Genomic DNA, 288358 nt, shown 5'->3' with positions numbered 1-288358 from the left:
CACTTCTGATCAATATTATTAAATAAAAGAGGTTGTGGCTAGGTATTATATCATTTTGTAAAAATAATATACATGCCCTTTGGCTATATAAAATGCAATATGCAGATATTCTATACATATGTGACTAAGGCAGTGCTTGTAAACACTTCTATAAAAGCAGTGTATGATGAGAGCTCCTTCATATAAGACAATCAGTTTGCAGCGCCTTTCCCAAAGGTGTTGTGGGAAGGTGTTACTACTCTGAGACCAAGGGAGATCCAAGTGACCTATCTTTCTAGTCCGACTATGAGCTTTTTGCAGGTAAGGAATCTGTCTAAAAGACTAATTTTATCTTTATCTTCACTATTTTTGTATCTCAATATTTAGCAATGCTCTTCTTGCAGTGTGAATGGTTAATAAATGTTTGTTTTTTATCTGATAATCAGAGAGGAAAATCAAAAACATTTTCAACAGAAGTCAGTACTTCACCAAGGTCGGAGAGCCAAAGGTGAGGGGAGATGGTTTGTACAAAGCCCACACGAAGAGAGAGGATCTTTCCTCAGACAGGGAAACAATTTATTATGTCAGGGAATTTTAATTTTTTGAGTAGCCTTAAATTCATATGGGAAGTATGTAAGAAATAAATACTAAATATTCTGTTAGAGATGCCTTTCCTTAAGATTCAACCACATCTCCTTCTTATAAGAGCATTCCTCTATTTTTGTTAATACTATAATTTCTAGGTTCCCACCTATAAAGTGTTACTGAATCAAACATCTGAAAGGACATATGAAAAAAACTGAGGCAGTCATTAGTAGTATTCAAAACTATTCCAGTGGAACTACCATTTGACCCAGTTACCCCACTCCTAGGCATATACCCAAAAGAATTAAAATCAGCATACTATAGTGACAAGGCCACATCAATGTTTATAGCAGCTCAATCCACAATAGCTAAACTATGGAACCAACCTAGGCACTCTTCAACAGATGAGTGGATAAAGGAAATGTCACACACACACACACACACACACACACACACACACACACACACAAAATGGAATATTACTCAGCCATAAAGAAGAATGAAATTATGGCCTTTGCCAGTAAATGGATGAAACTGGAGACTATCATGGTAATTGAAATAAGTTAACCCTCCCCCCAAAAAAACAAAGGCCAAATGTTCTTTCTGATATGCAGACACTAACACACAATGGAGTGGGGGTGACCGAAGTTCACTGAATTAGTCAAAGAGGAATGAAGGCAAGGGAGGGGAATAGGAATAGGAAAGACAGAATGGATCGGATATAACTTTCCTATGTTCATATATGAATACACAACCAGTATAACTCTACATCATGTACAGCCATAAGAATGGGAAGTTATATTCTATGTATGTATAATATGTCAAGATACATTCCTCTGTCATGTATAACTAAAAACAACAACAACAACAAAAAAAAACCCCACACACAACCTAACTATTCCAGGTTTTCCTCCCTCCTGGGGACAAGGTAGGTCTGTACTTCCCTAGCTCCTTGGGCATAGTCATCTGTCTTAAACTGACTACTGAAATGGGTGATGGGCTATATCACTGTGAGAGCCAACACACAAGTACCCAGGTAGAAACATAAGGTGAGAAGGCTGGGGTTGAGGCTCAGTGGTAGAGGGCTTGCCTAGCACGTCCTAGGCCCTAGATTCAATCCTCAGCACCACATAAAAATAAATAAATGAAATAAAGGTATATATATATAAAAAGAAACACAAGGTGAGGAGGACTTTCATCAGCCTGGACTCCCAGGTGACTATACTAAATAGACACAACACAGTGGACACTAAACATGAGTGATACATATAAATCCTCCCTCCTAGGGACAAGGTAGGACTGTACTTCCCTAGCTATTGGGATTTTGAAGTTATGTATTATTGAGTCTAGGCTGACTGATAGAAAAATCATGCCTGGCATAGGGTTTTTCACTAGGGCTCAAGAAGTTCTGCTCCTTGTCTCAGAGTCGGCTCACCCTCTTCTGTAATGTAAGGAATAAGAGCAACAATAGAATCGAATCTCAATTCCATCCTTAAAGGACATTTACAAAGCAGCAGCCAACGTGATATATAGTTTATTTCATGTGCAACTCATGAAGCAATACCGCTGGTAATTAGCTTTGCTCTTGACTGGTTTGACAACCACCAGATTTTATTGAAAAGGCCACCTGACTTATAGCTTTAAGTCAAATTTTGCTGTTTTGTGTACACTAGGTTTCCTACTGCTCTTAACCAGTAATAAAGAATAACCAAACAAACCAAAGAGGCTCCCTGTTATTTCAAGTAGCAGGCAACCAATGAGAGTTTGCATGGAGGCTGAGCAAAGTTGAAATAACAACAGTGTGTACTGGGGAGATATTAGGTATAGTTTGAAGCAATCTTTTCTTTTTAAATAAATTATAGAAATCTTGGAAATTATTTCTAATTTCTAGGTGTCCTGAGGGAATAAGATACTGGCCTCTGAAACATAAACATCTGTAGCCATCATGAAGGAGTGAAGATAACAGATGGTGGCATGGTATCTGGGTCTTTGAAGACAGTATCAAACTGTTGTCTCAATCATCCTTTAACTCCCCCCTCTAGCTGGCCTTTGGGCATGAGATAGTAAATTTCCTCATGCTTAAGCAAAAAAACCCAATCCTGATACAACATTCTTATCTATCAAGTATCAGCAGAGAAGGACTGGAGATGTCACAAAACACAAGGTTGGCTTCGGCTCCCCTCTTCTCTCTTGGATTAGAGAAACAGAGGTGGTCAGGGATGGTCAGACACGCCAACCAGCACCTTTTACAAGAACTGAAACTCAAACAGAATGTCTTGTTCTTCTTCTAGGCCAAAACAACTCCTCCACCTTCATCAAAAACAAAATATGTGTCCTTCACTCTTCCATTTCTGGAGACTAGGGATCAAGTCACTTGTTTTAAAATCACTAGGGTGTGGAGAGCATTAATGAGCCTTGTTATCACTAGATCTGTCCTGAGAAGGGACATCTGATGAATACAATCCATTATTACTGCTTGTGATCCTTCATCTCAGCACTCACAAGTACAGTTTGGAATGCTTGGTATTTTCCCATTTCAGCAAAATACTTTGCAGAGATTTTAATCCTATACTACAAGGTTATCTTGGATAAGTCTACCCAGAAGTATAGGTCCTACTCTCCAGAGACAGCCCACTACAGACTGATATCTATACTGCCTAACCCCTCCACATAGCCATTGAATTGTGACTTTTGATGACTAAATCTTGAAAGCCCAATTGAGTTCCAAGCCCCCACTTAACTGTTGAGACAATGGTAGATTAGAATATTAGGTCATCCACATAGTTTTCTTTCTTTCTTTTTTTTTTTTAAAGAGAGAGTGAGAGGAGAGAGAGAGAGAGAGAATTTTTTTTTTAATATTTATTTTTTAGTTCTTGGCGGACACAACATCTTTGTTGGTATGTGGTGCTGAGGATCGAACCCGGGCCGCACGCATGCCGGGCGAGCGCGCTACCGCTTGAGCCACATCCCCAGCCCATCCACATAGTTTTCTTCAAACAAAATTCAATTTACCACAATTAACACCAACACCCAACTCAATCAATTGCCCTGGGCAAGATAAATTCCAAACAGCAAAGTCAAGAGTTGATGGCTATCCCAAGACCATAAAATCAAGACCTTAACTTCTGACAGTTTAAATTGCAAATAAATTTATAGGGCTAGAATCCTGGGAACTCTTCAGGAACACTCCCCTGAAGAGTAGCCCCACTTAATAAAAGACACTATGTTAGAGTTGGTGAGGGATACAAGGATAAAAACAACATCAACAAAAAAATAACAGTGTAATCAAGCAGGATAAAAATCCAAACATATAAATTAGGGTCTCATAGGGATATAAATTTTACTATACAAGTGTCCAAAAAGATCACAATGGGTTAGGTGATGAGGACAAGCTCTAGAGTGGTAGGATTTGAGCTGAGCTGGAATGATAGGCAGGATTCAGCATATGAAAAGATGTGAAGTTGGGCTGGGAATGTGGCTCAGCCGTAGTGCGTTTGCCTGGCATGCGCGGGGCGCTGGGTTCGATCCCCAGTGCCACTTAAACAGGGATGAGAAAAGGGGAGGGGAGGGGAGGGGAGGGGAGGGGAGGGGAGGGGAGGGGAGGGGAGGGGAGGGGAGGGGAGGGGAGGGGAGGGGAGGGGAGGGGAGGGGAGGGGGGATAGTAGAGAATAGGACAGACAGCAGAATACATCAGACACTAGAAAGGCAATATGTCAATCAATGGAAGGGTAACTGATGTGAAACAGCAATCTGTATACGGGGTAAAGTTGGGAGTTCATAACCCGCTTGAATCAAACTGTGAAAGATGATGTATTAAGAACTGTGTAATGTTTTGAACGACCAACAATAAAAAAAATAATAATAATAATAAAATAAAGATGTTGTGTCCACTGAAAACTATAAAATAAATAATAAAAATTCTCTCTCTCTTAAAAAAAAAAAAAGTGAAGTCAAATTTGGGAAGAGTTCTGAGGTAGGAATTAGAAAAGTGATTAAGACCTGGCAGAAGCAGAGAGTATCTGGCAAGAAGCAATGCTAGATAAAGCCAAGACAGGATAGGAACAAACTGTGGAGAGCCTTGAATATCTGACCAAGGGGTCAAAGGTAGTATAAGGAAAATGAATCTAATTCTAGTATGTAGAGTCCAAAAAAAAAAGGAATGGAGAATAAGGTTATAAAATCTGTTAGACACAATTGAAATCAAGAGACGTGAAAACTAAAGGCAATACTTGAATCATAATTAAAACTGGGATTTAAAAAATATGGAATATAAAGAATATTACCAGGAAAATTGGGGAAGTTTTAATATAAACTAATATTGGAAAACACGTTTTATTAATGTTAAATATCCCAAGTGCATAATTAGACACAACATATTATGAAGATCAGGAAACAGCTATAGGATTTGATGACTAGGAAATTATTCAAGAATTTTGGGCAGGAGTGAAAACCAGGTTATAGAGTTCTAGAAAGAGAATAGATGAAAGAGAACCAAAAGACTGAATGGTAAACCACTCACTCAGTCAAGAAATTTATCTTGAATGAAATATGGAAATGAAACTACAGTTAGGAGAGTGCAACAGATGCATAGGGAGAGCTGTAGTCTATGAGAGGTCAGAGTGATCTGGGGATTTGTAAAAAGAGAAAAACAAAAACACCTCAAAAACCAGTTGAAAAAGTAAGATTATGATACATGTTAAGAAGAGACAAGAAAAAAAGAAGATAAAAGCTGTGAAAAAAAATTAACAAAAACAATTTAGGAAACTGACAAAGCACAAGATGAGAAATAAGCAACCTGCCAGAGTAGCAAGAATTTGGTCCTATTTGATTTTTACATAGGCCTGCTACTCTAGCCACATCCACATAAGGTGATAGGCAGTTACCCAGTACTAGTTAATGCAGATATCCTATGGCTAAGGATTGATTCCCACCTTTCAACCCTAAGGTGGGGAGAGTATTCAATTAAGAAAGATAGAGCTCACAGTGATACTCCTATTGTCTTATGACAGGTCTTCTGCATATATAAGTAAAAATTTAAAAACCACACATGTGTGTGCACATGCAACACACAGGTTCTATTATCAGTAGAAGGCATACCTGAATTAGCAACTGCTTTTATATGAGGGCAAAGATAAGCTGGAAATCTCATAAAAGGAAATCACCTGCTGAAAAACACCTTCGGACATTTTAAAGCTGACTAAGAGAAGATTCTGACTCCTTGCACCATCATTTTTCAAAACCCAAGAAGATATGAACAGTCATTTCCCAGTGCCACATAAACTAAAAATAAACAGTTTTATAAACAGTAAGCTAAATTTGCAGCAGCAGCAAAATACTTTATGGAACTTATTTGAAGATAAGACATATGAGAACAAGCAACATTTTATGGCCTTTTATTTCCTTTTAAAAGCCATGTCCAATAAAAATAGAACTGGAATTACTTTATGTCTTAGCAGATATCCTCATAGATGTTTAAAAAGCAGCATTAGAATAATGAGGCAAAAAAATCATGATTACCTCAGGAGATGGAAAAAAAGCTTTTAATAAAATTTAACATCCTTTCAAGATTAAAAACCCACCAGGAAGAGAAGGGAATTTTTTTCTTAACCTGATAAAAAATATTTACAAAAACTCTACAGCAAATACTATGCTTCACAGTGACAAGATGAAAGCTCTTTTTGAAAAGGTATAAGACATGATGCCCACTATTCCCACTTCTATTCAATACAACACTGGAGATCCTAGTCAGCAGAATAAGGAAGAAAAGAAAAAAAAAAGATGAATAGGTACAAGGACTGGAAAGAAATAAGCAAAATGTCAGGAGCGTAAGCATGAAATATGAACTCTGTTTTTGATATCAACAAATAAAAACAAAGTTATTTTCTATATAACACCAATAAATAAAAATGATTCCAAGTATCATATTAAAAAAAAACACAAAAAAACAGGTATCTAGGATTGGGAGTATGGTTCAGTGGTAGAGCACTTACCTAGTATATGTGAGGCTTTGGGTTTGATCACAAGCACCACACTCACAAAAAAAAAGAAAAATATAACATAAATCCCACATATATCTAGGGTAAAATTTATGAAAACATATGTAAAACTTCTATGGGGAGAGAATTATAAATGTTCACTGAAAAACTTCAAAGACCTAAAGAAATGGAGAGAGATACCATACTATGGCTAAAATCTGATACTGTAAAAATGTAAATTCTCCTTAAACATTCCACGGATTTGATGCAATTCCAATCAAACTCCCAACAGGGTTGTGTGTAGATCATTTATAAGCAGACTCTAAAAAGGAAAGAACAAGAACAGCCAAGCTACTCTTAAAGAAGAAGAAAGAAGAAAGTGGATATGTTTTCCTCTCTCAAGATTTTTTTTTTTTTAACATTTGAATCAGATGGGGTATAATTTCTCTCTCAACAGTTTTAAAAACATCCTAAAAAACTATAGCAATTAAGACAGTGTGGTATGGGATAGAACTAGAAAAACAGGATAGAATATAGAAACAGAGCCACATGGATATGGATTCTTACTTCATTATAGAGGTGGCACTAGAGAGAAAGGAGAATCTTTATTTTTTAATATTTTTTTAGTTGTAGATGAACACAATACCTTTATTTTATTTATTTATTTTTATATGGTGCTGAGGATTGAAACCAGTGCCTCACACATGCTAGGCAAGTGCTCTAACACTGAGCCACAACCTCAGCCCTGAGAAAGGAGGATCTTTTCAAAAGGTGGTGCTAGAATCCTCAGATGTTTATATTAGGGAAGAAAGTGACATTGGACCTTACCATCTACTCAAGGTGAATTGCAATTTTAAAGATTTTACAGAAGTTTTTTGTTGTTGTTGTTTTATTTTTTGCATTACTGGAGCTCAAACCCAAGGTCTCACGCATGTTAGGTAAGTGCTCTACCACTGAGTTACATCCCCAGCGCCAAAGACATTTTTATAACCATAGGGAAAGAAAAAGATTTCCCAAACAAGACATGAAAGCCCTTAAAAAAAACTGATAAATTCTTCCCCAATTCAAATTAGGAACTTCTGTTCATCAGAAGGGGAATGATATTATAAACATAAGAGAAGAGCTAAGCATAGTGGTACATGCCCGCAATCACAATTAGTAGAGAGGCTGAGGCAGGAGGATCTCAAGATCAAAGCCTTAGCAACTTAGCAAAGACCTACGCAACTTGGCAAGACCCAGTCTCAAAATTGAAGAAAAAAAAAAAGTAATGTGGATCAGTGGTTAGATGCCCTTGGGTTCAATCCCTGGTACAAAAATAAAAAGAATTTCTATGACTGGACAGGGTGGCACATATTATCTCATCAACCTGAGATGCTAAGACAGGAAGATCGCAAATTCAAAGTCAGCCTCAGCAATTTAGTAAGGCTCTAAACAATTTAGTGTGACCCTGTCTCAAAATAAAAAAATAAAAAGGGGAATGTAGCTCAATAGTTAAGCACCCCTGGGTCCAACCCCTGGTAATTACAATTAAAAATAAATAAACGAATAAATAAAAAAAGAACTTCTACAAATAGAATTTTAAAACAGACAATCTAATAGAAAAATGAACAAAGACCAAGGTAATAAATACTTCACCAACAAGGATCTCCCAATAGCCAATAAACATAAGAAACAATGCTCATCTTTGTGAATTATCAGAGAAATTCCAGGCATGTCACAATGCAATACACTACACATCTACTACACTGATCAAAATTGTCCACTTGGGGGCACTCACTCTCCTTCACCCTCACTCAGGACCAAGACAGAGGAAGCTTCTGTGGCCATGCTTACCAATGATTACCAATGCAGAAAAACAAGGTAAACTTGTGTACAGCTCTTAAAAGTTTTTCTTAGAAGTGACATGCATCATTTTCACTCACATATCCTTAGCTAAATTCACATTTTTGGTGGCTAAAACAAATCACATAGCTATAGTTAATTTAAGAGGGCACAGAATTCTAATTCTACCATATGTCCTGAAGGAGAAAGACCTAGAAATATCTGATTAATGGTTCTGATGATGACCACACTGAGAATAAATTTCGGGTAAGGATATGGAGGCATGGGAACACTCAGCCCATTGGTGGGAATATAAATTAATAAAAGCACTCTGGAAAAGTCTGGAAATACCTAATAAAGGGGCAGGTACTATGGCTTACATTGAGGCTTATCAGGTCTTAGGCCTCTTGTGCTTCCCCTTCTTCTCCTTAGGGACCTCACCTATGACCCACCAATTCCATTATCAAGAGTTATAACTGTTACAAGTAAAATGTATGATATCATAAACTTTTAATAATATTCATGCCAGAATATTTCATACACAATCTAAAGCACACAATGAATAAATAAATTATAGTATATTCATATAATGGAATCCTATGCAGAATGAAATAGAACCTTCTAAGGCTACTCATGACAAATTGGATTCTTATAACCAACATCAAGCAAAGGAGTTAAGACATAAAACAGTATTTTGTAATTCTGAAAGTTACCTTGAATGCATTCTCATGAACGAGGTTGGAATGGGGGGCTCTCTCTCTTCCAAATGAGAGGGGCTACACTCAAGTTCAACTTTCCATAATACCTACCACTGTCTCCTCAAGGTGTATCAACCCATAAGTCCCCAAGTTTTTAGGTATCTAGCATCTCAAACTTCTATAAACAACTGATATACAAATGCAGACTGTCTGGAGTCTTTAGAACTTTGTGTATCTCTGTACTCCCTACAGTTGCCTGACAAAGAAAGAACACTGGGGTAGAGGGCAAGGAGGAGCCACTCCAGCAGAAACTAGCCCCAACAAACATCCAGGGGGACAATGGGAGGATGAGGGATCTATACCTTCTCTTCTCTTGATTGGAAAAATTTCCCTTCACCCAGTAAAATCTATCCCTTAATCTTTGCTCGAGATATTGAAGAAATGCATCTCTGGCTTAATAAACATCAGGTAGTATCCACAAAGAAACTCACTTTGCACACCGGGTGCTAACCATCAAGGTAATACATCATATTTTACAAAAAAAAAATTTTTTTTAGTTGTCAATGGACCTTTATTTTATTTATTTATTTATTCGTGGTTCTGAGAATCAAACCCAGTACTTCACCATGCTAGGCAAGTGCTCTACTGCAGAGCCTAAAAATCCTAGCCCCATTTTACATTTTAATGGTGTTTTAAAATAATAATGACAAGGCATATGGAGACACTGCTCCATTCCCCTCATATTCTCAAGTTTCTTAATATTAATCTTTTTTTTTTTCTGTCACTAGTATAGAAGAGAACTAGATTTGGACTATTTGCTCTCCTTAAGAGAGTGTACAACATTGTAGCACATGTAATAACTGACAAGCACAAAATAATTCTAGTATTTGCAAAGAGAAAGGGCCAAGAGATTTCTGAAATTTCCAAGATCCTTTCAAATGCTCAAAAGTATCAGTGAGCTCTGGATACCTTGCAAACTCTCAGAGTTCCAAGTAAGGTCTATCTAAGGAATAGGATTCCATGATTCTCCTGCACCAAGTTGCTGATAAAGCTGAAGCTGAAGCCAGAGTCAAGCTGAATGTTCAAAGAAAACTTTACTCCTTTCCAACATCCAAACAAGAACCCACTGACTGCAACAGCCCCAAAAGTGGCATCTGCAAAGCCTGGTCGACTCAACTGAGACTTAAGAAGATCCTATTGGAAAACAAGAGATTTCCCCCAGATGGCAGCTGCTACCAAAGATGGACCTCAAAACTGCTCTGTCATGATGAAAACAGATTAATAAAGGATCATGGCCAATGAGCAGTAGTTTCCCCAAAGTTCTAACTTGCTCCAAGGGCCATGAACCACAGTGACAACAATTAGCTAATTTATCAACAAACAGCACTAGGGACAGCACATGCCCAGCTGGATGAAATAATGTTTCTATCCCCTTGCTGGCTATCATCTATGTTTAACTTGGCATGCTAGGACACAGGCCATGTCCCAGTTATGCTAGAAAAAAAATCTAAGAACACTACTTGTTCTGAATTCTGACTCTGAGTGTGCTTTCCTACAGAGTATCACCTGACCTCAAATTATGTACAGGTATATTAGTTACTACACTACCCCTTAGGAAAGATATAAATTTTACTAAGTCAAAGCGCTGGTATTATAATTATTCCAAAGATTCATTATCACTGGTTAATGCCTATGAAACTTATTTTATAAGCAATATAAAACTATGTATCTTTTTTTTTTAAAGAGAGAGTGAGAGAGGAGAGAGAGAGAGAGGGAGAGAGAATTTTTAATATTTATTTTTTAGTTCTCGGCGGACACAACATCTTTGTTGGTATGTGGTGCTGAGGATCGAACCTGGGCCGCACACATGCCAGGGGAGCGCGCTACCGCTTGAGCCACATCCCCAGCCCCAAAACTATGTATCTTAAGTGGCCACTTACTCTAGAGTTATCACTGCCCTACACCAAGAAGCTTATAACAGATGAACCACAATATAGGCCCAGTGATAATCTTATAGATGTTAAAACAATTGATAGATCTTAGAAAAAAAAAAGCCCTAAACCAAAGTTATTAAACATAAATAGATCATAGGACTATATCAGAGTAAAACCAAGAGAAAGAACATGAAGATGTAAAGGTGGCTAAAAATGCTATAGGCTCACAGTTTTTCAGTAACCCTGGTTTGAGAGAGAATATACCTTATCCATATGGAAGATCAAATCCAATTCACAAACATTTTCAAAACACTTATCCAAAGTCTCCACAAAAACCTAGAAAACAAGGAGAAATAAAGAACAGAAATGAGAACATATTCACAAATTAATATAAATATTACATTTCAAAATAAAAGGAGCATAACGATAAATCTCAAAAACAAAGAAATCCTCTCTTTTGTTTCCACAATTAGCTGTACGTATTTATCCCAATTCAGGGGGACAACCTAAGACAGGAAAACCTTATTTTTGGTATAATAGTACAACCAAGCAAACACATGTGGCATTCTTTCCTTTTTATTATAAGATGCTAATTGCATAAAATAATAACAAGTTAAAATATCAACTATTTATAATTCCATGTCCTTCTTTTTTTTTTTTTAAAGAGAGAGGGAGAGAGAGAGGGGAGAGAGAGAATTTTAATATTTATTTTTCAGTTATCGGCGGACATAACATCTTTGTTTGTATGTGGTGCTGAGGATCGAACCCGGGCCGCACGCACGCCAGGCGAGCGCGCTACCGCTTGAGAGCCACATCCCCAGCCCCCCATGTCCTTTTCCTAAGCCTCAGTGTACACCTCTTCAAAAATATTTTCATTATTGCCACGTTAACAATAGTTGTCTGTTCCTTTTAATTAATATTAACTTTAAAATATCTTTTGATGAATCAACAATATTCACATTTAACTTTTACACTACTTTTCACTTTGTTGTGGTTATTACCAGGGATTGAACCCAGGGGTGCTCAACTATTGAGCCACATCCCCAGCCCTTTCTATTTTTTGAGATGGCCTCATTAAGTTGTGGAGGCTGGCTTTGAACTTGCAATGCTCCTGCTTTCAGCCTCCCAAGTTGCTGGGATGACAGGCATGCACCACCATACCTGGCTATTTTTTAATTTAACTTTTTAGTATAACATAAAAGTGTTCAAATGATAAAGGCACGTCTTAATTAATTTTCAGAATGAAAATAATCATGTGATTACTATCCAGATACCTTAACTTTTTTTTTTTTGATGGTAGTGCTAGGGAACAAACATAGCTCTTACACATTGTAGGCTACCACTAAGCTACATCCTCAGTCCTTCCTTACTTTCTGATTTCTCTCTCAGAGAATAACCTAATTTCAATAGCCTTGTAGTCAGCAATGTCATTAGTTGTTCAGTGCTGCATGAAAACAGGTCTTACTTGAGGCCTCCAACTGACCCAAATCAGGAATGTCCTTCTGCTGTGGCCCAAGGTAGGTGACATAGGCAAACTGTCCTGTGGTGGCTATTAGGGAGATCCACTAGGGCCTAATGCACACTGCTGGGGTTGATCTTGCTCTGTCTCTTCTCCATGAAAGGTATGGTTACATCCAATGCTCAACAGTTGTATTTTCCTTGGTGACTCTTGATATCAAGATGCAGGGAACAGAGAAGCTTTTTAAGTCCTGCCCTGGGATTGCTAACCAGTGCTCAGTCTTCTGGATTTTTGTTTTTGTTTTGTTTATTTTTCCACCTCTATTTTCTATCTCTGTCCATTCAAGTTATTTAACTTGATTTTCTAACACTTAACTGAGGTAGGTTCTTATTTCTTTTCCATTTCCTCTCAGAGAACATTTTGTTCTGTTTTCATTTATTTAGCATTCATTTTTGTCTGTCATATTTCTCTGTAGGTTTTGTTCATTTTACCATTTTACTTTCCTTTCTGTGAATGGTGTCCACTTTTTCTAAGTTGCTTTCTTACTATTTGTTCATTTCATCTCTTTCTTCCATTTCACATATCTTCCTCTAATCAACTTTTTTTTTCCATTCATAAAAACAAAAAGCAGATTGGAAATGCTGTACAATCATGCTACTTGCTGACCACTCCCCAAACTTGCTGATCACTCCCCAAACATTTAAAATTTTTGCTTAGATTGGTCAAATTCTTCAGTGAATTCTTTCTATTTTCTGCCTGGAGAGCAAAGCTCTGGCTGCTAGAAATTTGGGAGCCAATGGAGGAAAAGAGCTGGAAAGTTAGTATCAGAGGCATATATTCATTTAATCCCTCTGATTTGCATTACTGATTATACCTAGTATCCCCTAAACCAGAGAACTTCCTTTTTTTAGTATTTATAGATGGACAGAATGCCTTTATTTGTTTATTTTTATGTGGTGTTAAGGATCAAAACCAGTGCCTCACTAGGCAAGCACTCTGCCACTCAGCTACAAGCCCCAGTCCCCAGAGACACTTTCTTTAACCCTCTGTAAGAATTAAACCTCTAGTCTCATACTTGGGGCAAGGTAATTGCCCAGACAACTGGAAATGTCTATAGGGCTTAGGGATCTAACTGGTTCCCAAACAGCTTTCTCTGTTCACTCCACACCCACACCCCTGTTGAGATTATGCTGCAAGCTCTATCTCCTTTTGGTACTCTGTAACACGTTATCAGGTAGGCTGTCAGTTTTCCTTGTCAGCTGCTTCCTTGGGCTAAGAAGCCCTCTGTTGCTTCCTTGGGGTAATCTACTTTGCAAATATATAAAAGCTACAAGTAAAATAAACTCTCACATAGTCAGCCTTCTGTATTTACAGGTTCCCTATCAGCAAATTCAACTAACTGTGGATGGAAAAACAAAAAAACAAAAAACCTGTGTACTGAATGTGTTCAGGCTTTTTCTTATTGTTATTCCCTCAACAATACATTATAACAACTACTTACACAGCATTACCCTCCACTAGATATTGTATGTAATCTATGAGTGATTTAAAGTATATGGAAGGGTGTGGGTAGGGGTTAAATGCAAATGGTATGCCACTTTATAAGCAGAACCAATCCTCTGAAGATATGATAGGACAACTACTGTATGTACAATTTTTTATATCTGCAGGTTTGTTTAGTTATTTCCACCTCCTAAACAAGAAAGGTTATGTAGATACTCTTTGGAAGATCTTACCTTCGGCACATAATCCAGCACAAATAAGCTGGGCAGTAATGATAATAAAAATATTTTTTTTAAAACAACAAGCAATGGCAAAACTACTGGAGAACATTTTTATAATGTAGGAGCTGTAAGTCAAAAGATCAAGAGATTTAACTCCATAAAGTTAAAAAACCAATAGATTGAAGAAAATATCTGTAATAAATGTAACAAAAAAATGATTTAGATCCATGAAGTTAGAGGAAAAAACCCAATACACACAAATGAATAAAACTAATGAGCCATAGATAAGTGGATAAATGGTGCAGTCAGACATTTTCAAATTCCAATGGCCAGTAAATACAAAAAGATACACAGTCTCACTAGTATTCAGCAAAGTTTTAGAAAAAACAAGGAATTGACACTGTTTTCACCCATCAGGCAAAAAATTGAAATTATTCTTAAAATTCAAAAAAGTCTGTGAGTTTATGGGGAAACAAGCACATTATAATCCATTAGTAAGCATATCAAAGGCAAATCCCTTTTTAGGAGGTAATGTGGCAATATTTGACAACTTGGAAAGCCCATCTGGGCTGTGGCTCAACAGTAGAATACTGATCAATATGCATCAAGGCCCTAGGTTTGAGTCTCAGCATTGCAAAATAAAATTAAAAGTTACAAAAACTAAAACTAAAAATCACTCCCTTATTAAAGCAATGATTACAATTTTAGGAATCTATTCTAAGGAAATTAATACATGTGCACAGAGATATATGTGCAGGATGTCACTGCAGTATCACTTGCAATAGAAACTGGGAAAATCCTAGATGCCCACAAGTAGGGTTCTAAATAAAATATGATGATACATCCATATTATGGGAAATCATGCACATTAAAAAGAATGCATAAATGTAGAAAAGCTCTGAGACTTATTAATGTGATAAAAAACAAACTGTAGAACTATGCATACAGTATGATTACTTTTTATTTAAAAATATGTAATATATAGAGAGTACATGTGTATTTGTGCATTAAAAAACTTAGTAGTAATTACCTTCACAAGGAGAATGGTGTATAAAAAAAGGATGAATACTAAGGGTGAGAACTTTTCCATTCTACCTAATAAGATGAGCTGTTTGAATCTTTACAGCAAGAACTATTCATATACCATCCGTGTAACTTTAAAAACTCAAAATAAAAACAAAATAATATACTTGAGGGCTGGAGTTGTAGCTCACTGGCAGGTGCTTGCCTACCATGTGTGATGCACTGGGTGCGATCCTCAACATCACATATAATAAATAAGTAAAATAAAGGTATTTTAAAAATGCTTGAAATTCTAGAAACAGGCTTAAATTTATATAGAAATTAACTTTAATTAGGAGTAGCAAAACAATGGGAGATTGAATAACTTACAATCATTACTGAAGAAACTGGATAAAGGCATGGACAGAATATAAATTAAATTAGATCCATATCTCAGAATATATGAAAAGAAATCTGATTTGTGTTTAACAGATTAATAATACATATTTTTAAAATTGGAAAAAAATGGTTTACAATTTTGTCCCAATTGTGACAGGAAGCTGGGCCTGGTACACACCTCTAATCCCAGTGGCTCAGGAGGCTGAAGCAGGAGGATTCCAAGTTCAAAGCCAGCCTCAGCAATTTAGTGAGGCCCTAAACACCTTAGTGAGACCCTATCTCAAAATAAAATAAAATATAAAAATGAAGGTGTGGCTCAGTGATTAAACATTCCTGAGTTCAATCCCTGATACAAAAAAAAAAAGAACCAATTATGACAGGAAGATAATAATTAACTATTGAAGAAGTAGAAGAGGTAAGTGCAAAGTAGATAATTTCAACTATACTGAGATGTAAGTAATGAATAGTAACTAATTATGAATTAAAAGAAAAGTTACATGGTGGTGAAGAAATGTCTGTGAAAATAATAATAAAAGCTCACCATCCTAAAATTTGAGAATAATCATGTGATATTAGGACCTGTTCTGAATAAAAACAATGAAGCTTCAATGCAAGATTCAAAAGAAAAAGTGAATAAATTGAGAGTAATGCTGCATTTAATTCACTTCTAATTACAAATCCAACAGGGACTTTTGATACCTTTACAAATTATATAATAATGTGTACAGATGAACAAACGGTTATAAATACCAGGGAATATAGTAATAAAAAACTGTATCCAAGAGGAATAAATTATTTTGCTAGGTATGTGAACCTATATTTACAATAATAAATAAAACAAGGTGAAATTAGTGTAGAAAGAAAAACATAACTCAGTAGAACAAAGCTAAGAGTAAAAACTTAATCAGACTATATATTCAAAGTCTATCAAGCACTGTTTGGGGAATGATTACACATTCTGGGCACATCCCATTCTACTCTGGGGAAACCACAATGAATAAGTCATGTTTTCATCTGGCTTATATTCTGGGTATGGAAAAACAGGAGGCAAAGAAATCAGATCTTTTCTATTTGTCAAAAGTACTTTGAGGGGTGCTGTGATTGTAGTTCAGTGGTAGAATGCTTGCCTAGCATGTGTGAGGCCCTGGGTTCAATCCCCAGCAACACATAAAACTAAATAAACAAAATAAAGGTACTGTGTCCATCTACAACTAATTAAAAAAAAAAAAAAAGGAACTTTGATTAAGAGTCTCTGGGTTCAATCCCTGTTATCAAAAAAAAAAAAAAAAAAAAGTCTTTAAAGAAAGTAAATAGAATGTGTGGAATGGGAGTTACACTTTGAGACAGAGTGCCAAAAATTCACTATAAGGATTAACATTAGGGCTGGGGATGTGGCTCAAGCGGTAGCACGCTTGCCTGGCATGCGTGCGGCCCGGGTTCGATCCTCAGCACCACATACCAACAAAGATGTTGTGTCCGCCGAGAACTAAAAAAAAATAAATATTAAAAATTCTCTCTCTCTCTCTCTCTCTCTCTCTCTCTCTCTCTCTCTCTCTCTCTCTCTCTCTCTCCTCTCTCACTCTCTCTTTAAAAAAAAAAAAAAGGATTAACATTAGTACTGGGCCATGATAAATAAAAAGCAGTCATTCAAAGAGATTGCTCAATAATTAAAGAACCTAGACAAAAGCATGCTAGTGGACAGAAAGAATAAGAAAGCCCTGAGGCAAAAAAATTCTTGAGTTTGAAGAAGAGCATGAGGCTAGAGTACGGGAATGGACAAAATGTATATGGTGAAGTCAGAAAGACAAAGGAGCCAGACCACATCAGGCTTTACAGGCTGTGATAGAGAATCTGGATTTCACTATAAACTTAATAAATTATATATTAAAGTTTCTTCAACAAAGGGAGATAAAAATGGATTATTTACATTTACCATAACAGTTCAAAAAAATTAATTTGAAAAAAAAATTTTAAATAAGTTTGCATATTTCGTGGGTGGCTAGAGATTAAACTGAGAGCCTCATGCACACTCTATCACTAAGCTAAGTTAGTGTTAAACCGAAATGCAAAAAGAATTACTTTTTCATTGATTATAAGGCAAACCACTGTTTTATGTGTTAACAGAAAAAATGCTGCCAATTATAGTCATTAGATGTCATCTACAGTAATACACAGCCTGATTTTAGAGTTATTGAAGTGTGATAAATGTTCATTCCTAGAATAAATGAAAAACAATATTACAAACCAGGATCTAGACTTCAGTGGACGAGTGGTTCAATTATATCATAGAAGGCTGACATGAAAAGAACAATGTAAGAGTACACATTGAAAAATTAAGCATGGGGCTACGTTTGTGGCTCAGTGGTAGAGCACTTGTCTAGCACAGGTGGGACCCGGGTTTAATCCTCAACACCACATAAAAATAAAGGCATTGTGTTATATCCATCTACACCTAAAAAATAAATATTAAAAAAACCAACCAAACAAACAAACAAAAAAACTAAGCATGACTAATAAAAACTCAACTATTTGTGAGGTATGCCTATCTCTGAGTAGACATTTAAAATGACATACTTCAGTGTTGGAGCTAGGACAGAACACAAACTTATATAGTGCTGGAGGTATTATAAATTAATAGCCTTTCTGAACAGCTATCTAGTAATATATTATAACTAGAAATATTAATTCTCTTTGATTCTGATATTCTGTTCTGGTGTGAATAGGAAAATAATATGCATAAAGAATTAGAGAAATATTAATTTAAAGAAATAGTAAAATGAAATCAATCAAGCCAAGTATGGTAGTCCATGCTTGTAATCGCAGCTATTTGGGAGGCTGAAGCAGAAAGATTGCATGACACAGGCCAGTCTGAGTAACTCAGCAAGATCCTGTCTTAATAGAACATTTTTTAAAAATGTTATTTTTAAAAAACATGCTAAAAAGCATTCAGTGGTAAGAGTGCTTGCTTAATATGTATGAGACCCTGGGTTCCATTCCTAATTCTGAAAAAAAATTAAAAAAAAAAAAAAAAGAAACTGCAAAGTATGTAGTGCTTGTTTCCCTAAGCATTCTGCTGACTGGTTCAGTTGAGAACATTCATTTTATCCCTACCACAATGTTCTGCTTTGACCTACTCTTAAAATACAGAGGTAAGTCATGACAAACTCAGAAGCAGAAAATGTGAAGTCCATGTTTCTGATGAACACCAGAATCTGTAGTAGGCAGTAGGTTTTCCTGGGCTCACTTACATGACCTTGCCCTCTGACTTTTCCCAAAGAAGCTCTATAAACTGTCAAAGGACACTGAAGCCAAACTGGAACACAGACATGATCTTGTGAAAGCAATTGCTCTTTTCTTACACAGCTAAGTCTGTGCTTGACATCTGGTTTTGCCAGACCAAGCAAAATATCACTTAGGGATATTCTTCACATCATAAAACCATAAAAAGAAGCAAAAGAATAATCATCAACTCAGGAATATGAGGAGGCAAGCACAGTGGTACACTCCTGTAATCTCAGCTACTCAGAAAACTGAGTCAGGAAGATGGCAAGTTTGAAGCCAGCATGGGCAACCAAGCAAGACCCTGTGTAAAAATAAAAAATTAAAAGGGCTGGAGGTGTAGCTCAACAGTAGAGCACCCCTGGATTCAATCCCAAGACTGCGAAACAAGCAAGCAAACAAACAACAAATAAAATAGAATTTGAGGAGGAATCTAAACAGGGAAGGGAATTAGACTGAGTAGGGATATACAGGAGATTTCAAGGTACTAGTAATATTCTATACAGACAGGAACATAGATGTATATTTTATTAGCATATTTTATTAGCATTCTTTAAACTATACAACTGTATAGGTATATCTTTACTTTTCTACATATATATCTCACAATAAAATTAATTTAAGAATAACAATCTTACTAGGATTCTGATTGGGTTTTCACAAATTTATAATCCGGAAACACCAACATTTTAAAGCTTTCTCAACAGGAAAGGAATGTAATTATTTTCATTTACTTTGTTCTTTTTTCATATTTTTAGCTGAGTTTTAAGTCTTCTTCATTTATATCTTACACGTTTTCTACATTTCAAACTTATCCAACTTTTTGCAACAGTGAATAAGCTGCTTTAATATTACATTTTCAAATTTACTACTAAGGGAAAACTACTAATTTCTGTAAGTTAAACTTGCATCCTGCAATCTTACTGAACTCTATTAGTGGTTCTAATTGTTTCCAGTTGATTTGGATTGTCTAGGTAATTAATTAATTCACCTCCAACTCTTACATATTCTAAAGCCTAATAATAAAGCCTATCCCCCATTACCATCCTTTTTTTCTCAAAATATTCTTTTGCATTTCTTGGTCACTCATTTTCCTTAATAAGGTTTCCCTTTACTGGGTTAAGACCTTCTGATGGAACAATTCTTGATTTCCCATCTGATATACTGATTAGTACCTCTGAGACTACTGTCATCAGTAGTAGTCTAATGCTTAAATACTATTGTAATAAAAGTATTACAAATTTTTTCCATTTTCATAGAAATAGGAAATTCAATCTTAATGGATTTATCTCATATTCTGCCATTTTGCTCATATCATTCATTATGTTCTTCTGTTTTTTCAAAATGATTTCTTTTTTATCAGGGGTGTGTGTGTGTGTGTTTGTGAGAGAGAGAGAGAGAGAGAGAGAGAGAGAGAGAGAGAGAGAGAGAGAGAGAGAGAGAGAGAGAGAGTCTCTCTGTGTTGCCCAGGCCAGTCTCAAACCATCCCCCTCCATTTAGCCTTCCAAGTAGCTGGGGCTATTGGTGCACACAACCATGCCCAGCTTTCTATTTCTTTTATCATTTGCTTTTGTAAAATTGGAGTAAATGTATGAGATACTCTTGTTTTCATAAATACCTATAGATGTTTCCTGATATAACACAGGCTCTGGCTCTTAGTTTTAAACTAAAATTGGTTGCATTTATAAAGTAAACCAGGTTACTGGGAGAGAGGGGAAGGAGGATATTTTTCACTGTATACTTATATGTACCTTTGGAATTCTGAAACATATAAACGTATTATTTCTTAAAAAAATAAAGTTTATACCAATTAAATACATATATACTTTTTAATCAAATAAAAATGCTTCTTATTCCAATTTTAGAATATGTCTTAGGAATATAATCTGTATAATCACTTCTCAGCATCTCCTGACACATGTATATTAGCTTCTCTAATAGTCTCTTTAAGAATTTTTCTTTATTAAATTGCTTTGTATTCTTAGGATAAATATAATTTTGTTGTTACCAGAGATTGAACCCAGGAATGCTCGACCACTAAGTCACATACCCTTTTAATTTTGAGACAGGGTCTCACAAAGTTGCTTAGGGCCTCAATAAGTGGCTGAGGCTGGTTTGGAACTTTTCCTGCCTCAGCCTTCTGAGCCTCTGGGATTACAGGCATGTGGCACCACACCTAGCTAGGATAAATATAATTTTGACCATCAATACAGGTTGGGTAATCATTATATAAAATGCCCAGATCCAGAAGTGCTTCAAATTTTAGAATTTTTTCAGATTTAAGGATGTTTGCGGGGCTGGGATTGTGGCTCAGCAGTAGAACGCTCGCCTAGCAAGGCCGGAACCCGGGTTCGATCCTCAGCACCACATAAAAATAATGGCATTGTGTTGTATCCATCTACACCTAAAAAAATAAATATTAAAAAAAAAAGTCCTACAGAAGTAGGACTTTAAAAAAAAAGAATGTTTGCATAAACATACTGAGATATCTTGGGAATGGGACCCAAGTCTAGACAAAATTCATTTGCATTTCATATATACCTCATACATGTACCACTGAAGTAACTATATAATACTTTTAGCAGACCTGCATTTAGACTGTGATGCATCATATGAGATCAAGTATAAATTTTCTACTTGTGCTCAAAAATTGTGGATTGTGGAGCATTTCAGATTTTAGGTTTTGGATCGGGCTGCTCAATCTATAATTCTTCTAATATTCCTGATAGAGAAAGAATTTTAGGGTTAGAAAAGAGTATCTGGTATTTTTGTAAATCAGAAAAACCTACACACACAGAACAGTCAAAATGCAAACAAAAACACTCAAAGCCAATAAAGCTTAAATGATTTGTTGAAGGATGAGAAACCAAGACTTACAACCCCTTGGCTCAATATTTGGCTTAAGTTTGTTTTTTTTTTTTTTTTTAACTAATTTTGTACCAATACCAATATGCAATATTTGAAAACATTTTCCTTTTATAATAAGGTTTCTGAATGATAAACAATTTACTCCATAAAAGTAGTATGGGTTTGTTGCTGTTCTAGGTTTAAAAACCTCTAGAGTCAGTTCTTTCTTCTTCTTTTTTTTTTTTTTTTAAACATTTCTTATTTCATCCTAATATAGAATTATTCCAGGTACCTTTGTATTGACCTCATTTGGGCATTTATTTTTGTGTGTCAGCTATTTCAAATATATTAATGACATAATTATGTGTCAGCCTCTAAAAATAATGTTTTATCATTCTGATTTTCAGATTCCTTATTATAAATTATCAATTAAGTCAATTATTTATTGATTTTTACTGTTTTTTCAAAGGCTAAACCTCTTAGTTTCTATTTACACCTGACTGATTTGATCATCCTAAATCCAACACACACTAACTACTTAACAAATGTCCATTAAATTATAAAACTACACTTCTCTCTTTTTTCCTTTCTTTGGTGCTAGGGATGGAATCCAGGATATTGCACATATTACCTATCATAGGCTACACCCCCCACCCCATGTTTCAGTTTCTAAGAAGGCAATGAAACCAATCTTCAAGTAATTTCTAATTTTCAAAAAGCGCAACAAAAATGATTTTTACTTAGTCAAGACTCCATAGACTAAAGTGTCAAGTTTCTTGCGTTAGGCTACCACTGTAGGTGAAAATAAAAAGCATAAATGTTAGCTGGGCATGGGGGTGCACACCTATAACCCCAGCAACTCAGGAGGTTGTGGTAGGAAGATCCCAAGTTCAAGGCCAGCCTCAGCAACTTGGCAAGACTCTATGTCACAAAATTAAAAAGGCTAAGGATGTAAGCATCCCTGGATTCAAACGCCAGTATCAAGAGAAAAAAAAAGGGGGAGGCATGTTAGTTTGATAGATGAAAGAAAATTTAAAACATGAAGACCAAGTGCAGTATAAAGGCTGGGTAGAAACAAATAAAACCCAAAGCTTTCTTTTAGGGTTGCTACTGAGCTTTCCCATAGCACCATCTAGTGGACATCCAGCAACTTTTACCACTATCAATAAGGAGAATGACAAAAGGAACTACAGATTGGATTTTTCAAAAAATACCTGCAATCTCTGAAAAACTGCTGCATCATTAGCTGACTACACATACCTGAATGAGGTCCAAGATCCCAAGTTCACTCTCTGATGAATCCACACAAAATACAAAGTAGAGGGTAGCATAGTGCCGGTAAATCAATTTGTAGTCAGCGCCACCAATCAAACTGTGGAAGATGGGAAACATTTAAACGTCTTTATTTTATTTATTTATTTTTTTTTTTAAAGAGAGAGTGAGGGGGGGGAGAATTTTTTAATATTTATTTTTTTAGTTTTCAGCGGACACAACATCTTTGTTTATATATGGTGCTGAGGATTGAACCCAGGCCGCATGCATGCCAGGTGAGCGCGCTACCACTTGAGCCACATCCCCAGCCAGTAAACGTCTTTATTTTAAACTCTGCCAAGGAATGAGAAAGGGCCCAATCAAAAAGGGAAAGCTAAATGCTAAAAGCAGACCCTTTCTACCATGTAAATGGCAACCAAGTTTGGTAGAGATACCTAAAGCCACCTTAACTCACCTTTTTTCCTGCCAGTCCTCCTAGGCACCAAATATCTACCTGTGTAATACATGAAGCACAATAATGCAACTGCTTCACAAACAGAACTGGGCTCTTGAGTAAATCATGTTCAAGTTGCATCAAGTACACACATACTAGAGTATGACAGAAGAACAATAATGATGAAGGCCACCCAAAAGTGGTGATATGGAGAGAAAAGTGAAGCTGACAGTTTACCTTCCACCCTCCAAGAAGTTACAGATGTTGTCATCCCGCTTGAGGACTAGATGGAAAGTCTCTCGAACAATCTGCTGTTGAATTTCTTCTGGCTATGGACAAAATAATAACAATAACAAGGTAAATCAGAGGACAAATTTTAAAAACTACATCCCATCATTGAGGATGGCCAGGGAAAACAAGTGCTTCAAAATTGGGAACAACATTTAGTACTAGTTTCCCAAAAAGATAAAAACAACAGGTAGTGAAAAAACAGTGACTATAGAAAAACAGAATTTGCTATAGGAATTAAGACCAGGTATATATACTAGGTATCTTGGTCACTAACTATTTTATAAGTAAGCTGCAGGGCTGCAGACATAGCTCAGTGGTAAAATGCTTGCTTAGCAATATAAAGAGCCTTAAGTCTGATCCCAGCACAGCTTTATAAATAAAAATAAAAACTCATACAAAGAATAACCAAAGTCCTGATCCTAAAGTTTGTCTTCAACTGGAAAACATCTATGACAAGTAAATAACAAACCTCGATGCTTCTAGCACTCCATGAAGATCAAGATATAATCATTTACATGTTTTAAAAAACTAAATTTGCCCTCGTTTGTAGTGGTTACACAGGTACTACATATAAAATCGATGTTACCAGTGGGGTAAAGCAGTGAATGCCTGTAATCCCAGGCACTTGGGAGGCTGGCAGGAGAATTACAAGTCTAAGGCCAGCCTAGGCAACTCAGCAAAATCCTGTCTCAAAATAAAAGTTTTAAATGGGCTTGAGGTGTAGCTCAGTGGTAAGAGTGCTACTGGGTTCAATTCCCAGTACTGCTAAGGAAAAAAAAAAAAAGAAAGAAAGAAAGAAAAAATGTTGTTATCAACAAAGTTATTGAAAAAGACAGAAAAAGTTCTTTGCACAGTTGAGAATTTAGAACAGTTGAACAGAGCTAAAAATAATTTTTTTGCACTTACCATTCAATTACTACACACTTGATAACTCACATTTTACTTCCACTTCTACATATGTGTTTCACAATATTACTAGTATGGTAACATAAAAAAGGATAATAGGAGGGAGAAGCCGGTCAATAAGACAGAAAGTAATGAAAAGCTCTAGTCCCAAGTTCTCAAATCTACTAATGTGCAAGCAATCAGCTAGGACTACTGTATAGATGTAGATTCTGATTTACAAGGTTTAGGTTAGGTGCTGAGACTGCAATTCTAACAAGCTCCCAGGTGATGTCAATGCTGCTGAATTGGGACTATGAGTAAGTAGCAAAGCTTTTTTTTTTTTTTTTTAATTTTTAAATAAAAAGAAAAAAAATCTTCAGATTGAACCTGCCCAAGAGTCAGATAATATGATCAAGTAAATTTTAAAAAGTTATTCAGTAGAAAAAGAAAACAGGGAAAATGTCATTATGAGGAAATTACTTTGACTCAGTGTGGGTATAGAGTGGCTCAGTATTTATTGAATAGACTAATACAAACTTGCTAGTCACTGGTCACTGCTAATTAGAGTAAATCAATCACTATTATCCTGGTTTCTACCTAAAGAACACACAAAGCTCACAGATGCTAGGATGTTGTAAAAGATTAACTCTGTGTGCTCAGAAATACAAAACATGCCAAACATCAGCATTTTTTGAAACTGACAAAAACATCTTTTAAACTAAAGCCTTTCATCTGACTCTAGGGGAAAGTGGCAGCAGTGAGAAGGTGGTATGAAAGAATGAGACCAACTAATTTCTAGTTCATCAAAAAGGCAAACTACCAATTGCCTCCATGCTTCAGTTATTTTTAACAACCCCTCATATCTTTTTAGGACTCTGCAGTTTTCAAGGGACTTTCACTCATTAACTCATGAGTTCTTATAAAAATCCTATGATATCCAGAGATATAGAAATGGCCAATAAGCACTAGAAAAGATGCTCAACATCATTAGTCATTATGGAAATAGAAATGAAAATCTCTTTATACCCACTAAAATGACTTTACTTAAAAAGGCAAACAACAGGTTTTTGTGAGGATGTGGAGAAAAAAGGAATCCTAATACACTGTTTATGGAAATGTAAAATGGTTCTGCCACTTGTAAAACTGTTTGGCAGTTTCTGAAAAAATACACTACAGAGTTACCACATGATCCAGCAATTCTACTTGTAGCTGTGTAGCCAAGAGGAATGAAAATATATGTCCATGCAAAAACTTATTCGTGAATGTTGAAGCAGCATCATTCACAAGAGCAAAGAGTAGAAACATCAACTGATGGACAAAATATGATATTATCCATACAATTATCCATACAAAATGGAACATTATGATAATAAAAAGGAATGAAACACTGATACATGCCTGCTACAACATAGAACACTGAGAACATTTTACTAAATGAAAGACTATACATTGTTATGGATCCATTTATATGCAATGTCCAGAATGGGCAAATTAAGAGAGACAAAAAGTAGGTAAAAGGTTGCCTAGGGCTGGGAGTGTTGAAAGAGAAATAGGGAATCACTGTTAATGGATAGGAATTGCTTTGGTGGGAGAGATGATAAAAATGTTCTAAACTTGACTGTGAAGGATGTTATTGTACACTTTAAATAGGTGAACTGTATGTTATGGTGACTTACCTCTCTAACACACACATACACACACACACACACGCTTCTCTCAAATATAAATTGAAAAGTTATACTGGATGCTCATAATTTTTTTTTTACCTCAATGTAATCTACTCAATAAAATGTAACCTAGCTTTTAAAATTTTGTTTAAAAAAAATTATTTTTCATTTCTATTTGACAAAAGAGAAAATAAAAGTCTGAAATAGGTTTACTAACTTGCCAATAGACACAAGAATAGAAAAGGTGGAGCTAAGGCCTGAATGTAAGTTTTGGGTTTCAGTCTCCCCGTTATATAACAATTTTGAAACCTGGCCGCGAAGAAATAAAATGTTGAGGGTCAGGACCGCAAATAACGATATTTCTGTTTTTCCAGAGGAATATTTTTTTGGAAAATTCAAAGGAAATGCTTATTGAGCCTTCACGTGGCAGCATGTATAATTCCTCATCATTTTTCCATTTTCAAAGTGATTTTCTTCAATCCTACTGAGTAAAAGGTAGTAGTCCCTAGGCAGCCCCAGCTACCACCGGGGGGGGAAAAAAATTCCAAGAAAGAATTTTTTCAGATCCCCTGAAAAACAAAAACTGTAAGAAGCCGAATGTCTATTTCCTCGAGAATCTTTGGTCAACAACCAAAAAGATTAAAGAAAGTGACTTAAACCATTTAAGTTCTCAATGAGACACACTCCCCACCGTCTCTTATACCTGGTGCCGAGACGCAAATGTCAGAAAATAACACAGAAAATATGGAGTCTAGAAAGCGTTCAGAAAAGAGCGGGGGCAGCGGGACTGGAAACCAAAGGCCTGACACCCCCCAGTTCAGGGAAAGAGGCTAAGTAGCATGAGGGTCGTGCACAGTGCAGTAGCCCGATGGGGTCAGCAGGCAGTGCGGGGTGAAGGCTAGGAGCCTAGGGGGCGTTCAGAAGGGGCGTGGCGAACCGGGCGGCACTCACGAAACGCTGGTAGAAGCGAACCAGCCGAGGCTTCCCGTGGTTGTTGAAAACCAGAATCGCCTGAATCATCTTTGCCAGGGACGCTTCCCTCGGAATCTGCTGCTACCCGAAAGCGCCTCCTTCCGTCACAACACAGGCACTTCCGGCTGGTGCCTTGCTAAGAGCCGCTCCCGGAAACTCAGCTCCAGCGCCCAGGAGCCCGGCTATCCAAGGGTCCCGCCTCTCTGGGGAGGGCAAGTGTGGGCGTCTAGGACCGGCGTCTTCCTGGCCCGCATCAGTTGGCCAGTCAGAACCTGACCGGAACCGGATTCTGGATCTGTGCACCCCCAGCAGACTCCAGAATCCCGGCGCACAGCAGAGCACTTCGGAAAGCTGATCCTGAAGCTGCCGCTCCTGCGGTGGAGAAGAGACAGTGGAACCTTGCCTTTCTCACCATCTGCACCAAACACGCATTCCTGCCCTCTCCATAACGCTCACAGAGCGCTCTCGGATTGGAGAGCCGCTGAGTTTAGCCATTCTTCGGTTCATTTTTATTTTTCAGTATTACAGACAATGCTGCAGTGATTTATATAAATGTCGCATGGTGCAAATAGGCTGCTTCTCCACCGGTAGATGGTGTATGTTGGAATTACGGGCTCTTTAATGCAATTCTGTGTAAAAGGTACCGGAGTTCACAAATTGATAATGTTCTTGTTTTCTCTTTTAATGACCTAATATGGATGAGATGGAGCATGTCCTTACACTACGGGTGACTGTATATCTATTCTGCTACAAACAGGGGAACCATTTCATTTGATGTGAGTCAAAAGACTTTATGCATTATATTCCAGTTCCAGAATTTATAATAAAATGTGGATGTGTGAAAAGATTTAGACTTGAGAAGGTTACGTGTCAGCAGTGTTATTACAGGGGAAAATGGGAGACAAGCTATTCCAAAATGAGAAGTTGGTTAAATGCATTGTTCTACATGCATGAGAAATTCTAAATGGTTTTTATGAATGATTTATGATACAGGAAAATGTTCATGATTTATTAAGTGAAAAGATTACACAGAATATGTACAGGACAATTCACTTTGCACAAGACAAAGTAAATACACTAAAATATGAATAATAATTGTATCTGGTGGAATGGCAGCGTCAGCAGGGTTTTTTGTTCAGCGCAGGCCCTGGAACCATACTGTCCTGATTCAAATTATGGCTCTGGCACCTTGGGTAAGTGTTCTCATTTGTAGAACAGGCATAATATCAAGTTTCCTTACCTGGAATACTGGGAAATGATTCTACTCACTCCAGACACAAAAGGAATTAATATTTGTTAGTATTTGTAAGAGAGTATTTGGAACATAATTGAGTACTAGATAAGTGATTTTAAAACATCTTTGGGTGTCGGATTATGGATTTTTTTCTAATAAATATATATTACTTTTGTAGTCAAGAGTTTTTTTTTTAATAAATAAAAATCCTGAAGGTAATTCCATTGAAACTTAACAAAATGTTTTAAGTGTTGAGAAAGAATATCCAAGAAAACTCTAAAACAAAATTAAGAGGAACAAGTTCTACCAACTACTAAATCCTACTAGAATGGTTTAACTTGTAATTAAAGGGAGACTTATTGAAATATAATAGATAATTTAAGCATAATATAATTTTAATCAATGATAAAAACAAATTGTAAACAAAAAATTGTAATTTGACATTGTTAAGAAATTTTGTAAATACTGTTAAGGTAACCGATTAGCAATTTGAAAATAAGCAGTTTCCTCACTTTCAGTTTGGGTATATACTAGTGTTGAACCCAGGTACACTTTACCACTGAGCTTTTTTTTATTATTATTATTGCTTTATTTTAAGACATCCCCAATGTTTTTTTTTATTATTATTATTGTTTTATTTTAAGACAGGCTGGCCTGGAACTTGGAATACCTCCTGAATAGCTAGGATTACAGGCTTGCACCATAATGCCTGGCCACTGAATATCTAATATCTGAAAAGAGACTGTATTAGCTTAGAAACAATTTTTTAAAAAATGACAAAATATCAACAACTGTATGTATATAAAGATTATAATTTTGCACGAAGAGGGAAATTTTGAAAGTGGAAAAATAGTTGTTAAAATATGGCAAATGATCATATTTAAAATACAGTAGATAAATGAGTAAAGAAACTGAGTAACAAAAGAGGAAATAGATACAGGAGATAAAAAAAATACTTAAGCTCACTTAAATGGGGAAAAGGACAAATTAAAATATATTAAAGTGTATTTTCACCTTATCAAATATCATTTAAAAAAATTTTTTTTTTATCCAATTCTGGCAAAAAAAAAAAAAGCATGAAAATGGTTCTCTCCTACATTGCTAGTGAAATTACAGTTTAGAACAACCCTTTGGGGAAGCAATTTGGCAAAATAACAAGAATTTTACAAAAGATTCTGAGATTCCCAGTAATGTGACTCTTGGGAATCTGTTCTAAAAAACAAACAAAAAAACAAACCAAGAGTGTGGCGGGGGAGAAGAGGGTTGAGGGCATAGCCTTTTCAACATTTTTTGTTGAATAAACATTTTTTGTTGGCTAAATAGACTTAAATACCCCAAAATTAGACCATGATAGAACTATTCAACAGTCGTCAATGTTATAAGTGATGGTTATAAAGACTATGTAGCAGTATGAAAAGTGATTATGTAACATTAATGGGAAAAGTAATATCAGATTTTATGTGTAGACATATTAAAAAACAAAATACTAAAAAAAATTTATAAACATGAATGAATGAAATTCTGGGTTTTGTTTTTTTTTTTACCCCCAGGGTGCTAGGATGAACCCAGGGTCCCCACACAGTTGCTGAGGCATAGCAGCTTTCATTCTCCTGCCCTAGTTTTGGGGAAGAGGATTTTGCCTCAGTTTCCCTACCCTCTGAGCCTGGAACCCTCAACCCTTTTGGTTTTTCCTCCTCCCCTACACCCCCTAGACACAGGCTGGGCTTCTGCAGAACCTTCGTATCACAATACAATTTACCCGGACACTGGATATCATTCTTGGGCCCATCCTCTTCCCATGTCCTACTGATTCTGCCCCTGAGTGCCCCTGGAACCATTTTCTTCTGCCCACCCAATTAGTGCTATAGACCCCAAATTGTCAGCCTCACACCTAGACAATTGTGAGGGTCTCCTATGAACTTATTACTGCCAGTCTCTCTGCAGCCAAATGAGCTTTGAAACACCTGAAGATGAGACCATACCTGATCTCCATCTCAAGAGTCTTAGTTCAAATATACCTCCCACCCTCTGAGCTCTGGCAAAAATGGTCTTTCCCTTCCTCAGTCCCCTCCAAGACCCTGAATCCTGATTGTTACTTCAGGACTTCCAGTAGTTAATACGGTCTTTGAAACCTGACACAAAAGGCCTCCTTGTTTGCAGTGGTGGCCTGCTTGTGAGTTTACCATCAACCACAGTGCTTTGGATAGCAGGGTACCTGCACTGGGTGTTTCTACCCTCAGTCAATGTCCCAGTTCACCTCCTGCTCAATCACCTTCCTGACCACCTCCAAGGCTGAGGGCCCAACTTGAGTTGCCTATAAACCAGCTCCATTCAGATATAGGCCACCAGTGAGGTGGCTACTACATCCTCTGGCCCCTATATCCAAAACTCTTCTATAGGTCAGGAAACAGAGCACAGTGGAAGGCATGTAAGCTTCACCTTTGACAGCTCTGGATTTGAATCCCACTCTGCCATTTTTTTTCGCTCGCAAGTTCTTAACCTCTCTGAGCCCCATTTTCTCCTGTGTAATGTGCATGTGGAAACAAAATAGTCCAGTAGTTAATATGGTCTTTGAAACCTGACTGCCTGGGTTTAAATTCCTCTCTCAGATAGTATCCATGGAGCCTTAGACCTTCAGTCTCAAATGAAATAATGGGGACAATAATCATGTGTACCTCATGGGATTGTGACAGTTAGGCAAACTATTGGAAGTACTTAGCACAAGTACTAGCACCAGGAAGAACACAATAGTGAGTGGCTGTAATGATGATGGGAAGCACCCAACACTGTTTGAAACATCGGAGAGACTCAATAAATGCTAATTTCCCACCACCCTCTTTTCCCCAGGTCAAGAAGGATTCATATGCCATGGACATGCAGATTCCACTTCGGATCTCATCACATCTGGGTGTCACAAACTGTCACAGAACACTTCCAGGGCAAGGTTCATGACCCAAGACCAATGGCTTTCTTCTAGGAACATTGCTCAGCTTCAAGACCATTAACACCAAGCAGGAATCCAGTCAGTGTAGAAGAAAATTTATTCATTTGTGAAAACATTCTCAAAGTACAAAAAAGGGTATCAAAAATGTAGTTCAGGGCTGGGGATGTAGCTCAGTGGCAGAGAGTGCTTGCCTCATATGCTTGAGGCCCTGACTTTGATCCCCAGCACCACAAAAACAAAAAAATATGTGGCCTGGCAGAGCAAGTCTGAAAGCAAAGGACCAATCAGCCACACTTGTGAAGGCTGTTGGCCTCCCTGAGAACAGCTACCCCTATGGCAGCAGCCAGGGAAGTCAGGAAACCCCAAGGGAACATGGAGTTAGAGGAGCAATGAAGGACTGGCACCTTAGGTGTGAGATTGGAGGAAATGGGGGAGAAGGAGGCTGGAAGCAGGGGAGAAGGGGCTACAGCAGAGTGCTGGGAAGGAGGCCAGGTGGAAAGAAGCAGGAAACAGATTGGAGAAAAGAGCCCACTAATTTCTCCTCAGAAGTCCTCTGCCTTTAGACAGGAGAAGAATCCCCCATGAAGTACCAAGACCAAGTCCAGTTCCTCCCAAACTGCCCTGGGGTACTTGCCCACTACCTGCCTCCAAAACAAGGTGGTCACTAGGGCAGGAAGTGTCATGAAATTATCTAGAAGGTTGGACTTGCATTTAAGCCACAGTTTAGGGTCCCTCCATCCACATCGTGGTTTTGGATTTGATTTCAGCATGCTCTAAAAGCAGCTGCAGGAAGAACTGGGTAAGGCTTGGAAGACTGGTCTCCAGCTTCAACATGGAGGTCGCTGAAGGAAATTGTCCACGGTGCCATAGAAGATGCAGGTGGCCCCAGAGGCATCCGTGCTTCATGAATCTCAGTCATCCTGGAGCAATCCAAAGGGGGTAAAGTAAATAGAGGTGAACAGAGCATATTTCATAAAAGTTTTCTGTAAGTCATCAAACAAGGGTTCAATTGCACAATGCCCATAGGACCCTTGGCCACATGCCTTGTCCTCACATCATTAGAGCTGACCCCAGAGCCAGCCTGGCCACTCCACTATTTGTCTACTGGCTTTATTAAGACAGAAGCGGGTCCAGACCTTCCACACTACCTGCTCTGGCTTTCTTTGGCTAAATTCATCTTCATCATGAGAGGAGGATACCAGTTTTCTTTAACTTCTTTGCTAACTGTTCTATCTGGGGTCTTTTTACATCAATTCAAATCTTCAGGTGAAATGTACTTAGAAAATTGGCTTTCAATCAGCTGAGGATCAACTAGAAGGCTGACCTTCAGTATAAAAAACACTAGAAAGGACCAAGTCAGCCATTTTCTGGCCACATCAGGCAGGGAGCCCAGACCAAGGAGAAAAAAACATGCATTCAGCGGCTCAGAGGCTTCCTTTCCAACAAGAAAGTTCTCCTTAAAGGAATCTCCCTGATGTTTATACACTCTGGGGAATTTTGCAGAACTCCATAAAAATTAGGGGGTACAATTTATCCTGCTATCTCCTCATCTGAGCCCCAACCACAATCAGTATGTACAAAATTCCAGCCAAGAGATAACAAGCACACCAAAGCCGCCTCCTTGTCTTACCCACTCCTCGTCCTCTGCCCCATCTCCCTGCTCTCGGATCTCCACTGCAGCCCCATCTGAAGACTTCTGGGCCATGATGTTGTCTGTCCAGGATGCCCCTGTCTTTCGGTCACCAGCAAAATTACACTTGGTCACTGTTCCAGCCTCCAATTTGGCTAATGAATCTGAAAGAAGAGAAGAAGTTGAATGTCCTATCTCTCTGTGGTAGAACAGTGAGGGCTGGGCCATTCTGGTGGGGTCCCCTAGACCTCGGTTAAGTCACTGTTCTCTCCAAGGTCTAGATGTGGTCAGTGAAGCCATGGATGGACCCCACAAATCACTAGATAGCAGGGGTCAGTCACAGGAACCTGAGGATTGGGTGGCACCATAGGGTATCCAGGTTAATGACCCAGGGCACTTGTCTAGGAACTGAGGAATAAATCTCAAGAGGTTGGTTAGGTCCCCAGGGAAGGCTAGACCTGGTATGCAACCATAATTCTAAGCAGGAAGGGTGGAGAGCCTCAGAAGAGACAATAAAGGCCCCCAGAGCCCACAAGAGGCTATCAGGTTAGAGTGAGGGCATACTGCTCACCTATAAAGGGGCCATCACCCCGAGTTTTCAGCCGTACCCCGGCCCCCAGCTCAAGTTCCATCGCCTCCATCTCTGATTCGGGCATCCAGAACGCCACTGTCTGGTCGGGGGTGAGGCTCTCTGTCAGTGCCAGCAGCTCCATCTTATTGACCAGCCCCTTTAGCTCCTCCGTTGTGAGCCTGTCGCTGTCTCCTTTGGCTTCCACTTCTGCAGGCACACAGAACAGCAGGTTATTAGGGTGAATAGCAAGGACTAACAGAGGGCCTTTTAGGTGATGGCTGAGTGTTTTTGTAGAACTAAGAATTGAGCCCAAGGATGTTCTACCACTGAGCTACATCCCTAGTCCTTTTCATTTTTTTATTTTGAAGCAGAATTTTGCTGAGTTTCCCAGGCTGGTCTTGAACTTGAGATACTCCTTAGAATCTTTGTTAGCAGCTAGGATTACAGGCATGTGCCACCAGGCCCAGCTGGCTGAGTGTTTTACATGCTCACAACCACCTGCGGGGTAGGGCTCTTAGTACCGTTCTGGTAGTATTCATCAGAGGAGCTACAAGCTGGACTTTGGAGCTGGGCTGCCTGGAGCAAATCTGGACAAATAACTCAACTTCTGACACTGAAAAATAGGGATAAAAATGATGCCTACCCAACAGGACCCATTCATGGCACCATAGCCTTGGCCAGCAGTCAAGATCACCCCTGGGACTCCCCCAGAAATCCTTCCTTACGCGGAGGACACTCAAAATGTTCCATTCTCCTCTATCCTTTCCCCTGACCAACAACTCCCAAATAAACCATCTCACCTACTTTTCAAGATTAACAGAAATCATCAGATGGTATCTCTTGCTTACCTGACACCAAATACCTTGTCAATTTGCCTCTGACTACAAGACCACTCTCCTCTTTTCCTTCTATCTCAAAGGATAAGACATTCTCCTTCCTGCCCAGATCCTGTCCCTCCATCTGGGTCCCAGAAATCCTCATTCCTCCAGGGCTGGTCTCTCATTCTATGCTCCCTGATCTTTCCTCAACTTCTTCTTGCATTCTAGTTTTGACAGCCACTGCCCCAGACCCTGCCCACCCCCATCAGAGTCCTGGGGTAGCTCTTCACTGTTAACCCTCTGACACTCTTCCCATCTTCTCATTCCCTGGACATTACCTGCCTACCCTGCTATCTCCCCACTCCTGCTTTCCTTCAGAGACATAACACCTTCCCCATTTCCTTCAGACTTCTCCAGTGGTTCTGTTTCCTGATCCTTATGGGATTCTCCAAGTCTCCATTTCTCCAAGTCTCCAATAGAAGTGCTACTGACAACTCTAACCTAGTGTGAGCCAAACAGTGCTCTTCCCCCAAAACCTGTTCCCCTCACTCCTACATTCCCCCAAGCCTGGCACCCAAGTCCAACTTCTGGAAACATCCCTGACTCCTTCCACTTTCTCCCTTCATTATCCAGTCTAACCCTGAGGCCACTGTCCAGCTCCATATGGAATTGGTCCAGTCTCTCACTCCCCAATGACATATCCTTCAATCTGGTCCTCTTATCTCCATCCCAGCTTACCCTAACAGCCTCTGAATAGGCTTCTCTGGTTTCCAGTTGATTCGCTATCCCAGAGCATTTAAAACCAAATCTAGCAGGCATAGTGGCACACAACTGTAATCCCAGCAACTTGGGAGGCAGAGGCCGGAGGATCACAAGTTTGAGGCCAGTCTCAACAACTTAGCAAGACCTTGTCTCAAAATAAAAAATAAAAGCACTAGGGAGATAACTCAGGGGTAGAGTGCCTTCTGGGTCCAATCCCTAGTGCTGCAAATAAATAAATAAATAAATAAAATAAAAACAAATTTAATCACATCACTTAGCTACGTAATATCACTCACTAAAGGGCTCCCCAGCAGCTTCCATTTAAGTTCAGCCCCTTCGTGCCCATGCCCCTTTTGTTACCTAGCCTGCACAACTTCTTGTCACCAGATCAATCCCTATCTTTTGATGCACTGTCTTCTCTCTGAAACATCTTTCCAAGCTCTAGCACCCAGCTAATTCCTGTTAGCTATCAGGAATCAGTGCTGCTGGTCCCTCGTCCAATGCGTGCCTGACTATGACTATCTGGGGCTCAAAACCCTCCCAGCTTCCAATCATCCACCCGTCCATCTCCTCTACCAACTGAGATTATCTTGAGTACAAAATGGAATCCTGTTCATCCCTGGAGTCTCAGCACGTGGGATGCTCACAAAATATTCAGAGAATTAATGAGCAACTGAAAACATGAATGAACAGAATGAGAGATTCCCACTCAATCTCAAAACCTTCTTACCCAGCAGCAGAGAGCAATGAGATACCTTTTGCAGTCAAAATTGGGAAATGGAAGAAAATCATGAAGTACCTACTAAGGTCTTAATGTGCCTCTTTGAAATTCATATGTTGATCACTGTTATGGTTTGGATGTGAGGTGTCCCCAAAAGCTCATGTGTGAGACAATGCAAGAAGGTTCAGAGGAGAAATGACTGGGTTATGAGAGCCTCAATCCAATCAGTGAGTTAATCCCCTGATGGGAATTAACTGACTGACAACTGAAGGTGGGTAAGATGCGGCTAGAGGAGGTGAGCACTGGGGTGAAGGTGGGTAAGATGCAGCTAGAGGAGGTGAGCACTGGGGGCCTGTTTTGAGGGGTTTATATTTCTTATCTCTCTCTGCTTCCTGATCATCATATGAACTGCTTTCCTCCACTACACTATTCTGCCATGATGTTCTACCTCACTTTGAGCCCTGTGGAATGGAGCCGGCTTCCTATGGACTGAGACCATGAAACTGTGAGTCCCCAAATAAACTTTTCCTCCTTAAAATTATTCTTGTCAGTTCTTTTAGCCACAGTAGTGAAAAAGCTGACTAAGTCACCAATGTGAGAGTATTAAGAAGTTGGGCCTTTTGGAGGTGATTAAGCACTTATGAATGAGATTGACATCCTTATAAACGAGATGGAGGGAGCCTAGCATGGTGGCACATGCCTGTAATCTCAGCAATTTGGGAGGCTGAAGAAGGAGGATCATAAATTCAAGGTCAGCCTCAGCAACTTAGTGAGACTCTGTCTTAAAATAAAAATTAAAAAGGGTTGGAGAGATAGCTTAATGATTAAGCATCCCTGGGTTCAATCCTCAGTACCCAAATAAGTAAGTAAATAAACAAGGTGGCGGGAGCTACTTTGCCTTTCTGCCTTGTGAGGACTTAGCAGGAAGGCACCATCCTTGAGGCAGAGAGAAGCCCTCGCCAGACGCTGAATCTGCTAGAATCTTGATCTTGGATTTCCCAATCTCCAGTATTGTGCATAATAAATCTCTGTCATTTATAAATTGCCCAGTCTAAAACATGGTTGTATCAGCACAAATGGTCAGAGAGACAGGGCCCAAGAACCAAATGGGGATTCTAGCAGAAAAACAAGCTCCCGGGGGCTTGGCTGGGTCTCTGGATCTCTGTGCAAAGATAGTAACAGTCCACAGCCAAGTTTGTGGACAGTTTTGCCATGCTGCAGAAATGGCAAGAGTTGGGAAGGCCAGCCTGGCCCCTGGGACAGAGATGGGGCAATGGGAATCTTCTGAGCAAGTATGGCGAAGGAATGAGTCCATCAGGGAACCTCGGATCAGACATCTTAAGTCAAGGCCAAGCATGCTAAGATGCCACTTTAGAGGGGCCCAGAGGCTCAGAAGACAGACCAGCCACACTGTTAGAGGGCCCTGAGGGAGGAAGAGCTGAGGATACCTACTGTAGGATGACATGAGGAAGCCTGTGTTCACCTTCCTGGTCGCGCTGAAGTTGGGCTCGATTTCATTTCCCTTGGAGTCAAATTTACGGCAGTGGATACAACTGGGCCGAATGTATAGCACGTAGTAGCGTTCCTGGGGCCAGGGAGAGACAAAGTGAGGAGGGCTGCTCCACTTCCCACCAACACACACACTCTGGGCTCTGGGAGCAGCTCGGGCTGTCCTCACCCTCTACGCTGGCGTCGCACTCAAATATTTATTCATTCCTGTGTTCACTAGAGCACCTGCCACAAGCTGCACCCTACCAGACATCCATGACAGGGAAGGCTAGGGTCTGACCCCAGGGCTTCCAAACAGCCAAAGGCTGAAAATATATGCAGGAAACTGTAACTTAAGCAAGAGGGATACCAAATATCAAAAAGCAAGAGTACTGTGAAAAGGGCACTGAAGGGGAGTCCTAAGGAAGGACAGTCACTCGGCCCCTGTCAACAGATGTAGTGCCTGCAGCAAAGGATTCTCAGCCTCCTGAGCCTCTGTTTCTCCTATCACTTGGTAACAGAGTGATATCCCCTTTCAGGAGTGTTGTATGAGCTCAGTGACATCCTGGAGAAGGAAGCACAGTGCAAAGCAGGAAGTACCCTATCAATGCTATTTGCCAACTATTCTAAACAAAACAGGTGGAAGAATTGTCCCCCTAAGCTGTAGAAACAGAGACCACCTCCTGGGAGAAAGAAGGAAAGGCAAGTCTCGAAAGGTGAAGAAATCTGCGATGGTAGGAACAAGGGTGTAGTAAGAATATTAAAAGTCTGGGACAGGTACACAAAGTAAAGGTCAAGAGGCCCAAGTGCATGTTTGAGCAACACAGGACACTGGGAGGCTCCTGGGAGCTCAGGCTGGGGAAGATAAGTGGGGTTGATTTGAGACAGGCCTTGAGCTGGCATTTGGAGCTTGAACTTTATTTAGTAGACAAGAAGGAATCCTGAAAGATTCAGGGGCAGCAGTAAGACCCTCAGAGATGTCTTTCTGGAAACAATTTGGCAGCAGGCCAGGGATGAGCTTTGGGGGCAACCAGAAGGCAGGAAGGCAGGTGTAAGGTTTTGTCAGAACCAGCTGAGGACCCATCAGAGGAGGGAAGACATAGAAAGGAGAAAAAAGGGGAGGGGAAAAAATGGTTACATAAGAGCCCAGCAGGAGGTGGCACTGCTTACCTGGGGAGCAGGGAGGAGGCAACAGTAGGGGTTTTCAGGCCTGTGACTGGAAAGGCTATTACACTATCATCAGGAATGAGGAACTTGGAAGAGGCAAATTTGGAGAGGGGCTGGGCAAATACCCTGCCTGTGTGAGCACAGCCAAGGCAGACAAGTCCCACACCAGTGTGGGGGTACGTCAGGCTCTCCTGGGCAGGCTGGCTTGGGGATCTGGCCTGCTCAATGCACAGTAAAGAGGTGAGAGTGCTGGCAAAGCCTCTCTGGGCATGAAAATAGTAGTGAGCTGAGGCTTTTCTGTGGGATGTATGAGAGAAACAGGCTCCATGTAGGTACCAGGCCTCTGATCACACAGGGGGCATTTTGAGGAGCTGAGTTTTACAGACCAAGATAAGGTGATTAGCACATCTGTGTGGGGCTGTTTCAAAGAGGGGAGGAGCAAGGCTCTGTGGCACTTGCCTGTAATCCAAGCAACTCGGGAGGTTGAGGCAGAAAGATCGAAAGTTCAAGGCCAGCCTCAGCAACTTATAGAGACCTTGTCTCAAAATAAAATATATAAAGAGTTAGGGATGTAACTCAGTGGTATAGTATCCCTGGGTTCAATCCCCAGTAACAAAAAAAAAAAAAAAGAAAGAGAAAAAGAAATGCAGAACTAGTGCTCAGAAGAGACACAGGCTAGTATAGGATGGTGAATGCCAGGTGTGTCCATGGACACCTGAGATGGAGTGGTAATAAGGAGCATGATGCCAGGAAGCTGAGAAGACTAAGGTCAAAGGAGCATTTGTATGGGAACTGAAGGTCCAGGCAGCAACACAGACTTTACATTCTCGTTAGATTGGGTGGAAGGTCTGGTCTGTTTTCTCAGCTGTGACCCAGGCTTTTCTAGCAAGAACCAGGTACACCCCCTGTCTGCTACTCAGCACAGCCCTACCTGCCCTCTTTCTACTCACTGGTCCCACCTGATCTCTCCACCTGTTCTGTGAGTCCATCATTAAAGGGACTAGATCCCAAGTCAGAGCCCAGCAATAAGAAGATACCTCATGGGAAAGGACTGAGATGTTTCAGAGGGTAAGGGTGACCCTGTGAGGGCCACCAAGGACACATCCTTACCTTTTTGCCATGGGCATCTAAGATGCTATGCCGAGATACATCCACCAGTTCTCCCTCCAGCAGGACGCCATTCCCCCTGGGGATGAGAATGAAAGAAGGGGTGATTGGTTTTTTCAGTCCTCAGGAAATAGTGATGACTCAAGTTCAGTGGCCCATGCCAGAGTCTGCATTGTGACAGAACCAAATCCCACCAGATCTCCTATTTGCCTGGCAGAGAGCAGCCCCTCTGCACTTCCCATATGGGAACCTCCATCCCTATAAAGCTTCCAAAAGGTGGGACATGGTCCAAAGTATAGAAGGAACCATGTCAGCCTGCCCTAAGACCAAGCTACTAATAAGATAATACCTCCCTGCATTAGGGAGGTATTATCTTATTAGTCTTCTTATGTACAAAACAGGGAAAAAAATGGTTACCTCACACTGCTCCTTTGATGATGGCATGAGATTGTGTACACGAAAGTATTTTGTTGTTCAGGATTGTTTTGGTATAAACAAACATTTAAAAAGTTTTGGTTTCTTAAGTTTTAATTCAATGTGGTCTGTGTCTAACATGTTTACATACATATCAATGTCTTAGAATTGTATCACAATAGGGAAGAAATTAAATTTGCCACATATACCAAAAACTATTGTAAATTTCTATATAAAGAATAAAAGAGAGGTCTGGGGTTGGGGCTCAGTGGTAGAGTGGTCACCTAGCATGTGTGAGGCACTAGGTTCCATCCACAGCAACACATGAAAATAAATAAAGTTATTGTATCCATCTACAACTAAAGAAAAAAAAGAATAAAAGAGAGGAGATCTAAGATGGTGGACTAGAGGGAAGCTGCATTCCTCATCTCACCGTGATTTGGGATACAAGCAGAGGAAATACTGTTTCTATGAGAGTTGCTGCCCACCAATCCACCACCCTTTGCCACCCCCATGCCTTTGCCACACACTGGGATTGCCTGCATTTCCCCGCAGACCACCAGCCATTAGCCTGTGGATTGCCACTGCCCAATGCTGCCTGGAAGTCCACTGTCAGAGTACCCGCAGGTTTGGTTACAAGCAGCCCCCACCATCTGCAGACACAGGCCAGGGCCTGGAAGTCCAGGGCCTAGGGACGTGCAGGTTTATGCTGCCATCTCAGGGAACACTGGCCAGTCTGGGGATATGGGCCAGGACCTGGAGATTTATTCTCAGTGTACCTTCAGGTCTATTGCACCTGAGGGCTCCCTGCTGCATGTGCTAGTGGCCACCATTTGGATGCCTTTTTACAGGGTTGCTCCTTTGTATGAGTGCATCCCTGGTGGTCCCCTCTGCAAGTTAAAACAGCATTGAAATCTTGGGACTGCAGCAAGGCAGAGCCTGGGGAATGTGAAGCCCAGATGCCTTAGATTGTGGCTGGGTCTGTGTGGCCCAGACTGGGCTTGGCAAGCCTGTGGAAAGCTGGATACTGGGGGCAGGATCTGGGGGAAGCACAGGTTGGAGAAACTAGAGAGAACCAGGCACTCTCGACCTCAGTGAGTCCTGAAGTGCAAGGGGACAGAAGGGGACAGCTACAATGGGTGCGAAGACTGGAAGAGGGTGCTATCGGCTCACCCAGCCAACCAGTCCAGCATCCACCAGAATGGAGCTACCATCAACTTTGACAACCATAACTATGGCAGAGAAGGGAAGCTAAGAAACGTTGGAACATGAATGGAAATGATTGTTCAATATTCCATTGAGACTTTCCTGTTCTCTTTTTTTTTTTTTTTTTTCTTTTTTGGCCCTCTCTGTCTCACATCTCTACCATCTTTAAAACCAAACATTTTTCATGCATCAATTTATTGAGGAATGGGACGTCTGAATAGTACATTACATGTGTATTCTATATTTTTACATTTAAAAAAATCTACATATATTTCCTCTCAGTTATTTGCCTCCCCTGATTCTCTTTCTCACTTCTCTCATGCTAACAGCCAACTTCTATTAATTCCTCCTTCGCTCTTACTATAAATTTTTACCTCTATCTTCTCTCCATCTCCCTCATAAATATCACATCCTACACTACTTCTGTTCCTCTTTGTCCATCAATTGAAACAGTAAACCCTTTAAGCAAACTTACTGTTTATACTGTAGATAATAATTAAACGCCTCATTTTTGTTTATTGCAACAAAACTATAGATGCCTTAATAGGAGCTATTTGGTGTAAAGCTGTATATTGCTTGTATGGGTGCTGTTAATATTGGTGTCCTCCTTAAAGGTAAGGTACTGGAAACCTTCATAGACACTCTACGATTGCAGGGTAGAAACTGTACTGCTTCAGATCCATACAATTAGATGGTAAGACAACATGAAACATGAAAAACAACATGAAAAAACAAGGGGAAAAACCATCTCAAACAAACCAAGATGTTCCAACAATAGAATCCATAGATAACACAGTATAAGAAATGTCAGAGTAGGAGTTTAGAAGGTGCATAGTTAGGATGATCTTCAAAATAAGGTATAGATGGTATTAGAGAGAAAGTACAGAAAGTGAAAGATCACTTCAATAAAGAGGCAGAGATAATAAAAAGGAATCAAGCAGAAATCCTCAAAATGAAGGAAACAATAAACCAAATTAAAAATTCAGTGGAAAGGGCTGGGGATGTGGCTCAAGCGGTAGAGCGCTCGCCTGGCATGCATGTGGCCCAGGTTCGATCCTCAGCACCACATACAAACAAAGATGTTGTGTCCGCCGAAAACTAAAAAATAAATATTAAAAAAATTCTCTCTCTCTCTCTCTCTCTCTCCTCTCTCACACTCTCTTTAAAAAAAAATATTCAATGGAAAGTATCCCAATAGACTAGACCTCTTGAAAACAGAACCTTAGTTAATGAATACAAAATATTTCTTTTGAAAATAAAGTTGACTATACAGAGGAGATAATAAGAAACCATGAACAGAACATCCAAGAATTATGGGATAACATAAAAAGACCAAATTTAAGATTTATTGGGATAGACAAAGTTGTGAAGATACAAACCAAAGGAATGCACAATCTTTTCAATGATGTGATATAAGAATGAAATAGAAAATCATCTATAAGAGGCTTTTGGGACCCCATAGGTACAAAATTACAGCAGACCCACACCGAGGCACACTATAATGAGAATGAATAACAGACAGAAAGAGGATAGACTTTTAAAGGCTGTAAGAAAAAAATGTCAAATTACATATAAGGGGAAACAAATTTGGATCTCATCTAATTTCTCAGCCCATACTCTAAACACCTGGAGGTCCTGGAATAATATTTATCAAGCTCTGAAAGAAAATGGATGTCAACCAAGAATTGTAGAGCCAGCAAAGCTAAGCTTCAGATTTGAAGATGAAAGAAAAACCTTTCATGATGAACAAAAGTTAAAAGAATTCACAACTAGAAAGACTGCACTATAGAATATTCTCAGCAAAATATTGCATCAGGATGAAATGAGGAAAAAAAATGAAAACCAGCAAAGGGAGGAACTACACTAAAAGAAAAGTCAGTCAGAGGAAAAACTAAGACAAGTTAAAAACCAAAAATAAACCAAAATGACCAGGAATACAAATCATATCTCAATAATATCCCTGAGTGTTAATGGCTTAAGTTCATCAATCAAAAGACATGGACTAGAAGATTAGAATTTTACAAAAGAACCAACAATATTCTATCTTCAAGAGACTCATCCTCTAGGAAAAGACATCCACAGACCGTTGATGGTAAAAAGTTGGGAAAAAACATATCATTCATATGGACTGCATAACCAAACAGGGGGTTCCATCCTCATATCAGATAAAGTGAAATTCAAGCCAAAGTTAGTCAGAAGGCATAAAGAAGGACATTTCAGACTGTCTAAGGGAATCATACATCAACAAGACATAACAATCGTAAATATTTATGCCCAAACCATGGAGCATCTACATACATCAAACAAACCCTTCTCAATTTCAAGAATCAAATAGACCACAACACAATAATACTGAGTGACTTTAATACACCTCTCTCACTACTGGATAGATCTTCCAAACAAAAACTAAACAAAAAAAACTATAAACTAGATAATACAATCTATAATTTAGACTTAACAAATATATATAGAGTATTTCATCCTTCAAGCAGCGAAAATACTTTCTTCTCAGCAGACATGGATCCTTCTCTAAGAGAGACCACATGTTATGCCACAAAGCAACTCGTAGCAAATACAAAAACGTAGAAATACTACCCTGCATTCTATCAGATCACACCAGAATGAAACTAGAAATCAACAATAAAATTAAAAATAGGAGCTACTCCAACAACTGGAGACTAAATAACAATCTATTGAATGACAAATGGATAGCAGAAGAAATCAGGGAGGAAATAAAAAATGCTTTGAGGTAAATGAGAACACCAATACAACATATCAAAATCTCTGGGACACTAAGAAGGTAGTGCTAAGAGGAAAATTCATTGCATTGAGCTCATTCATTAAAAGAATAAAAAGTCAACATATAAATGATATAACATTACATCTCAAAGCCCTAGAAAAAGAAGAACAAATCAACAGCAAAAGCAGTACAAGACAGGAAAGTATTAAAATCAGCTGAAATCAATAAAAATGAAACAAACAAACAAAAAAAAACAATTCAAAACACTGACAAAACAAAAAGTTGGGTCTTTGAAAAAATAAATAAGATTGATAAACCCTTAGCTATGCTAATAAAGGAGAAAACTCAAATTACTAATACTCATGATGAAAAAGGAAATACCACAATGGACACTACTGAAATACTGAAGATAATTAGAAACTACTTTGAAAATTTATACTTCAATACAACAGAAAAATTCAAAGATATTGAAAAATTTCTAGAGACATATACTACTCAAACTGGATCAGGAGTTTAACAATTTAAACAGATCAATTTCAAGCAATTAAATAAAAGTCGCCATCCAAAGCCTACCAACCAAGAAAAGCCTAGGATCAGACAGATTCTCAACCAAGTTCTATAAGACCTTCATAGAAAAATTAACACCAATACTCCTCAAATTATTCCCTGAAATAGAAAAGGAGGAAACCCTTCTAAACTCATTCTATGAAGCTGGTATCACCCTGATACCAAAACCAAACAAAGACACATCAAGGAAAGAAAACTTCAACAGACTAATATCCCTGAGGAACATAGATATAAAAATTCTCAATAAAATTCTGGCAAATCACATTCTAAAACATAAAAAAGATAGTGTGCCATGATCAAGTGGGGTTCATCCCAGGGATGCAAGGTTGGTTCAATATACAGAAAATTAATAAATATAATTCATCACATCAATAGATGTGATGATAAGAATAATATGATAGATGCAGAAAAAGCATTTGACAAAATACAGCACCCATTCATGTTCAAAACACTAGAAAAACTATGCACAATACAAACATCTCAATGTTTTGCAAACATACATTATAAAAGTTATCTATGCTAAGCCCAAAGCCAACATCATTCTAAATGGAGAAAAACTGAAAGCATTCCCTCTAAAAACTAGAACAAGAAAAGGAGGATGCATGCTCCCACCACTTCTATTCAACATAGTCCTTGAAATTCTTGCCAAAGCAATTAGAAGAAAGAAGTTAAAGTAATATGAATAGGAAAAAAAGAACTCAAACTATCACTGTTTGCCACTGACATGATTCTATATTGAGAAGATCCAAAAAATTCCACCAGAACACTTCTAGAATAAATGAATTCAGCAAATAGCAGGATATAAAACTAATACCCATAAATCAAATGTATTTCTATATATCAGTGATGAATTCACTGAAAGAGAATTAGGGAAACTATTCACAGTAGCCTCAAAAAAATAAAATCCTTGGGAATCAATCTAACAAAAGAGGTGAAAGACCTCTACAATGAAAACTACAGAACACTAATGAAAGAAATTGAAGAAGACCTTAGAAGATGGAAAGATCTCCCATGTTCTTGGATAGGCAGAATTAGTATTGTCAAAATGGCCAAACTACCAAAAGCATTATACAGATTTAATGCAATTCCTATGAGAATCCCAATGACATTCTTCATAGAAATAGAAAAAGCAATCATGAAATTCACTTGGAAAAATAAGAGACCCAGAATAGCCAAAGCAATCCTTACCAAGAAAAGTGAAGTAGGAGGCACCACAATACCAGAGCTCAAACTCTACTACAGAGCTATTGTAACAAAAGCATGGTATTGGCACCAAAGTAGAACAATGATAAAGAATAGAAGATACAGAGACAAACCCACACAAATATGGTTATCTCATACATTGGAAAACATACATTGGAAAAAAGATAGCCTCTTCAACAAATGGTTCTGGGAAAACCAAAACTCAACTCAAGGTGGATCAAAGGCAAGCACTAGAACAGAGACCCTGTGCCTAACAAAAGAAAAAGTAGGCCCAAATCTGCATCATGTCTGCTTAGGACCCGACTTCCTTAACTAGACACTTAACAAGCACAACAAGTAAAATCAAGAATCAATAAGTGGCATGAATTCAAACTAAAAAGCTTACAATAACTTGAAGAGAAATCCTACAGAATGGGAGAAAATCTTTATCATATATACTTCAGGTAGAGCACTAATCTCCAAGATATACAAAAAATTCTAAAAACTTAACAGCAAAAAAAAAGTCAATAAATGGGCTAAGGAACTGAACAGACACTTCACAGAAAAAGAAATACAACTGATCAACAAATATTCATATATTCATAAAATGTTCAACATCTCTAGTGATTAGAGAAATGCAGATCAAAGGTACTCTAATTTTTCGTCTCACACCAGTCAGAATGGCAATCATCAAGAATACAAGCAGGTCCTGGGGATGTGGCTCAAGTGGTAGCGTGCTTGTCTGGCGTGCGTGCGGCCCGGGTTCAATCCTCAGCACCACTTATAAACAACGATGTTGTGTCCACCAATAACTAAAAAATAAATATTAAAAAAATTCTCTCTCTCTCTCCCTCTATCACTCTCTTTTAAAAAAAAGAATACAAGCAATGATAAATTTTATGAGGATGTAGGGGAAAAGGCACACTCATACATTGCTGGTGGGACTGCAAATTGGTACAGCCAATGTGGAAAGCAGTATGGACATTCCTCAGAAAACTGGGAATAGAACCACCATTTGACTCAGCTATCCCACTCCCCTGTTTATACCCAAAGGACTTAAAATCAGCATACTACAGTGATGCACTTATATCAATATTTATAGCAGCTTAATTCACACTAGCTCAACTATAAAACCAACCTAGATGTCCTTCAACAGATGAATGGATGAGAAAATATGGTGCACATACATAATAGCATATTACTCAGCCTTAAAGAATGAAATTATGGCATTTTCAGGTAAATGGATGGAGGTGAAGAATATCATGCTAAGCGAAATAAGCTAAGGCCAAATGTTTTCTCTGATAAGCAGATGCTGATCTATAATTCACACAGGGGATGGGAGGTAGGGAAGAATGGATAAACTTTGGATTGTGAAGTGGGGTGTGAATGAAGGGGAGGTGGTTTGGGGGTGGGAAGGATGGTGGAATGAGAAGACATTATGACCCTATATTCATGTATTATTACAGGACGAGTGTGACTATGCATCATGTAAGGCCAGAGGGAGAAGTTGTGCTCCACTTGTGTATAACATCAAATGCATTCTGCTGTCATGTATAACTAATTAGAACAAAATTTTTAAAAAAGAATAAAAGAATAGTTTCTAAAACAGAGAGAAAAAGAAAAAAGGAAGTACTTTATAAACTTTAAGTACTTATTAAATATAAAGAATTTACTTTTTACTTTAAGCAAATTTGGGGCCTGTGTCTAAGCTTCTATAAATTATCTTCCATTTTCACCTATTTTGAAACAGTTCCATATTTTTGTTCTCATTCATACCTATGTGATCATCAACTCAAAGAAAAGGGTTTTGTCACTATAGAGGTGGGGAACTTGAGACTAAGTTTGGAGACCAGCTAAAGATCAGAGGGTACCGCCCTCTGAGGAACTGGATCCTCCTCCCCACTCCTGATTCTAGTTTTCATAAAAGCAGATCCTAGGAGCTTCCTTTTTTAGGATCATGTAAAAAGGAAAGGAGTGGGCATCACTGAAGATGATAGTGGAAAGGGATGGGACAAGAAGCAAAAACTCACACTACCTCACTTGCCTCTATCTACTCCCTCCCCCCAAATTATATTTTAAAATATTTAACTGATAAAGAATTGTATATATTCAAGGTGTACAATGTAGTAACTTTATATACACACATACACATTGTGTAATGATAATCACAATCAAATTAACAAACACATCCATCACCACCCATGCAGTACATTAGATCCCCAGAACTTGTTCCTCATATACATCAAACCTTTTGATTATATCCTGGCTTCCTCCTTCTCCTTCTCCAATCCCCCATTCCTGAAAACCTCTGATCCTCTCTCTGCTTCTGAGTTACACTTTTTTAGATTCCACATAGAAGATCCTAAGGTATTTGCCTTTCTGAGTCCAGTTAATTACGCTTAGCATAATTCTTTGGTGTCTGTAATTGTAAATGGAATGCGTAATGCTTCTCATAACGCCAGGGCCGGGCCGGGCCTTCCTTCTCCAGCCCGCCGGGGTTCCTCCACACCCGGCTCCAGGGCTGTTTCTGCGCTAGCCAAGCCCCATAATACCGACTCCCACCGCTGTTCCGGTGACTAATGGCCCCCGTCCCTTCGGGGGCAGGGCACAAGCCTGTGCAAAGGCCTGGAAGCACAGCAGCATGACAAATGGCTGAAATTTATAGCCAACTGAAGCACCGCCTTTGGAGCCTCGGTTGGAGGTCGGGATTCTCTCCTCGAAGGACACGCATCTTCTGGGGTTCGGGGTGCGCAGTGGGCAGGGGCACTGGGAGGCGTGGGCTGGAGGCCCGAAAGGAGGCTCGGGCAACCGGGCTTTTCCTCCCCCTCGCGTCCCACCCCCGCCTCGGAGCGGGGTTCAGACCCCAGGAGTGGAGGCAGCCGAGGCCGCGCGCCCAGGCCCCGGGCGCAGTCTACCCGCGGGGGCGGCGGGGACCGGCGCGGGCTTGGCGCTCACTGCCTACCCCTGGTAGGTGGCGGGGTCCCAGGCCCCGGGCAGTCGCGCGCTCTGCACCGCCTTGTTCCGGAGGGCGCTGTCGTGATAGATGCGGCTCATTATTCCGACCGCCGAGGCCACCGGGTGCGGTGCGGGGAGCCGCTGGCGCACCCGGGGTGCACAACGCGGGGAGGCGCCTGGAGGCCGCGCCGGGATCGGCACCGCCAGGCCCTCAGGTCCCGACTGCGCGGCTCGGCCCTGGGCGTTCCCGGCCGGAATTTAAAGGGGCCGAACTCCACTCCTGCCCGCCACAAGCTGCGCGGTGCGGGAGCGAGGAGGGGGGTTACGGAAGCACTCAAGGCTAGGTGCTTATCACCAGTCACGTCCTTCTCTTCCTTCTCTTTGCTCTCGTTTTGCCTTCCTCGTTACTAAAAAGGAAATTCCTGCCCCAGCGCACACACAAAGGGGGAAATTGAGGCCCAGAGATCCTACAGGATCTTTCTTAGGATTAGCTCTGGAAGGATGTTTTTCCAGGGATCAGGAATGGAGAAGAGGGAAAATCCCTTAGGGAGGAAAGAGTGGTCAGCATAGAAGCAACCTTTTATGCCGGGTCCGCAGTCCCACAATAGCTGGGGGAGGAGTTCCAGGGATCAGTGACGAAGGAGTCTGGGATTGGGTGTCAGATGTAAGACACACGGAAGTTTGAATCCCTGCCGTAGGTGTGAGCTTGGTTAAGTTCCTCAGCCTTTCTGAGCCCTCGCTTCTTTGTAGAATGGAATCAGTATCAGAGCGGTTCTAAAAATGCATTACCTTTCCACAGCATGCTTTACCCGCCCAACCGCCCTCTTTCCACACAGTTCCTGGTCTTCTCCGACCCTGGGATTGTTGGGAAGCCTTAATTCTCTGGTTTGGCCGGTTCGTGGCAGTACCTGGGGCAAACGGGCTCATTGGAGGGATTCAAGTATGCCCTTTGGGAGAACACTGAAAGGGGACGCAATCAAGCAGACACCTGGGAGGATGAGCTGTCAATGTTGGAAGAAACAACCTCTCCCACACACAGGACATTCGTGTGTCCCAGGCACTTTAGCTTTCAAGAGCCCCTTTCCTCCATTAAGAGTTTTTTTTTAATTCTATTTTAGCACTGGGTTAGTATAAGAATGAATATATTAATATTATATATTAAAACTTTTATTCGGCCTAAAAATTTTTTAAAGAAATTAATATGGGCACCGGTGGCCCCTGCCGTACTCCAGCTACTCAAGAGACTGAAGCAAGAGGATAGTAAATTTGAGGCCAGGCTGAGCAACTTAGAAAGACCCTGTCTCAAAAAAATAAAAATAGAAAAGGCTGGGAATGTAGCTCCTGGTAGAGTGTGCCTGGGATCAATATCCAGTACTAGAAAAAGAAGAAAGAAAAAGAAAAAAGGCCCCTAAAAGTACAATGGGACCTAGGCATTGTATCCAATGGATTAGTCAGCCCCACCCTCTATCTGGCCTACCTGGCTGTTGGGTTCATGTTCCAGAAAGAAGGATAAAGAAAAGACCTACTGGCAAGTCCCCCTGGGAAGAGTGGTCCTTTGACCTTGTCTCCTCAACGGTCTCTAATTAGCCTCCCAGCTAATGGGCAGGCTGAGGCAGGAGGATGAAGTTCTGAGGCCAGTCTGGGAAACTTAGCAAGACCCTCTCTAAAAATAAAATAAAAATACCTGGGAATGGAGCTCAGTGTTAGAGTGCATGCCTAGCATGTGTGAGGCCCTGTGTTCAGTCTGTGGCCCTCCAAAAATTTTTAATTCAATTCTTTAGTTCCACTGGCTGCATTTAAGTGCTTCACAGCAACATGTGGTTAGTGGCTACCATTTTAGACAGCACAAATGCAGAACTTTGTAATCCTCGCAGAAAATTCTATGGACAGGGCTGCTCTAAGTCCTTTCTTATAAAACAAATTCACCCCATTAAGACAATCTACAGACCAGGCATCAGCAAGGCAGAGGAACCTAATAGAACAAGAAAAAAACTTTTTTAAAGTTTTCAATATTTTTCTTAAAAAAATTGATTGTTTTGAGGGGAACAATCCAGAACTTTGATGGATTTTCTTTAGATAATTTACATTTATAAATGTCTTTCTGTTAAATTATAAACCACTGCACCAGGCATGGAGGTACCCACCTGTAATCCCAGTGATTCAGGAGGCTAAGGCAGGAGGATCAAAAATTCAAGGTCAGCCTCAACAATTTAGTGAGACCCTCAACAATTTAGCAAGACCCTGTCTCAAAATGAAAAATAAAAAGGGCTGGGATGAAGTTCAGTGGTTAAATGCCCCTAGGTCCCCAATACCAAAAATAAATGAATAAATAAATAAGGTCAAGGATGTGACTCAATGGTAGAGCACTCCTGAGTTCAATTCCCAGATGATGATGATAATAATAATAATAGACCAAGAAGTACAACATGGAGAAAATTATCAAGTTATCTAGAGTTAATACTATATAATATTTGAATCTTGCTGCTGATTGACACCACTTGCTGTGATTTTTGCCATCATCACACTTTCTTTTACAATTTTGTCTTTTTATATTATTAGCAGAAGCAGATTTATAGGTGGAAAGATTTAAACCTCCAATCCCTCAGTCCATGTTTTTTTTTTTTTTTTTTTTTTTTTGGTGGTGGTACTGGGGATTAAACTCACATCTCATATGCACCTTACCACTGAATTACATCTTGTTTTATTTTTCAATTTTGAAACAGGGTCTCACTAAACTGCCCAGACTGGCCTTGAACTTGCAATTCTCCTGCTGCAGCCTCCCAAGTTGCTGAAATTACATGCATGTAATAATGCATGGACCCACCATGGACCTCTTTTGAGAACAGCAATGTATGAACCTTACAATAGGGTCACATCAGCGTGTGCTTTTGTAAAATTTTCATATATAAGTTAGTTTCACATCAATCAGTTAAGATCACCATCTCTTTTTGCCCAGAATTCTCCTTTGCCTCATGTAGGTTGATGGGGGAATGAGATCTCAGTGAGGGGACATTGATGTGGATATGTTTAGTGTGGGTTCAGTGGAATCAATTCATGTGGTCTATAGTCTTTCCACCTTAGTGGAAGATTGCCAGCCATCTTAGTGTAGGGATTCACTACCCCACTCTGAGATGACTTACCTGGTACAGGGCACAAAAGAGGTGATTGATCACAGTAGAAACGTGCCCTACAGTGCCTAGCACTGAGACTTTGTGGGTAATAAAGAAGAAACAAGATGTGAAATATAAAGAGCCAGAAGCTGGTATGTAGAAATTTATTCCAGTCACTAGACAGGTGAAACTGTAAGTGAAGGATATGTTTCTCATTAACCCTAGTCCAAATCAAAATTCTCTCAGGAATGCTCTCATTAAAGAAGTTTTATGTAATTACAAACACACCAGCCTTTCTGTTTCCCTTTCTCTGGTCATTGGGCAAAATAAAATTCGTCAGGATTCCTGTGTAGGGAACACACAAAACAATAAAGCAAACAAGAAGTGCATTTGTGTGTGGATTTGTAGGTTTCATGCATCAGATCACATCTTAACATATCTGACACATCTTGTCTTGACAAAGTCTGGTGGTTCCAGAAGAAATTGCCATCAATGCAGTGAAACAGCCTGCAGAATATACACATCCACACCACAGAGTAAAAGATACAAAACAAAAGGAGGCACTTGAGAGAGAAAGCATGACATAAAATAAGATGCCAGAAGGAGGACCAAACCTATTCATCATGCTAACATCAATAAAGGCAAATGGAATAAACCTTGTTTGGAAAGAAAATCTATGATATGCCTTTCAATTGGACATCTTCTGTGCCTTTAAATGTCACATTTCTGCAATTCTGGCCTCTCTGTAGTGACCAACGTGGCTTTACCATCCACTGACTTCACATAGAAACAACACTTCACGCCTCACTTCTTGGTCACTTTACCCCTGAGACAGATGGTCCCATGTGTGTTGCTAGAAAAAAGACTCCCAGGACAGGATTGTGAAACTGAATTGCTTTCTGTTTTGATGGAATAGGGGCACTCTAACCTATGGTGAGTGAGTGCTGATAACTCTTGGCATAAAGTAGCATCAGGATTACTAAGGTTGTCACCTCTGGCTAGTTGGGGTGAGGTGTAGGTGGAAGGTGAAATTGGGCTGGAAAATGGAGTGCCTGTGGCACTTGTCTGATATGGGGGCAATGATCATTAGAAGAAATATAGAGTAGGCCAACTTTTTTTAAAAAAATATTTTTAAATTATCAATGGACCTTTATTTTTATTTATATATGGTGCTGAGAATGGAACACCCCACACACACACATGCTAGACAAGGGCTCTACCACTGAGTCACAACCCCAGCCCCAAGGCCAGCTTTTATTTTTTTGGGGGGGGGGAGCGGAGCCACATCTCCAGCCTTATTTTGTATTTTATTGGAGAGACAGGGTCTCACTGAGTTGCTTAATGCCTTGCTTTTGCTGAGGTTGGCTTTGAACTCAAGATACTCCTGCCTCAGTCTTCTGAGCTGCTAAGATTATAGGTATGCACTACCGCACCTTGCTGTTTGCAGTTTTTTTTAAAAATAAAAAAATCGTATTTACTTAGAAGCATTTAGAATATCAACAATTGAAACAATTGAAACTTTTTTTTTGCAATTACAGAGTGATATTCAGTTAACAGAACAACAATTATCTCATATAAGCTGCATCAGAGACAACTGAAGATGAAAAACTACTGTCCCCATATATAACTAATTTGTGCTGGGCACCAACAAGAACCTGCTTTAAATTTCCAAGCCAATTTACAACCCCATCCTGTACCAGGCAAGGTTAGTGGTGAGTGAAAATACCACCAGGAAAGGGCTATCTAAAGACACATTCAGTAGTGTGTTATCTATAAAAAAAAAAAATGACATTGTACAGTTTAAAAACAAATCTTACACAGCCTTGCATTTCAATTTTTTTTCTTGAAAAAGAGTGAGTTGTGTACAGGAGGGTTAAATGTTTTATAGACAAGAAAAAAAAAACTTCGCTAGAACCAACTTATTCATCCTCATCATCTTCTTCATCTTCCTCCTCTTCCTCCTCTTCCTTCTTTTTCTTGCTTTCTTCAGCCTTGACAGCTCCCTTTTTTGCTGCATCAGGTTTTCCTTTAGCTCACTAGGTAGCAATACCCTTTCTGTATTTTTCCTTCAGCGGGGCAGCTTTCTTTTCGTAAGGCTGCTTGTCACCTGCAGCGGTGTGATTCCACTTCTCGCCGGTTTCTTTGCAGCATCATCAATGGATAGGCCAGGGTGTTCTCCCTTGATTTGGGGGCAATACTCAGAACAGAACAAGAAGAAGGCCAACGGAGGCCTCTTGGGTGCATTGGGATCCTTGAACTTCCTGTTTGTTTCCCCTTTAGGAGGGATATAGGTTTTCATTTCTCTTTCATAATGGGCCTTGTCCACCTTTCCCAAGTCTTCAAATTTTCCTTTCTCTTTAACAGACATGGTCTTCCACCTCTCTGAGCACTTCTTAGAAAACTGAGAAGTTGACTGAATCATCTGTGTGCTTCTTTTGTGCTCCTCCCAGCAAGTTTGCACAAAGAATGCATATGATGACATTTTGCCTCTCAGCTTCTTAGGATCACCATGTTTAGTTATTTTTTCTCAGCGAGTCACAGAGTCACCCAATGCCCTTCCGGCTCTCACTTGCTCCAGTGCTGTCTCTGAGAACTCAGTGTACTGCAATGGCTGTTGCTTTTTGCAGTTTTTAAAAACATTCTTATATCTTAAAGTTTCAAAGTCAACTGCTAAAAGTTAGGCTCAGCAACTGTTTGTAAAATGACGGAGCTACCAATGATAGCTGGAAGTGCAGTCCTGGTAGCTCTCATGTCCCATTTAAGGCCCCACCAGGAAAAGGGTGGAGCTTGGATCAGGGGCATGGGGTAGGTGAGCCTCAAAACCTTGTACCTTGAGAAACTTGAACATGAAATCTTGAGTGTGAAACTTGCACATGACAATGGGATGGAGATGTCAGAGCTTCCCTGACACAGTTCTAAGAAAGAGGTCACAAGATTCAAGGAGAGTGGAACATTAGAGTGCATCTATTAGGTAAGACCTAAGATCCCACCATATGACCTTTCCAGGCAGGCCCAGAAAAAATAAGGTAAGTATTTTTGAAGTGCCCTGTAGGGCTGATAGGAGTACACACTGTCAATGAACCAGACGCCCAAGTAAAAGTGGATTAGGTACTTGGGATGGCAAAGGCCATTTATGGAGCCCTTCCCTGCCAGGTCAGGTAGATGTAATTACTGGAAGGGGCTGCAAGGACAGTGCAGGCAGTTGGGATGCCTTGGAAAGCTTTGTGGTTTGATTAGTGTCAATGTGGATTGACAGCCCATAAAGGTGTTGTTTCATTTGTGTTTTAAAAAAAAAAAAATCTAGCATTAAGAGTCAAAAGACTGATTCTCACTGAAAAGGAAAATTCTAGTACCTACTTCATTTACCACCCTGAATCAATTTTTGGATTGATCAGAGTCTATTAGCTGGAGGAGAGGCTGGGCTTCCTTGAGGAACACCATCTTATGTAGTATGCTGGTCGTCTTTCTCCCAGGGGATCAGTGGCCACTTGACTGAATAACTGTGCACTAGGGCAAAGAGACTACTCAGAATTTTACAGGATTGTTAAATATGGTTCTTAAGTTGGGGGAGTGGGCAATGAGGAGACCTGTAATGCTATCGTGGTATTCCTATTTGTGGAGCCAGGCACAGTGGTGCACACCTGTAATCCTAGTTACTCAGAAGGCTGAGGCAGGAGGATCGAAAGTTTGAGGTCAGCCTTGGAAATTTAGGGAGACTCTGTCTCAAAATAAAACATAAAAAGGGCTGGGGATATGGCTCAGTGGTAGAGCAACCCTGGGTTCAATTCCTAGTGCCAGAAAGAAGAAGCAGAGGAAGAGGAAGAAGCAGCAGCAGCTTATAGAACTCAAGCACTTAATGGAGTTTTGACCCAGTTCTTTTTCAGTTGGCCCAGTAAGTGTCAGGACAGTGAACTCCCTTAAAGATAAAAATGTAAAAGTACTGTGAATGTACTAGGAAAAAACATGGAGAAAACTAGTTAACTAGTCTAAGTGTAGGATAGCCTTTCTAAACAAACAAACAAAAAAATTTCAAAACTCAGCTATTAAAAAAACTGACAAATTTTATTCCATGAATTTTAATGTTTCTGTGCTCACGTGTCAATAGCATGAGAAAGGGTGGTGGCGGCAGGGAGGAAGCACTATTCTTGATTTAAATGGCTTGTCAACGTACTAAAATGTGCTAAACCTCACCCCATGATTTTAATTTGTATACCTTTAATTATGAATGAGGCTGAGCATCTTTTAACATGATTTACAAACCAGTTATTCAGTTTTTCGGTGAAAGCAGATTTTGACTTTCAGCCATTCTCCACCCCTGTTGGTAAAGATCAAAACATTTGCTAATACATATTTGACTACACCTTAAATAAATAAACACTTATATGCATTTTGGGGGAAAACTCATGTGTGAATTGATGTGGATTTTTTAAAGGGACACTTGACAATATGTTAAAATCATTAACACACATGTCTTTTGACTCAGCAATTCTATGTTGTTGTTTATTGTTTTGTTTTGTTTTTGTACTGGAGATTGAACCCAGGGATGCTCTACCTCTGAACTACAACCTAACCCTTTTAAAATTTTATTTTGAAACAGGGTCTTGGTAAGTTGCTGAGATTTATTTAGCCTTGAACTTGCAATCCTCCTGCCTCAAATTTTGGAATACCTGGGATTAGAGAGGTATGCTCCACTAAGACTGACTTTATCAATCCTATTTCTAGGATAAGAAATATATGTGTGTGAAGCCATATGTATGTGAGCATTGTTTGAAATAGCAAACTCTAAAAACAATCTAAATATCCATTCATGGGGAGCTGGCTAAATACATTATGAAATAACAGTTCAAATAAATACTATGGAGCTGTAAAAAAATGAATGAAGCAGATATACACATAACATATGTTTCTGTGTGTATGCACAATATTAAAATATTTCTATTATTTTTAAGTGAAAAAAAAGGCAAGCACAGTATAGCATACCTAGCAGTCAGTCTTTGAAATATTGAGAACTTCCCCTCTGCCAGGAACTGTCCTAGGTGCTGGAGATACAGAGATAACCCAAACAGGTCAGATTCAAGCTGACATTCTGGTAGAGCAGAAAAATGATGAACAAGTAAAATAACCCATAAATGAGATAATTTCAGATGGGGGTGGGGAGATCAATGCTATGAAGGAAATTCAACTAAAGCTCAGGACTGTGAAAGATTAGGTGCTGGGGGTGGCGCTGTTTTAGAACAGGTGGTCAAGGGGGACTTCTATAAGGTGCCATCTGAGTTGAGGCAGCAGGCACAAGGTCCCAGAGGCAGGAAAAAGAGTACTTTAAAGTACTGAAGGGTCCAATAATGGCATAAGCTGAAGACAGTGACTGACAGGTGGGGCAGAGCAGTACAGATCAGGTCTGAAAGACAGGCAGGCTTGGAATTTGCATTTGGTTCTAGAAACATGTTCTCAGTGTGCAAAAAAGGGGCGTAACAGACACACATAAATTCACTTCTTCTTGCATTTGTGCTTGTTTATATACATAATATATTTGGAAAGAAATATAAGGCTGATAATGGTGGCTGCCCCAGGGAGACTGGGTAGGAAAGAGATTTATGTTTTGTAACATAGTTTTTTAAATGCTGTTTGATATTTTTACCATGTGCCTGAATTACTTTTTCAATTAAAAACTAGTTAATTTTTTAAACTGTGAAAACATCTTAATATTCAATCTCAGTTGTAATCAGAGAAATGCAAATTAAAACATCAAGGAAAGAAGTTTTTAAGAAGGATTTAAAAACTCATAAAGCTCATGGTTGATGAGGATATAAAAAGACTCTTTTTTTTTTTACTATTTGTATATCTTATTTATGGAAATGAGCAATAGTAAACCTTGCTTGAGGATCACTTGACTATTTTGATATCAAAGGCCTTTAAGTGTTTTGGTAGATCCTTGCTTCAATCATTCCATGTCTGTGAATGACCTCACAGGAAAGAATCACAGATAGATACAAATATTAAGCTCTGAGGATATTTATTCTAGTATATCTATATCAGGGAAATGACAGCAACAGTTTAAATTCTAGAGTCAATTATTTAAATAAAAGAGGGTAAATCTGTACAATAGAATATTATGCCAGTATTTTAAAGACTGTTAAAAGAATATTTAATGACAATTCATTTTAAGTCCTTCGGGTATAAACAGAGGAGTGGGATAGCTGGGTCAAATGAAGTTTCCATTCCAAGTTTTCTGAGGAATCTCCATACTGCTTTCCATGGTGGTTGCAACAATTTGCAATCCCACCAGCAATGTATGAGTACACTTACTTACCTACATCACAAACACTTATAATTGCTTGTATTCTTTTTTTTAAGAGAGAGAGAGAGAGAGAGAGAGAGAGAGAGAGAGAGAGGGAATTTTAATATTTATTTTTTAGTTTTTGGCGGACACAACATCTTTGTTTGTATGTGGTGCTGAGGATCGAACCCAGGCCGCACACATGGCAGGCGGGCGCGCTACCGCTTGAGCCACTTCCCCAGCCCAATTCTTGATAATTTCCACTCTTACTAGAGTAAGATAAAACCTTAGAGTAGTTTTGATTTGCATTTCTCTAATTACTAGAGATGATGAACATATTTTCATACATTGGTGGATAGATTGTGTTTTTTCTTCTAAGAAGTATCTGTTCAGTTCCTTAGCCCATTTATTGAATGAGTTATTTGTTTTTTGGGTGTTAAGTTTTTTGAGTTCTTTATATATCTTGGAGATTAGTGCTGTATCTGAGGTGCATGTAGTAGAGATTTTCTCCTGTTCTGTAGGCTCTCTCTTCATATTATTGATTGTTTCCTTTGCTAAGAAGAAGCTTTTTAGTTTGAATTCATACCATTTTTTGTTTTTTTAATTGATTTTATTTTTTTAATACATGACAGTGGAATGCATTACAATTCTTATTACACACATAGAGCACTATTTTTCATATCTCTGTTTGTATATAAAGTATGTTCATACCAATTCATGTCTTCATACATGTACTTTGGATAATGATGTCCATCATATTCCACCATCATTGCTAACTCCCTGCCCCCTCCCTTCCTCTCCCACCCCTCTGCCCTATATAGAGTTCCTCTATTCCTCCCATGCTCCCCCTCCCTACCCCACTATGAGTCAGTCATCTTATATCAGAGAAAACATTCAGCATTTGATTTTTTGGAATTGGCTAACTTCACTTAACATTATCTTCTCCAACTGCATCCATTTACCGGCAAATGCCATGATTTTATTTTCTTTTATTGCTGAATAATATTCCATTGTATATATATTCCACATTTATTAATCCATTCATCTATTGAAAGGCATCTAGGTTGGTTCCACAGTTTAGCTATTGTGAATTGTGCTGCTATAAACATTGATGTGGCTGTGTCCTTGTAGTATGCTGTTTTTAAGTCCTTTGGATATAGACTGAGGAGAGAGATAGCTGGGTCAAATGGTGGTTCCATTCCCAGTTTTCCAAGGAATCTCCATACTGCTTTCCATACTTTTTCTTCTGTGAAATGCACAGTCTCTGTATTAATGCCTAAGTCTTTGATCCACTTTGAGTTGAGTTTTTTGCATGATGAGAGATAGAGGTTTTGGGTTTTTTTTGGTTGTTGTTTTTGTTTTTGTTTTTAAGAGAGAGTGAGAGAGGAGAGAGAGAGAGAATTTTTAATATTTATTTTTTAATTCTCGGCGGACACAACATCTTTGTTGGTATGTGGTGCTGAGGATCGAATCTGGGCCTCACGCATGTCAGGCGAGCGTGCCATATCCCCAGCCCAGAGATATAGGTTTAATTTCATTTTTCTACATATATATTTCCAGTTTTCCCAGTACCATTTGTTAAAGAGACTACCTTTTCTCCAGTGGATGTTTTTGGTGGTTTTGTCTAGAATAAGATAACTGTATTTATGTGCATTTGTATCTGTGTCTTCTATTCTGTGCCATTTGTCTACATGTATATTTTGGTGCTAATACCATGCCATTTTTGTTCAATAGCTCTATAGTAGAGTTTAAGGTCTAGTATTGTGATGCCTCCTACTTCACTCTTCTTGGTAAGGATTGCTTTGGCTATTCTGGGTCTCTTATATTTCCAAGTGAATTTCATGATTGCTTTTTCTATTTCTATGAAGAATGTCATTGAGATTCGCATAGGAATTGCATTAAATCTGTATAACGCTTTTGGTTGTATGGCCATTTTGACAATACTAATTCTGCCTATACAAGAACATGGGAGATATTTCCATCTTCTAGGGTCTTTTTAAATTTATTTCATTAGTGTTCTGTAGTTTTAATGGTAGAGGTTTTTTACCTCTTTTGTTAGATTGATTCCCAAGGATTTTACTATTTTAAAGGCTATTTTGAATGGTGCAGTTTTCCTAATTTCTCTTTCAATTCATTTCATTGCTTTCAATTCAATTCATTGCTGATGAATAGAAATGTATTTGATTTATGGATATTGATTTTATATCTGCTATTTGCTGAGTTCATTTATTAGTTCTAGAAGTGTTCTGGTGGAATTTTTGGAACTACTCAATATAGAGAAGTTCAATATAGAATTATGTCCTTGAAAATAATAATAGTTTGACTTCTTCTTTTTCTATTTGTATCCCTTTAATTTTCTTCATCTGTCTAATTTTTCTGGCGAGAGTTTCAAGGTCTATGTTGAATAGAAGTGGTGAAAGAGTGCATCCTTGTCTTGTTCCAGTTTTTAGAAGGAATGCTTTCCATTTTTCTCCATTTAAAATGATACTAGCCTTGGGCTTAGCATAGATAGCTTTTACATTGTTGAGGTATGTTTCTACTGTCCCTAGCTTTCCTAAAGTTTTGAACATGAAGAGGTGCTGTATTTTCTCAAATGGTTTTTCTGAATCTACTGAGATGACCATGTGATTCCTGTCTTTAAGTCTATTAATGTGAGGAATTCCGTTTATTGATTTCCATATGTTGAACCAACATTGAATCCCTGGGATGAACCCCACTTGATCATAGCACACTTGCTTTTAAAAATCTTTTTGTATGTGATTGGCCAGAATTTTATTGAGAATTTTTGCATTTATGTTAATCATGGATATTGGTCTGAAGTTTCCTTTCCTTGTTGTGTCTTTGTCTGATTTGGGTATCAAAGTGATACTAGTTTCATAGAATGAGTTTAGAAGGGTTCTCTCCTTTTCTGTTTCAGGGAATAATTGGAGGGGTATTGGTGTTAATTCTTGTAGAACTTGGTTGATAATCTGTCTGGTCCTTGGATAGTAGGCTTTGAATGGCATCTTCTATTTTATTGCTTGAAATTGATCTGTTTAAATTGTATATATCCTCCTGATCCAGTAGGGGTAGATCATATGTCTCTAGAAATTTGTGTCTTCGAGATTTTCTATTGTATTGGACTATAAATTTTCAAAGTAGTTTCTAATAATCTTCTGTATTTCAGTAGTGTCCATTGTGATATTTCCTTTTTCATCACAAATTATAGTAATTAGAGTTTTCTCTCTCTTTTTCTTCATTAGCATAACTAAAGGTTTATCAATTTTATTTATATTTTTAAGAAGCAACTTTTCATTTTAGTCAATGTTTTGAATTTTTGTCTGTTTGTTTGTTTCATTTTCATTGATTTCAATATGTTCCTGTCTTCTACTGATTTTGGTGTTGATTTGTTCTTCTTTTTCTAGGGCTTTGAGATGTAATGTTATGTCATTTATATGTTGACTTTTTATTCTTTTAATTAATGAGCTCAATGCAATGAATTTTCCTCTTAGCACTGCCTTCTTAGTGTCCCAGAGATGTTGATATGTTGTGTTGGTGTTCTCATTTACCTCTAAGCATTTTTTATTTCCTCCTGATTTCTTCTGCTATCCATTTGTCATTCAATAGATTGTTATTTAGTCTCCAGTTGTTGGAGTAGCTCCTATTTTTAATTTTATTGTTGATTTCTAATTTCATTCTTGTATGATCTGATAGAATGCAGGGTAGTATTTCTATGTTTTTGTATTTGCTAAGAGTTGCTTTATAGCATTACATATGGTCTTTCTTAGAGAAGGATCCATGTCTGCTGAGAAGAAAGTATATTCGCTGCTTGAAGGATGAAATACTCTATATATGTTTGTTAAGTCTAAATTATAGATTGTATTATCTAGTTTGTAGTTTCTTTGTTTAGTTTTTGTTTGGAAGATCTATCCAGTAGTGAGAGAGGTGTGTTCAAGTCACTCAGTATTATTGTGTTGTGGTCTATTTGATTCTTGAAATTGAGAAGGGTTTGTTTGATGTATGTAGATGTTCCATGGTTTGGGGCATAAATGTTTACATTTGTTATGTCTTGTTGATGTATGATTCCCTTAGACAGTCTGAAATGTCCTTCTTTATGCCTTCTGACTAACTTTGGCTTGAATTTCACTTTATCTGATATGAGGATGGAACCCCCTGTTTGGTTATTCAGTCCATAAGAGTGATATGTTTTTTCCCAACTTTTCACCTTCAACGGTCTGTGGATGTATTTTCCTAGAGTGTGAGTCTCTTGAAGACAGAATATCATTGGTTCTTTTGTAAAAATCCAATCTTCTAGTCCATGTCTTTTGATTGATGAGCTTAATCCATTAATACTCAGGGATATTATTGAGATATGATTTGTATTCCTGGTCTTATTTTTGGTTTTTAACTTGTCTTAGTTTCTCCTCTGATTGACTTTTTCTTTAGTGTAGTTCCTCCCTTTGCTGATTTTCATTTTTTTCTCATTTCCTCCTGATGCAATATTTTGCTGAGAATGTTCTGTAGTGCAGTCTTTCTAGTTGTGAATTCTTTTAATTTTTGTTCATCATGGAAGGTTTTTCCTTCATCCTCAAATCTGAAGCTTAGCTTTGCTGGGTCTACAATTCTTGGTTGGCATCCATTTTCTTTCAGAGCTTGATAAATATTATCCCAGGACCTATAGGTGTTTAGGGTCTGGGTGAGAAATCAGCTGAGATCCAAATTGGTTTCCCCCTATATGTAAGTTGACATTTTTTTTCTTGCAGCCTTTAAAAGTCTATTCTCTTTCTGTCTGTTATGCATTCTCAATATAGTGTGCCTTAGTGTGGATCTGCTGTAATTTTGTATCTTTGGGGTCCTGAAAGCCTCTTATAGATGATTTTCTATTTTATTCTTTAGATTTGGGAAATTTTCTGATATCACGTCATTGAAAAGATTGTGCATTCCTTTGGTTTGTATCCCCACATCTTTGTCTATCCTGATAAATCTTAAATTTAGTCTTTTTATGTTATCCCATAATTCCCAAATGTTCTCTTCATGGTTTCTTACCATCTTCTCTGTATGGTTAATTTTATTTTCAAGAGTAAATATTTTGTCTTCATTGCCTGAGGCGCTGTCTTCCAAGTGGTCTCATATATTGGTGATACTTTCTGTTCAATTTTTTGATTTGATTTTGTATTTCCTTTATTTTGAGATTTCTGTTTGATTTATTTTTATAATCTCTGCCTCTTTATTGAAGTGAGTTTTCAGTTCTTGTTTTTTTCTCTCTGATATCATCCTTTATTTAGAAAATAAATTTAACTATGTATCTTCTAAATGCCATCTCTGACATTTCTTCCACAATATTTTTTTATGAATTCTAGACAACATTCTTGATGTTGGAACATCTTGGTTTTATTTGAGATGCTTTGTTCCCTTGTTTTTTCATGTTTCATGTTGTCTTTCCATCTAGTCGTATGGATTTGAGGCAGTAGTTTCTACTCTGTAGTCGTAGAGTGTCCATGAAGGTTTCCAGTACCTCACCTTTAAAAGGGATACCAATATTAACAGCACCCAATGCAAACTACATACAGTCTTACACCAAATAGCTCCTATTATGGCATCTATAGTTTTGTTGCAATAAGTAGAAATGATGCATTCGATTATCATCAATTATCATTCAATTATCATCTACAATATAAAGTTTGCTAAAAGGGTTTACAATTTCAAATGATGAAGAAAGAAAGAATAGAAGTAGTATAGGATTTGAGATTTATGAGGGAGAAGGAGAAAAGATAGAAGTAAAAAAAATTATAGTAAGAGCAAAGGAGGAATTAATAGACATTGGCTGTTAGCATGAGAGAAGTGAGAAAGAGAATTCAAAGAGACAGATCAGTGAGAGAAAAATATATGCAGATTAAAAACAAAGTAAAATTTTAAAAATACATATCAAAACTGTAATATACTATTCATAAATCCATTCCTCAATAAATTGATGCATGAAAAATATTTGGTTTCAAAGATGGTAGATATGTGAGAAGGATAAAAAAAGGGAGGGGAGAATCTCAATGAAAAATTCAACACTTTTTTTCATTGTTGTTCAAAAGTTTCTCAGCTTCCCTTCTCTGCTGATATGTGTGGTTGTCAAAGTTTTATGGTAGCTCCAATCTGGTGGGTGCTGGACCAGTTGGCTGGGTGAGCCGATAGCAAGATGCTCTCACACCCTCTTCCAGTCTTCCCACCTGTAGTAGCTGGCTCCTTCTGTATACCCACACATTTCAGGACTCATTGAGATGAAGACAGTCTGGTTCTCTCCAATTTCTCCAACCTGTGTTCTCCCCAGGGTAATGTCCCCATCTCTGGGTTTCCAAAGTCTTGCCAGGCCCAGACTGACCCATGCAGAACCAACTGCAATCTGAGGGATGTGGGCTTCAGATTCCCCAGGCTCTGCCTCATTGTATTCCCAAAATCTCAATGCTGTTTTATCTTGCAGATAGACCACCAGGGATGTGCTCTCACAAAGGAGCAACCCTGCAAAGCAGCAGCCAGATGACAGCCACTGGCATACCAGCAGGAAGTCCTCATTTGCAGGTACCCTGACAACTGATTGCCATGCCCTGGTCAGTGTCCCCAGGCTGAGGCAGCTACTCCCCAAGATGTCTGCAGTGTTAGCTGCAAACCTGCAGGCCCCTTGGCCCTGAACTCCCAGCCCTGCCTGGTATCCCAAGATGGTAGCAGCTTCCTGTAACCAATCTTGTGGGTACCCTGACAACGGACTTCCAGGCAGCAGTGGGCAGTGGGCGATTAGTGGATGATTCTTGGGAAGTGACCAGCAAAAGGCAGGCAATCATCAGGCAAAAGGTGGGCAAATAGGCAAATAGCCAGTGATCAGCAGCCTTTGGTGAGCAACCTGCTAATTATTTTTTAATTGTAGCAAAAATATCCATAATATAAAATGTACCATCTTAAGCATGTTTATGTTTTCAGTTCAGTGGTATTAAATATTATTGGGCAGCCTTCACCACCATCCATCCACAGATCTCATTTCATCTTGCAAAACTGAAACTCTGATCCTAGGTGAAGTGGCCTGTAATTCCAGCAATTTGGGAAGCTGAGGCAGTAGGATTGCAAGTTCAAGATCAGCCTGGGCACCACAGGGAGACCCCGTGTCAAAATAAAAAAGTACTGGGGTATAGATCAGTGGTAGAGCACCCCTAGGTTCAATCTCCAGTACCAACCACATAAAACACACACACACACACACAGCAGAACACAAACTGAAACTCTGCCTATTGAACAGCAACATACCACTTCCTTCTTCTCCTCCCCCTACCCCTTTTCTCTGGCAGGTACCAGTCCACTTTCTGTTTCTATGAATGTGACTGTTCTAGGTGCCTCATGTAAGTGGTATCATACAATGTTTGTACTTTTATAGCTGAATTATTTCAATTAACGTAATGTTTTCAAGGGTCATCTTTTCTATAGCTTGTGACAGAATTTCCTTTCTTTTTAGGGCTGAATAATTTTGTTTAACATTCACCCAGTAATGGATATTTGGGTTGCTTCCATCTTGCTTTTCAGCCTTTTGGCTAAGATCATATGTAATATCTGTTTTATCAATTTAATATCTGATACATCCTCTATCCAAAGTCAATATGTTAAGTGGATGTTTGGAGCAGGAAGATAGAACAGGAGCTTGCTCTATCCTTTCCATGTATTGCCCTAGTATAGCAATACTTCAAGGATTGTTGCACCCCACCCCACAAAACAAACAAAAATCTCCTCAAGCCTCTGCTTTCAATTCCTTCTCCTCCTTCTCCATCTCCTTTTTCTTCTCCTTCTCCTTATTCTGGTAATTGAACCCAAGGGCACTTTACCACTGAGCCATGTGCCCAGAACTTTTTATTTTTTATTTTGAGACAGAATCTCACTGTATTGCTGAGGTTGGGCCTTGAACTTGTGATTGTCCTGCCTCAACCTCCTGAGTTGCTGAGATTATAGGTGTGAACCACCATACCTGGCCCTGCCTTCAATTCTTTTGAATGCATACCCCAACTTATAATTTCTGGATCATAGGGTGATTCTGGTGTCCATCAACAGTATACAAGTGTTCTTATTTTTCATGCCTGTGAACTTGAAGACACACACACACACACACACACACACACACACACACAAGTCGGCCAAAGGAGGTTGTACTAGCAGGAGAGAGAAGAAAGCTTTGAAAAGAAAATCATGTCTGAGGAAGGTTGGTGGAGGGCATAGGGCCAGGGGGCAAGGATTTCAGGGATCCTAGCAGCCTGTGCCTGTCCACCCTGACCCAGGCCCCATGAAGTACTTGTGGATAACTGCAAAGCCATTTTTGTATTGCAGGGTTGATTTTTTTATTAATCTATAACAACTTTGTATATATCCTCCCAGTTTGCCATTCTGAACTAAATACATCCCTGGAATGTTACTTTAAAATGACATCTTTGTCATATCTTTTTAAAAATATGAGTACCGACAAATATTTCTTAGCCTTTTATTTCTGACCCACTGATTTGTCCATGCAGTTCTATGAGATATTCCAATAACCAGTGTGTTTAGTCCCCCTTTACACCCCTGTCTGCCCATTTGACCTTGAATCTTCCTCCTTGTTTTTCTAGGCATATTTATTCTGGACCAGTTAGAGCCCCTAGAGTGACAACCAATCTTTAGGACATCATTATCCTGTGCCTCCCATGTGGGTCTCTCTCTGCCCAGCAGGAACTCCCATGCAAAAGCCCAGAGTGATAGTAACTCACACTCAGCCATAAGTAAGGAATCTCTAAGTGTGTTCCCACTTAAGCTAGACCCACTATCCCCACAATATTATTGTGTTCTCTTTCACTTGATCATCCTTGCTCTTCATCCCTGCTGATTTGCTCAGAGCCCCTGGAAAACTTTTCTGTCTCCAAAAAAGGGTTAAACTTTTTTTCTTGGGCCAGAAGCCTCCTTGGTGGGCACCATTCTGTTAAGGGGCCACTATGGTTACGGAATGCCTGGGACTCTTGACTCCTGGTGTTGTTTTGTTCATTCTCCCTGAAGCTATCTGCAAGACACTGAGTTTTAGAAAATGATTGTCCCCATATTGTAAATGCCTTAATGCTGACTTTAAGGGAGACCTTTTGACAGAGCAGAGGAGGCCAGACAAATGTGGTGGAGTGATCTCTGTGGGAGTCCATTCCGGGGGCCGCCCACTGGCTCCTCTGGTCTGACAGCTGAAGATCATCTGCTTGAACAGATAGCCTGGCTGCTCAGGCATCTGGACACATTTTGATCATATTTAAATCTTTATTTGTCTTGTGTACCCCATGGAGAAATAAATGATCTCTGAGAATTAGAATGACAGAATTGTGAGTTTCTTCTAGAGCTTGCCAGCACGGTCGATCAGAATGGAAAACTCCTGATGGATTTATGAAGAAATGGGTACTGTCAAATGATAACATTTGGAACAAATCTTGGAGAAACTCTACTGCTATATTTCTGCTTTGAGGTTTGCTGTTAGACAACTGTCATTTTTGGACTGGATCTGGGAGAAAAGGGAAAAGTGATCGTTTCCTACACTGTCCCTCAGCCAAGCCATCCATATCCCATTGCAGTTGGGTTGTGCTGATTTGGCAAGAGCAAAGGATTTTGGAACTTCACTTATGACATTTTCTTTTTAATTTTTTTTAGTTGTAGTTGGACATTTATTTATTTATTTTTACGTGGTGCTGAGGATTGAACCCAGTGCCTCACGCATGCTAGGCAAGTGCTCTATCACTGAGCTACAGCCCCAGCTCTCTTTTATTTTTTCTATTCTTCCCAAGTTCTATTCCCTGGCCAGTGGACAGGAGGTGACTTGAAAACTAATAACCCTTATGCTCAAGACTCAGCCTCTTGGAAAAACAGGCAGTCTTCCTCTGCTATCCAAATCCAGACAGGGAAGTGTTAGGGAAAGGCATGTGGCCCCTGAGATCTAAGGGCAGGGATGGCCCATGAGACCTCAGGGTCTGTGACCCAGAGGCCCCTCTGAATTAATTCAGGATAACCCTTTTGGCAATTTCATAACCCACTCTAGCAGCATCAGGATCTGGTTGACCCCAGTGGCACAGGGTAGAGGTTCCAGAAGGCCAAAGTGCAAGGCCTCCCCCAACCTGCCCAAGCTGTGCCTTAATTTGTTGTGACTGTTCCAGAAAGTTCCAGGGCTTTCTTTGAGGCAGCCTCCTCTGGGGGAGTCCAAGTGAGAAGAATCACAAAGCCTCCTCCTCACAGTGTCATTGTGTTCCTGCCTCACCTAACTTTGGTCGCATTTCAACCTGACTTGTTCTCCTCCCTTGAAGAGGTAGTTTCCACCTGGCTCTGCCACATGATCCTCCTAGAGCTGGAAGGGCTGTCATCTCCACTTAGGGGACGACTCTACAGAGGAGATGAGACCTCTGGGCTTGCTTGTTGAAATGATAAAGAAGGCGGGTGTGTATGCACTGAGGATCAAAAGAAAATAATTCAGAAGATCTCCTCTTAAGACAAACTGCCCTTTGGCAAAGCTGATGTCTTGCTGCATAATTTCTTTTTTTTTTTTTTTGTACTAGGAATTGAACCCAGGGGTGTTTACCCCCACCCAATTTGCTGCTGTTTACCACTGCTCCGGCTCTGTTTCAAATGTCAGAAGCTGGGTATTAATCCCTTCTTCTCTCTTCATTTCTTCCTTGATTTCTCATGTCACCGAAACCAGTATGTCAGCTGTGAGCTGCACTGTTATTTTAGGTACTCCTGAGGAAGAAAAACAAGCTGCCAATTAAATTATGAACAATGCTTTCTTATTTAGAATTTTTTGGTGAAACAGTGGGGGGGGAAGCTCTTTTTAGACATATTTAAACATATATTTTATTGTGGTTAGCTCTTGTACATTAATAAAAAGGAAAATCTAAGGGTCATAAATTGGAAGTTTTTAACAAAACTTCTTTATAGCCAAGCATGGTTGTGCACACCTGTAATCCCAGCAATTTGGGAGATTGAGGCAGGAGGATCACAAGTTCAAGGACAATCAAGACCAGGGCAACTTAATGAGACCTGTGTATCCAAACAAAGTAAAAATGCTAGGGATGTAGCTGAGAAGTAGAGTATTTGCCTAGCATGTGCAAGGCCATGGATTCAATCCACAGCACCACTAAATAAATAAATAAATATTTCTTTATGGGAGAGACTGCCATAGAGATTGATTCTCCTGAATCCATTTCCACCCCCTCCTTCCTAGTTCTTTATTCTTCTTGGTACTGGGGATTGAACCCAGGGGCGCTTTACCCCTGAGCTACATTCCCAGCCCTTTTTATTTTTTATTTTGAGACAGGGTCTCCCTAAATTGCTGCGGCTGTCCTGGAATTTGTGATCCTCCTTCCTCAGTCTGAGTAGCTGAGGATTATAGGTGTGCACCACCACATCCAGCTTCTGAATCTCTTTCAACTCAGAGCTGGTAATGACCGTCTTTCTACACATTGTTGCTGCCTGTGCATTCCGAGTGTTGTTGACACAGGATTTCTTAACCAAGGCTCCACTACCACTTCTAGAATTTTCTCCCAGCTGTTGATGGCCATTCTGCAAATTATCATGCTGTACCTCCTGGCCTTTTAAAAATTATTTTTAAAAAATCTAATAGAAAGCGTTCAGACAAAATTTGCAAATGTGCAGACAGTAATAACTAATCATAACGGCTGCCTGGCCAATAGCTATAGTCAGCAATATTGATTGTAGGACACATTCAGTTTCAAAGAAATGAGTGCCTTAGAAATGATAAATTCTAGTAAACCTTAATATTTCCTCTCCTTCCCACACCTCTGCTATGCCTCTGGGCAGGGGGATGCTTCAAGTCACATAGAAAGAAGGTCGTGTTCTTGAAAAGACTGGTACTTCCTGAGATATCAATCCTATTACATGGATATCACTGGAAAAGAAATTTTTGAATATAAAACTTGGAGCACAATTCTGCTGTTTCTTTAGATAGAATCTTAAAAGAGAACTTAGATACTTAAGAAATATCTTATAAGAAATAATATATAAGATAATAAGAAATATAGCATTCTGACTATTCTTTTCATGAACATAAACCATAGTTACTATATCAGATGTGAGATAAGAAGGCATGTGGGGGCACAGACCATGATGGGACAGCACCAGAAAAGAAGGCTCTCAGCAGACCAGAAATGATCAGGTGCTCCTGAAAGACAGGAGAATGGGGCTAGACAGAAGGAGGAAACCACAGCATAACCACATGCAAGAGATGCCTGCTATAGAAGTCAAGTGCACCTCAGAAGCTCTAACTCAAAGATGGGAGATGTGGTGAATAGAAGGAAGCTCTAGGGAACCTTTATTATTGTTGTTGTTGTACCTGGGAATGTACCCATCAGGACTTAACCACTGAGCCACATCCCCAGCCCCTTTTTATTACTTATTATGAGACAGGGTCTCACTAAGTTGCTAAGGGGTTCAGTAAGTTGTTGAGGCTGGCTTTGAACTTGCGATCCTCCTGCCTCAGCCTCCTTGAGCAGCTAGGATTCCAGGTGTGTGCACTGCACCCAGAAGCTCTAAGAAACTTTGAAGATGATTAGTTGAGGCACTGCAGTGGGAACACAGGACTTGCTCCCTGATTTCAAATAGAGGACACAGGACTTGCTCCCTGCTTGTGACAAATAGAGGACAGCAGAGGCATCTGCCTGTAGACAGGAGAGACAAAGTGGACACTTGAGTTCAAAAAGTAAGGCACTACCCTGAAAGGCCACCAACACTGAGAAGCAAGAAAATGATTAAAAACATGAGCTATTGGTTTCACCCACCCAGCAGATTGTCCCATTCCTTCACAAAATGATTAGATTCAGGACAAAGCAAACAATGACAATTTTCACACAGTTGCCTCATGAATTAGGAATGTTAAATAAGTAATAACAAATTTGACTAACAGTGGCTTAAGCAAAAAGAAAGGCATTCAATTAAATCACATCGTAAGATGTCTAGAAAGCCAGGTGCACCATGGCACATGCCTGTGATCCCAGCTACTCAGGAGGCTGAGGCAGAAGGATGGCATGTTTGAAGCCAGCCTTAGTAACTTTGGGAAATCCTGCCCCAAAATAAAAAAATAAAAAGGATTGGGGTAGGTCAGTGCCAGAATACCCCTGGGTTCAATCCCAGTACCACAAACACTCACACATATACATGAATGTCTAGAGATAATTAATTTCAGGTTTGTGCCCCTGACCCAATAAAGTTATGCAGAAAACACTTTTTCTACCTTTCCACTTCACCATCCTTAGTATAAAGTTGCCTCATGATCTCATTACAGTTCCTGCCCTCCAGACATCACACCAAGTCAAAAGAAGAAAAAATGAAAAGGGCCAGTTTCATTGAGTTTCCCTCATAAAAATGTCCCTTTATTTTATTTTTTATATTTTGCAGTGCTGGGGATTGAACCCAAGGATGCTCTACCACTGAGCTATATCCCCAATCCTGTTTATTTCTTATTTTAAGATAGGGTCTTACTAAATTGCCCATGCTGGCCTCAAACTTAGGATCCTCCTGCCTCAGCCTCCTGAGTAGCTGGGGGCTTACAGGTGTGCACACCATACCCAGGTTTCTTCAGCCTTAAAAAAGAATGAAATCTTGCCATCTGCAACAACATGGATAAACCTGGAGGACATTATGTAAAGTGAAAATAAGTCATGTATAGAAGGATAAATACTGCATGATCTCACTTATACATGGAGTTTAAGAATATCAAATTCATAGAAGCAGAGTAGAATGGTGGTTTCCAGGGGCTGGAGTGGTGGGGATGGGAATGGATTGGGAGGTGTTGGTGAAAGAATTCAAAAGTTCAGTAAGACAGGAGGGACAGAATAAAAGCACTGTAGTGAGGCATAGTGACCATAGTCGATAACAATGTGCTTCATACTTGCAAATTGCTAAGAAAGTCGATTTTAAGTGTTTCACTACAAATGAGAAGTATGTGAACTACTGCATATTTTCCTCGATTTAACCATTCCAAAACATATACATATTTCAAAACATCATATTGTTCACCATAAATATATAAAATCTTTAGTTTTCAATTATAAAAGAAGACAAACAAGTGATCTATTTCTAAAGACAGGGTGATGACATTTCATAATAAAAATAAAAGGGCAATCCTTAACGAGAAAAAACACCAACTAAAAATGAAGAAAAACTAGATTGACTTCAGCCTTTCTTTTGGCAATGTTGGATACAAAAAGATAATGGCAAAGTTCTGAGGAAGAAGAACATTTTCAGCATAGAATTCTACCCCAATCTACTACCAGTGAAGTGGGAGGATAAAACAAGATCATTTCACACCTATGGGCTCTAAGCCATCTTATCATCCAAGAACTACATTATGAAAGAGTTATTTAAGGATGCATTCCAACAAGAAAAAAGAGGAATCTGTGGTGGATGGACACTGAGATGGGCACACTATGATCGCCACCTCCTGGCGCTATCTCCCTGTACAATCTCCCCAGGCATATGGACAGGACCTGCCACTTTGTTCTAACATTAGAATACAGCAAAGATTTTGAATTCCCTTTTGCCAGAGGAAGGCTGAGACATGTTGTGAGCTGCCCTATAGTGAGGACCCTCTGGCAATATGAAAGTTGCCAGCCAACCCTCAGCTAGAAACTGAGACTCTCAGTCCTACAGTCCAAACAGAGCTAAATTCTAGGTCCTTCTTCAGTCAAAACTTCAGATGAGACTCCAGCCCTTGATTGCAACCTTATAAGAAACCCTAAAGCAGAGAACTCAGTTAAACCATGACTAGATCCTGACCCACAGAAACTGTGAGAAAATATATGTATTTTGTTTTAGACCACTAAATATGAGGTAACTTTTAAAAATGCAGCAACAGATAACTTTTACCAAATTTAAAATTCTGAGATTTAAGAAGGTATAATGGGCAACAAAATCAGTAAAAATTTTTGATATTTCCAAGGTGTTGATTAAAAAATAAAAATATCTGGAAGAAAAATATTTTTATTTCAATATGGGAGATGGGAAGAGAAGAAATAAGAGAGGGAAGTAAAAGAGTAAAATATTTCTCATTTCATTTAAGGGATAATATAGAATCTTATTAAAATCTAGAGATTGATGTATAAATATAGATTCAAATATCTATATTACAAATTTCAGGGTAAAAAATTTATTGAAAAAATTAAGTTATGTCAAAGTATTGCTTAGGAGGCATATGCACACAGAAAAGTAGAGAACAGTAAGAACAAGAGCAAGAGAGTAAGTAGATTGTCAAGCAGTAAATGATGCAGCAGAACCAAGAAAGCCAAATCCTACTGCAGAAGTCAGAGACAAATATACTACAAAGAAAGGATACCACAGAAAAGGAACATTCAGGGATCAGCCCAAAAATGAACCTTTGGAAATTAAGAAACTTTTTTTTTAAAAAAGAGAGAGAGAGAGAGAGAGAGAGAGAGAGAATATTTTAATATTTATTTTTTAGTTTTTGGCGAATCCAACATCTTTGTTTGTATGTGGTGCTGAGGATCGAACCCGGGCCACACGCATGCCAGGAGAGCGCGCTACCGCTTGAGCCACATCCCCAGCCCCTGGAAATTAAGAAACTTAACAGTGGAAATGAAGAGTTAAAAATTAAGGAGGCTGAGGCAGGAGAATCACAAGTTCAAAGCCAGCCTCAGCAAAAACAAGGAGCTAAGCAATTCAGTGAGACCCTGTCTCTAAAAAAATACAAAATAGGGCTGGGGATGTGGCTCAGTGGTTGAGTGCCCCTAAGTTCAATCCCTGGTACCTGAAAAAATAATTAAAGTGGAGGAAATCTCACCAGAAAAAAAGCAAAGAGACTAAGAGATGGAAAACTGAAGAGAAAATATTATTGGTCCAGCAGGGCCAGGTGCAAGGACACAAACACACAATCCCAGCAACTCAGGAGGTTGAGGCAGGAGGATCACAAGTTTTAGACCAGTCTCAGCAACTTAGTAGGATCCTGTGTGAAAAAAAAATAAAAAGATAAAAAGGGCTGTGTGTGCAGAGCACCCCTGGGTTCAATCCCAGTACAGAAAAACAAAACAAAAAATCATTATTTAGTCTATGCATGACCCCTCCCATTTTATTTGCTACAATTTGATTATGCATTCAGTTATATAATGAACCCATAAACCTACCACCTAAGTTACCAATAACATCTTTGAGCACCTTGCCTTTCCCGTTTCCTGTACTCCACCAACTAAAGGTAACCACTGGCCTCTATTTTCCATTTATCACTTCTTTGCATTTTAAAATTAGTTTTATAAAAAATAGTTTTATCATATATATGGGTGCCTGAACAATATATTATTTTTATTTTATTTGGTTTAGAATCTTATTAAAAAGGCACTACTTTGCATGGTTGTTGGAAATGTGCTTTTATTCACTCGTGGCAATTCTTACTAGATTCATACCTGTTGTTGAATGGTCCTATAATTCATTCATTTTCAAAGCTATAAGATATTCCACTGTAAAAACAAACCAAAGTTTATTTATTCATTCTCTTACCAGCTTGGGAGAATTGGGAAGGGGTGTGTTTCTGTGTGCACTGATACTGAAAAAGTTCAGACTTAATTCCCTACAGTGGAAAATCAACAACATCCAAAACTGAAAAATCAAGAAATAACAAAATATCCATATTACTTAGGAGTAAAGTAATATGTGTTAGAAGAATCAGTCAATAAGTGAACATGGTTTCCAAGGGACAGAAGGAAATGGTTGGGGATATAGATAAGGGGATTGCTGCTCTCATGACAGGACTTATATAAAAATTTTGCTGGGAAAGATGATGCACACCTGAAACTCCAGTGACTTGGGAGGCTGGGCAGAAAAACTGCAAGTTCAAGTTCAACCTCAGCAACTTAGTAAGACCCTGTCTCAAAAATAAAAAATAAAAAGGGCTAGGAATGTAGCTCAGTGGTAGAGTGCCCCTCGATTAATTTCCTAGTACCAAAATAAATAATTAAAAGATTTATACAAAGATTCTTACTCTTAAACCAAATGTATGGTATAACATTGATAAAAGGTGAAAATATTAAGGACAACTACCAGAATAACAGAAATAGTACACATAGCTTGTAATTATGAGAGGAGGAAAAATGGAACAAAGGAAATGTGATCAATTCAACAAATGACAAAAAATAAAAAAGAAGAACAATTGTTTCAAAAAAATGATTAGTTGGCTGAGGATGCGATTCAGTGGTACAGTGCTCGCTTGCCGAGCATGAATGAGGCCCTGGGTTCCATCCGTAGCTTTGCAAAAAAATTAAAACTATTAGTTTTAGAAATGATGTTCATTTCTTATTACTGTTATCACAAATCACCACAAACTTTGTGGCTTAAAACAACATAAATTTGGGTTGGGGTTGTGGCTCAGAGGTAGAGAGCTCACCTAGCATGCATGAGGCACTGGGTTCGATCCTTAGCACCACATAAAAATAAAATAAAGATATTTTAGGGGCTGGAGTTGTGGCTCAGCCGTAGAGTGCTCGTCTAGCACATGCAAGGCCCTGGGTTCAATCCTCAGCACCACATAAAAATAAGATAAAGGTATTGTGTCCAACTACAACGAAGATTTTAAAAATATTTTTTAAAAAATGATATTGTGTCCACATACAACTAAAAAATAAATATTTTTTAAAACCATAAATTTATTATCTTATAGTTCCAAAAGTTAAAAAAGTTGGAAGTAGGTATTGCAGGGCCACAATCATGGCGTGGGCAAGGCTGCCTCCTTCCACCAGGAAGATTCCATTTTCTAGACTCTCCCAGCTTCTGGAGGCTGCCCACTTTTGTGGACTCTTTCTTGCTCCTTCCTCCATCTTCAAAGCAGTGTGGTCAAGTCCTCTTCACATCCCCTCACTCTGAGATGACACCTCTATTCCCCTCTTCCACATTTAGGAGCCCTCAATATTATGTTGTTCCCATCAGGAAAATTCAGGATCATCTCCTTATTTTGAGGTCAGCTAATTAGCAACCTTCATTCTACCTTAATCCCCTTTGCCAGGTCCAATAACAGTGTTCACAGGTTCCAGGAATTAGGATGTGGACACCCTTGGAAGGACATCATTCTGTCTACCACAAAAAAGTATTGCTGATAGAAAACAGCTAAACAAACAAACAAAAAACAATGAAAGTCCAAAAAGAAGGAAAAAATTATTGAAAAAACAATAAATTCACCAGAACTAAACTAAGACAAAAGATTTCAGATGAAAGTAGGCCACAAGGGCCAAAGAGAAGAGAGAAGGAAAACCTAGATAAATAGTAGTAGGAAAAAAGTGCCTTTTTTTTTTGTTTGTTTTGTTTTAAGGGACAAGGTCTGGCTATGTTGCCCAAGTCAGCCTTGAATCTTGGACACAAGTGATCCTCCTGCCTTAGCCACCTGAGTAGCTGAAATTACAGGCAGGTGCTACGGTGCCCAGCTAATAATAATGAATTCCTTTGGTAATAGAGATTGAACCCAGAGACACTTACCACTATCATATCCCCATCTCTTAATTTGAGACAGGGTCTTGCTAAATTGCTTAGAGCCTCCCTAAGTTGTTGAAGCTGGCCTTGAACTTGTCTTCCTCCAGCCTCAACTGCTCCAGTCACAGGGATTACAGGATGTGCTACTACACCTGGCAATAATAGTGAAATTTAAGAACATCAACAACAAAGAGAAATTTTAAAGTTAACAAGAGAAAGACCAGTTTGTTTCCAAAGAACAAAGATCAGATTTACATCAATTTTTCAACAGCACTACTGGATGCCAAAAGACAAAGGAGCCTTATTTTCAAACTGTTGAAGGAAAGGAAATTTAAAACCCAAAATGTTACAACCAAACTTTAATTCAAATATAAGACCATAATTTACAAAACCTCATGAAGCATAATAGGCCTGAGAAGGTTCACTACAAAAAGATCCACATTAGAAATACTTTCCAATAAAGTATTTAAATAGTAGGAGAGACAAATCTAGTTGATGCTATAAGATGCACAAAAATTAAAAGCAATCACGCTTGTTTCTGAAAAAAATTGAAAGTGAAATTAAAGGCAAACATACTCCTCTTCCTATAGTAGAGCTATGACATTCTTAAAAGGGAGCTATAGATATAAAGTTTTCGAAAAAGTAAAAGATAAAGAAAAATTAGAATAATAAATTAAGTTGGTAGGAACTTTTCCAATTACATGGACAAAGTAATTGGATATTTTGTTTGTTTTGCTTTTTGATTTTTTGCAGTGTTGGGGATTGAACCTAGGTCCTCATACATGCTGAAGGAGAGCACTCTACCCCAGTCCTTGTTATTTATTTATTTAGTGTGTATATGTGTGTGTGTGTGTGTGTGTGTGTGTGTGTGTGAGATAGGGTGTCACTAAATTGCCAGACTGCTCTCAAACTTGCAATCCTTCTGCCCCAGCCTCCAGAGTCAGTGGAATTCTAGGCATAGGCCACTGTACTTGGCCCTAAAGTAATTTTAAAAGGTCTTCATTCCTCTATTAAAAAGATAATGAGGGAGATCCAAGATGACAGACTGGAGGGAGGCTGCATTCCTTGTTGCTCCTTGACTAAGGATTCAAGCAGAGAAAATACTGTTTCTCTACCAGGCAGCCAATGCTGCCTGAAAATGCCCCACTGTTCGCCCCGATCACCCACACAATCGTCCTCCATTTGCCCACAGATCGTTTGCTGATTGATGCCAGTCACCTACCGTTTGCCTGCCTTTTGCCAACCCATCACACCTTTCACCTGCCCCATGCCCGCCACCCACTGTTCACCTACTGGGGGCCCACCATTTACGTACAGACTGCCCACCATTTGCTGGGGAGATTGCCTGCTGCCCGCTGCTGCCAGGAGGTCCATTGTCAAGTTACCTTCGGGTTTGGTTACATGTGGCTGCTGGTATCTTAGAACACAGACCAGGGCCTATGAGTCCAGAGCCAAGGACCTGCAGGTTTGCCACCACCACGGCAACCATCTTGGGGTGAGGTTGCCTCTGTCTGGGGACACCAGCCAGGGCCTTGATTCTATTGCCAGGATACCTACAGATCTGGTTGCACCTGAGGTCTTCCTGTGCTAGCGGCTGCCATCTGGCTGTCTCTTTGCAGCGTCACTCTCTGTGTGAAAGCATCCCTGGTGGTCTCTCTGAGAGTTGGAATGATATTGAGATCTTGAGATTGGAGCAAGGCAGAGCCTGGGGAATCCAAAACCCAGATCCCTCAGATTGCGGCTGGGTCTATGTGGGCCAGTTTAGGTCTGGCAAGCCTAAGGAAAGACAGAGACTGGCAGCATTCCCATGGAGGGGCACAGGTTGGAGAAACTGGAGAGAACTGGGCTCCCTCCAGCTCAATGAGTCCTGAAGTGCGTCAGGACAGAAGAGGCCAGCTACAGCAGGTGGAAACACTGGAAGAGGGTGTAAGGGTATCTGGCTATGGGCTTGCCCAGCCAACCAGTACAGCACCCAACAGACTGGAGCTACCATCAAACATTAGACAACCGTATCTTTCAGTGGAGAAGGGAAGCTGAGAAACTTTTGAAAGTCATTGGAAATAATTGTTCAATTTTCCATTCAGATTTTTATTCTCCCCACTCACATTTCTACCATCTTTGAATTCAAATACTTTTCATGCAATAATTTATTGAGGAATGGGATGTCTGAATAGTATATCACAGTTTTATTGTGTATTCTTATATTTTTTACTTTTAAAAAAATCTGTTTATAATTTTTCTCTTGCTGGTCTATCTCCCTGGATTCTCTTTCTCACTTCTCTCATGCTAACAGCCAACCTCTATTAATTCCTCCTTCGCTGTAACTGTAATTTTTTTGCCTCTATCTTCTCTCCTTCTCCTTCATAAATATCACATCCTGAACTACTTCTGCTCCCTCTTTGACCATCTTTTGAAATGGTAACCCCTTTTAGCAAACTTACTGTTTATATTGTAGACAGTAATTGAATGCATCATTTCTGCTTATTGTGACAAAACTGTAGACATCTCAACAGGAGCTTTTTGGTATAAGGCCATATGTTGTTGTATTTAGTGCTGTTAATATTGGTGTTTCCCTTAAAGGTGAGGTACTGGAAGCCTCCATGGACACTCTAAGAGTACAGGGTAGGAACTGTACTGCCTCAGATCCATACGACTAGATGGGAAGACAACATGAAACATGAAAAAACAAGGGAACAAAGTACCTCAAACAAACCAAGATGTTCCAACAACAGAATTCATAGACAACACAATAGAGGAAATGTCAGAGCAGCAGTTTAGAAGGTACATAGATAGACTGATATAAGGCTGGATAGATCTTCCAAACAAAAACTAAACAAAGAAACTATGGAACTAGATAATACAATTGATCATTTAGACTTCATGGACATCAAGTGCAAGCAATGAAATAGAAGATGCCATCCAAAACCTACCAACCAAGAAAAGCCCAGGACCAGACAGAGTCTAGCAGAGTTCTATGAGACCTTCAAATAGAATTAACACCAATACTCCTCAAATTATTCCATTAAATAGAATAGGAGGGAACCTTTCCAAACTCATTCTATGAGGCTAATATCACCCTGATACCAAAGCCAGACAAACACATATCAAGGAAAGGAAACTTCAGATCAATATTCCTGATGAGCATAGCTGTAAAAATTCTCAAAAAATTCTGGAAAAATCCCATACTAAATTATATTAAAAAGACAGTGCATGATGATCAAGTGGGGTTCTTCTCAGGGATGCAAGTTTAGTTCAACATATGGAAATCAATAAACATAATTCATCACATCAATAGAAGAAAAAGTAGGCCCAAATTTTTATCATGTCAACTTAGGACCTGACTTCCTTAACAAGACTCAAGAATTAAAATCAAGAATCAATCAATGGGCCAGGCATGTTGGCACATGCCTGTTGCCGCAGTTTGGCTGGACACAAAATAACCGAGCCACCACAAAAGCCTAGTAGATTCCAACAGCAACTCTTTATTCCCGAACTCTCACTGACACTCTACATGCACATTCTGGGAAAATCACTTCCTCCACCGGGCTCTGTGTACCAAATACTCTCAGAACCCCCCGAGAACTCCATGGGAACTCAAGGAGCGGGTGCCTGAGACAGCAGGATACGCCCTATTCCCAGCAGGATCCACCCTAAACCTGGAGCCACCCTAATCCAGCAGGATCCACCCTAAACCTGGAGCCACCCTAATCCCTGAGCAGGGTCACCTTTCAACCAAAAATGCTATGTGTCATTCTACTTGGCTATGGCTCTCAGCACCTGTAATCCCAGTGGTTTGAGAGACTGAGACAGGAAGATCACAAATTCAATGCTAGCCTCAGCAACGGCGAGGTGCTAAGCAACTCAATGAGATCTTGTCACTAGGTTAAATATAAAAATGGAGATGGGGATGTGGTTCAGTGGTTGAGCTCAATCCCCAGTACGCACCCCCCCCAAAAAAAGAATCTGTCAATGGGATGGATTCAAACTAAAAAACTTATTTTCAGCAAAGGAATCAGTAATGTGAAGAGGAAGCCTACAGAACGGGAGAAAATCTTTACCATACATGCCTCAGAGAGAGCACTAATCTCTAGGATACATAAAGAATTCAAAAAACTTAACATCAAAAGAATAAAAACACAATCATTAAATGAACTAAGGAACTGAACAGACACTTCACAGAAGAAGAAATACAATCAACCAACAAATATAAGAAAAAAAATTGTTCAACATCTCTAGAAATTAGAGAAATGCAAATCAAAATTACTCTAAGATTTCATCTCACTCCAGTCAGAATGGCAATTATCAAGAATACAAGCGGGGACTGGGTATTTAGCTCATTTGGTAGAATGTGTGACTTGCATGCACAAGGCCATGGGTTCAATCCCAAGCAATAATAAGTGTTGATGAGGATGTGAGGGGAAAAGTCACACTCATACATTGCTGGTGGGACTGCAAACTGGTGCAACCTCCATGGAAAGCAGTATGGAGATTCCTCAGAAAACTTGGAATGGAACCTCCATTTGACCCAGCTATCCCACTCCTCATTTATACCCAAAGGACTTAAAATCAGCATACTAAAATGATGCAGCCACATCAATGTTTATGGCAGTTCAATTCACAATAGCTAGACTATGGAACCAACCTAGGTGCCCTACAACAGATGAATGGATAAAGAAAATGTGGTACACATACACAGTGGTTTATTACTCAGCCTCTAGACGAATGAAATTATGGCATTTTCAGGTAAATGGATAAGCTGGAGGATATCATGTTAAGCAAAATAAGCCAAACCCACTGATGGGTTCATAGTTGAGGGCATTGCTGGGAGGGGGTGGAAACTTGAGGAGGTGAGGCCTAATTGAGGAAGTCGGTCTGGAAGGGCTTACCTTGTCCCCCCTCCCTCCTTCTCTTTCTCTCTCTGCTTTCTGGCCACCATGAGGTGAGCAACTCTGCTCATGCCACATCATGATGTTCTGCCTCACCACAAGCCTCTTGGCAACGGGGCCAAGTGACTATGGGCTGAAACCTCTGAAATTGTGAGCCAAAATAAATCTTTCTTCTTCTTAGTTGATTTTCTCAGGTTATTTTGTCACAGTGATGAAAAACTAACACAATAATATTAATACTAGATAAAGTGATCTTTATAAAGCATGATCAGAGATAAAAAGGACCACCATATTATAAATGACTTAATTCTCAAAAAAGGTATAGCAAAGTTGAGCTTGTATGCACCTAATAAAATATATAAAACAAAAATATGAGAAAGGTATAGGGAACAATTCTCCCCCACCCCTGTGCAGTGCTGTGGATAGAACCCAGGGTATTGCACATACTGGCAAGGGCTCAACCACCAAGGTACATCCTCAGTCCACCCAATTCTATTTGGTGGTGGTGCTTTCCTAATGATACCTGAAGTTCTCAATGGAAGGTTGTTCAACTCCTAAAAATAAAAATGTAATACTGCTTCATCTACTCTGGGTAGTTTTTTGTTGTTGTTGTTGTTTTGCTTTGTTTGTTTGATTTTGAGTACTGGGGATGAAACACAGGGCCTTGCACATGCTAAGCAAGTACTCTACCACTGAGTTACATCCCTAGCCCTATAGGGAGCAACTTACTATATCCTCAAAGTGAGAGGATTTCATCACATCTGCCTTAAACAGGACAGGCAGAAGAAAAATGCAGCAAAGGACACAGGAGATCTAAACAACACACTTGATGAGTTTGGTCTAATGAATAAAGAGCTTTCTGCACCCAATAGTGAGAGAATGCAACTTCCTAATTATACATGAAACATTAGTAAAAATTGATCAGGAAAACTTTGACCCATTTTTTTCAGTACATAAGTATTACATAGGTCCTAATTTCTGAGCAAAACAATTAAGTTAGAAGTTGATTACAAAAAAAAAAAAAATTTAAAAAATCCCCCCAGAATAGTGATTACTAAAGGTTGTGTGTGTGAAGGGTCGGGGGGGCGTGGATAAAGGGAGCCTGGATTTCATCAGTGCATGCTATATGCTTGTGTTGAAATATCACACTGAACCCCATTAGTATGTGCAACTAAAATATGTCAATCAAAAACAAAATGGGGGCCGAGGTTGTGGCTCAGAGGTAGAGCGCTCACCTAGCATGTGTGAGGCACTGGGTTCAGTCCACAGCACCACATAAAAATAAAATAAAGATATTGTGTCCGCCTATAACTAAAAAATAAATATTTAAAAAATTGGGTCAGGCATGGTGGTGCATACCTGTAATCCCAGCAGCTCTGATGGCTGAGGCAGGAGGGTCATAAGTTCAAAGTCAGCTTCAGCATCTTACTAAGGGCCTAAGCAACTCAGAAAGACTGTCTCTAAATAAAATATAGAAAGGACTGGGGTTCAATCCCCAGATACCAAAAAATAAAAATAAAAAAGGAATAATTTCTTAAATCCCCGTGTAGTTGCAAACTTTAAAGCAGACTACTAAATAACTTGTGAGTGAAAGAAGTCACAGACGCACTGTTTTCATGTTATTCTGTGAGTTGTCTTAGATTTCCATGATGACTAGTCTCTGTTTCATTTATTTCTGCTCTGATCCTTATTCTTTTAACTTTGGACTTAGGTTTTTTGTTTTTTTTTTTTTTTCTATTTCCCTGAGGCATAACGTTAAGTTGTTTATTTGAAATCTTTCTCCTCTTTTGAGGTGGGTATTCATTACCATAAACTTCCCTTTTAGAACTGCTTTTAAAGTATCCCATAAGTTTTATGCTGCGTATCCATTTTCATTGTCTCAATATGTGTGGGAAGCCATTCTCGCACGTGATTGGGCACCTCCCTGATTGGGTGTGAGGCGTTCTGGCTAAACTGTGTCGAACTAATCCCCACCCTTTCTAGGTGCGAGAGCCCTTCTGTGTGGGGGTGTGACTGACCATTGACCCTGAGACCAGTCACTGACCCTGACCTTGGAATGCTGTCCCCCTCGACCTTCACTGGATGGAATTTTCCCCTGAATTTCTTGTTCCCCAATGAAAGGCCACTCCCTGGCGTGCTCTCTCTCTCTCTCCTGCTAGTCCTGAGTGAGCCTTGCTGCCCCACCGGGTGGGTGGTTCGAGGCAGGAGCCAGAGGGAGGGCTGTCTCAGACCTGGTCAAAGAAAAAGGTAATTGAGTTTTGTGTGTTTATTTTCATCTCACTAGTTAACTTCTATGCTATGAACCTCTTGTATGAAGCCAGCGTGCTGGTTGCGTGGCGGAAATATGCTTTTAAACTTCATTTAGAATTTCTTCATTGACCCAGGAGCATGTTGTTTAATTTTCATGATTTGCTTTAAGTTGCTTAAATACTTGCATTAGAATAAAGGAAGTCCTTAAAACTACTAAGGTAAGAGTTTATATTATATTAAGTTAGGGGCTGGGGATGTAGAAATGTGACAGGTACTTGCCTAGTATCTGTGAGGACTTGGATCCCATCCCCAGCACTGAGGAGAAGGAGAGGGGAAGGAGGAAGAAGAGGAAGAGAAGGAAGAACATCAGAATAAACCCAAAGAGAAATATTATAAAAGCAGATACCAATAAAATCAAAAACAAAAATTTAACAGAGTTGATCACAAGTAGACTTTGGTTCTTTGAAAATAAAATTGACAAATTTCTAGCAACCTTGGTCAAGAGAAAAGATAAAATACAAACAATATAAATGAAAACAGACACAAAACTACAGATAAAGAACAGATTAAAAAGATAAAATGATATCATTAATAACTATAATTCCAACAATTTTGAGAACTTGGATAAAATATTCCCAGAAGAATATAACTAATCATAGCTAACCCTTAAAAATATAAGAGTTTAAAAAGTAATCACGTACGGTGGTACACACCTGTAATCCCAGCAGCTCAGGAGGCTGAGGCAGGAGGATCATGAGTTCAAAGCCAGCCTCAGCAACTTAGTGAGGCCCTAAGCAACTTAGAAAAACCCTGTCTCAAAAGAAAAAATAAAAAGAGCTGCCGATGTGGCTCAGTGATAAAGTGCCCCTGGGATCAATCTGTGGTACCAAATAATAATAGTAATCATTACCATCATCAGTGGTTGGAAATCTTTCCACAAAAGAAATAACCAGGCCCAAGGATTTTAAAAAGAGGGTGAAGGTGGGAATGGAAAACAGGGCTTCCTATACACTAGGCAAGTGCTCTACCACCAAGTTACACTACATCTCCAACCCCACTTTTACCAAATTTTTGAGGAACATATTAATCCATTTAATATAGACTTTCACACTTTATAGAGCTAGCCAACATAATCCTAATGCTAAAATCAGACAAGTGTATAATGAGAATGGACAAATACATAGCTATAGATATAAAAACTCTAAATGAAATATTATCAAATCAAATCCAAAGAAATCCAGAGTGAATAGAGAAGATGATACCATAAACAGTGATATAGGAAGATTTGTCACAGGTAGGAAAGGGTGATTAGAAAAGCTACAAATGTAATTTAGCCACGTTAAAAGACTATGAGAAAGAAACACATATAATCACTCAATAAATGCAGAAAAATGTTTTGATAAAATTCAACACCTATACATGGTTTTAAAAATATTCTTAAGGTTTCAGGTATAACTCCATGGTAGAACATGTGCTTATCATGTGCCAGGCTGTGAGTTCACTCCCCAGATCATTTATTATTTCCTTGTGGTGAAATCATTCAGTCTTTTCTTCTGGAGTTTTGAAATCTACAGTACACACACACTTTAGTAAAATAGAAACTTCCTAGTGTTAGATTTGGCCTGCGATTCTATTCCCAACACCAAATACCAAACAAACAGAAATATGCCAGGTGGCAGCAGGGCATGGTGGTACCTGTAATTCCAGTGACTTGGGAGCCTGAAGCAGGATTGTGAATTTGAGGTCAGCCTTGGCAACTTAGAAAGATCCTATTTCAAATATAAAAGGGCCTGGGGATGTAAATCAGCAGAGCCATGTTAGGTTCAATCCCCATTGCTGGGGGGTGGAAGAATCCAGAAAATTAAGAAAGAGTAGACAAAACTGTCATCATAGTGTGAGACTCTTAGAAATCATAAGACCAAGGAGACAAAAAAAAATTAGCATTTTAATCTAAGCTTTTTCTCAAGTTCGAGGCAAATGTGTTCCCTGAGATATCTGGCTTCTGAAAACTTCCCACTGCTGGGGTTTCTGTATACGGTGATTCCCCCACAGACTGTGGCCACAGGTTGCCACACAGCATCCAGCCAACCTTGCAGTGGCACATAAGCACTGGATTCAGCACCCACGTCCAAACTTTGAGATATTACAGTAGAAGGAGAATAGATTGTCCGGTTGGGACCCTCCAAACTAGACTGATAAGAGGCAAATTAACAAGAGAAAACAAACAAAAGTTAATTAACTTGTGCAGTGCACATCATGCAAGAGAAACCTCAGAGACCAGTAACTCAAAAGGGTGGTAGAATCTGGCCTCTACCACATCTTAGCAAAGGACAATTCGTGTGTCGAGAAATGGCAGACACAGGAAAAGGGCTTTAGGCTCCCATGAAGAGCAGAGATGAACACACAGCGTAAATGAATGGAGGAAGTCTGTTTTTGCAGGCCCACCTCGGAGGCAACTTTCCCTCATTTTCAGGGCCATAAAATTTCCCTGGGAGGGAGAATTTGTGGTGGATCTCATTTCTCAGAAGATTCTACTTTTTATCACGTAAGGAAAGCCCAGGAAGGCTGTTTTCTGCATCTGTGGATTGTCATTTACCTCCAGTTCAAAATAATCTTTATGCCTAAATAGAATATACTGAGCTACATCCCTAGTCCTTTTCATTTCTTATTCTGAGATAGTGTCTTGATAAGTTTTTGAGGCTGACCTCGAACTTACTGTCCTCCTGCCTCAGCCTCTTGAGTCACTGGGATAACAGTTAGGCACCACCATATCTGGAGCTCTAAACATGGAGTTTGAGGTAGTGCATTTTGATCCCCTACTCAATGAAAGTGTCTCCTGTTTGTACACAGCACTTTCTGCTGTCTATCCAAACCCAGCCTCTTCTCCGAAGTTCCAGAGCATGAAGAAGTCTTCACATAATGTTGGTATAATAAAAGCCTTTATTTATCTTGCTTTTCCAAGATAAATAGGGCATGCAGCTTGGTGACAGAGGCACAAGGACAGAATGGATGTGGAGGACAAGGTGTCTCCAGAATTGGGGATTTATGCCTTCAGATATATAAACTTGCAATGTGAAAGCAGCTGATAGGGAATTCTTATTTGGAAGAAGCCCCAAACCAATATAAATGAGGAATTGAATAGCACGATAAAAGGAAGCTAAAATCCAATTTTGATTGATTCAATAAATATTCATTGAGCATCTATCGGATGTCATGTACTGTTCTGGGTGTTGGGGATGCAGCAGTGATTTTAAAAAAAACAACCATTATAAGAAGGTTATAGCTAATTCACTAAAATAAGGATTTTTTAATTATAAATATTACAAAGGAAGGGATAAAACTGTCATTATTTGCATCACTCCAAGAGAAGCAGCTTCAAACCTCTAAAATATGTAAATTTAGAAAAGTACCCAGATATAAGACCATATATTTTAAAAATGAATATTTTTAAATACCACCAGCAACCACTGATAAAATGTGAGAGAAGAAAATGGTACTAGAACTAATAACACGAGTTGGTGATATCACTGGATATAAGATCAAGGTATAAAAATTAAGCTGGACAGGGTGGCACAGGTCTGCCTGAGAGGCTAAGACAGAAAGATTGCAAGTTTGATGCCAGTCTGGGCAATTTAATGAGACCCTGTCTCAAAATGAAAAATAAAAAGGGCTGGGGATGTAGCTCAGTGGTTAAGTGGCCCTGGGTTCAATCCCAGGTACCACTAAAAATGCACATATTACTACTAGTTGAAAATAACAAATTGAAGAAATGTAATAGAGTAAATACCTTATATAGAATAAATGAAATATTATAGAACAGTCTTTCTCTTTCAGAAAAATAGAGTGCTAAAACTTGGATGAACTGAGCAAGTGTGCATGGAGAAGCAGCTGGAGTGACAACGAGAAGCATGTCTGCGTCCATGGGAGGCAGGCAGCCTGGCACAGAACACCAGAGCACAGCAGGGCGAGGAGGTATTCTCACCAAGGGGCAGCCTGGTGTGGGGCATCAGAGAGTCTAAACAGGGTTAGAAGACTGATGAGGGAGGCACTACCTGACATGATGCAAGGGAGAACCCTTCATCTTCAGGGGAAACAGCCCAAGGAGAAAGAGGAAAACCTACATGTAGCAGAGGGGTGACAGCAATAAAAGATCGGTTACATATGGGGAGAATCATCAAATCATCAAATCATTTATAGAAAACAATGGGCACTGAATTTCTCACTATCAGAGAAGGGAGTTGCAAATATAGAAAAGGAAAATTTCACATGTCCCTTGTGGGATTGGATTACAGTTTGAGATATCCTGTAGACTCATGGTTTTCAATAGAGACAGGTATAGAAACAAATATAGACACACATATATGTATGGATATACATTTATACTCCCTAGCATTGCTCCCTGAGAGGGTCTGGGAGAAACAACCCTCTTAAAAATAAATATACAATTAGTGTTCCAGATGTGCAGAGCAAGAAAAACACTAACACTAACCCTAACCCTATCCCTAACACGAAACTATCAGAGAGTGGAAGGCTGAGAAATTCCCATAGCTCCTGCAGAGCTCAGAGATGTCAGTCCAAGTAGTGGGACCTCAGTGAACACTGTTATGGTTTGGATTTGAGGGGGTCTCCCCAGAGCTCATGCAAGAATGTTCAGAGGTGAAATGATTAAATTATGAGAGTTGTGACCTAATCAGTGGATGAATCCACTGATTTGAATTAACTGGGTGTAGCTAGAGGAGATGGATCACTGGGGGTATGCCTTTGGAGTAAATGTTTTGTCCTGGTAGCAGAGCGCTCTCTCTCTCTCTCTCTCTCTCTCTCTCTCTCTCTCTCTCGCTCTCTCTCCTTCCTTGTTGCCACCTTTGGAGCTGCTTTCCTCTGCCATGCCCTTCTGCCATGATGCTCTTCCTCATCTCAGGTCCAAAGCCTGGAGCAGGCCCCCTGTGGGCTAAACCAGTGAAATTTTTCCTCTACATTTTTCTTTTTGCAGTTCTTTTGGTCACAGCAACAAAAAGCTGACTAAAAAAATACCCAGGGCATTCTTTTAAAAGTCATTGAAAAACACACATTCCTAAAACTGGAATAAGAAGAACTAAGCAATCTGCATATCCCTGTTCCTATTTAAAAAAAAAAAAAAGAGTGAATTTGTAATTTAAAAACAAAACCAAAAACCTCACACAAGCACATGCATACATGAACACGGGCACATAGGCATTATCCTTGCAGATGGGCCAATGCATAGACAGATGTGCAAATACTTATGTTAGGAAAGAAGAAATTTCTCAAGTCAAATTTCCACCTTAAATAACTGAAAAAGAAGAAAAGCAAATTAAACTCAAAGTGAGTAGAGAGAAGGAAATTAGAGAAGAAATCAATAAAATAGGAAACAGGCATTAGAGAAAAAAATCAATGAGACCAAAAGCTAGGTCTCTGAAAAGATCAATAAAATTGATAAACCTTTGGATAGACTGATCAAGAAAAAATAAAGGAAGATGAAAATTGGCAATACATGTTGATTTAAGTTTGTTTTACTCTTGTATTAAACATTTATGTAATTCTAGAATTATATCTACAACACAAGGTTTATCAAGTAAACTAGAGCTTCTAACCCAAGTCTTTTCACCCTGTCGGCTTTATTCCTATAACTTACCACTTTATTTATTATTTGTGCTTTATTCTTCATTTTTTTAGGGAAAATATTTGCAGAGTTATTTTAAGAAATGTTTTGAATCTTCAATGGGGCTCTCATGGGTGGCTTATGAATCTTGTGATATAGTCACATTCAAATATAATCAATGTATTCCAACAAAAATCCTCTTAGTATGTTCAAAAATATATGCAAATGTGTTCTCAATAGATCAACACGTTTACATTCAATAAATATCCCCAGGGAATAACCAAGGGATTTATCCTGACTCCACAGAAGAAAAGTTTCATTTTTTAGTTGTCAGTAGATCCACAAAGTATTTGTCCATCTGAATTAGATTCTCTACAAAAATTCTCCAGTCTATTTTTTTCAAAATCCTACTTTGTATTCCAAAGGTCTTGCTGATGTTGATTCCCTTTATCACATGGCCAGTGTAGTTGGCAGTCCTGAGACCATCAAAGGGCAAGTGCAGGGCTGGGTACATAGCTCAGTGGTACAGCACTTTCCTCCTCGCCTGCACAGGCCTACCACTGAGTTCCATCCCTAGCAGCGCGCGCGCACACACACATACACACACACACACAAATGAACAAGAGCATCCTGATGGGTGATGGGACCTTCAAAAGTCTTCGATTGACTAATTTTGTGACCCTTTTGATTTTATAAAAAGATGAACATTCACTAAAAAATCATGATTAAAACTATAGTTATGGGGCTGGGGATGTGGCTCAAGCGGTAGCGCGCTCGCCTAGCATGCATGCGGCCTGGGTTCGATCCTCAGTAGCACCACATACCAACAAAGATGTTGTGTCTGCCAAGAACTAAGAAAAAATAAATAAATGTTAAAATTCTCTCTGTCCCCCTCTGTCCCCCTCTGTCTCTCACTCTCTTTTAAAAAAAAAAAAAAACTATAGTTATAAGGCTGGGATGTAGCTCAGTGGTAGAGCATGTGCTTAGCATGCACAAAGCCCTGGGTTTGATCCCCAGCATTCCAAAAATAAATAAATAAATAAATAAAGATATATATATATATATATATATATATATATATATATATATATATATATACACACACACACATATAAACTGTAGTTATTTGTTTGTTTTATCCTGACAAAGTGTAGTCCAACACTGATAATAAAATGAGTAAATGTATTTAATTTAATATTATAATTGTCCTTGGTAGCCATACGGTGACCATCTCTACTCGATGACAGGTATTTGTGGTAATTTCTGATTCTGTTGTGATTATATAAACACTTGCATAGCTTGATCCAATTGTTTAAGTTTATTTTCAATTTGAAAGTGATGGTGTTCTAATAACAATTTATATTTGGTAGAGGCTTTTGGCTTCTATTCCTTATTTGACAGAGGTGCGAACATAAAAAGAAATCTTCTTTACCCATTTCCTTTATGAAACAGATGGAAAACATGGACCATCCTGTACAAAAGTAATGATAGAGTTTGAATCAGGTTTCTCCCTGATTCTGCTCAGACACATAAATTTTCAGCAAACTGAGTTATTCCTAGATAAGGAGTAAGAAGCTCTGTGGGGCATGGTGGCACATGCCTATAATCTCAGCCACTCAGGAGGCTAAGACAGGAGAATCACAAGTTCAAATCCAGCCTCAGCAACTTCTCAAGGTCCTAAACAACTTAGTGAAGCCCTGCCTCAAAATAAAAAATAAAAAGCATTGAGGATGTCGCTCAGTGGTAAAACGCCCCTGAATTCAATCCCCAGTGTCAAAAAAAAAAAAAAAAGTAGTAGTTCTGCTGTGCTACTGCATAGTAGGGTGACTATAACAATAACAACAATGTACTGTGTGTGTGTGTGTGTGTGTGTGTGTTTTATCTATCAGTACTAGAGATTGAATCCAGGGGTGCTTTATCACTGAGCCACATACCCAGCCCTTATTTATTTATTTATTTTTATTTTCGAGACAGGGTCTCACTAAGTTGCCAAGGTTGGCCTCAAACTTGGATCCTCCGGCTTCAGACTTCTCAGTAGCTGGGATTACACATGTGTGTTACCATGCCCACTTGTGTATTTCAAAAGGCTAGAAGAAAGGACTTTGAATGGTTTCACCATAAATAAATGATAAATGTGCTAAGCACAGTGGTGCATGCCTATAATATCAGCTACTTGAGAGGCTGAGCCAAGAGGATCACAAGTTCAAGACCAAAATGGGCAACTTAGTGAGACTCTGTCTCAAAAATTAAAAAAAAAAAAAGATTGAGGATGATGTAGTTCAGTGATAGAGCACCCCTGGATTCAATCCCCAGTACCACAAAAAAAAAAAAAATGTAGGGAGAGAGAAAGATGATAAGGATTTAAAGAGATGGATATGCTTACCCTGTGTTGAGACCCCATAAATATGTAGAACTTTTATGCATCAATAAATAAATTGGCTGGGTGTGGTGGCACACATCTGCAGTCCTAGTGGCTTGGGAGACTGAGGCAGGAGGATTGGAAGTTCAAAGCCAGCCTCAGCAAAAGCGAGGCACTAAGCAACTCAGTGAGACCCTGTCTCTAAATAAAATACAAAATAGAACTGGGGATGTAGCTCAGTGGTTCAGTGCCCCTTAGTTCAATCCCCGGTACCAATAAATAAATAAATAAATAGGTAAAAAATTAATTAAAATAATTTTGTTAGACAATCTTATTGTCTTTTACTGTTTATAAAACTAAATTCCACATTTATCTTGTTTCTCTTTCTGAACTATTGGAGTGCTTTTTGTTTGTTTTGTTTTAGTACTGACCCAGATATATTTGTTTACAATCACATGTATGAAATATGGATATTAAAACATGGTATATTTATGAAAGAAAGTGATTTCTGATATGAATTTTAAAATGAATCTTTCAGAAAATGGGAAAAGATAAATGTAAATTTATTCTCTTTATATAGGACACACACACATATGTATGTGTATGTATAAAGGAGTGTTATCTGGCTGGGGATATGGCTCAAGCGGTAGCATGCTCGCCTGGCATGCGTGCGGCCTGGGTTCGATTCTCAACACCACATACAAACAAAGATGTTGTGTCCACCAATAACTAAAAAATAAATATTAAAAAATATCTCTCTCTCCTCTCTCTTTAAAAAAAATTTAAAAAGGAGTGTTATCATTAAATATATTAATTATTATTATTTAGAGCTTTAAAACATAATTAAATATTACATGGGAAAATTATAAGACCAAACCTATAACACATTTATTAACTTGTTAGTAATTAAAGACATTTGGGCTTAAGAAAGAACCAGTATATATTTTTTTTATTTGTTCTTTTTAGTTACACATGACAGTAGAATGTATTTTGACATATCATACATACATGGAGTATAACTTCTTATTCTTATAATTGTACATGATGTGAAGTTACACTGGTTGTGTATTCATATATGAACATAGGAAAGTTATGTATGATTCATTCTACTGTCTTTCCCAGTTCAATTTTCCCTCCCTCCTCCCCACCCCCTGAATCTGGTGAACCTCCACTTCTCCTTCCCCTGGCCCCCAGCCTTTTGTGAGTCAGCATCCGCATATCAGAGAGAACATTTGGCCTTTGGTTTTTTGGGATTGGTTTATTTCACTTAACATGATAGTCTCCAGTTCCATCTAGTTACCTGCAAATGCCATAATTTCATTCTTCTTATGGCTTAGTAATATTTCATTGTGTATATGTACCACATTTTCATTATCTATTCATCTGTTAAAGGGCACCTAGGTTGGTTCCATAGATTAGCTATTATGAATTGAGTTGCTATAAACATTGATGTGGCCACATCACTATAGTATGCTAATTTTAAGTCCTCTGGGTATATGCCAAGGAGTGGGATAACTGGGTCAAATAATGGTGATGGTCCCATTCCAAGTTTTCAAGAAATTTCCATACTGCTTTTCCATAGTGAGAACAAGTATACTTTACAAGTTCATATAGGGATTATTCTGTGGCAATGAGTCCTTTTTTCTTTTCTTTTAGGCTCAAATACCTTGGAACTGATATATGATGCTTAGGTCTACGTAATCTATATCGTTAGCATCAAGTAACACAATAATGGTTGTTTTTAAAAAGGAACCTTAATATACTCCAATGGTTATTAAGATATATTCTTAGAGAACCACAAGGAGAATACCTATTCGTAGATAATTTTAGATAAGAAATAAAAGTTGAAATATAGAAAAATACACACTTCTGAAGTATTGGCAAAATTCTCTTTTTGTTGTTTAGGTTTATAGCTAGTTGACAGTGTAACTTTTAAAAAATTTGAAGTATACTGTTAATTATCTGCGAAATTATTTATCTTTTATCAAAGGCACTTTTATATTGAACTCCAATTATTCATAAGTCTTTGGATAAGTAGAGATATTTTCAAATTCAGTCTTGTTTTTATCCAAAATCCCCAAAAAAATCTTTGGGAGTGGTGGTGCATGCCTGTAATCCCAGCAGCTCAGGAGGCTGAGGCAAGAGGATCATGAGTTCGAAGCTGGCCTCAGCAACTTAGCAAGGCCCTTAGCAATTTAATGAGACCCTATCTCTAAGTAAAATAATTTAAAAAGGGCTGAGGATGTAGCTCAATGGTAAATCACCCCTACGCTCAATCTCTGTTACAAAAAAAAAATCCCCAAAAAATAAAAGTGTAAAAACCTAAAATTGAGTAAATATTAAAATACATTAATATTACTGTAAATAATAAAGAAATACTACACTTTAAAAATCTTACCCAGAGCTAGGCACAGTGACACACACTTGTATTACCAGCCACTCAGGAGGATGAGGCAGGAGGATCAAAGTTCAAGGCCAGCCTGGGCAACTTAGCAAGATCCTGTCCCAAAATAAAATAAAAAGGCTTGGAGATATAGTTCAGAGATAGAGTGCTCCTGGGTTCAAGCTCCAGTACTGCAAATAAAATAAAATAAAGATTTTGCCCAGAAAGCCCAGTAGAACATTTCTATATGTCTATAAATGTTTTACATAAATTTATAATAGTATTTGAGTTTTATAGGGACCATTCATTAAAATACAATTTTATTACAACACAATTTTATAGTTGTTTTCTCTTGTTTTTGCAGTACTGGGCTCTGTACCACTGAGCTGCATCCTCCGCCCTCCCCACCCTTCTTCTTCCTTTTAAAGACTCCCTTTAGAGGAACTGTGCAAGCTATTTTGGTGGGGTTTTTTTCTGGTTGTTTTTTTAATGGTAAAATACCCATATGTAATTAACTACCTTGCCCATTTTTAAGTTTATAGTTCACTAGTACTCTTGGCAACCAACATTCTACTTTTAGTTTTTAAGATTTTTTTTTTCTTTTCTTTTAAGTACTGGGGTCTGAACCCAGGGATACTTTACCACTGAGCTTCATCCCCAGCCCTTTTTACTTTTTATTTTGAGATAGAGTCTTGATAAGTTGTTTGGGGCCTCCCTAACTGATGGGGCTTTGCTTATCCATTCATACAACAGAGACACTTGAGTTGCTTCAAAATGTTAATTGTTGGGTACTGTGCTGTCATGAACCCATGTGTACAAATATCTCTTCAAGGCCTTACTCTCAGGCCGAGAATGAAGTTCAGTAGTAGAGCAGTAGCCTAGCACATGTGAGACCCTGGGTTCTATCATTAGCTCTAGAAAAAAATAAAAATAAAAGAAGACCTTGCTTTCAGTTCATCTGAGTATATATCCAGAAGTGGAATTGCTAAACATATGTTAATTCTATCTTCAATAGAAGATAACTATTTTTTTTTTTGGGGGGGAACCTTCAGACTGTTTTTCACAGAGTGGAATACAGCAACAAATTGCAGTCCCAGCAAGAATGTCCAATGGTTCCGGTTTCTCTACATCCTTGCAAGTTGCTATTTTCTGATTTTTTGATTATAACCATCCTAAAGGGCTTGAGGTAGTATATTCCCTAGTTTTGATTTGCATATCCTAATGATTTGTGATGTTGAACATCTTTGCATGTGCTTATTCATCCTTTATTACAGTAACACAACTAAACAGTTTTTTAAAATTAGTTCTAACCAGTTACACATGACAGCAGAAAGCTCTTCGATTCATTGTACGCAAATGGAGCAGAATTTTTCACTTCTCTGGTTGTGCATAAAGTAGAATCACACCATGTACCTAGGGTAATGATGCCCGTCTCATTCCATCTTCTTTCTTACCCGCATGTCCCCTTCCCCAAATAGTTATTTTTGAAAGCAAATAATATTCAGAGGTTAATAATGGAGAGCAGCATTTCCCTGTCCCGCCATTCCCAGCCTCATTCAGTCTTACTCCTGAACAACAACCATTTCTAACTGTTAAGTTTTTCTATTTGCCTCTGTTTCTAAAAGTATGCATGCATGACTGTTTCTTGATTTTTCAGTTTAGGACATTATCATATGACTGCCCACTGCAGAAGACTAATGTTGGTAACCAGGTCCACACATAACTCCACCCACCTGCCCCACCATCACCACATACAAAATCCCTTCTCTCCCACCATTGAGCAAATATAATTAGGTCACTATTTTTGGTTAAATCCTTATTCAATGCTTTTGTTTCTACAACTAAATGAAAATTCATAGCAGATTCATATAGACAGTCCACAATTTCATTTCCTTTTTAGAAATAACTTTTTGTTTTCCTATAATTAAAAATTGCTTTATTTTAAAATTTGTTTGATTTTCTATGTACCTTTCACTAATGCATACCCAAATTCTCTACCAGAACTCCAAAACTCTTTTTTTTATTTTTTTATTTTTTGAGAGAGAGAGAGAGAGAGGGAGGAGAGAGAGAGAATTTCAATATTTATTTTTCAGTTTTTGGCGTACACAACATCTGTTTGTATATGGTGCTGAGGATCGAACCTGGGCCACATGAATGCCAGGCAAGCGTGCTGCCACTTGAGCCACATCCCCAGCCCTCCAAAACTCTTTTAAATACTCTCAAACATGTCAGGTAATATGTCATTTTCAAAAAATACTTGACAGGGTTGGGGGTGTAGCTCGGTGATAGAATATGTGCTTAGCATGCTCAAGGCCCTGGGGTCAATCCTCAGCACACACACATGAAAATAAATTGATGACCTCCAGCCTGGAACCCATCATCATTCATTCATTTATTTCAAAAATATTTTCTGCATATCTCTTATGTGACAAGACGACTTTGGGACCTAGGACATAGCATGGAACAGAATAGGCAAATAGATTCCACTGAGCTTCCATTCAAGTGGGAGAAGGAGAAGACAGTGAACAAAGAAATACATGCTTCATTAGAAGATGAAATGTTCTAGGAAAAAAAAAACCAAGAAAGATAAAGGGATAGTTGATGCTAGAGGAGAGGAATTTTATCCCATGACCAGGAAGAGCCTTTCTAAAGAGGTGATTTGAAGCAAGGACCTAAATTAAAGAATGGAGTCATTTGATATCCTGTGGGAAAATATTCCTTGCTGAAGGGACTGTCAGTAAGGACTTGGCAGTGATTGATCATGCATTAAAGGTGAGACAAGTCAGTATGATCGAGAATTCTCAGCACATAGTTCATGTGTGGTGACAGAGTGGAAAACCGGAGTGAAAGTGCGTTAGGGTTTGCCCCACAAGTTGAGGAGTTATGTGCGCCATGGTTGAAGCCCAACTCTCTAAAAGGGCAGCTAAGTGGGAGGAGCCGGAAGGAATGGTGTACAGACACTGAGAAAGTGGTGATCAATATATAGGAGGGTCCCCAGGGTTGAGCTGTTGATGGGACTGGAATAATGGCAAGGGTTTCATAGATAACTCACTGAAAGGGAGGAACCTGACTAGGAAGCATAGGAAAGGATGTTTACTTTCACACTAGTTTTGACAAAATGCAAATCCAAGCAACAGAAATCACTTCACTAACTCAGGAAGTCAGATGTTATTGAGTTCAGGCACATGGGGGTGGGGTGAGAGCCCCAGGTCCTGCTGATGTGGCTATGACACAAAGCAGCTGTCAAGACAGGAGTCTGACAGTACTGAGCCAGGTGAAGAACTCCTGGATGTGGCAGTCCCCTTCTGGAGGATATATCCTCCCTCCCCAGCCCTCCAAAAACTGCTTTACAAAGGCTTATAGGGTTCCTGACAATCACATGTGTCGTAACAAAGAGCTGGAAGCCAGCTAGGGCCATCGACAGTGGAGTGGATGAGGGAAATGTAGAGAATATTTTTAATGGAATGCACTCGGGGAAAAACTATCAAGAATCCACAACCAACACTGTGAAATCTCAGAGATGTACAAGTTGAACGGAAAAAAAGTGAAAAGAAAAAAAAAAAAAAACAGAATGTGGCTTGGTCCAGTTGTGCTGCTGTACCAAATATCACAATTTGGATAATCAATAATGAACAGAGAAAATTACTGATTTATGGTTCTGGAGGTTGGGAAGTCTGATATCATGGTCCTGACATATGGCGAGGTCCTTCTTGCTGTGTCATCACATGGTGGAAAGGGAGAGGGTTAGACAGAAAACCTACTCCCAAAAACCTACTCCCAAAAACCAAAAAAAAAAAAAAAATAATAAGGTTTTTTTTTTTTAATTTTAATTACAGATTACCACTGGGCATCTGTAATCCCAGCAACTGGGGAGGCTGAGGCAGGAGGATCATAAATTCAAGGTCAGCCACAGCAATTTAATGAGGTCCTTAAGCAACTTAGCAAACCTCGTTTCAAAATAAAAAGGGCTGGGATGTGAGCCCCTGGGTTCAATTCCCAGTACCCCCAAAATTTAAAAAAAAAGAATAAAATAAAATTTGATTTGATTTGATTTGATTATATTTGTGTTACTGGGTATTGAACTATGGTTACTTTATTACTGAGCTACATCCCTAGCCCTTTTTATTTTTATTTTGAGACAGAATTTTACTAAGTTGCCCAGGCTGGTCTCAGACTTGCAATCCTCCTGCTTGTCTCCCAACTGCTGGGATTTCAGATATGTGCCACCATGCTCAGACTCGAAAGTCCTCTTTGGAAGCATTAAACCTACCCACATGGGTGAAGCCTCATGCCCTAATCTTCCACCTCCCAATACATCATATTTGCAATTAAATTTCAATGAGTTGTGGAGGGAATAGTCAAACTAGAGCAATGATTTAGAGTACAATACCAGTTCTGTAATTTTAAAAGCATGTACCAGCCAGGCACACTGGCACATGTTTGTAATCCCAGACACTACAAGGGGAAAGGGAGGGCTAATGCAGGAGGATCACAAGTTCAAGGCCAACCTCAGCAACTTAGTGAGGCCCTGTCTCAAAATAAAAAAAGGACTTTGAATGTGGCTCAATAGTAGAGTGCCTCAGGAGGCTGAGATAGGAGGATTGCAAGTTTCAGGCTAGTCTAGGCAATTTAGTGAGACCATCTCCAAATTAAAAATGAGCAGGAGGAGTGTGGCTGGGGATGTAGCTCAGTGGTAAAGTCCCCCTGGATTCCATTCCCAGTACAAAAAAAAATAAAATAAAACAGTTACAATTTAGTAATAAAAAGACGAACAATTCAATATAAAACAAGGTCAAGGGCTGAGGTTATGGCTCAATGGTAAAGTGTTTGCCTTGCATGCGTGAGACACTGGGTTCAGTCTTCAGCACCAAATAAATAAAATAAAGATATTATGTCCATGTACAACTAAAATGTTAAAAAAGTTTTTTTTTAAAGTCAAGGGATCTGAATACATATTTCTTCAAAGAAAATAAACAAATAGCCAATACTCTCATGAAAAGATGTTTGATATCATTAGCTATCACAGAAATGCAAAGAAAAACCAAAATGAGATGCCACTTCACACCCACTCGGATGGCTATACTCAAAAAGACAGATAATGAAAAGTGTTGGCGAGAATCTGGAGAAATTGGAAGGAACCCTCATACACTGCTAGTGGGACCGTAAAATGGTAATGCCGCTTCGGAAAACAATCTGGCAGTTCCTCAAAAGTTTAAACATTTAGTTACCATATCACTCAGAAATCCCACTGCTATGGATATGCCCAAGAGAAATGAAACATATATCAATACAAACACTTGACTTGTACACAAATGTTTACAGCAACATTATTCTTAGTAGTCAAAAAGAAGAACAACTCTCTAGACATGGTGGCACATGCCTGTAATCCCAGGGAATTAGGAGACTGAGGCAGGAGGATCACCAGTTTAAGACCAGCCTCAGCCAAATTAGTGAGACTATCTCAATAAAAACTAAAAAGGTCCAGGGACAAGGATCCATGGTAAAGAGCCCCTGGGTTCAATTCCTAGTACCAAAAAAAAAAAAAAAAAAATAGAACAACTCAAATGTCAGTCAATTGATGAATAGATAAATAAAATATGGTCTATACATAAAAATGGAATAGTATTTGGCAACAAAAATAAATGAAATACTGATACATGTTACCACATGGATGCACTTTGAAAACATGCAACATGAAGGAAGCCAGACACAAAGGACCACATTTTATATGATTCTCTTTATATGAAATGTCCAGAATAGGAAATTGTAGAGACAAAGTAGATTAGTGGTTACCTATGACCTAGGGGTAACAGGTAAGTTGGAAAGTGACAGCTAGGGGTTGTGAGATTTGATTTGGGGGTGGTAAAATATTCTAAACTGATTATAGTGATGGTTGTGTATCCGTGACTATAATAAAAGCCATAGAATTACATGTTTTAAATGGGTGAATTGTATGGCATGTGAATTATATCTTAATAAAGCTTTTTTTTTTAAAAAAAAAACAGTATGAAAGCAAACCACACAATAGAAGATATTTACAACTATAATCGAAATACAGCTCATACTCAGAAAATATAAAGAATTTTAAAAGTCAATAAGAAATAAAGATACACAATAGGGAAAAAATAAAAGACTTGAATAAGTGTTTCACAAAAAAATAATATCTAAATGGTCAATAAGCACATGAAAAGTGCTCAATATGGATAGTCATTATGAATATGTACACTATAGCTACAGCAAGATACCACTTAGCCCATTTTCTGTTGCTATAACTGAATGCTGTAGACTGGGTAATTTATAAAGAATAAAAGTGGTTTTCAGCTCAGTTCTGCAGGCTCGGGCAAACCAAGGTTGAGAGGCAACATCTGGTGAGGGGCTTCTTGCTGGTTGGGACTCCACTCCCACGGTGGCACAAGGCATCACATAGATAGACATGTCCTAGAGATAGAGCCAAACTGGCTTTTATAACAAACCCACTCACAGTGAACACATTAATCCACTAATTCATGCATAGAATAAAAACCTCCTAAAGTCCCTCCTCTTTTTTTTTTTAATACTTTTAGTTTACTTTTAGATTGACATAATACCTCTATTTTATTTATTTGTTTGTTTGTTTGTTTGTTTTGGCACTGGAGATCGAAATCAAAGGCACTTGACCCCAGCCCTATTTTGCATTTTATTTAGAGACAGGGTCTCACTGAGTTGCTTAGCGCCTCACCCTTGCTGAGGCTGCCTTTGAACTTGTGATTCTCCTGTCTCTCCTCCGAGCCGCTGGGATAACCGTCGTGCACCACCGTGCCCAGCTATTTATTTATTTTTATGTGGTGCTAAGGATCGAACCCAGTGCCTCACCCATGCGAGGCAAGCGCCCTGCCACTGAGCCACAATCCCAGGCCCAGTCCCTCCTCTTAATATATCACAATAGAGATTAAATTTTTACATGAGTTTTGGTGAAGACATTTTTTAAATTATTTCATATCAAAATTTAACAAGGTGGTGAAGCACCTAGAATTCTCCAGATGCAGCTAATGGGATGGTATAAACATTGGAAACCTATTTTGGTATCCATGAAAGTCGAGCACAGCTGGACCTGGTGGCACACCACGTAATTACTGCATAATCCCAGCAACTCAGAAGGTTGAGGCAAGAGGATCCCTAGTTCAGCTAGCCTTACAATTTATTGAGACCTTGTCTCAAAATAAATAAATAAATAAATAAATAAATAAAAAGGCTAGGATACTCTTACTTACTGGTAAAGCACTTGCTTAACATGCATGAGGCCCTAGATTCTATCTCCAGCAACACACACACACACACACACACACACACACACTGAAAAAAGAAGGTTGCTTATTGGCAAGGAAAGTTATTCCTGAAGTATTGTGAAGTGGGAAAAAAAAGTGTATAGAACTGTTCATGTGGCATGGTCCTCATTTTACTTTATAAATATGTATACCTTTATATAAATCAAATGGTCCTAATTGATATACACCCAGGTAAAAGGATAGTTATCTCTAGATGCAATCACAAGTGTTTTTTTGTCTGGTTTTGTGTGTATGACTGTGTATTTTCTGATCTTTCTGTAATAAGCCTTTATTGCTTTTCTAATAAGAAATAAAGTCATTTTGTAGTATTGACCGGGGAATAAACCAACAGATCAATAGAACAGAATAGAAAACTGAGAAAGAGATTCAATACATATAAGAATCTGATGTGTGGTAAAGATGGGATTTCAAATCAATGGGGAAAAGATGGGTAGTTCAATGCATTTCATTGGTTCAACTGGCTAACAATTTGGAAGACAAAGTTGAGCTTTGCCTCATACCAAATGCTACATAAACCTCCTCCACATTAATTGAAAGCAAACGAAAAACTCGTAACTTTTATTTTTAAGCAAAAGTACAAAAATTTGAAAGAAAATATAAGCAATCAGTTCCATAATATTCAAGTAAAGCCTTTTTTCTAAACCTAGTAACAAAACCAGCCAAAACAAAGGAAAAGGTTGGCAGATTTGACAATAGAAAAACAAAACTACTGTAACTAAATTGTAATGTGTGTGTACTTGCATACACATACACAATAAGTTCACAATAATAACTGCTGTAAAATACCTACGAATGAGTTCAATAAGAACTGTGGAATGCTGATTGATAAAGAAAATTATGAAACTTCCCCAGAGGACATAAAAAACGACCTGGAAAAATGGGGAGTTTGGTGCCGGGTGGTAGGATTAATTCACTGAAGCTTTACTTATATTTAAAAGATGACAGAGAGAGAAAACCAAAATTTCCACAAGTAGATTCAGCCTCCTGACTGCAGTGGTTAAAAAGAATGAGTTGTGGGTATGGCGGCCCACACCTATAATCTCAGGAGCTTGGGAGGCTGAGGCAGGAGGATCACAGGTTTAAAGCCAGCCTCAGCAATTTATTGAGGCCCCAAGCAACTTAGTGAGACCCTGTCTCTAAATAAAATATTTTTTAAAAGGGTTGGAGATGTGGTTCAATAGTGAAGTACCCCTGGGTTCAATCTCTAGGAAAAAAAGAGTTTGCTATATATGCATTTGTGTATTCAGGAAGAGCCTCTGCCCTTCTCCCATACTCAAATCCTGGAGGAAAAGGCAATGCTTAAGCTTCATCTGGGCTCTTTTTAGCAGGGGCTACCCAGATGGACACACCTCTCCTCTGCTGTCCCAGTGCAATCCCTCCCTTTGCATCCTGCTTCTGGTACCTCCCAAGCTAGCTCTGGGCAGGCGTGGCCATGCCTCACCTCTGTGATCACACTGGGATCTACTGACCAGCTTCAAGTTCCTTACCTTGGGGTTGACCAGATTCCCAGCCCAGCTTCCAGCCTCTACCTTGGAGTCCTGAGGGAGCCTGGGGCAGACAGGGCCAGACCTTCGAGTTCATACTATCCAAGACCTCCTGCCTCGGAAGACAAATGAGGTCCAACACTCATATGGTTGCAGTGTGACTACCACAGAAGCTGCCTGCTCATCACTGTAACAATAGGACACTACGGCAATGTGGCATGGGGAAGAAGAAATAGTCCCAAGAATAGCCAAATGCCATTACTACCTCTCTAGGGAGGAAGAACAGAAGAGTGGCTAAGAACAGAAAACTTAAGAGTCAGGCATTGTGGCGTATACCAACAATCCCAGCAACTTGGGAGACTAAGGCAGGAGGATCTCAAGTTTGAGGTCAGCCAGGGCAACTTATTGAGACTCTCTCTCACAATTTTAGAAAATTTTTATGAAAGAACTGGGTATGTAGCTCAGGGATAGAGCACCCTTGGGTTCAATTCCCAGTAGTGAAAAGAAAACAACAACAAATATTTTAGGCTACCTGAGTTCAAATTCAGATTTCACATTTGCTAGCTAGCTATGTGACCTTTGACAAGGTACTTAACCATTCTGTGCCTCTGTTTTTCTGTTTTCTCCTTTGTAAGATTGCATTGTTCTAAAATACTATTATGATAATATCTATTTTCCAGGGCTCTTATAAGAATTAAACAAGGTAATGCACAGAAAGCATACTTAGAACCATGACTGGTACAGAGGAACTGTGTGTTACTTGTTACTACCATTACAATGGAATCAACAAGACTCAGTAAATGCCTGCCCAAGCGAGTTCCACCCTGGACAGCTGGCTACTTTAGCACTTCTTTTGAGAGAGAACCGGGAAATTAGAGATGCTACCTTCTGACACCCTAGCCTGTCATCACCCAGCAGCGTCAAATGAAACCCCTCTCCTGTCACTCATTGCAGAGAAAGGGAACTGGAACAAGATGGAAGGATCAGGGTGCACATTTGTGCTGGTTCTCACACCTGAGCCTCTCTGGTGTCAGTCATTTGCTCAGCTAATAACGCAGCGAGTGATGCTTTGATCCTCGCTGCTGTGGATCCGTGTACTTGAGCTCCTCTGGGAAACTGTCTGGAGATTGGCAAGCTCAGCCTCCCAGGGTTGCCTGGCTCAGGGCCAAAGCCTCACCCTGGCTGTAGTCTCTTCCAAATCCACCCCATCTAACTCAGGGCTGACATTGAAAGATACCCATCATATGTTGTCAAGTGAAAAAAACAAAGGCAGAAAAGTGTGTATAATACAATTATTTGCTAGGCGCGGTTGTGCACGACTGTAATCCCAGAGGTTTCGGAGGCTGAGGTAGGAGGATCAAAAGTTTAAAGCCAGCCTTAGCAAAAGTGAGGCACTAAGCAACTCAGTTAGACCCTGTCTCTAAATAAAATACGATAATAATAATAATAGGGGTGGGGATGTGGCTCAGTGGTCAAATGCCCCTGAATTCAATCCCTGGTACCAAAAAAAAAAAAAAAAAAAATTAAAAAAAACTTTTTTTAGTTGTAGATGGACACAATACCTTTGTTTTGTTTATTTATTTTTATGTGATGCTGAGGATCAAACCTTGTACATGCTAGGCAAGTGCTCTGCCATTGAGCCCCAACCCCAGCCCCTACAATTATTTTTTAAAATATACATGAAAAAAAATAAAAAATAAAAAATAAAAATAAATAAATAAATAAAACATACATGAGCTGGACATGGTGCCAGGCACCTATAGTTGCAGCTATTCAAGAGGCTGAGTCAGGAGGATTGCTTGAGCCCAGGAGTTTAAGGTCAGCCTGGGCAACATAAAGAGACTGTCTCTTAATAAGTAAATGAACAAAACATGCATTAAATACATTTTCAAAGTCTAGAAAGATGTATGCCAAATAGTGCACAGTGGTTAACTCTGGATGGGATTTTCCAGGGCTGGGTGAGGGTAAGGGGGATACTTTCACTTTTGCTGTAGACCATCAGCATTCTTTGAAGTTGTCAGAGAAAGCATGGGCAAATGGCCAGATATGGTGGCACACACCTGTAATCCCTATGACTAGAGCAGCTGAGGCAGTAAGATTGCAAGTTCAAGGTCAGCCTTATCAATTTAACAAGGATCTAAGCAACTTAGTAAGATCCTGTCTCAAAATAAAAAATAAAAAAGAACTGGGGATGTAGCTCAGTGGTGAAGCATCCCTGGGTTCAATCCCCAGGAGCAGAAAGAAAAAGAAATCATGTACAACTTTTCCTATTAAAAATATATATTTTTTCAGAAAACATCAAATCCCAGGAAAATATTTACATTTATGGCAGACAAAGTGTTAGATCAATACATGTGTGTTTATGAGTAGAAAAAAAATAGTTGCAGAAAATAGAATAAAATAGCGGCAGTGGTTACCCCTAGAGGAGAGCTTAATGGGGTATTTTAATTTTCATCTTTACCTTTTCCTATATTTTCCAAACACTTAGCAATTTTTAGAAATGCATTATCCTTTTCTATTCAGAAAAACATGGGGGCTGGGGGTGGAGATCCGTGGTAGAGCCCCTCTCAACGTGAGCAAGAATGCATTCCATCCCTGGCACCTTGAAAATTAAAAAATTAAAAATAAATAAATATATATATATATATAAAAACACACATCTGATTTTAAGTTAAATGAAAATATATCAATAAAAATAGATAATTAAAGAGGCCATATTCTCTAAGGAACATCCTGTGAGGCTTTCTGTAGCCCAGGCCTTCAGCTGGCTCTGTTGAGGCCCTGAGCTGCCCATCATAGGGGAGGTGCATTTGTGATTATCAGTTATAATTATAAATAAACCTTTAAACTTATAGCACTGTTCAGCTCAGGGATGGCATTGTTGGTGAGATCAATGGAGTTGGGGAATGAGAGTCGTGTTTCTCAAATTTTAATGTGCACACAGTTGTGGAGGATCAGTGAAACGCAGATTCAGATTCAGTAGGTCCACGTGGGATCTGAGATTCGCATTTCTGACAAGCTTCCACCAGCTGCTGCTGCCAGTCCAGCAATCACATTCTGAGTGGCAGGCTGATAGATGATGCCCTCGTGCCTGTGAAATCATTAGGTTGGTAGGCACTCCTGAGAACATTCCTGCCTGCTTCCTGGCCCTGGCTGCCATGATATTCAGCCTCATTCAGCCCCCGAGTCCACCGACCATGGACTGAACCTCTGAAACCGTGAGCCAAAATAAACTTTTCATTCCTTTAAAAAAAAAAAAGAAAGAAAGATCATGTCTCCTTGCTTTCCCTTGAGGACAATAATTCTTGCAGCACTTCTGATGGCAGGACTGTGCCTGGCACACACCAGGTGCTAAATAGATGGTAGCTGGCTTGAAATACAATTACTTCCAGAAACAGGGAGCTCTTCTGGTGGAGGTAGCTCCTCACAGTTAGAAAACTCCTTCTCTAGAGCCAGCATGGACTCCCTGGAATGGCCACCCACTGATCCTGGCACACCCGAGCCACCTCACCCACCAGGGACTGTGGCACGGTACCGAAGCCTAGCAAAATGTTTGCAACCTAAAAAGCAGACAGCAAGAAGACTGCCTCCAAAAAATTTAAATGACACAATCACAATTGACATACATCTCACTGCAAATGTAACATATCAACCAGGCAACTCAACAGACTCTAGGGCAGTTGGATATAATTTATATTTTTATTACCTATTATATTTTATTATCTAATTTATTTTTCTTATCTGTCACTGAGTTTTTTTATTGTTTATTTGGAGACAGGGTCTCTAAGTTGCCCATGCAGGCTGTGAACTTGCAATCCTCCTGCCTCAGCTCCCTGAATGGCTGGGATTACAGGCATGAGCCCCCAGGCCCAACAAGGGCTTCAGTGATCCTAAATGGCCCTGTACCATCTTCCTTAGCTCTTCCCATTAGAAGTCAGCAAGGCAACAACAACAGAAACAATACACACAAAAAAAACAACCAGGGCTGGAATGAAGCTCAGTGGTGAAGTGCTTGTCTCACATCTTCAAAGTCCCAGGTTGGTTCAATCCCCAGTTTTAAAAAAGAAAAAGAAGTCAGCAAGAGTGGCCTCCCCAAGTCATGGCTCCTCTAAGCTAAACTAGTTTCATGGGTTTCCAGTCTCAACCTAAGGGTATATACCCCTCAAAAATAATTCAGAATGCTTCTAATATTTTTCTGTCAAAAATAATGGCAGAGGGCTGGGGATGTGGCTCAAGTGGTAGTGCGCTCGCCTGGCATGCGTGCGGCCCGGGTTCGATCCTCAGCACCACATACAAACTAAGATGTTGTGTCTGCCGAAAAACTAAGAAATAAATACATAAATAAATATTTAAAAAAATTCTCTCTCTGTCTCTCTCTCTCTCTCTCTCTCTCTCTCTCTCTCTCTCTCTTAAAAAAAAAAAAAGGAGCTTCCTTTAAAAAAAAATAATAATAATAATGGCAGAGAAGTCCAGCCTGGTAGTCTAGACCTGTAATCCCAGTTACTTAGGAGAACAAGATAGGAGTTTTAAGACCAGTCTGGGCGATTCAGTCATGCCCTGTCTCAAAATAAAATAAAAATGGTCCAGGAATGTAGCTCAGTAGATGAGCACTTGCTTAGCATGTGTGAGGCCTTAGGTTCAAACCCCAGCACAGCAAAAAAAAAAAAAAAAAGCAAGAAAGAAAAGAAAGCCAGCGAAACCAACTTTTTTTTCTTTGTGTAAACTTAAATTTTTAAAAAATATTTCTTAGTTGAAGATGGACACAATACCTTTATTTGTTTATTTATGTTTATGTGATGCTGAGGATCGAACCTGATGTCTCACATAAGCAAGGCAAAGTGATCTACCACTGAGCTACAGCCCTGGCCCCCAGACTTAAATTTTTAACAGTATTATTTCACTAACATTCAGCCTCAAAGAGGGAGAACATTATTGAGATACTTCTCTTTCACCTTATCTAATTGATTTCCAAGATCCTTCAACCTTTTCTTTTTAATGTCTCTTGAATCTGTTCTTCCTACATTGACCATTTGAATTTAGGCTGCCAGGTTTTCTTGCCCAGATTTCTGCCATACACTCCTACCTGGCCTCCTTTCCTCTGGTTGACCTTCATATTGCTACCAGAATAATCTTTCTAAAATGAAACTTGAGGGAATCACTCTCCTGTGTAAAACTTCTGTGGCTCCCTATTGCCTCTGGAACAAAACCTTAACTCCTTAACCAGGCCCACCAAGCCCCTGATGCCCTGGGCGCTCCTCCGTCTCCAGCTGGTTCACAGGGCTCATTGCTCTTTGCGTGGGACTGACTCATGCTAAACCAGTTGCAACTCTTCCCCCCTGAAAGAGGAGTCATGCTGTTCCTTGACTCTGTTTTTACACACTAATGATTCCTCTACCTAGGAAACCTTTCCCAGATGTACCATGTACAAGCCATAATACTGGGCTGGGGTTGTGGCTCAGTTGGTAGAGCACTTGCCTGGCACATATGAGGCACTGGGTTCGATCCTTGACAACACATAAAAACAAAATAAAGGCATTGTATCCATCTACTAGGAAAAAAAAAAAAAGATATAGCCCTTTCTCCCAGCTCAGTACAGGTCTGAGTGAGTGAAAACGGATGCTCATGGGTGCAAACTTTCCGAGCACACTTGGCACGTGCTTGGATGAGCATGGGAAAATGGAGGCTTGGAAGACCCAAATGTCAGAGCTGGAGGAAAAGGGGATCCTTGAGCTTATCCACTCCAATCACTTCCCTTCGTGAATGAGGAACCTAGGCCAGAGAAGAGCAGTGACCCGAGTCCAACAGTCCACTCCAGGCCTTGTGCATGTGTTATTTTTTAACAGAAAAACACAGGAAACATTCTGAATTCATTTTGAGCTATGTATACCCCTGGGAACTGGTTTAGATTAGAGGAGCAATGACATAGGGAGGCCACTAATCACTGACTTCTAATGGGAAAAAATCTAAGGACTTTTTAAAGATTTTTTTTTAATTTATTTTTTAGTTTTCTGTGGACACAAATCTTTATTTTATTTGTATGTGGTGCTGAGGAGGACCTCGAGCATGCCAGGCAAGCACACTACCACTTGAGCCATATCCCCAGCCCTTTTAAAGATCTTTGAGGGCCAGAGACCTGTGTACTTTCAGAAGCTCTACCCCAGCTCACATGAAGAAAATGGAAATATATCTGCATCCACAGTTAGATACAATTTATATCCAGCCAGGTGTAGTGGCATGCACCTGTGATCCCAGCATTCAGGAGTCTGAGCCAAATTTCAGTAGCATATCTTTCCTATGTTTTCCTAGGAATAACTTTCCTATGTTTGTATATGAATGCACCACCAGTGAAACTCCACATCATGTACAACCACAAGAATGGGATTCTAATTAGAATGTTATACTCCATGTATGTATATTGTCAAAATACACTCTACTGTCCTGTATATCTAAAAAAAAAATTTAAAAGGAATCTGAGGCAGGAGGACCACAAGTTCAAGGCCAGCGTCAGTGATTTAGTAAGATCCGTAGCAACTGAGCAAGACCCCGTCTCAAAATAAAAAAGGGCTGAGGATGCAGCTCAGTGGTAAAGCACCCCTGGCTTCAATCCCAGTACCTAAATGTAGACAAATAGGTAAAGATACAATTTATTGACTATATAAGCTTCCTGTTGCTGTTGCCTGGTGTTGCATGTGCCATTTTGCAGGCACTTAAACATTAACCAATTGTCATTGTACCATTTTAACTTTTTTGGATAAATTATATTAAGAATAGAAATACAATAGAAAAATCAACAAAACTAAGAATTTGTTGAAAAGATCAATAAAATTGTCAAAGCCAGATTAAGAAAAAACAAGATTCAGACTACCAAATGAAAGATGATAACAAATGGTACTAGGAACATCAGATGTCCATATGCAAAAAGAAAAAAAATGAAACTGGATTCTTATCTTATGTCATATACAAAACTAACTTGAAATAGATTAAAAAGCCAGGTGCAGTGGCCCACACTATGATCCCACCACCTCAGGAGGCTGAGGCAGGAAGATCACAAGTTTAAGCTCAGCTTCTGCAAGTTAGTGAGATCTTTTTTCAGAATTAAATAATAAAAGGACTGAGGGGATTGGGGTTGTGGCTCAGTGGTAGATCACTCGCCAAGCACTTGCCTAGCACATGCGAGGCCCTGGGTTGGATCCTCAGCACCACATAAAAATAAATAAATAAGGGCTGGGGATGTGGCTGAAGCGGTAGCGTGCTCACCTGGCACGCGTGCGGCCTGGGTTCGATCCTCAGCACCACATACCAACAAAGATGTTGTGTCTGCCAATAACTAAAAAATAAATAATAAAAAAAAAATATCTCTCTCTCTTTAAAATAAATAAATAAATAAATAAATAAAGGTATTGTGTCCAACTACAACTAAAAAATTTTAAAAAAAAAAAGGACTGGGGATGTACCTCAATAGTAGAGCATTTGCTTAGCATACTCAAGTCCCTGGGTTTAGTCTCCAGTGCTGAAAAAAAAAATTGATCATATATAAAGAACTCCTACAACTAGACAACAACAACAAAAATAAAACATTTGAAAAATAGGCAGTCACCTGATACATGCTTATAATCCTGGCAATTTTGGGAGACTGAGGCAGGAGGATTGCAAGTTCAAGGCCAGACTCAGCAGTGTAGTGAGATCTGTTGCAAAATGAAAAAATAAATAAATACGACTGGGTATATAGCTCAGTGATAAAGCACCCCTGGGTTCAATCCTCCAGTACCCTCCTCCGAAATGATTAAAGATGGTAAATTCCATATTATATGTTTTTTGCCACACGCCTACAAAAAAAAAATTAACCATGTGGGATTAGGGGGAGAAATTAAAAAAAAAAAAATCTTCTGAGATGATTCTGAAGTGCCCCAATTGATCCCGGATGGTTTCTAGGAGGAAGGGTAGCTAAGCAGGGCTGCAAAGGGCAGAGACTTTTGGGTTGGGGGAAGGGGATGGGGAAGGACAGAGGAAGAAATCAGTTGTACAGCAGCAACAGCACAAACTTTTATTAGAAGTTCTTGTTACATGCTAGGTGTGTATTTCTCCCCGGGGCAGCCCTGTAAGGTTTCTGCAGAAGAGAAAGAGGAAGGCAGTTTGGGGCGGCCAGAGCAGGGACATGCTGCGATGTGGGCGCAGAAGCAGCTGTAACTGGAATGAAGGGGTCAAAAGATCGCAGGCCCTGATGCCAGGCGGAGACATCCCTGTGATGCCCTGAACATGGGAGCCTTTGCAGGTTCTTCAGCAGAAGCCATATGACTCTGGCTGTGTTATCAGCAGGTGACTCCAGAGCAGTGTTGGGGAAAGGCCTGGCTGAACCCATGTTCTTTGCACCAGGGCGGGGGGCAGGGGGTGGGCGGGGGGTGGGCATGTAGCCCCATCAGTGCAAAATGGGGGACAAAATGAGAAGTTCAAGTCGGGGGTCAAAGGGAGTGAACTCCTGAAGTAGGTGCCCCATCCTCCATCCTCCCCCAATTACAACATTCCCAGGCCTCTTCTGAATGACTCAGGCCCTACGGCAGCAGACTTCCTACTACCTGGCCTGCTGCTCCGGCTGAGCAAGACCAGATGAAGCAAGTGCAGTCTACTCCTGCAATTTGGTGTCTGGCACCATGTTTCTTGCTTGGCAGGGGTGGACACAGCCTGGCTCTGCGAGCTCCCTCTGCTGGAGATTCCTGGCCTGGCACGTGTCTGCAGGCTCTGGGCGCTGGGCCCAGCCGGATTTCATTTTCTATTAGAACTATGGGGATGTCTTTCAGAGCCTCAGTAATATTAATTACAGCCTGTTGTATAACAGCCTATGCTTCACAGAGGACAGAGCACACTTTCCCAAGGGCCTCTGGCTCTTGAGACCCTGCAAAAGGATTGACTTTTCAAGGATTCTGAGCTCCCTTCTCCTCACCAGCTCTCAGCATGAGCCTTCCACCCCCTAACCCTTTCCTCAGAAAGACCCATCAGGCAGACTCTGGTGAGTTACACTAGAAACTGCTCCTTAAAAATAGAAAATTCTAGGTCTGGGGTTGTAGCTCAGTGGTAGAGCGCTTGCCTAGCACATGTGAGACTGCGTTTGATCCTCAGTGCCACATAAAAATAAGTAAATAAAATAAAGGAACTGTGTCCATCTGCAACTAAAAATGATGATGATGATGATGAAGAAGAAGATGATGATGATAAACTCTAGAGCCAGGTTAAGATAGGAGGATTCCAAGTTCAAAGCCAGACTCAGCAATTCAGTGAGAACATAGCAACTTATTGAGACCTTGTTCCCCCCCACACACACACACACACAAAATAGGAGGGTGCCGAGAATGTGGCTGTGATAAAAGAGAGAGAGAGAGAGAGAATTTTAGCAGAATGTGGTGGCACATACCTGGAACCTATAAGCCCAGCTGCTCTTTTGAGGACAGCCTGAGCAAATATGAAAACCCTTTCTCAAAATAAAATAATAAAAGGGCTGAGCCCCTGGGTTCAATCCTCAACACCACATTAAAAAAAAAAAATAGAGACTTTGGAAGTCAAATCTAGAAGCTGCACACAGGTGACCATGACAAGGGACTAGATTATTATTCCAAAAAAGAAAGATATCGAAGGCTGCTACAGGAGTGATCAAGAAGGGCCTAAGCCCCATGCCAGGATCATCATAATGGATCCATGCATTGAGCTGTGGGTTTTCAAACTTCTTTTAGCAGCAGATCCCTGGAGCCTTGCCAGCTGTACCTTGCTGGCTCTGAGGCAGCTCTCCTGAACCCAGGATTCCTGGAGCCCTAGTTGCAAGCCCTAGCATATGTTTCTTTCCTCGAGAAGAGTCCATAGTCTGCCATTCTAAATCAATAAAATATTATTTGGGCTCAGGATATAGCTCAGTGATAGAGTACTTGCCTAGCATGAGCAAGACCCTGGGTTCTATCCCCAGCACCACAAAAAGGGGGGAGGGGGGAATGTACTAAAGGAAAGAAGATAAGTACATTTGAAAAGCAAGTACTTCCTTCAAGGGTCAAACGTTCATTTCTACAGTCAAATGCTCTACCATTGAACTATTTCCCTCCAAAGGTTCATTTCTGGATTAACCCAGACTGGATTCAGGGATTCTTGAGTTTCTGATTCATTTTTCCTCTTTAAAAAAATTTTTTTAGTTGTCAATGGATCTTTTATGTTATTTATTTATTGTTTGTTTATATACAGTGCTGAGGATCAAACCCAGTTCCTCACACATGCTGGGCAAATGCTCTACCACCGAACCACAACTCCAGCCCCATTATTTTTTCTCTTTTGGTAATGAAATAAAACTCATGGAAACTGCACATGTGCCAGGGATCACTGGGCATGGTGGTACACAAGCCAGATACAGAGGTATATACCTGTATTCTCAGCTAGTTGGGAGGCTGAGACAGGAAGATCCCAAGTCCAGAGCCAGCCTGGGTAACTTAGGCCCTGTCTCAAAATAAAATAATTTTAGAAAGACTGAAGTGTAGCTCAGAGGTAGAGTGTTTGCCTACCATTTGCACGATTCTGGGATCAATCCCAATCACCCATAAATTAAAAAAAAAAAAGTGGAATCTTCATGGTTATTGGAGGCTCCATGCTCATGAATGGATTGATTAATGCTGATCTCCAGGAGTGTGTCGGTCTCTCAGGAATGAGTTAATTCTCTCAAGAGGTTGTTAAAAAAAAAAGAGTCACACTGGCCCCTTCCTTCACTCTGGCTTCCTTTGGCTCCATATGATCTCTCCTTTCATGGAGCCAATCATCATGTTGTAGTCAGAAGGTCCTCACAAGCTGATACTGGATATATGCTCTTGGATCTCCAAAACTGAGCCAAATAAACTACTTTTCTTTATTAAGTATCAAACTTCAGGTAAATTTTGTTATGGTAACATAAAATAGACTAATGGGGGCTGGGGATGTGGCTCAAGCAGTAGCCCGCTCGCCTGGCATGCGTGCGGCCAGGGTTCGATCCTCAGCACCACATACCAATAAAGATGTTGTGTCCGCCGAGAACTAAAAAATAAATATTCAAAAATTCTCTCTCTCTCTCTCTCCTCTCTTACTCTCTCTTTAAAATAAAATAAAATAAAAATAAATAAAACAGACTAATGTTTCAGCAAGAATTAAAGGGAGGTGAGTTTCTGGAAGGTTCAGAGGTGCTGGTTAGAACCCAGCTCCTCTGAGACCACCAACTCTAGTGCTCTGCCATCGTATCTTATGGCTCCCAAAGAGCAGCAGTCTGTGCCTATTAAGATCTCAAGACAATGTTTTCCCTGTAGCTCTTCTTCCTCCATAGCACCTGCAATTTTCTTGTTATTCTTCCTCTTTTATTCTTCCTCTTTCTCTTCTCTCACCATAAATCACATCCCTGTCTAAGGGATTACTAATTTTGCTCACATAAATATAATGGCAGGAAGCAGGAGGATTGCAAGTTCAAGGTCAGCCTCAGCAATTTAGTGAAACCCTGTCTCAAAATAAAAGATTAAAAGGGCTGGGGGCATAGCTCCATGGTAGAGCACCTTTGGGTTCAATCCCCAGTTACCACACACACACACACACACACACACACACACACACACACACACACACAAATAGCCTCACTTCTGTTCTTTCCTAATTATGGACTGTGACTTGCATAGCCAGCCCAGGGACATCCCAGAGGGGTACTCGCCACTAACTGAGCTTTTGATTCAGTGCCCAGCAGATGCATGCATCAGCTCATTGCACCCTCCACCTAAATCTCAATGGTAGGTTTCCATCTGCCCATTTTACAGATGAGGTAATAAAGTCTCAGGGGGTTGCTCATGGCTTGATTAAGCAACACAACTTATAAGTGACAGAGCCAGACCTGAGCCTGGGTTGACCTGAAACTAATGCTCGTGTTCTTCACCCTGTGGTTCCTAACAAGGGGTAGCAAAACCATAGCTAGCTTTGGCCCTCCCTGTTTTTAGAACCCTTTCAGTTAACAGGATGTGTCAGTATGCTTTTAAGTGAAGTTAGACTTTGACTTACCTAATAACAATAATATTAACATTATTATTATTATTATTATTATTATTTTAAAGAGAGAGTGAGAGAGAGAGGGGGACAGAGAGAGAGAGAGAGAGAGAATTTTAACATTTATTTATTTTTTCTTAGTTCTCGGCTGACACAACATCTTCGTTTGTATGTGGAGCCAGGCGAGCGGGCTACCGCTTGAGCCACATCCCCAGCCCCAACATTATTATTATTATTATTTCTCACATACTCAGTTTACACTAGGCATTTGCTTTTCCCTATTATGCCATTCAGTCCCCATTTTACAGATGAGAAAATTGAGACTAGGGAAGCTCAGTAACTTGCCACTAGTACACAGGTAGTGAATGTAAGAAGAGGATTTCGACCCAGATCTGGCTGATACCTGAGCCCAAACTTTAACCGCCTCCCTACCTTGCCTGCCAAGTTTATTGTTTTTCCAAAGATGACATAAATTCTCTCTGCCTCTGGAGATGGGCCAGGAAAGGTGGGTCTGGTCAGTTTGGCTGGCAAGAGACTCAGGACACCTGAGTTCCTGTCTCCTTGTCTCTGCCTGAGGCTGGCTCCCTTTCCTGCAGGAGAATGACTCTGGGTCTCATCTCAGGATGGAAGCCAGATGACAGCTAGAGTGTCTGCTGGAACCCTGGGAACATATGTGACACGTCTATTTGGAGGTACAGAGGAGACTGGAGCTCAGACTGTTTAAAAACAGTTCCTTTTCTTTCAACGAGACATGTGTGCAGTGCTGCTCCTCCCAAGAGAAGGAGAAGAATGGAGTATTAAATCAGCTGTGGGGCGGGCTGTGGTGGCGTATGCCTGTAATCCCAGTGACTCGGAAAGCTGAGGCAGGAGGATCACAAGTTCGAGGCCAACCTGGGCAACTCAACAAGGCCCTGTCTCAAAATTAAAAATATAAAGGGCCCGGTGATGTCACTCAAGGGTAGAGTACCCTGAGTTCAATCCTCAGGACCACAAAAATAAAATATATAAATAAATCAGTGGCGAGCCAGGAGTGGATCATGGGACTCACTGATACAGAAGATGGAAAAGAGAAAAAAAAAAAAAACAGAGAGGATTCTTTGGGTCTCAAGTGACAGTAAAACCCAGCCTGAGCTGCTTAAAACAAAAAGTAGATTATTGATTCGTAGAGCAGAAAAACCCAAAGTAGATCATCTCCAGGTGGAGCTTAATGAAGGGAGCAAAGGATGACCCCAGGACCAGTTTCTCAGCTTTGCTCTCCTCTGTACTGACTTCACTTTTCAGTCACCACAAGATGGTGGCCACGGCTCCAAACCATGTAGTCTCTCAGGTGAAGAAAAGACTAGGAGTCAAACAACTGGGTCTCACTGGCTCTAATTAGCCTGACTTTACCCAACACCAATCCAGGGTAATGAGACGCTTTGATTGGCTCAGCCTGGGCACACACACGTGAGTAGGTCAACAACATCCAACTTGATGGACTTAGAGTGAGGGAAGTGTGGTGCCCCCCCAAGTTGGGATGCATTGTAGGAAGCAGGGTGGGTAAATGGGAGGATATTGGATGTGAAAGGAAGGAAGGAGGGAGGAAGGGATGAAAAGAGGAAGGAAGGAAGGAGGGAGGAAGGGATGAAAAGAGGTAGGAAGGAAGGAAGGAAGGAGGAAGGAAGGAAGGAAGGAAGGAAGGAAGGAAGGAAGGAAGGAAGGAAGGAGCGAGCCAGAGCCAGGCACAGTGGTCTATGCCTGTAATCACAGCTACTTGGAGGCTGACAGGAGGATCACAAATTTGAGGGACTTAGCAAGGCCCTGAGCAATTTAGTGAGACCCTGTCTTAAATTTTAAAAAATAAAATAAAAGGGACTGGGTGTGGAGCTCAGTGGTAAAGAGCCCCTGGGTTCAATCCCCAGTCTCAATAATAAAAGTCCTGTGGGCCCAGTGGTAGAGCGCCTCTGGGTTCCATCCTTGGTTCTGACAAATAAAAAATAAAGAAGGGGTAAACAGGGGCTGGGGTTGTAGCTCAGTGGTAGCATGCTCACCTAGAATGCATGAGGCACTGGGTTTGATCCTCAGCACCACATAAAAACAAAATAATGTGTTTGCCTAAAACTAAAGATTCATAAATTAATAAATGTTTAAAAAAAGAAGAAGGAATAAACAGAGACAAGACAAATGACTTACAGACAGGTTATGCTCCAAAAATTCATTTGTCAATCAGTTTAGAACTCAGAGCACATTTTTACCCATGTAGGAAAAGAGGCAGGGGGATTTTTTAATTGCAAAGATCCCAGGTTAGTCTTAAAAAATATTATTTAGTTTGCAATAGAGTAGTGATGCTGGGTATTTGCAATGAAAAAAAGAAAGCAAAACTTAAAACCATGGATGATAAATAAGAAAGATTTTGGATGTGAAACCTTGTCTTTTTTGTTATGAGTGCCGCCGCGCAAGAAGAAGCAAGTTTAATTAATGAGAGTGAACTGGCAGATGGAGACTCCAGTGGGGATCCAAAGGGGGCTTCCGAGCATTTCCAAGGACTCCGGAGGTCGACAGCAGAGCTCTGTTACTGCAGAATTTTCCTTCCGGTGTTGAGAATACTATCTCTCTATGACTCTCTCTCAATCAACAACAACGAAAAAATATAAAAAAAATAAGAAAAAAATAAGGAATAAAAAAAAAGAGGGAGGAAGAGGAAAGGAGGAGAGAAAAGGAGGAATCCAAGGGAGCACGAGAGATTGTCCCACAGCATCTGGGCCAAAGGAGGGACAGGAGAAGAGCCGAGATCAGGGAGGACTGCAGAAAGTAGATGTGAGGAGCTAGGTCTAAGGAGAATGACAGTAGACCAGGTGGGAGGCTGTGTTGCCTTATTTTTATTTATTTGTTGCTTTGTCAATTTCGCAGTGCTGGGAATTCAGCCCAACTCAGGTGTACTTTATCACTGAGCTGCATCTTCAGGCCTTTTTCTTTTGGGGGGGCAGGACAGAAGGGTAACCAGGGATTGAACTCAGGGGTGCTTAACCACTAAGCCATATTCCTAGCCCTTTTTTATATTTTACTTTGAGACAAGGTCTTGCTAAGTTGCTTAGGGCCTCATTAAGTTACTGAGGCTGGCTTTGAACTTACCATCCCTCCTGCCTCAGCCTCCTGAGCTGCTGGGATTACAGGTGAGCACCACTACACCCTGCCAGACCATTTCTATTTTTTATTTTGAGACAGGGTCTCTCTAATTTTCCCAGGCAGTCCTCAAACTTGTGACCCTCTGCCTCAGCCTCCAAGTCACTGGGATAATGGGTGTGCGCCCCAGCACTCAGCTCCCTGACCTTAGATATTACTGCCATGAAATGCATCCAAACTCATGTTTCTCTGACACTCGGCATCTCCTAAGTCCATCTAGAAATATGGGAACTGCTATAGTTTGGATCTTGAAAGAACCCCATATAGTTTGGATCTTGAAAGAGTCACATAGGTTAAAGGTTTGGTGGCTACCCTGAAGAGCAATTGGGAGTTGGTGGATCTTTGGGAGTGGGACCTAATAGAAGGCTAGGCCATTGGAGGTGTGTCCTTGAAGGGGATATTGGGACCTCAGCCCTTCCTGTCTCTTTTGGCTTTTCTGTTACCTTGAGTTGAACAGGCCTCTTCCACCATGTGTTCCTGCCATTGCTGAGAGCCATTGCCAAGTAGGAATGACGCATCGAAATTTTTGGAACCTGGCATGAAACTCAAAGGTTCTTTACTACTAGGCAACATCCCTAGCCCTTTTATTTATTTATTTATTTATTTTGAGACAGGGTCTTACTAAGTTGGTCAGGCTATCCTTGAACTTGGAATCCTCCTGCCTCAATCTCCTGAGTTGCTGAGATTGTAGGCATGTGTCATCATGCCCATCTAAACCTTTCCTCTATAAGTTTATTTATCTCAAGTATTTGTCACAGTGACAGAAGGCTGACTAATACAGGGATGGCAACCAAGCTATGCCTAGACCATTACCACCCCTGGCCCCTGGCCCATGAAGACAGTTCTCCCACACACACAGGCAGCTTTTACTTTCCTGAAGTAAGTGGGTTGTCTGTCTGACTCCCTCACCTTTCCCCGTGCTTCTCCTTATACATCTAGATCTTTGCCTAAAATCCAAATCTGTTTCCATCACCTGTGGCCCCTCGATAATTCCCTGGGTTGCTCAATGAGTACGGCAGCACCTCTCCAATTATATTTCTTAGTAAAGGGCTGTTTTCCCTATTTTAGTCTCTGTTTGTTCTTGCCCCTCGACATATTGGAGATTGAATCAAGGAGCACTCTACCACTGAGCTACATCCCCAGCCCTTTTTACTTTTATTTTGGCTCAGGGTCTTACTAAATTGTTGAAACTGGCCTCAGACTTGTAATCTTCCTGCCCCAGCATCCCAAATTGCTGGGATTACAGGAATTCACCACCATACCCAGCTTTATTAATTCTTAACCTCATTTGCCTTGTTTATGCATTGTCATTTAACAAGCACACTTGGGGAACCACTGGCCTGCAAGATCAATGCAGACAGTTTAATATGGCATCCAGAACCCTTTACTCTGGCCTGAGTTGCTGAGATTGTAGGCAACCTTGCCACCCAGTATTCCTCTGCAGATGCCCGCTGGGTTCCCACCATACTGACCACACATGAGTGCTTTGTACTTTCATCTCTCTGCATTTTTGTTTATGTTATTTCTCCCTTCTTCCCTTTTCCAGCAGATAAAACTGCCTTTTCTAGGAACTCCATTCAGATGATTATTTTATTAATTTCAAAACCTGGCATTTATTGAGCACTTACTATGTGGCAAGCACTCACCTTAGTTTGATCAAGATACTAATAATGAATTAGTTGCTTGCTAGGCTTTGCTATCTATCCCCTTCTGCCTGTCCACTCCGGTTCCTTGAGTCAATGAGCCCATCTCCTCATGTGGTCATCCCAGACCTCTTTATCTGCCACCTCTCTATGCATAGATAGATAGATAGATATTTAGTTGTCAATGAATACTATACCTTTATTTTTATTTATTTATTTTTATGTGGTGCTAAGGATAGAACCCAGTGCCTCACACATGCAAGGCAAACACTCTGCCACTGAGTCACAATCCCAACTCAGCTCCCTCTTTTACCTCTCTTGAGTCTCCAATCACATTTCCCCCTCACTAACTCCTTTATTCTTAGAAAAAAAACTTTGTAATCTCTATTTGACAGATTAATTGAAGCCCCTAGGTATGCTCATTCATTGCACAAATATTGATTGAACTTTCAGATACAAAATTTTTTTTTATTTTTTTTTATTTTATTTTTATTTTTATTTTTTTTAAAGAGAGAATGAGAGAGAGAGAGAATTTTTAATATTCATTTTTCAGTTCTTGGCGGACACAACATCTTTGTTGGTATGTGGTGCTGAGGATTGAACTCGGGTCACACTCATATCAGGCGAGCGCGCTACCGCTTGAGCCACATCCCCAGCCCTCAGATATAAAATTTTAAGGAAGACACTGTCCCCACCCTCTTAGGGACACAGGCCAGGAATTAGAAAGACAAGAAAGGTATAAAAGATATAAAAACAATTAAATATAGTTGAGCATCCCTTACTTGAAAATCCAAAGTTTGAAATGCTCCAAAATACAAAACTTTTTGAGCACTGACACAATGCCACAAGTGTAAAATTCCACACCATGAGACTTTATTTCACCCACAAAATTACCAAAAGTATTGTCTAAATTTACCATCAGGCTATGCATATAAGGTATATATGAAACAAGAATTTTTGTGTTAAAACTTGGGTCCTGCCCCCAAGAAATCTCACTGGACTTATGCAAATATTTTAAAACCTGAAAAAAGTCTGAAACACTTCTGGTCCCAACCATTTTGGAGTAGGGAGACTCGACTTGAGATTACTCGGTGCACAAAGTGCTGCCCTGCCGGGAAGTATGGGGCAAAGGTGCTGCATGAGGGCCTTATGGGAACGTCGCCTGCTCAGGGGCTCCAGGGAGGGCTTCCTGGAAGAGGCAAATGCCCACAGGAGATGGGACAACCTTGTGAAGCACTGAGGTGGGAGAATTGAGGTGCATTTGGGAGCTACAAAGCTGATGGGTAGAGATCAGGCAGAGGAGGGCGGCTTTGGAAAGGGGAGCGAAAGGAGCAGGCAATTCAACTCTGCAACTGGAGTCAACAGGCTTGGGTGTGACTCCTACTTGAGCCATTTACCTGCATGAATTTCTTTTTCCTTTTCTTTTCTTCCTTTTCTTCCCCTCCCCTCCCTCTTTTCCTCCCTCCCTCCCTCCCTCCCTCCCTCCCTCCCTTCCTTCCTTCCTTCCTTCCTTCCTTCCTTCCTTCCTTCCTTCCTTCCTTCCTTCCTTCCTTCCTTTCGTGGATTGAACCCAGGGTGCTTTACCACTAACCTCCATCCCCAGCCCTTTTTATTTTTTATTTTGAGGCACAATCTCACAAAGTTACTTAGGGCCTCACTAAATTGCTGAGGCTGGCCTCAAATTTGCCATCTTCCTGCCTCATCCTTCCAAGTTGCTGGGATTACTGGTGTGTGCCCCTAGGCCCAGGGGAGCTCTACTACTAACTACATCCCTAGCCTTTTTACTACTACACCCCAGAACCTGTCTCCCGGGCTGGTCTCAGAATTGCCGTCCTCCTGATTCAAGCCACCTGCGCAGCTGGGATTGCAGGCGTAGACCACCAAGCCCAGTGATACCTTCTCTTTGCTAAATTTCCAGTGTTTGTTTACACAAAGCAAACACACCATAGATGGCTGGGCTCTCAGTACTGGAGTTAGACAACCATGGTTTAAAGGGATGTAGCTCAGCAGTAGAGCCCTTGTCTGGCATGCATGAGGCCCCAGGTCAATCCCTAGCACCATGAAAATATTAAACAAATAAAGCCATCCCAGCTCTACCTACTACCTGATACCAGAAAAGTCATTAAACTCAGTTTTCACTTTTCTAAATGGAGGACAAGAGCAGCACACCCTTTTATAAGAGACTTGAGCACACAGCACGGGTTCAGGCACAGTATAGGGCTTGTTTGCAAATGGGAGCTACCTTTCCCCTGTGCTCCTGTCACAGTCTTGGATACCTGTAGGGGGTCCCAGACACAATACCCCCAGTTTTGTCTGTAGGCCCCAGGTCACAGCACATCTGGCTATTCTATATATACCCCTGTGGCAGGAAGGGCAGGTAAGCCAAGAGGGAAGAGAGGGCCAACAGCCCAGGTGGGAGGGGTTGGGCAGATAGCACTGGCGAAATCTGCCCCCATCCCGTCCCCTCTCCTATGCTGTGCGTTCTCCCCAGCCCCCAAAGGGAAGTTGGAAGGGGAGAAGACAGCAAAGAGATGGCTGCTTTTCCTATTTTTTTTTTTAAGAGAGAGAGAGAGGGAGAGAGAGAGAGAGAATTTTAATATTTATTTTTTAGTTTTCGGTGGACACAACATCTTTGTTTATATGTGGTGCTGAGGATCGAACCTGGGCCGCACGCATGCCAGGCGAGCGCGCTGCCGCTTGAGCCGCATCCCCAGCCTGCTTTTCCTAATTTTGATGCTCACATTGGATTGATGCAGTTTTATTTTCTGGTATTTTTTGTTGAGTAACCTGATTAGAGGTATCATTTGATCCTTTATGTACTGGGAGTTTACATTTAAAAATCATTTATAACTGGACATGGTGGTGCATGCCTGTAATCCCAGTGACTTGGGAGGCTGAGGCAGAAGGAACTCAAGTTTGAGGCCAGCCTCAGCAATTTAGAGAGACTCTGTCTCAAAAAGAATTTTTTTTTTTTTTTTTTTTTTTAGTTATAGGTGGACACAATATCTTTATTTTATTTTAGGTAGTGTTGATGATCGAACCCAGTGCCTCACGCATGCAAGGTGAGCACTCCCCGTCTGAGCTACAATCCCAGCCCCTCAAAAAGAAAATTTAAAAGGGCTCCGGTGCAGCTCAGTGGAAGAGCACCCCTTGGCCCAATCTCTGGTATCATACACACACACACACACAAACACACACACACACACACACCATTTATATTATTGTGTTTCTATAATGAAAAATAGACTCTGAAACATTTAAGGCAGTTGGCATTTTTGGTATTTGTTGTCACTTTTTCTTTTAAAATTAACCACATGAGCATATCTTTTTTTTTTTTTTTTTTTTTTTTTTTTGGTACCAGGAATTGAACCCAGGGGTGCCTAGCCACTGAACCACATCCCCCAGCCCTTTTTAATATTTTATTTAGAAACAGGTTCTTGCTGAGTCACTTAGGGCCTCACTAAGTTGCTGAGGCTGGTTTTGAACCCGCCATCCTCCTGCTTCAACCTCACAAGTCACTGGGATTACAGGCATGTGCCACTACACCCGGCCTCATGAGTATATTCTTGTTTTAAACACTAGAATTTCATACACTTCAAATAAAGCAAATGCCCCCTTCCCAGCCTCTTCTCCAAGCTATTCTTCACCCCAAATGCTGACAGCTAGTATATATTCTTCCTGATCTCTTTCTAGGTATTTATACTCAATGTATTCAATCAAAAATATGTACTTGTATGTACATTTTTCTTCTTTATGTGAACAGTGTGCTAACTGCAACTTGCTTTCTTCATTTGACAATATGTCTTAGAGACTGATTATTGGTTTTTTTTTTTTTTCATGGTACAATTTGACTTTACACAACCAACGAAAACCTCTTTTTCCCTGATTTTCTCCATTGGTTCTAAGCCTTGAAAGCCATTTCTCTTCCTGGTGTTTCAAAGTATCTAATTTCTTTTTCTTATAAATTTTTATTATGATTTTTTGAGAGGTACTGGGGATTAAACTCAGGGACACTTGACCACTGAGTCATATCCCCAGCCCTATTTTTTATTTTATTTAGAGACAGGGTCTCACTGAGTTGCTTTGCACCTTGCTTTTGCTGAGGCTGGCTTTGAACTTGTGATCCTCCTCAGCCTCCCGAGCCACTGGAATTATAGGCATGGGCCATTGCACTTGGCTATTATAATTATTTAGTCTAGATAAAATTTATTTATTGTATTTTGTGAGGTGAGAATGTTTTCTTTCCTAAATTGGCAACTGGTTGGACTAATGTAAATTTTTTTTAAGTTAATGAGTTACCTGTCTTTATTTTATCAAATGTTTTGAAATGGGGTCTTGCTGAGTCGCTTAGACTAGTCTCAAACTCCTAGACTCAAGGGATCCTCCTGCATCAGCCTCCCGAGCAGTGTACAGGCATGTGCCACTGTTCCTGGCATACCAAGGTAATTTTTTAAAGTAACACTTATTTTTTTTAAAAAAGAGAGAGTGAGAGAGAGGGGGACAGAGAGAGAGAGAGAGAGAATTTTTTTTAACATTTATTTATTTTTTCTTAGTTCCGGGCCGCACGCATGCTAGGCGAGCGCGTTACCGCTTGAGCCACATCCCCAGCCCAAGTAACACTTATTATTCATTTAATTGTCTCATTTGAAGCTATCTTATTTATTTATTTATTTATTTGGCACTGGAGGTTGTAGCTCTACCACTGAGCTACATCCCTAGATCTTTTGATTTTTTTTATTTTGAGACAGAGTCTTGCTAAGTTTCTGAGGCTGACTTCAAACTGAGGCAATCTTCCTGCCTCAGCTTCCTGAGTCACTGGGATTACAGACATGCTCCACCACTCCTGGTTACTTTTATACTTTTTTATATTTTGGGTTCAGGGGTTGAACCCAGAGCTTTGTGCATGCTAAACATGAGTTCTACCACTGAGCTATCCCCCACCCATGAACTATCTATTTTGATCTATTAAAACAATGCATTTTTTTGCCTGAAAAAAAATATAATTTTAAATATTATAACTTTCAAATGTGTTTATTATCTAGAAACTCTATTCCCTTTCTCTTTACTCTTATTTTACCAAAAAAAAAAAATTGTCTAAATTTCTGCCTATTTATTCTCCCAAACAAATTTTAAATCTTTCTGTAAAGTTTTGGGGGAAATCACATCTGGTTTTGTACTAAGCCTGTAATTTAACTTGATCTTTCCATCTTGACATTATTTAGCCTTTGCATCAGGTATAGATTATGACTCTCCATATTCAGTTCTTTTATATCCTCCCTGGGGTGGGGGGGAACCCTATAGTTTTCTTCATATGGAAATGCTACACTCTGTATTGATTTATATAATATGGGGTTACTCTTGCCTCAAATGTTTATTTTATTTTATTTAAATATTTATTTTTGGTACTGGGGATTGAACCCAGTGGTACTATACCACTGAGCTACATCCCCAGCTCTTTTTATTTTTTTATTTTGAGACAGGATCTCACTAAGTTTCTTAGGGCCTCGATAAGTTGCTGCAGCTAGTTGTGAACTTGTGATCCTTCTGCCTCAGCCTCCAAAGTCACTGGATTTTAGGACAATGTCATTGCACCCAGCTGCCTCAAAATTTTTAAAATGTCCTCCTTCCCCAGTAAAACCATCTGGATTCAGAACTTTGGGGAAACAATATTCCTGGATAATCTTTCTTAAATTCTTCCTCAATTACTTTTTTCATTAAATCTACATTTATGTGTTTTATTTTTTTTGCAGTACTAGGGATTGAACCCAGGGCCCTTGCATATGCTAGGCAAGTACTCTTTCATTGAGCTTCACCCCCAGCCACAAACTTGTATTTATTTTAAGTGACTACTGTGTGCCAGGCCCACTTCTGTGCAGTAGAGATATGCAGCCATGAGCAAAACAGTTTTCTTACAATTACCTCAAAATAAAACTTAATTTGAAAAACACAATAATCTCAAAATAAAAAGTGTTATATAAGAAAAATTAAAAACAATTTGCTTCTCAAGAAGTTCATATTCTAGTAGTGAGAGAAGAAGGCAAGCAAGTAAACAATTAGGCACATGTCATATCAGATGGGAAGAAGTGCTGGAGAGAAAAACAAACAAAGACAGTCAGGGAGGTCTCTGTCCAGGGTGTGTTTGGGCAGAATCTGAAGAAGATAGTTTGAATTTTCTGATTCTGTCTAAAACGTCATTTTTTTAAATATTTATTTATTTTTTTTAGTTCTCGGTGGACACAACATCTTTGTATGTGGTACTGAGGATCAAACCCGGGCCGCACGCATGCCAGGCAAGAGTGCTACCGCTTGAGCCACATCCCCAGCCCCAAAATTATCATTTTATTAAGGTTCTTAAATTTGCCAGCAATTTCATATATCCCTTTACATTTTTTAAATTTTTAAAAAATATTTTTTAATTCTAGATGGACAATACCTTTATTTTATTTATTCATTTTTATGTGGTACTGAGGATGGAACCCATTTCCTGACGCATCCCAGGCGAGCACTCTAACACTGAGGCACAACCCCAGGCCCTAAGCCTTTATATTTTTAATATTAATCTGTTATCAAATTTCTGTTATCATAACTATCATTTCACCATAAATGGTGTTTGTTTCTGTTTTTTTCATTATGTTCATGCATTGTATTTTTAGTCCTTGTTTTTACAAAAAGAACCTGTGTGTTAATTCTATTGCTTTTCTATTTTATAATTTATTGTGATTTATTCTTTTTTCCTTCTCCATCTTTTTTTTTTTTTTTTTGTACCTGGAATTGAACTCAGGGTCATTCAACCACTGAGCCACATCCCCAGCTCTATTTGTATTTTTATTTAGAGACAGGATCTCACTGAGTTGCTTAGTGACTTGCCATTGCTGAGGCTGGCTTTGAACTCATGGAGCTGCAGGCGTGCACCATCATGCCTGGCACTTCCTTCCCTATCTTTATTTGCATTTTGCTTTGTTTTGTTTTTGCACTGGGAATGGAACCCAGGGGTATTCCACCACTAGCTATATCCCCCATCCTTTTTATTTTTTATTTTGAGACAGGGTCTCACTAAATTGCTGAGACCTGCCTCCAATTTGTAGTCCTCTTGCAAATGTGCTGTCCTCTTGTTGATTCCCGAGTCTCTGGAGTCTCTGGGATTGGAGGCATGTGCCACCACATGCCTAGCAACACTTTCTTCTTATTCCTCCTTCTCCTTTTTTTTTTTTTTTTTTTTAACACTCTCTTCTTGATTTCCTCCTTAATCCAAAAGCTGCTTTGGAGAATTTTCATAGCTGATTCGTAATATTAATTTCTACCTTTAGCATTTTTGCAAACAGGAAATGTGGTCTAGATGACACTTGTATTTTCAAATTTATTAAAATCGTCTTTGTGGTGGGAAATATGACCTGTGATTAGAGTTAGTTTTCAGATTTTGAAGAAGACTGGGTAACTTAAGGTCCCAGGCCAAAGGGCAAGATATATAGAGGAAAGTGAGAAAAAAGTAAAATGTGAACGGGAAGTAAACTTTAGAGAGGAACTGATTTTGATAGTACTGGAACAAGAACCAGCTTTCCAGTACCTACTACAGGCCAGCACTATGCTGGGCATTTTGTGTATATTTTTTAAAAAAATGTTTTTATTAGTATATTATTGTTATACATAAGAGTGGGGTTCATTTTGACATAATCATACATGCATGGAATATAATTTGCACCATTTCAGTCTCTAAAACTTCCTCTTTCCTTCCCCTCCCCTCTCTCCTCCTCCTTCCTCTGTTTCCCTTACTCAATGCCACTGGTCTTCCTTCAGTTTATTTGTTGTTTTTTAACTGGTGCTTTATAGATATACATAAAGGTGGAATTTACTGTGGTCTCCTCATCACTTTGTATGTCTTTCCTCATTTGATGATTAGGCAGGGTCTTCAGAGCAGGAAACTGGGCTCAGTGAAGCTAAATAAAACATTTCTGAAGTCTTTCCCTGCTATATACCAGGTTCCCCTTGCTTTACTGAACAAGTTCTCACTTGAGTTTCAAGACTCTGGGCTGGAGATGTGGCTCAGTCGTAGAGCACTTTTCTAGCGTAAGTGAGGTCATGGGTTCCATTTCTAGCACCTTCTTCTTACAGGAAGGCTTCCCACAGAGAAAAGCTGGGAACTCCCCCTTCTGCTCTTATGTAGTAAGTCAGCACCAGCCTTACATCTATCATCTTCCGTAGCCCAGAAGACCCTTGAGGGTGGCCAGCATGTTGGTGGTGCTCATAGTGTTTGTTGATTGAATAAAGAATAAAGACAAAGGAAGGGGCCAAAAAGAGAATTCCCATCTGAAGAGTCAACATAGCACAGCCTAATGGGATCTGTGCACCCTTTTCCACCCCCCTCCCCTCCAATCAGGATGGTATTAACACAGACATTAGTAGTTCCTTCTATTTGCAGATTCTCTTTCTTGTCCATGTGCATTGTCCTATAGTTTTATCTCTTTGGAGCCTCTCAATGAACATAGGTCACCCTAATAGTCTTTAGTGGAGCATTCAGAACCTGCATCTGACCAAGGTCACCCAGCTGGCGAGTCAGTACAGCCAAGGGCTCCTTAGATTTCAGTCACTGTCACATTTGAACTTTAACCCAGGTCCCTGTGGTAGATACAACCCACATCCCACCTGCTGCCTTGGTGGGAAGGCTATAAATTCCCCTGGAGTTTGCCCATCATTACAGCTTCACAAAAGAGGCTTTGTTTTTCAGCCACTTCCATTAATGCTTCAAAGGAAATTTAGGAGAGGCTGAGGGTATAGCCCAGTGGTAGAGCACTTGCCTAGCATGTGGGAGGCCACCCTCACCCCCCACCCCCCCACCCCCGCCTCAAACCCAAGTACCACAAAAAAAGGAAACTCAGGATTGATCCCTAATGTTACATATTCATTTTTTCATCTAGTTTCATAGACAATAACCATTTACTGAGTCCATATGAACACAGCACCAGGTACAGGGCTGGCCCTGCACACTAAGACCCAGAGGCAGGCTAGGGAGCATACAGAGATCAGAAGGCAGGCTTGGGGGGACAACTTGTAGGGACCTTTGGGTCATCTCCGTCTGAAATCCACCCACAGGACAAGTGCTTCTAGGCCTTTCTCAGGGATCTGCCCAGCCCTGCCTCCTCCCCCATCCTCCCTGTTCCCACCCTACACCCTCTTTATCTCCCTTCACAAAAAGCTCTATTCTCTTTTTGCACAATACACTTTCACAATAGATAGTCTATTCAACCCAGAGCCCAAATCATCAGCAACCAAAACCTAGTTCCTCTTTCCTTCTAGTTCTTCAAACATTTCCAAGGAAAGAGAAATAATTGCCTTCTGCAGCTTAATGTCTTTGCATGGCTGTTTCTCTTTCAACTGGAAGTTGCTTGAAGTCTTGGCTGGGGTCTTTGCACCACTGACTGTGAAATAAATAAGAAGGCTAGCTGGGAATAGTAGCACATGCCAGTAAACCCAGCAACTCAGGAGGCTGAGGCAGGAGGACTGCAAAAGCTCAAAGCCAGCCTAGGCAACTTACTGAGGCTCTAAGCAATTTATTGAGACCCTGTTTCAAAATAAAAAAAAAAAAAAAAAAAAAAAAAGAAAGAAAGAAAAAAAGCCAAGTGCAGTGGTACACACCTGTAATCCCAGCAATTTGGGAGGCTAAGATAGAAGGATCACAAGTTCAAGGCCAGCCTCAGCAATTTAACAAGACCCTGTGTTAAAAAATAAAGACTGGGGATGTAGCTCAGTGGTAAAGCAACCCTGGTACGAAATAAATAAATAAATAATATAAATATGTAACAAATACAAAATCAAGATGTAGTTCACTGGTAAAGTACTGCTGAGTTCAATTTCCAGTACTATTACTACTAATAATAATGATAATAATATAATTACTCTTACTACACAAACAAAATAAAACAACACAGAGACATAAGGAAACTTTTGCAAGCAATGTTTACACTGGTCACCTTAATTGTGGTGATTGCAACATATGTTATTTACATATGTAAAAACTCACAAAATTTTATGCATTAATTAGGTGTGCCTTTTGTATGCCAATTATACCTTAATAAAGCTGAAGGGGGAAAAAAGCAAAGAAACAGAGTTTGATCAAGGAAGAAGAAAAACACACATAATTATTAAAGAAATTTGACAAATACACTAAAAATAAAGAAGAAAACAAAGATCACTCATAATTCCAACAAATAAACAATTTTTATTTCCTTTCAGGCATTTTATATGTATTTTCCTGGATAAATATACATGTATATAAAAATCTGAAAAAATATAATTCTGATGCATATACAATTTTGTATCAAATTAGTATGTTACAAACATTTCCTGTCAATAAACATTCTTCAAAAAACTTGATTTTGGCTGGGTGTGGTGGCACATGCCTATAATCCCAGCAATTCTTAGGAGGCTGAGGCTGGAGGATCATGAGTTCAAAGTCAGCCTCAGAAATTTAGCAAGGCCCTAAGCAACTTAGTGAGACTTTGTCTCTAAATAAAGTATAAAAAAGGGTTAGGGATATGGCTCAGTGATTGAGTGCCCCTGGGTTCAATGAACTGTTACCGCTGTTTACTGGTGACGACGAGTCCTTGCTTCCCTGAATGCTGAATTATAACACCAAAGAAGCACGCGAGGCAAGTTTAGAGTGGAAAGTAGCTTTATTAAAGGACAGCAGAAAGGACTTCTCTCCAGAGGAAGAAGGGGACCCAAATGGCGGAATCCGTGGAAGGGGGAGGTCTTCTTTTTTTTATAGCTAAGGTCTTCTTTCAGCTTCCCACACTCATGTCTTTTGTTTCCCTTTATCTTTCAGTGATGGAATGCAGGTGGGAAGGCCCAAAAGGTGGGAGATAGGTGCACTGAAGGAATAGTCTGGGCAGGAATGGCCTGGGCAGCTTTTTTTTTTTTTTTTTAATATTTATTTTTTAGTATTTGGCGGACACAACATCTTTGTTTGTATGTGGTGCTGAGGATCGAACCCAGGCCGCACGCATGCCAGGCCAGCACGCTACCGCCTGAGCCACATCCCCAGCCCCAGCCTGGGCAGCTTTTGATTAGCTTTTTCCAGTTTGCTGGGAGCTGCTTCATTAACATTACCTTAGGGTGGGCTCTCGGCCTTGGGGACATTAACATTTCAATTTCCCCAAGGGCAGTTCTGGTTTCCTGGACTCCATTGTCTATAATGGCCTCCATTTTATCTATCTTACTCGATATTAGACCAGATTTACCTAACTACTATAACTACCTATCTGTAAATCTGGCTTCAGAATTGTACAAACAAACAAACCAAAAAAAAAATCATGCACCCTTAATCACAAGTGGGTGGTTAGAGGAAGTGGATTATTTGATGTCCCTTGTCAATACAGCTTGGAAAAACCATTTGCAAATACCATATGCTTATTCCCTCTATCCATACAGACTTTTGCTTTCTTTGGGTTTCCCCCTAAAACCATGAGGATTCCTAAACTATTACTGTAATTCTGAGGATTTTTAATTTCTGTGTCATTAACTTAGCTCTTGGTGACTTTAAGAACTAAGTGAAGGGCTGGGGATGTAGCTCAGTTGGTAGAGTGCTTGCCTCCCATGCACAAGGCCTTGGGTTCAAAGGGATTCCCAGATTCTGACCAACCCATTTTATAGCCCAAGCCAACCTGTGCTTGCTGCAGGGTGTCTATAGTTTAACTGGAGTCTCTTCTCTCACTGTCTGCATTTCAGTTAAGGGCTTGATATTAAAAATTAAATATCGGGGCTGGGGATGTGGCTCAAGCAGTAGCGCGCTCACCTGGTATGCATGCGGCCCGGGTTCTATCCTCAGCACCACATACCAACAAAGATGTTGTGTCCGCCGAGAACTAAAAAATAAATATTAAAAAAATTCTCTCTCTCTCTCTTTCTCTCTCTTAAAAAAATTAAATATCAAATGATACAAAGCCATTGATATCTTCTAAAATGTTTGTTTGATTCTGCCAGTGGGAAAAAAAAATACCCAGATTTTAATAATCACCTGCTAATCTCCCAGCAGAGTTATTCTGGTGAACATGTTGATGGAAATGTTGAAGAGCTGTTTCATTCCTTTCTCAGCTTACAAGATTTCTTAGATTTTCAAAGATGGATGTGAACATTCTGGAAGGTCTGTATCATAAATACATCCTCCCTCAGGGAGATAATGAAGATTAATAAATCTTATAACAAACCTACCTTCAAATTTCAGCTCTGGGGGGCAACTGTGGGGTTTCTGAAATTCCCAAGAGAGGCCTCCATTACTGCTGTGTTTCAAAACAGATTTCTTTCTCTCTAAAGTGAATGAGAAAGATTCCCTCCTGGGTTTGGGTAAATCAGGGGATTTGGCTAAATGTGATGTCTATGAGCTTAGGCCTTTATTCTTAACATTCACATAGGCTTTATAACTTGCAAAATACAGGATCATGTATTTTACGTCATATATTACCTGCTTTCATTCCTTACAACCCCAGGAAGTGGGCAACACTGAAGTTAATAAGGTGTCAGAGAAAGAAGTTGGTCTCCTGTCCAACAGGTTCTCATAGGAAGGAAGTATTCAAGAGAGAAAGATAGTGGGGAGGATCCTGGATAGGAGGGTGTCTTCAAAGAAAAAGGGGAAGCAGAAATGCTGAAAGGAAACTCCCAACTGGAAACCCTGGCTGCAAATTCTGCCTCAGTCATGCCATGGTTGTTGACCTCTGGAAGTTTTTAAGATTTTGGGACCTCAGTTTCCTTATCTGTAAAATGATGACACCTACCTCACATAAAGTATTATCCTAGCCTGGTACAAAGGAGACTGTACAAAAATGTTTACCTGCTGGGCGCAGTAGTATACCCCTGTAATCCCAGCAGCTCAGAAAGTGGAGGCAGAAAGATTGCAAATCCAAAGACAGCCTCAACAATATAATGAGACCCTGTCTCAAAATAAAAAATAAAAGGGGCTGGATATGTGGCTCAGTGGTTAAGTGTCCCTAGGTTCTATCCTTGGTACCAAAAAAAAAAAAAAGAAAGAAAGAAAAGAATGTTCATCATAAGTGTCAGAAAAGTGAAAATCTGAGCTGAGTATAGTGGCACATGCCTGTAATCACATTGATCTGGAAAACTGAGACAGTAGGATCTCAAGTTCAAGGATAGCTTGGGCAATTTAGCAAGACCCTGTTTCAAAATAAAAAATAATAAGGACTAGGAATGTATCTCTGTGGTAAAGCACCCCTTAGTTCAATACCCAGTACCACCAAATAATAATAATTAAAATAAAAAATTAAGATATATGCATACCACAGATTAATATTTACTAGGAAGGAAAATGTGGATGTTTATAGATAGAAAATATATGTGACATATTAGTTGGTGAAAATGATTGCATTTTAATAGGTATGATGTTGTGCCAAATTTTTTATTCTGTAAAAATAACATTTACATATATATTCATTTGTTTAGCAACATTTATTATGTATAGTTTTATTACAGGCATTTACATGTAGATATGGGGATATAAAATGTCCAAGGTTATATGCCAAAACATAATGTCTCTGCATGTGGTTCTTTTTCAGTTTTGCTTAGTTGATTTTCAAATTCTTTCACAATGAGTTTGTGCTATAAAGAAATAATAGAAGTGTAAAATGTTTACAACACAAGAACTGGAACACTGGTGTCTGCCTGGATCCAGGGGGTAATTTGCTAGTGTGAAGTTCATCTGCAGGTTATTTGGAAAACCAGGACCCCAAGTACCGATTTTAAGAGATTTAACATGGGCTCTGGTGGAGTCAGTATCCTTCCCCCTCTGACACACAAACCCAGCACAACTTCTGTGTCTACTCTCACCTGAGCAAACAAGGCCAGGTACCTGCTCCTTCTGGATTTTACAAGGCCCACCTTCTTCCTAAAGAAGAAGGTTTGACCTTCTTAACTACATCCATTCTGGTCATTTTTTTTTTTTTTCTGGTCATGTTTTTGAGGTCTCAAACAGAGGCAGGTGTTCCCCAGCCCAGCTACCTGCTGGGACACAGAGCATTTTTGAAGAAAGCTTCCTCCACAGCCAGCTCATCGGGTTTCTGGCCTGGTGAGTCACTCTGACTTAAACCAATAATCTCAAATCCAGGTTGTAAGGGCATCTCCCTGTCACTCCCTCATTTATAGTAATTGTGAACAGAAGCTACCCTGTATTTTAGGCATGGGTTTGTTTAAGCCTCACAAACTCTGTGAACCATGTATCTTCATCCCCATTTTACAGACAAGAAAACTTAGACATAGAGTGGTCAATGTGCCCAGGGATATTCAGCAAGCAAGCCTGGGCACTTAAACATAAAGCCTCCCTGCAACCCACAGGTCTTCTTACCCCTATTTTATAGGTAAGGAAACTGAGTCACTGTTATAGTCACTCAAGTTCATGGAGTTAGCAAGTGGGAAGGCTAAAATTTGAACATTTCCTCTTCCCCTCCCCCACCTGTGCCCTGACACCAATCCTCACCCCCACCCCCCACACTCCCCCTCTGTACTCTGGGCTGCAGCAAGTACTTGAACTCATTAACAATTCCAAGAACCTGTAAAAGTGTTCTTTCTCTCTTGCCCTGGGGACAGGCTGTTTCCTCCCATGCACTGTCTGACACAGGTCCATTTATCTAGATGTAACCTCCTCCAGGAAGCCTTCTGGGAACACCCTAAGTCAGGTACCCCTTTAGATGTTTTTGGTTTGTCCTTGTGTACTTTGTGTTTTTTTTTTTTGCTCCTTCCCCTGATGTCTGCGAAGCCATAGCAAGGATCCTATCTTGCTGATGGTTAGGTGCTTACTACCAGCACACTAGTTGGTGCAGAGTAGGTACTTGACAAGCATTTGTTGAATGAATGTGTGACTACCAGTGCTGTGTTTTGCTTTGTTTAAAGGATACAGCTTGAGTGTACTAAGGAGCAGGTAATGACAGAAATGTGACTTCCTACAGGCCCTATTAAAAGAGTGTACTGGGCACTCTCTTAACAGGGCATGCAGGAAGGCTCTGGGGTCACTGGGGGCTCGATGTGCCGATGTCAAAACCATGGTGTCTTTCCTGCTGAAGCAAACTCTCTGGCTTCTGTTTTCTCACTCCTAGTGAGAAATAAATCATGTTCTGAGTGACTGGAGTCATTGCTCACAGCACCAAGAGCTGGTGTAGGGTGGGGCGAGGGGCAGTGGCCTTGGGTCTCCAGTCTCTAAAGGCCCAGGCCTCCCGGCTTGGGGGAGGGGTGAAGAGTGGCAGGTCCTGTCCCTGGGAGACTGCAGTCATTGGGGGAGAGACAATGGGGCTCAGCATCTGCTCCTCGCTGGGAGAAGGGACCCTCCAGTGAAAAGCCAGGGAGAGCAGGGAAGTGTGGGAGGAATTGATGAGGAGAAGGGGTGGAGCCAAGAAGATGCAGCCGGGAGGAAGGGAAGGGGAAGGAAGAGAGGAGGGTGTGGGGGGGAGAGGATCCAGGCTTTCCTTCTTCCCAGTGACCTGGTCCTGAGCGGCAGCCTCCTTCGCATTGTTTCCAGCGGAAACTCTTGGGGCCCATCAGGACCTCACGTTTCTCCCTCCCGCCCCCGTTGCAGCCCCAGTCCAAGGGCCAGGCATCCAGCAGGTGCTCAATACTTACTTGGGAAAATAAGAAATGTGCCCAACTTTGCTCTGGGAACTTTTCCCCCGTCTTCTCCCCACTTCTCCGGAGAAGCCGAGGACAGGGCAGGTCTTGGGAGCACGCCCAGGCGCCCCATGAATAATTGACCCTTCGTGGCGGCTCTCTCCGCCGGCTCAGGACCGGCGCTGCGTCGGAGTCGAGAAGCGGCTCTGAGTGGCGCGGGTTCTGTAGGTTGGAGGCCGGGTGGCCGGCCTGCCCCAGAGCTGGGAGAAGGCCAAGCTGCGCCGGACCCCGCGGCCCTGCGGGGAGCAGCCAGGGACCCGACCGGCGTGCGGCGAACGGCCACGCCTCGGCGCCCCCCAGCAAGTGCGTCCCGGGCCGAGGCCCAGGCCCCGGGCTTGGGGAGCCCGCGAGGGGCCATCCCTGCGACTCCTCAGAGCCCCTTCCCGCCCCGGCCTGGCGCTCACAGCCCGCGCCGCTCCCTCGGTCCTGGCCGTCCAGGGCTCTGCTAACAGCTGTTTCAAGGCTCTCTCACTGTTCCGAGCTCTGCGGGGATGTTGCTCCAAGCCCATCTGCCTACTTTATAAATATATGAGTAAAGAACACACCCAGCCTCCCACCTCTGGCTGAGGACCACCGACCCGGGGCCCCCGGTCCGTACTTCTGAAGGATCGGGAACCCAGGAGCTAACCCCCACCCCACTGACTCCCTTCGGGGGGGACCCCCAGGCTTCCCGGGGGGTCAGGGCCCCTGGGCCCCTTTGTGCCGGGCAGGGCCCCCCCCATTTCCATGCGAGGTTCTGACGCTCCCTTCTCCCCCGCTCGTTAATCTTTGTTCCCCTTTTCTGCTGAGGAGAGAAAAGAGAGAGAGAGAAAAGAAGGAAAAAAAAAGGCGTGACTTGATTTTCAAACGAAACTCCCACAGCAAACAAAACCCTTTTAGAGAAATAAGAAAGGAGGAAGAAGGAAGAAAAGAGGGAAGAAAAGAGAGAGGGGAAAAAACCCTCCAGGCTTTTGAATTCGAGTAGAAGAGTTGAACCGAGAGAAAGAGAAAGAAAGGAAGAAAAATCCTCTCTGCGGTAGAAAGAGAAAAAGAAAACTTGGGCTGACAGGAGGGGGTGTTGGGGGGTGGAAGGAAGTGAGAAAACAAAAGAGAGATAAAAGGGCTGCTTTTCTGTCTCTCTTCCTCTGCGAGCTGGGTTAGGAGGAGCTGTTTTGCATCCCTTCACGTCAGCCCTGCCTCATTCCCTTCTTCCAGGGAGGGAGAGAGCGCGAGCGAGAGAGCGAGCGAGAGAGGAGAGGGAGAGAGAGGGGGAGAGAGAGAAAGAGAGGAGCCGGAGGGAGGGCGGCAGGCGCAGGCGGCGGGCGCGCGTGGAGGCGGGCGCGCAGCAGCAGCCCGGGCGGTGGGCAGCAGGAGCCCCCGGCCCGGCCCGGCCCGGCCCGCCGAGGGCCCCGCGCAGGAGCCGCGCCCGGACCCAGGGTGAGTGTCCCGAGTGGCCCACAGCCCCCGGCCCGGCAGCCCAAGCAGCCCGCCGGCTGGGGCGCGGGGGGCGCGGGGGTGGGTCGCTGCGGCCGCGGCCGACCCGCCCCCCGCCTCTCCCCGGGGACGGCCGCGCGCAGGCCCGCGCCGCGCTGCAAACATGTCGTCTTTTCCTTTCACTTCCACATTCCCTCATGCCGGAGAGCTGGAGGGAGAGAGGGAGAGCCGGGGAAAGAGGGAGAGATGGCGTCCGGTGGGGGGGGGAGGGAAAGGAGGGAGAGGGGGAAGGGAAGGAGGGAGGGAGAGAGCGAAAGAGGGCGAGAGCGAGGAGAGCGCGCGAATGAGAGAGAGAGGGAGAGAGGGAGAGAGAAGCAAAAATGAAAGGAAAGCGCCGCGGCGCCGGCGGAGAGGGAGGCCGGGGCGGCGGCGGCGGCGGCGCTCCGGACCGCACGTGGGTGTCCCGGCGCTCGGTGCGCTCCCCCCGCACCCGGCCCGGGACTCAAAGTTTCACCCCCTCGCCGCCCCGCCCCTGCGGCTGCCCACAAACTTTACTCTCCGAGCGGGTGGGGTTGCTGCGCGTCCCCGCCGGCCGTGGTGGGGGAGGGCTGGGCGCGCAGCTGGGGGTGCTGGGGCGCCCCCGAGGGCAGCCCCCCGCCTCGAGCTGGGCGCCGCGGGACCCACACCCGACCCGAATCACTGCGTCCGTGGCCGGAACCTGTTGAAGGCAATCGCCGACTGTGGGGGGGGATGGCGGGTGGGGTCCCCACGGTCGGTCCTTAGCCTCCCGTGGCTCAACCCCCCTCCTCGTCGCCCTCTTTCCGTCTCCTCGCGGTCATTTTCCTAATTGGACGGAGCTGTGGGGCGTGATCGCCGGCGTCAGATCGTGGGGGGCCCAGGCTGCCAGGTGGGCGAAGAGGCTCCGGGACCGCCAGGGCAGCCCCAGTATCCCCACCCTAGGCGCGCAGATCCCACAGATCGGCCCCTGTGCTACCGCCACCCTAACCGCGGACTTGTTAACTAGTGCGTATCGGTTTTTTTTTTTTTTTCAACTTGCCTTTTAAGATGACTTTTATGGTCCCTGCAACTGCTTCCCTCCAGTCTGAACTGTAGTTTGGGAAGATTTAAGAGGTCTGGGAGGTGCTTGTGTGGGTTTTAACTAACCCGAAACGGTCATTAATACATCTACACGCTATGAGATGGTTCCGGCAAGGCACAGTAGCAGCCTGGGTGCGCTTGCACCGGGACACTGTGGAATCCTTCCCGGTCTGAGCCGGGTCTACCAGTGAGGGGATATCCTTCCTCTTGGCCCCCTCTTGAGCTGTGGGTCTAGTGCTCTAACTGCTAAATCCATCTTGAGCGCCTTTATTTCTGTTCATCATGGAAACTCTCCACCAGTGTCCACCTAGAGAAGACATGATTAGTCCCTGTGGATACCTGAGACACTTACTAAACTCCCCCACAGGTGTGCCAAGGACTTTGCGCTCTTGGGGGTCACCTAGCCAGCTTTGAAACTGCCTTCTTGGCCCTGGCTTTGTACAAGTGTAAGTAAAAACAGTCAAAGTTCACTTATGGCAAGTAGAGGGCCCCTGTATTTGTATGTGGTGTGTGTGTGTGTGTGTGTGTGTGTGTGTGTGTTCACTATGGGCCTTCAGAGAACTAGTGGGGCCTGGTGGGAGAAAGGAAGAAAATGGTTTTTAACTGTCATTAGATATTAGAATATATTCATGTCAAAGGGGATGGACCTGCCTTGTTGATTTTTGAGACCTTTTACGATCATCCCTTTCTTATTTGTTTTAAAGTTAATATCGTCTTCTATGGCTTTCCTGGTGGTTTTGTCAGCTGCCCCTCCAGCCACAGGCCACATGTAACCCTGTGCCAGGCACCTGCTGGTCTTACAGCAGAACCTCTAATCTGTCACCTATAGCTCGGGCCACCTTGGTGTTTCAGTAATCTTGGAGAGCTGGCTTTACTGCATGAGGACACTGGGGGTAGAGTTGCTTCCTTTTGGGTAGTGGGAATGGGCATTTGGGTCATATTCTTTTCCTCCAGTCTGGCCTGGTTGCCTGTGTGTGGGCGGAGAAGCTGCAGTGAGTTCAAGTGGGAACAGAGGCTCATTCCTAAGCCTTTTGCTTGTCTTCTCAGAGCTGTTCCTGGGTGAGTCTTCATTCCACAGTGGGTGGGCCATTTGTTCTGTGCTTAGGTCACTTCCATCCCAACCAGGCATTTCCTACCTGGGAGACTTATTTTAGGCTCTGTCTAGAGACAAGGAGAGAGATAGGGTCTGGAATGTAAACCTCTTTCTAGAATCGAGTAAACAGATAAATAAGAGTTGGGCTGGGGATATAGCTCAGTTAGTAGAGTGTTTGCATGACATGCACAAAGGCCCTGGGTTCAATCCCCAGCACCATTTAAAAAAAAAAAAAGTTTGTTGCATTTCAGAGGAAACAGGTGAAGGCTCAGTATCCCCCCAATACTGATGCTTTGTGCAGGCTCCTCACTTGGTTTGGTCACCCCAAGATCTCACAAGCCTGGCCAGGGTCTGCAACAAGCAATACTCAATTTATAGAATTATGGACTCTGAATCTGCAGAGTCTCAGTGAATGATGGCTGACCCAGCCCTTAGACTTCAAAGCTGGAAGAGGACCTTATAGACTGTTTAAAAGAAACTGAGGCAGGAAAGTGCTCCAGGACCACAAAGTACATAGCAGGCCCAGCAGTCAAACCTGAGCTTGCAGAATCTATTTCCAGTTCTCCTTCCACAAGGCCACAGCCCCTGATATTGCTGGAGTTCCCCAATAAAGCACCCTGCTGGTAAACAGTGTTTGTATTTTCAAGATGTGTTATATACACTGTTCTGGAGAATTTGATTGGCCAGTGTGACTATTTGGGCAACTGGGTGCTTCTGGCTTTGTTATCACTGATTTCCTCAAAGTCAAGCAGTATAGTGGGGTGAAAGTTTAGTCATCAGATGTTCCCAAATTACCTTTTTTTGTTTTTTTAATCTGTAATACTTTCTTCATACTTCAATTTCTTATCGGATTTATTTAGAATTGGTCAGAGGGGAAGAATGGGGGTATAGGGAAGGGCCAGAAATCTGAAATGATCTCCATTTGTGGATTAGAACTGGTAGACCTACACAGAGGTCTTGGATATATGTGGATTTGGATATATAGATTTCTTTCTCTCGTCTTATTTTGTGCTCGGTTTGCTTTGACAATTGCTGAGTCCCTGTAAGACTGGTACACAGTAGGCCCTTCATAACACTTGTTGAATGATTGCCCTGGACATTAGGAAAAGGATTTCCCTTCCAGAAGGACCCTAGAATGATATACAGAGGCAGAGGCAGGGAGGGAGGTGATTGATGGGAGCTGCAGAATTGTGCTGTGATTCATTGTTTCAAACAAGCTTTAGACAGGTAAGGCAGGAGGGGGCTGGGAAGAGTGAATCCTGAATGGGTGGAGCCACTGGGTGGAGACTTGTGCAAAACAATAGAGAGGTTTTGAATTGGACTCAGAGATGGAGAGAATAATGATAATGATGTGTCCTGGGCCTGGATTATGCTAAATGCGTTATATGTATCATCTCCTTTAGTCCTTGCAAGTGCTAGCTACCCACATTGTTATTTTCATTTGGTAGCCTGGGAAACAGCACAGAGGAGTTAAGTAACTTGTCCAAGGGCACAAAGCTGGTGTCAGACTTGCCTCCCTAGGATGATGGGGTGGTCAGACATCTCTACCCATGCTAAGGAGCTAGGCCTTCAGAGCTTTGGGTTCTACTGAAAGAAGAAAGAAGAAGAAAAACTAGAAATTGTAAGTCTGCAGCAGAGTGAGTGAGGCTGGTCATGGAGCTTGCCCACTGCTTCCTCTGCCAGGAGGATTCACCCAATGAGGGCTATAAGGGGATACTTATTTTTCTGGTCCTAATTATTCCCTGGCAGAGTGGTAGTACCAGATCAGGACAATTTTGTACTCTGTAAAGATTAAGGACACCTCTTTTTTCTACTGAAAAAGGTCGCTTTCAACTTAAAAGTTTGGTTGATATAACCTACGGGTAGTGATGGTGGGGAGTTCCTTGGGATCAAATCTAGGGCCTCCTGCATGCTAAACATGTACCCTACCACTGAACTACAGCCCCAGGTCAGTTGGCATATATTTGAAACTGGTGGGAATCATACAGCTATGTCACTGTTGGCCTTGAGGTTTCCAGAAGGTGTTTTGCATGTGTGTCAATCTTACCTTCCTTTTCTAGAATGCTGGCCCAGCCTGTTGCAGACCACAGCAACTACTCATTCACTGACAGTCAGTGATTTACTAGACCCTGTGCTGGTCCCGTCCTCGTGGAGCTTGCAGTCTCGCTGGGAGGCAGACATTAAACTAATAATTACACAAATACTCTTTAATTACAGTTGTTATAAATGCTTCAAAGGAGAAAGTTCAGAGGCAGAGGAACAAATAATCAAGGAGGAGGGGGGGGGAAGGGACTCTTTCCTAAAGAAATGCCATTTATACAGCCACCTGAAGGGCAGGGATGGGGGTGAGGAGGGGGCTTTAAGCAGGTGGTATTGTTCTTGTTAACCGTAATGTAAACCCAGCTGCTTCCTGTGTGGTCCATGGACCAGCAGCATCAGCATTACCTGGGACTTTTAAAAAATGCAGAATCTCAGGCCCCTGAGCAGATTTGCTGAATCTGTATTTTAACAAGATTCCTGTGCAAGATCATCTCTGGGAAACACTGGTAGACTCGAAGTACTGAACTGAGAGTTTCTCAGTTTTGGAGTGAACTAGTCAAATGACCTCAGGCAAGTCACTTCTCAGGCAAGTAATGAGGGAATTAGGTAATCTCACAAGTTTCCTGGCTTTTCTGATCAGTAGCTTTTATTGCTGTTTGCTGTCTCTATGCCCCTTGAGGGCAAGGACCTGGGCTTCCTAGCACCCACACCTGTGTTGCCTTAGTGATCCCTGTTCCGGTCTGACTTTCCTAAGGAGTAAAGGTGAGATGGACCATCAGAGCTTTTGAAAAGGATCCAAATAATTTTCAAAAAGGTATGTGGAGCAGTGTTGCACACAGAGATTATCTTAAGGGGACTCAGGGAGGATTTAGACTGAAGCAAGAGAAAAACTGGCAAGGGTCAAAAGGGCTTTGGGGAAGAGAGGTATAACGTTTCTGCCAAAAGCGGAACCCAAGCAAGGGGAGAGGAACCTGCTCAGTAGTTCCGTGTGAGGGAACGTGATACTTGTAGAATCGCCTCAGAGTTCTGTCCCATGCACTTCTCAAGCCGCTGCAGGGAGGGCTGGAATTAGGGGTCCTTGACCCTCCTGAGTGTGTGTGGGCTTCAGGGGTCAGTGTACCTGAAATTGCAGAGGTTTACTTGTGTGCACTTTTCTGGGAAGAGGATGTATAGTTTTCACTAGCTTCAAAGGGGTCTGTGGCCCCAAGAACTGGAGTCAAATATCTTTCTACACTGACCTCGCCCAGATCTTTTACTCTACAGCAACTCTAAGCATTTTCATACTGTCTGTTAGCTCATTGAGGTTGAATACCTTTCCTGACTTCACCTACTTAGCAACATCAGCGCCAGGATTGGAACCCAGGCAGGCCCCAGGGTCACTGCCCACAAAGCCTCCTGCTCACAAAGCAGGCAGGACAAGGAGTGTGCTCTTTCTGGCAGTATAGAGATTACGATTGCAAAGGCACCTCCTTACAAGTAAGCATCTCCTAGTGTTCATGTCAAAAACAGAAAGGATTTTCCCAAGGAAATAAGTTCTGAGCAGAGTCAGGTTGCCACAGTAGACTGTGAAAACCTGTATTGCTATTGGGCCCATTTTAAGCTTATTTGCAAAGAATTAGAAAACAAGATCGCTGTAGTGCTACGGACTAAATTAAAAATTCTAGAATTGGAAGGAAGGGTGAAGAATTGCACCCTTAAATTAGAGGGGATGAGGTGGTGACAGGAAATTGGGGTAGATTCTGAAAGGGAGGGATTAAAGGATGTTAGTGCCAAAGCAGGGCCAGATGGGTGTTGAATCAGCAGCATCATAAGGCAAAATAACTGGTTTTATTACCTACTAATTAATGTGTGGATCTCCCAGACCTGACCCTTCCCCCATCCCTGGTGCCTTACCCAAAGTACAGAAGCCTTTTGTCTTTTTTCTTTTATTAATTTCTGTGCAACTTGAATTTTTGTCCGAATGTATTTTGTTTTTAATATTTGTATTTGTAAATGAAGCAAAAAGACTATTAGAAGTGGGTTGGCCTCTGAGGAGGTTCTATCCTTGACAACCACTGTTGTGAAGAGTCTCTGATATTAAATATATATGCTCTGTTGTGTGTATGTTTCTGGGAGTATGCAGAGAGTGGTAGGGAACATGAGGATTTTCAGTGCAGTTGGAAACTGAGCATAAGGGATCCTTTTGTGGCCCAACCAGCTTCCCTTTCTTCCTCTCCTACCCTCAGTGTGTAATGTCTATGGACTCATAGTGAGGCTAGAATGATCACTATAAAAAGCAGAAATGTTCACCCTCCAGATTGAAATGGGAAACTATGACTTTTGTACTAACTTTTGGTTATGTGTAAATTATCTTCTGAGTAGTGCCTGGATGCCACTGTGGACCCCAGTCCTTTCTCAATAGGGCAGCAATGTGCTTCCAGGTTGGGAAGGCTGTCCTGCATGTTTTAAAACAGAAGCCAAAATTTAAGGAATGTATTGTGAGTCACATCAGAAGGTCCTCACAAAGATCATAGCCAAGCCAACCCCTGGATAAGCATCAGGTACCCTTTAAAAGCTAGTGATGCTGGTAGGTTAACCCCACTATGTGATTCTGATCCCGGGACCCCGCCCCCAGCCTCATGAGTCCTCAACTTCTGTTAGGGTGCCATCCTCTAGCCGCACACTGCAAGACCAGTTGTAGACTTGCCCTTACCCAGAAGTAGGTCACCTGAAATTCTGGCTTTTTTTTGGGGGGGAGTGGGGGGTACTAGAGATTGAACCCAAGGGTACTTTACTACTGAGATATATCCCCAGCCTTTTTATTTTGTTTTGTTTTTAAAACAGGATCTGGCTAAATTGCTGAGGCTGGCCTAGAACTTTGATCCTCCTGCTTCAAGCCTTCCAAGCCACTGGGATTATAGGCATGTGCCACCACGCCCAAACTCTTCTTGTCCTCCCCCCATATATCCCTCCTTGAGTCAGCCCCACTCACCCCTGACCCAAGCTGGGAACCTGGGCCACTCTCCATGTGGCTACCACCAGCTCCCTCCTATTCCTCTGTGTCCTAACCTGGTTGCCATCAGAGGACAAGGCACCCAGCATCCTGCTAGGCCCTGATTTCCCACCTATGGGTACAAATATACCTGTCTCCCCTCCTTTATCACTTCTCTTCACCCTAGGATTCCTCAAAGAAGAGCCCACCCTTACCATCCCCACTTCTTCTCTCCCTCTCCGCTCTAGCACACAGTAGACTGTCACCCCACACTCTCAGCAGTCTTTCTCAGCCATCTCCTACTCATATTCAGGGGTCGATTTTGTAAATGTACTTACCTGATGCCGAAATCAGATAAGACCCTGGGTCTAGCTTGTCACTCCAGGTCCTGCTGTTTCTGCTATTCCCTCTTCTTGTGCAAGTGAGGTAAGCACGATACCACTGAGCCACATCTGCATCCCATTTTATTTTTATTTTGAGACAGGATCTTCATGAGTGGCTGAGGCTGGCTTGGAACCTGTGACTGTCCTGCCTCAACCTCTAGAGTAACTGGAGTTATAGGTGTGAACCACTGCACCCAGCTTCTCATGTCTCTGTAGACAGCCTAGAGCTGAATTAACTTTTGTTTAATCTAGTTTGGCTAACTAGTGAGTTCAGGCCAATTACATTTGTTATAATTATGAGTGTATTTGGATTTTTTCTACTATCTTATTTTGCACTTGCTGTCTGTTCTTTATCTATTTATTCTTTTAGCCCATCAAGTCCCAAATTTTCAATTCTGTGAATATTTCAATGAAATTCACAGATGCATTAAAATAGTTGGAAATCATAATCTAGACTTATTTATATAATTTTTATCATTAATATTAATAAATATTATCACTAAGCATTCACCTATTATTTTTCTCAAAAGAATAGAACTCTAAAAACAAGTATTTATTTAAAAGTTACCATAGCAGTATATTGTTACTCAAATTTAAGTTTTTTAGGTGTTGCATTAGTGGGACAATGGGACATAATGGGTTAAATTGATTGAAAGTTATGTTTTCACTATTTTTTCCCCCTCATTTCTACTTTGGAACTAACACGCCTTATTTCTGCTCTTTTAATGCAGGCAGACTGCATAAAAGTTTAAAGTTTCTTGAAGTCTCCATTGTTCTTCAAAAAAACAGCAAGAACCTTGTGATGCTTACATAAAGTCACTGCTGTCCCTGCTCAGATGCAATTGTCAGTAGTCTAGCTGCATCTTATTTCTCTCTTGAATCACAGATTGGACTGGGCTTGGGGATATAAGTCAGTTGGTAGAGTGCTTGCTTTACATGCATAAGGCCCTGGGTTCAATCCCCATGTACCACAAAATAAATAAATCACAAATTTGCTGCTATTTTTAATGTATGTGGTCAATAATTGCTTTGATTTTCCATGTTTTTGCCAATTTTATTTATTCAAATTTCTTCTTTCATCTCAGGTATTCTGTTTTTTTTTTTTTTTTTTTTTTTTAACTAGGGATTAAACCCAGAGGTACTTAACCACTGAGCCACATCCTCAGCCCTTTTTATTTATTTTGAGAAAGGATCTTGCTAAGTTCTTTGAGGTCTGGCTAAGTTGCTAAGGCTGGCTTTGAACTTGTGATCCTCCTGTCTCAGCCTCCCAAGCTGCTGGATTACAGGTGTGCGCCACCATTTGCAGCTCATCTCTGGTATTCTTTCTGGGATCATAATTTTATGTGGTGAAGTTTGTTTTTTTTTTTTTTTTTTTTGTCATAAACTTTCAGTTTCCGTTTGGCTGAGATTATATTTCCTTTTTCTAATTAAATAGTTTTACTGGGTATAAAACCATTCTTCATTTGATGGTTATTTTCTTTTAGTATGTATAGGCAGTTTTCCACCATCTTCTGGCTTTCATTGATAGAGAAGCTGGTAGCTCAATTATTGTTCAGTTGGACACATTCCCCCTGTCACCCTCCTCTGTCCCCCCTCTGCCTCCCTCCTCCCCCCTCCCCCTCCCCTCCCTTCCTCCTCCCTTCCTCCTCTTCCTCCTCCTCCTCCTCCTCCTCCCTTCCCTCCCTCCCTCCCTCTCCCCTTCTCTCTCTCTCTCTCTCTCTCTCTCTCTCTCTCTCTCTCTCTCTCTCTCTCTCTCTCTCTCTCTCGTACGCGCACGTGTACACACATTGTGCTTTGCAGTTCACTGTAAGTGTACCAAGGGATGGATTTTATCTCATTTACCTAAGGATTCAGTGGGTTTCCCAAAGGTAAGCATTGATGACTTCCATCAGTTCTAGAACATTTTCAGCCATTATCTCTTTAACTATTGTTTCTCCTTCATTTTCTCTCTCTCTAGTCTCTCTTTTGGAACTCCAACTAGAAGTATATTAATTTTAATTTTATGTATATTAAATCTTATTGTATCCTTTCTTTCTGTCTCCTTATTCCTTTTTTGTTTCCTTTGCTGGGATTAAACTCAGGGCCTTGCACATTCCAGACAAGCCCTCTATCACTGAGCTTTTATTTTGAGACAAGGTCTCACTGAGTGCCCAGGCTGGCCTTGAACTTGCAATTCTCCTGCCCTAGGCTCCTCAGTGGTGGGGAGTACAGGTATGCACCATCGTACCTGGCTTTCTTAACTTCCTTTTCTTTCTAATCTTTTTCTTATTTTGGATGTTTTCTGGGTAATTTCTTATTTTTCTTCTACTTCACTAAGTTTCTTTTTAGTTATCTCTAATCTTCTGTTCAGCCCTTCCATTGATGTATTTTTAGTTTTAGTTTTAACTCACAGATACAATTTATTTGATGTCTTGTTTTGTTTTGCTTTGCTTTGTTTTGAGACAGTGTCTCAGTGTGTTGCCCAGGCTGGCCTCAAACTCCTTGGTTTAAGTAATCCTTTTGCCTCAGCATTCTGAGTATCTAAGAATACAGGTACATGCCACCCTGCCCAGCTCTGTTTGATGTGTTGTAATTCACTACAGTTATTATTTCTGATGTTCATCCAGTCAGTTTTTAATCTGGTTGATCATATTACTTCCATGTTTCTATTTTGTTTTGTTTGCAGTGTTGGGGATGGAATTCAGGGCTCACCTCATTCTAGGCAAGTGCTCTACCACTGAGCCACATTCCTAGCCCCAGTCTTTCTATTTTATTCATTTTCAAATATGTTTGATCTTCTTTTTTTTAATGTTATATTTTGTTTTAAGAACTCTTATTCCATGCTTGTATCTTTAATTCCCCACGTTTATTTCTTCAGTCATATTGAACATCCTTAATATGTATGCAGTATTTGCAGATTGTTGTTAGGTGCTTCTGCTGATTCTCACTCATGAGGGCTTCTTTCCTTTGGTGTTTTGTGATGTTTGATTGTGAGCTTATATTAGTTAGAATTCTCTATCTGTGAGAATTCTTTGAGTTATAAGAGGAGAGCACTTTTTTCCAGGGAAAATATGTTTCCTACCAAATATCTTAAAGTCTATATATGGGTTCATTCATTTATAATTCTTCACTTGCAATTTGGGGACCCAGACCCACATGAGGGCCTGCCAATGATCACAGATTCTCTAAAGGAACCACTTTTTTTCTTCTACCCACTGCTGACATTACACCAGATTATTTCCTTCTCACCGTATATCACCAGATACCCTGCTTTGTCCTATTATTGCCTTATTGCCAAATGCCTTCTCTCAGTTTTTGCTCAAAGTCCTAGTCATGTCAGGCCCAATTAAAAATAGTATCTTCTGGGGCTGGGGATGTGGCTCAAGCAGTAGCGCGCTCACCTGGCATGTGTGCCGCCTGGGTTCGATCCTCAGCACCACATACAAACAAGGATATTGTGTCCGCTGAGAACTAAAAAATAAATATTAAAGTTCTCTCTCTCTCTCTCTCTCTCTCTCTTAAAAAAAAAATATCTTCTGAGTCTTTTCCATGCCATCCTTGCAGAATTAGCTAGACTTTTCACATTTCTAGGCCACTGTCGCCTTACCTGTTGGTCTGTAGGTATGGGTGTTCAGACCCCACACTGGACTTTGAGCCTTTTGAAATATAAGACTAACCAGTCCCGTGATCTTGAGCAAGTCCAGTTCACTGCTTTGGATCTCAGTATCCTTAGCTATAAAATGGAAGAATGCTTCCAAGATCTCTGCTTGCTCTAAAATACTGAGATTCAGTGCATCTTGGACTGTCAGTCACAATATTATGGATTAATTCTTGGCTCATAACTGAGATGAAAGATTGGGAGGGTTATGGAAAGAAAGAGTATAATTATGAGGTAACTGATCATGAATTGGAAGAGAGAAAAGAGGGACTTCAAAGTAAGTTAATTCAAAAAAAGTACATATTTTGTGTTAATTTACTGGTAATGTAATTTGGAGGTAGAGCATTTACTTAGTTAGCATGCATAAGGACCTGTGTTCAATCCCCAGTGCTGGGGGGCAGGGGGAAATTAAGTAAATTAAGTTAATATAAAGATGACACTTTAAACATTTATTCATTTATGGTGCTGGGTATTGAATCCAGGGCATTCTATCGCTAAGCTCCATCCCCAGCACTTTTTATTTATTTCAAGTCAGGCTATCATCAGTTTACCCAGGCTGGTCTCAAACTTGTGATCCTCTTGCCTAGCCTCTTGAAATGGGATTACAAGCATACACCACTGCACCTGGTGAATTTTAAACTTTTGACTTAAGTTGGTATTAATAAATAAACATAATAAAATGAAGTCTTAAAGGTGGTAAATATTTTTTTAAATGAACTTAGGAAACTACTTTCTAAGTATGACTTAAAACCAAGAGTCATAAAAGAAAAAAACTGTATTTATTTGACCCTACATGGATAGAGAATTTTTGTGTGGCTAAATCAAGAGTCTTCAGTTCTCAAAACCAGGAAAACATTTTTGCAACATATGTCATATAGCTCATTTCTTCAGTATATAAAGAGCTTCTGCAAATCAATAAGAAAAGGACTATCATCTCAATTTTTTTTAAGAGAGAGAGAGAGAAAGAGAATTTTTTTTAATTTTTTTTTTTTTTTTAAGTTTTTGGTGGACACAACATCTTTGTTTGTATGTGGTGCTGAGGATCGAACCCGGGCCGCACGCATGCCAGGCGAGTGCGCTACCACTTGAGCCACATCCCCAGCCCCTCAACTCAATTTTTTTTTTTTTTTGGTGCTGGGGTTGAACCCAGGGCCTCGAACATGCTAAGCATGTGCTCTACCACTTAGTTACGCCTCCAGCCCCTTAACCCAATTTTTAAAGTAAGCTAAGATTGTGGACAGCTTACAGAAAAGGAAATACAAATGGTTCTTAACCATGTGAAAACAAGTTCAGCCCACTAGCAACAAAAGAAACAGAAGTTTATTCCAGAGATGTGATAATGGAAAACGGATACCCTCCTAATTGATGATAGACATATAAATCAGTATAATATATAGAGAGACAGTTCTGATAGTAAATATTAAAATTTTAAATGTATAAGTAATTCCACTTCTGGGAATTTCTCTTGTAGATATGAACATACATATGAAATGATAAGATCATTGTATCGGGCTGGGGATGTGGCTCAAGCGGTAGCGCGCTCGCCTGGCATGCATGCGGCCCGGGTTTGATCCTCAGCACCACATACCAACAAAGATGTTGTGTCCGCCGAGAACTAAAAAATAAATATTAAAAAAAAAATTCTCTCTCTCTCTCTCTCTCTCTCTCTCTCTCTCTCTCTCTTTAAAAAAAAAGAGATCATTGTATCAGTACTTGTAAAAGCAGAAAATAAAATGAAAGGAGAAAAACAAAAGTGTCCATCAGTAGAGAAATGGTAAATAAATTATCCTACCACCTTATAGTGCAATTTCATGCAGCTATAGGAAAGAGTATGAAAGCCCTTAATGTACCAGTGTACATTCTGAATGAGCTAAGATTTTTTCTGGTGTGTGTGTGTGTTACTAGAGATTAATCCCAGGGTTTGTACATGCCATGCAATGTACTACCTTTGAGCTATATCCCCAGTCCTTTTTATTTTATTTTGAGGTAGAGCCTTAATTAAGTTGCCCAGGCTGCTGGTCTGGAACTTGAAATCCTTCTGTCTCAACCTCCCAAGTAGCTGGGTTTACAGGGGTGTGCATTTAAAAAATATATATACACACACACACACACACACGTATGTATATATATGGAATTTAAGGTAGGAAGAGGGAGAGAAGGCTCCCAGCCTTGTTCTGCATTTTCACATAAGCTACTTCATTTACTTCCTTCTGCAACCCATGCAGGGTTACCATTTTTATAGGCTAAGAAACCGAAGCTCAGAAATCTGAAATGACTTGCCCAAGTTCATGGAGTCAGCCTTGGAATCTAGCATCAGAGCTAGTCTGACTATAGCCACTGGGCTCCTCTCTCTAGATCAGTGTTTTCATTTTTTCTTTTCCTTTTAACCAGCATTTAACTGGTCAAGGACCATTGGCTGTACACCATGGTTGTACCCCCTTTCCTGGACCTAGCACTCTCGAGGGAGAGAGTATGAACTTCCACTGGGGTCTCCAGCAGCTTGTGCCTACAGGGCAAAGCTCAGGTAGTAGGTGGCAAAGACAAACCCAGAGCCCGGCCTGCTATATCAGAAATGAGGAGGAGGATTAGAGATGGGCTCTGCAGTCCTACCTTTGAAGTTCCTGGCTTTTATCAGAATGTCTGAACTTTAGTATTATTTCAAAAGAGCTTTTATGACTGCCTGTCAGCTGGCCTCAGGTAGGTACCAGCCGCTGCAGGTGCTGAGGGAGCACTTCCTGGTGCCCTCAGCTAGTGCCTTCACTTTGTTTTATGGCAGGGAAGTTTTCAGGACTGAAGGCACTTAGTTCATGGAAGGCTCTAGAAGAATAACTTTGTAAAATATTTTTCTATCCAGAGGTGCAATTGGATGGCATCGCTAATTAAAGGGAGGGAGAGGTGCATATTTTTTTAAAATTTGTTTTACAGAGACACCTGCATCATTTTTCAAAATAGGGTATTGACTACTTCCTTTTAGCTGAAGAGAAATGTTGTATGGAGAACAAAGCTAAAGGTGCTGGACATATATAATATGAGACTATAATTTATAGGATACAGCTTCACCCCAGGGAAGAATCTGATGTCTTTAAGAGATACAAAATCATCCAGCACCAGCTATCCTCGGGTACCGTGTCACATTTATTTTCTAAGTTAGAGTCCTTATTTCTTAAGAAAGAAGCAGGGTCCTTTGGGGCTGAGGAACACTCGCAGAGGGTAGGAAATGCCTGCACTGGTTGCTCAACACCCTGTCATTGTGCTTCTTGGCATCTTGACACGGATGTGCCTAATGGTTCATACTGCCCATTTTTGTTTATTTGGACAGAGAAAGTAGAAGTGTCTTTTGAATGTTGTTGTTACTGGGGGGTTGAACCCAGGGTACTTTACCACTGAGTTACACCCCCCCACACCACCTTTTTTTTTTTTTTTTTTTTTTTAAGACAGAGTCCAGCTAAGTTGCTAGGGCTTGTTTAATTTGCTGAGGCTGGACTTGAACTTGCTGAGTCTCTGGTAAGATAGACATGCGCAACTGTGCCCAGCCGTAGAAATGTCTTGAACATCATAGTGCTGTCCCCATGTAAATTTCGCACCCAGTTATTTGCTGAATACATGAATGGATAGGAGGCACCTAATAAATGTTTCCCAAATGGGTGTATTTTGATATTTGAGACATACTTTAAACCTTTTGGCTCTCGATCATAAAGAACTGGAGGTGCTCAGCCATCTCTCCATTGCTCCTCAGGTTTTCCTGACACTTGAATAATTAAGTCCATACCCTATGGAATTTTCCTTTCTTGGGCTCCAGGGCGTCCCTCTTAGCAAAGGCGAACTCCTGTAAATGGTGTGCTCTAAGTGCTCTGAATGCCCAGTGTTCTGCTCCATTGCCTTCCGTGTCCTGTCATTATCCAGGAAACTTCCCTGTAGTATCAGCAGAGTTCTTTTGCCTCAATTACAGAGCTTAGGGGAATTTCTCTTCCAACTCCTATTTTGGGGCTTTTCTACCTTGATTGTAAAAATTCATTCCCTGCTGCCATTCAGATTAACAAATCTCAGCTCAGAAACTGCCTTCCCTTCCCTAGTCAGATGGGGGTCTGTGTTTCCCAGGCTGCCCATGGCCATTGTGCTTTCCTTAGGCAAGGAGGAAGTGAGCTTGCTGTACTTTTTCCTCCCTCTGTGAGTCTCCCCACTTTACCTATCATTTCTCAAAGGGCCTATACAGAAAAATTGAGTTTTGAGGATTCATGGACATTTCTGAGGATTTGGCTCCATGCTAGTGGCTTACCTTGCTTACACTCACTAGGACCTTCTGGAAGATTCCAATTCATCTTTACTGGAAACTGCCTTTTAGTCCTTGAAAATATTCATAGATGATTTTAAGATGTCTCTGTCCAATTTTTTTTAGTCCTTAGATTTGAATGTTCATTTTCTTTTGTTTTTTAGAAAATAACTATTGATTTTTTTCTTATGACAAGTAGGTTTATGGTTATTGCAAAAATATTAGAAAATATAATCAGACAAAAAATTTAAATCACCTATAATTATTAATATTTAAAGATAGTACATACCCTTTCAACATATTTTTTTTAAAGAGAGAGTAAGAGAAGAGAGAGAGAGAGAGAGAGAGAATTTTTTTTTAAAGAGAGAGTGAGAGAGGAGAGAGAGAGACAGAGAGAATTTTTAATATTTATTTTTTAGTTCTCGGCAGACACAACATCTTTGTTGGTATGTGGTGCTGAGGATCGAACCCGGGTTGCACGCATGCCAGGCGAGCGCGCTACTGCTTGAGCCACATCCCCAGCCCCTCAACATATTTTTTAATTTAAAAAGATGAAGGGCTGGAGTTGTGACTCAGTGGTAGAGTGTTGCCTGGCATGTGTGAGGCCCTGGGTTTGAGTCTCAGCACTGCATATCAATAATTGGATGAATGAATAAATAAATAAAAGATAAAAGATCCATTGACAACTAAAAAATATAAAAAAAAAAAAAAAAGAAAAAGGATGAGCTCAAACCAGGTGCAGTGGCACATGCCTGTTATCCCAGTAACATGGGAGGCTGAGGCAGGAGGACTGTAAATTTAAAGCTAGCCTCAGCAACTTAGCAAGACCCTGTCTCAAAATAAATAGGGCTGGGGTATGGGATATGGTTCCTTTGTTAAGTGACCTAGGAAGTTAATCCCTAATGCCCCCCAAAAAAGAAAAAAGAGATTATATTGTTTGTACAGTCTTGTTCTTTTTTCTTTTAATTAACAATATGAACTAACTTAAAATGTATTATTATTATTATTATTATCATTATCATCATCATCATTATTTTAACTGGGGGATTGAACCCAGGGGCACTTTACCGCCAAGCCACATCCCCAGCAGGATCTCACTGAGTTGTTTACTGCCTTGGCCTTGCTAAATTGCTTAAGCTGGCTTTGAACTCTGTCTCAGCCTCCCAAACTGCTGGGATTACAGATGTGTACCACCATGCCTGGCTAATTAATTTTTTTAATTAAAAACATTCTCTTTTGAATTGTTCTAAAGAATTGTATAGTATTCTTTTTACTTTTTTTTTTTTTTTTTTCAGTCCTGGACATTGAACCCAGGGTCTTGCACATGCTCAGCAAGTACTGAGCTATATCCTCAGTCATTTCCTTAAATTTTAAAAATTTTGAGACAGGCTCTTGCTTAATTGTCCAGACTGGCCTTGAACTTGTGATCCTTCTGCCTCAACTTTCCAAGTATATGGGATTAGAGGTATGGGCCCACATACCTGGCTTATAGTATTTATTTATTTATTTATTTATTTATTGGTACTGGGGATTAAATTCAGGGGTACTCAACCACTGAGCCACATCACTAGCCCTATATTGTATTTTTTAAAAAATATTTATTTATTTATTTATTTATTTATTTTAGTTTTCTGCGGACACAACATCTTTGTTTTGTGGTGCTGAGGATCGAACCCGGGCTACACGCATGCCAGGTGAGCGCGCTACTGCTTGAGCCACATCCCCAGCCCCCCTATATTGTATTTTATTTAGAGACAGGTTCTCACTGAGTTGCTTTGCACCTCACCATTGCTGAAGCTGTCTTTGAACTTATGATCCTCCTGTCTTAGCCTCTGGAGCCACTGGGATTATAGGTGTGTGCCACTGTGCCCAGCTCTGGTTTCTAGTATTCTTTAGAAGGAGGGAAAACGAAAGAAAGAGGCTGAGAAGAGAAGACTACCATTTTGTTAAGCATCCTTCTACATTTACGTTGTTTCTTCTTCTCTCTGGTAAAGAAAGCTATGGTGAACATCCTTGGGTAATTTTGCCCACAACCTTATTTCCTTGGGTTATGTTTCCAGAATGGAATCAGTAGGCCAAAGACACATCTAAAGGCTCCAGAGACCACCTTGATTTAGATGGCTAAATTGCCCTCTAGAAACTTCCTATAGTATTCTGATTACTTGTAGCTGGATACCAAGTCTTATTAAGACATCTCATGACTGGGCACAGAGACTCTGGTTGCCTTCTCTGACCCTAGCCTGTCAAGCAGACCTGTGGCTCCCCAGGGAAACCTCAAGGTGCTCATCTTTAGGGTACTGGGGTAGACAGAGCTGGCTTGGAAGATTCTAGAGTCTTGTCAGGAAACTGAAGCTGGCCTCTCTTTCAGGAAGATGCTCATAAAGCAAACATCCTGCCCTAACTCCAGAGACCACTGAGCAAATACAGGGCTGGTGCTGGGGGGCTCCGTTGCTGTTTGTGGCTGGTGGAGGGAGAACTGAGGACTTCCTGTGCTGCACTGGGTTCAGGCCCAGGGGAATGTCTCTCCTGGACTTTGGCCCCAGCAGCCCGTTCTTCCATCATTGTCTTAGTGGGGGAACAGAGTGAGGTTTGATGGAATTACTGAGGAAGTAACATTCGCAGAGGCTAAATCAGGCCTTCCTGTTCCTGCTCCTGACGGCTCTTCTCCTTTTCTGCTTTCTTCCTCCGCCAAAACAGTGAGTTCTTTATGGTAGTTGGTGGGGCCTCTGATGACCTTCTCTTCTCAGCCTCTTTCTTTCGTTTTCCCTCCTTCTCCTGAACCTAGGCTGGTACCTGCCATCGGATGGTCTATGTCCTTGCGGGTCACCACTCTGTCCCTCTGCCTCTCTGCACCCTGCTTCCTCGCAGAGCTGTCTCAGCTGAGGCCCAGGCTGCCCTCCTGTCTCAGGCCTGCCAGGAAGGTCACAGGCTGGGGAGGCCCGAGCTTCCTCCCCCCAGGAGACACAGCGTGCCAGCTGCCGTCTGTATGGGTTACAAAAAACAAAAACACAAAACCCTGGCCCCTGGAGGAGAGGGAGGTTTATATGAACCTGACGACTCTTGTGACTCTTGCTGGAAATGAGAGGTGCAGGTTGGGAGAGGGAGGGTGGACGTTTCCCCTGGGGTGGGCTTTGTTTAAATTTTAATATGCTCTTCCTTTCTCTCAAAGCATCAGCAACAGCTCCCAGCTCCTTTGTCACTTTATCCCTGTTATCTGTCTGGTGGCTGAGATCCCTTATCTGCCCAGTCCTCCCTCTCTTCCCTGAGTGGCGCATCCCTATCCCACTCTTCCCTCCCCCATCGGTGGCACGACACTACAGATCCCATTCTGTAACCTTAGAGTCAGATGAAACTTGTTACTTTGCTTCTCTAACTAGTTAAGATTTGGAAACAACAGGTCCACTTTTAATGGTGTTGGACCCACTAAAGGCACAAGGACTGGAGACTCAGATGTCCCATTTAGAGGGGTTTGGCACCCCACACTTAGTAATGTGGGAAAAGGTGGGTCCAAGTTGAGTGTCTCTGCTCTGGGTGGCTTGAATTAGAGACCATTGTTTGTTCCAATGTCACTGGAAGAGTGTCATTCTTCCAGCCCTTGGAAGCTGTTACCCATGTCCTTTGCAGTTCAGAAACTGTCTTCAATATAGGAACATAGAGCTGCTTCTCTCCCCTAGGCAGGAATCATCTAAAAAAACCTCATAGACCTAGACTCAGGGGCAAGGGGAAGGCCATCAAGTCCCAGGACTCAGGATCAAAGCAGCCATGGCTTTCAGTCCTGGCTCAACCATCCCACCCCCGACGAACTGCAGCCTCTCTGAGGCTCGGCTGCAATCTGTGAAATGGGTTCATGAGTCCAGTTTTCACAATTGTGCCCTGCATACTTGGGTGATGTGTGGTTGTTGTTATTACCCATGGACCACAGGGCTATGAGTCAGGAGAGGCCTTCACCATCCTGAATCCTCTATGAAAAATCTCCCTTCATCATCTCTTTATTCAACAGCAGACATTTGCCAAGTACCCCTGCCCAATTCTGTAATATAAAGGGGAATGTCACAGTCTCTGTCCCCAGGGAGCCTCCAACCCAGAATCAGGACCAGATATTGGATGTATACACAAAAACATAGGAAATTGGCTTTTGTATGTGCTAACTGAGGATTAAATTCTGGTGTAAACTGGGGGACTTGGGCTAAGTCCTTGTGGGGCAGTCCCCTTGGAAATGTTGACCTAGAGTTGAAGAACCTATCAGAGGAATAAGTGTGGCACTTTTGATTGAATTCTTTCTCATTTTACCTAGACTTTCTGCTCTGTACCAGCTATTCACAGATAATTTATAAAAGTACGTTGTCTATGTTTGATTGTATTTCTTAAAATTCACTGGGAAACAATCTCAAGTGAAATTTTCCCACTGGAGTTTGTTCCTATACAATTAAAAAAAAAAATGTGGTGCTGGAGATCACACCCAGAGCCTTGTGCATGCTAATCAATCATCTACCACTGAACTACACTTCTGCCCCTCTGGGTGTATTCTTACTGCCTAGTTCTCATTTCCAAACCCATTTAAGAATGTAGGAGGTTCTTTTGAAATGTGACAGGAATAAGTGAGAAATTGAGTTTCTGTGCCTACTTTAGAGACAGGGAAACTGAGGTTCATAAAGACCACTCTTCCAAGGCCTTGCACTTTCAAAGGGAGATTTGAACCCAAAATGTGACTGAGTCCAGAGCTAGTTCTTCATCCACTTTCCATACCAGAAAAATAAAACAGGAGATGCACAGATGGGCCAAATGAGCCCCTGGAGAGTTTTTAGCTTCTAGATAAGAATTAGAGCTAAAACTCTTGCTCACTGCCTCCCCTCCTCCACAAGTTCTGCGGGCAGAAGAGCTTCCAATGTGTGTTGGACCCACTAAAGGCACAAGGACTGGGCCACTCGGCTGTGTGCCTTCTCATAGTGACAGCTGCCACCCTTGATTGCATTCTTCTCTGGGGTCTTCAACACACTGTGTAGACACTGCCTGGAGTAGAGGGTGGAAATTTGGTCCTGTGGTCTTCCTGGACATAGGAAGCCATAGGACAGGGAGTGCTATGAGAGGTGTCTTGGTCCTTTCCACTCCTCACCTAAGCACACACAGGCAGTGAGCATTCTCGAGACAAGACCCTCTGCAGGGCACTGGGCACAACCTGACTTCTAGATGGCTCTTACCTTATTTGGTTGGCCATTTAATCCATTCCCTACAGAAAAGGGCAGCTCCTTGGTTAAGTCTCTTCTCCTGACATTCTGGGAATATTTTTCTTCCTGTCACTCCAGTGGACCCAGACTCCCCACCAGACTGGGAAGGGCCCATTGGCTGCCAGTTGAGACAACTGATGACCCATGTCATCCTCTTTCTCCTGGTTGTCTCTCTCAACCTTCTGCCTACCCATCTCCTAGTCCAGAGGACTCAGGGCAGAGAGGATGCAGGGCAGACAGGAGAAAGACCCCAGTGTGAGACACTCCTTGAAATGGCAGTAAGTGTGTGTGTGGCAGGGGCTGGGGGAGCCCAGGTGGCCGGCAGGGCCTGAGCAGTGCATTCGCTGGTCCATGTGTATAAAATGATGAGTTTCTCAGGAACCACCTTCCCCCCCCTCACCACATCCTTCCCACACTTTCTCCCTGTCATTGTTTCTCATTCTTGTTGATGCCCCTCCATTTCTGTCCCTCTTTTCTTCTCAGGGTGGACAGTCACAGAACAGGCTTCCAGATCTCTCTGGAGTTTTTGGCTACTCCTCTCCAGAGCTGCTGGAATTAGGGTGGGTAGAAGAGCAGAGAGAACGTCCAGGGCAAATGGCAGTTCCATTTTCCATTTTCCATTTCCAAGGGCTGACACTGGGAGGTTGGCCTGAGTTCCTCTGAATTCAGTGAGTTTCGGGCAGTTGGCTTGGGATTGAAAAAGCAGGGTTTTTTGCCAAGCATCTATAATCCCAGCAACCCGGGAGGCTGAGACAGGAGGATTGCAAGTTCAAAGCCAGGCTGGGCAACTTAATGATACCCTGGCTCAAAGTAAATAAAAAGGGCTGGAGGAATAGCTCAGTGATAGAGCACCCCTGGATTCAATCCCTGGTATCATGAAAAAAAAAAAAAAGGTGAATTTAACTGATCATTTTTGTATACCTGCGTCTTGCCTTTGAAGGAAAACTCAGCTGAGAGTGGGAACATGGAGGGACAAGTGTGGTTCTCCTGGTGTCCCAGGAATGAATTTCCTCCTCCAGAGGGGATCACCAGAGCCAAAGAGACTGAGTCCCTCACAGGACCACTGTCTCCAGGTGTCACATCTCTTGGGTCCAGATCCAGGTATTCCTCAAGACCGTCTTGGTGGCTTCCTTAACTATGGCCGGGGAGCCCTGCTGAAACCCTGTTTCTATAGCAGAGCATATCTGTTACCAAACCTTAGGCACATAAACATTTACAGGATTGTTATGGAGTCAACCTGAGTGTTATATAGGGAGTGTGTGTGTGTGTGTGTGTGTGTGTGTGTGTGTGTGTGTTTTGTAGATGGACACAATGCCTTCATTTTATTTGTTAATGTGGTGCTAGGGATCAAAGCTAGTGCCCCCACGCATGCTAGGCAAGCACTCTACCACCGAGCACTACCCCAGCCCCAGGGATTTGATAAAAAGACAAAAGTGTGAAGAAAGTAAAAAATTCTCATAATCTTGTAAACTAGAAATTACCAGAAAGGCACCATATAGTCCTTTTGTGAATTCCTCAGTCCTTTTGATGCATATATGCAAATATACTGTATTTTAAACATGCTTACAAGCCCATGGAACCTTCTATCCTTTTCTTTTTCTTTTGACATAACATTATGGCAAGCAAAAACTTTTAAAAGCACTCGGGCTTTGCAAGTGAGCATATGCTTTGCAAACATTTTTGTCAGCTACCAGTAACCAACTGCAAGAACTCACATCCTACCCAAAACAGAAATTGTGCCAGTAGGGGAGTCCTTTGATCACCATGCAGTAAACCTAGCCAAAATATTGTAAATTTAAACAAACTACAGCTGAAACCCAACCACTTGACACAATGTAAAGCACTTTCCTAAATTGCTATTGGGTCAAGAAAGAAATAAAGAATATAATGACAAATGTTTAGAAAGGCATTGAAAACCAGAATGCCACATAACCAAACCTATGGGAGACAGCTGGTGCTATTCTCGTCGCCTTAAATGCCTTTATTATTAAAGAGGGAGAGAGAAAAGGAGAATAAACCAAGTATTCAGCCTGAGATCGCAGGGAAAAAAGAAAGAATAAAAACAGCCCCTAAGGAAACTGGGAGGGAAAAAAATAGTAAAGATAAAGGCAGAAATAAATGAATTAGAAAACAGAAACAGTGAAATTAGCAAATATATCTAAGAGGTGATTCTGTTTTTAAACAAACAATGAAGCAGGCTAACCTCTGGCTAATCTATTTGAGAAATAAGAGGGATAAAGAAAACAATAATAGGAATGAGGAAGAGGGACATTGCCATAGATAGAGAGATTTTAAAATAGAAAATCTATGCACAACAATAGGCTTAAATTTGAAAATCTCAATTAAATGCATGCTTTTCTGAGAATGTATATGTTGCTAATTGAGGGGAAAATTGTGATCCTTATCGAAGCCCTGCCCCCTCTATCCAAAGAGGACACTGGTCCCAAGTGTTTTTGCCAGTTAATTTCAAATTTGATAATACCGATAATGTTAAGCTGTTCCATGGCTTAGCACAAGATGGAGAGCTCTCTCATTCATTCTACAAAGCAAAATAAGACTGATATTAAACACGGCAAAGAAACCATATTAAAGAGTGAAAATGCTGGGTAGGAAATAGAATTCAATAATATATTAAACAAGTCATCTACCATAACCCAGTGGGGCAAGATGGGAAGAATAGTCAATATTAGGAAAGCTTAATATAGTAACTATGTCATGCTAATGAGTTAAAGAAGTAAAACCCTATTAGCTCCAATATGTATAGGGGGAAATTGATTAAATTGAACAACCATTTCTACCTAATCAATATGTGGAAAAAGGAACAGAAGGGTATATTCTAAGCATGATTAAGAATCTCTATTTCAAACTAATAGCCACGGTTATAAATAACTAATAAAACATTAAAGGCATTGCTCATGAAACCAGGATGACAGTAAGGAGGCCTGTGAGCCCCATCACTATTTAACATTGCTTTTAAATTCTAATCAGCACAGTAACACTGAAACAAAAAAATGATATAAAGAAGGAGTAAGAGTAAATACAATTTAATCTATGCCACATCTTGGGCTAGATGTTGATTTCCAAAATTCAGAGCCAATAGAAAAAAATCATCAAAAAAATTCAACAGGCCTGTAATCCCAGCAACTCTGGAGGCTGAGGCAGGAGGATCACAAGATTGAGGCCATCCTCAGCAATTTATCAAGACTCTCAGCAACTTAGACCTTGAGTCAAAATAAAAGGGGCTGAGGATGTAATTCAGTGGTAGAATGCCCCTGGCTTAAATCCCCAACACCAAAAAAAAAAAAGGAAAAAGGAAGGAGGAAAGGGTGGGCAGCAAGCAAAATGGTAAACTCAGTAAGGTCAGGGACTAGGTCAGTTTACTGTGTGACAGATACTCTATTGAGTTAATATTTGTTGACTGTATTGAAATACTATTTACTGAAAATATAAATAAGTAAATGCAAATTTCAAAAGTATGATACCTTCTTTATCTTTTAAATTAGGAAGCGTTTTTCCAAAGTTTTATTATGAAAAAATTTCAAATAATTTAGAAAACTTAAAAGAATATTACTGTAAATATTCATACACATGTGGCCTAGATAAAACAGATATTAACATTGGCCATATTTATCTTCAACTGTATTTTTTTTTTTTTTTTTTTGGTACTGGGAATTGAATCCAGGGATGCATTGCCACTGAGCTATATCCCCAGACCTTTTTACATTTTTGTTTTGAGACAGGGTCTTTGTAAGTTGCTGAGGGTCTTGCTAAGTTGGTCAAGTGGCTATTGTAGGAGGCGTTATGTTCATTTTGTGGGAAGTTGAGGTTCAGAGAGGTTAAGTAACTCGCCTAAATTCACACAGTCTCATTGTTCAACCCAGGCCAGCCTGATAACATCAAATTGCAAGGCATTTGTCTCTCCCCTTCATCTTCTCTGCATGAATGCCTGAAGATGATTGGTTAGGCAACATGGACAAATTGGAAGCAATCTGAATGTCCTTCCATGCAGGAACAGGTTGTCAAATGGTGATCTGTGTGAACATTCTATAGCTACGAACATGCATGATTGACTGTGAACATATAACAGGCAAAATTGCTTGTGGCATCCAGGTAAAGAAAAGTAAGCAGGACACCAGATTATACACACCATAATTAAAACCACATGAAGAAGAGGACCCAGGAGGGCTGGGGATGTGGCTCAAGTGGTATCGCGCTCGCCTCGCATGCGTGTGGCCCGGGTTCGATCCTCAGCACCACATACAAACAAAGATGTTGTGTCCGCCGAAAACTAAAAAATAAATAAATAAATATTAAAATAAAAAGAAAAAGAAGAGGACCCAGGAAGGAACAAAATGGGTGGTTGGGTTGAGTTGAGAAGGAATATTAATTTCTTTCTGTTTCTTCTTCCTCAAACTCTTTAAAATGGGTGATTTTATTAATTTTATAAGAAAAGCTGTTTATACCCACTTTACAGTTTTCTGAGCTCATAGTAGGGAAGGTTCTCCTCTGATTCTTGCTGTTGTTTTATTTACCAATGCCCAGCCTCATGTCTGGCATATTATGGATGCAATTAATGTGAGTGTTGGATGGGTGCCCACTGGGAAACTTCTCAGATGGGTTTGGCTCAGGAATGGGTTTGCAGAGAGCTTCCCCCAGTTGGGTGTTCAGTGATTATGCACAGGGCAGGGAACTTGAAGGGTGTTTAGCTCACCTGGTCAGAAAGATCTCACAGCAAGGTGTAAGGGCCATTTTGGCCATTTATTCAACATCACCAGAAGGCCTGAAGCTGTAGTGCAGTGGTAGACAGCACGTTTAGCATGCATGAGCTCTGGATTCAATCCCCATCCCTACCTCTGCCCAAAAAAAAAAAAAAAAAGGCATACCATCATCAGGGCAAATAGAACCATGGAACTTAGACAGGGACAGGTTTTTATATGTCATTCTTAGACTTTCAACTTGATAACTAGTGATCACAGAAACAGTTTATCGAGTATTCACTAGAGGCCAGGTTATGTGCATTTATAATCATTCCCTCTTTAGTTTTCATAACTATAAGAATTAGCATCTATTCGTAGGGTGTGATGACACATATCTGTAATCCCAGCAATTTAGAAGCTGAAGCAGGAGAATCACAAGTTAGAGGCCAGCCTCAGCAACTTAGCAAGACACTGTCTCAAAAGTTAAAAACTAGAAAGGGCTGGGGATGTGGCTCAGTGGTAGAGCACCCCTGGTTCAAACCGCAGTACAAAAAAAAAAAAAAAGGAAAAGAATTAGCAACTATTATCATCTCCATTTTATAGAGGAAGACAATGAGGCACTTTTCTGTGAGTAAGCTAAATATTAGTTTTGCTGAGAACTTGATTTTCAGCAAATCACAAACCTTTTAGGTTTTGACTTTCTTGGCTGTGAACAACAGCAGACATTAGCTGAGTGCTTACTAAGTAGCTGACCCTGGCTGCACACTCAGAGCACATCCTCCTGGAGTGTGAGCTAACCAATGGGGAGTGGAGGCACAAATCAGACCCAGCTGAGTGGAGGCTGTGAGGCCAAGGGAGAGGAAGAATACACTACCCGGCAGGAAAGGGGTGCGTTCTTCGAAGGCCAAACTGCTGCAAAAAGGATCATTTCAGATTTTTTAAATTACTAAATAGATACTGGTAAAGTGCATTTTTTCTTCTTTTTAAAAATAAGCATTTGAGCTACATGAATGCATACATACCTGAGTTCAAACACCTGTAATCCCAGCAATTTGGGAGGCTGAGTCAGGAAGATCCCAAATTCAAGGCCAGCCTGACAATGTAGTGAGACCCTGTCTCAAAATAAAAAGGGCTGGTGATGGGCTAGACTGTAGCTTAGTGGCAGAGTGCTTGCCTAGCTGGCGTGAGGCACTGGGTTCCATCCTCACCACTTAAAAATAAATAAATAAAATAAAGGCATTCTGTCCTTCCACAGTTACCCAAAAAAAAAAAAAAAAAAAAAAACAGCTGGTGAAGTAGTTCAGTGGTAGAGCGTCCTTGGGTTCATCCCCCAATACTGGGAAAAAAAAGATCAAAAACAAAATAAGCACTTCAGTCAGTGGGTTAAGCTTGTATCATGAAGTTGTGGACCAGTTAGTAGTAATACTTTTGTTCATAAAGTAGAATGGTGGTCATAAATTTAACCTAATACATGGATTGAACTGAACAAGAACACAAAGGCCAAGTGAGTATGGAAACTAATCATAGACTAGGGATTAGAGGGGGTGGGTGGGCAACAACACAGAGCAGGACAGAGTATAGTATCACCTGGGAGCTTTAGAACTGCTGCACTCCAGGCCTGCTAAGCCAGAATCTGCATTTTAACAAGATCCCTGGCGATTCCCCAGCACATTTGAAAAGCAGTGAGTGCTCTCTCTTCCAACCTACTTCTTTTGAGGAAATCAAAAGACCAGAGAGTTTAATGACACATACCTGAGGACCTAAAGAACATTCTTGAAAACAGCCTCTTGATGCCAGGGCTTCTACTCAGTATTTGCCCCAGTGATCTCCTTCCAAGGTACTGGGGGACATCTGTAGTGGCTACCTACTTATTATTCCCTGTTGAGGAACTTGCTAAAATTTAGTTGCTTGGTGTAGCCCAGATCCACTGGTCTGAGAGGGAGTCAAGGGTCTGCATCAGGGGGTTTCTAGGTGCCAGCATTGCTATGGCCAACCATGAACTCTTTCATTCTTTCTTTTTAACGTTATTTATTTTTTATGTGGTGCTGAGGATCGAACTCAGTGCCTCACATGTGCTAGGCAAGCGCTCTACCACTGAGCCACAGCCACAACCCCAAACCATGAACTCTTTAACAGTGGCTTTTTCTTCTGACACAAAACCTTGCAGATGCTTGAGCTATTATAATCCAAAGCCCATTTTTCATCTGGAGGAACCCAGCAGAGCTATGAACATGGTGAATGATTGCAAATTTTATATCATGTATGTGTATTAAGCATTTGTGAATTTCTCATCGACAGAACATTCTCTTTAAACCTCAGTTCCGTGGAGCTCAGCAGGTCACATGTGGTTACATATAAATTCCAAAAACACTTAAGAAACTTAAATGTATTCTTTTCTATTTTTAAGAGAAAGGAGAGGCAGACAACATAACATTGGAAAATTAAACATTTAAAAAGTGACAATTAGGAGCTGGGGATGTGGCTCAAGCGGTAGCGCGCTCGCCTGGCATGCGTGCAGCTCAGGTTCGATCCTCAGCACCACGTACAAACAAAGATGTTGTATCTGCCGAAAACTAAAAAATAAATATTAAAATTCTCTCTCTCTCTTTAAAAAAAAAAAAAAGTGACAGTTAAGGGGCTGGGGCAGTGGCTTAGTGGTAAAGCACCTGACTAGCACATGTGAGGGACTAGGTTCAATCCTCAGCACCTCATAAAAATAAATAAATAAATAAATAAATAAATAAATAAATAAATAAATAAATAAATAAGTTGTGTTCATCTATAATCAAAAAAAAAAAAATGACAATTAAGAAGGTATATTGGGGGCTGGGGCTACAGCTCAATGGCAGAGGGCTCGCTAGCATGTATGAGGCACTAGGTTCAATCCTTAGCACTACATAAAAAATTAAGCAAATAAAGGCATGTTGTCCATCTACAGCTATAAAATTTTTTTTAATTAAAAAAAAAAAAAGAAGGTATGTCGGCTGTGTGCGGTGGTACACACCTGTACATACTAGCTACTTCGGAGATGGAGGCAGGAGAATCACAAGTTCAAGGCCAGCCTCAGCAACTTAGAGAGACCCTGTCTCAAAATAAAAAAGACTGGGGTATAGCTGAGTGGTAGAGTGCTTGCTTAGAATGTGTGGGACCCTGGGTTCAATCCCCACCACCTCCAAAAAAAAAAAAGTCTGCTTGAAATATGAAGAAAGGGAACATTTGAATTTCTATTTTAAAGGGAAAAACAAATCTGCATTTTAAGCCAGGCATGGTGATGCATGCCTGTAATCCCAATGACTCCACAGGCTGAGGCAGGAGGATCCCAAGTTTGAGGCCAGCCTCAACAACTTAGCAGGATCCTGTTTCAAAATTAAAAAATAAAAAGAGCTGGATATATAACTCAGTTGTAGAGCACCCCTAGGTTCAATCGCCAATACCTCCTCCCCCCCACACACACATACACACCACACCACACCCCCCTGCAAAAAAGTGGAAAGAGGGTAAAGAAAGACCGCAGTCTCTTCTTCCACTGGTACTCCAAGTCCCAGCAGGCCCGTCTGCGTAGTCAGGGCTACTAGACCAAATTCGTTGCACCATGTTCAGCCCTGACGCTGTAACACCATTAGACTTCCTTGTCCCTGGTCATGGAGCCTGAAGGAGAGACTTATTAACCCAGGACAGAGGGAGGTGCTTTACAAGATGGCCTCTGACCCCTGACAGGCCTGGGTCTGAAAACTCGGGGCACTGTCTGCCATGTGACCTTCGGCCACTGGCTTTCCTTCTCCTTACCTCAGAGTTTAAAACACAAGGGCAGTCACCCTTTTGTGAGCTCTGAATGAGAAAACACATACAAGAGGTTCCCACCCAGCCCACGCTCAGGAAAGGGGGGATTCTTTGTGCTTTGTCTACATTATTTGAAAAAAGTGGATTGCAGGAAGTTGCCAACTGCCCTCTGTTTCCAAATTCCTCTGAGTGTGTGTGTCCTGTGCTCATGATGGTGGTGGGGGTAGCGGGGTTGTCAGGAAGCAGCATCAGCTTCCTGCTGATTGACTCAGTCCCCAGAGGCCTCCCTGGCAGCCAGGGAAGCCTGGCACTTGGTTGGGCTTCCTCTCCGGCCTCCACCTCACTAGCCTGCTCTCCTCACCCCTACCGCCTGCCTTGCAGGGCCCAGGACAGTCTTTCTGAGCAGCTTTGTTCTGTTCTTGGGTAGAGCACCTGACTCCAGCTGCCTGAGTTTTGCCTACAGGTGCATTTCCTTTGCACACCTGGCACCTGCAAGAGACTGAAGGTCTCTGCCAAGTTACCCTGAGAGATTTGGATCATTTGAGTTATAAGCCTATGGAAATAATGCTGTCAGGTTCCTCTGCCTGCTCAGAGAGGATCTGGTAGCAGGGGCCCCCAGATTTCCCCTGTTGTTGGAAGCAGGGTTCAGGAGGTGTCTGCCTTTGGTCTTCAGATTTTTGGGTTTTGTTGGGGAGGGGTGCTGGGGATAGGGATAGAATCCAGGGCCTTGCACATGCTAGGCAAGCTCTACCACTGAGCCACATTCCCAGCCCCCTGCCTTCTGTCTTCTGAAGGGAGGTTCTGACAGAGGATGAGGTTCCTGGCCTGTATCTTGGCCTTTGAAGGACCAGGCAGAAGAGGGGAGCACTGCTGGGCACAGTGGCATATGTCTGTAATCCCAGCAACTGGAGTGGCCGAGACAGGAGAATTGCAAGTTTAAGACCATTCTCAGCAACTTAGCAAGACCCTGTCTCGAAGTTTTTAAAAAGGGCTAGGGATATAGCTCAGTGGTAAAGCGCCTCTGGTTTCAGTCCCCAGTGCCAAAAAAGAAAGAAAAGAAGAAGGAGGAGGAAGAAGAGAAAGAAAAGGGAACACTTCTGGGGGAGGGGAAAGTCTGGGTTGGGCCCAGGCCCACAGCCATGGCACTTGACTGGATTTGCCCCTCCACTTCACATGGAGACTTGGTGACCACCTCATAGTCCTGGAAATTGGTGTGGAGGCCGAGATGAAGCTGTGGTCTTGGTCTCAAACACCACAGCACTCAGGTTGCAGAGTGCCAGTGATGAGCTGTGGCTTCCTGCCCCAGCTCAGCAGACATCTCTGCTCTGAGCAGACGAGTCCATCAGCTCAGGATGTGGACAGGCGCGCTGCCTCTGCTGTGAGCTAACCATGCAAGGCAGGTCTCCCAGGACGAAGTGGGTGTGAGCAGCCTGGCTTTCGGCCTCAGCACAACCCATGCATCTCATGTGCAGGGGCAGGTCAGGACCATTTTTGCCTAGCATCCAATGGAATTCAGCATCCAATAGAATTCACACACACACACACACACACACACACACACACACGCTCTTTAGGTAACTTGGCAGAAGCAGACCTGGCTCTTCAGCCAGTGTGTGTATGGGGGCGGGGGGCTGCCCTTCTTAGTACCTGGTGGCTGAGTCAACAACATGGGGAGGTGTGTTTGGATAGTAAACAGCAAGCAGCAGCATGGGCCAGCCCACTGCCTTCTTCCTTCCACTTTGCTAGCAAAAAATGTCCTCTGGAGAGGTCAGCCAGGACTTAATTTTCAGGATCAGGTGCAAAATGAAAAGGCAGGCCCTGTGTGTGGAAATTAGTAAGAATTTCAGGACAGCAGAGCATGGGCCAAGCGTGGGCCCTTCTAGGCTTGAGGCCCTGGGCAGCAGCAGTCATGTCCCGGAGGCAGGCCTGACATCGAGGTTTCCCAGCCTTGTGAAGTCGTGGAGCTGCCGTGGAGAGCCAAACTGGGCCTCTCTCTGGTTGAAGAGGGACTTGACATCCAGAGCCGCTGCTGGTTCTCGAGACACCACACCAGCACTTTCCTCAAGGCTAGCATGGCTCCCACTTCCAAGGGAAAAGAACTTTAACCTTCTTTTGTTCTTCTTACCTGGTTTCTCCCATGAGGTTCCTGGCCTGTATCTTTGTAAACTCAGGAAGCTTTGAGACTCCCTCCGGCCTCCCATTCCTCCTTCCTCCCCCTCTGTTTCTCTCTTCCTCTTTCCATTGCTTTTATCTTGAGGAAAACCCCTCACCAGATTGCTGTGAAACATTTCCCACCCATTCATTTGGTGCCATTTGATCCCCCCCGCCCTCCCCCTCCTGTGGTGCTGGGGATTGAACCCAGGGCCTTGTGCATGTGAGGCAAACACTCTACCCACTGAGCCATATCCCCAGCCCCACCATTTGATTTTAATGTTCCTTTGAATGACACCAGGCTAGGGCTCCTTAGGTTTCCAAAGCCCGTCTCTGAAGTGGCTTGAGTGAGTGTCTTCCCTACAAAGGGACATTCCTCCAGTGGCCTCTGACTCTGTCCATATGGCCTCTGCCCACAGACCCCTGGGATGGATGCTCATTGTTACCGTTTGTTACTTACTACCTCCTCCCCACATTGAGCTGTCAGTCCTATAGGCCACAGTGGAAAGAAAGCCTGCTCCATTCTTTGGTGACACTCCATGAGCCCTGGGGACACAACACAACAGACCTAGTCAGGGACATTAGCCTCCATGTAGACTTCAAGCTGGGGGTGGCACAAGGTGTGTTAAAGGGTTAAATAGGTAAGCCTAAGAGATCCCTCTGTCCTCCCTTCACCTTGTCCATGTGGCAACAAGAAGAATCTTTGAAACTCCACGTGACTCCATTGCCTAAGACTTTCTGGTTGGCCTTAGTGAATCTGCCTGCCTCAGTGACCTCATCTCTAACAACACATCAGGAACTCTCTGGATGAGGTGGCTTGGGTTGCTGAAGAGGCACTTGAACCACACCTTGAAGAATGCAGGGTGTTCCAGGAAGATAGAGAGGAGGAGGCAAGAATGCACGGGTAGCTCAAGGGGAAGGCTAAGGTGGGAAGCCAGGAATGGCATGGAAGGGAAGTGGAACGGGTTAAATGCCTGCCTCAGATTGGCAGACCAAGCTCCTTGGGAGAAGAGGTGAGCCTCTCAGCCCTGATGCTCATTCAATTACTTGAAGAGCTTTTAAAATTACTGGTGTCTGGGGGTGGGCCCAGCCTAGGTGTTTGCATTTGCTCTCCAGGGCCACAGATGCCAGGAATCCCCCTTAAGCACTTTGGGAAGGTGGCCAGAGTTGGATGCTGGTCTTGCCCACGGCTGGAATGCCCTGGGACTTCCCTCTACTGATGGGAAGGCAGCCTTGCTCAGTCAGCCCTGGACCCCTGGGCAGAAGAAACTAGGGAAGCACTAAACAGAGATGGGTCTTGATATACAGCCAGAAGGGCCCCTATTCTGAAAGGAAAACTGAAATCTGGTGACCTGCAGGTCACCACCTCTGGGAAGAAAGCGTGGCCTTTGCTACCACCTGGCTAACATGGGATGAAGGCTGAACTGAACTGTTAAAGTGAAATAAGCTCCCACATGTGGTTCATGGCTCCTGCCTTCAAGGAACTCAGGATCTTATGGTGGGAATGGGCCCAGTCACAGGGTTAAAATATGGACTCTAAGCTGCCAAGGCTCTAAGACACAGACCTGAAAGAAAAGAGATGAACTTCCCCAGGGAAGGCTCAGTGAGGAAGCAAAGAGACAGCTGAGGATCTGGGGTCCACCCAACAGACCTGGCTGTCCAGCCAGCATACTGAGCTGAACACCAGAGCCACAAGCTGTGCCCACATGGTGATTTCCCCTCTGCTCGCAGCAGCTGGGCTGGGCGGGCCCAGGGCAGCTCCTGCCCACGGCTGGCCTGAACAGCCTTGCCGTTTGCCCCAGCGGGCAATCCAAACAGTATTTTCTATGTGTACCGTGCAGATTGAGAGCACTGCGGTCAGCCGCCCCTCTTCACAGACATTGCTGACTGCAGTGGGCAGGGTGGGGAAGAGCTAAAGGTTGGCCCAGCAGACTAGGAACAAGTCGCAGCCTGCCCGCATGGTTTGTTTCCTTCTGATGTTTTATTTTGAAATTGTCAAACTTGACAGAAAAATGAAGAACCTTCATCTGGATTCACCCTCGGTTACCATTTGGCCACGTACCCTTTCCCTCACTGTCTGTCGAATGGTTCTGCTGAGTCATTTGAAAGGGTGTTGCAGATGGCCTGATGCTTTACCCTGAGTATTTCAGCAGGTGTCTTCCAGGAGCAAGGATTTCCCCTTATGTAGCCACAGTGTTGTTGTTACACCTAAAAAATTACTGCTGTTCAATGATGTTATCCAATGTATGTCCTATGTAAATTTCCCCAGTTGTCCTCCACATGTCTTTTATGGATTCTTTTCCTGACCCAGCAAGCCTCATACACTACATTTGGTTATGTTGCTTTAGCTTCTTTTAACACAGAACAGTCCCCCAACTTTGGTCTCTGTGACATTGGCTTTGAAGAGCCCATTGAGCTAGCTGTCCATAGAATGCACTCTAGGTTTGTCTGATTGAATACATTCAGGTTAAGTTTGCATAGTTTTGAAACTCTCACCTGAAAATTGCTTTATTGTGTCCAAGAAAGTCCTAAGGCACAAGGTATTTATAGTTGGAGGTGTATGTCCTTTGTTCCCTGCCCCTGTGTGAGTCATGGAATGTCCTGTCCATCTTTAGAAACATTATATTTATAAAATGTCCCAACTGACTATAAAGATTATTTCACTTGATCCACATCAACCCTGACTGGTTGGGCAGGTGATCTCTTCGTTTTATGGGATTCTGGGCTTTTGAGGTGATGCCCAGGCAGAAGTAGACTAGGTCCCAGCCTAGTCCCTGACATACTGTGGGAGCTCTTCAGTAGCAGCTGGGAGATTGGGCAGAGTTGCTCCTGGCCAGGAGATGTTGTAAGGTGGTCTCACTGCACCTCAGCCCAGGATCCATTGCGCTCCCAAGCCTAAAGATACTGAATATAATGTAATAAAGTGTAACCCCTCTTTCATTACCCAGGGCATGGTCATGAGCTTTGGGTACTGAACCAAGGCACCATAGTGGCGGTGCTCTCTGTTCTACCCTGAATGGCCCCAGACTGCCATTCAGTCATTTTTCATCTGTATACCCTGCAAAGGCCACCAACTGTCATGCCTCTTTCACCTCCCTGCCCCTCCCTCTGATTTGTAACTTGCATCTGCTGAGGTCCAGGAAGCCAGTCAGCCACCCTTGTTAGAACTGATTCCCAAGGCTCCAAGCCATGGCTGTGTCCCATGAAAGGGAAAGTGCATGGGATATTGAAGGGCCTTATCAAGGCCCCCACATGTGAGAACTAATCTGAGCTTCCTGGGTTTTTTGGTATGTTCTGCAGTTCTTTTTGGAGGATTTAGGGGGAGTTAACTGGGGATTGAATCTAACCACATTCTACCACTGAGCTATATCCCCAGTACTTTTTATTTTTTTTTATTTTGAGATAGGGTCTTTCTGGGTTGCCCAGGCTAGTCTCAAACTTGTGATCCTCCCACCTCAGCCTCCTGAGTAGCTGGAATTAGAGTCAAACACCACCACACCAGGCCCTCTGCAGTTCTCATTCTTTTGAGGGAATTTGGGGTTTCCAGAAGGAAAACTGCATATATAGCAGAAGTGGCTAATGAGCAAAACAGTGTGTGTGTGTGTGTGTGTGTGTGTGTATGAATGCAAGTGCCAGAGCACCAGGGCATTTTGTGCATGGTGGTCACAATGCTGAGTGACCATGCCAGGTTGGGGCTGCTGAGGAGGCTCAGACCTCAGGCCTGTGCACTGTGACCACCGGCCTCCCCTATGAGTAGATCAGCATGCAGAAGTCAGCTGTGTTATTAATACCCACGCCTCAGTATTCCTGAGGATCTAGCCACCTGAATGAGAGCCAGTGGCAAGGACCACTGGTCTTTGGGTGTCCCAGTCTTCCAGGAAAGTGTCCTTAGTGCTATCATCTTGTTATAGCCACTTACCTAGAGAGCCATAAGTTCAAGGCCAGCCTGGGCAACTCAGGAAGACCCTGTCTGAAAACAAAAAAATATTTTTTAAAGGGCTGGGGTGTCATTCAATGGTAGAGTGAATGACATCAAACACCAGTGAGCCCCTGGGTTCAGTCCCCAGCACTGCAAAACAAACGAAATACCTGCAGGCTTCTCCCGTGGGTGCTATCCTCCCTAGTCTAGCCTGCCTAGTTGTGTTACCTTGGGCAGAAGCTTCCTGCATTCTATCCTTTGTTGAAGAAAGTTCTGTTCTCATAAATTCATAAGCCTGGTACCCTTCTTGTCTCTCAGTTCAGTACCCCAGGGAGTTCAGAGTGATCTTGATTTGACTTAACAGTGACTCCTTTACAAACCTTTTTTTGAATTCTTGTTTGCTTGCTTTTTTTCCTTTCTTATCAAAGTAATACATGTGCATCTTTTTTTTACATCACACAACGCTGATGGGTTTATAGTGACAAAGCAGCAGGCCGCACCCTACCTTGCTTCCCTGTCACCAGCCCTCCAGACTAGTTAATCTTTTTCAATTCCTTTAGTTCCTTCTTTCTGTCATTCATCTCCACATTTTGAAAGAATTATGTTTCTCCTACTACTTGATTTACCAACTTTGGACATTATCTGTTGCTTCCATGTTCTCTTAGGTGGGAATTTCTCTCTCCGCCACCCTATCATTTCCCCTCTCTTACTAATATCATTAAATCACAATTTTGGGTTTAAGTCCGCAGTATAAATACTGTTCACTGCTGAGGCTAGCACTGAGCTATGATTACTTCTATAAAAAAAAGAGTTAATTATTGTCTCTCCTGTTCTCACCAGATTACTTTGCTCTGTGCCTATCTCTGATTGCTCCCAGTACACTAACGGGTTGGGAAAACATCTATCAGTTGTTCTATATATATATCACTACATCAGTTCCATTTTTTCCTAGGTACTGGGATATCTTGCTAGCAAACTTTTAAAAATCTTTTTCAAAATGAATTTTGGGGGGATTGAAGCTGAGAGGCTCTACCACTGAGCTTCACCCTCATCCCTTTTTATTTTTTATTTATTTTTATACTTTATTTTATTTATTTATTTTTATATGGTGCTGAGGATTGAACCCAGTGCCTCAGACGTGCAAGGCAAGTGCTCTGCCACTGAGCCACAATCCCAGTTCCTTATTTTTTATTTTGAGTCAGAGTCTAGTAAGTTGCTGAGGGTCTTGTGAAGTTACTGAGGCTAACCTTGAAGTTGGAATTCTCCTGCTGCAGCCTGCCAAGTCTCTGAAATTACAGGCATGTGTCATCATGTCCAGCAAGTTCTCTGTAATATTATTATTATATTATTATTATTATTATTATTATTTTGTTTTGGCGGTGTTGAGGATTGAATCCAGGGCCTGATGCATGCTAGGCAAGTTCTATACCACTAGGCCACAGCTTTTTAAATAACTTTTAAAATAACTCCACACAACTTCCTCTGAAAATGCTTCCCTGACACCCTGCCTCCCCTAAACTGCCCCTGCTTTGGGCTCCTACAGTCCCTTCCTGTTCTGACACAGCCCTTCTCACACTGAATTGTAATTGCTTGCTTTCTTGCCTATTGCTTTTCCTATGCCATAAGTTTTGGGGGTCAGGGTTGTGTCATGTTACTACTATCACCCTAGGAATACATAGGAGCTGCCTGGCATGGAGTAGGTACTCAATAAATATTTGCTGGTATTTGCATATGTCATATTGAAATGCAAGAGTGATCGTAGGTTCAGTGCTGCGCACAGTGGCACACATCCACAGCAATTCAGGAGACTGAGGCAGGAAGAGCACTCTTGGCAACTTAGTGAGACCCTGTCTCAAATAAAAAATTAAAAGGGCTGGGGATATAGCTCAGTGGTAAAGCACCTCTGGGTCCAATCTCTAGTACTAAAGGGGGAAAGTATGATTATAGGCTTGTGGTGGTTCCTCTAAGTTTCTGTCCCCATGCTTCTCTATCTACCACATGCCCCTTCTCTCAAGCTTCCTCATCGAGTTTTGAGGCCCTTTGGGGACCAGTTCCAACTTAGTAACAGTCTTTTCTCATGATGATAGCAATGGCAGGGCCTTCTTTCCCTGATCCAGTTTGCCCCCTGCCCACTGGAGTGGTCTCAAGCACCTCTGGGCCCCATTGGTCCTCCTCACTTGGTAATCCCAGCCCCGCCACTGAGCACAGCACAGACTGAGTGCTCAATAGACGAGGAAGGCTCAGACTCGCTCAATCAATCCATCAATAAACCAATCAGTCTTCCTCCCGCAGCCTCTCTGCTCCCAGGCATTTCTCATTATCCAGCATTTGGATGATCAGAAGGAAAAAGCAACCTCTGCGTAAAGGTGACCCTATTTCAGGTTTTGTCATGACTCACTGGATCCTGAAAGACAAGAGGAGCAAGACAAAGAAAGGAGGGGCACCAGGGACGTTCCCTCAGCATCTCAGAGGGATATTGGGAGAAATTTGGTCATTGGACTGAGGGCTGTGTTACCCCGGAGCTTAGTACCAGCCAGGCAGCATCCTGTGTGTAACAATGCCCTGCTGCAGGAAGGAGAGGCAGTCCAAATCCAGGGCTGGGCCACCTGTATTTCTTGCAGTTTTGGGGTCTTGGGTTACAGAAAAGTGCTGGTCTAGAATCATCCATGATGTGAAAACAAGCCTCAGTGTCCACAAAGGCCCTTCCTTCTGAGAACAGTGACCTGACATTTGGCAGCCAGCAGAAAGAACTAAGCCACCCTCTCACCCTCCTGGAACCAGGCAGCCAGACTCCTGGAGTAGCTCCCTCAAATGGACGCTGATCCCAGGGCTGATTCAGGATGTCTTTCATTCTACACATTTTCACCTGGGACCCTTCATCTCCCTGAGAATCCTGTAGCAGGTGACCAGGCAGACACGGCCCAGGTGGAGTGAGTCTCTGAGACTTCCTCCTGTAGCCAGAACCGCTGTCCAGCTCAGGCCCTCCTCCCATGAGCTCCTCCCAGGACTCTCAGACACTCAGAGGGCAAAGCTGTCCCTGAGACCAGGGCTCTCTCAACCTCACTCACCAGGGACCTGATGTGAGGTGGCCACAGCCAGGTGGCTGGGCCTAGGGCAGTGGCTGCTGACCCTGAAATAAAGCTGATGGCCGCCTGGCCTGAGCTGCCCCTGGGGAGGGAGCTCTTCTCTTGGGGGGCGTCATGAGTTTCGGGGAAGCCTTTACAGGAGCTCTTTGATGTTTCGCCAGTGGAATCGAATTTATTTATTTATTTTGGGGGGTACTTTTAGAAATTAACTTGCAGTTCTCAGCCTTCCCCTCCCCAGAAAGGAGAGAAGTAGAAAAGAAGAAAGGCTTTGCATTGTCACCATGATTGGCACCTTGTGTGAATGAGGGGTCACCGCGTCGGGCTGCTCCTTTTCAAGCGCGCTTCTCTCCCCTGCACGCTGCATTCACACCGGAACATTCTTTCTTTCAAAGCTTCTGTCTTTCTCTCCCCACCCTTTGTGTCTCTGCTCTCCTTTCCTTCATTCTGAGCTCTTGCCACCTCCCTCGGGGATCGCTCTCTTCTCGCTCTCTTTTTTCCTCCCTTTTCTTCTTCTTCTTCTATTCAGTTCTTTTTTTTTTTTTAATTCCTTTCTTCTTTTTCCTTTTGAATAGTGCTTCTGTTTTCAAGGGAAGGGACGAATGGAGAAGTCGGTTTATTTGAGGAAGGGAGAATGTGAGTGTGTTTTCTCTGTTGCTTGGTGCTCTAAGCATGCAAAACCTCCCAGTACAGGATGCTGTTTTCCTTTTGCCCCTGCTTTGAGGGGACATGGTGTTGGGAAAGAGTCTCACACCAGACAGGAGGCACCTGTTAATCACAGATGAGGAGCCCTGAATCACTGAGCCAGGAGAGTTGGCTGCAGGAGACAGATGTGGTCCTGGGATGACTCCATTTCTACCTGACCTGAGATGGGGTTGATATTGAGATGCTGGTCAGAGATGGACACAGATCCCGAAAACCTCCCTCTGTGGAACCTGGGGGCCTTGGAAGAGGTGGTGAGAGTATCATGCAGGGGCTGAGTGTGAGGAAGAGGGCAATTGACACAGGCATGGCAGTTATCAGGGGTGTCCCCTGCCCCCTGGCCCCGCATTGGATGGATGCCTAAGCTAGGTGGCCCTTGCCAAATAAATGACCTGCCACCTCTGGGTTGGCAAGCTGTGTTGACACATCCTTTGTGAGAAGGATATAAATGTCCCACGCATTAGTTTTTAAATGTCACCTGGGAGCTACAGAGTGCATTCACTTAGGTTTTCCTAAATTATCAAAACAGATCAGTTTGGTTTGTTCCTTGTGGGCCTCTTTATTTTTCTGTAAGCCTGTAGGGGTGAACCTCCTCTGAGAGCTGACGAGCTTGTCGATCAGCCGTGCGCCTGTGCCTGCTGAGCACATTTACTTTTTCTCTCAAGCACTGGCTCTGCTCCTGGGTGCAGGGTCGGTAGAGAGGACCACAGGCAGGACCACCACCTGTACAACCCCAGGAGCCACCTCTTGCTGTGGTCTGAGTGGTCCATGTGGCCCTGACTGCTTTCAGAATTTGGGTTCGTTTCTTTGTTTTACAGTAATGGGGATTGAACCCAGGTGCCATACCACTGAGCTACATCTCCAGCCCTTTTTATTTTTTATTTGGAGACGGGTCTCATTAAGTTGTTGAGGGCCTCACTAAGTTGCTCAGGCTGACCTCCAGCCTGTGATCCTCCTCAGTCTCCTGAGTCACTAGAATTACAGGCATACACTATTGTGCCTGGCCCTAGCCCTTTTTATTTTTTATTTTCAGACGGAGTTCTGAGTTGTCCAGGCTGGCCTCGAACTTGCAATCTTCCTGCCTCAGCTGAGGATCCTGCTAAGTAGCTGGTATTATAAGCATGTGCCACTTCCCCCAGCTTCAGGGTGTGTTGAAGCCCCTGTGCTTCATCACATCTCCATACTTTTCCGTTGTTCTTCTCTTGTTAGTTTACCTGCTGAATTCCTCCACAACCTACAAAACCCTGCTCTGGCAACACTTCCCCCTTTGACTCCCCATGTAGAATTAATCACACCTCCCTTTGTACCCCTTCTGAAATTTACACTGTAGCCACCAACTTGCTCTGGTAATCACCCGTTTACTGTAGCACCAAGGATTATGTTGTCATCTCTCTGAATTCCTACGAGAATGATGCCATCCTGGTTTGCCAGGCAGAATACCATTGCCTAGAGGCAAGGTCTGAGCCCCAGGCCACAGGGATGCAGGGGGCCAAAAGGACCAAGGGAAGGGGTGATGCAGAGTAGTCTGTGAGCAGAGGGAGGGGCAGCAAAGCTGCTGCCAGGTTAGGAGGAGGCCTGACTCAAAGCCTCCGTGTTTGGCAAAGGGTAGCAACCTTCCAGAGGACAGCTTAGCTCTGGGGGAGGGGGCAGATGTCATAAAGCAGGGGTCAAGGAGGCGATGGAAGATGCGGGGCTTGAGCCCCTATTCAGAGGCTGGAGAGAAGGCCTCCAGAAGACACCTGAGAGGGAAGAGGTGTGAGTGGAACAGTTAACTGAGACTAGGACAGGGAAGCGGTCCTGGAGGAGGGACAGGCCTGGACTCTCCAGGAGGAGCCTGCCTGTTTCAGAGCATAGAAGAAAGCACCCAGGCTGCACGCTTTGGGTCCCCCAGGTTCACAGGGGGGAAAGTGAGTGGGACCTTAACTGAGATTGCCAGGGTCCCCAAAAAGGGGATCTCTGCTGGAGTAAGGAGCCCTGGGATACAAGTAGCCTGTGATGTCAAGTGAGGGCTCTACACCAGAGTGTCAGGCCACAGCCTAAAAGGGACCATCCCATGAGTCCTTCCTCTTCCACATCCAGCACATGCCTGGCCCATAGTAGGTACTTTGTGAGTGTGTATTGAGGTGTGAATGGAATTTGTCTTTAACACATGTAGAACAGAGTCAGTGCAGTGCACAGTGAAGTGCTGTGTGGATTTTTTTTTTTAAGAGAGAATTTTTTTTAATATTTATTTTTTTAGATTTCGTCGGACACAATATCTTTGTTTGTATGTGGTGCTGAGGATCGAACCCGGGTCGCACGCATGCCAGGCGAGCGCACTACTGCTTGAGCCACATCCCCAGCCCCATGCTATGTGGATTTTAATGCCTCATATAAAGAAGGGCCCTGTTCTGCCCCCCAGTCATCCAGGGAAGTGGGCCATATCCTCCCCATGGAAGACAGGCACAGTGACCACGCCAGATAGCAGAGAGGACAAATGGGCAGCCAGTCCATGGAGACTAGGCCTGCATGAAGGAAGAATGTCAGCCAAATGCTGAAGACGGATCTGAACTCCTGGAGGGCTCATCAGGAGACTGTGTGGCATACCTACTATGTGCAAGTTCCAAAGAGGAAGGCCTGGGTCTCAAACACTAGGAAGAAGGCTGTGAGCTCTTTGGGTCTAGGTAACTGAGATAAAGTGAGCCATGGGTAAAGATAGCCAAGTGTGTCTGTAGGGACATTGGGGATCTGTGTTCCAGGGAAAAATGGAGGTGGCTGGAGGCAGGCACCACCCCGCTGCAGTGTATCCTCAGGTGGACCTCAGGGTAAGAGACCTGGTAGGAGGACACCACTGCTCTCCCTGGCTCTGCCTGCTTCTCAGGACACCTGCTGGCAGACCTAGAACCTGCCAGGGCTGACCTGGCTGCTTTCAGGTTATTCCGGTTTGGGCAAGAACATTTCCTGACACCCCATGACAGGTACCCACCCAGCAGCACCCTGGCCTGGAGATGAAAGGAGAGCAGGGCAACCAAGAGCTGCATTTATAAACAGGCTTTGGAGACAGTTGTGTTTCTGAGGCCCCAGTTTCCCCAGTGACGGAGGGGGGGGGGCGGCACTAGACGTCAATTCCCCTTTAAGAACTGGCATCAAGGAATTGGCTTCTCCAGGATCTGGCTGGGTGGCCCCAGGCGAGTTACCAATGCTAATAATAGTAGCAAACACTGGCGCCAGGTTCTGCGCTCAGCACTTTACGTATTTTGACTGGTAAGACAGGTGCTCTTGGTGCTGCCCCCACTTTAGTAAGGAGAACTAGCCATGGGGTGAGGTGCACTTAGCCTTCGGACTCCAGAATCTGGACTCTAAACCAGAGCTCGGCAACCTGTTTTTTTAAGTTATTATTATAGTCATCTCTTGGTATCTGCTAGGATTGGTTCCAGGACCCACACCCATGGATATCAAAATCTGCAGATGCTCAAGTCCCTTATGCAAAGTGACATCTTTGCATTTACCCTATGCACGGTCTCCCATGTATTAGATTACTTATAATACCAAATATAGTATTAATGCTATGTAAACAGTTGTGAAACTGAATTGTTTAGGGGACAATGACAAAAAAGGGTACATATTCACTACAGATGTAGCCATCAAGGACTAACTACATAGTCCACATTAGTGGCAATGTGACATTTTTTCTGTCCTGAATATTTTTAGTCTGTGGTTGGATGTGGAACCTTTGGTCCAAATGTATCTCTCAGCCTCACAGACATACTGTATCAGCCCGGCTCTGGCTAACAGCATTGTCAAAGGGCTCTTTAAGATTCTAAAGCGGGGCACGGTGGTCTGTGCCTATGATCCCAGCTACCGAGTAGGGGAGGCTGAGGCAGGAGGATCACTTGAGCCAGGAGTTTGAGACCAGCTCAAAAAAAAAAAAAAAAAAAAAAGATTTTTAAAGGCGGCCCTCATTTCTGGAAGCAGTCACCAAGCACTCAAGAACCCTGCTTAGATGGAGGGATGTTCTTAAAGCAGCTCTTAACCTTTCCACGCCCCAGTTTGCACATTTGTAAAACAGGATGATGTTGCTAATACCAACCACAGAACACCGTCTAGATTGAGAGAATGCACTTAGAGCTGGCCCAGGCTGGCACTGTAACTCAGGGCAGCCAGCCAGCCAGCTGCCACTAGCATCAGGATTTTGCCATCAGGGATAAGCACCCACACAGGGCTGGGCATGGTGGCACACAACTGTAATCCCAGCGGCTCAGGAGGCTGAGGCAGGAGGGTCACAAGTTCAAAGCCTGCCTCAGCAACTTGGAGAGGCCCGGAACAACTTAGCAAGACCGTGTCTCAAAATATAAAGGGCTACAGATGTGGCTCATGGTTAATTGCCCCTGGGTTCAATCGCCAGTACCGAAAAAAATTAAAAATAAAAAGAACCACTGAGCACAGTGGCATACTCCTACAATCCTAGCAGCCTGGGAGGCTGAGGCAGGAGGATCATGACTTCAAACCAGCCTCAGAAACTTGGAAAGGCGCTGAGCAACTTAGCAAGACCCTGTCTCTAAATAAAATATTTAATAAAGGGGACTTGGGGATATGGCTCAGCAGTTAAGCACCCCTGGGTTCAATCCCAGATACCAAAAAGAAAAAGAAAAAAAAAGAGCCCACCTATGCTTTGCTCATTTGTAGGGGCTGGTGCAGAACCTGATAGGGAGAATTCAGTGACATCATGTCTGGGAATGGCTTTGTAAACTGTAGAGGGCGGTGCCTGGGTGAGTAGGTGTGCTTATTCCCCTGCTTGACCTGGCTGTCAGTTCCAGAAGAACTTGAGTTTCCTCCTGCAGTTTGGCATCCAGAGCTGGGGATCCTGGGAGGAGGAAGTCCACCAACCGAACCAGAGCCAGAGCCAGGGCTCTGAGTGCTTTTACACAGGACACTGCCCAGCCTGTCCTTGCTGCAGTGCAAGGACAAGGGTGGCCCTTGCCTCCTGCCTGTTTACACGTTGAGTGTGGGTGATTTTTCACACAAGAAACTTCCTGGGCTTTTTGTTTTCCAGAGTCAGGGCCAGCACAGGGGTGTGGGTCTCTTCTTGGACCCTGCCCTTTGTCCTGTGACCTGTCTGGGCTGTGTTTGCAGAGGGGCAGGTGATCCTAGCTGGCAGTAAGACTGAGAAAGTACCCAGTGATCCCGGAAAGACATCCACTCTGGTGAGGAAAGTTGTATTTCATAATTCATGTAGGAATGTGGTCTTTTGAGCTTTGAGCCTGGAAGAGTTGTGAAATTTCAGAAAAGAGACAGCACCTGTGCCTTCCCATCTTTCCCAGGGGGCAAAGGGGTCTCATAGGCACTAGTTAGGGGACCATCAGTCCCTGGCAACCTCCCTTGTGGGCCCAGAACTGGAGCTTGAACCTTTTGTGAGCTGGAGTTTGTTTCTACCATCTCTGTCCTTCCTTGTATTTGGTTTGGTTATTTTTCCCACATGTTTATCCTCTTACCATGAAATTTAGATCTTTTCAGTGATCATATGAGTATGCCAAAGCCAGTCATGGTGGCACCCACCTTGAATCCCACGGACTTGTGAGGCTGAGGCAGAAGGATGGCAGGTTTGAAGCCAGCCTCAGCAACTTAGCAAGACCCTGTCTCAAATGAAAAACAAAAAAGGGGGCTGGGGATGTGGCTCAAGCGGTAGTGAGCTCGCCTGGCATGCATGTGGCCCGGGTTCGATCCTCAGCACCACATACAAATGAAGATGTTGTGTCCACTGAGAAATAAGAAAAAATAAATAAATATTAAAATTCTCTCTCTCTCTCTCTCTCTCTCTCTCTCTGTCCCCCTCTCTCTCTCACTCTCTCTTTAAAAAAAAAAGAAAAAGAAAAAGAAAAAGGGCTGGAGGTGTGGTTCTAAGGGTAGAGCTCCCTTGGGTTCAATCCCCAGTATGATTGGGGGTGGGGGATAAGAATATGCCAATATTTGGGTCCCTAGGTGATTCATATTGTATGTTGTACATATATTGTGATGGTAAAAGCTAGGAGTGGCCATTTCTCAAACGCCAACTCGAAGGCCATTCATTTGCATTATCTTATTTAATCTTCCCACCATCCTGTGGGAGAAGTGGCTGCTCTCTCTATTTTATGGTTGAGAAAATGAAGGCTCTGAGAGATGAAGCATTTTGCCCAAGATTGCACAGCCAGGAAGCGCCAAGCTGATTCTAGAGCCTCCAGTTGCCCTGCAGCAGCAGCAGGAACTTCCACCCCATATCCCATGGGTTGCCCTGAAGACGCTGCACCCCCACAACAGGGAAAGCCACAAGGAAACCTTCACACCCAGCGTAGGGAAGGCCAGACATTTGTTTGGTACTAGTCACCTCTGCTAAAATCATTTTGGCATTTAGGACATGGTTGCACATTTGAATTTCAGCATCTGGTGACAGCACATGGCCCATTACCCATCATCCTGCACCACCCTCGTGCTCCTAAGCGTCATCCTTTGTGATCCAGATTGAGGAAGAAACCAGTTCCCACTCTGGAATGAGCTGGCCACCTTGGGCACTTCCCCTCTGAGGTACACAGACCTGCCCTTCAGGGATCTGCTAGAGTCCTTCCCAGGCACCCCTGCCCGACTCTCCTCCAGCCCCCGGAAGACAGGCTCCCTTTGCCGCCTCCTTTTTTCGCTCCTGGTAAGGTGCAGACCCAGCAGCACCTGGCAAGGATGCCCCTTAATATGGCTCCACGTCCCTTCTCCTCCTGACTTCCATGAACCTCTTCTCTCATGCACACATGTTCCCTCCCCAGCTAGATTTCAGGGTCAAGTGCAGGTACATGTGCTTCCACCCCTTGCATGGGTCCTAACCCCTCTGCTTACTGCATGAAAGTGCCGTCTTCTAGGTGACCAAGGAAGGAATGTCTTTGCGAGTTGCTCCTACCAGCCACTGATTATAGCTTGTGTGGATGGCCGCGTGTGGCTGACGTCTGCATGTGTACACTATCAGCCACAGTGTTGCACCAGCTGTCCCTCCCCCCCCTCCCTGGAGATCCATGGAGGCATTACGTGAATGAGAAAGACATTCTTTACTCCTCTCTTGGCATAAATCCGGACTCAAGTTGGGTGTGTGGGTGACTGCAAAATAAATGTTGATTACAGCACAGGCTTAGGAAGACAGCGCTGTCAGGGGCTCTGTGGGGATGGAGCCCCAGGATGAGTCACGCTGGTAGCTGGGAGAAAAGAGAGGGCTGTGTGCCAGGCCACACTCCTTGCCTTCTCCTCCATCCTCAGCACCTTCTCCGCCCACTGCTCTTCTGCCTTTTGTGTATGTGTGTGTGTGTTTGTGTGTGTGTGTGTGTGTGTGTGTGGTACTGGAGATTGAATCCAGGGGTGTTCTGCCATGGAACTAGACTTCAGCCCTTCTAAATTTTTATTTGAGACAGGGTCTTGTAATGTTGCTGATGCTGGCCTCAAACTTGTAATCCTCCTGCCTCAAGCTCCCCAGGTATGCACCGCCTCATGGCCGCTCTTCTTCCTCTTTACCTTCCCTTCTCTATCCCTTGCCTCCTGGACTGGTCCTCGTCACTGCTGGATCTGTTGGGGAGTGCGCGCTTCCTAACCTTCTGTTGCTAGGCCTCCTAAAGTCCTTCTGTCCGATCTTCATGGAATGGGCACCACAGAGCATTCTTAATTTGCTAATGGGCTCAGTTCAACCTCCCAACAGGTCTGGAACTGGGTACCATTATCCCATGCCTCAGATAAGGTGACTTGAGGCCCACACTAACCAGCATGGGGTAAATGGGGCCAGACCGCAGTCTCATTCTGCAGCCTGTGCTCAGCCTCTGTTACCTCTCAAAGTGCTAGGTTTTTTTCATGGATGAACATTCCTAATTCCTTAAGTTTAAAAAAAAAAAAAAGTTATTTTGTCCTTTCATGATTATTTCCTCTCTGATATTTTGCACTACTGTTTTGGGTTCTTTTTTTGTTTGGGAAGCCAGGGATTGAACCCAGAGTTGCTTAACCACTGAACACATCCCTAACCCTTTTTATTTTTTATTTTGAGACTGAGTCTCACTAAGTTGCTTAGGATCTCACTAAGTTGCTGAGGCTGGCTTTGAACTTGCAATTCCCCTGCCTCAGTCTCCCAAATTGCTTGGATTGTAGGTGTGAGCCACCATGCTTAGCTGTTTTATGGGTCTTAACCTTGTCTCTAAACAAATTGTAAAGTCCCTGAGACTGGCAATCTTTGTGCCCCACCAACACACAGCACCTGCCTGGCTCTGAGAATGGACAATGATATGAATAATAGTATTAATAATAGCAGCAGCAGCAATAGCTCCCATTAACTTAGACCTTACTCTAGGCCAGCCTTGTTTACAAACCCATTATTTCACTTAATTCCTTTATTATAAAAGCACAGGCATTGGAGTTAGACCTGCCTCCACTTATTCTCCAACCTATCTGTTGGTCTCATGCAAGTCATTCTCCTCTGTGCCTCAGTTTCCTCCTCTGTAAAATGTTGTCAAGATGCCATGCTCTGTCTATATACACGACATCCTCAGATGTACACCTGGTCTAAAGGCCAGGCTCAATATGTGGTAGACCCTTTTCCTACTATTGTCCCCCTTTACAAACAAGGAAACCAAAGCCCAGGGAGGTTGAGGAACTTACCCAAGGATGCACAGCTCAGAGTGACAGCAGCTGGCAGGGAGGACAGGCAGGCCTGCTGGGCTGAGAGCCATCCTTTCCCTGTGTTCATATGCAGATTGAGGAGCAGTCCTTCCTGGCTTCCTGCCCTATCACCTTCCCTTGGCTGCTTCCTGTCTTTCTCACTGAGCACTGACCCTGTGGTCCCTGAGGTGCTGGGCCAGCCTTTTAGGGGAACAATGGAGGTATGTCATTGGCACCTCTATGGGTTCTGGACCCTGCTGCATCCTGGGGCAGAGCCTTGCCAGCTACACCGATGGGACAGGCTGGGCCACTACTCCAGCTGGGCCCTTGGAGTCCAGGACTTAGGGACCACGGATACCATGGCCTCCTCCCTGGCACAGTGACATTTCCAGCCACAACTGGATGCTCACACAGCCCATGGGGCTCCTGAAGATCCAGGGCCCTTTCTTCTTCTCCATGTGACTTACGTTTCCTAGGGGACTTGATACCATTTTCCACCAGCCCATCTATTCTCTCTGTCACTTCGAGATGCTGAGGCCACAGCCATAATCGGCTGGCTTTATTTTCTGCAGTAAATCTGTTCCCAGACCTTTGTTTCTCCTGTCATTTCTGATCAGTCCAGATAAAACAGAGCAACGGAGAAGCCAGCGGGACCCTGGGCAAGGGGTTGATGTGACCTGACTCCTCCCAGGGAAATGGGGGGGAAATGGCATCAACCAGGAAGAACATGATGGTCATAGGCTCAGATCTCACCTGTCTCTCTTATGACTTAGACAAATAATAACTTCAGCAAGCCTCAGTTTGCTCATCTGTAAAATGAAAATAAAAATGTCCATTTTCTCGAGACAGCCTATATCATGTGCCTGGTCCATAGCTGGAGCTCAGTAAATGAAGGCTGAAAATAACTATAAAGAGCCGGCAACCCTTAATGCTGCCTTAAGCTAAGGAGGCACAGAGAGGTGGCTAGCAGAGCTTATGAGAGCGTGAGCACTTCCTTTTTTCGGAGGCAATTGAGGACCATTTTTTAAACCTCCCACTTCTGGGGATTAAATCCAGGATTCACACGTGCTAGGCAAGTGCTCTACCACTGAGCTACATCCCCAACCCTAAAGAGAGGTTTCTGTTGTTGTTTGGTACCAGGGATTGAACCCAGGGGTACTTAACCACTGAGCCACACGCCCAGCCCCCTTCTTTAAAAAAAAAAAAAAGATTAGAGACAGTGTCTCACTGAGTTGCTTAGGGCCTCGCTGTTGCTAGGGCTGGCTTTGAACTTTCAATCCTCCTGCCTCAGCCTCCCAAGCTGCTGGAATTACAGGCAGGCACCACCATGCGCGGCCTGAAGAGTGGATTTTGAAGAATTGATGATTCCCACCACTCTGGGAACTGGGGGGACTCTGAGGATTTGCTGTGAGCCTTGCCTGGGGCCATGCCTTGTGTCTCAGTCCCACAAAGCAAGGTGGGCCTGAAAGAGGTGCCATGACACAGTTGTGTAGTTGGGGTTTCCCTGGATGGCAATGAGTTCCTGCCTCAGGCAGCATCATGGGAGCTTCCAGGACTGGCTTACACCATGCTGCAGGTTCTGTCCTTGCTCTGTCCTGAGAGGGGGCTGGCTTCTGCCCTCACCCCATCTCTAGGAAGCAGAGCCACTCCCAAGGGTGCCTCCCCAGTGAGCCTTCCCCTGCCCAGCCTCCTGCCCGCATGCTCTCTGCCTTCACAGCTGAGGTCAATAAGGAGCCCTCATTGAGGCAGGCAGGGGGTCCCTTCTGCGCTCCTTCCTCTCTGCAACGGTGGAAACTCTGACCCTTAGAGAAGACTCAAGAGAAAGGAGACCGGGACTGAAGTGGGGGAGCCAGGGCTGATGGAATGGGGTTTCTTTACCCTTCTTTTCTTTTTTCATTTTTTTTTAAGAGATAAATAAATGTCGCCCTGAGACGACAAGAGAACATTGAAGGAGATAAAAGGAGAGTAAAAGGCAGCTAGAGGCCAAAAGCAAAGGACACAGGGTGATTTGGACTCTGCACCACGAAGAGGGGAGAGATGAAAGAGGAAAGAAAGAGATGAGATGGGAACGCAGGACCGAGTGGCAGAGCGGAGGATGGGGTTGCCACGGAAACGGAAGAGGGGAGGAATGGAGGGAGAGGAAGACAGGATGGAGAAGGCGGAGGGCTCAGCGAGGGAGGGACCCGCGATGAGCTTGGTGAGGAGGAAGGGAAGTCATGGAGATCTCCTGGGTCTGTACTGAGCTTGACAGAGGAGGAAGACGTGACCCAGAAAGTCCATGCCCACCAAGAGCTGGTGCAGGGGAGAGCGCTGGGCCTTGGCCCCGGGGAGACCCAGTGGGGGCCCTGCCCACCCTGCTTCTGGGGACTGCGTCAGGTTCCAAGTCTGTAAGATGGCAGTGATGCTTCCCACCCCCAAGAGACGGCTCAGAAGACTAGAAATATCATGTGCTCCTCAAAGGGCCTGAAGCAGGCCCCAAAGACGTTCATGTTGTTCCTTCGTTTGTGATTCTTATCTCTGTCCCTTGAACTTGTGAACCAAAGTTTTGTTCATTTTTTCCCTGTTGCATTTTTAAGCTGGTGATTCTTGGGTCCAGGAGAGCATCCTCGTTTGGAAGACAGACATGCTTTTTGCTTCTGGAATTGGAGAAGGGGCTAGAAGACTTGCAGAAACACAAGGCCTGCTGTCCCTCCCCCTGGAAACAGGAACCCAGCCTGAAGCTCAGGGAAAGGAAGTCCAGACCGGATGATTTCCATCTGGCTGCTTTCCAAAGCTGGGCCCAGCAAGGGGCCTCTTTTTTTTTTTTTCCTTTGCCCTTGAGTATGGGTATTCTCAAAAGGGCAGCATTTCAGTCTCTATGTGTACCCTGCTAGGGATGCAGAGATGAGCAAAATAGACAGGGCTTCTACCCTTGGGGAGCCATCCTCTCACTGAGATGCCAGATATTAAGCAAGTAGTTGTACAAACAAATCAGTAAACCAATCATTACACAATTATGACATCCAAGAAAAGAAAATATTAAACATGAAGCTACCGAGAACTTGGGGGACCTGTTGTGATACCTGAGTTGAAAGCACAAGGACGAGGAAGGAGGAAGAGCATTCCAAGCACAGGGAACAGCATATGCAAAGGCCCCAGGCAGGCAAGGAATGTTAAAGGAAATGAACGAAGCATGGTTGGAGCATGAAGGGCAGGGGGCAAGCAGCTCGCAGTGGAGTGGCCACGAAGGCGGGGATCAGCCAAGCGAGTTTGCATAGGTCCTTGGTGGGGTGTTTAGCCTTGACTGCAGGCCTGATGGAAAGTGGCGGTGGCATCAGGGACAGGGTGGGATGGTGCTTTCTCCCTCCTCTCTCCCTGAGGACTGCTTTAGCAAGTAGGGGCAAGGCGCAGCTATGCGGTGAAACTCCTGAGAGCCCAAGATACTTCCTCCAGGAGGGCTGAATGGTGGGGACCCTCACTCCCCACCTGCCACCAGGCCCCGCTCAGAGCCCCCAGATCACAGAATGTGAACACCCTGGCCGGGGAGGCCGAGTGGGACAGGGCCGCCATGTTTGGCACAGATGGAATAAAATGTGCTAGGGTCAAGAGTTCCTATGCTGGGACTGTGGCTTTGGGGCCCTTGTTTCCATGTCTTTAAAACGACGGCATTGGACAAGAGGGTCCCCAAAGCTCCTTCCAGCCGTGTGGTGGAGATTCCAAGACCAGCCTTGAGGGTACACTGCCAAGGAGCTAGGCAAAGGGTCTTCAGTGAGACCACTGTCCTGCCATGGAAGAGCCAGGGGTCCCTCCTTTACAGTAAAGAAAATGACATGTCTACTCGGGTGCATGGACTGTCAGGTGGGAGGATCCAGGGCCCCTGGCTTCTGAAGAGACTTCAGACCAGAGGCAGCACATCACTTGGCGTGGAGGGGGCCCTCTCGGTCTCATTCATTCATTCACTCTTGGTCCTTTGGTGACTGACAGCTTCCTCCTTCCCTTTCCTCTTCCCCACTCTGGTTTCTTTCTCTCAGGCCTTCCCTTGCTAGACCTTCTCTGCGCCCCTGTGGTCACTGGGCACTGTCTGAAATGTGGAGAGGACCTGTGAACAGATATGATTTTGAATCAACATGATTGTACCAGTCAGCACTCTCCAGAGAAATAGAGCCAGTAGTGTGTGAGAGTGTGTATACAGAAAAATTTATTTTAAGAACTTGGCTCATGCAATTGTGGGGGCTGGCAAGTCCAAAATCTGTGGAGCAGGCCAGCAGGCTGGAAACTCAGGCAGTATTTGTATGTTAGTCTTGAGGCAGAAATACTTCTCTGGGAAACAGCATTTTTTTTTTTTTATCCTAAGGCCTTCCCTTCAACTGATTGGATGAGGCCCACCCACATTATGGGAGGTTACTGCTTTACTTTATAAAGTAGATGTTAATCACATCTACAAAATACTTTTACAACATCTACCTGGTCTTTTTTTTTTTTTTTTTTTTTCCCTTCTAGTGCTGAGGATGGAATCCAGGGCCTTGCCCATGCTAGGCAAGCATTCTACCACTGTGCTACACCCCTACCGTTATGGCAACATCTAGATGAGTTTGACCAAACAACTGAGCACCACAGCTTAGCCACACAGAATTAACCATTACAGGCTGGGGATGTAGCTAAGCGGTAGAGTTCTTGCCCAATATGTGAAAGGCCCTGGATTCCATTCCCAGTAGCAAAAAATATTTTAACTTTCATAGTCATGTTCTCAGTCTGGGGAAGAGGGCCCTGACTTGCCCCCACTTCCTGGAGAGGCAGTGCCTGCGCTAAACCCCAAAGGGTTAGGAAAATTCACCCAGAGCAAGGGAAGAAGTGTCATCCTGGCCAAGGAGTCAGCCCGTGCAGAAGCCCGCAGCAGGGAGTATCAGTGTGTGAGGTGCAGAGAGACCACAGAGCCTGACTGGGGACAGCCTGGGGTAGCAGGCTGAGGCATGGGAACTTGGTCTTGCCAGCCGCAGGGCTGAGGGGCGCTTCTGGGCCAGAGCCCTTCCTTCCAGGCCTTGCCTCACCACCATCCCACTGTGGACCTCGGAGCAGCCTCTTCCCCAGCCTGGGCCTGTTTTCTTATCTTTTAAAAAGCATGGGGCTGAGCTAGGCATGGTGGTAAGTGCCTGTAAACCCAGTGGCTCAGGAGACTGAGGCAGGAGGATCGTAAGTTCAAGGGCAGCCTCAGCAACTTAGCAAAGCCCTATCTCAAAAAATAGAAAGGGCTGGGGCTCAGGCTCACTGGTTGAGCACCCCTGGGCTCAATACCCAGAACCAAAAAAAAAAAAAAAAGCGTGGGGCGAGGTGGTGGACGCCTGTATCCCAGCTACTCAGGAGGCTGAGGCAAGAGGATCACTCGGGCCTAGGAGTTTTGCGGCCAGCCTGGGCAACATAGCAAAACCTTGTCTCAAAAAAAAAAATAAATAAAATTAAAAATAAAGAAGAAGAAGAAGAAGAAGGGGTTAGACACAGTGGTGAGCATCAGACCCTGTGTGGTTGGGGGTTAGTGGCCCAGCCACTCTGACTCCTGGTGTCAGGCGTCAGCAAATCTGTCCACAAAGAAAAGCAGAAGCTGAGACAGAGAGAGAATCCAATAAGGAAGAGACTCACGCACTTCCCCTGGTCCCACTCCCCGCACCCTGTCCTGCCGCCCTAGCCCCCCTGGGCCTCTCACTGCTGAGTCGGGTCTTGTGCACCCGGGCAGAAGTGAGGCTGTTGCAAGGAGCCCTGGGGTTTGCACAAGCCTCCCAGCTTTCTTTCAGCTTTCACTTCCTCTTCCTTTCTGGGGTTGTGCGCAGAGCTTACCTTTAAGTCTACAGTGAGGACAGCAAAGGAAACCAAGAGGGGGGTTTCATGACCAGATGGAGTCCCAGGAGCGCTTTTACATCTTCTACACCCTGGAACTTCCGCTTCCCTTTCCTGGCCGCTCACTCTGGGTTCCCCTCTCTAATCCCAGGGGTCTGGGTTCCCAGGGGTACAAGGCCCAGAGCCACTCCACCCCTAGTAGTACAACTAATGACAGAAGCCAGAAAGGGAAGCCAGGGCCACATCCCCAGGGATGGAGCGCAGAGTGGTGAGAGCCCCCCACCCCCCACCCCTCCCCCAGATCTGCTGCCGCACTGTTGGCTGAGCTCACTCCTGGTCAGTCCTGGAGGTTGAGAGCTTTGTTTTGCTCCCTACTGTATACATGACCCGGTACCTGGTAGATGTTCAATAAATGCGTGTTCAGGCAGTGGTTCTGATGTGGGAGTGGAGACTGCAGCTTCTTCTTTTTTTTTTTTAATTTATTTTTTAGTTGGACACCATATCTTTATTTCTTTATTTATTTTATGTAGTGCTGAGGATCGAACCCAGGGCCTCGCATGTGTTAGGCGAGCACTCTACCACTGAGCTACAACCCCAGCCCCAAGACTCAGCTTCTGAGCGACCTGGCGATTCAAGGTCCAGGTGAAGGGGACCAGAGGAAAAACCTGGCCTCCTAGCTTAAGCCTTGCTCACTGCTGAGGTTGCATCTGGAAACAGGCACCCACTAGGCCCCCAGGAAATATTCATCAGCTTAAATCCATCACTGTCTATCCTCATAGAAGCCCCAGAGCACCCCTGTGTCTTCAGATGGTTTTTGAAATTTCCCTGGAGGTGAGAATTACAAATATCCAAATGTTCACCCAGTCCTGTTGGCTTGTCCTTCAAAATGGCTTTTGTTCTCCCAACCCTAAGTCAGACCAAGGTCTTAGGTGCCTGCCACCATATGTGTCCTTGATCCTGCCCAAACCTCCCTGCTCTCAGGAAAGGTGTGTGAACACGAGGAAGTGTGAGATGAGCGCTGTCACATCTTGAGGAGAGGACCCTACGTGACAGGCAGCTAGGCCGGGGTGGACACACCCTCCAGGTTCTAAGAAGGCTCTGTGCTCTTTTCATAGATGAGGAAACTGAGACTCTGAGGGGTCAGAGTCTTGCCTGGGGCTTGCCCGGGGTCACAGGATTTTTATCGGTGTTTACAGGAACCATAGTACAAGGAGAAAGGGCAAAGCAATAGATGAAGTCACAGTGAGACACTGGGACCTCGGTCCCTATTGGGGTTGGAGAAGGTCTTCTGCTAGGACTCAGGAGGAGACTTCATTCCCTCCCCAAGAGCTGGCCTGGCCCTCTGGCTCCAGGGGGTGAGGCTGAGCCCTGGGAAATAGGGCAGCCTGGGCTTCCTGGGTCACCGCCGGCCCCTCCCCCTCCCTGCCTTTGTTTCTTTGCCTCCTTGGCCTCTTTCTCTCTCTCCCTCCTCCTCACTCAGGCTCCTCCGCTGCCCCCCTTTCCTGTCTCTTCATTTCTTCTCCCTCCCTCCCTCCCACCCTCCCTCCTTTCCTCTTCCTCCTCCCTCCCTCTCCCTCTTATGGCTTCCCTTCCCCCACTCCCAGCACATCTACACTCAGGCAGCTACTGTATTTCTCCATCTCTCCGCCTTTAACATTTACTTTCTCCACACCCTGGGGACCCAGGCTGAGCCGGGTCGGCTAATGGACACCCCCATCTCACTAGCCCGGGCTGTGGGAGAGCCCAGGCCTTCCCAGCTTCATTCTCTTGGACATGATCAGGAGCTTTTGTTCTGAGTCCTCCCCACAAGTGGAGAGAGGCATTGCCCCCAGAAGGGAGGTGCCACCAGGAGGCCCTGGGCAGATGACACTGGCCTGTGGCTGAGTGGGACAGCAGTAGCTCACAGGTAGCATGGCATCTAGCAGGCTCTCCTACCCTGGGCAGCCCTGGACCAGGACAGAGGCCTGTGAGAAGGAACTAGCGGGAGTGGGAAGAAGCCAACCAAAAGGCTGCCCAGGGGAGCAGGGGAGAAGGACAGTTTCTGCTGTTTCTGTGTGTGAGAAACATGCATGCAAAACGCAGGTCAATTAGATTCCCCATCTTACTTCACTTAGCCTCTGCCTCTACAGAGCCTATTCTGCATGCACACACACACACACACACAGGCGTACAGCCTACATGGCAGGAGACTGGGCAGCATGGACACATCCACTAAATCGGCACTTGCAGGGTAATGTGTGTCTGCTCAGGCGAGTGTCTGTCTAGTGTAAAAGAAGGATTGCTGGCCAGGTGGGCAGTAGCTCAACCAACTGGTAGACCTGGAGATCTGAGGAGGGGCTCATGTTGCAAGTTTTCAAGTCTCACTCATGTGCTCCTGCTGGTTCTTAGTGACCCAGGGCAGCTCCTGAGAGCAAAGGAGGCCAAGCTCAGAGCCATGATGTGACCTCCCATGTTGCACAACTGTGGCATTAGAGATGGAGACCTGAGCCCATTAAGGCCAGCAGGGGGCCAGAGAGACCTGGGAACAGACTCTGCTCTGTCCTCACTGATGAGATATTCGTGGTGGCATGAGCCATAATCCCAACAGCTCTGGAGGCTGACAGGAGGATCATGAGTTCAAAGCCAGCAAAAGCAAGGCGCTAACCAACTCAGTGATTCCCTGTCTCTAAATAAAATAAAAATAGGGCTGGGGATGTGACTCAGTGGGCAAGTGCCAGGTTTCCCGAGCAAGCTGGGGGCACTGATGCCTCCTGTCACAGTGACCTGTCTCTGAGTTTAATCCCTGGTACCAAAACAACAACAACAAAAGCACACATGTCAGGCTTAGTTTATATCCGAAGTCCTGGGGCCAAAGAAGGGCCCCACTTTGAATGGTCATTTACATGATTCACAGTAGGAATCCCGAGCAGACCTGTACTCCACGTCCCTCAGGCAGGTACTGATTAACTCTGATGCTCTCTCATCAACCTCTAGAGTAAAAAAAGTGCTGGGGATGTAGCTCAGTGGTAGAGCACCCCTGGGTTCAATCCCCAGTGCAAAGGAAGAAAGGAAGGGAGGGGTCAGGACTTGCCCAAGGTAAACCTAGGCTTCATTATTTTTTTAATTTTATTTTGAGACAGGGTCTCACTAGGTTGCTCAGGGCCTCTCCAAGTTGCTGAGGCTGGCTTTGAACCTGTGATCCTTGTGCCTCACTCTCCCAGGCCACTAGGATTACAGACATGTACCACTGCACCCAGTTAGGCTTTCCTATTGATGATCAGTTCATCCTCTGCTGGCCCTGACTTTGGGGAAGTCTTAAAACAAACAAAAAATGCTGAGTGCATTGTTTGCTTGAAGTCACAGCAGATGTGAAGGCTGCTGCTGGGTAATGCCTCAGAGACGGGTCACTGTGACAGGAGGCATCAGTGCCCCCAGCTTGCTCAGGAAATCTGGCACTGGTGGGTGCCAGGTGTGGCAGTGGTGGAGACAGGAACCCTGCCTCATTCATCTTGTTCTCTCCAAGCATAAGCCTGACTCATAGCAGGAATTTACCAAATATTTGTTGCATAAATGAGTTCACAAGTTCTTAGTTCCTAGTGGTTGTCCTTAGAGTCACCAAAAATTTGCTGAGTTGGGGGCCTGAGATTGAGAGTATTTCTCAGCTCTGTGGCTTCTTTCAGGAAAGGCTTCCTCCAGAGATCTGAGCAGACAGAAAAATAGTGATTCTTTACATTGGGTTATAGCTTTGCAATTAACTAAGTCCCTTCCCCAAGGTTATGACCTTCAGACTCTCACACCTTTCTACCTTACTTTTTTTATTTTGGGGGGGGCAGTACTAGGGATTGAACCCAGGAGTGCTCTACCACTAAGTCAGCCCCCTGCCCTTTTTATTTGGGGACAGGGTCTTGCTAAACTGCCCAGGCTGGCTTCTAAATTGTGATCCTTCTGCCTCAGTCTCCCAGCTCACTGGGATTTCAGGTGTGCACCTTTGTGCTCAGCTTCACGCTATTTTTTAGGCAGGGAAACTGAGGTGCAGAAGTGGCTTTGCATAGTCACATGTAAGCAATAGAGACAGAACTTGATTCCTAGAAGAGTGATCCTTCTCTTCTAGGAGAGTTAGGCTCCCCAGACTGTTCCAGATGGACCCTGAGACCCCTACTTAAGATTTCTTCTGTCAGATCCCTTCCTTGATAGCTACGCTTAATAGTTGAATCTTTAGTGACTGCTTCAAGAAGGCTAAATTCCTGTCTGGGGTATTTTTAGCCACAGGAAGGGGAAGCTCCACTGGGCCTGGGGGAAGGGCAGCACCAGGCCTGGGGCTAGTTTCCTGAGGAAGGGCTGTCCCTGGCAGGAGTGCTGCTCCCCTTCCTTTGGTGGCTGTGCCAGGTGTGAGCCAGGGCAGGGAACAGGGACATGAGTATCCAAGGTCCAGGAGGAGGTGCTGCACAGCCGCAGGCATGCTGCTTGGTGCACCATGGTTCTGGGGAAGCCTAGTGTGGGCAGAGGGCTGGGAGGGCCCCAGGTGCATCCTGAGGGACCCCTAGGAGGCTGCTGCAGCTCAGTGGGTTGGGGAAATGGAGCCCCCCTGTGGGGAACTAGTGTGCAAAGGTTGGGCTGCTGGGGAGCAGGTATATAGTGAGGCAGCTGGAGCCTGCGGAAGGAAGGAAGCCCTGGCTTGGGTTTGTACCTGCGCTGGTGGGCACTTTGGCATTGTTTACAAGAACCTATTAGATCAGAGACCATCAACGTGACCCTGGAAGCAAGTTTAACATTCAAGTCAGACAGTGGGCTCAAGCATGTTCACCATCAGGGAGCCCTTCTTTCATCAGATCTAACATGCAACTCCAATGTATAAATCAGACAAAAGCTCTGTTTTCATCAGTATAAATTTAGATATTTAAATGTATCACATTTGGCTAATCAAGAAAAACAATGACCTGTGTGGTAGACACAGGCATTCAGCGCCAGGGTGGCTGTCAATCATTGAGACCAACCTCCGCACCCCATTTATTTTTATATGTTGTCTTGTTTTTGCCCTATGTGTACTAAAAAAATTCTCATTTATACAGCCAAGCCATCACAAATGGTGACAGTTGTTTAACACCTCATAGTACAGTCTCAAGGTCTGTGCAAAATTAATTATCTTGGCAGCATGGCCAGTGGGGCTGTTGAGTGTGTTGGGATGTGGTACACACTGAATTTGAGTAGGTGGATTTTAAAATACCAGGATCATTATTTTTAAAGTAGCAGAATAATAATAATAATAATAATAATAATTATTATTATTATTATTATAGCATTTAAAAATCAGATTTCTGAGAACTTTTTTTTTTTTTTAGTACTGGGGATTGAACCCAAGAGCATTTTACCACTTAGTTATAACCTGTCCTTTATACTTATTTATTTTTATTTTAAGATAGGGTCTCTTGCTAAGTTACTTAGGCTAGCCTTCAATTTGTGATCCTCCTGCCTCCAGAGTGGCTGGGATTATAGGTATGCACCACCATACCCAGCTTTTGAGAATTTACTGAAGGACCTGCAGGGCAGTTAGGGAGGTTTGTTTTACAGTTGGGAAGACCAAGGTCAATGAGACAGAGGGTATCACCTTTCCCCATAATTACAAGTGTGTCCTCTTCCCAAGACATGAGTAGAAAGACGTCAGGGCCAGACACACCCAAATCAACCAAGCCCTTGTCCATTCTGAGTCTGTCTGTGAAGCACTGAACCAGGGTACTAACACACCCCTCTCTTCCCACAGCGATGCCCTCCTAGCCAGCTGCCGGGGATGGAGGGCTTCATGGACTCAGGGACACAGACGGATGCCGTGGTGGTGCTGTCCTTGGCTCAGGCTGCTGTACTGGGCCTGGTCTCAGAAAATGAGCTCTTTGGAGCCACCATAAGCGCCGAGGCCTTCTACCCGGACCTGGGACCAGATCTGTCTGGGGCGGCTATAGGGGAGCCTGGGCCACCAGGACCCGATGTCTACCAGCTGGCCTGCAACGGCAGGGCCCTGGAAGAGCCGGCAGAGGAGGAGGTGCTGGAGGTGGAGGCAGCCTTTGAGAAGCACACACGTCGGAAGACACGGCCCCCTGTGCGGCTGGTGCCCAAGGTCAAGTTTGAGAAGGTGGAGGAGGAAGAGGAGCAGGAGGTCTATGAGGTTTCCGTGCCTGGTGACGACAAGGATGCAGGCCCAGCAGAGGCCCCTGCTGAGGTGGCCGGTGGCGGCTGCGAAGCCCTGGTGCAGAGCAGCGCCGTCAAGATGATCGACCTCAGCGCTTTCAGCCGCAAGCCCCGGACGCTCCGGCACCTGCCGCGAACTCCGAGGCCGGAGCTGGATGTGACCCCGTACAACCCTCACTTCCCCGACCCGGCCCGAGACGGCTTCCCCGAGCCCAGCATGGCGCTGCCTGGGCCAGAGGCCTTGCCCGCCGAGTGTGGGTTCGAGCCGCCCCACCTGGCCCCCCTGAGCGACCCCGAAGCCCCCTCCATGGCATCCCCGGAGCCTGTCAAGCCAGAGCAGGGCTTCGTGTGGCAGGAGGCCGGCGAGTTTGAGGCCGACGCGGCAGGCTCAACAGTGGAGCGCCACAAGAAGGCCCAGCTGGATCGGCTGGACATCAACGTGCAGATCGACGACTCCTACCTGGTGGAGGCAGGCGACCGCCAGAAGCGCTGGCAGTGCCGCATGTGCGAGAAGTCCTACACGTCCAAGTACAACCTGGTGACGCACATCCTGGGCCACAACGGCATCAAGCCGCACTCGTGCCCGCACTGCAGCAAGCTCTTCAAGCAGCCCAGCCACCTGCAGACGCACCTGCTGACGCACCAGGGCACGCGGCCGCACAAGTGCCAGGTGTGCCACAAGGCCTTCACGCAGACCAGCCACCTCAAGCGCCACATGCTGCTGCACTCCGAGGTCAAGCCCTACAGCTGCCACTTCTGCGGCCGTGGCTTTGCCTACCCCAGCGAGCTCAAGGCCCACGAAGTGAAACATGAGAGCGGCCGCTGCCACGTCTGCGTGGAATGCGGCCTGGACTTCTCCACCCTGACCCAGCTCAAGCGCCACCTGGCCTCCCACCAGGGCCCCACCCTCTACCAGTGCCTCGAGTGTGACAAGTCCTTCCACTACCGCAGCCAGCTGCAGAATCACATGCTGAAGCACCAGAACGTGCGGCCCTTTGTGTGCACCGAGTGCGGCATGGAGTTCAGCCAGATCCACCACCTCAAGCAGCACTCGCTCACCCACAAGGTGAGCCTGCTGTCCCACTTGGCCCTCCGCCTGTTTTTTATTTGTTTATTTATTTGTCTATCTATCTGTGATTTATTTATTTATTTATTTGGTTCTAGAGATTGAACCCAGGGGCACTTTACCACTGAGCTACATCCCCAGTCCTTTCTATTTTTTATTTTGAGACAGGGCCTCCCTAAATTACCCAAACTGGCCTTAAACTTGTGAACCTCTTGCCTCAGCCTCCCAAGTCACTCAGATTGTAGGCATGCACCACGGTGCCTGACACTCCTATCATTTATTCATTCAGGACTTCTCAATGTTCTGGTTGAGACAATTTAGGTGCAACTCAGGTGAACATTTCTTATTTTTGTATTTATAAATTTCTCTTGATAGGGTTGGGGATGTAGCTCAGTGATAGAGAGCATTTGCCTAACATGTATGAAACTCTGGGCCATGAAAGGGAAAAAAGGAAGGAAAGAAGGAAGGAAGGAAGGAAGGGAGGGAGGAAGGAAGGAAGGAAGGAAGGAAGGAAGGAAGGAAGGAAGGAGGGAAGGAGAAAGGGAGAGAGGGAGAGAGGTGGGGAAAGAAAAGGAAGGAAGGAAAGAAAGAAAGATTTATCTTGATGGGTATTAAAGAAAAATACAATTGAAATTAGTTTTTAGTTTAGTGTTTTGTTTTGTTTTGTTTTTTCAGTGCTAGGAATTGAATCCAGGGCCTCGTACATGCTAGGCAAATGCTCTACCACTGAGCTATATCCCTGGTCCTGAAATTATTTTTTTAAATAATAAAACTTGGCCAGGAGTGGTGGTGTGCCTCTGTAATCCCAGCAACTTGGGAGGCTGAAGCAGGAGGATCAAAAGTTCAAGGCCAGCCTGGACAATGTAGCAAAACCCTGTTTCAAATTAAAAAAAAAAAAAAAAAAAAGTGCTGAAGGTATAGTTTAGTGGTGCAGGGCCCTGGGTTTGATCCTAATATCTTGGGGGCGTAAAAAAGGAAAACTTAGTTTTTCAAAAAAAAGTGGAGGATTGGAAAAAAAAGTTTAGAGAACACCAGCAGAACCCAAAGAACACAGTGTGGGAATCACAAAAGTAGCCTAACCTTCCTGACTTCTAATGGGAGAACTAAGGCCTGAAAGAGGCCAGGACATCACAGGGAGACTGGCACAACAGCATCCTCTGCTGCTTGTTGTTTGTTACAAAAGTATGTCAAAACCCATGATTTCCTTTTAGGAATAGGCCAGATAGACTTGATTATAAACGGAGAATAGAAGTAAAGGAAACTTTTATTATGGAAAAGTACAGGTGGTTCTAGAATATATCTACACTAGGCAAAGTGGTTTGAGAAGGTGGAAGACTGAGCAGCCCTGTTCTGACTTACCATGTCTCTAGACCCCAACCTTGACCTGCCCTCCGTTTTCCTGCCTTCAGGCCACCAGCACCCCTACCTTTCAACCCCATCATTTTCACCAAGAGGCCTCATATCCAGACAAATGGAATGAAGCCTCTCTCTCAGGTCCCACGGTCCTGCTGTAGTATTTGGCTGACCTGTGGTTTCCACCAAAATCCAGCAATTTAACCCTCTGAAGCTGAATGTGTATGGAGCTTATTCTTCTCCCTAAATAGCGGCTTGTAGTGATAATCCAGGTCAAACTTGGGACCTTCCCTGTCAGTGGACAGTGAGTGGGAGGAAAAAATAGCCTGCCAGGCTAAGAATCCAGGCTTCTCCAACCCTGGGAAATTTCTCTGCTAGTGCAGGCTATGTTCTGTTACTGGGGCTCCTCCAGCCAGTTGGTAGTAACTACCTGAAGTGTAATGTAAAAGAGTCTGAAACTAAATCTGGGCTTGAAGATAAAATCATGATTGATTGTTAATGTCTGCAAGGGAGAGAGTGGAAGGTGATGGTATATATGCTGTATTTGCCATCTTTCTCATCTAGTGGAGGACTTCAAAATCCCTACAAATCCTCAAAGTTAAAAAAAATAATAATACTATGAAGAAAAGCTGAAAGAAAAACTGAAAGCCTGATTCAAAACATCCCTATTGCCTGAATTTTTGTTCAATGTGCACAATATGTGCTTACAAACTCCTGAGTGGCAGGGCCCCCTGGTGGTCACACACACCTATAGTTTCTCAAAAGGGACACAGCCATACCCCTCCCTGGCTGTAAGAAAACAAGATGAAGGGCCATTATTATTTTTTTTCTTCCTGATACTGGGGATTAAACCTAGAGGTGTTCTACCACTGAGCTATACCCCGCCCCCAAGCTCTTTTTATCTTTTGAGACGGAGTCTCATTATGTTGCCCCAGCTGGCCTAGAACTTATGATCCTCCTGCCTCAGCCTCATGAGTAGCTGGGTTTACAGGTATGCACAACCAGACCATTAAATTGTAATACATGCCCTGGGTCAGATCCCCAGCACACACACAAAAAAAATTATAGTACAAAACTTCATAACAGATAAATAGTTGGAATGGCAGCTGTGACATTGAGTTCCCCCTAAATTACCTACTCAGCAAAGACAGAACAGCTCTAAACATTCAACCTAACATTCCTCCACACACCATAGATCATAGCCCCCGTGTGCCCAGCACCCTCCCTGCTCTGAGAGTCACCCTCTGGGGAAGCATGACTGATAGTCCAAATAAAACGGTTCTCCCTAGAGTCTATGAATCCTAGAGCTGAGTGTCCCAAGACCCATCAGTGATAAATCACCTGGGGACTTGACAAGAATAAAATATCCTGTGGGTGTGGAGGCCCACACGTATATTCCCAGTGACTCAGGAGGCTGAGACAGGAGGACCAAAAAAAAGTTCAAGGCCAGCCTCAGCAATTTAGCAAGGCCCTGAGCAATTTAATGAAACCCTGTTCCAAAATAAAAAAGGACTGGAGTTGTGGCTCAATGGTTAAGTGCCCCTGGGTTCAATCCCTAGCACCAAAAATAAATAAATAAATAAATAAAAATAAATAAATAAATAAATAAAAATTCCTGGGCTACCCCAATCCCAAGATTAGATTCTCCAGGCAGGGAAGGGCTCAGGAGGCTGGAAATTGGTGGCTTTTTTCTCCAGAAAGGTCTAGAAAAAACAGTCAAGTGTCAGTGGATGACCTCTGAGGTTTTTAGAACTGAAAATTCTATGCAAACCTGAGTGCTTATCGTTTTTCCAGGGAGCGCATAGCTTTAATCATTTTCTCAAAGGGGTCTGTGAACCAAAAAGACCACCAGGAGAGCACTGAGCAGCACAGTCCATGACACCAGGCCACATCCTCTTGACCACTGATGTCTAGTGGCATACTGCCTCCAGGTGCCTGGGAAACAATCCCTGAGTGAGTGAGTGAATGAACACACATTTGCCTCCACACACTGGTACAGACGTAGCTATGCACCTGCTATGGGCAGGAGGCTGCAGGAGTGTGGATAAGGAGCAGGGCACAGCCTATTTCTGCCTTTTACTGGAAGGTTTCCTGGAGGAAGTGGCTCTGCCCTGTCATTCTTCTCATGATTTCAAGCAAAAGGTACCTGTTCAGAATACCTCCCAGAAAGAGCCGTTTCCCAGAACCCATGCCTATGTAATGCTGTGGCCCTGAAACCTATCCCCATACCCAGGATCGCTTCTAGAAACCATACCTGACCCCATCGCTCCTACCCCCTCGCAGGGCGTGAAGGAGTTCAAGTGCGAGGTGTGTGGCCGGGAGTTCACACTGCAGGCGAACATGAAGCGGCACATGCTGATCCACACCAGCGTCCGGCCCTACCAGTGCCACATCTGCTTCAAGACCTTTGTGCAGAAGCAGACCCTCAAGACCCACATGATTGTACACTCACCCGTGAAGCCATTCAAGTGCAAGGTACTGGGACCTTCCACAGTGGCCGGGGTCCACTGGCTACAGCACTGTGGCCCACGTGCAGCCAGCCCGGCCAGCGCAAGCAAGGGGAGCCCCAGCTGGGGAAAGCCTTGCCCGGGCTCTGGAGGCTGGGGTGGGCACTGGGGGTCAGATGCCGCTCAGGTTGTATATCTAGAGAGCGGGGGAGAGGGGGAAGGTCATGGTGCAGCCACGGAAAGGGCCCAGATCTGGGACTCTGTGCAGCGCAGATCTAACCCTTCAGCTTAGAAAGAGTGGTCCCCACAGGAACAGGGACCAGCAGGAGTGACATTTCTCTGCCTCTTAGGCCTCCGTAGCCACATGGGAAAGGACCGATGGAGCTCTGGCTGTAGCGAATAGGGAACTCCCTCAGCTGTGGACGAGGAGTGGGCTGTGGGTCCGGGCAGGTGGGCTCCCTGCAGGCTGACGGCACCAGCATGGTGTTTTCCAGGTGTGCGGGAAGTCCTTCAACCGCATGTACAACCTGCTGGGCCACATGCACCTGCACGCTGGCAGCAAGCCCTTCAAGTGCCCCTACTGCTCCAGCAAGTTCAACCTCAAGGGCAACCTGAGCCGGCACATGAAGGTCAAGCATGGCGTCATGGACATCGGCCTGGACAGCCAAGGTGGGTGGGCTGTGCGCAATGGACAGAGCAGGAATGACACCAGCATGGCGCACTCGGGAGCCTCCTGTCCAGTTAGGGGAGCAGGGAGGCTGACCAAGGCTGAGGCCTCAGTGGGGTGGGCTCAGGTCTGGAGGGGGGCGGACCCTGGAGGGCCATCATGGCGATAATGATGGGATATTTATGTCTTCTTCCAAGGACTTAAATGGGCTCAAAACAATAATAATAATAAAAATAATCACTTACATTGATTGATTGCTGTGTAACTCGTGATCCTCGAAGAGAGGCTGACTCTGTTATTATCCCCGTTATAAAGATGCAGAAGCAGAAGGGCAGAGAAGTTAAGGAACTCCCTCCCGCAAGACCACAACACCACAGGGGTGGGAGATGCTCTATCTCATTACCATGAGATGACATCTAAAATAAGTGGTGGGGCTGCATGTGATAGCGGTGCACTCCTGTGATCCCATCAGCTCAGGAGGCCGAGGCAAGAGGATCACAAGTTCAGGATCAGCCTGAGCAATTTAGCGAGACTACTTTGAGAATAAAGTAAAAAGAGGTAGGAATATAGCTTACTAGTAGAGTGTGTCCTGGGTTCAAATCCCAGAACTGAAAACAATAATGATATAAGTGGATGTGAAAGAAATAACAAAGGGGAGAAAACGGTTAACTAAAAAAATAAGGGAGCCGGGCATGGGGGCACACTTCAGTAATCCCAGTGATACAGGAGGCTGAGGCAGGAGGATCACAATTTCCAGACAGCCTCAAGAGACTTAGTGAGACCCTTAGCAACTTAGCAAGACCCTGTCTCAAAATAGAAAGGGTTGGGATGTGCCTTAGTAGTTAAGCACCTCAGGACTCAACCCTTGGTACCAGTAAATAAATAAATAATAAGGAAGGGCACAGTGAGGTCACAACTTTAAGTGCACCATGGGAGATCTTATAGGCATTCAGAGAGAAGTTTCCAGAGAGGAGCCTACATTTCAGCAGTTGCCAGAAGATTCAGAAACTGTTATGAAACACCCTCAAGTGTTAACAACAGCCTCTCCCTTGAGCACTGGTTAGTAGTAAAAACACTTCTGTGAGGCCACAGTGCTCTCTGGGTTCACTGTGGGTAGGGTGGCTTCAAAAATTCAGAATGAAGAAGCCTAAGGCACTTCATGAAGACTCTTCCTACAGTTTGAGCTTTCCCTGGGGCTCCTGCTGAGGCAAACTAGCCAGCATGTGCCTGGGCAGTAGCCAGGTGAGTTGACTTACCCTGAGGGGTTATTCACCTAGAAATGGCTGCAGTAACTCTGACCTTGGTGTGTGAACCACTGACCAGTGAATGACCTGGGATTTCTGGCAGAAACAGGTGACTCCCTGGGATTGTTTTTCAGTAGTCCAGTAAGAATGCTTCCACCAGGTGATAATGAAACCTTTGGCTATTGGTTTTGTGGTGCTCTGGGGAAGCATGACTGAAAAGCAAAGCTTTCCACATGCTAGGCGAGAGCTCTGTCACTGAGTCCTGTCCCCAGCCCATTGCTGCATAAGTCTGCTCGCTGTAGCCCCTCGCTACTCAGAAAGTCAGCATCAGCATTGCTCAGGATCTCAGTGGAAATGTAGACCCTTGGCCCCACCCCAGACCTGCACAGTCAGAATCTGCCTTTCAAAAAGGCCTCTAGGTGATTTGTTGCACAGCGGAAGTTGAGAAGCACTTAAGTCATGTAATACTTCCGAATCTTCCCCAGAGCATGTTGAAACAAATTGCTGGGCCCCACCCCCACAGTGTGTGATTAGGGAGGTCTTGGGTGGCAGTCAGAAAATGTGCCTTTCCAACAAGTTTCCAGGTCTTACTGAAGCTGCTGGTTAGGAATCTCATTTTGAGAACCTTTGATCTAGACCCTACAGAAATGGTTCTGAAATGGGCTGTTCACTAGAAGTCACCTGAGGAGCTTTAAAAATGCAAATGCCTGAATCTAGACCCTACAGATTCTGGACTGTGGCTTATGATCAGGGTGTTTTGTTGTTGTTGGGCACTGGAGATTGAACTCCCCCCCCCCATTACTCTACCACAGAGCCACATCCCCAGCCCTTTATATTTTTCATTTTGAGACAGGGTCTCACTAAGTTGCTTAAAGCCTTGTTAAATTGCTAAGGTTGGCCTGAAGTTTGTAATCCTCCTGCTTCAGCCTCCAGTCTCTGGGATTATAGGTGTCCACTACTACACCCAGCATGATCAGAATATTTTAAAACACTTTGGGTGGCTCCTTAGCCAGTACACTTTGAGCTCCTGTAGTGGAACTCCCACAAGAAGGGCCCAGAGCCAACTTTGCCCTTATAGAAATAACTGGGGCCAGCCAGGTGGGGTGGTGGACACCTATAATCCCACTCAGGATCCTGAAGCAAGAGGATCACAAGTTCAAGGCCAGGCTCAGCAATTCAGCAAGCCCTAAGCCATTTAGCAAGACTCTGTCTCAAAATGAAAACTAAAAAGTGCTGGGGATGTAGCTGTGTGGTAGAGCACATCTGGGTTCAACCCCCAATACTGGGAAGAAACAGAGAACAAACTGGGCCATGAAAAGACTATCCCTGCCCACAGCAGGGTGGTTAAGGGGCAAGCTCCTGTGCGGTCAGTAGCTAGGGAGGCTTTGGCCGCTTGCTTCTCACATACAGCCTGGGTCTGAGAAGCCCAGACTTGATGCTGCATAGAAGGCAGCCTGTGTTTTAGGTGGGATCACCCATAAACTACATGGATGTTATTTGGGTGGTGGAATAATGTCCTTGTTAAAATGCTGGACTGTATGCCAGGGGCAGTGTGGTCCATGACAATAATCCCCACAGTTCAGGAGACTGAGGCAGGAGGACTGCAAGTTTGAGGCCAGCCTCAACACCTTAGCAAGGCCCTAAATGAAAAGTAGCTCTGGATTGAATCCCCAGTACCCATAACACCCACACACCAAAAAAAAAAAAAAGAAAAAGAAAAAGCTAAACTATTCCCTGGGACCAGATAGGAACAAGAGACTCCATAAAGTAGGTATGTTATATAGTTTCCCAGGATGCTTTATTGTATGAGGATGTGGTGCTGGAGGAGGAAACAGCCTAGAACCTGTTAAGAGTTGTGACCCTTCACATTATTTTATAAGGTCAGGAAGATTCACAGTGTTTCTGATGCTCTGGGAACAAATAACAGATGCCCACGCAGACTAACTTAAACAAGAAGGGGGTAATCAAGAAACAAAGTCTAGGCCATCTTCATAGATGGGAGATTCTTTTTTTTTTTTTAATACTTATTTATTAGTTTTCAGCGGACACAACATCTTTGTATGTGGTGCTGAGGATTGAACCCAGGCCGCACGCATGCCAGGCGAGCACACTACCGCTTGAGCCACATCCCAGCCCCGATGGGAGATTCTTAACAGTGACATTGGGGATAGACTCTTATCATCTGTCCACAGTATTACCTGTGATTTTTTTCCTCATGGTTACAAGATGGCTGCCAGTGGCCATGAAAGAATTGATCTTCCTTGCTCTCATCCAGTGGAAGAATGAGCACCTGCTCCCCTTAGCTCTTTGAAACCAGTGTGAATATTCTAAGGACTTACTAGCAGATATTTCCTCATGACCCACTGACCAGAATTAGCTCACATGCCAATTCTTGAGCCATTCATTAGCAGGGGGTGGGATTACTCTTAGACTAGTGGTTCTCAATTGGGGGTGAATTTGCCTCCCAGGTAATATTTGGCCCCTGGAGAAATTTGGGTTGTCACACTGGCACCACATCACTGGCATTTAGAGGGCAGAGGCCATCCTGCAATGCCCTAGGCAGCTCCACAAAACAAAGAACTATGGCCCACAATGTCAATGGTGCCAAGGTGACGACTCCTGCCTTGGCCTAGTCAGAGCTGTCCCCCACAAGCTGAAGCTGACCCCCCAACACAAACCACATCTCCCCAATGGATAGGGCAGAATACACTTAGGGGTTAAGCCATAGTCCTTCCAGCCAGGCTCTGGGGCCACCTGATCACACCTTGGGCCACCCTCTGTGGAGTAATCTGTCTGGCTTTTGTTAGAACAGAAAGAGCTTTATAAGATTCCAATTTGATAAAATCACGAGGCCTCTCAGCATTTCTGTCTCCCACAAAGCCTTGTTAACCTACCTTGGGTGTGTCTTTGTCCTTGGAGAGCCAGTCTCAAGGATACCACCGGGTACAACTGGTTTAAAGCACTAATGCTGGCAAGAGGTCAGAGGACAAACTGCTCTCTCCTGTGATTTGAGGCAGAACAGCATAGCAGTTCAAAACAACAGTACTTGCTGGGTGACCTCTGGCAAGCTGATTAACCTCTCTGAACCTCAGCCTTTGGATCTGCCAGCTGAGGTTGCTGTGATCATTGGATGAGATGTGTGAAGTGCCTGGTGTGCAGTAGGTGCTAAATGAGTGGCATTGCAGAGACATGATAAACTATAGCAGGTTTTCTTGCAGCAAAGTGACCAAGGAGAAACACTGAGGATTGAGAAGGACTTGAAGACTTAGAAAGGGCAATGGAAGCATGAAGAAGTTCAAGGCCAGGCCTGGGTCTCTGCCTGAGCCACTTCACTGTTAGCATCCACCCCTGTATACACAGCATTAGGGACCCGAGGAACCTGGGGCTCCCCAGGGTGGGAGGGCCAAGAGGTAGCTGGGAACCCATGGAAGCAGTCACCAGGAAATGGGGTGACCAGCTCCCCCCACAAGGACCCCCAGGCCTAACTGCACCCCTCTCTTGCAGACCCCATGATGGAGCTGGCAGGCACTGACCCCTCTGAGCTCGATAGCCAGCAGGAGATGGAGGACTTCGAGGAGAGCGCCTACACTTACGCCGGTGTGGACAGCAGTGCCGAGGCCAGCGCCCTCACCGAGCAGGCCATGAAGGAGATGGCCTACTACAACGTGCTATAGCGGGAGCCGGGCCACCCAGCACAGGAGAGGAGGCCTCGGGGAGTGGGGGTGAGACCCGGGTGCTGCAGGCCACGCCTCCTGCAGCCAGAAACAAGCTACTGCCCCACTGTCCCCAGTCCTCCCTCCCCGTCATTTGCACCACTAGGGACCTTTACAGACCAAATGGAGACTGTACTACTGGTCTTGCTGGGAGCCAGGTGCGGGCCCAGGCATCCCTGCAAGGAAAGAGTAACCAGGAGGCCTCCTCCGCGTCTCTGGCCTGCTGCTGTGGGCAGGAGGGAGAAAGGCTCAGGCTGGCAGGGTGTCTCAGGCCACCTCGGGCCCAGCAGAACTCTCCACAGGTCCAGGACTGCAGGAAGAGATCCCGTGAGCCAGGCCTGTTTCTTTCCTGGACCAACTCCTGCCTCTAGGGATGCCTGAGCTCCTCCCCCACTGGTCAGCGCTGCCCACCCCACCTGCCCAGGCCAGAAGTCCCCTTCCCCGTCTTGTCACCAGACAGCCAGGCAGGGCACTCTGCCTTCTACCTCCTTGGCGTGCGTGGGGCCCTGGCCTGCAGGAAAGCCGGAGGAGCCCAGCCTCCCAGATGGCCCCCAGAAGACCCCCTGTCCTACAGCCCTGTTTGGAAGTGAGTGCCCCTGAAGTGAATCGTGACAAATATCATCCATTCTGTCCTGGACTAGGGTACCACATCAGGGTCCCCCACCAAACAAAATGTAGACACACCTGTGTTAGGCACACTCTAACAAAGACACAGAGGATGGGCAGGGTGAAGACTTCACTGGGGACCAAGAGGGACTGTCCTCAAGGGAGGCCAAGGGCCACCTGTGGGAGAAGGAGACTAAAGTAGTTTCTTATGAACAGGTGTGCATTTTGAAGGTGGGGTTAGCCAAGAGTCCTCAGGCTCCTAGGAAAGAGTAACATATTTAAAAAGGAAAATGAAGACCATAGAGGGAGATTTTTTTTTTTTTTTTTTTTTTTACTAAATGGGGGTATTTTGAAGGTAATTTATTATTTTTTTTCTTTCCAACTCTGTGTCACCTGTTCTTTTTTCAAGGAGAAGCATTCTTTTTCCAAATGTAAGCTTTGCGTGCTGTGCGTGCTTCATGCCTCCCCAACCCAGAGCAGCCCGGCTGGGCTGGACCTGGGCTCAGTGGGGACTGATGCTCTGGCCCAGAAGGTGCAGCTGCTGGCAGGGAGCCTCAGCAGGCCAGGTGGGAGACAGGGCAGGCAGAGGCCGGGCAGCCCTCCAACCTGCCCAACCCCTCCTGCTGGCGACAGCTTTAGGCCATGCACAGTGGCCAGGGCTGCTGACTCTGCTTAGCCAGCAGCCCCCTCCCTAACCCACCTGCTTTCATCCCCCATGCCCACACCAGCTCCTGTCCCCAAACAGAAGCCCACAGACCCAGGGTGGTGAAATAGCACATTCAGGAACTCTAGGGCACCCAGATTCCCGCCCACTCACTTCCTGAGCCTCAGGTAGGGAGGGACAGGCAGGGCTGTCCCTGAAGGCACAGGTGAAGCCAGGAGGGGGGACAGCTGGACTGGGGAGACCAGTTGAAATGCAGCTACCCCCAAGGCTGTTTCCCTACATGAAGGACCAAGCCAGGCCTCAGGGTGACTGAGATCAGGTGGGGTTGGAGGTGGACACACAGTGGCCCCAGTGTGGCTCCCCAGGCCCCCAGCCTCCCAGGTGCCCACCATGATGACCCTCAGGTGGCAGTGACTGTGGTGTCACTGTACAAGACATTTTCTCCTGCTGAGCAGAAGGTATCGCCCCTGCAAACTACCTCTTCCCACAATGTCTTTCTCCCCTGGTACCAAAAAGAACCCTGTACCTCCTCCTCCCTCCCGCCAGCGCAGCGCCCTTGGTCTTGGAAACCGAAGGGAGAAGGTCTGGCCTGGTGTGGGGGCTCTGCGCTCTCCCCGGCCGATGTCAGCACTGGCCCTCCACGAGGTCCCATACTTGAACGCCCCTGCCCTGTGCCTTGTACCTGGGCAAAGTGAAGAGGAGCGGAGCACAACTCGGTGGAGCTGGGGTGGCCTTGCAAGGCTCCTGTCCTCACCCCTCCCCAACCTTCTCAGAAGGGGCCTGCAGCCTCCCGGTGACTCAAACTCCCAGACAAATTCCATTCTAACTTATTTTGAACGTGTATACAAACCAACCGTTTAGAGAGTCCACTTGTGCAAAGCCCTACTGTGATTTTATGTTCCTGTTTAAAGAGAGGTTTACTTAGCAATAATTATAAATAAACAAATATTCTTTAGCAAGGTGATATAAGTGCCTCTTTCCACAGATTTTGGGGATGTCCCACATAGCAGAGCAAGCATCACTCTCCAGGGGCTGCAGGGGGCCGGAACTGTCCTCTATACTAGAATGGCCACCTGCAGTGTCAGGTGCCTGCATCGAACTGCACCAAGAGCAAAAGAAAGGGGGGCAGGCCAGGGCCCCAGAAGTCCCACCACTTGCAGAGAAAAGCTGTCCCACCTCCCTGTGCACCCCTCACACCCCGGGACAGAAGCCAGTTCATGATGCCAGGCTGGACTTCAGAAGCTGCCTTCTTGGGAAATGCCAGCCCTTGGCTGAAGACAGGCAAGAGGTCAGAAGCCTTGGGCTTTCTCTTGAGTCGTGCCTGCCAGAGCCAGCACTGCAGCTTCTCTTCCTATAAGACTAGGGATCTGAGGTGACTGGTGAGGAAGAAGAGGGGTGCATAGAGCCACTGAGGCATCAAGAGCAATGGTTCACAGCCATGGGGAGTCAGAGGCCCCACCAATACTCAGGAAGTGGAATTTGGCATCTCTGGGGGATTGGTTCCAGGGTCCCTGACTCCTGTGGATGCCAAAATCCAAAGAGTCTCAGGTCCCTTACGTAACAGAATCTATTCACCTCCTCTCATATACTTTTAATGTTTCAGTACCGGGGATTGAACCCAGAGGTGTTAAACCACTGAGCCAGATCCCCAACACTCTTTGTTTGGTTTTTTGTTTGTTTTTATTTTGAGACAAGATCTCACTAGAATTGCTTAAGTCATCACTAAGTTTCTGCGGCTGGCTTGAACTCAAAATCCTCCTGTCTCAGCCTCCCAAGAGGCTGGGATTACAAGTGTGGGCTACCACTCCCGGCATCCTCTCACATACTTTACATCATCTCTAGATTTCTTGTAATACCTAAAACAATGTATTTAAGAATTGTCATAAACCAGGTGCGTAGTAGGCCTGTAATCCCAGCTACTAAGGAGGCTGAGGCAAGAGGATCAAGTTCAAGGGCAACTTAGGCAACTAAGCAGGACCCTGCCTCAATAAAATTAAAAGGGCTGGGGGCTTAGCTCAGTGGTAGAATATTTGCCTAGCATTTGTAAAGCACTGGGGTCAGTCCCCAGTGCCAGAAAAAGAGAGTTGTCATATTATATCATTTAGGGAATAATGACAAGGTGGGAAAGTCCTACACATGTTCAGAACATATGCAATTATTTTTCCCAAATATTTTTAATCCAAGAGTGGTTAAATCCACAGATGCAGAACCTCTTGATACAGAGGGCTGGCTATGTTTATTTTATCAAATAAATATTATTCAACTCTCCCCCAGGACATTTTAACACCAAAGACTAAAAATATAATCATTGCACAGAGGATAATGCTTTAAATCAAAGACAGGTAGCAGTGCTGGGGATGGAACCCAGGGCCTCACACATACCAGGCAAGGTGTTCTACCACCAAGCCACACCCTCAGCCCTGGGGCAACTTTGTATCACCTTCATGTCTAGTTTTGCCAAAATGTGGTGGAAATGTACCCAAGTCTCAGAACCACTGGTCTAGTCTACAGGAGGTCCCCTTTCAACAGGCCCTGCAAAACCCAGGCAGCCCTGCAAAGCAGGCACTGGGTAGTTTTCAGTATAAAGAGAAGGATAAACAAAGGTCTGGAGATGTTTAGAAGGTTAAAACCAACCAACAACCACAAAAATCATTATTATTATTAATAAGCGGTCTATCAGAAAGCGACAGAAACTCAAAATGGAGACCCAGATACAATGGCTCATCCTAGGGAATTCTAGGAAACCCACAGGCCTGTGTCCACAGAGTCCCAGAAGCTCCTCTAGCAGCTCCTACCTACCCTGTGCTGGCCCAAGATGCTCTGGCCTGTCCCTGGTGGAACCCACCAGCTCTAAGAGGGCCTCTGCCTCTGGCCCCGGCTGCCTCCTTCCCCTCAGGGACAAACACAGCAGACAGTTTTGTGAAGAGCTTTTTAGTTGCTAAATATGGCACCATGTGTACCGAGGGCAATATAAATTACAGTATGCCAAACATACTGACTGGCTGAGGTAAAGCACACTGTTCCTGCCTCACATCACCATGAGGGGAAACATACTTTTAAAAACATACTTTTAAAAACATCTTGTTTATAAAAATATTTCCCCTAGAAAGGCCTCCAGAGAGGGGCTGTGAAGCTCACCCTCTACCTCATGTTGGAAGGACCAGCTGCCGGCTCTGCTCCGGCCTGCCCGCCGCCACCCCCAGGCAGCGCCTCCCCTACTGCTTGCCCAGAGCTCTGTCCAAGTTGGTCTTGATGGTGTCCAGGAAGTCTGTGGTGTTTAGGAAGTGTTCATTCAGCTTCACACTGCCAAGAAAACACCATTCGCATTAGGGGGCAGCTCCAGGCCTCTCCAAGGCCATCAGCAGGGAACTTCCAGGGCACAGCCTGAACCTGGGCATCAGAATGGCCTGATCATGCCACCCAGGCTTGCGCCAAAAGTTACCTGCAGCCCACTGCCAAAGAGCTACAGCAAATTCATCAAAAACCTAATAGGGTCTTTTTGTTTCCCCCCCTAGGCGGCAGGTAACTGGGCACAAGCTCTCCTGAAAGAAAGTGGGAGACAGATGGTTCGGGAACAGGTGGAGCAGCCAGCCAGTAGGGACCAGCTCACTGGGCCTGGTCTAGGGTGGCTCAACCTGAATCATTCCTCAGGGCTATGGACTTGTCCTGCCCCAGGCCCCTGGCTGGGCTGACTCATGAGAGGGACTCATTAGAGGATCCCCTGGCTTCCTCCCACCTGGCTCTGAGGTCTCAAAAGGACACCCCTGCCCTCTGCCCAGGCCACGCACTTGCTAAGGCCATGGATGCAGCCAGCCAGGTCCTTGGTCATGGCGCCACTCTCCACGGTCTCCACGCACACCTTCTCCAGAGTCTGTGCGAACCTGCAGGGGTCGGGGCAGAGGGAGAGCCCAGCTGTGCAAGGCCAGGACCCGGACTCTGCCCTGGGCCAGATCGGCCCCTCCCTCATCACTTACCTGATGAGATCCTGGGTCCCATCCAACTTTCCCCGGTGTTCCAGGCCCCGCGTCCAGGCAAAGATGCTGGCGATAGGGTTGGTACTGGTCGGCCGGCCCTGGGGATAGGGCCGCAGGGATCAAGCGCTGAGTCGGCGCTTGAGAAGCTCCTGAGATGTAACTGCCCACTTCTAGACTGATGGACCAGGCCCACCCGCTAGCCATCACGGCCGGTAGGCTGTGGCCTCTGGGGTGAATTGCCATCATGCAGCCACATGTCCCACACTCACTTTCTGGTGCTCCCGATAATGACGGGTGACTGTCCCATGAGCAGCTTCAGCCTCAATGGTCTTCCCATCGGGGCAAACAAGCACGGACGTCATCAGGCCAAGGGAGCCGAAGCCTGAAGGGTGGGAAGACCCTCGTCAGTGCTGGCACCTTAGGTCACACACCGAAGGTGGAGTCCCACCTACCCCCTTCACCTGCTGTTGTAATTGCTCCCGGATATTAGACCCTCACCCACCCCAACTGAAACCAGGACAGGGACTACAGGGCGCATGTCCACCCTTGCTGTGGGGCTACAGGGTACCCAGAGGGCAGGAAGCCCTCAAAGTGACTAGCACCAGAACACTAACACGAATCTATGTCCCCACCTCCAGGCACTACAGAGTTTGACACCCAGCACCTAAGACCCCACAGAGTCCTGAGCCTCCCAGGAAGCTGCATCAAGCAGAAAAAATAAAGCAGCTGGCGGCTATTTCACAGTGACCACATTCTGCTTCTCTGAGGCCACTTTCAAGCTTTGGGATTTATTTATTCAAATCCAGATGTCAGCTCAAATGACCTTTTCCGTTACCATGGCTCTAGAGTTTCAAAACTACCTCCGACCACCAAAGTAAGGATTGTGAAGGTCCAAGAAGAAGTGAGACTTCTATAGCAAAATGATTTGTCAAGACTGGGATGTGGCTCAGGGATAGAGCACTTGCCTAGCATGTGCAAGGGCCCGAATTCAAACCCCAGGCCCCCTCAAAAAAGAAAGAAAAGAAAATGCTTTATGTCTGATTTATTTATTTGTTTGTTTGTTTATTTATTTATTTATTTGTTCATTCATTCATTCATTCTTCCTGGAATTAGGGATAACACTCAGGGAATTTACTACTGAGCTACATCACCAGCCCTTTTTACTTTATTTATTTATTTGTACTGGGGATTGAACCCCGGGGTATTTAACCACTGAGCTATATCCCCAACCCATTTTATTTTTTTATTTAGAGATGGGGGTCTCAATAAGTTGCTGAGGCTGGCTTTGAACTCATGATCCTCCTGCCTCAGCCTCCTGAGTCCTGAGTCACTGGGATTACAGGTGTGTGCCACCACACCAGCACAGCCCTTTTTATTTTGAGATAAAAGTCTCACTGCGTTGCTGAAGCCGGCCTCCTTTGCCATTTTTACCTAGACCTTTGTGCTCACCAATTCTTTATATACTTAATGTTAATTTTCACACTTTTCTTGTTTGCTTTGGATTTGTTTTTCTTTCTTTTGACTGGTGACAACCCAGGGTATGCTAAGCACACACTCTACCTCTAAGCTACACCCCTGGTCCCTGCTGTGACTTTTCATCTTTCCATCTGGATGGGAGTTGCTCTGATGAGAGGATCAGCAGTAAACTTTTGGAAATAAAACCAAAGGTTTGTAGAAAACAAGACCTTTTCATTGCACCCTGTCATGTGCTTCCATGTCCCTGTCATCAGGAGCTGCACCTCATGGACCTCATTGTCACCTTCTCTTTCCTTTTCATCTTTCACCTGCCCCCACCACCTTTCTTACTCGTTTCCCACAAAATTGGGCTATTCTCACTGTTCTCTAATGACATCACCGGTGCTTTCAGCTGCAGTCCAGGCTGGGGTTTACCATCTCCCCCTGTATTCTCATACTTCCCTGAGGTTCACCATACAAAATGCACTCCTGTCATTTAGGAAGCATCCACCTGTAATCCCAGCAACCCAGGAGGCTGAGACAGGAGGATGGTAAGTTTGAGACCAATGTGGGCAACTTAGTGAGACCCTGTCTCAAAAAATAAAAATACAGGAGTGAGGATATGGGGTGGTAGAGCCTCCCAGTGCTCCCTATTTTCCTACTGTTGCCAAATAAGTCAAGTAGCCCCAGAATGAGTTCCTGTTCCCTTTCCTCTGAGGCCAGCCTTAGTAATACACTAGTCCAAATCCAGTTTGTGGGTCTCCTTCACTTACTGCCTGAGAGTCTGCAATAAATCCTGCCATAACCCTTGAGTTTTCTATCCAAAGGACCTGAAAATTTCCCAGCCAGAAGACCAACAGCCCCTCCCTGCAGGGAGTGGTCCTCCCAGCTTACCCTGGGCCAGGATGTCCGACTGCACGTCTCCATCATAGTTCTTGCAGGCCCACACAAAGCCACCTGAAGACTTGAGGACCTGGGCCACCATGTCGTCGATGAGCCGGTGCTCATACCAGATCTTATTCTTGTCAAAATCAGTCTTATAGTGCCTGGCAGTAAAAGGGCTTATTGTAGGGAGAGGACAGGAGGCTGGCAGTTTGGGGACCCCTCCCTGAGCCTCAGAGCCCCAGGTAGGACAGAACTGCACACAGGAGCTGGGAAGCGGAAGAGTTCTCAGAAAACAAGAAAAGAATAGGCTGTTACTTGTCAAAGATCTCCTGGAAGATGTCCTTGAAACGCCCATCATAGGCCTTCAGGATGGTGTTCTTGGTGCTCATGTACAACGGCCATTTCTTCTGGATTGCATACTGAAAGCAGCTGTGCGCAAAACCCGAGATGGACTGCAAGGAGAGAGAGGGCCCCAGCATGGTCCCCAAGCCTGGGGACTTCTAACTCTCCCAGTATCCCAAGGCCAGGCCCAGCTCTCTAGAAACCACATCCCCAGTCTCCAACAACCACTAGCCCTAGCCGCTATGGAGTGGGCATCTGCTGTTTCTCATATCCCTTCAAATTTGGAAAAGCAAGCAGCCCTCCAATTTTACCTTGGAAAACCATCTCACCCTCTCCAATTCTTAGGCCATGTGGCTCAGGTAAGGCAAATTCCAAGCAGGCAAGGGATAACCCTGGAGCTACTAGTGGCCATCTCTGCCTCTCGCTGGCCTGAGAATGAGGCCAACACAGAAAAAGAGAAAGCCACAGACAGAGGGTTGGACAGGCTGGGGAAGGAGAGCGCTCGGGCCTCACCTCATCGGTATTGTACATGCCCATGCCTACGCCACCCGCAGGGAAATTGTACACCTCCCACTCCTTGGCTCCACTGCCATCCTTTGGAGTGAAGACCATCTTGAACGTGCCAGCTCGGTCTACCACGAAGTCTGTGGCCTTGTACTGCAGAGACAAGAAGATGGCTCAGGCCAAGGCTCCCATGGTGGGCCTAGGTCCACAGACTCAGTCTCCAGCTGGCCTACCTGGTCACCATGAGCATGCCTGCCAATGGTGATGGGCTTGGTCCAGCCAGGGACAAGGCGGGGGATATTTTTGCAAATGATGGGCTCTCGGAAGACAGTCCCCCCTAGGATATTCCGGATGGTTCCATTGGGACTCTTCCACATCTTCTTCAGCTTGAACTCTGTGAGAAGAGATACGAAGTAGGTCCACGGCAGCCACTCCTTCCAGTCAGAACTTGAACCCCAAGCAACAACACAGCCAGACGGGAGCCTGAAAGTCATCCTGAGGGAGGTTATAGGGTCTAGAATATAAACATGTGGGCTCTGGAATCCACTTTCATAAGTGACTTAGTTATAAAACAAGATTACTGATAAAATACCTAGCCTGCTGGGTTGTGAGGACAGAATGAGCTTGTGTATAAAGTGCCCGGATCAGTGGCTGGCCCATAGCAAGTGCTCTGTCCACCTTAGTTCCACATCCTGCATGGGGGTAGTGCAGCCTGAGGGAAAGACCTTGCCTGATGGATCTGATAACCCACTGCCTCACTCCCAAGGCTCTGGGACTGGCCCCAACACTGGCCAGTTTACCAAAACCATGACCCTCTATTTCCTTGTCCATAATAATGGGGATATATAAATCCCAGGATTTGGAAGAACTAAAAAAAAAAAAAAAAAAAAAAGAGCTCAATATTAAAGTGACTCCAATACTCTATGGCCAGGTCTGATCTAGAAAACAGGAGGTGGCCTGCAGAGTTCGCAGATGTACCCTGAATGCTTCTTTCTCACTCCTTCATAGTGCAAGAATTAAGAAGAGTTCAGAGAACTCCTCAATTATCTTTTATTTATTTATTGTGCTGAAGATTAGACCAGGGGCACTTTATCACTAAGCCCTTTAAATTTTTTTTTTTTTGGTACAAGGGATTAAACTCAGGGGCACTCAACCATTATGCCACATCCCCAGCCCTATTTTTGTATTTTACTTAGAGACAGGCTCTCAGAGTTGCCTAGCACCTCACCATTGCTGAGGCTGGCTTTGAACTAGTGATCCTCCTGCCTCAATCTCCCAAGCCACTGGGATTACAGGTGTGCGACACTGCGCCCAGCAATTTTTTTTTTTTTTTAAGTACAGGGAATTAAAGCCAGGGGTGCTTAAGCACTGAGCCATATCCTTTTTATATTTTGAGACATGGTCTCACCAGGCTTCATGGCACACGCCTGTGATCCCAGCAGCTTGTGAAGAGAATTGAAAGTTCAAAGCCAGATTCAGCAATTTAGCAAGGCCCTAAGCAACTTAGCAAGACTCAGTCTCAAAATAAAATTTAAAAAAATTAAAAGGGCTGGAAATGTGGCTCAGTGGTTGAGCACCCCTGGGTTCACTCCCCAGTACCAAAAAAAAAAAAAAAAAAGAGAGAGAGAGAGAGAGAAAGACATGGTCTCACTAAGTTGCTGAGTATGGGCTTGAACTTGTGATCCTCCTGCCTCGGCATTCTGAGTCACTGGGATTACAGGCATGTGACACCACACCTGGCTCAACCATCCTTCTTAAAATATTGAAATCTGGCCCCTTTCTCCACGCTCTGGTATCATTTCACAGAACCTTGAGAAAGGCCCCCGGAACTCAAGGACAATAACCAGGCCAGGTTTGGAGGGGCACTACTCAGAGATCCACACATGATCTCCAGGGCACTGCAATGCCATGAGAGTGTCAGGAGGGCACTAGTGACGCTTCCCAAGGACCTCGGAGACTCCCAACACACAGCCTTCCTCTCCGTCCACCAGCCTACAAAACAGGTCAGGTCAGAGGGATGAGCTGCCCAAAGTCCAGCTCTCTGGATGGACTCCCAGGTCCAAAATCAACAACATGGCCAACCACCCTCACCCAGCTCGAGAGGCTGGCCAGGGGAGCCCATGACCCTCCCCTATCCAACCCCCTCCACACCCTCACACCTTCCACACGGGCCTCATCGGGGGTGATGGTGGCACACTTGACAGCCACACTATATTTCTGGGTGGCCAACGCGGAGTCAATGGTGACCTGGTCATCAGTCTGGTCACGATTTGGAAGCCCGAGGTCAAAATACTTGAGCTGGACGTCCACATGAGGCAGGATAAGCTAGGGAAGATGGCCAGAGCAAGGCATCAGCCCAACAGCTATGACTTGGGGACAGGACAACAGGGATGCGAAAACCCTGTGGGCCACGGCAGGGGATACCCAGTCAGTGTGGGGACGAGGGAAGAAGGCCAGTGGAGGAGGCCAGCAGAAGGTCGGGGTCAGTTATTCCTCAGCAGGGCCTAGCGAGGGCTGGCAGGAGGCTGGGACTCTGGAGAGAGGCCAGCAGGTCAGGCTGCTGTCCTTTGAGATGGACTTCCCCATGTGCCTGTACCATGGCCATCAAGTCAGCTGAACCCCAAGTTCAAGTTCATCTAGATTCCTCTATACAGTGAGGTCCTCCTTTGCCTCCAAGGGCTTTGAGACCTTCACAATCAGAAGTGGCAGTCTCAACCTTTCTCCCATGGACATTCACTCAATACGGGACCTTCATGTGGACCACAGACCACGGCAACTTCAGAAAAGCCAAGTCATCACCCTGAGAACCGTTAGCTGGGACACTGTCCTGCACATAGCCCTGCTCTCCTTTCAACTCCTTCGCAAAGAAGTGCAGCAAAAATGTGCAAGATTAAGACAGAAATGACATGGGGTCAGCCTTAAAGACGTTCCAAGTTTGAAAGTCACGCAGGCTTCAGCACCAACGTGAGACAGATAGGCCCTCTCTCTGCTTAATGGCTAAGAACCATTAATGGCCCATGCATGTAAGCAGGATGATCAGAAGATGAGACACAGGACTGCTGTTGTCCACCTGGACACCCGAGACTTTGTGGGACTGAAAGCTGCCTGGCCAGTTCACCTGGAGAGCCATCCACTTTAGGAAGGGGCCCTACCTTCTCCTTAATGAACTGCCAGATGATGCGAGTCATCTCATCACCATCCATCTCCACCACCGGTTTCGCCACCTTGATCCTCTTGTCTGCATCTAGAACCAGGCACATGCAACACATCACACCTTTGGAGAGGTTAGTGGGAAACCCCTCTTCTCCCATCCAGGCCTGCCTTTCACCAAAGAAGGAGCACTGGACAACCAGGCCTCCAGCTGCCCAGTGTCCACTCCCCATTTTGCAGAAGTTGCTCCCTGTTTGGGGGACCTGGGTCCCCCACTAAATATGCCAGGTGAGATTAGCCAGAGAGATGCCCATTCTACCCCTGGTCAAGGGAGTAAGATCAGCAGGGCCAGTCAGATCCCCTCTCCCTGGAATCTCAAGTCAGAGGACCCAGCAGGGATGACTGCCAGCTAGGCCACCTTATCCAGCATCAAATCAAGGAAAGGTTGTCCATGAGCTCCTGCTACCCAGTTCCTCAGGATGGCAGACATCCCCCTTGTCCAAGATTCAGTTCTTTTTGGTTTTCTCTATACTTCTATGAGGTACCTTGTGTCCTTCCAATAACATCCTCTAAGCTATCCAGTCACTAATTCCATTGTTTACAATATGAGAGTCCCTGGCTAACTTGCAGTAGGGAGGGAATGGTACAGAAATGTGTTGTGTGCCTACAATGTGCCCATAGTGTAACACCCCTTTACACTCCGATTCCATTTAACAGCAAAAATAGCCCCAAGGGAGGTATCGTTAACTCCACTTTATCTTTTATTTTTTATTTTTTATGTTTTAATACTGGAGATTGAACCCAGAGTCACTTAACCACATCTCCAGCCCTTTATTATATTTTGATACAGGGTCTCTCTAAGTTGCTTAGGGCCTTGCTAAGTTGCTGAGGCTGGCTTTGAACTCATGATCCTCCTACCTCAGCCTCCAGAGCCGCTGGGATTACAGGTGTGCAATCCCAGTTGGCTCCACTTTAAATGTGGAGAAATGGGCTGTGGATGTAGCTCATAGTGTAGTGCTTCTCTAACATGAGCAAAGCACTTCAATCCCCAGCACCACAAAAGGAAAAAAAAAAGTGGGGAAACTGAGGCTCAGAATTCAGAAACAGCAGAGCCACGATTTGAACCTTATTCATCTTTGTTTGTATGTGGTGCTGAGAATCGAACCCGGGCCGCACACATGCCAGGCGAGCGCGCTACCGCTTGAGCCACATCCCCAGCCCTGAACCTTATTCAATAAGAAGGACAGACTCATGGCACCTGCAAACAGAACTCAGAATCCTTGATCCAAGTTGGCTCAGATATGTCAGTCCTTTCAGAGAAGCATCAAAGACACAGCAAGTGGCTAATGAGAAGCCCAGGGAGGTGGTACAGAGGCAAAGAGGAGCCAGGCTCTTCTAGCAAAGTCTGACTTCCAAGAAAAACCAGCAGTTTGAGAAGTGAATTCCAAAGAAAACTCGAGAAAATGGCCCATTTAATTAATAGGTGCATGCTATCGTGGACAAGACTTCCTGAATCCTACCTAGCCTGCGGCAGACAGAGGCACCAACATGTCTCACTGCCCACAATCCTAAAAGAAGCCACTCCTGGGGAGTAAGACAAGAGCTACATAAAACTTCAATCATCCCCAAAGGAGCACTCTGGAGCCTCACTTGTGGTCCACTTACTGTTAGGTTACACACAGTGTTTACAGATGTTGTGTGTCTTCCAACCTCAAGAAAGATTACACGCAGCAAATCAGACGAAAGAAAAAAGACACTGAACTGAGGGTTATAGCTCAGCAATGGAGCACTTGCCTAGCACACATAAGGCCCTAGGTTTCATCCTCATTACACACAGAAGGTATGGCCACCTGGGCACATTTAAAACAAGTGACCAGCCGGGCGTGGCGGCACACTCCTGTAATCCCAGCGGCTTGGGAGGCAGGAAGATAGTGGGTTCAAAAGCCAGCTTCAGCAATGGCGAGGCACTAAGCAACTCAGTGAGACTTTGTCTCTAAATAAAATACAAAATAGGGCTGGGGATGTGGCTCAGTGAACAAGTGCCTCTGACTTCAATCCTCAGTGCCACACACACACACAAAAAAAAACAAAGATCAAAGCCTAATAGACCTCAAACATATCACTGTCATACAATACACACCTCGGCTGGACTCATGATGACACCCATAAACGACGGCTAACATAATCCTTAAATTATATCCTTTCCTTTTTCCCTGTTTTTTTTTTTTCTTTTAACTGGGATGGAACCCAAGGCCTCATGCATGCTAGGCGAACACTCTTCCACTTAGCTACATTCCCAGACCTAAGAAAAACATTAAATAATACACAAAAAACAATTAATTCACTTTCCAAAGAAATGCAAACAGTTTTTTGGTTTGTTTGTATGTTTATAAAAAAGCATCTTAAAGATCATTTAAGGAGAAAAAGAGAGGCCCAGGTAATGTGGTTTGTGTCAGAGGCAGGACTGAACCAAGTCCTTGGTTCAAGTGCAGTTTTTGGAAGTCCTAGTGGGTCAGATGTGGAAAGGCAGAAAGAAAACACAGATGCAAAATACTACATTCCCTAGAGAACAAAAGCCATGCACACTGGGCCCCACTGCCCTTCTCAGGATGCAGTGGAAATTTTGGACCCACACTACCTTCACTTTGATCTGAAGCTTGAGTGGGAAGAGGTTTGGGGCTGTAGAAAGTCCGATGTTTGTTACTGGGTTTTCTTTTTTCTTTCTTTTTATTCTTGGGGTGGGGGGACGGGGGACGGGGAACCTAGGGTCACTTTCCCTTTAAGCTACATCCCCAGCCCTTTTTATTTTGAGACAGGGTCTCACTAAGTTGCTGCAATCCTCCTACCTTTGCCTCTTGAGTCATGTATAACACCACGCCTGGCTAAACTAGTTTAGTTTTTTGGTTTTTTTTTTTTTTTTTTGTACCAGGGATTGAACTCAGGCGCATTCGACCACTGAGCCACATCCCCAGCCCTATTTTGTGTTTTATTTTCAATGACAGGGTCTCAATGAGTTGTTGCTGAGGCTGGCTTTGAACTGGCCTAGCTGGAGATCCTCCTGCCTCAGCCTCCCAAGTGGCTGGGATTATATAGGCGTGCACCACTGTTCCCAGCCACTAGTTTTTTTTTTTTTCTTTCTTTCTTTATTTATTTATATGTGGTGCTGAGGATCGAACCCAGGGCCTCACATGCGCTAGGCAAGCACTCTACCACTGAGCCACAACCCTAGCCCTTGTTTAGTTTTTATAAGCATCTTCTATGAGTGAATTTGAAGACAGCTAAGAGTTGTTAAAACTGAACCTACCTGGGCATGGTGGCACACACCTATAATCCCAACAGCCTGAGGCTGGAGGAGGAACATAAATTTGAGGCCAGCAACTTAGTGAGACCCTGTCTCAAAATTTAAAAAAATAAAAATAAAGAGAGCTAGAGATATAGCTCAAAGGTAGAGCACCTGTGGGTTCCATCCCCAGTACAGAAAGAAACAATTAAATAGAGAACTGAAACTATATCAAAATCGGGACCACTAACGAGAAACTCACCTGAGGGCCAATTCTAAAGATTTCAGCCACTGAATTAGGGCTCCACTGAATTGGGCTTCAGGCAGGTAGGCTGAGGAACACACACACACACACACACACACACACACACACACACCACAGCCGGGGTAGGTCAGGATCATGGTGCTGGGTCTGGAGACTTAGCTCAGTTGATAGAGTGGCTTGCCTTGCATGTCCAAGGCCATAGGTTCAATCCCCAGCACCACCAACAACAAAAAAGATGATGGTCCTGGGTTGGGGATGTGGCTCAGTGGTAGAGCGCTTGCCTAGCATGTGCGAGGACTGGGTTCGATCTTCAGCACCAGATAAATGTAAAATAAAGATATTGTGTCCACCTAAAACTAAAAAAAAAAGTAGATATTTAAAGGAAAAGAAAAAAAAAAGATAATGGCCCTGATGTGCATACAGGTGTTGAACTTACAAAAACACACAGTGTACTTATTTATTCAGCAATCGTGTGCCAACTAAGAATCTCTTCCATTGGGATACTGAAATGCCTAAAACATAACAGCACCAGTTTTCAGGGAGTAAGTGTAGAAGGAGAAAAAAAACTAGAGATAACAGAGGTAACTGAGAGAGCAAGCTGTGCTGTTATCAAAGTCAAGGGTGCCAGGGCCTCCCTGAAAGCACACTCTCCAGAGAAAGGACTTAATGTGAATTGAAGTCACATTATGTTAATTCACATTAATGTGAATTAGGCCCAGGTAGTGGATTTCCTAAGATGTTCATTGGTGACCCAGGTTTAAAAATCAGGAGATTGCAACAAAAAGCAAATTTTATATATATATATTTTTTAATTTTTAATATTTATTTTTTTTTTTTTTTTTAGTTTCCGGTGGACACAACATCTTTGTTTGTATGTGGTGCTGAGGATCGAACCTGGGCCACACGCATGCCAGGCGAGCGCGCTACCACTTGAGCCACATTCCCAGCCCCATATATATATTATTTTTAGTTGTCAATGGACCTTTATTTTATTTATTTATTCGCAGTGCTGAGAATCAAACCCAGTACCTTACACTTGTTAGACAAGTGTTCTATCACTGAGCCACAACCACAGCCCAGCAAATAATAATTTTAATAAAAAGGCAAAGACTTGAACAGACATTTCTCCAAAAATAATATATACTTTTGTATATCATTCACACCTGGAAAATACTTAACATCACTGATCACTAGGGAAATGCAAATCAAAACCATAATGAGCCGGTTTTATCACGCCTGTAATCCCAGCAATGTGGGAGGCTAAAACAGGAAGACTGAAAATTCAAGGCCAGCCTGGACAACTCAGTGAGACTTTATTTTGAGACCCTGTCTCAAAATAAAAAGAGACAGGGATGCAGCTTAGTGATAAAGGGCCCCTGGGCTAAGTTACCTGCATGGGTAACTTAGGAGGCAAAGTCTCAAAATAAAATTTAAAAAGGGCTCTGGGGCCAGGTGCAGTGGCCCATGCCTGTAATCACATTGGCTCAGGAAGCTGAGGCAGGAGGATTGCAAGTTCCAGGCCAACCTCAGCAACTTAGCAAGGCCCTAAGCAACTTAGTGAGACCCTGTCTCTAAATAAAAAATTTTTTAAAAAGGACTTGGGGGGGGGGATGTGGCTCAAGCGGTAGCGCGCTAGCCTGGCATGCGTGTGGCCCGGGTTCGATCCTCAGCACCACATACCAACAAAGATGTTGTGTCTGCCGAGAACTAAAAAATAAATATTAAAAATTCTCGCTCTCTCTCTCTCTCTCTCTCTCCTCTCTCACTCTTTAAAAAAAAAAAAAAAGGACTCGGGGGCTGGGATTGTGGCTCGTGTTAGAGCGCTCTCCTAGCATATATGAGGCACTGGATTTGATCCTCAGCACCACATCAAAATAAAGAACTAAAAAAAAAAAAAGCCTGGGGAGCCTGGGTTTGTGGCTCAGTGGTAGAGCGCTCACCTAGCATGTACAAGGCACTGGGTTCGATACTCAGCACCACATAAATGTAAAATAAAGATATTGTGTCCACCAAAAACTAAAAAATAAACAAAAACTAAACGTGTATGTTTTTTAAAAAGGACTGGGGATATAGTTCAGTGATTAAGTGCCCCTGGGTTCAATCCCCAATACAATGAATGAATGAATGAATGAATAAATAAATAAATAAATAAATAAATAAATAAACAAACAAACATAAAAATAGGAAGAAAATTTGGTCACCAAGCTACAATACGGATGAAACTTGTGGGCATTATAAATGAAATAAGTGGGGCTCGGGATGTTGCTCAAGTGGTAGCGCACTCGCCTGGCATGCGTGTGGCCCGGGTTCGATCCTCAGCACCACATACAAACAAAGATGTTGTGTCCGCTGAAAACTAAAAAATAAATATTAAAAAATTCTCTCTTTCTCTCTCTCGTTAAAAAAAAAAGGAGAGGTGGAGAGACATTAAAAAAAATAAATGAAATAAGTTACAAAAGATCATTTTTTAAGAATTAGTACATTGTTTTTCTTATTTATTTATTTTTTAATGTGGTGTTGAGGATCAAGCCCAGTGCCTCACGCATGCTAGGCGAACGCTCTACCACTGAGCTACAACCCCAGCTCCACAAAAGATAAATTCTATATGATTCTACTTATATAAAGTGAGAGTCAAATTCACAGAAACAGAAAGTAGAATGGTGGTTGCCAGAGACTAGGTGGAGGAGGAGGAGGCAAAGGGGAATTAGGGTTTAGTGGATATAAAATTTCAGTGTTGCAAGATGAAAAAGTTCTGGAGATGGCTGGTGGTGATGGTTATTCAGCACTACTGAACTGTACACTTTAACAAAAAAACAAAAAACAAAAAAACAGTTAATTTGGTAAATATTAAGTTACATTTTTGCCAAAAAGCAAAAATAGTAATTTAAACCAGCCCTCCCTATTTAAAAAAAAAAAAAAAACCACAGGAGATTTTACATAAAAATGTAACTACACAGGTGCTAAGCACAAGGACCTTCTCCACTTCCTACCATGCAGCTCTGACCAAGAGGCTGCATGTCCCAGAAAAGGATCAGAATGTGGGGGAAGCCCCCAATTCCGGGGAAGCCACTCAAGTATCTTCCTAATTTCACTCCTCCCTTTCTCTTACATCCACATACAAAGTATCAACAAACCCTACTGGCTTTCTTCAGTATACATCCAGAATCCAGCCAGTTTCTCCCCACAGCTCCACCACCCAGGTCCAACCAACCAGGATCTCCTCTGGCCAGGGTATGACTATCACCTCCTACCAGGTCCCTAAAACCAGGGTGTCCCTGTTAAGACCTAAGTCAGATCAAAGCACTCTCCTCAAAACCCTGCAAAGCCTCCTTTTTCTCTCAGCATAAAGGCCAAAGTCCTCAAAAATGTCTTAGAAGCTAGGGGTGTGGCTCAGGAGCAGAGTGCTTGCCTAGCTTGTGCAAGGCCCTCAGTTTGATCCCCAGCACCACTAAATAAATAAATAGATAGATGAAAGAAAGAAAGAAAGAAAGAAAGAAAGAAAGAAAGAAAGAAAGAAAGAAAGAAAGAAAGAAAGAAAGAAAGAAAGAAAGAAAGAAAGAAAGAAAGAAAGAAAGAAAGAAAGAAAGCCTAGAAGCTGGGCGTGGTGGTGCACATCTGTAATCCCAGCGGCTCCAGAGGCTGAGGCCAGCCTCAGCAACTTACCAAGTCCCTAAGCAACTCAGTACGACCCTGTCACGAAATAAAATATTTTAAAAAGAGCTGGAGATGTGGCTCAGTGATAAAGTGCCCCTGGGTTCAATTCTTGGTACCAAATATATACATACCTAAAGCCCTTCACTGATCTTCCTGCTAAACCTTACTCATCTCCTGTCATTCAACACAGTGCTCCTCTTCAGCTCCTCCATGGAATTCTTGACACTTGCAGGTCCTCTTTCCCTGATACCTAAATGGCCTGCTTCCTCCCCTTCTCAGCACTTAATTCTCAGAGGTCTTCTCTTCTCCTCAACTCTTGTGCCCATACGGCACACTACATGACTTTGATCTTGCTTATTATCTGTCCCCTTCCACATTAGAATTAATGCTCCATAACAGCAAGAATCTTTCCTGGACTTAATCCCAGTTCTTACCCCAGCCAGCTTCTTGCATGGTATTTAGCACATGAAAGGAACATATTTGTTGAAGACATTAATGAATGTCAAGTCAAGGTTAAACCAGTCTGTGATCAGGGCTGCCTTGCCCTCCCCTCTCATCCTCCTGGGGTACATTTTATTTATTATTATTTAATACGGAGGATTGAACTCAGGGGCACTCGACCACTGAGCCACATCCCCGGGCCTATTTTGTATTTTATTTAGAGACAGGGTCTCACTGAGTTGCTTAACACTTTGCTTTTGCTGAGCCTGGCTTTGAACTCTTATCCTCCTGCCTTAGCCTCCCAAGCCACTGGAATTACAGGCATAAGCTATCACACACAGGTTTCGACTGGGTACATTGCCACACAGAGGCCAGAGAGTTTGAGCCAGCTGGCTACACCAGAGGTACACAGGCGGCTCTGCCAAGCAATGGGCTTCTGCCCCAGACAACCTCACAACCTAGGGTATACTAATATTTGCAGTCTGGGCTGGAGGTGCAGCTCAGTACTTGAGTGCTTGCCTAACATGCATAAGTTCCCAGGTTCTAACCCCAGCACCAAGGGAAAAAAAAATGCAGTCTGCTGGCACTTTTAACATGGGTTTACACAGTATAAAGCCCAGGGCAGGTGATGGACCCTTGCTTCCTGGAATCAGAAAGCAATTTCCAGACCTCTACCCTGAATGGAATCAGCCCAAGAGGACTCAACCTTAGGTAGATTTGGGGACAGGACCCAGGCTTCTCAAGTTGTGTGGTTTGGTTTTGTTGGTTTTTGTAGTGCTGGGAATTGATCCCAGGCCTCCTTCATGCTTCCAAGTGCTCTACCACTGAGCTACATCTCCAGCACAGGCCCCAAGCTTTCCAGAGACATTTTCCCTTAATACCTACTGGATGAAAACATAAGCACCCAAACCAGCTCTGGGGAGAGGGAATTCAGCAGGAGAGGAGAGTGGGGGTGGTGACTGATGGTAACAAGACTCCACAGGGGAACAGATAAAGAACTCTACTGGTGGGTCTTTAATCATTAAATAATTTGTCCTGGAATGGAAGAGTGCAGGTAAGACACCAATCACATCTAAATGGGAGCACGGTGAAAGTTTCTGGCTAGAAATAGAATAAAGGAAGGCTAGGTAACTAATTTTCCCACGGAGTAGTTCCGAGTGGCCCTCACTTCCCTGAGCTCTAACTTATCAGAACCACCAGCAGCAGTCGCTGAAGGCTGCGAAGTTTGAAAGAGACCCGTGTGGGAACTGCAAGGCAGCAAAGACACAGAGCCGTTTTAGCCAAAAATTATTCTTTCTTTGTCATCAAAGGGAATGCCAAGTATTTTGTCTCCAGCAATGTTGCCAGGTAACAAGCTGGCAGAACTGTCAACTGTAGAGACGGATGTCCAATTCAAAGTACAGGCATTTTCTCTGTTATAACTACCCCACCCAGGGACTTCTAGAACAATTCGCAACTGACCACTTTTTTAAAGTGTATCCAAACCCAGGCCCTAAAGGGGCTTCATTTTGTTAGTGTAATTGTTGCTTTTGTTTTGGTTTCTTTTTCACCAACAAGGCAGAAAAAAAAGGGGGGGTGGAGAATTGGAAAATGTATCTAACTTTTACCATTTTGTGAAGGTGGTGCCATATGTAAATCTTAGGGGCCTGGGGCACCTGAAATCTTAAATTTCAGGGTGGACCCTTAGAGACAGATCCCAGAAGTACAAAAGCAAACATATCCTTTTCTCCTTAGAGGGGACTGGGGCCCACGTCCTTTTCCCGCCTCCCAGCCACCAGTTCTGGTCAGTTATTCCCACTCCGTTAAAGATTACCCAATCTGGAGGCTGGATTTGTGACTCCCTGATAGAAGACTCGCCCAGCATGCATAAGGCACTGGGTTCAATACTCAGTACCATGTAAACGTAAAATAAAGATATTGTGTCTACCTAAAACTAAAAAATAATGAAAAAAAAAGATTACCCACTTTGGCCAAGCCAAGCAGTGAGCCCCACTCCCTCATTCTCCCGGCCCACCCCAAAGAACTTCAAGGCAGGTCTGATGCCTACTGGCTAGGAGTTTCTGTGCCAGTAGGCATCAGAAAATGCCAAGAGACCGTTCCCTGTCTTCTATAACAGAGATTTGAGTACACAGGGTAAGAGGCAGACCGATGCTCACATGCCAGGCTGGGCAGCAGTAAGGGTAACCGCTTTTTTTGACTTTTCTCTCCTTAGCAGAGTTAAAAGTATCCCAGACGCCGCGAGAACGACTCCAGAGAAAGTGACATTTTGCGCACGCTGCCAAGTCTCCGAGGCGGGTAAACCAGGCAGGGCCAACAATGGAGTAGAGCATGGGCCGGTAGGCAAGAAAAGGCAAGTCAAGCCAAGGAGAGGCCCCAGGATGGGGCCTCAAGTGCAACGACCAAGAAGAAGCGGTGGGGGGGGACGTGGGGAAGGGGGGGCAGTCTAACAAAAGGGGAAAACTGAAAGGACACTCCTCCAGCTGTCGAGTAATGGCTCCAAAAATAGCTGACGTGGGCCTGATGGTGAGGAGGGATTAGAGGGCGCCCGGCTGTAAAGGAAGGGGAAGTGGATGCCTCCCCCCTCTCCGCCTTTGTCTGAGCAGGGGCCGTGCTGCGACCCTCCCTCTCGCCAGAGAAACGGTAGGGTGCCCCCCTCGGTTCCTTGTCTCCCTCCAGGGGCGCAGGCGGGCAACACATCTATCAGATCCCGGACTCCCCCAGGACTCCCCCCCGGAATACCTGGGGGCGTACGGGCAGCCCCGAGCCCAGCCCTCGCAAGACAGCAATCTCCCGGGCCACCAGTTGCCACCGTCCCTCAAGTCCCCACCATTGCGCCTCACGCGGCCCGGAAGCGCCAGACAGGGTAGTGCAGAGCGAGGCCGCCCCCCCAGCCTTTTGTGTGCCAGATCCCGCCGCTCCCGGGCCGCAGGCGTCGCGAGTCGCGCTCCCCGGCCCCCGCCCGGGAAGTCGCCACGTCGCGGCACCGGCGCGCGCCCGCCCGGACCCTCCGTGCGGCACTCACAGTGGCGCCGTGGCTGCTCTTGCAGGCTGGAGGTGTTCAGGGCCGTCGGCACCCAGGCCGGCCCGGAGCCCGAGGCTCTACAAAGCGAGCGTACGACCCGCAGGTAGCCGGCCATCCCGAGCAGGGGAGCGAACGAGCGGGCAGCTAGAACCCAGTGCGCCGCTCCACACGGCTGCCTGCAGCGGGGCCGGGTTGGCGCTGGCAGCCAGGACACAACCGGGGCGGGACTGCTAGGGCCCGCCGCCCCATTGGGCCTCGCCGGGAGGGGGCGGGGCCAGGGCCCGGCCCCGTCCGACCCTTCTTAGGGCCTTTCCAGAGCCAGCGGGCCAGACTGCTGAGCCCGCGCATCTTGGGCGCTGCGGCTTACCCAGCTCCGCGGGATCCAGAGGTTGAGAGACTCACTTGAACCGGCGAGGGGCTGACTGCTCCAGGATGCCCCACTGAACCTGAGTGTCAACTGCCCAAACATCGCCTTAACCCCTGTGTCCTTTGCATTTGAAGGGCTGAACCCCGATGGGCATTAACCAAGTGCGGGTTCCGCATTAGTGACCCAAGACTAAAACCTCGAGTTTCTCAGATTCAACTGGTTGCGCAGATTATCTGGGATCGAGAGTTGAAATCCCTCTTCTCCTCACTAGGTCAGACTCCAGTCCCCCAAGTCCCTTAACATAGCCAGTCTGTTTTCCCCTGTGCTTAACGGGATATAATAATAACAAGGCTGCCAGAAGACGTGGGTGAAATTATGTAGTAAAAAGCTTGGGGCGCTCCCCTGAGCTCAACAACTACTACCGATGTTTATCTTATTCCATAGCTCTGCAGCCCCAGGCAGAATTAAACCCAGGGCCTCAAGCAGGCTAGACAAGAGCTCCACCTCTGAGCTACATCCAACCCGACAGTTTGATTTTACCCTGTATGCATGTGATGGATTCTGCCACAGGCAACCAAACCCTCTCTCTTCACCCATTTTCTTGAAATGAGACTAAAACTAAGGACTGAGTTTTATTTAGAAAAATGTCATACCAGCCCCCTTTCCCAGTCACATCAGTTTACTCCAAAAAGGAGCGACCTTTCTGCCCTCTGTTCAGGGTTCTCTCCACAGCCTCTCAACATTGCCAGATGGAACTGGCCCAGGAAGGTGACCTTGAACTCCATTTCAAAGCTTTCCTCACCTAGTCCCAGCCTGGCAGGCTACTGCTTTGGCCCTAGTCCAATAGACTGGGCCCAAGTGGAGGCTGTTTTGGGGCCCCCCAAAGTCTAAGACTACAGTCAAAGGCCTGATCTTGGACCAGGGTGTCCCAAAACAACATATTATCCCTTTCACTCTGTTCTCAATTCTCTTGCTCAAAACACTAGTATAAGCCAGCTTGGCAACACGTGTCTGTAATTGCAGTGACTCAGGAGGTTGAGGCAAAAGGATCACAAGTTTGAGGCCAGCCTCAGCAATTTAGTGAGACCCTATCTCTAAATAAAAAAGGGCTAAGAATATGGCTTAATGGTAGAGCACTCCTGGCTTTAATATCTAACACTGAAAATGAATTTAAAACATACACATACATACACACACACACAAGCCAGGCATGGTGGTGGACACCTGTAATCCCAGTTGCTCTGGAGGCTGAGGCAGGAGGACGTGAGTTCAAAGGCAGCCTCAGCAACTTAGAGAGGCCCTGTCTCAAAATAAAATATAAAAAAGAGCTGAGGATGTGGCTCAGTGGTTAAGTGCCCTTGGTTCAATTCCTGCTACCAAAAAAAAAAAGAAAGAAAGAAAGAAAGAAAGAAAACACACACATATACACACACATACTAGAAGATACCAAGACAGCATTTGGCTTTCTTACCAAACTGGTATTATCAGGTACCCAGATCTCAGTGACTGCATCTATGAGGTTGGAGAATGGACCCCTCTGAGGAGCCTTCTGATCCAAACAGTCTGAGAAACTGATGTGACTCCATTTTTGAAAACAAATAACAGCAGCTTCTACCTCGAGGCCTGTCCTAAGGAAGGGGGCGTGACCCTTGTCCTTGGAAAAAACCCACAGAGCACTCCTAGGCACATACCCACCCTGCTGAGTTGTTTATCTGCAAATAACAGGAGAGATCTGCAGTGCCAGGTGTCCCTGACTCAGTTAGGCTAGATGAGGACCCATAGCAACCCCCTAGCAACCACCAATCAGCATGAGACAGGGACAATACCTGGGATGCCAGATGACCCCCCAGTAGTTTATAACATGTTGGAAAACCATGTAGTTTAGCACATACACCCCTCATGGCTTAAACCAATCAGTTCAAAGGAATCCCTCTCTTATACAACCAATCACCTCTACCCAACTTGTTCCTGCCAGTGAATGTGTTAATCGATGTTAAGAGTTGTTTGATTTTCCCTCGGTATGGAATGGTTTGCTGTGTGATGTTGTGACGCATAAAGTATCCCCCAAAAACCTATAAAGTATCACTAGACAAAAGACTGGGACTCACTCCCTGGGACTGCTGCGTAGGGAACCGTTGTGAGTCCAGGCTCGAGCTTGCAATAAAGACTCTTATGTGATTGCATCGGAGTCTGCTCCTGGAGGTCTATTGGGGTCCCACGAATCTGGCATTACAAGTCAAATTCAGTTATCAATAACCCATACTGACACCACTGAAAGGGTGGTAAAGAAATTGCTTCCCACACACAGGAGCCTGTCTCTTCCTCCATGTGGTGGGCTGTGATCTCAGAGGCCTGGAAAGCCTCAGTGTGTTCCTGTCTGTTCTCTATCTGCTTAGGGATCAGGGTGGGAGCTCTTGTGTCCTTCAAAACATAGCAGTAGCTGGGGGCATTTGAGACAATCTTTTAATTTTTACTTATTTATTCAGTGGTGCTATGGATTGAACCCATGATTTTACACTGTACCACTGAGCTGCACCCCCAGCCAAAGAGCCAAAATCTTTTAAACTGCCCCTCCCAGCCTTCCTCCTAGCTCTCCAGCTCTGGGCCAGCTTTCCCCTTATAGTGCCTGTTTGGTAAGGCAGCTGGTGTCAGCTCCACTGAATCAGAAAGTCTGGTCACTTGGTTAAAATCACACAGCTGGGATGTAGCTGAATTCTGATTCAAACCATGGTCCTGGCTCATAGTCTATTACTCTTAAGGACAAAAAGAGAGAGACCAAAATCTCATTTATTGTGCTCGTGTGGTAACTACTGGCCCTGAAAAACAGTAAAACACTAAAGAGAAAGATGGTATTTAAAGAAAAGGGGCTTAGATCCTATAGTCTGAGGTCAGACTATATTTCTAGATTTTTAATCATACTGTATTTCATTATTAAGTCTACGTCATATACAAGTTCCCTGTAGAAGCACAAAAATGCCTATCACTCAGTCCCAGCCCTTTCAGAGTCAGACAAACATATATGCAATCACGAGAAGTCCAGGGAGAGGAAGAAGCTGTTCCAAGGGGAGTTCATATGTCATGTTTGGCATCTGCAAGACAGCATTAGTTCTGCTGGGACAGATGGTGGAAAGTGTATGGGGCAGGGAGGGGGCATTTATCAAGCTGGCTCTTCCAGGATATCTGGGAAGAGGCTGGATGGGTAGGCTGGCAGAGCGACCCAAACTTCATCCAGTCCTCACTCCAGGGCATTAGTTTGGGGAGGGGGCGGTACTTGGTAAGCAGAGGGTCACCCCTGTCAACAGTAGTGAAGGAATGTTGGGAGGTAGAGATCAGGCCTGGGGAAGGGGAACCAGAGTCCCTTAGCTAGTCCTGTAGCCTGACACAGCACCCTGGCAGGACCTGTAGGGGAAAAGCTGCAGTGGTGTGTGGAGGAGACGAAATGGGCAGGAACTGCAGCTGCTTGGAAGCGGGCATGGCAGGGGGAGGACTCAGAGTGACTCAGACTTCCATCCCAGGGGCTGGAAGAACGGCAAAGCCATTATTAGAAATTGGAAAATAGGAGGAGGAGGAGGAGGAGGAGGAGGAGAGGGTTGTGGGGGAGGTGTTGATAGCAGAGCTATTTATGGTCATCTCTATGCTGATTCCCTGCCAGCAGCCTGTGCCCTCTCCCCCACCCAGTCTGCCAGAGCACTGCTTCCAGCACCTTTGTGCGTAAGCCCTGAGCAGTCAAATGCCTGCAGCTCAAATGCCTGCAGTAGCTTCCCACTGACTAGTATGATGAACCTGGATAGCTTAGGCCATTCATGGCCTCCACCTCTTGCCACTCTTCTCTTCTGCTCTTTCCTCTGCCCAAGAACCCTAACCCTACCCTTTTCCCAAACAGGTCCTGCCCCTGTCCCTTTGCACTATCCATTCCTTCCACCAAGTGAACTGTTTCCCCTCCCACAAAAACTGCCAACACACACAATTCACAAGAAGTACCCAGATCTCCAAGATGTTGATATGTATGTATGTATTTGGTACTGAGGATTGAACCCAGGGATGCTTAACCACCAAGTCATATCCTCAGCCCCTTTTTGTATTTCATTTAGAGACAGAGTCTCACTGAGTTGCTTAGGCCCTCCCTAGATTGCAGAGGCTGGCTTTGAACTTGCAATCCTCCTGCCTCAGCCTCCCAAGCCACTGAGATTACAGGCATGCACCTCTGCACCCAGAATATGATAGTATTTAGAGACAGTGTCTTTGGAGGGTAGAACCCTCATGAATGAGACTAAGTGCCCTTGTAAGAAGAGACATGAGCCAGTGGATCCCTCTCATGTAAGGTTATAACTAAGGAGAGTATCCTCATCAGGATGGACTCCTGCTGCATCTTTAACTTGGATTTCTCAGATTTCAGAAGGGAGTAGGGGACAGAGAAGAAAAGATTCTGTTAAACCATTGGGTTATGATATTTTTGTTCTAGCAGCCATTACTGACTAACACAGTGAACAAATCCTAGCCTACCTTCTCAAGTATGCACTGGGGGTGAGAGGTAGGGAGGTGACACAGCATTTATTTACCTGAGTTATCCTATAAGGTATCTGACCCCCCACCCCAGGCCCTCAGTAAAAGTACAAAACACTACAGTGATGTGGGTGTGTGTGTGTGGGGGGGGTGTCACACCCACACACCCCCACACAGAGAGAGAGAGAGAGAGAGAGAGAAAGAGATGCTGAGGATTGAACCCAGGCCCCAGCACATGTTAGGCCAGTGCTCTCCACCACTGAGCTATCTCCCCAGCCCACTACCTTGATTTATTTTGTGAAATGGATGATAATATGCTCCAAAACATATTTGGAAGATTTTGTATTTTGTGGTAGTGTGTCCACCTATAACGATATTTATATAGATATATAGATATAGATATATATAAAGATATATATACACATATACACACAATACCTTTATTTTACTTTAATGTGGTGCTGAGGATTGAACCCAGTGCCTCGTGGATGTCAGGCGAGCGCTTTACTATTTAATTTGGTAAATTAAATAGTATGTCAACCCTAGCCCTTGACATACTATTTAATTTACCAAAATTTTCTCTCTGTTGCATCTATAATCCTAAAAAGTCCTGATAAAACAGAGAGCCAGGGCTGGGGTTGTAGCTCAGTGGCAGAGCACTTGCCTAGCATGTGTGAGGCACTATGTTCTATCCTCAGCACCACATAATAATAAACAAATAAAATAAAGGCATTCTGTCTATCTACAATTACAAAACAATTAAAAACAAAAACAAAAACAGAGAGCCAGAATCTGGACAAGGGGAAATAATTGAAAGCCATTAAAAAGATACAGATGTGGGACTGAAGATATAGCTCAATGGTAGAGTGCTTGCCTGTCATGTGTGAGACTTTGGGTTCAAGTCCCCAGCACTGCAAAGAAAAGGAAAGAAAAGAAAAAGAATCATATGTGATATTATTATGTTGTAGCAGACTCCTAGACCATAAAGTTTTCTCCCAATTTGCAGGAGTAATTTGTATGATTAAGGGTCTCATTGCCTGACTATCACCTAACCTCTCTGAGCCTCAATTTCCTCATCTGGAAAATGAGAATAATAACAGCACCTAACGCAAATAAAGAATAACCAGGTGGACACAGTGGCACATGCCTGTAATCCTAGAGGCTCCAGAGGCAGAGGCAGGAGGATTGCAAATTCAAATCCTCAGCAAAGGCAAGGCACTAAGCAACTCAGTGAGACCCTGTGTCTAAATAAAATACAAAATAGGGCTGGGGATGTGGCTCAGTGGTCAAGTACCCCTGAGTTCAATCCCCAGTACCGATAGATAGATAGATAGATAGAAGGATGTTCTGTGATATATTAAATGAAAATAGAAAATTGCTTGCTTGCTTGCTTCATCGTATTTATTATTATAGCACCAGGGATTGAATCCTTTTTTATTTTTATTTTGAGACAAGATCTCACTAAATTGCCAAGGCTGTCCTCCAACTTGCCATCCTCCTGTCTCAGCCTCCAGAGTAGCTGGGATTACAGGCTTGGGCCACCACACCTGACAAAACAAATTTCTTTCAAAAATAAATGGGGTGGTACAGGCCTATAATCTCAGCCACTCTGGAGGCTGAGACAGGAGGATCATGAGTGCAAGCCAGCCTCAGCAACTCAGAAAGACCCTAAGCAACTTAACCAGACCCTATTTCAAAATAAAAAATAAAAAGAGCTGAGAATGTGGCTCAGTGACCAAGTGCTCCTGGGTTTAATCTCTGGTTAAAAAAATAAAATAAAATAAAAAAGGACACTAACTATGGTGCTGTACAGAGTGCTCAGCACAATTCACTCTGCTGTTCATTTATTTATTTATGTATTTGGTACTGGGGCTTGAACCCGGGGCACTCTACCACTGAACCACATCCCAGCCCTTTTATTTTTATTTTGAGACAGGGTCTGGCTAAGTGGCTGAGGGTATCCAAATCCCTGAGGCTGTCCTCAAACAGTCTCCTGACTCAAACTCCTGAATGGCTGGAATGACAGGCGCATGCCACTGAGCCTGGCTGGCAACGTCTTTTAGTTAAGGTTTTACCTTGGCGTTTTGTCCATCCCTGGGAGAAGGAAAGAGTTAAAGGCGTTGGGGGAGGGGAAGAGGAAGTGAGGTAGGGGAAAGGAGGGTGAGGGGCCCTGCCACTGGGCAATTGCCACCAGAAAACAAAAACCCGGCTGCTGCCTGAGACTGGCCACGCCCACAGCTGGGGCTGCTGCGGCTACAGAAAGCCACTTCTCACACAGGGGAACCAGAGGGACCCAGAGAATGAAAGATAACAAAATACAAATTAGATGGAGATTAGGACGAGGTCCTGCAACCCAGAGCAACGGTTCTCAATGCACGGCCCTGAGACCCTTGGTATCCAACTAATGAGACTGCCTTCATAATAATGCTAAGACATCACTTTACTTTTTCATTGTGTTCACGTTTGTAAAGATGGTGCAAAAGCAAAGGCGGGAAAACTGATGCCTTAACAGGAATCATGCAGAGGCACCAAACTATGTTAGTAGGATTTCATTGCTCATCACCGTGCACTCCCAGTTTGTTTTAAACCCTATTTTAGGTAAAATATCTTTAATAAAATATCTTTAATAAAGCAATAGCAATTAATAATCTTATTAAGTTTTGCAAGATACAGTGACACATGCCACGTGGAAGGCTGAGGCGGGAGGATCACAAGTTCAAGGCCAGCTTAAGCAATTTAGCGAGGCCCTAAGCAACTTAGACCCTGTCTCAAAAAATAAAAAGGACTGTCGATTGACTCAGCGGTAAAGCGCTCCTGGGTTCAATCCCCAGTATCAAAAAATAAAGAAAACTTATAAATAAAATATTATTTTCTTGCGCTCTTGTGTTAAAGTATATGTTTTATTTGTACAGAATTCTTATTCAAATACAGCTGTATTTAAAAATTCACTTAATCCAGGCACACATGATGTGGCACCCCTGTAATCCCAGCAGCTTGAGAGGCTGAGGCAGGAAGATCACAAGTTCAAAGCCAGCCTCAGCAGAAAAGTTCTAAGGCTCAGGGAGACTCTTTCTTTAAATAAAGTGTAAAAAAGGCCTGGGGATGTAGTTCTGTGGTTAAATACCCATGTGTTCAACCCCTGGCACACACACACACACCTACACACCCAATCCAGGCACAGTGGTATATTCAGGTATCCCATTGGCTTGGGAGGCTGAGGTAGAAAGATTGCAAATTTGAGGCCAGATGCAGAAATTTCATGAGGCCCTAAGCAACTTAGTGATGTCAACTTTATTTAATCTCAAAATAAATTTTTTAAAAAAATTTTTGAGGAAGAACCCTCCACAAATAAAAAATTAAAAGAAAAACAAAAACAAAATAGAAATCTTGTGCTACATACCACAGTAAGAAAGATGATTGTGTGGGCTGGGGATGTGGCTCAAGCGGTAGCACACTCGCCTGGCACGCGTGCGGCCCAGGTTTGATCCTCAGCACCACATACAAACAAAGATGTTGTGTTCGCCGAAAACTAAAAAATAAATATTAAAAAAAAAATTCTCTCTTTCTCTCTAAAAAAAAAAAAAGAAAAGAAAAGAAAAAAGAAAGATGATTGTGCCCTGGAAATGCACTTGGGCTGACTGGAGTCGAGAGTTTTTTTCATAAAATACCATTTTAACTTGAAAAAATAACTGATAGAGAAACCATAGTTATTCTGACTTGATATTTGCCAGATACGGTCATCTCTCCGTATCTATTGGGGTATTGGTTCCAGGACCCCACCTTCACCAACACCCAGGATATTAAAATTCATGAATGCTTAAATCCTTTATATAAATGGATCAATGTTTGCATATAGTCTGCACATAACCTCCCATATACTTTAAATCATTCATAATACTCAATAAAATATAAATGGCATATAAATTGTTGTTATACAATATTCTTTAAGGAATAATCACAAGAAAAAAGCCTATACCTGTTCAGTACAGATACAATTTTAAATTTATTTTTGTTCAGTACTGAAGATGGAACCCAGGGGTGTTCAATCACTGAGCTACATCGTCAGCATCTTTTATGTTTTATTTTGAGGTCTTGCTAAGTTGTCCGGACTAGCCTGGAAATTAAGATCCTCCTGCCTCAGCCTCCAGAGTCAATGGGATCACAGATCTTGCACCATCATGCCTACCCAACCCAATATTTGAATCTGAATTGATCTTCAAAAATGCATATATTAAAGGTTTGGTTGCCTGTGGCACATTGGAAGGTAGAGGAGCCTTCAAGAGATGGAACCCAGTGAAGGAAGTTAGCCCGTTGAGGGCATGGCCTTGAAGAGGAAATTCCCCCTTCCTCTCTCTTTCACTTCTTGGCCATCCTGAGGTGGAAGACCTCCTCCAACCTGGGCTCCCACCATGACATACTGTGCTGCCACAGGCCCACAGCAATGTGGCCCATGGACTGAAACCTATGAAACCATGAGCCAAAACAAACCTTTCCTCCTTTTAAGTTGTTTATCTCAGGTATTTGTCATAGCAACAGAAAGATGACTAACACACCTACTCACTGGCTTGGAAAGTATGCATTCTATTTGTATATATTTAGAAATTAAATTTGTAATATCACCTTACAAAGCTTAAAATGCATTTTCCCCTCAGTGCTGGGAATCTAACCCAGGGTTTTGAACATGCTAGGCAAAGGCACTTTACTACCAAGTTACATCCCCAGCAAACTGATTATTTTATTCATCCTTCTTAAAAATACAAAAATTAGTCAGGGGCTGGGGATGTGGCTCAAGCGGTAGTGAGCTCGCCTGGCATGCACGGCACTGGGTTCGATCCTCAGAACCACATACAAATAAAATAAAGATGTTGTGTCCACGGGATACTAAACAATAAATATTTAAAAAGTTCTCTCTCTCTCTAAAATAAGAAAAAAAAAGACTCTTAAAAAAATTAGTCAGTTATGATGGTGCACACCTGTAATCCCAGCTACTCTGGAGGCTGAGGCAAGAGGATCACAAGTTTGAGGCCAGCCTCAGCAACTTAGTGAGACCCTTTTTCAAAATACAAAGGGCTGGAAATGTAACTCAGTGGCACAGTGCCCCCAGGTCCAATACTGAGTACTCAAAAAACAGACAGAAAATTAGATGATTTTTCCCCAGTTCTCCTCCCTTACCTCCATGTTATTATCCCATAGTATTTTAGTTTCCTGGGATTTTGAAGCTTCCCTCCTTTTTTTTTTTTTCCCTACTACTACATTCATAGACATTTTTGCTAGTTTCTTTCTTTTTTTAAAATGTTGAGACAGGAACTTGTTAAGTTGCTTAGGGCCTTGCTAAATTGCTGAGGCTTGTCTCAAACTTGTGATCCTCCTGCCTCAGCCTCCCGGGTTGCTGTGATTACAGACATTCGACCCCACTCTTGGTTGCAATTTATTTATTCAGCATCGTGTCTTGAATTCCACTCCTACCTCCTGGACTCAGTTTCCTAATAACTGAACAGGTCTTTCAACAAAAGTCTGTATTTAAGTTTTTCTCTCAAAATATTTTACCCTTGCTGCTATGATTGAAATGTCCCCCAAAATTCATATATTGAAGCTTAATCACCAACATGACAGTCTTAAGAGGCAATTAAGTCATAAAGGGTTGAGCTCTCACCTCTAGGATTAGTGCCCTTATGAAAGGGCTTGAAGGGCTGAGAGTGTGGCTCAGGGGAAGAGCACTTGCTAAGCAAGTGCTCTTCCCCTGAGGCCATGGATTCAATGACAAAACCAAACAACAAAAGCCACTTTTATGAAACAGCCATGATTTATTTCTACTATGGATTGAACATCCCTAATAGAAAATCTGAGGTCTGAAATTCATCCAAAATCTGAAACTTTTTGAGCACTGACATGAGGCTGCAAGTGGAAAGTCCCACACCTGGCCTCCTGTGATAAGTCATGGTCAAAGTAGTATTTAAAACTGCCAGTCTTCAGCTAGTACTAATAATGTTTCTGTGAATATTCTTGCATAGAGGTATGAAGTTCTGTTTCTATTAGTTAGGAGTAAATTACTTGGTCATAGGTACATATATAAGTGTTAAGTGTTTTGTTTCAGTACTGGGGGTTGAACCCAGGTCACTCTTTCACTGAGCTACATCTCCAGCCCTATTGATGCCTTATTTTGAGTCAGGGTCTTGCTAAATAGTCCAGGCTGGCTTCAAACCTGTGATTCTCCTGCCTCAGCTTCCCCAATAGGGCATTACAGGCTGCACCACGGTGCCCAGCAGCTGTTCTGCTTTAATAGAAACTGCCAAAATTTTTCCAAAGTGGTAATTTATATTCTACCAGCAATGCATGAGAGTTTCGATTTTTCTACTTCTTGGCCAACAGTTGGCATTGTCATTCTTTTAGATTTTAGTCATTCTGGTGGGGACAGTGGCGTCTCATTGTGATTTTTAATTGCATTTCCTTGGAAACTAATGAAATTGAGACTCTTTTCATACGCTTATTAGCCATTTGGATATTCTCTTTTGTGAAGTGCCCATTTCAAGTCTTACCATGGCCTGTTTGTGATTTTTTTTAAGAGTTTGATAAGCATTCTGATATAATTCCACCTTTTGGATATGTGTATTTCTTTTTTTTTTTTCTCCCTCACCCTATCCCCCACTGGGGATGGAACCTAGGAATATTCCAACGCAGAGCCACAACCCCAGCTTTATTTATTTATTTATGTTTTTTTTGGGGGGGTACCCGGGATTGAACTAAGGGGCACTCAACCACTGAGCCACATCCCCAGTCCTATTTTGTATTTTATTTAGAGACAGGGTCTCACTGAGTTGCTCAGGGCCTCACTAAATTGCTAAGACTGGCTTTGAACTGTCATCTTCCTGCTTCAGCCTCCCTAGCCACTGGGATTTATAGGCGAGTGCCACCGTGCATGGCTCTATTTTTTATTTTGAGACAGAATTTCTCTAAAGTGCTGAGGCTGCCCCAGTCTCCAGAGTCACTGGGATTACAGGCATGTGCCACCAGGCCCGGCTGGATAGATGTATTTCGAATATCTTCTCCTACTCAGTGGCTTGACTGCTCTCATTCTCTTAAGATGTCTTTTGATGTATGATGTATAAAAACTATGTGGTGTGTGTGTGTGTGTGTGTGTGTGTGTGTGTGTGAGAGAGAGAGAGAGAGAGAGAGAGAGAGAGAGAGAGAGAAAGAGAAACATACGAGATTGAACCCAGGATCTCACATATGCTAGGCAAGAGTTCTACCACTGAGCTACATCCCCAGTCCACAAAAGCTCTTAGTTTTATTTTATTTATATATATATATTTATTTATTTACTATTTTTCTGCAGTGTTAAGGATTGCACCCAGGAGTACTCTACTGATGAGCTATGTTCCCCCTCCATTTTTTTTTTTTTTTTAGAGAGTGAGAGAGGAGAGAGAGAGAATTTTTTTAATATTTATTTTTCAGTTCTCGGCGGACACAACATCTTTGTTGGTATGTGGTGCTGAGGATCGAACCCGGGTCGCACGCATGCCAGACGAGCGCGCTACCGCTTGAGCCACATCCCCAGCCCTCCCCCTCCATTTTATTCTTTTTTTTTTTTTTGGTGCTGGGGAATGAACCAGAGATGCTTACCAGTCAGTCATAGCTCCAGCCTTTTTTTTTAATTTTTAATTTTGAGACAAGGTTTGGCTAAATTGCTAAGGCTGGCCTCAATCCCTCCTGCCTCAGCCTCCTGGACCACTGGGATTTCAGGTATGTGCCACAATACCTGGCTAAAACCTCTTAACTTTAATATAAAGTTGAATTCACTGACCTTTTTTTTTTTTTTTTTTTTTTTTAATGTGGTACCAGAGATTGAACCCAGGGACAGTGAACCACTGAGCTACATCCCCAACCCTTTTTAATTTTTTTTTTTTAATTTAGAGACAGGGTCTTCCTAAGTTGCTTAAATCTTCATTAAGTTGCTGAGGATGGCTTTGAACTCAAGATCCTCCTACCTCAGTTTACCAAGTTGCTGGGATTACTGGCATCCACCACCATGGCAGGCTACAGTTATTTTTTTCTTAATACCTATAGGCATTTTTATCTGCCATTAAATATTCTACAAGATGCCTATCTGTATTTTTATTTTCAAATTGTCAATTTTAAAATTATAGTTACATGTATTTATGGGATCCAGAGTGATGTTATGATTTATGAATACAAAGTCAAATACTTAATCAAACTAATTAACATATCCATCATCTCTAATTCTTAGTTGTTATTGTTGTTTTTTGTAGTGAAAACTTACTCTGTAAGCAATTTTGAAACTTATTATTTACTGTGTTCCCCATGATGTGCAAATCTATCTCAAAGGAAAGAAAGCTTCCTCCTATTAATTGAGGCTTTATTCCTTTGACTATCTTATTCTCATCATCCTTCCAAGATGTCTTTTTTTTTTTTTTTTTTTTTTTTTTTAGATATTGGGTAGCTCATAGACTTTCTTTCTTTTTTTTTTTTTAAAGACAGAGTGAGAGAATTTTTTTAATATTTATTTTTTTAGTTATCGGCAGACACAACATCTTTGTATGTGGTGCTGAGGATCGAACCCGGGCCGCACGCATGCCAGGCGAGCGCGCTACCACTTGAGCCACATCCCCAGCCCAAGATGTCTTTTTTTTTAAAAGCTGCCTAATAGCACATCCTATGTATTGCCTCTCCCTGGAGCAGGGCCTCTGGAATCAAGCAAACCTGGATAATATCTTGTCTCCCGCCCCTCTTCTTTTGGTACTAGGGATTGAACCCAGGGACACTTAATCAATGAACCACATCCCCAACCATTTTTATTTATTACTTTGAGAAAGGGTCTCACTAAGTTACTTAGGACCCTGATACATTGCTAGGGCTGACTTTGAACTTATGATCCTCCTACTGCGCCTAGCCTGTCTTCCCCTCTTAACAAGCTACGTAACTTTGGCAAGTAATTTAAACTCTCTAGATTTTAGCTTTCATGGGAGGTGGCCAGGTTTTGAACTGAGTTTATCTTACATAGCTGGATCTCAATTCCTAATTAACAATTGATTGGTTTATAAGCGCTGCATCAACTGAAACAGTGAGTCATGAACTCTAGAACACTCTTAGTAATTTGTTAAGATGTCCTAAAGACCTAGGAAAGGGAGATCACATTTTATGACTTCTCAGTTTTATTGTATGTGACTAAGAACAATAAACCATTTCTAACAATGCCCTATGTGGGCAGAGGGTATATAGCTCAGTGATACAGCACTTTCCTAACATGTGGAAGGCCCTGGGTACAATCCCTAGTATTGCAAAAAATAAAAAATAAAAAAAGTCAAACCAAGCCCTGTGATCATTGAAAGCTCATAGGGTGTAAGAGTTGGCTGCATAAAGGAGCAGCAACTGAACCACTTAATTCTCTGATCAAATAATCAGATTCTTCTTCTGAGGCTGTCCTTGAACTTAGGATCTTTGTACCTCAGCCTGCCAAACCACCGGGATTACAAGTATGCACCACTGTGTCCAGTTTCAATGGACCTTTACTCTATTTATTTATATATATGCGGTGCTGAGAATAGAACCTAGTGCCTCACACATGCTAGGCACTGCACTGAACCACAACCCCAGCTCCACTTTCAGATTATTCTTTTTTTTTTTTTTTTTAGAGAGAGAGAGAGAGAGAGAGAATTTCAATATTTATTTTTCAGTTTTTGGCGTACACAACATCTTTGTTTGTATGTGGTGCTGAGGATCAAACTCGGGCTGCATGCATGCCAGGCGAGCACGCTACCACTTGAGCCACATCCCCAGCCCTCAGATTATTCTTTATCAGAGATTTTTCACCTTGCCCCAGCTGGTTGTCTTGAAGGAAAGTGGATAAATTTCTCTGTGGGGCTTACTCTATGATCTGTAAAATGGGTAGAGTAGAGTAATAGTCCAGTGCCAGCCTCATGATAATGTGAGGACTTAATAAGAACTTCACTGAGAAAGGACTTGACAAGTGATAAGTGATCCATAATGGCCGCCCGCCATTGTTCTCACCTCTGGTATGGGGAAGGGCCAGTGGGATCTGGACATTTGAGGCAGCTCATGTGGACACTGGAGTGGGGACTAGGGAATACTGAAACTCATGAGGAATGGCTAAAGACATTGTCCAATGAGGTGCTAATGAACATTTCAGGACCAGCTTTGGTGGGGTTGTGTGTGTGTGTGTGTGTGTGTGTGTGTGCACGTGCATGCACACATGCACTGCTTTGTAGTGTTTGTTGATTTCTATGGCAAAAATACTTTTACCCTGGCCAACTTCAAACTACTAACATCCGTCCCGGTGTGGTGGCGTGTTCCTGTAATCCCAGTGGTTTGGGAGACTAAGACAGGAGAATTGAGAGTTCAAAGCCAGCCTCAGCAACTGCAAGACACTAAGAAACTCAGTGAGATGTGGCTCATTGAGATGTGAGATGTGGGGATGTGACTCAGTGGTAGAGTACCCTTGAGTTCAATCCCTGATCCCCGGTACCAAAAAAAAAAAAAAACAAAAACCAACATCACTGAACACAGAATAGTATAGTACTTCCACCATATGCATAAGGAAGATACAAATATCCTCAGGTGAATGGATACTATAAAATGTTAGAAAATAATTATTGAAGATAGGAGATGCTTTACCTTTGAGCCACATCCCTAGCCCTTTTTATGTTTTATTTTGAGTCAGGGTCTCTGTAGGCTTCTTAGGGACTTGCTAAATAGCCCAGGCTGGCCTCAAATTTGTAATACTCCTGCCTCAGCCTCCCAAATCACTGGAATTACAGGCGTGCACCACTGTGCCCAATACACCTATAATTTAATTTTGGGGGGTGGGGGATTGGGGATTGAACTCAGGGGCACTCAAACACTGAGCCACATCTCCAGCCCTATTTTTTTTTTTTGTATTTTATTTGGAGACAGGGTCTCACTGAGTTGCTAGTGCCTTGCAGTTGCTGAGGCTGGCTTTGAACTCGAAATCTTCCTGCCTCAGCCTCCTGAGCTGGGATTACAGGTGTGTGTGACCATGCCTGGCTTAAATTTTATTATTTTTATTTAATTTATTTATTTATTTATGGTCCTGGGATTGAACCCAGGACCTTGTGCATGGGAGGCAAGCACTCTACCAACTGAGCTATATCCCAAGCCCTGGCTTAATTTTTATAACAACTGTTGTTTTAGTCCAGTTTTTGTTGCTATAACAAAATTCATGAGGCCTGATAATTTATAAAGAGAGAAGGTTTAGCCAGATGCAGTAGCACATGCCTATAATCCCAGGAATTTAGGAGGCGGAGACAGGAGGATCTCAAATTCAAAGACAGCCTGGGCAATTAGGCAAAACCCTATCAGAATTAAAAAGGACTGGGATTGTAGCTCAGTGGTAGAGTACCCTTGAATTCAATTCCCAGTATGGGGGGAAAAAAGAAGAAGAAGAAGAAGTTTCATTCTGTTAATGGTTCTGGAAGTTGAGAGAGATCTAAGGTCAAGGGGCCAGGTCTAGTAAGGGCCTTCTACCTGGTGGGGACTCTGTAGATCACAAGGCACCACACAGTGAGAAGGGAGTATCCAACAGAGTCAAAGTGGCTTTGTTTTATTTTTTGCGGTACTGGGCTTTGAAGCCAGTACTTGCTAGGTAAGTCAGTGTTCCATCACTGAGCTACAGTTCCAACCCTTTTAATTTTCAGACAGGATCTCACTAAATTACTAAGGCTGGCCTCGAACTTGTGATCTTCCTGCTTCAGCCTCCTGAGTCACTGGGATTACAGGTGTTTATCACCATGCCTGGCCCAGTCACCTCTGAAAGGTCCATGTGGTCTCATCGCTTAATACCTTCCAGTTGGAATTAAATGTCAACTCGAATTTTGATTGGGTACATTTGAACCCCAGCAGCTGTGTTTAATAATTGCCTTTAGAAATTCTTGAAAATGTAGCTGGGCATGGTGGCACACACCTGTAATCCCAGCAGCTCAGGAGGCTGAGGCAGGAGGATGGAGAGTTCAAAGCCAGACTCAGCAATTTAGGCCTTAAGCAACTTAGTGAAACCCTGTCTTAAAATAAAACATAAAAAGGGTTGGGGATGTGGCTCGGTGGTTGAGTGCCCCTGGGTTCAATCCCCCATACCATCTACCCCCTGCCAAAAAAAAAAAAAAAAATCCTAAAAACTTAATAATTGACTCTCATGAACTGGACAAGCTGGCTCCAGCCACCCCAGATACTTTTAGGACCTGTAATCATAGACAAACAGCAGCTGTGCGTAGTTCAGGACCTGGCAACTGGACAAGTGTGAAGGGCAAGCTCAACGTATTTCTTAAGGACGGGGCTTGTTTCTCCAGTGATTGTGTCTGTCTCCCCTCCCCCACCACACACACACACACAAATACATGGTACAAAAGGTGGACTTCTCCCCTGGCTTCAAGCTGTTTAACATTCTAATCCACCAGCACCCCCACCCCCTCCACTGCAGGGCAGACTGTCTCAGGAATGCCAGGGACAGGCATGCATGGAGGGCACTGTGGCCAACCACGTGTTTGCTGAACTCACCCTGTCAGGTGTTTGCAAGGTCATCCACATGGGCAGAAGGAGGGCAGCCGCCTGGGAACCGGCTGCCTACTCCTGCCCTCCGCCCTGAGACCTCTGCGTTCTGGGTTAGCAGATAAACTCCACCAGCCCACTGCCCCATGCGTTTCAAGTCCCAGGAACAAATGACCATTTCCTGGTTCATTTCGCTTCTCTCCACGGCCTCCCTGAAAATAATAAGAGCCAGTAATAATGCTGAGAACTGGCTGCTTGCTCTAGAAACATCCCACTTAATCCTCATAACAACCCTATGAAGTAGGAACTATTCTTATCACGGTTCTGTGGATGAGAGATCCAGGACTTAGGTAGGGTGCTAACTTGCCCATAGTCACATGAAGGACCCAGGACTTGACTTCTGTGGAACCCAAACACATCATTATCGGGTTTTTTTCTTCTTCTCTCAACCATCTTCCATCATGGGGTCTCCTCAGCTTGCAATTATTTGGCGTTCTTTGGCATGCTGCCCGCCACTCAACAGTCTCTGCATAGGGACAGTGGTAGAAGCTGTGGGTCTGAGAAGCTTGCTCAAAGAGCGAGTGTGTATGAAGAGGAATCATTGCTGGGGGTCCTGCACACAGCCGCACCGAAGGAACCTCAAGAGGAAGAGAAGGACGACTGAGATGGAAGCTACAGAGTAGATTCATTGTCCATGGATGTGCAGTCAAGAGACGATGGACGGCCAGACACTGTGTCTCACGTCTGTGATCCTAGTTTCTCGGGAGGCTGAGGTGGGTGGATCCCAAGTTCCAGCCCTGCCTGGACAACTTAGTGAGACCCTGTCTCAAAACAAAAAATAAAAAAGGGTCAGGGGCAAGTGCAATGGTACTTGCCTGTAATCCCAGTGGCCCTGGAGGCTGAAGCAGGAGGATCAAGAGTTCAAAGCCAGCCTCAGCAAAAGTGAGGCACTAAGCAACTCAGTGAGACCCTGTCTCTAAATAAAATACAAAATAGGGCTGGGGATGTGGCTCACTGGTCAAGTGCCCCTGAGTTCAATCCCTAGTACTTCCCCACCGCCAAAATAGAAGGGCCAGGGATGTGGCTTAGTGCTAGAGCACCTCTGGCTTCAGTCCCCAATACCAATAATAATAATAATAATAATAATAATAATAATTGCTGACCTTTGCCAGTTCATGGAGGCTGGAGCAGGAGGTTGAAGTCAGGAGCCCAGCCACATTGGGCATGGCCAGGGTAGACATCTCTTCTAGGAAAGAGAAGATGGGAAATACTAGAGACCTGGGGACCTTTGGGGATTCAAGTCTCAGTTTTGTTTTGTCTTAAACTGTCCTTAGCAAATTAGTATGCTGTGGAAAGGAGCTGGCGGAGGGTGGCTGAGCATGCCAATGAAAGAACCGTGATGGGGCTGGCTCCGCAGCCCGGTGACTTGGGAAGCTGAAGCAGGAGGATCACAAGTTTGAGGACAACCTCAGCAATTCAGCAAGACCCCAAAATTTTAAAAGGGGGAGGATAGAGGATGTGGTTTAGTGACAAAGCCCCCCCTGGGTTTGATCCCTAGAGAGAGGAAGGAAGGGAGGGAGGGAGAGAGAAAGAACAGTGATGGTAAGAGGTGGCTGGTGTCATGGGTGACAAAGGGATCCCAGCTTCACACCTGAAAACTCACCCCTCCCCACCTGGAGAGGTGGGAGCTGAGAAGCTTCTGCTCTGATGGCCTCTATTTTCTCAACTAGGAGGCCACAAGTGAGGGGGGACTGACTGGGGTGACGGAGGTGTGGGACAGCCAGTTGCAGTAGACAGAGGGCGCCACAGAAGCAACTGAAGTAGGAAGCATTGCAGGTGCAGTGGGACAGTGCCCGCAGCTGTCAAGGCCCCAGCAGCCGCTTCCTTCCACTTCTGGGTGGATGCTGGTTTCATGTCATCTGTGGGCCGGGTTACCCCTTCCTTACTTGCTGCTTCTGCCACCAGGGGGCAACACTCTCCCTCTGGGTTCTGGAGACAACTCCCCATGCCCCGCCCACAGGAAGCACACAAGGGCATCCTGGATTTCTTTCTTCCCTTGCTTGTGCACGGCCTTCCTCATGCTCTCCTTCCTAACACATGACACGCAGAACGACTCACCTGCAGAATGAGGAAGTCAGGCTGTTGTTGTGCTCGGAGCACAGCAGAACTTGCAGTAAGTTTTCCATGTCATGGGATGCACCCCAAGATCTCTTGAAGCTTTGGAGCTGGGGTCATGGCTCAGTGGTACAGCACTTGCCTAGCATATGTGAGGCACTGGGTTCCATCCTCAGCACCATAAGAAAATAAATAAATAAAATAAAGGTATTACAACTAAAAAAATATATATCTTGAGGCCTCCCTGTACTTAGTCAAACAAAAAATATGTCCTTCCAGAAAAGAAAGAACCCTTGGAATTGGCTTTGCCCTATTCAGCGTAGATGTAGGAATTCATTGCAACATTGGCCCTTTTCTTTTGAACCAGATTTGCCTGTTCCATAATTCAGACCTGAGGGCTCGGGGTGTAGCTCAGTGGGGCAGCACTTGCCTAGCATGGAGGAGCCTCTGGGTTAGATCCCCAGCACAAGAAAGGAAGAGAAGAAGAGAAGGAGGGAGAGGGAGGGAAGGAAAGAGAGAGAAGGGAGGAGGAGGAAAGGGAGAGAGAAAGGAACAGGAAGGGGGAGAGAGAAAGGAAGAGAGGGAGAGGAAGAGAAAGAAAGAAAAGAAGGAAGGAAGAGAGAGAGGAGGCAAGGGAAGGAGAGGGGAGGGGAGGACAGAACAGAGAAGAGGGAAAGAGAAGGTTTATGTCTGTTTGTTGGAGTCAGGAGGGGGTATCCAGAAAAGAAAAAGCAGCTCTTGGAGTTTAGACACACCCTCCCCCAAATCCAGGGCACAGCAAGCAGAGCAGTTGCCAAAAATCTCAGGCACAGCTGCCTCTTGGCACGCAGACCTGCAGAGGTGGGGGGCCAAGGGCCTGTGGAAATGGTCTGGGAGGAGGAATGCTGAGTTAGCCCTCCTGCCAGAGGCAGGCACAGGGTGTACCAAACGCAGCCTGCTCCTTCACTCTAGGCACAAATGGATTGTGATCCTGTGCAGACTGAAGCTTACCCAGTTGGATTGTCAGGGCTGGGGAGTCCTTTCTACAGGATCTGACTCTTGTCTATACAAATATAGAAGCTTACGCTTCAGAAAGGGCTATCTGTAAAGAAGAAAATAAAAGAGGGTGAGGGGACAGAGCAGAAAGGAAAGGCTCTTCTACACTGAGTGGCAGGGGGAGGGAGTCAGGGAAGACCTTGTGAGCTTTTTGGTCTGTTTGTAGTATTGAACGTAGGACCTCATGCATACTAGTCACACTTTCTACCCCTGATCTATATTCCCAGCCTATGAACAGACTTTTGAGCTGCAAAACAAATAAGAAGGAATTGGCTATGGGGCTATTGTGTGAAGAACATTCTGGGCAGAAAGGAACAGTATGTGCAAAGGCTCTGAGGTTGAACCAACCCTGTGGTTAGAGGTTAGAACTTTCAATCCCCCTACACCCTAGAGGGACTAAAGGTTGGGTTGGGCACCAACAGCCAATAATGTAATCAATCATGCCTATGTAATGAATCCGCTATAAAACCCCAAAAGGACAGGATCCAGAGAGTTTCTGGGTTGGTAAACAAGAACAAATCCCTGGGCACTGGAATTCCTGCACTCAGGACCCTTCTGAACCTTGCCCTTTGTATCGCCAGGTAGACAGTGTAGGACACCTATAGCTAGTGTCTGCTGGGGAATCGCTTGGCATATGAGGGGTTAATTTTTGCTAAGAATTCCCAACACATCCCCCCACTATTATTCTCTCCTCTGAGATAGGTTTACTGGGATCCCCATAACCAGTTCCTCAGGTTTATCAAGGTCTTTGTCTCACTCCCCTCCTTTTTTTTTTTTTTTTTTGGTACCAAGGATTGAACCCAGAGGTGGTTAACTGCTGAGCCACATCCCCTTTTTTATATTTTATTTCAAGACAAGTTCTCCCTAAATTCCTTAGGGCCTCGCTAAGTTGCTGAGGCTGGCATTGAACTCGTGATCCCCTGTACCCAGCTGTTTCCCTCCCTTTCTACAGATTATTGATGCACTCTCAATCTCTTTCTCTCCCTCTTTCCCCCTGAACTGCAGGCAAACATTTTGCTGCCTTGCCTCCCAAAAATCACTCTGGCCAGGCCAAAAGTCCATTGTTTAGGCTCCAACTCAGTCCTCTCCACCAACAGACACCCCTTAGAGACCCAACTCCACCCTTCAAATCTTCTCACTCTTAAATCCCAAACAGGGAAGGGCACTGGGGCTACCATGTTGATTGGCGTCTTGCCTTAAGCTCCAAGGTGCACCTTGGTGTAGTTGCGCACACCTGTAATTCTAGCAGCTCCAGAGCCTGAGACAGGAGGATGAGGAGTTCAAAGCCAGCCTCAGCAATGGCAAGACGATAAGCAACTCAGTAAGATCCTGTCTCTAAATAAATAAAAATACAATATAGGGCTGGGGATGTGGCTCAGTGGCCAAGTGCTTCTGGATTCAATCCCCAATACCAAAATAAAATAAAATAAAATAAAAATAAACCACAAAAAACTCCAGGGTGCTATAAAGTATGTCCTGGCCTTGTCCAGGGAGCTCTTGGTCCTCCCGGGGTGGGAAGAGGAGGCTAGTGGGGTCGTCATGGCACATATTCCTCTAGACAGTGGACACTGGTAACGCTCACCCTGCTCCTGCTGCCCTACATCCTCCACCCTCTTCCTTGGCTTGAAGATCCTCTGACCACTTCATGTTTCCTTTCTGAAAAGTTCCTTTCCCCCTCCATGGAGCAAACTCGCTCATCAGCCCTCCTCAGCAACCTTCCTCCTTTCTTCAGTTCCCTTCTGGTGACACATTCTTCCCACTGGAGGTTGTAGGATCTCAAAGATTCCCAGGGAGAACAGTGTAGTGGCATCCATCTGAAATCCCAGCTATTTGGAGTCTGAGGCAGGAGGATTGCAAATTTGAGGCCATCCTTGGCTACCTAGTGAGATTCTGTCTCAAAGTAAAAAATAAAAAGAGCTGGGCATGTAGCTCAGGGGTAAAGCACCCCTGGATTCAATCCCTAGTAACAACACACACACACACACACACACACACACCACACACACACACACCACACACACACACACACACACACACAACACACACACACACACACACACACACACACACACACACACACGGGAGGGGATGGGGGGATGAGTAGGAACTCTGACACCTTTATCTCCATGATAATAACAGTGCACTGTGAGGCCCTGCCCCCAACCAACTGAAAAATTAAGCAATGGAAGCTATCTTTGGGGAGTTGTAACAGTGACCGTTGTGATAAGCCTTAAGTGGAAGGACACCAAAGATAGTTTCAGCTTTATTGTTTATAACTGACATATCAAATTAGATATACTTAAGGTATACAGTGGGAGCTAGGCGGTAGCTCAGTGGTAGAGTACTTGCCTAGCACGTTCTCCACAGGCAAAAATATATTAACAAACAAAGCTAATTATTAACTATTATTTTTCCCCCTGTAGTGCTGGTGATAGAACCCAGGACTTTAAACATGCTCCAAGTAAGTGCTCTACCACTAAGCCACATCCTCAGCCTTTCTTTCTTTCTTTATTTCCTTCTTTTTCTCCTGGTATTAGGGATTGAACCTGGGGCGCAATCTGAGCTATATCACCAGTTCCCCCCTTTTTTTTCTTTATCTTGTTTATTCATTTTTATGTGGTGCTGAGGATTGAACTCAGTGCCTTACATGTGTGAAGCAAGCACTCTGCCCCTGAGCCACAACCCCAGCCCCAGCCCCAGCCCTTTTTTAATTTTTAATTTGAGACAGGATCTTGCTAAATTGCTGACAGTGGCCTCCAAGTTGTGATACTCCTACCTTAGATTCCTCAGTTGCTGGATTGCAGCTGTGCACCACTGAACCCTGTGCAGGAAGGCTATTAAAGAAGAGCAAGGGGGCCAGGCACAGTAGAGCACATCTGTAATCCCAGTGACTCAGGAGGCTGAGGCAGGAGGATCACAAGTCTGAGGGAGCTGCAGCAATTTAGCAAGACCCTGTCTCAAAATAAAAATTTAAAAAAGGGCTGGGGATGTAAAGTGAAGAAGAGAAGGCGGGTAAGGGAGGAAAATTGGGCTCGATTTGATCAAAGTATATTTTTTGCATGTATGACTGTGCCACAGTGAAACCCACTATTCTCTATCATTAAAATGCACCAATCAAAAAATTCATGATGTACAAAATATTTTTTAAAAATCTGTGGAATTAAAAAAACTAGGATCACTCAGACAGATGCAAGCAACCTGTCTGGGACCCCCAGGAAGACAGCATTTTAAGTAGATAAAGAAAACCTCATTAAGTGGTCAGTAGAAAGCATGTCTTGGTGGGTGGGGGCAGTCAGCTGACAAAGCCAGAAGGTGGCAGTGTCTACTCAGAGAGGGCAGGGCCCTGGCTGGGCCACATCTTTCACCCTTCCACAACCAGAGCTGCCCAAGTAGAAAGCCCTACATTGCCCCTGGGCAAGATTCAGGCCTGTCAGGCCTTCCCTCCAGGCCTGGTCCTCGTGTTGGTCGGCTATGAGGTCAGACCAGGAAGGGACAAAGTATTAAAGGACAGCTGCCTAGGCTTAGCCCAGTTGCATGGCTGAGTGGCCCTAGACTTTATTTCTTTATTTCATTTTATTTTGGGGGGCACTCAGCCACTGAGCCACATCCCCAACCCTATTTTTTTTATTTTATTTAGAGACAGGGTCTCAACAGGTGCTGCTAAGCACCTCCTGTTGCTGAGGCTGGCTTTGAACTCTCAATTCTCCTGTCTCAGCCTCCTGAGTTGCTAGGATTTCAGGCGTGAGCCACGACCCCCAGATAAACTTTAATAAGATCTCCTCCCATGCCAATCCCAGCCCCTTCCTCCCACTCCCTGGTGGGTCCATCTCTTGAGCCGGTGCTAGACTCAGTCAACCTCTTTTCTTTACCTTCTCCTCACATGAGATGAGGTTTTGCTGAAAGATTTGGCAGTAGACAGCTATACCTAACAGGAAGACAAGCCATTTCCAATGGAGTGTTATACAACCTGACCTTAAAAGTTCTAGGGCATCAAAAATCCCAACAGTGGGGCTGGGGATGTGGCTCAAGCGGTAGCGCGCTCGCCTGGCATGCTTGCGGCCCAGGTTCCATCCTCAGCACCACATACAAACAAAGATGTTGTGTCTGCCAAAAACTAAAAAATAAATATTAAAAATTCTCTCTCTCTCTCTCTCTCTCCTCTCTCTCACTTTCTCTTTAAAAAAAAAAAAAATCCCAACAGTATTTTGGACAAAAAAAGAAAAATCCATTGTAAAACATCACATGGAACGCCTGTCATAGGACCACAGCCTTGAGATGCCAGATGAATTTTATTCATATGCATAGCCAAAATAATCTTGGGAAAGAAGAAAACGATTGAAGGACTTCCACTTCCTTGAAGTCCTCAAAGCTTACTACAAAGTGACAGTAATTAAAACAGCATGGGATCAGCACAAACACAGACACAAGAGAACAATGGAATAGAATAGAGAGCTCAAAAATAGGTCCTGACACATTTGGTTAAGCCATTTTGGCAAGGTTACAAAAAACATCCAATGATGTGTTAGTAAAATGGAATACCCACATGCAAAAGTATGAAGATGGGCCGAACACCACATATAAAAATTAATTCAAATATTCATACAATTAAGTTAACATTGTATTTTGTGTAGTGCTCTCAGACTACGGCCTCCAGAACTGTAAGATAATTTTTCCGGGGGTGGGTTCCCACAGATTGAACCCAGAGGCATTCTACCACTGATCCACATCCCAGCCTCTTCTTATTTTTTAATTTTGAGACCATGTATTGCTAAGTTGCTTTGGGCCTTGCTAATTTGCTGAGGCTGTCTTTGAACTTGTGATACTCCTGCCTCAGCCCCCCAGCCTCTGGGATTGCAGGCGTATGCCATGGTGCCCTGCTTCTTTTGTTGTTTTAAACTACTAAAAATAAAATAACAATAACAAAAGGGATCAAAGACCTAAATATAAAAGCTAGAAAACTATAAAATTCTTCAACAAAACATAGGAGACAGGCTTCATGACATTGCATTTGGCAATGGTTTCTTAAATACAATTCCAAAGGCAAAGGTAACAAGAGCAAAAACAGAGCCAGGATCAGTGACTATAATCCCAGCTGCCATAATCCCAGCAACTAGAGAGACTGAGGCAAGAGGATTGCAATTTAGCAAGGCTCTAAGCAATTTAGCGAGAACCTATCTCAAAGTAAAAAAAATAAAATTAAAAAGGCTAGCGGGGCTGGGGTTGTGGTTCAGCAGTAAAGTGCTCACCTAGCACATGTGAGGCCCTGGGTTTGATCCTCAGCACCACATATAAATAAATAAAATAAAGGTATACAAAAAAGGGCTGGGATGGGCTAGGGTTGTGGCTCAGTGGTGGAGCACTCGCCTAGCACATGTGAAGGCCTGGGTTCCATCCTCAGTACCACGTAAAAATAAATAAAATAAAGTTATTGTGTCCATCTACAATTTATATATATATATATATATATTTAAAAAGGGGTAGGACTGGGGATGTGGCTCTGTGGCTCAGTGGTAAAGCATCTTTATATTAAGCTGCAAAAAAAAAAAGAAAAAGAAAATCAGACAAAAGTGAATACTTTAACAAAACTACATCAGTATATAAATTGTACTATATCAATCTCAATTAAACATTTGTGTGCATTGAGGAAATGAAGAGAGTAAAAAAAAGCAACTCACAGAAGAAAATATTCACATATCTTTGCAAAGCGTATGTCTGATAAGGGATAAGGGATTAATACTCTGTTGTTATTGTTTTGGGGGGGATTATCAGGTATTGAACTCAGGGGTACTTGGCCACTGAGCCACATCTCCAGCCCTATTTTGTATTTTTATTTAGAGACAGGATCTCACTAAGTTGCTTAGCACCTCCTTTTTGCTGAGGTTGGCTTTGAACCTGCAATCCTCCTGCCTCAGCCTCATGAGCCACTAGGATTATAGGCATGTGCCTGGCTGTTTTTTGTTTTGTTTTGTTTTTGCCTCTTTTGGTACCAGGGATTGAACCCAGAGGTTCTTAACCACTGAGCCACATCAGCAGCTCTTTTTGTATTTTATTAGAGACAGGGTCTCGCTAAGTTGCTTAGGGCCTTGCTGAACTGCTGAGGCTGGCTTTGAATTTGTGATCCTCTTGCCTCAGACTCCAGAGCTTCTGGGATTACAGGCGTGCTCCACCAGACCCAGCTAATAGTCTGACTTATATTCAGAGTATTTAAAGAACAACTCAGTAACAATACAATCAATTAAAACATGGAGGGCCAGGCTGGAGATGTAGCTTAATTTAGAGAAGCCCTGGGTTCCATATCCCCAGGACCACACACATGCATAAAGAGGATAAGGAGGAGGAGGAGGAGGAGGAGGAAGAGGAGAAAGCCAAACCAGGGTGGGGAAGCATGATATCTTTTATATGTAGAATCTTTTAGAGAGAGAGGGGGAAAAAACAGTTGAATACACAGAAAAAGAGATTAGAAAAAGAGATGGTAATAAAATGGGGAGATGTGGTCAAAGAATACAAAATTGCAGTTACACAAGATGATTAAGTGAAAGATATCAAATATATAGCTGAGGACTATGGTCAGTGATACTGTATTATAGGGCTGGGAATGTGGCACAGAGATAGGGCAAAGCACTGGGTTCAATCCCCAGCATTGCAAAAGAACAAAATTAAATCACCAATAGCATACCACTATTTTTTTTTTTTTTTTGATACTGGTGATGGAACCCAGGGGCACTTTATCCCTGAGCTACATCCCCAGCCCTTTTTATTTTGAGATAGGTCTTGCTAAGCTAAGTTGCTAAGTCTAGCCTCAAAGTTGTGAACCTCCTGCCTCAGCCTTCCAAATCACAGGATTGCAGGTGTGTACCACTGCACCTGGCATTGTATTTTAACACAATTTTTTTAAAGTCCTCTGGTGTCCCTGCTACTAGGAATTTCTCACTGAGCACATGCATCCCAGGTTCTGGCCCTCTGCCATTTTGTTCTGCCCCTGCCTAATTTCCCTGAATTTCTCCTCCATCTTCACTTTTGGGGATCTCTCAAGTCCCAGTTATTGTTCTCTGTAAAGCTGTTTTCGTTCCTCATGTGTTTAGCCATCTCTCTTCATCCATGTCCTTGGCACCTCCCCTTCCTCAGCCAAAGTGGCTGATCAAGATATTTTCCAAAACAAGATCTGTTCTCACCCTGCTAAATGCATCGAAAATTTACCATCTGGCCTATATTTGGGTCTCCTGAGATATGGATTAATCTGAGGCACAGCTGAGACACGAATCGCCTCTCCACCAGCTGCCAGGTTGAGATATACCAAAGGCCCCAGGGGTGAATTTGTCAGGAGAAAGGCCACGTTGGGCAGTCTCTTGGCAGCATGCCAGTAGCCCCTTCTGGCAACATCCCAATTCTCTGAGCATCCTAGATCAAGCCTTAGCAGTGTGCGGACTAAGGGAAAAACTGAAAAAGACGGTGGGCAGAGTAATCACCAAGTCCAGTAAGGGGGGACTCAGCCTGGTGCTTGGAAGCCCAGAGGCTGCAGGACCTGGTGGGGGTTGGGGTGGGGGTGATGGAATACTAGACAGAAGGAAAGTCCTACCTGTACAGAAATCTAGGGCTGGAGACAGGTCACCCCTGGAGGGGTGTGTGGGGGTGGGAAAGTTAAAAGGGAAGAACAAAAGCTTTCCCTGTGGTGAAAACTGCAAGCCAAGCCTGGAGGGGAAATAGACAAGCCCTTCTGGGCACAGATCTTCAAAGCAGAAGCAAGAGAGAGAGAGAGCGAGAAGTCTTTAGAAAAAAAACTACTCTTTGATAACTGTTTGCTTTTCCACTTGGCGGTCATTGAGTGCTGATAGTGTAACTGGGACTGAGAGAGGATTCCTTTGCTAAAAGCAGCAACTCTCTTAGATCTGCAGATACCCTGTGGGATAAATCTTGGCACCTCTGCTAGGGGAGCAGTGGTGTACACCTGCAATCCCAGCAACTTGGTAGTCTGAGGTAGGAGGATCGCAAGTTTGAGGCCAGCCATAGCAATTTAGCAAGACTGAGCAATTCGTGAGACCTTGTCTCAAAATGAGTAATAAAAAGGTGTAACTTAGTAGCTCACTGGGCTTAATGAACATTGTCATATGTTTTCCAATAATCCAATGTACAAGCAAAAAATTTCAGTTATCCACTATTATGCTCAGAGTGTAAGAGTGAGCCCAGCTGACTTCCCAAGCCTTACTAATCATCATGGTACACTAGAGTCTCTGAACTTGGGCACTGGTATAGGGATGGGGATAGGGCTCAGTGGTAGAGCATTTACCTAGCATGTGCAAAGCCCTGAATTCAATCACCATCATGGCTGATAATAATAATAATAATAATAAGGCTTTGTGCAGTGGAACATGCCTGTAATCTGAGGGCTTGGGAGGCTAAGGCAGGAGGATCACAATTTCAAAGCCAGCCTCAGCAATTTAGTGAGGCCCTAAGCAACTTAGTAGGACTTCTTAAAATAAAAAGTAAAAAGGTCTGGAGATGTGGCACAGTAGTTAAGTGCCTCTGGGTTCAATTCCTGGTTTAAAAAACAAAAACAAACAAACAAAAAAGGCAATGATATATGAAACCTATGAAAATAGTTTCCATGAGGCACTGAAGTGTTAACCATGCTTGAGTTTAGGTAATGGGGTGGCAAGTTGTTTTCCTTCCTTTATCTTCTCACATAACTGTTTTTTTCCTATCTTTTCTTGCATGAGCTTATGTTTCTTTTGAATGGAAGAAATAAACAACTGGCATAGAATACTGCCAGGGAGGACAATTAAAGGGAACTTGGGGGTTGTTCAGAACAAGAAGATGCAGGAATGGGCAAGCCTGCTGCTAGGAGCTGGGGTGGGGGGACGATATTTGCAGAAGCCAAAGGGCAGGTGGGACCCATTGGGCCTGACTTTCAGACGTGATAGGAGTGGGCATGTGAGCATAACCAGGGAGGAACTGTGCTTAGCTCGTCCAAAATGGATTGAAGAGTTGATAAACAAGCAAAATAAGTTTGTGTCCCTTGGCCTGGACTAATTATACACTAATCTACAGAGAAATGGGTCTTTGAAAAATGACAAAGATGAGGTAGAAGGCTGGACAAAAAGCCATTCCCTTTTGTTGTGGTATGGATATGAGGTGTCCTCCAAAAGCTTATGGGTGAGACAATACAAGAAAGTTTAGAAGTGAAATTGTTGGGTTCTGAGAACTGTAACCCAATCAGTGACTTAATGCACTTGAATGGATTAACTGGGTGGTAATTTAGGCAGGTAGGGTGTGGCTGGAGGAGGTGGGTCACTGGGGGCATAACTTTGGATATATGTCTTGTCCCTGGTGAGCAGAGCTCTCCCTGCTTCATGTTTCCATGTTCTGAGCTGCTTTTCTTCCTCTAAAATTGTTCTTGTCTCGTCTTTTAGTCACAGGGGTGAAAAAGTAACTAAATCACTATTTAAGAAGAGAAGATAATGGCCTAAGAAATATTGGGTCAAGCCAGGTGCCAGGGCACATGCCTGTAATCCCAGTGGCTCAGGAGGCCGAGGCAGGAGGATTGTGAGTTCAAAGCCAGCCTCAGCAACTGCGAGTCAGTAAGCAACTCAGTAAGACCCTGTCTCTAAATAAAATACAAAATAGGGCTGGGGGTGTGGATCAGTGGTTGAGTGCCCCTGAATTTAATCCCTGGTACTCCAAAAAGAAAGAAAGAAATATTGGGCCAAAGGATGAGCAAGATTAAAGGAGCAATAAAAAGTTTCTTACAATAAATAGGGAGTAAGAGGAGATTGGGAGCTTGAGGCAGGAGAATCACAAGTTTGAGGCCAGCTTGGGCAACTTAGTAAGACTCTTTCTCAAAATAAAAAATAAGAAGAGTTGGGGGTGTAGCTCAGGTGTAGGACACCCCCCACCCTGGGTTTAATCCCCAGTATCACAAAAAAATAAAATAAAATGGAGAAGGGACTAGGACAACCTGGGTCAAGTGGTAGCAGGTGAATTATAATGACCCTCAAGTCAGTGAATTGAAGTCAAAATGAAGGAAGTTCTCCAAGTCTCTGTTGAAAGGCTCTGTCCCGTTCAATATTTTAAATCAATTACTAAGAATACAGCAGAAAACAAGAAAGGCATGTCCCTGCCTTCATGGAATTCACAAACTGGTGTAATCTATTGTTACTGGGGAAAGTTGATTTTGTTTTAAAGAATCACAACTGCTTCTTTTACCTCATGGAGTGAGGGATAGCTAGTGGAACTGAGTGTCAGTTAATTATTTCAATGACCTTGCTGCCTTCCAGGTGGAGTATGTTGCCAATCTCCACATAGGTGGAGCCCAGCAGTGCCCCCGGCAGCAGTAGTGACTGGGTAACCAGTACATGAAGGAGACGCACACGTGGCTGCCCAGCCCCCATTCTGAGCTGAAAGCCAGTCCCTCACTGTGGGAGATCCTGCTGGCTGCCCACTCAGAAGCCATTCCTCAGTTCTTCCAGTCTAAAAGTGCCACAGATTTTTCCTCCACTCTCTACCCTGGGGGTTGAGCTCAAGCCTTATGCATGTTAAGCAAGGGCTCTGCCACTGACCTATATCCCAACTCCCACCTCTCTTTCTGGCAGCCATATGCCTCAGGGGGAGTTGACCTTCACACACCAGGAGTGATCCTAATTGGCCTAAGAATAATTTTTTCTTCTTGACAGTGATTGGTCCTGGAAAGGGCATTGATCCAATCTGACTGGTATCCTGAGGAAATGTCTGGGGAGGCAAAAAGGTTATTTTGGAGAAAAATATTCTCCTTCTTAATTTTTTTTTTTTTTAAATAAGGAGTCCCACAGCTTTTATTGTCACCTGGCAATAAGATAAGGGTAATTAAAACAATGCAAACAGGGCTGGGGATGTGGCTCAAGTGCTAGCGCGCTCGCCTGGTGTGCATGCGGCCAGGGTTCGATCCTCAGCACCACATACCAACAAAGATGTTGTGTCCACCGAGAACTAAAAATAAATATTAAAAATTAAAAAAAAAAAAAAAAAATACAAACAAATGTTTTAGAACTATGATCCTAGCAAAGGACACCTAAGAAAAACATTTTTGAGCTTTCTCTGTAATTTCTCACTTCATTGATCATTTCTAAGTATCAGCGTAATATTATCTCTTCTGCATCATCTAATACAAGGTCCCTGTAATCATCAAAGCCAATTAAACATCCCCTCTATCAGCATATTCACTTGTTCATAGAGCCACACCTGAATCCAGGATCTCTTTGTTTTCTGAAGGACAGAACTGTGTCAAATGGCCACTCCTAGCTGCAAGGCAGGCTGGGAAAGTGTGTTTTGGGCTCTCCTCTCTAGAAAGAAAGAGAAAACGGGACTAGGAACTTGAACCAGGTTAGCTACAATAGGAATTTATAGACACTCCTAATTTCTGGACACCTCAGTATGTGTAACTACTGCCGCCATCTTGATTCTAGCCTAAACAGGAAGCAAGAGCTGAAAAGGCCAGAGCAGAGAGGTGGAAATAATCTACACCCAAGACTAACAGCCCAAATGGAAAGTGGACAAAGGAAGTGAAAGCAAAATTCATAGAGAAAGAAAAACATGTATCCCTTAAGCATGAATAAATGTTCCACTCCACCTCACTCAGAATGAGAAATTAAAATTGAGGGGTTGGGGTTGTGGCTCAGTGGTAGAGCGCTTGCCTAGCACATGTGAGGCACTGGGTTCGATCTTCAGCACCACATAAAAATAAATAAAAGATATTGTGTCTGAAGGGAAAGCCAGGAACAAGAGACCGGTAAGTGTGAAATGGAAGACGGAGACCAGGCAGAGATACACAGGAGAGTTTGTCAGCTCTGACAAATAAAGGCCATCTCTCATAGCAGAGAGTGGGGGCAAAACAGGCTTGGGTTCTGGGACTTCCATGGGGCAGGCTCAGGAATCAGAGCCCTGCGGGTCCTGATGCCAGTGGTTAGGGGTTGGGTTAGTATGAGGGAGTGGTGAGCCTTTCTCAGAAAGGCCCTTGGGCAGAAAAGTGAATCTTCCGTAAAATGGCTGCTGTCACTTAAGATGGCCATCCAGATGCTAAGCAATGACTTTATGGTGTCTATCTACAACTAAAAAATATTAAAAAAAAAAAAAACTGAAATAACAATGTGATATCACTCTTCACCTATTAGCCTGGCAAAAATACAACTGTTTGACAACACACTCTCAGGCAAGAATTTTAAAATGACACAAATCCCTATGAAGGGGAAAGAGGACACATGAACAATGGGTCCTCATTGAGTTGCTGTAGCAATTGACCTGGAGCCCACTTCCTACTAAATGACACAATAAATGTCCTGGCTAATTAAGCCAGTTGGAATAGAGTTTTTGTTACTGAGAGCCCAAAACAGCCAAATCATGCCTGCCCCATACCCTGAGCCCATGAGCAAAGTGGTTCTGTCCAGAAGACAGATTTCTAGGTCTAAATGGGTCATCCAGTGACTAGCCAAACCCAAACAGGTACAAGTCCAAAGGCTGAGATCATCGCTGACAACAGAATCCCTCCCAGAGAATGGGCCCAGAGCCAATTCAAGAGTTGTGGGTGGGCTGCTGCCTAGGGTTAAATCCATTCCATGTGGTCATAGGAGGGGGTGGTGGTATCCTGAGCGGTTAAATGTTCTGGGGGAATCCACTGGCAGAGATGGTTCCAAGGAGATAAAACCTAGAGTTAGGGAACACAGCTACCTTGTTTTTTTTTTTTTTTGGTAGTACTGTAACAGTGGTCTACTTTATACTTTGAATATAGCCCTTGCTGCTCGGCCATTGCAACTTTTTTTTTTGGGGGGGGCGGGTACTAGGGATTAAACTCAAGGGCACTTGTCCACTGAGCCACATCTCCAGCCCTATTTTTTATTTTATTTAGAAACAGGTTCTCACTGAATTGCTTAGCACCTTGCTGTTGCTGAGGCTGGCTTTGAACTCGCCATCCTCCTCCCTCAGCCTCTTGAGCTGCTGGGATTACAGGTGTGAGCCACTGCGTCCTGCTACTGCAATTGATTTTTAAAATAGACATGTTTTGCCCGGCATGGTGGCAAATGCCTGTAATCCCAGTATCTTGGGATCCTGAGGCAGGAGGATCTTGAGTTCAAAGCCAGCCTCAACAAGTGGCAAGGCGCTAAGCAACTCAATGAGACCCTGTCTCTAAATAAAATACAGAATAGGGCTGGGGATGTTGCTCTGTGGTTGAGCGCCTCTGAGTTCAATCCCTGGCATGCCCTCCCCACCAAATAGACATATTTCTTTCTTTATCTCTCTCCCTGCTCCTCCTTAATCTTTCTCCCTCCCTAATCTCAGGAGAAGCAGGATTACCTTTCTTCCCCATCCCAGGAAGAGTTATCTGTCCTTGGGTACACACCCACCATAGGAAGGACATAATCCAGACTTTGGGGATATTATCAGAAGATCTCAGAAGTGACTGTCTCCCAAATTAACAAGTGATTTCCAACTCCAACAGAGAACTCTGTGTAATGCAGCCTTTGAGTCACCTCTGAAAGCCCCATGTTCCTGCTGATGGGAGAATCACAGCCTCTGGAAAGGAGTCCCCTGTGTTTCTCTTTGCAAACAAAGCAATAAACCTTCTTTATCCTTTTTCTCAAAACGGTGTCCTAGGGATGGGGCTGGGGCTCCATGGTAGAGCGCTTGCCTAGCATGTGTGAGGGGCTGGGTTCGATCCAAAATAAAGGTATTGTGTCCACCTACAACTATAAAGTAAATATTTTTAAAAAGGAAAAACACTGGGTTTTTTAAACATTATTGGGTGGGCATGGGGACAAGGATCAAGCTTTCAGCAACAGTACAGAGGGTTGAACCCAGGGGGCTCCACCACTGAGTTTTATTCTCAGCCCTTTTCATTTTGAGACAGGGTCTCACTAATTTGGTTAGGGTCTTGCTAAATTCTCGAGCCTGGCCTTGAGCCTGTGATCCTCCTGCCTCAGTCTCCCAAGTTGCTGGGATCATAGGTGTGTGCCAACATACCCAGCTCCCTCAGGCTGCTTTGTCCTGGTGTCTTTTGGTATTTGATCCATCCTATTGTATTTAGTTGTTTGTTTTTGTTTTTTCATTTCGTTTTGTTTTTGGTGCTGGGGGTGGAACCCAGAGTCTTGTGCATGCTAAGCATGCAGTCTACCACTGAGCAACACTGGCCCTTTCAGTTGAGTTTCTCATTCACTGAACAACTTCCTAGTTGCCGAGTATTCCAAATGGTGTGGTATTCCAAATGGTGTGGCAATCTCATACCCCAGTGTAAGTGAATAATTTGGCATTCTGTTTGTCTTTTGAAAAATTACTGATGAACTGAGTTCAGGTTAGTGGAATCCCTCCATCCTCCGCAGGCAACATTCCTCACTAACAACCTTCCTGGTCTGACACGTGGTTAAAAACAATTGGTTCCTGCCCTCAAGCTACACTGCTTTAGGTAACTGAATTTCATAATCCCTGCCTTCTCTACTGAGACCCGTGACTGGGACAAACTTCCAGGGCAGTCCTAATCAGAGTGGAGTGCTGCTACCTGTAGTTTGCTGCAGACGCATGCGTGGAGCTGCAGCACCCCCCACCCAGGTGATGATCTCTTCAAAGAATGAGCACATCTGACTTTGGGGGGGGGTGGAGCTCTGGGAATCCAAAGGACTGAGTTTGCACCCTTCAGTGAGGTTGTCCTGACAAGAAGTATTCTGATGCCCCTGGTGCAGCCTGAAGTATACTGGGGGCGGGGAGAGGCGCAGGAGTGGGCCAGACAGACCTGGCAGTGGTTCATATTGAGCTTGGGTGGCAGTCATTCAGGGGGAGCAAGAACGTTGTGGGGTCTTGGCATGGACAGACTCTGGAGAGTAGATGGCAGGTGAACCATGGTGCTTTAGTGGGCATAATGGTTTTATCTCTAGAAGATGTGTTGATTGTTAGGTCTGTGGAGGTAGTTGAGGAACAAAGCACTAAGCAACCCACACCCAAAAGAACCACCAATCAGGCACTGAGGGAACCACCTGTCAATCAGTGGGGTCTCCTGGCTAACCTGGGATCTTAGCCAGCTCCCCAGATCAATCCCAGTAGGACAAGGGACACTGAAAACCCCCTTTTTCTGTCCCAAGCCCTCCCTTCCTGCCCTAAACCCAATAAAAATTCCAATCCAGTCCAGCCCCATGTGCTTCTCCAGGGACCCACCCTGTTGGTCTGGAGGGTCTCTCCCAGGAGTGAAATCTCAATAAAGCCTCATTTAGCAGCCTTTTAAAATCTGCCTCCTTTTGGTCCCACTGCATGACCTTACAGTGATGTTGGCCTCTCCTTGACATCTACCCACACCCCATAAGACCCCAGTATATGGGCATAGTGTTCTTGTTTGTTTATTTGTTGCAGTACTGGGGAATTGAACCCAGCTACCTCCCCATCCCTTTTGATTTAATTTGGGGACAGGGTCTCATTAAGTCCTCCAGGCTGGCCTTGAAACTTGGGATCCTCCTGCTTAAGCTTTCTGAGTCACTGGGATTACAGACATGAACACCACATGCAGCTTGGGCATGGTATTCTTCCAGATTCCTCTTAAACCATGTTTCCTAGCCTGGCATGGTGTCTCACCCAGGCAATTAGTCAGACTGTCTCAAAAAACTAAATAAATAAATAGAGTTGGGGAGGTAGCTCAGTGGTAGAACACTTGGATAGCAGGCTCAAGGCCTGGGTTCAATTCCAAGTATTACAAAAACAAAACACGCACTCAAAAATACATTTCTTGTCATTGGCCTTGCTTCCCCTCTAATGACTGCTCTCAACACACACGTGTTTAGTAACCGTCCACCGTTGTATTGTAGTGGTTTGCAGGTTGTGTGTGTTGTGGCTAAGGTGGACAGAGAGGCCTCTGGGATCAGAATCTGTCTTCTGTTTTTTTGAGTTGTCTTTCTTCCCTACCACCCCCACCCCCAGTAACAGCTAACATTAATCCAGGCATTACATAACATAGACAAAAATGCCTGTAAATAAGTCAACATCACATACACTCAGAGGTTTGCCTCTATTGCAAATTCACACAACATAAGAGAAAGGCTTAGTTTTCAAAGCTAAAAAATATGGAGAGAGGAGGGGTTTTTGTTGGGTGTTTTTTTTGTTTGTTTGTTTTCTTTTCTTTTCTTTTTTGTACCAGAGATAAGACCCAGAGGGGCTTAATGACCGAGACACATCACCAGCTCTTTTTTTTAAATTTTATTTTAAGACAGGGTATCATTAAGTTGCTTAGGGCCTCGCTAAATTGCTAAGGCTGGCTTTGAACTCACCATCCTCCTGCCTCAGCTTCCAGAGCCCCTGGGATTATAGGCATGTGCCACTGTGCCCAGCGAGAGAGGAGCTCTTTACCTCTGCAGTTCATTTCACAGACTAGGTACCTGTTTGCCCTGACAGAGTTGTTGGAATCATAACAGAAGGGGAAGTTCCATAACCTCATGGAACATGTTTACCTAGAGCTGGCACAAAGGAGGCAAATAACTAAGACAACAATTTTCAGACATCACATTCTTCTGTCTGAGTAGTTAAGTTTTAAAATAAATTAGAGTCAGAAAATTTGCTTTGGCTTCATGAAAATCTAAAAATCCTTTTTTCAAAAGTGTTTACTTTGCATGGTGCAGTGATGCAAGCATCATTATAATCCTCACAGAGTCTGAGGCAGGAGGACAGCAAGTTGGAGGCTAAGTATCAGCAATCCAGGGCAGGGGGTGTAGCTCAGTGGTAGAGCTCCTGCGTGCAATCTACAGTACCTTAAAAAACGTTTTAAAAAAATTTTTTTAAGAGTTTACTTTGAGATTCCTTAAGAGATCAACTTGTATAATTTTCATTCTTTTTGGTACTGGAGATTGAATCCAGGGTACTCTACCACTGAGCTACATTCCTAGAGGCTCTTTCTATTTTTTCATTTAGAGACCTGGTCTGGCTAAGTTGCTCAGGCAGGCTCTGAACTTGCCATCTTCCTGCCTCAGCCTCCCAAGTCACTGGAATTACAGGCATGCACCATGAAATGTAGCCAGAATGTATTTTATTTAAAATACAAAACACACCTGGGTGTGCTGGTGCATGCCTGTAATCCCAGTGACTCAGGAGGCTGAGGCAGGAGGATTGCAAATTCAAAGACAGCCTCAGCAAAAAAAAAAAAAAAAAAAAAAAAAGCAAGGCCCTAAGCATCTTAGTGAGACCCTGTTTATAAATAAAGTACAAAATAAGGCTTGGGTAGCTCAGTGGTCGAGTGCCCCTGAATTCAAACCCTAGTACCCCTCCCCCCCAAAAAAATAAATAAAATAAAATACAAAACACATACAAAGGTGCAAATTCTTCCTCTCCCTGAGGGTCAAGGTGCTGAGCATCTCCCAGCCACAAGGAGGCGTGGTCTTCTCAGTTCCAAACTAAGGAAACAATTATGGTGACTCCAGCTGTGCCAGCCTCAGCCAGCAGAACTAGGAGGGATGAAGCCAAGGTCCAGGGGTTCCATTAGACTCCAGACTTCTTCCCTTATTTCAGCAGCTCCAGCAGGGGAGTGAGTGTACGCCTGGGCTGCAGAGTCCACGGGCTGTCATGCTGGGGCGGAGGTCATATTTAAATTATAGACTGGGCAGGAGTGCTGTGCTGGCAGCCTCACCCAGGAGCCAGCAGGGCGGGCCGTGTCTGGGGCATGACCTCTGGGAGGCTATGGTGTGGGTTAGGGTGCTGGGTGGAGCCTGGCTGACAAGGCCGAGAGAGTGTGGGTGTGACAACCACAACAGAGATGGAACCCCACGCAGCGCCTGGCCAGCTGCTGCTCCCAGGCCAGCCAGAGTCGAGACTGTAGTGTGGTCAAGGCAAAGTCCAATTTGGGGTGCAGCCCTCTGAAGTCTGGCTTCACTCTCCCTTCCCAGCATCACCTTCTTTAAAGTAGCTCTTCTCCTGCTCAGCTGAATGACCAGCTCTTCCCCAAATGACTTCATTATTCACTCACTTTTTCATACTTATTGAGTGCCTACTGAGTCAGGCACTGTGGAGATCTGAGGCACTGCTGGGCCTCCATATCTTTATTTCTATTTGCTTACCAATTATTGGGGGTGCTTTACCACTGAGCTACATCCCCAGGCCTTTTTAATTTTTTATTTTGAGACAGGGTCTCTCTAAATTGTCGAGGCTGGCCTCAAACTTGTGATCCTCCTGCCTCAGGCTCATGCCTATATCTTTTTTCCCTTTGTGGAATATTCTGTCTTTCTCTCTCTGCCTGGCTGGATGTGACCATCATTTAGTGGCCTCTTCAAACTCCACCAGCTCTAGGAAGTCCCTTCTGATTATTCCAAAATGAGAAAAGGGGTCTTGTCTTTATTTGTTATGGTCATACCCTGAGTGTCAAGTACTGTACCTGGCACAGACAGGGGCTCAGTCAGTATTTGTTGACTGAATAAATAAGGTTGACTGGTCCACCTCTGACTTCATCGCTTAGACTGCCCAACTTTCACTTGGCAAACCATTCAGTTTGCCCGTGACATCTCTCCTACTGAACTGTTGTGTTCATTACCACTCAAGGTGGGGTGGTTTGGTTGGGCAGGACTTTAGAGTTGCCAGGGACAGGAAGGAATTTATTGCCTCAATCAACTACACAGGGAAGGCAGAAGGGAAGACAGGGACCTGGGACTATAATGCCAGGACACCATCCCTCTCATGGCTTCTCTCTTTGATGTCTTCATCTCCCCTCTGCTTTTTCAAAGGTGCTTTCTCTACCCAGAGAATGGCTTTTGGCTGATCTAGTTTCACATCCTTCCAGCTCAGCAATCCAAGAAGAATAGAATTTCCCTCTCCAGCTTCTAATTTAAAATTCAGGTAAAGACACTGGCAGGTCTAGCTTTTCTAGATTACTCAACCTTCTCTTGGACCAATCACTGTGGCCAGGGACTAATTTTTGTTTTTGTTTTTTTTTTTTTGCTACTGGGAATTGAACTCAGGAAAGCTCAACCAGGCCTATTTTTTTTTTTTTTTTAAATTTAGAGACAGGGTCTCACTGAGTTATTTAGTGCCCTGTAAATAGCTGAGGCTGGTTTTGAACTCATGATCCTCCTGCCTTAGCCTTCTGAGCTGCTGGGATTATAGGCGTGCACCACCGCAAGGATCCCAGCTCCTACTTGGATGGCAGAGCCAGACTAGAAAAAGAGCTGTTGATTGAGAGGAAGGGATTGGGGTCATTGGGAAGAGCTGGGACAACCCTCTGATGGATGTGTATGTGTGAGTGAGATATATATTTGGTATGTATATATATTTCGAACTGATGATTGAAACCATAGGTGCTTTACCGTGTGTGTGTGTGTGTGTGTGTGTGTGTGTGTGTGTGTGTTGCTGGGATTGAACTCAGGGCCTTGTGCATTCGAGGCAAGCACTCTATCAACTGAGCTATATCCTTAGCCTGGTGCTTTACCTTTGAGCTACATGCCCCCCACCCCCACCCCCTTTTATTTTATTTTTTTAATTTGAGACAGGGGTCTCCTAAATTGCTGAGGCTGGCCTTCAGCTTTCAATCCTCCTGCCTCAGCCTCCTGAGTTGCTGGCATTACAGATGTGTACCACTGTGCTTGACATATGTTTTTAAGTTTATTCCCTGTTATTGGGCTCGGAGACAGACATACCAATGGTGTTTTTGCTGATAACAAGAACCTGATAAATATTGTCTAATTTATAGAAGAAGTGTTTTTGTTTGTTTTTGCTAGGCTGAAATCTTCAGTGGATCTTCCCTAGACTCTACCTCAGCTTACAACAGTCTGTCTGGGCATCTTGCTATTGCTACTGTGGTGGGGTCATTTGTCTTAGAGTGGAACAAGAGAGAATCCTAGTAACCAGGTGATGACTTGAGTTGTCACTTCTGATTTTCCTTCTGAGAAAATCCTCTGAACCCAGGTGAGTAATACTGGCTTTTGGGAATGGGAATGGTAAAGACTGGCTTTTCTATTTGTGGTTGTTGATTTTGGTAGAAAGCAAGAAGGGAAATTTTGTAAAAGAACATCTTTTAGAATGATCTCAAAGGAAGAGGCACTGGCCGAATGCAGTAGCACATGCCTGTAATCCCAGTGACTCGGGAGGCTAAGACAGGAGGATTGTCAGTTCAAAGCCAGCTTCAGCAACAGTGAGGCACTAAGCAACTCAGTGAGACCCTGTCTCTAAATAAAATACAAAATAGGGCTGGGGATGTGCCTCAGTGGTTGAGTGCCCTTGAGTTCGATCCCTGGTACCCCCCCGAAAAAAAAAAAAAGAAGAGGCACTGGCCAGGTGTCCTGGTGCACACCTGTAATCCCAGCAACTCGGGAGGCTGACAAGAGAATCGAAAATTTGAGACCAACCCAGCAACTTAGTGAGACACTGTTTCAAAGTAAAAAATAAAAATTGAGGTTGGCATTGTGGCTCAACGGTAGTGCACTTGCCTGGCATGTGTGAGGCTCTGGGTTTGATTCTCAGCACTGCATGTAAATAAATAAAATAAAGGTCTATTAACAACAACAAAATATTAAAAAAAAAAAAAGTGGTGCATTCCTGTAATCCCAGAGGCTTGGGAGGCTGAAGCAGGAGGATTGTATGTTCAAAGCCAGCCTCAGCAAAAGCTGAGCTAAGCAACTCAGTGAGATCCTGTCTCTAAATAAAAAATACATAATAGGGCTGGGGATGTGGTTCAGTGGTGCCCCTGAGTTCAATCCTGGGTACCAAAAAAAAAAAAAAAAAGATTTGTGATGTAGCTTAGTGGTAAAACTTCTCTGTGTTAGATCTCTGCTACTAAAAAAAAAAAAGAAAGAAAGAAAGAAAGAAAAGAAAAAGCACTGGAAGAGCTTTCCACTTTCAACAACCTTATCAGGTAATTTTTATTATGCCTATTTGCTTGATGAGGAAACTGAGGTTTGGCATTAGTTATGTGCCCAAGGTCACAGAGAAGTGGAGAGGAAGACAGCAAGACGTGTGTGGATCAAGGTTGTCCTTACGTCAGATCATTTAATGTGTGTGTCTCTGGTGCTGGGGATCGATCAAGCCTAGGCCTTGCACATGCTGAACACTGAGATAGGCCCCACCCCAGCCTAAATAATTTGAATCTTCCTAACAGTCTTCTGTGGTCAGATTCAGATGACCTTGTTCAAGATCACAGAGGCAAGCAGGGCTGGGATTTGTTGACGGTAAAGCCTAAGGAATTTGCACTTCCTTACACTGTGTGACCTGCACCTTACCTGTTTATGCATCAATCTCCTAATCTGTAAAATGGGGATGATAATGGTTTGTGCCTCTCCAGTTTGTGGTGAAGGTTAAATGAAATGAGCAGCTGGTCTGTAGTAAGAGCTCCACAAGTGGACAGCTATTGTTGTTCTTGTTGTAATTATATCACAAGACCTCCCTCAGGGTCACAAGGTGACCACTCCCTGTTGCAGGAGAACTAGATCCCGTGGGAGCCCCTGGCTGGCCCAGGTGCTCCTGAGGCCTAGTGCAGGTGCCTGGGAAAGTTTGCAACAGGAATAAAGGGAACAAAGGCTCCAGGTGCTGGGTTGGTGGATGGCTTTGGCTGGCTGGAGGCCAGTTTCCTGCTTGATCAGGTTGCTCTTGGCTAGCTGGGCTCAGGGAACTGACCCCTCTTCCCTGCTGCTGCCAGCTCCGGGATCAGGCCTGGGCCTAGTGACGCAGGACAGAACCTACCGGGGCAATGCTCTTCCTTCTGGAGCACAGTGCGGGGTCTCAAGGGCTGAATCAGGAATCCCGGGGGCAGCAGGAGGGACCCTTCCAGGCCCTCCTTCCTGTTCTGTGTCTTTCTGAACCTTTTCCAATCACCCTGGAGGGAATTGGCTTTGAGGGTGGACTGGGACAGGGATCTGGGACCCGGGCTCCAATGCCAGCAGGAGAATGAAGCAGTGGGGTGTCCTCAGGCAAGTGGCTCCCGCTCAGGGCCCAGTTTTCCTGCTCTGGAGGTTCAGGTTCACAGTCAATGCCCTTGCAAGTTCTTTAAATTCCCTGGTGCTTCCACCACAGCTTGCAGGAGGTAAAACTTCAATCCTAGAGGAAGATGATCTTTGTAGGACACAAACTAGATCGTGTCTGGCCTTTCCTTCAAACCTGCTGCAAGCCTCAGCATGCTCCCTTCACACCCTCTCCAGCCTGGGCTCTCAGCCACCACCAGCCTTCTTCGTGTCCTTCAGCAGGAGTTTGTTCCCGCCTCAGGGCTTTTGCACTTACATCCCCTTGTGCTGGAACACTCGGTGCCCCAGGTCCTCACATGGCTTTCTTTGTCACTCAGCTCTTGTTCTCAGGTGTCACCTCTTGCAAGAAACCTCCTTCTCCTCCTCCTCCTCCTCCTCCTCCTCCTCCTCCTCCTCCTCCTCCTCCCTCCTCCTCCTCCTCCTTCTTCTTCTTCTTCTTCTTTTTTTCTTTCTTTTTTTGGTACTGGGGTTTGAACCCAGGGCACTTTACCACTGAGCCACATCCCCAGCCCTTTTTTGTTTTTTACTTTAAGATGGGGTCTCGGGGTTGGGGTTGGAGTTCAGTGGTAGAGCTCTTGCCTGGCATGTGTGAGGCCCTGGGTTCCATTCTCAGCACTTCATATAAATAAATAAACAAAATTTAAAAACAGAAGGGGTCTCACAGCTGGGTGGTGCCATATGCCTGTGATCTCAGTGGCTCAGGAAGCTGAGGCAGGAGGATCGGAAGTTCAAAGCCAGCCTCAGCAACTTAGTGAGGCCCTGAGTAAGACCTGTTTCAGGGCTTAGTGAGACCCTGTTTCAAAATAAAAAAAAAAAAAAAAAAAAAGGCTGGAGATGTGGCTCAATGATTAAGTGCCCCTGGGATCAATTACCAGTACAGAAGGAATGAAGGAAGGAAGAAAGAAAATTCATATTTGGGTTAGAATGTTTTAAAAATAAAAATAAAAAGATGGAGCCTCACTAAGTTGCTAAGGCTGGCCTTGAACTTGTGATCCTCCTGCCTCAGCCTTCTGAGTCTCTGGAATTTCAGGTGAACAACACCACACTGGCAAGAGAAACCTTCTTTGGTGGTCCCTTAAGTCGCTCCTGTCTTGTCTTCTCTCTCTTTTCCCCCAGCGTTGGGGATGGAACCCAGGGCTTTGTGCCTGCTAGGTAAGCGCCCTACCACTGAGTTCACTCTCAGCCCTGCCCTGTCCTTCTCTACTATCTTTACTGACCTTGCTCAGTTTCATTCTGTTGGGAATTCAGAGCACACCTCTCTAAGTTTCTGTTTCCATATGTTATTTCTCTCTGTCTCTCTCTGGCAGCCTCAAGCATCCTAGGCCAATGCTCTGCCACTGTGCTATGCCCCTAGCCCTATTTATCTTCCTCTTTATTGTCTGCTCCCCCCACCATGAGGACAGTGACCACATCTGTCCTCCCCAGTCTCAGGCACCTGAGCAAGCCTGGCACTGTGGACGCGCTGGGGCTCTCTGTAGGTCTCCCACCAGCACCACCACCTTGGAACAGTCTCATTGTGTGACCCTCATCACCTCTATCCTGGACAGGGGGGCAGAGCTTCCAAGACACAGCTTGGCAGGTGCCAAGCGTACATTTTCAAACCACTTTCATATGTGGTGCCTCATTTTCACTTCACAATAATTTTGTGAGACAGGTAGGGCAGGATCATAAACCTCAATTTATAGATGACAAAAACTGAGGTGCCCAGAGGTTTAAGGAACTTGCCTAAAGCCATATGCCTCATTAGGTGAAGAACCAGAAGTAGAACTTGGGTTTTAAAGAGTGCTTCCCAGGGGGCTGGGGTTGTGGCTCAGTGGTGGAGCGCTTGCCTAGCATGTGTGAGGCACTGGGTTCGATCCTCAGTTCAATCCTCACATAAAAATAAATAAACAAAATTAATGTATTGTGTCAATCTAAAACTTAAAAGAAAAAAGTATGTTTAAAAAGAAAAAAAAAAAGTGCTTTTCCAGGACCTTGAGCCAGATATGACAATGCCTTAAAAGAGGAAATCCACATGTCAAACCCATTTTTCCATTACGTCATGTTATAGGTGTAAATATATTTAGAAATACTGTGTGAAGGGGTAGCAGAATGATCTCTGAGCCTCTTTTCTGCTCTACATTTTTTCAGGGCTCTAGGATACCAGCATCCTTCAGTATCCAAGGAGGGATTGGTTCCAGGACTTCCCCCCACCAATACCAAAATCCACAGATGCTCAAGTCTCTTATATAAAATGGCACATAGCATTTGCACATAACCTACACACATACTCCCATATAATTTTTAAAATTATATCTAGATGACTTATAATATCTAATACAATGGAAATGTCATGTAAATAATTGTTAAACTATATTGTTTAGGGAATAATGACAAGAAAAAAAGGCTATACATGTTCAGTACAGACATAGCAATCATAGGCCTAACACTTTTTTGATTGGCAGTTGGTTGAATCTGGATATGGAACCCATAGGTATGGAGGCCTTACTGTATGTATGCTGCATCCAGGAAAATTCTAAAGCTTTTACCCTCTTCCTGGACTGAACAAACCCAATTTCTTTCCTATTCTTTTTTTATTTATTTTTTTATTTAGTTGTAGATGGACACAATACCTTTACTTTATTTATTTACTTTTATGTGGTGCTAAGGACCGAACCCAGTACCTCACACATGCCAGACAAGCACTCTACCCATGAGCCACAACTCCAGCCCAATTCTTTTGCCATGGAATCATAGCAATGCCTCTGTGTAGCTGGGTACATACATGTAGTTCTTGGCACTCTGATGCACCACACTTAGTTTTACATACATTCAACTGCAGAGGAAGTTTAGAATGAGGAAGGGACTCACCCACACAAGAAAAAAGGCAAAGACAAGTCTAGAGCTCAGCCACTCTGACCTCAAGTGGGGTGTTCTTCCCACCACGCTTAATTCACCAAACTGCATGGAAGAGGGAGTTCTTCATGGCTAAATAGTTAAATTCATAACGCCATCTTTATATGCCTCTATTAAGCTCATTTAAGGCTTATTAAGGCCTTGCTGTAGCCTTCTGCAAGATTTTGCAGCAGGAAAGGAGGGAGACAAGGAAGATCCTGGTTACACCCACATGGCGGAATACAGGGCAGCTTGATCTCAGCATATTGATGACTTTGTAATACGTGCCTGTATTATGTGCCGGCATACATAGAGAAAGTCAGGAAGGATGTACTCCAAAGTGTCAATGCTGTCATCTCTTGGGACACTCTTGTACATGATTTTCTTTTGGAGGGAGTACTGGGAAATGCCCTCAGGGGCACTTGGCTACTCAGCCATGTTCCCAGACCTATTTTTTTTTTTTTGGGGGGGGTACCAGGAATTGAATTCAGGGGTACTAGACCACTGAGCCACATCCTCAGTCCGTTTTTGTATTTTATTTAGAGACAGGGACTCACTGAGTTGCTTAGAGTCTCACAGTTGCTGAGGCTGGCTTTGAACTAGTGATCCTCCTGCCTCAGCTGCCCAAGCCCCTGAGATTACAGACGTGCACGCCCAGCTATCCTCAGCCCTTTGAGACAGAATCTGGCTAAATTGCCCAGACTGGCTCTGAAGTTTCAATCCTTCTGCTTCTGCCTCCCAAATTGTGGGATTATAGACTTTTGCCAAATGTCTGACCAGAAATTGTTTATTTTTAATAATAAATAATAATAATAAAGCTATTTCACTTTGAAAAGGAATTGAAAAAGTCATCGAATTAGAAAGAAAAAAAGAGCGGGAAAAGATCTTTATATAAAATGTTTAATGCTTTCATTCAAATTGCTTCAAGATGTATGCAGGTAGAATTTTTCCATGATCAATGGACTCTCTGCTTGAGGGCCATTCAAAATAGTAAGGTAATAAGGACTAAGCACACATCTTCCAGTGGATGAGGAGGAAAACTGATCTTCCTGATGTCTTTTTGAACAACTCTTTAACTTGGGATCCAAATGGCTAATGTCACCAAAAGACTGTGTGGTGGCTCTGGAAGAAACCCAAGAAGTGAAATGACTTGTTTATGGATAATTGTCGTGAGTCAGAACTCATTCAGAGCTCTGGAGTTTCCAGGCCGTTAACTTATCTGCCTGAACCTGTGAGTCAGAGTCAGTGGGCCTGGGGTTTGTGCACATACTTCCCTGTCCTGCTCTGCCAGCCTGGCTTCTGGGCTTCATGCATGCACACACAGAAGCACTCATAGACTTCCTCATGCGTACATCCTGGGAAGGGTGCGGGCATGCTTGCGTTATTTATCCATCCACAGGAGATACGCACAGGATCTTAGTACCCTCCTGAGTAATAAGATTGGACCCTAAAAATCATTTACTTTCCCTTTAAGTATTCCTGTGAAGAGGGTGGATATGCTTCTGAATCTCATTGGGTTACGTCCCAGTACATGTAATAAACTATTATTATTCCTTTTTCCCCATTAATCTATCTTCAGATTGTCAAATTTAATTGTCAAACCTTAAACACTTTTTAAAAATATTTATTTCTTAAGTTTTTTTTTTTTTAAGGTGGAACAATATTTTTATTTTACATTTATGTGGTGCTGAGGATCAAACCCAGTGCTTTGTGCATGCTAGGTGAGCACTCTACCGCTGAGCCACAACCCCAGGCCCTAAACACTTTTTTTTTTAAATTAATTTTTATTTATTTTTTGTTATCAGGGATTGAAGCTAGGGTGCTTAACCACTGAGCCACATCCCCAGTCCCTTTTTTGTATTTTATTTAGAGATAGGGTCTAACTGAGTTGTTTAGGGCCTTGCTAAATTGCTGAGACTGGCTTGAAATTTGGGATCCTTCTGCCTCAGCCTCTAGAGCTGCTGAGATTACAGACATGGGCCACCGTGCCCAACTCTTAAACACTGTGTCTGTAAGGATGACCTTATGGGGCTGGGGATGTGGCTCAAGCGGTAGCGCACTCACCTGGCATGCGTGCGGCCCAGGTTCGATCCTCAGCACCACATACAAAAACAAAAGATGTTATGTCCGCAGAGAAATATTAAAAAAACTCTCTCTCTCTCTCTCTCTCTCTCTCTCTCTCTCTCTCTCTCTCTTTCTCTCTCTCTAAAAAGAAAAAAAAATTCTTAAAAAAAAAAAGGAAGGCCTTAGCCTAAGCAACTCCACTTTAAAACTCCAGTTTGAAACCTGCAGTCTCACCAGACACACATACGGAGCCCTCTAGCAGGCACAAAGGAGTCACTTCTCCCCACCCCACAAACTCAGAGTGAAGTCATGCCTTGGTTCCTGATCTGATCATCATGGTCTGAGTGAGTTTGCATCTGCTGGACTTAGAGCCTAAGGCTTGAGGTTTTTGATCTGACACTTGAGCTTAGCATGCAGAGGGAATGTCTGCCTGTCATGATTAAGTGTGTTTTGCTGTGCTTAGAATTAATCTAGAATTGTTTGCTGTGAATTGATTATGTCTATTGCAGTGCCTAGCATTAAGGATTGTCATCTTCTTGATTAAGAACCTATAGAGTGAAATTGTGTTGAGTGATTTGACTGAATAAAACATTGAAAAGGGCAGAAGTGTGTGGACATACTTTATTTCTCCCCAACAGCATAAGTTGCACTTTTTGCCCATCTCGACAGTGTCCCAGCAATGTGAGGGTATAACCCGCCCACAGACTCAGAAAGAGAAAAGACCTGGAAATATCAGTGAGCTTTGTAACATCCAACTAGCCTCCCTTCCAAATCACTCTCTAACAGGTACCCTTCTGGGTGTTTTTTGTTCACATTGATATACAGAGTAATTTTACAATTACATATTAATTAATTCATTATCTTTTTGTGGTGCTGGGATCAAAGCCAGGGTCTCACAGGTGGTAGGCAAACACCCTACTGCTGAGTTACACTCCCAGCCCTACAAACTTAAAAACACACGGTATATGTTTGTTAGTCCCCCTAGGTTTGAATCCCTAAGAGGTTACTTACCACTTGTGTCCCCTTAGACAAGCCCCTTGATCTTTTGAAGACTCAGTTTCCCATCTGTGTGGCAGTCCCCCCTTATCTACCTTTCCACATTCCTCAGTTTCATTTACCCATGGTCAATTGTAGTCTAAAAATATTAAATGGAAAATTTCAGAAGTAATTCATAAATTGGGTTTCTTTTGTTTTTCTTCATTTTCCTGTGGTTTTAACCCACTGGGAATTTAACCCAGGGCACTCTATCATTGAGGTATATCCCCAGCCCTTTTTTATTTACTAATTCTTTTGAGACAAATTCTCCCTAAGTTATTGAAGCTGCCCTCCAAATTGCAATCCAATTGCTCCAGTCTCCTGGGTACCTGGGATATAGTTATATGCCACCACAATCAGCTAATTCATAAGTTTTTAAATTTTTATTTATTTATTTATTGGTTCTGGGGATTGAACCCAGGGGCGCTTTACCACTGAGCCACAATCCTAGCTGGAGACAGGACCTCACTAAATTGCTGAGGCTGGCTTTGAATTCCTGATCCTCCTGCCTCAGCCTCTCAAAGCTGCTGGTATTACAGTCATGCACTACTGAGCCTTGAGTTGTTTTTGTTTTTGTATTTTTGTACTGAAGTTTGAACCCGGAGGTGATTAACAAAGCGAGCCATATCCCCAGAACTTTTTATTTTTTTTATTTTGAGACAGGGTCTTGCTAAGTTGGCCTCCCTAAGTTGCTGAGGCTGGCCTCAAACTTGTGATCCTCCTGCCTCTGTCTCCTGAGCCACTGAGAATACAGGTGTGTGCTACCACACCAGCTAACAACTTTTATTATGGTATATTATTATGATTGCTGTGTTTTGTTTTTTTTTTAAAAGAGAGAGAGAGAGAGAGAGAGAGAATTTTTAAAATATTTATTCTTTTAGTTCTCGGCGGACACAACATCTTTGTTTGTATGTGGTACTGAGGATCGAACCCGGTCTGCACGCATGCCAGGTGAGCGAGCTACGGCTTGAGCCACATCCCCAGCCCAGATTGCTGTGTTTCATTATTAGTTATTATTGTTAAGGTCTCACTGTGCCTAGTTTATTGTAGGTGTTTATGCATAAGAAAAAATAATGTCGGGCTGGGGATGTGGCTCAAATGGTAGTGCGCTCGCCTGGCATGTGAAGGGCGCTGGGTTCAATCCTCAGCACCACATAAAAATAAAATAAAGATGTTGTGTTCACTGAAAACTAAAAAATAAATATAAAAAAAGACAAAAAGAATATCATTGGCATTATTCAGGCATCCACTGGGTTCTTAGACCATATTGGATATGGAGGAGCTACTCTATTTGCATCCTGGAAACGTGCAGATTAAATGTAATGGTGTAAATTAAGCTCTTAGTAAACAGCTGCTTAGTAAAGTCATAATAGTAATGTGGACCTAGGAAATGGAGTGTTTGAGGGTGATTGTTTAGAAACTATAAATAAATATGCAAAAAAAAAGATTATCTCCATCCATAGATGGAAGTTTTCTTTTATCCTCCCCCTCCTCCCCCTCCTCCTCCCCCTCCTCCTCCTCCTCCTCCCCCTCCTCCTCCTCCTCCTCCCCTTCCTCCTCCTCCTCCTCCTCCTTCTTCGTGGATTGAACTCAGGGGCACTTAACCACTGAGCCATATCCCCAGCCCTATTTTGTATTTTGTTTAGAGTCAAGGTCTCATTGAGTTGCTTAGTGCCTCACTTTTGCTGAGGCTGGCTTTAAACTCATGATCCTCCTGCCTCAGCCTCCTGACTTGTTAGAATTATAGGCGTGTGCCAATACACCTGGCTAGATGGAAGTTTTCTAGGTTGATATCTGGACCAGTTTCTCTGGTATCACATAACCCTGGTGGGGAGGAGGAGATCGGATTTTTTAATGGCCAGGTCTTCCTTATCTTTTTTTTTTTTTTTTTTTTGTACTAAGGACTAAATCCACGGGCACTCTACCACTGAGCCACATCCCCAACCCTTTTTATTGTTATTATTATTTATTTATTTTTAAATTTTTTTAGTTGGAGTTGGACACAATACCTTGTTTTATTTATTTATTTCTATGAGGTGCTGAGGATCGAACCCGGGGCCTTGCTCTGGCTAGGCGAGCACTCTACCGCTGAGCCACAACCCTAACCCCTACTGTTATTATTTTTATATTGAGACAGGGTTTCACAAAGTTGTGGAAGCTAGCTTCAAACTTGTGATCCTCCTGCTTCCATCTCCCAGATTGCTAGGATTACAGGCATGTGCCTGGCTGGGTCCAGATTTTCCATACTACATTACTGAGCCTCATCTCTAAAATGATAGGGTCAGACTCCAGCCCCTTTCAGCTGAAAATATTCAATTGCACATCATTCCTGACACATCAGTAGGCCCAGACAGGTGGTGTGCATGTCCTGCTTGTTGGGTACCAGCCTCCGCTGCATAACACCAGACTGGCTGCACAACACCAAATTGAGGTTTGGAGAACTACAGCCTGTCCCTGGTCCTCAAGAGGGTGAAGTGGGGGTGCTCTGTGGCCAGGCATTTGGCTGGGTGCCTACAGAATCAGGCAAGGGCTGCCCATGAGGGCTGGCTGAGTGCCGGGAACTTCTTGTCTTTCCATTGAAACAGACACTGGCTGTCTGTTGAAATTCTGGAAACATCTGACCTTTTGCGAGCATCTTTAGAGCTGTGTGTGTGTGTGTGTGTGTGTGTGTGTGTGTGTGTGTGTGTGTGTGTGTAGGTTCCTGCTTTCTGTAAGTTGTTTAACCCTTTCCATGCAACCCTTGATTGGGGCGGGGCGGGGGGGCGCGGAAATCAGTTTCCAAAGAACTCCAAAGATTTGCTTGGCTCATCTTGTCAGGTAGGGAGGTAGATGGTGCTTGGGGACAAAGAGACACTTAGCCACAACTTCTACACTGAGGTCAGGTTCAGACACCCTCCCTTTACTTTATATACCAAATAGAGTCTTATGTTTTTCCTACTTGCTTTGAGGTACCTGGGCTACTTTCATGAAAAGGGTGGTGGTCTTGGGACAGATGATGTGTGGATAGATAGCACATTACAAAAAAAATGCAGTTATTTAAAATGATTTGCTTTTGGATGGGGGGTACTGGGGATTGAACCTAGGGCCTTGCGCATGCTATGCCTGTGCTCTGCCAGGGCCTCTCCCATGAGATGTGGAGATGTGTTAAACATTAGATAAATGCAAATTAAAACAATGTACAGTACTTTTGGTTTTGGTACTAGGGATTGAACCCAGGGGAGCTCTACTACTTAAGTACATCCCCAGTGCCCCCCCCCCGCCTTTTTTTAAAATTTTGAGTTGTTTAGATCCTTGCTAAATTGTTGAGGCTGTCCTTGAACTGGAGATCATCTTGTTTTAGCCTCTGCCTTAGCATCCGAGTTTCTGGATTTACAACAGGTGTGTGTGGATAGCAGTTTATTAATAGTAGCTTCAACCTCCCCAAACTGGAAATGACCCTTATCAGTAGGTGAAAAAAAAATGATGGTAAATACAATAAATGATTATTTAACCATAAAGAGAAACCAGGCACAGTGGTGCTCTCATCTGTAATCCCAGAGACTCAGGAGGCTGAGGCAGGAAGATAGCAAGTTTAAGGCCGGCCTGGGCAATTTAGTAAGACTCTGTCTCAAAATAAAATTAAAAAGTGTGTGTGGGGAGGATAAACTATTGATACTTACATCCTTACAACTCTAGAAAACATCATACTGTAGAAAGAAGTCAGGCTCAAAGGGTACATACTGTAAAGATTCTCTTTGTAATGAAGTTCTAGAACAGGCGAACTAATTTGTAACCATGGAAATAAGATCAATGGTTGTTGGGGGACAAAGGATATGATTGATGGCAAAGGACACAGGGAACATTTTGGTGTCTTGGAAATGTTTTATACCTTGACTGTGATTGTGCTTACAATTATGTACATTTTCAAAATTCATAAAAAATGTGCACATAAAGTAGGGCACGGTGGCACATGCATGTAATCCCACAAAGTTGGGAGGTTGAGGCAGGAGAATCATAAGTTCAGGGCCAGCCTCAGCAACTCAGTGAGGCCCTAAGCAATTTAGGGAGAATTGTCTCAAAAATGTAAGCAGAAAATTTGTTAATATTATTATATATAAGTTTTATCTTGATAGAGTTGATTAAGAATTATGTCATTTAAGAGAAAAAAAATGAAAAGAAAAATATATAATTTAGATTAGAAAAATTAGCCAGATAATGCCAGAAATTAGCAGGGTACAAAATTCCTACTAATGGGTACATGGGTGGCCTGTGATCTAGCAATTCATTTCCCACAAATAACCTCAAAAGACAGTCTCAAATGGGTTCATAAGGTACAGAGGCAAGAAGACATTCACTGCAAAGTTACTTCGGGATTGGAGTTTGTTTTCATTCCTTGGGGCATAGATGCATAAAATGTAGTAGATGTGCACTTGGATTACTGTGTGGCAGAAACAGTGGATTAGATGTACCCAGAGTAGCATGCATGGGTCTGCAGAATAAAAAACTAAGAAAATAAGGCATGTGCATGTGTTGTTGGGTGTAGTGGTGTCCACCTGTAATCCAAACTACCTGGGAGGCTGAGGCACAAGGATCACAAGTTCCAGGCCAGTGTTAGGAACTTAGTGAGACCCTATCTTAACTTAAAAAAAAAAAAATGGCTAGGGAGACAGTATAGTGGTAAAGCACTACTGGGTTCAGTCCCCAGTACCACAAAAAGAGAGAGAAAAGAAAGAAAGAGAGAGAGAGAGAGAGAGAGAGAGAGAGAGAGAGAGAGAGAGAGAGAGAGAGAAGAAAGAAAGAAAGAAAGAAAGAAAGAAAGAAAGAAAGAAAGAAAGAAAGAAAGAAAGAAAGAAAGAAGAAAAATGTGGAAAAACTAGATCTTTGGTACATCCCTGGTGGGAATGTAAAATGGAACAGCCATTCTAGAAAATAGTGTGGCAGTTTCTTACAAAACTAACATGCACTTACCTTAAGACCAGTAATTATACTCTTGAGGCATATGTTCCAGAGAAATGAAAATTCATATTCACATAAAAACCTGTACATGAATATTCATAATAGCTTTATTTGTAATAGCCCCAAACCAGGAACAACCCAAATATTCTTCAGTTCAACATGTGACTGGCTAAACTCTGGCACAAACACACTATGGGATACTAATAAGTGAGAAAAAAGAAAGAACTAGCCGGCATGGTGGCACATGACTATGGTCCCAGCACTTGGGAGATAGAGGTGACAGGGCACTTGAGCCCAGGGATTTGACACCAGCTTGGCCAACATAATAAGACTCTGTCTAGGAAGGAAGGGAAAGAGGGAGGAAGAAAGGAAAGAAGGAAGGAAGGAGGGAAGAAGTGAAGGAGGGAAGGAAAGGTAGGCAGGCAGGGGAATTCACACAAAAAGAAACATAAATATACCTCAAAGTCATTCAGGTTGTGTGTGTGTGTGTGTGGGGGGGTGCTTATCTTGAAAAGTGATTCCATTTATTTACATAATAGTCCCCTGTTGTTTTGTTTAAAAGAAAAAACAGGGATTGAATCCAGGGATGCTCTACCATGGGACACATCCCCAGCGCCCCCCACTTTTAAATTAAATTATTAATTCTAATTTGTTATACACAATGGCAGAATGCAATTCATTTCATATTACACATATAGAGCACAATTTTTCAAGTCACTGATTGTATACAAAGTATTTTCACACCATTCATATCTTCATACATGTACTTAGGGTAATGATGTCTAACTCATTCCACCTTCATTCCTAACCCCTTCCCCCCTCCCTTACCCTCTCTCCCCTTTGCCCTATTCCTCCATTCCTCGCCTCCCATCACCATTATGAATCAGCATCCTCATATCAAACAAAACATTCCACCTTTGGGTTTTCGAGATTGGCTAACTTCACTTAGCAGTATATTCTCCGACTGAAAATGCCATGATTTTATTGTCTTTTAATGCTGAGTAATGTTCCATTGTGTATATATACCAAAGTTTCCCTATCCATTCATCTACTGAAGGGCATATGGATTGGTTCCACAATTTAGCTATTGTGAATTATGCTGCTATAAACATTGATATAGCTGTATTCCTGCAGTATGCTGTTTTTAAGTCCTTTGGGTATAAGCCGAGGCATGGGATAGCTGGGTCAAATGGTGGTTCCATTTCAAGTTTTCCATACTGCTTCCCATATTGGCTGCACCAATTTGCAGTCCCACCAGCAGTGTATGAGTGTACCTTTTTCCCCCACATCCTCATCAACACTTATTGTTGTTTGTCCTCTTAATAGCTGCCATTCTGACTGGAATGAGATGAAATCTTAGAGTAGTTTTGATTTGAATTTCTCTAATTGCTAGAGATGTTGAACATTTTTTTCATATGTTTGTTGATTGATTGTCTATCATCTTCTGAGAAGTGTCTGTTCAGTTCCTTGGCCCATTTATTGATTGGGTTATTATTATTATTATTATTATTATTATTATTTTGGTGTTAAGGTTTCTGAGTGCTTTATATATCCTAGAGTTTAGTGTTCTATCTTATGTGCTTGTGCTAGAGATTTGCTCCTATTCTGTAGGCTCTCTATCTACTTCACTGATGGTTTCTTTTGCTGAGAAGAAGCTTTTTAGTTTGAATCTATCCCATTTATTGATTCTTGGTTTTAATTCTTGAGCTACAGGAGTCTTATTAAAGAAGCTGAATCCCCAGCCTTTTTTACTTTTTGTTTTGAGACAGGATCTTGCTAAATTTATCATCTGGCCTCAACCTTGTGATCCTCCTACCTCAGTCTCCCGAGTCACTGGAATTGAGACCTGTGTAACAGCACCCCTTTTACTTAACTATTATTATTTTTTCCTTAGGTACCAGAGATTGAACCAAAGGGCACATAATCACTGAGCTACATCCCCAGCCCTTTTAAAATATTTTATTTAGATATGGGGCCTCACTAAATTTCTGAGGCTGGCTTTGAACTTATGATCCTCCTGCCTCAGCCTCCTGAGTTGCTGGGATTATAGGTGTGTAGCAGCTACATAATATTTTTGAAATAAGATAAAGAGATTAGTTTTTGCCAGGGACAAGATAGAAGTGAGTGGGCAGGACTGTGACTATAAAGGGGTACTATGAGGGAGTTCCCTTGTGGCAGTGTTACTGAAAGTTTCGTCCTTGTCCCTGGTTCCAATCCAATAATGAGGATGTGTTTTGAGAAAAAGGAAAAAGAACTTTTATTGCTTTGCTAGCAATGGAGAAGCACAGTGGACTCCTGTCCCAGAGGCTGTGATTCCAAAAGCTACATTCCAAGTCTCTTGAGCTGTAATTCACTTGTTAATTTGGGAGACAGTCATTTCTGAGATTTTATGGTGCCAACACCAAAGTCTAAATTACTTCATTCCTATGATGGGTGTGTGCTCCCACCTAGACAGATAACTCTGCCTAGGCTGGAGAAGAATGGTAATCCTATTTTCTCCAGAGTAGGAGAGATTAGGGAGATGGAAGGAGAAAGAGAAAGAAGCATGTCCCTTCCAAAAATAAGTTGCAGTGGCAGAGGAGCAAGGGCTATATTCAAAGCATAAGGAGGACCACTGTTACAGTTTTGGAGCAGTTCTGTATCTTGACTGTGGGGGGTACAAAGATTGATTCCTGGGATCAACTTGCACAGATTTATACACATATATACAGCATGAGCACGCGTGCGCGCACACGCATACACACATACACACACACACACAAAGTGCATGTCACCATGGGAGAAAAATTAATGGAAAGATCTGTAGTCTATTTCACAGCATCATAACAATGTCAGTTTCTTGGTTTTGCTATTTTTCTGTGGCTATATAATGTCATCATTGGGGGAAGCTTGAGAAAGTTTCATGGGACATTAATTTTGTGACTTTTTGTGAGTCTATAATTATTTCAGACTAAAAGGATAAAAAGAACAACAACCATATGTACAATTCTTCAATACGCACTACACAAGAATGGCTAAGAACAAAATCATGTTTATCAAACACCTTAGAATGGTAGTCTAGGGGGTGAGGGAGTGGAGGAGGAATGAGGATAAAAGGATAAAAACAGCAACATTAATCAAGGTCCTCTATGATGATAATGTGCTGTACACTGAAAAGATATTAACTTCACCTTCTCTGCTCCTGAGGTCCTGCAGATAAGGAAGGGTGTTTGTTGACCATAGGGAGTTGTAGGGGAGGTGGATCCATAAGAGTAAAGATGGGGCCTTTTCCCAGTGACATTAAATGTTTCTTCCTTTACTCAATAGAAAATTGGAGGAAGGTTGGGCTGGGATTGTTGTGGCTCAGTGGTTGGGTGCTTGCCTTGCATGTGTGAAGCACTGAGTTTGATCCTCAGCACAAATAAATAAATAAAATTGTGTCCATCCACAACTAAAAAAATATTTTAAAAACCCCTCACACATCAGATAGAGCAGTAATCTCTAGGGTATATAAAAAACTCAAGAAGCTAAGCACCAAAAAAACACAAATAACCCAATCAACAAATGGGCCAAGGACCTGAAAAGACACTTCTCAGAAGAGGATACACAATCAATCAACAAATATATAAAAAATGTTCAACATCTCTAGCAATTAGAGAAACGCAAATCAAAACTACTCTAAGATTTCATCTCACTCCAGTCAGAATGACAGCTATTGTGAAGACAAACAACAATAGTGTTGGTGAGGATGTGAAGAAAAAAGGTACACTCATACATTGCTGTATGAGTGTACAAATTGGTGCAGCCAATATGGAAAGCAGTATGGAGATTTCTTGGAAATCTGGGAATAGAACCAGCATTTGACCCAGCTATTCCTCTCCTTGGACTATACCCAAAGGAATTAAAAACAACATACTACAGAGACATAGCCATATCAATGTTTATAGCAGCACAATTCACAATAGCTAAACTGTGGAGCCAACCTAGATGCCCTTCAGTGGATGAATGGATTTTAAAAAAAGGTGGCATATGTACACAATGGAATTTTACTCAGCATTAAAAAAGAACAACAGCATGACATTTGCAGGTAAATGGATGGCATTGGAGAAGATAATGCTAAGTGAAGTTAGCCAATCCCCAAAAAACAAATGCCAAATGTTTCTCTGATATAAGGAGGCTGACTCATAGTGGGTATTGAGGGAGAGCATGGGAGGATTAGATGAATTCTAGATAGGGAAGGGAGATGGGAGGGAAAGGGAGGGGCCAGGGAATTAGCAAGAATGATGGATGTGATAGACATCATTATACAAAGTACATGTATGAAGACTTGAATTGGGTGTCAACATACTTTATATACAAAGATATGAAAAATTGTGGTATATATGTGTAATAATAATTGTAATGCATTCCACTGCTGTCGTGTACTTAAAAAAATAAAATCAATGAAAGATTAAAAAAAAAAGAAATTTGGAGGAAGGTTGAAGGGGGAAGAGGAAGAAAAGGTTATGGGAAGGGATGGATGTGGTGTTGGTGTATGTGTGTCTGTCTAGAGTATTCTTCTGGGGGTTCTGGGTTGGTCTAGGGATTACATGGGTCACAGTGACCAAAGCCTTCTAGAGCTCAGAGGTCCTAATGAAGAAGGCCAGAATTTTAGGCACTCTTGTGAGCAGCTGGTGCTCACAGGATGCTATATGTGCTGGAAACTTGGAAGTTTTTGCATGGCCTCCTGGATCTAATGACCTTAGGCAAGACCTCTAATTTACCTGTGTTCCCACTATTCTTTGCAGTGCCCCCACAATACTGTTTAGAAGGCAGAGCTAATAAAAAGATAAAAAGATTGATAGGACTTTTTTTTTTTTTTTTGGTACTGAGGATTGAAATCAGGGATGCTCAACTACTGAGCCACAACCCCAGCCCTTTTTTAATATTTTATTTTGAGAGAGGGTCTTGCTGAGTTGCCAAGTGCCTTACTAAGTTGCTGAGACTGGTTTTGAACTTGTCACCCTCTTGCCTCAGCCTCCCAAGTTGCTGGGATTACAGGTGTGTATCACTGTGCCCAGCATTATTTAAGATAATGAGTGATGCTGGGCACAGTGGTGTATTTCCAGCTGCTTGGGAGGCTGGAGCAGGAAAATTGAAAGTTCAAGGTCAGTCTGGGCAATTTAAATCTGTCTCAAAATAAAATAAAAAAGGCTGGGAATATAGCTAAATGGAGGAGTACCCTGGGGTTCAATCCCTAGTACAAAAAAAAAATGCTTAGAAATAATTTAATGTTCAATAGTAGAGTCTTGGTTAAATGTACATTGTGTTTTGAATAAATAGAACACATTAGTTGGGCAGTGGGCGGGGAGGCTGAGGCAGGAGGATAGAGAGTTCAAAGCCAGCCTCAGCAAAAGTGAGGCACTAAGCAACTCAGTAAGACCCTAAATAAATAATATAAAATAGGGCTGGAGATGTGGTTCACTGGTGGAGTACCCTTGAGTTCAAATACACTATTGCTCCACCCCCCCCACCCCCTCCACCCCCGCAAAAAAAAAAAAAAAAAAAAAGGAAAAAGACCAGTGGATAGTCACCAAAATTGTAATGCCAGTGGACTTAAGATTTGTGCACTTGGTGGCTGGAATTGTAGCTCAGCCATAGAGTGCTTTCCTCTTAGGTGTGAGGCACTTCGTTCGATTTCCAGCACCACATATAAATAAGCAAAAAAAGGTCCACCAACAAAGTAAATAAATAAATAAATAAAAATTTGTGCACTTTACCAAATGTAAATTAGGTTTAAATTTTTGAAAAGTTTTAGCTTTCCTTTTTCTTTGGTACTAGGGATTA

The 288358-nt window shown here is 43.3% G+C and overlaps 4 protein-coding genes, 4 long non-coding RNA genes, 4 other non-coding genes and 1 pseudogene across 15 annotated transcripts in view; 7 read left to right on the top strand and 6 right to left on the bottom strand.

The window, feature by feature from the left end:
• The window catches only part of Ap3s2 (adaptor related protein complex 3 subunit sigma 2), a 51557-nt gene extending 24169 nt beyond the window's left edge, over window positions 1-27388 (bottom strand). The window contains exons 1-4 of one of the 2 annotated variants that reach the window (XM_040276279.2): window positions 27202-27388; window positions 23645-23736; window positions 22963-23074; window positions 11257-11328 (exon numbers count right to left, since the gene is read on the bottom strand). In XM_040276279.2, the coding sequence (XP_040132213.1) occupies window positions 11257-11328; window positions 22963-23074; window positions 23645-23736; window positions 27202-27270 (345 nt within the window). In that variant the 5' untranslated portion in view covers window positions 27271-27388. The remainder of the gene's footprint in view (window positions 1-11256; window positions 11329-22962; window positions 23075-23644; window positions 23737-27201) is intronic. The other variant, XM_005320143.5, reaches the window with a different exon arrangement.
• On the top strand, window positions 16673-16745 carry Trnaa-agc (transfer RNA alanine (anticodon AGC)). The gene has a single exon. It is a non-coding gene; the product is annotated as a tRNA-Ala (tRNA).
• LOC144378006 (uncharacterized) lies at window positions 27302-31927 on the top strand. Its single transcript, XR_013439423.1, has 2 exons — window positions 27302-27998; window positions 31304-31927. It is a non-coding gene; the product is annotated as an uncharacterized LOC144378006 (long non-coding RNA).
• On the bottom strand, window positions 31480-49325 carry Arpin (actin related protein 2/3 complex inhibitor). Of its 2 annotated transcripts, none has more exons than XM_078051172.1 (6): window positions 49306-49325; window positions 39668-39743; window positions 37355-37487; window positions 33602-33808; window positions 33031-33194; window positions 31480-32320 (listed from the first exon to the last, which is right to left on the bottom strand). In XM_078051172.1, the coding sequence occupies exons 3-6, from the start codon at window positions 37365-37367 to the stop codon at window positions 32312-32314; spliced, it is 393 nt and encodes a 130-aa protein (XP_077907298.1). In that variant the 5' UTR covers window positions 37368-37487; window positions 39668-39743; window positions 49306-49325; the 3' UTR covers window positions 31480-32311. The 2 variants fall into 2 exon arrangements, with proteins under 2 accessions (XP_077907298.1, XP_005320201.2); XM_005320144.5 differs by lacking the exon at window positions 49306-49325 and adding an exon at window positions 48736-49262.
• On the top strand, window positions 48050-67437 carry LOC144378005 (uncharacterized). The gene is made up of 3 exons (XR_013439422.1): window positions 48050-48519; window positions 64564-64661; window positions 66719-67437. It is a non-coding gene; the product is annotated as an uncharacterized LOC144378005 (long non-coding RNA).
• On the bottom strand, window positions 53647-54257 carry LOC101977247 (high mobility group protein B1 pseudogene; annotated as a pseudogene).
• Window positions 65640-65829, top strand: LOC120887062 (U2 spliceosomal RNA). Its single transcript, XR_005730231.1, has one exon. It is a non-coding gene; the product is annotated as a U2 spliceosomal RNA (small nuclear RNA).
• Window positions 67438-90295: 22858 nt separating the features above from the next.
• Trnaa-agc (transfer RNA alanine (anticodon AGC)) lies at window positions 90296-90367 on the top strand. Its single transcript has one exon. It is a non-coding gene; the product is annotated as a tRNA-Ala (tRNA).
• Window positions 90368-136195: 45828 nt separating this feature from the next.
• On the top strand, window positions 136196-209145 carry Znf710 (zinc finger protein 710). The gene is made up of 5 exons (XM_078051158.1): window positions 136196-136789; window positions 196009-197496; window positions 201133-201324; window positions 201791-201965; window positions 206712-209145. The coding sequence occupies exons 2-5, from the start codon at window positions 196036-196038 to the stop codon at window positions 206879-206881; spliced, it is 1998 nt and encodes a 665-aa protein (XP_077907284.1). The 5' UTR covers window positions 136196-136789; window positions 196009-196035; the 3' UTR covers window positions 206882-209145.
• Trnav-cac (transfer RNA valine (anticodon CAC)) lies at window positions 168318-168391 on the bottom strand. Its single transcript has one exon. It is a non-coding gene; the product is annotated as a tRNA-Val (tRNA).
• Window positions 209146-211105: 1960 nt separating the features above from the next.
• Window positions 211106-229367, bottom strand: Idh2 (isocitrate dehydrogenase (NADP(+)) 2). Its single transcript, XM_005320146.5, has 11 exons — window positions 229163-229367; window positions 218503-218594; window positions 217510-217675; window positions 215584-215744; window positions 215360-215503; window positions 214820-214956; window positions 214514-214665; window positions 212434-212546; window positions 212165-212262; window positions 211979-212071; window positions 211106-211493 (listed from the first exon to the last, which is right to left on the bottom strand). Exons 1-11 carry the CDS (start codon window positions 229275-229277, stop codon window positions 211406-211408), a joined length of 1359 nt encoding a protein of 452 aa, XP_005320203.1. The 5' UTR covers window positions 229278-229367; the 3' UTR covers window positions 211106-211405.
• On the top strand, window positions 228563-277189 carry LOC120886171 (uncharacterized). Its single transcript, XR_013439419.1, has 4 exons — window positions 228563-228780; window positions 268421-268532; window positions 269411-269597; window positions 276733-277189. It is a non-coding gene; the product is annotated as an uncharacterized LOC120886171 (long non-coding RNA).
• On the bottom strand, window positions 241459-249649 carry LOC120886737 (uncharacterized). Of its 2 annotated transcripts, none has more exons than XR_005729834.2 (3): window positions 248688-249649; window positions 247733-247815; window positions 241459-247390 (listed from the first exon to the last, which is right to left on the bottom strand). It is a non-coding gene; the product is annotated as an uncharacterized LOC120886737 (long non-coding RNA). The 2 variants fall into 2 exon arrangements; XR_013439420.1 differs by lacking the exon at window positions 248688-249649 and adding an exon at window positions 248233-248622.
• Window positions 277190-288358: the final 11169 nt, after the last annotated feature.

This window comes from Ictidomys tridecemlineatus, chromosome 5 (genome assembly GCF_052094955.1).
Source record: "Ictidomys tridecemlineatus isolate mIctTri1 chromosome 5, mIctTri1.hap1, whole genome shotgun sequence".
NCBI lineage: Eukaryota > Metazoa > Chordata > Mammalia > Rodentia > Sciuridae > Ictidomys > Ictidomys tridecemlineatus.
The sequence above is the reverse complement of the archived record's forward strand: the minus strand, read 5'-3'. Positions and strand labels throughout refer to the sequence as shown.

Excerpts from the sequence above, each read along its gene's own strand:
- Arpin (XM_005320144.5), bottom strand. The coding sequence starts at position 48,827 with ATGAGCCGCATCTATCACGACAGCGCCCTCCGGAACAAGGCGGTGCAG. Across the intron at positions 39,744-48,735 it reads GACCCCGCCACCTACCAGGG|GGGGAATGGCGTCCTGCTGG; the intron begins GTAGGCAGTGAG and ends TCTCATCCCCAG. Across the intron at positions 33,195-33,601 it reads GGGTGATGGCCCCTTTATAG|ATTCATTAGCCAAATTGGAG; the intron begins GTGAGCAGTATG and ends CTCTTCTTTCAG.
- Znf710 (XM_078051158.1), top strand. The coding sequence starts at position 196,036 with ATGGAGGGCTTCATGGACTCAGGGACACAGACGGATGCCGTGGTGGTG. Across the intron at positions 201,325-201,790 it reads TGAAGCCATTCAAGTGCAAG|GTGTGCGGGAAGTCCTTCAA; the intron begins GTACTGGGACCT and ends GGTGTTTTCCAG. Across the intron at positions 201,966-206,711 it reads CATCGGCCTGGACAGCCAAG|ACCCCATGATGGAGCTGGCA; the intron begins GTGGGTGGGCTG and ends CCTCTCTTGCAG.
- Idh2 (XM_005320146.5), bottom strand. The coding sequence starts at position 229,277 with ATGGCCGGCTACCTGCGGGTCGTACGCTCGCTTTGTAGAGCCTCGGGC. Across the intron at positions 214,957-215,359 it reads GCATGTACAATACCGATGAG|TCCATCTCGGGTTTTGCGCA; the intron begins GTGAGGCCCGAG and ends CTCTCCTTGCAG. Across the intron at positions 214,666-214,819 it reads TTCCAGGAGATCTTTGACAA|GCACTATAAGACTGATTTTG; the intron begins GTAACAGCCTAT and ends TTTTACTGCCAG.